Source organism: Bufo bufo, chromosome 8 (assembly GCF_905171765.1).
Source record: "Bufo bufo chromosome 8, aBufBuf1.1, whole genome shotgun sequence".
NCBI classification, from domain to species: domain Eukaryota; kingdom Metazoa; phylum Chordata; class Amphibia; order Anura; family Bufonidae; genus Bufo; species Bufo bufo.
In genome coordinates this window covers 116,832,531-117,120,888 of record NC_053396.1, presented here as the reverse complement: position 1 = coordinate 117,120,888, position 288,358 = coordinate 116,832,531, and the positions used below count along the sequence as shown (strand labels likewise).

At 45.1% G+C, this 288,358-nt stretch overlaps 1 protein-coding gene across 8 annotated transcripts; it reads right to left on the bottom strand.

Moving 5' to 3' along the window:
- Positions 1 to 58,294: 58,294 nt before the first annotated feature.
- On the bottom strand, positions 58,295 to 179,764 carry SH2D1A (SH2 domain containing 1A). 8 transcript variants are annotated; one of them, XM_040405742.1, is made up of 4 exons: positions 179,674 to 179,764; positions 127,264 to 127,417; positions 110,632 to 110,695; positions 58,295 to 58,451 (listed from the first exon to the last, which is right to left on the bottom strand). In XM_040405742.1, the coding sequence occupies exons 2-4, from the start codon at positions 127,398 to 127,400 to the stop codon at positions 58,311 to 58,313; spliced, it is 342 nt and encodes a 113-aa protein (XP_040261676.1). In that variant the 5' UTR covers positions 127,401 to 127,417; positions 179,674 to 179,764; the 3' UTR covers positions 58,295 to 58,310. The 8 variants fall into 8 exon arrangements, with proteins under 8 accessions (XP_040261676.1, XP_040261679.1, XP_040261680.1 ...); XM_040405745.1 differs by lacking the exon at positions 179,674 to 179,764 and adding an exon at positions 174,013 to 174,085; XM_040405746.1 differs by lacking the exon at positions 179,674 to 179,764 and adding an exon at positions 133,839 to 133,933.
- Positions 179,765 to 288,358: the final 108,594 nt, after the last annotated feature.

Here is a 288,358-nt window from a genome sequence, read left to right as displayed (position 1 = left end):
ATATCGACACGTCTTCCTCTTTCTGTACACAATTCTATCGATATGTTATGTGCTGTATGTCTATTCCGCACCTATTTGTAACACTATATACAGTGTACGATTTTCCTTAAAACAAATCCAATGCTGTAAGTTTTTTTGCACATGTATTGTAATCATTGTACACGTATTTATTGTGATACCTTGTATGCCTTTCCAGTTACACTGAAGAAGGCTATCAAGCCGAAAACGTTTTTTGACTTTTGACTGGAACCGCACTAAATAAAGCTTTATACTGAAATTCAAAGTGGAGTACAGGAGTCCTTTTACACTATATATCTGGTTTGGGAACCATCTCCTAACACCCACGCTATCCATTGGAGAGCTATCCAACCTTATAACGTGACTGTTTGATTGGTACTATTTTGGGGGTTATATGCCTTTTTAATCGCTTGGTGTTGCAATTTTTGTGATGTAATGTGACAAAAATGGCTTTTTTTTTCAACAGTTTTTATTTTTTATTTTTTACGGTGTTTATCGTACAGGGTGGATCATGTGATATATTTATAGAGCCGGTCATTACAGACGTGGCGATACCTAATATGTGTGGTTTTTTTTTTAAATATAAAATAAGGGTAAAGGTTTTTTTTTTCTTTTTCTACTTTATGAATTTTATTACTTTATGAATTTTATTAAAAACACTTTTTTTTTACTTTTTATTCTTTACTTTATTTCTGATGTTCACTTTTGGAGGTCTGATCCCCTGTGCAATGCATTACAATACATCTGTATTGTAATGCATTGCCTCTTCATGTACTACAGTAAGTAGTACACAAACAGGTTGCCTAGGAGACCTAGCCTGAGGCTTGATCTCCTCGGCACCCGTAGAAGGCAGGTCCTGATTAGAGATGTCCCGAACTACTCGCCGACGAACAGTTCCCGGCGAACATCGCTTGTTCGCGTTCGCCACGGCGGGCGAACATATGCGATGTTCGGTCCGCCCCCTATACGTCATCATTGAGCAAACTTTAACCCTGTACATTTAAAAAAAAAAAAAACTTTTTTGACTAATATAATTGCAGTTAGTTGCCTGCAAGCATGTGTGTCAGGACTGTGCCAAGTACTGCCAGTGCACAGTGCCACTCATATCTGGTGTCACAGTAGATTACATTTAAAATAAAATAAAAAACACTTTTTTGACTGTAATATAATTGCAGTTAGTTGCCTGCAAGCGTGTGTGTTAGGCCTACAGTGTGTACTGTGCCAACTACTGCCAGTGCACAGTGCCACCAGTGCCACTCATAGCGGGTGTCACAGTAGATTACATAAAAAACTAAAATAATTTTTTGACTGTAATATAATTGCAGTTAGTTGCCTGCAAGCATATGTGTTAGGCCTACAGTGTGTACTGTGCCAACTACTGCCAGTGCACAGTGCCACCAGTGCGACTCATATCTGGTGTCACAGTAGATTACATTAAAAAAAAAACTTTTTTGACTGTAATATAATTGCAATTAGTTGCCTGCAAGCGTGTGTGTTAGGCCTACAGTGTGTATTGTGCCAACTACTGCCAGTGCACAGTGCCACCAGTGCCACTCATATCTGGTGTCACAGTAGATAACATTTTAAAAAAAAACACTTTTTTTTACTGTAATATAATTGCAGTTAGTTGCCTGCAAGCGTGTGTGTCAGGACTGTGCCAACTACTGCCAGTGCACAGTGCCACCAGTGCCACTCATATCTGGTGTCACAGTAGATTACATTAAAAAAAAAAACCTTTTTGGACTAATATAATTGCAGTTAGTTGCCTGCAAGCGTGTGTGTCAGGACTGTGCCAACTACTGCCAGTGCACAGTGCCACCAGTGCCACTCATATCTGGTGTCACAGTAGATTACATTTAAAAAATAAAAAAACTTTTTTGACTGTAATATAATTGCAGTTAGTTGCCTACAAGCGTGTGTGTTAGGCCTACAGTGTGTACTGTGCCAACTACTGCCAGTGCACAGTGCCACCAGTGCCACTCATATCTGGTGTCACAGTAGATTACATTTAAAAAAAATATATATATTTTTTGACTGTAATATAATTGCAGTTAGTTGCCTGCAAGCGTGTGTGTCAGGACTGTGCCAACTACTGCCAGTGCACAGTGCCACCAGTGCCACTCATATCTGGTGTCACAGTAGATTACATTTAAAAAAAACAAATACTTTTTTGACTGTAATATAATTGCAGTTAGTTGCCTGCAAGCGTGTGTGTTAGGCCTACAGTGTGTACTGTGCCAACTACTGCCAGTGCACAGTGCTACCAGTGCCACTAATATCTGGTGTCACAGTAGTTTACATTTTAAAAAACAACAACACTTTTTTGACTGTTATATAATTGCAGTTAGTTGCCTGCAAGCGTGTGGGTTAGGCCTACAGTGTGTACTGTGCCAACTACTGCCAGTGCACAGTGCCACCAGTGCCACTCATATCTGGTGTCCCAGTAGATTACATTTTAAAAAAACAAAAACTTTTTTGACTGTAATATAATTGCAGTTATGCCTGCAAGCGTGTGTGTTAGGCCTACAGTGTGTACTGTGCCAACTACTGCCAGTGCACAGTGCCACTCATATCTGGTGTCACAGTAGATTACATTAAAAAAGAAAAAAAAAACTTTTTTGACTGTAATATAATTACAGTTAGTTGCTTGCAAGCGTGTGTCAGGACTGTGCCAACTACTGCCAGTGCACAGTGCCACCAGTGCCACTCATATCTGGTGTCACAGTAAATTACATTTAAAAAAAAAACTTTTTTGACTGTAATATAATTGCAGTTAGTTGCCTGCAAGTATGTGTGTCAGGACTGTGCCAACTACTGCCAGTGCACAGTGCCACCAGTGCCACTCATATCTGGTGTCACAGTAGATTACATTAAAAAAAAACTTTTTGGACTGTAATATAATTGCAGTTAGTTGCCTGCAAGCGTGTGTGTTAGGCCTACAGTGTGTACTGTGCCAACTGCTGCCAGTGCACAGTGCCACCACTCATATCTGGTGTCACAGTAGCTTGCACGCATAGTACAACTAATCTAAAAAAAATTACAGGCAGAGGCAGGCCACCCCGCAGGGGCCGTCGTGGTCATGGTGCTGTGATTCCCTATGGGATCAACACATGAGTACAAGCAGCACACAAACTCAAAGCCGCCATCCTCCTCCTGGTCCAGCATCTTCAGCCACGTCAACCACTGCTGTCCTCCTTGCCCCCTCTCAACCATCCTCCACTCCGCCTCTCGCCTTCAGCAGTTCCAGCTCATCTGCCCACAGTCAGGTGTCTGTCAAGGAAATGTTTGAGCGTAAGAAGCCAATGTCACAGAGTCACCCCCTTGCCCGGCGTCTGACAGCTGGCTTGTTGGAACTCTTAGCCCGCCAGCTTTTACCATACAAGCTGGTGGAGTCTGAGGCCTTTAAAAAATTTGTAGCTATTGGGACACCGCAGTGGAAGGTATCCGGCCGAAATTTCTTTTCACAAAAGGCAATCCCCAACCTGTATTCTATTGTGGAAAAGGAAGTCATGGTATGTCTGGCACACCGTGTTGGGGCCAGGGTCCATCTGACCACTGATGTCTGGTCTGCAAAGCACGGTCAGGGCAGGTATATCACGTACACTGCGCATTAGGTAAACCTGCTGATGGCTGCCAAGCATGGAATACGTGGCTCTGCAGAGGAGTTAGTGACACCGCCACGACTTGCAGGCAGGCCTGCTGCCACCTCCTCTACTCCTCCTACTCCATCATCTTCGCTAACCTCCTCGGCTGAGTCCTCTTCTGCTGCTGCGTCTTGCTCCACATCAACTGCACCCCCCATCTCCCCAGGGGCTATTCCACATCCCGGATACGACAGTGTCACGCCGTCTTTGGGTTGACTTGCCTGAAAGCAGAGAGTCACACCGGACCAGCACTGCTGTCCGCCCTGAACGCACAGGTGGATCAGTGGCTGACTCCGCACCAACTGGAGATCGGCAAAGTGGTGTGTGACAACGGAAGCAATTTGTTGGCGGCATTGAATTTGGGCAAGTTGACACATGTGCCGTGCATGGCACATGTGTGTAATCTGATCGTACAACGCTTTGTGCATAAGTACCCAGGCTTACAGGATGTCCTCAAGCAGGCCAGAAAGGTGTGTGGCCATTTCAGGCGTTCCTACACGGCCATGGAGCACTTTTCAGATATTCAGCGGCGAAACAAAATGCCAGTGAGGCGCTTGATTTGCGACAGCCCGACACGTTAGAATTCAACACTCCTAATGTTCGACCGCCTGCTCCAACAAGAAAAAGCCGTCAACGAGTATTTGTATGACCGGGGTGCTAGGACAGCCTCTGCGGAGCTGGGAATTTTTTTGCCACGTTACTGGACGCTCATGCGCAATGCCTGTAGGCTCATGCGTCCTTTTGAGGAGGTGAAAAACCTACTCAGTCGCACCGAAGGCACCATCAGCGACATCATCCCATTTGTTTTCTTCCTGGAGTGTGCCCTGTGAAGAGTGCTGGATCAGGCTGTAGATGAGCGTGAAGAGGAAGAGTTGTGGTCACCATCACCACCAGAAACCGCCTTATCAGCATCGCTTGCTGGACCTGTGGCAATGCTGGAAGAGGATTCTGAGGAAGAGGAGTCAGAGGAGGAATGTGGCTTTAAGGAGGAGGAAGACCAACCACAGCAGGCATCCCAGGGTGCTCGTTGTCACCTATCTGGTACCCATGGTGTTGTACGTGGCTGGGGGGAAGAACAAACCTTCAGTGAGATCAGTGAGGACGCGGAACGGGACATGAGTAGCTCGGCATCCAACCTTGTGCAAATGGGGTCTTTCATGCTGTCGTGCCTGTTGAGGGACCCTCGTATAAAAAGGCTGAAGGAGAACGACCTGTACTGGCTGGCCACGCTACTAGACCCTCGGTATAAGCAGAAAGTGCCTGAAATGTTACCGAATTACCGGAAGTCGGAAAGGATGCAGCAGTTCCAAAACAAGTTAAAAAGTATGCTTTACACAGCATATAACGGTGATGTCACAGCACAACGGGAATCTAACAGGGGAAGAGGTGAAAGTAATCCTCCTCCTACCACGACCACACCGGCAAGGACAGGACGCTTTACAGACGTGTTGTTGATGGAGGACATGCAGAGCTTTTTAAGTCTTACGCATCGCCACAGCCCTTCGGGGTCCACCCTCAGAGAATGACTCGACCGACAGGTAGCAGACTACCTCGCCTTAACTGCAGATATCGACACTCTGAGGAGCGATGAACCCCTTGACTACTGGGTGTGCAGGCCTGACCTGTGGCCTGAGCTATCCCAATTTGCGATAGAACTTCTGGCCTGCCCCGCTTCAAGTGTCCTGTCAGAAAGGACTTTCAGTGCAGCAGGAGGTATTTTCACTGAGAAGAGAAGTCGCCTAGGTCAAAAAAGTCTAGATTACCTCACCTTTATTAAGATGAATGAGGCATGCATCCCGAAGGGACTGACAGTGGGCGATACATTTGACAAAAAAGGCCTGGTGATGAGATGAGCTGCCTTGGGCTAAAAATGGTCCACACGCTGCTGTATTTTATCTCTGCATGCCGGATGACTTGCGTGACTTCTCTGCCACCAACTAGGGTTCAAGCCAAAATGTTTTAGTGTACTTTCTGCCTGGAAAACATCAATCTTTCCGGCCGCTGCTACAGCAGCGGCTGCAACAATACCTAATTTTTCAAGCATGTGTACATGCCTAATTTTTCTGGCCTCTGGTGCTGCACTGTGGCTGCAAAAACAAAACAAAAAAAAAGGCACATACATGTGTCAATTCCCCTTCATGATTGTTACCTTGTTGTGGTGAAGGGGCTTGCGTATCACAATGAAGCGATCACCTCTATGAGTGTGTTGGCAATGGCAATTTTGGCACAACCCAGATGAGATAAGGTCGTTGCTTCATTGTGAACAGACCAAAAGCGATCGGCTGGATAATTTTGCATAGAAAAAAGATGAATTTTCTTTGTGATCATCTAAGGTGATCATTAAAGCCTACTAGGCCAACAATGGGCCCACACTGCATAATCATTGTTTTCTGGGTCACTTAACTGTCACTGAACTACCTCAGCACGACCATAGGCTTTGAAAAACCACCATCGCCTGCAATCTGCCAAACGTGCGCACAAGCACAGTCATCACTACACCAAGATTGACGCATAGAGAAATAAAATTTATGTCATGAGTGTGTCAACTATTGACAACTCTTTGTGGTTGTCTAAACTCTATTCCATATACGTCCCCTGATAGGGGACGTAACAGGGATTAAACTGATAGGAATAGTACTACTTAACATACCACTCATATCTGGTAGCACAGTAAATTGCACGGCGCACGCGCAGTGCCCCAAATTGGAAGTAAGAGGACCGACCAAGCATCTTTTTCCATCTCCCGGTTCCTAAAATCTATTCCATACACGTCCCCTGATAGGGGACGTAACAGGGATTAAACTGATAGGAATAGTACTACTTAACGTACCACTCATATCTGGTAGCACAGTAAATTGCACGGCGCACACGCAGTGCCCCAAATTGGAAGTAAGAGGACCGACCAAGCATCTTTTTCCATCTCCCGGTTCCCAAAATCTATTCCATTCACCGGCCCCTGATAGGGGTTGTAACAGGGATTAAACTGATAGGAATAGTACTACTTAACATACCACTCATATTGGGATTGCATAGTACATTGCACGGCGCACGCGTAGTGCCCCAAATTGGAAGTAAGAGGACCGACCAAGCATCTTTTTCCATCTCCCAGTTCCTAAAATCTATTCCATACACCACATTGGCCCCTCATAGGGGACAAAACAGAGATTAAACTGGTAAGAACAGATTTTTTTAATAAAAATAAAAAAAGAGGACAGCCTCTGCGGAGCTGGGTATTTTTTGGCCGCGTTACTGAACGCTCATGCACAATGGCTGTAGGCTCATGCGTCCTTTTGCGGAGGTGACAAACCTGGTCAGTCAAACCCAAGGCAACATCATCGACCTCATCCAATATGCGTTTTTCTGGAGCGTGCCCTGCGAAGAGTGCTGGATCAGGCCGTAGATGAGCATGAAGAGGAAGAGTTGTGGTCACCATCACCACCAAGTAGCACTCTGGAACGACAACCAGGATTCACAACTCCAGTGGGTCAGTATAGATGTCCAGGCAGGAAGCTCTATAACTGGCAACTAGAGAAGTGTGAGGGGAGAATATAAGGAGGTTGGGAGTGGCAGACAAGAAACAGCTGAGGAGGAGAAGCTACGGATCCCTGAGTGAGACAAAAAGGATAGCAAGGCAAACACAGAAAACAATCACTAAGAAACAACGTGATCTTTAGATATAGAGCGCGCAGCCACCCGCTGCGACTTCCTGACCCCGGGTATAACGGAGTCAGACGTGGCTCTTGATACCCTCGTGACACCCACTGGATTCAATTTATTAATCCAGCATTACCTACAGATGTAGCAGCGCTAGCGATCACTGTTTTCGCATAGCGTCACTAACGAATTGTGACTTCTCCTCTTTCAAACAGGGGGATAATAGTTAGCAAATAAAAAAAAGTTTAACCCCCCAAAATATAGAAAATAATATATTGCTATTGCACATGCTTCAATAGCAATATATGCTTGCAAATGTGCCAAAAAATCACCTTACATCACAAAAAGTGTAATACCAAGCAATCAAAAAGTCATATGTGCCCCATGATGGTACTAATCAAACCATCATCTCATCCCGCAAAAAATTAGAACATATCTAAGACAATCGCCCCCCCAAAAAAAAGATGGCTCTCAGAAAATGGAAACACAAAAACATGATTTTTTTTTCAAAATGCTTTTATTATGCAAAATAAAATTTAAAAAATGCAAATTTTAGGAATCACTGTGTCTGTAACAACCTGCTCTATAAAAATAGTATGTGATCCAAGCCGTCTAGTGAATGTAGCAAAAAAAAAAAAAAGTGCCAAAAAAGCCAATTTTTATCACCTTACATCACAAAAAGTGTAATAAAAAGCGATCAAAAATTAATATGTGCCCCAAAATGATACCAATCAAACCATCATATCTTCAAGCAAAAAATGAGAACATATCTAAGACAATCGCCCCCAAAAAAAAAATATGCCTTTCAGAAAATGGAAACAAAAAAACATGATTTTTTTCAAAAACATTTTTATTGTGTAAATCCAAAATAAAATAAGAAAAATAGACTTATTAGGTATCGCCGCATCGTTACGACCTGCTCTACCTGCTTACGTTATCTACTCTGTCAGATGAACATTGTAAAAAAACAAATAATAAAAACTGTGCCAGAACAGCCATTTTTTGGTTACCTTGCCTTATAAAAAGAGCATATATATATATATATATGTATATATACACACACACACACACACACACACACAATGCGCAACTACCTCTAGCAAAATATTTCTATATTGCAGGAATAACCCTAATAATAACACGCCCTCCGCACCACTCACACCTGCGCCCCGACCAATCAGGACATGGCGCTCCACATGCCGCCTACACCACCCACACCTGCGCGCCGGCAAGCAGCTCGGAGCACCACCATTTCTGTTCGTCAGTCCCAGCCGCCATTTCTGTTCGTCAGTCACAGCACTATCAGTTATATAGAGAGGAGCCTCTGTCACTAGTCTGACCTACCAGTTGCCACCAGCAGTCTCAGCACCATCAGTCAGTGCCAGTCGTACATCCACAGCCACCAGTCACAGTGCCAGCAGTCTCAGCCACAGCCACCAGTCAGTGTCAGCAGTCTCAGCCACAGCCGCCAGTTTCAGCCACCAGTCAGTGCCAGCAGTCTCAGCGACAAGTTGCAGCCAGCAAGCTCCGCCACAGCCACCAGTTAGTGCCAGAAGTCTCAGCCACAGCCAGCAGTCTCAGCCACCAGTCAGTGCCAACAGTCTCAGCCACCAGCCGCAGTCAGCAGTCTCAGCCACAGCCAGCACTCAGTGCCAGCAGTCTCAGCCACAAGCCACAGCCAGCAATCTCAGCCACAGCCACCAGTATCGGCCACCAGCCACAGCCACCAGTCTCAGCCATAGCCGCCAGTCTCAGCCACCAGCCACAGCCAGCAATCTCAGCCACAGCCACCAGTGTAGGCCATCAGTCACAGCCACCAGTCTAAGCCAAACCCGCCAGTCTCAGCCACCAGCCACAGCCACCAGTCTCAGCCAGCAGTCAGTGTGGTCAAGTTCCTTGCCATTTAATATAGACTGTTCCTACCAATGTTTATGCACTACTGTTCTAGCGCCCGTTATTGTAACGGGCTTAATGACTAGTATTCATATATTCATGTACTGCAATTGAGAATGAAATATGTATGTGTATGAACTTCAGATCATTTATCTTTATTTTTTTATTATTTTTTTTTTTTTGGGAGAATGTATATATAATTCTATATTTGTTTTTAACATTTTTTTGTAAATAATTGGTCCTGTATGCAAAACTAAAATTCTTTTCATTCTGCATTTAACTCATTTCCTTCTAATTTCAGAAGTAACCCTGAGGCTTAATGCTGACCCAATGGCTATTTACTACATCACTGCTTGTCTTCACAATGCCTTGCATATTGGATACTCCTGATGGCTGCGTCATTATAATGCCTTTGATCCAGTTCATATGGCTCTGACTCGTTCAGTATTTATTAGCTTCTTGTGGGTTAGAAGAAAAGGTAGCGGCACTCACCGTTAAATAGACTTTGGCAGCTTTATTGAAGATAAAAAAGGTCAACAAAGCGCAAGGTGCGCGAAACGGCTGTAGCCTGACCTTTTGTCCAGTGCCTGTGTCCGACCTTTTTTATCTTCAATAAAGCTGACAAAATGTATTTAACGGTGGGTGCTGCTACCTTTTCATTTAACCCACGAGTTTCTATTTTAAATACGCGGAGCCATTTGTCTTGTGTGTTGAAGGGTCTATTAGACGTTATACACACCCAGCAGTGCCGGCTGTGTTTTTCTTGATGGACCTTGATTTATTAGCTTCATCCACACTTTCATGATGTAAATAAAATTTTCTTTTAAAAAAAAAATCTTCTTTGTTTCCACTTGGATTTTGTTCGTCAATGAGAATAATATGTTGAGTTATCGGCAAAATCAATAAAAGATGGTTGTTTTCATCTGCCTGAAAAAATGGACCACTATTTAAAATGTGTGAAGCTCAATAACCCCTGATGTTTATTTATGAGCCATTGAAATAAAATAGGGTTTGATGGTAAACCCAAAGCCTAAAGACAGTAAACAAAATAAGGAAGAAAAATGAAAAGTTTACTATAGGTTTTCATAAAATATGAAAGAAAGAATTGTAGCGGCTCGCCCTCCTATTCATTTTGGACCTGTTGCTCTTGTCAAAGTGACTCATCCCGTCGCAAAAAGTGTAATTACGGTATGTATGTAAATGACAGGCACTCAACGTTTGGAACCACTCAGAGATTATTAACCAAGGTAAGTATTTAATATTTCTAACACATACACAGTAAAATATTTAATAAAACATTCTAGAACATAATTTAAAATTAAATATAGTATAAAATGTAGTATAGATGGCGATATTAAACTGAGATCTGTGTGTATGTCAGGTCGACCAACACACGAGATGGCCAAAAATATTCTTTTTCATTAGTAGTGTTTGCTGTTTGTTTTTTTACCATGGAAAGTACTGTAACAGAGAAATTGTTAGATGTCTCTTATGGATCTTTCAGCATCTTTTGATACTTTTAAATGTCACTTTAGATTCTTGCAGTATCATGAAGTGGAAACATCATAGCGATATCATAAAGTATCATGAGGTGGAAACATCATGGTAAAATAGCTTAGTGGATCTCTTATTTCAAACCAATGTGATGCCTTTCGATATATATTATTTTAAATATCCGCTGTATGTATTATATCGTTCTCACCTTAAATTATGCCCACTATGTGGTTACCCTGTCTCACACGGTAAAGATACTTAGGTGTACGTTCACTTTGAAAACATATATATCACACTGCCTGAAGAATGTATTTAAAAGAAAATAATAAAGTATTTATTAATAACTGGTTAAAAGGGGAAAAATTCTATGTATCACTTTCGTGACTTTCAGGCACCAGACTGAGCTAGTCTGCACAGATACTTGCAGGATTGCAACTAGTGCACTTTAGCCCACTTTAAATACATGGACCGTGTCCTTATTCCTTATCTTGCATTTAATTAGCATCAATGTGCTAGCAGTATTAGGATCTAGTCCAAACTGTTTTTAGGTGTAGCGGGTCAATAATTATCCCTGACTACATCAGCTCAGTCTGGTGCCTGAAAGCCACGAAAGTGATACATAGAATTTTTCCCTTTTTAACCAGTTCTTAATAAATACCACTATGTGGTTACATCAAATCCTGTGGCGGAGGCAGCTTATTTGTATTATTTACTCGGACATTTGATTACCAAGCATTGATACCCACATAAGAGAGCCCTGCACATATATGTGCCCCTATTATATTATCATATTTATTTATGCTGCATTATTCCAGGCGCTTCAGGAAAAAATAAAACGGCTCTTACATCACCGAGGCCAGGAACCTCGGTGACACGTACCAACCATCAATGATGGCCCTTTATTCCTTCCTACATACTTCCCCCCTTTGTTTACCCGGACAGGGCATCCACGTTTCCTAGTAACCGGCCTGCCCTGTGCTCCACCAGACTAAACTTTCTCCCCAACAAATAATAGCAGAGAGACTTGAGTGCGCACTTGATAGCCAGGCACTCTCTCTCCACTATACTATACCTGGTCTCGGCTGGGGTAAGCTTCAGGCTGAGGAAGACAATGGGATGCTCCTCCCCGTTGACTTCCTGAGACAGTACAGCACTGAGACCTACTTTGGAGTCATTGGTCTGTACTATAAACTCCCTTTTTGAAGCCGGGGGTCACCAAAACTGGAGACCCACACAAGGCCGACTTCAAAGTGGGGAAAGCCTTTTCCACCTGCTCATTCCAGTGGACCGTCACTGACTTGTGTCCCTTCAAAAAGCCTGTCAATGTTTTGGACATTGTGGCAAAGTGGGGGACAAACCTCATATAGTATCCCACCATTCCCAGGAACGACTTTACTTGCGGAGATGTGACAGGTCGGGGCCAATTCCGAATTGCTTAAATTTTGTTCACCTGAGGTTTGATAACTCCGCGCAATTACATACTCTAGGTACTTGGTCTCTTCTAACCCTATTGCGCGCATTATTGGGTTAGCGGTTAAGCCAGCCTCCCTAAGGGAGTCCACTACAGCCTGTACTTTAGGTGACTTTCCCAGTTGGTACTGTGGATTACAATATCATACAGGTACACCGAAGCGCACCGATAATGTGGACAGAGTACAAGGTACATTAGCCTTTGAAACATGGCAGGAGCGCCATGTAGACAAATGGGTAAGACCTTGTACTGATACAGACCTTCCTGTGTGATGAAAATCATTTTCTCCTTTGCAGCCTCCGTCAAGGGTACCTGCCAGTACAAACAGAAAAATACCGGGCTTGGCCTAACCTCTCAATAAGCTCATCCACTCGAGGCATGGGATATGCATCAAACTTGGAAACCTCATTAAGTTTGCGGAAGTCATTACAGAATCGTAAAGTCCCGTCCAGCTTGGGAATTAAGACTTACGGACTGGCCCATTCACTTTTTGACTCCTCGATTACACCCAGCTGTAACATCAGCTGCAATTCTTCTGAGATGGTACCCGGTATGGTTTCAACCGGATTCTTGCCTGAGGCTCAGTGACAATGTCATGTCGGATGATAGAAGTGCATCCAGGGAGGTCCTAAAACACATCCGTGTTCCTGCTGACGAACTCCCTGGCCTCCTGAGTCTGTTTAGAGGAAAGGTTGTGTCATGGTCTTACCTTCTTGCTGTTCTCCTTCGTTTGACATGTGCTGGCGGCCATCTTGGTTTCTGGGTTTCTTGTAGCCTTCCACCCTGCGGCTCCTCCTTCCCACTGGGAGGAGCTGGATGCCTAGCTCATATATATAGGAGGTCTGTGGCGTCAGTTCCTTGCTTGGTCCTCCTGTGTTCACATGCTTCTAAGACTGCTGCTGCTTCTGGTTCCTAATCCTGGCTTCGTCTGACTTCCCTGCTGGTTCCTGATCCTGGCCTCGTCTGACTACCCTGCTGGTTCCTGATCCTGGCTTCGTCTGACTACCCTTCTGGTTTCCTGACCTCTGGCTACGCAAGGACTCTGCTTCGGTTTCACCATCCGTTTGGACTTTTGCTTTATAGCTTGATTTTCAATAAAGCCTTCTTATTTTCACTTATCTCTTGTTGTACGTCTGGTTCATGGTTCCGTGACATTAGGACCAAGCCATGAATTCTGACGGTACAGGGCCATCCTCGCTACCCACGCTGGTTGCCAGACTTGATCAGCAGGATCACCTGTTGGGTCGGTTCGCTGTGGCGTTGCAAACCCTGCTTGAACGCACGGCTCATTTCGCTCCTACTGCCGCTCCGGTTGTTGCGCCAGAGTCTACCCCGACACCTGTTGTTGCGCCTGCGGTGTTTCGGGGTATGACCGGTTCTGCCCCTCTTCCACAGCGCTTTGGGGGGGAGCCAACTCAGTGCCGAGGTTTCCTTAACCAGGTGGGCATTTATTTCGAGTTGCTGCCACATGCCTTTCCTACTGAGAGATCAAAGGTGGGCTTCTTGATCTCGCTGCTCGCAGACAAGGCCTTGGCCTGGGCCAGCCCTTTATGGGAGAACAATGATCCGGTGGTTGCCGAGTTTTCCGGTTTCGTTGCTTCTCTTCGGAAGGTATTCGATGTGCCGGCTCGTGCTGCCTCTGCTGCGAAGCTCCTTATGTCCATCAGACAGGGTTCACGATCCGTAGCCGAATACGCCATTGAGTTTCGTACCCTGGCAGCAGAGGTGGGCTGGAATAATGAGGCTCTGGTCGCTGCTTTCTCTCATGGTCTCTCGGATGCCTTGAAGGATGAGGTTGCAGCTAAGGACCTACCAGTGGAGCTCGAGGCTCTTATTTCTTTCCTGATTTTGATTGACACCAGACTCAGGGAGAGACCTTCCTTTAAGGAGAGCCTGCGGAGGTCTTCTAACAGATTGGCGTCTACGTTTGCTATCCCACCCGTGCCTCCCTCTCCTCCCACGCCTCCTGGGGATGACTTGTTTGGGGGTGAACCCATGCAGCTGGGGTTTGCTCGCCTGTCCGAGGGGGAGAGGGCACTCCGGAGACGCGAGGGCCGATGCATGTACTGTGGTCTCGGTGGGCATTTTCGGTTGGCATGTCCGAACCGTCCGGGAGACGCTCGTACCTGAGATCCTGTCGGGGGCAGATCTTGGGTGGAGTCTCCTCGTCCCCGGTTTCCCGTGTTGACAAACCACTGATCACTGTTGTCCTCTCCTGGGTCGGGGGCTCGGTGACGACCCAGGCGTTGGTGGACTCTGGTGCTGGTGGTTTGTTCATTGATAGTATGTTCGCTGCCGCCAATTCCATTCCTCTGCAAGCTCGAGGTTCCCCACTGGCTCTTGAGGCGATAGACGGCAGACCCCTTCTGCCGCCACACGTGACTCATGAGACCCTTCCAGTGGGGATAGCCATTGGTGCCGTTCACAGAGAGTCGGTCTGCCTCCAGGTTATTTCGTCTCCACACTACTCGGTGGTCTTGGGGTACCCCTGGCTCCAGAAGCATAATCCGACTTTCGATTGGAGATCGGCCGAGATCCTCTCGTGGTCACCGCAGTGTGGGGCTAGTTGCATCCATGGGTCTGCCAGGTTGCTGTGTACTTCCTCGGACTCTCTGTTGCCTCCTGAATACGAGGAGTACCGGGATGTATTCGATAAGGTGCGTGCGGTTGCCCTACCTCCGCACCGCCCATACGATTGTGCCATAGAGTTACAATCTGGTGCCGTTCCTCCTCGTGGCAAGGTCTATCCACTGTCGGTAGCGGAGAATGAGGCCATGGAGGAGTACGTGAGGGAGGCGCTTTCACGCGGACACATTCGCAAATCCTCGTCCCCGGCAGGGGCTGGATTTTTCTTTGTGAAAAAGAAGGGCGGTGAGTTGAGGCCTTGCATCGATTACAGGGGTCTCAATCGCATCACGATCAAGAACGCTTACCCGATACCCTTGATTTCCGAGCTGTTCGATCGCCTTAAAGGGGCCACGGTCTTTACCAAACTCGACCTGAGGGCGGCATATAACCTGGTAAGGATCAAGGCGGGCGATGAGTGGAAGACCGCGTTTAACACCAGGACCGGTCATTATGAATCCTTGGTTATGCCCTTTGGGTTGTGCAATGCGCCTGCAGTCTTTCAGGAATTCATCAACGATGTTTTCCGTGACCTGTTGCAGCAGTGTGTGGTGGTCTATTTGGATGACATCTTGGTATATTCTGAATCCATGGAGGCCCACATTCTGGATGTCAGACGTGTGTTGCAACGGTTACGAGAGAACAAGCTGTTCGGTAAGCTTGAGAAATGCGAATTTCACCGATCCCAGGTAACCTTCTTAGGGTACATCATTTCCGCTGAGGGGTTCTCCATGGATCCTGAGAAGGTTTCGGCTGTCTTACAGTGGCCCCAGCCCAGTGGTCTTCGTTCCCTGCAGCGCTTTTTGGGCTTCGCCAATTATTATCGGAAGTTCATCAGGGACTTTTCCATGCTGGCCAAGCCTCTCACGGATCTAACCAGGAAGGGCAGTAATTCCCAGGTCTGGCCGCTCGAGGCCATCCGAGCTTTTGAGGCCCTAAAGTCCGCCTTTGTGTCGGCTCCGATTCTGTCGCATCCCAACCCTGGGTTGCCCTTTGTCCTCGAGGTGGACGCGTCTGAGACGGGAGTAGGCGCCCTTCTGTCTCAGCGTAGAACGCCAGAGGGTCCTCTGCTTCCTTGTGGGTTTTACTCCCGGAAACTGTCTCCCGCGGAGTGCAACTATCAGATTGGTGACAGGGAGTTATTGGCCATCGTGCAGGCTCTTAAAGAATGGAGGCACTTGCTCGAGGGTTCGGTGGTTCCGGTTCTCATCCTGACGGACCACAAGAATCTGACCTACCTTTCTGAGGCCAAGAGATTGACACCACGTCAGGCCAGATGGGCTCTGTTCTTGTCACGTTTTAATTACGTGGTCTCCTACCTACCCGGTTCCAAGAACATCAGGGCGGATGCCTTATCACGGCAGTACTCCGAGCTGTCCAGGGAGGAGTCGATTCCGACCTCGGTCATACCTCCGAATCAGATCTTGGCCGCCATTCGCACCAGCCTGACCTCTCCTCTGGGTGAGCAGATTTTGGCGGCTCAATCTGGTGCTCCCTCTGGGAGACCCAACGGCAGATGTTTTGTGCCTGAGGAGTTGCGCACTCGGTTGTTGCGAACCTACCATAACTCCAAGACCGTGGGGCATCCTGGAAAGAATCAGCTGTCCTGGGCTGTTTCACGTCTGTTCTGGTGGCCTTCCCTACGTTCCGACATTGCCGCATATGTAGCGGCATGCTCCGTTTGTGCCCAGAGTAAGTCCCCTCGGCACCTTCCGTTGGGGCTTCTGCAACCCATAGCTACCGGGGAGCGCCCATGGTCACACCTGGGGATGGATTTCATTGTGGACCTCCCTGCATCCCGAGGCCATACGGTCATTCTCATGATTGTGGATCGGTTTTCCAAAATGTGCCACTGTGTTCCTCTCAAGAAGTTACCCTCTGCACAAGAGTTGGCCACGATTTTTGCCAGGGAGGTCTTCCGGTTGCACGGTTTGCCCAAGGAGATTGTGTCGGATCGGGGGAGTCAGTTTGTGTCCAGGTTCTGGCGCGCCTTTTGCTCCCAGTTGGGGATTCATCTCTCCTTCTCCTCGGCCTACCACCCTCAGTCCAATGGGGCCGCAGAACGATCCAATCAGGCCTTGGAGCAATTCCTTCGTTGCTATGTCTCCGATCACCAAGACAATTGGGTTGACCTCCTGCCTTGGGCTGAGTTTGCCAGGAACACGGCGGTGAACTCTTCCTCTGGGACGTCTCCCTTCTTGGCCAATTATGGGTTCCAACCTGCCGTGTTACCGGAGGTATTCCCTCCCCAGGATATTCCTGCTGTGGAGGATCACTTGAGGCCTCTGCGCAGCGCCAGAAACTCCAGGCTGATCGCAGACGAGCGCCTGCTCCTTCCTACCAGGTCGGAGACCGTGTATGGTTGTCCACCCGCAACCTCAACCTTCGAGTGCCCACTCCCAAGCTGGCTCCTCGCTTTGTTGGTCCCTTCCGAGTGCTTCGCAGGGTAAACCCGGTAGCCTATGCCCTTGCGCTTCCTCCTGTCATGCGGATCTCCAACGTGTTTCATGTCTCCCTGTTGAAGCCACTGGTGTGTAATCGTTTCACTTCCTCGGTTCCTCGGCCTCGTCCGGTCCAAGTGGGCAATCATGAGGAGTATGAGGTGAGCAATATCCTGGACTCACGCCTGGTCCGCGGTCGGGTGCAGTTTTTGGTCCATTGGCGTGGTTATGGTCCAGAGGAGCGTTCCTGGGTTCCCTCCGCAGATGTCCATGCTCCTGCCTTGCTCCGAGCCTTCCACGCACGCTTCCCTCAGAAACCGTTTTTTGCTCCGCGGAGGAGGGGCCCTTGAGGGGGAGGTACTGTCATGGTCTTACCTTCTTGCTGTTCTCCTTCGTTTGACATGTGCTGGCGGCCATCTTGGTTTCTGGGTTTCTTGTAGCCTTCCACCCTGCGGCTCCTCCTTCCCACCCGGTTGCACGGTTTGCCCAAGGAGATTGTGTCGGATCGGGGGAGTCAGTTTGTGTCCAGGTTCTGGCGCGCCTTTTGCTCCCAGTTGGGGATTCATCTCTCCTTCTCCTCGGCCTACCACCCTCAGTCCAATGGGGCCGCAGAACGATCCAATCAGGCCTTGGAGCAATTCCTTCGTTGCTATGTCTCCGATCACCAAGACAATTGGGTTGACCTCCTGCCTTGGGCTGAGTTTGCCAGGAACACGGCGGTGAACTCTTCCTCTGGGACGTCTCCCTTCTTGGCCAATTATGGGTTCCAACCTGCCGTGTTACCGGAGGTATTCCCTCCCCAGGATATTCCTGCTGTGGAGGATCACTTGAGGCCTCTGCGCAGCGCCAGAAACTCCAGGCTGATCGCAGACGAGCGCCTGCTCCTTCCTACCAGGTCGGAGACCGTGTATGGTTGTCCACCCGCAACCTCAACCTTCGAGTGCCCACTCCCAAGCTGGCTCCTCGCTTTGTTGGTCCCTTCCGAGTGCTTCGCAGGGTAAACCCGGTAGCCTATGCCCTTGCGCTTCCTCCTGTCATGCGGATCTCCAACGTGTTTCATGTCTCCCTGTTGAAGCCACTGGTGTGTAATCGTTTCACTTCCTCGGTTCCTCGGCCTCGTCCGGTCCAAGTGGGCAATCATGAGGAGTATGAGGTGAGCAATATCCTGGACTCACGCCTGGTCCGCGGTCGGGTGCAGTTTTTGGTCCATTGGCGTGGTTATGGTCCAGAGGAGCGTTCCTGGGTTCCCTCCGCAGATGTCCATGCTCCTGCCTTGCTCCGAGCCTTCCACGCACGCTTCCCTCAGAAACCGTTTTTTGCTCCGCGGAGGAGGGGCCCTTGAGGGGGAGGTACTGTCATGGTCTTACCTTCTTGCTGTTCTCCTTCGTTTGACATGTGCTGGCGGCCATCTTGGTTTCTGGGTTTCTTGTAGCCTTCCACCCTGCGGCTCCTCCTTCCCACTGGGAGGAGCTGGATGCCTAGCTCATATATATAGGAGGTCTGTGGCGTCAGTTCCTTGCTTGGTCCTCCTGTGTTCACATGCTTCTAAGACTGCTGCTGCTTCTGGTTCCTAATCCTGGCTTCGTCTGACTTCCCTGCTGGTTCCTGATCCTGGCCTCGTCTGACTACCCTGCTGGTTCCTGATCCTGGCTTCGTCTGACTACCCTTCTGGTTTCCTGACCTCTGGCTACGCAAGGACTCTGCTTTGGTTTCACCATCCGTTTGGACTTTTGCTTTATAGCTTGATTTTCAATAAAGCCTTCTTATTTTCACTTATCTCTTGTTGTACGTCTGGTTCATGGTTCCGTGACAGGTTGTCAGCGATCTTTACTGTGGCAACTGCTTCCCTCGTATCAGGCTGTGGGACTGGAAACTCTACCCCCAGAAAACCCGGCCAGGAGCTGTTGTCCGTACTGGTCTCCCTATCTTTCCACGGTTTTAGTAAGTTTACATGGTACACCTGCTTCGGCTTTCTCCGCCCAGGCTAGAGTACCTTGTAGGTTACCTCCCTAACTTTTTTGAGCACTTTGTAGGGACCCTGCCACCTAGCCAGGAACTTATTGTCCATCATCGGCACCAGAACCAAAACCCGATCTCCCGAACCCGAGCCTGGCGATTATGGACCCTACTCTGGGCTCACTGGGCTGCCTCAATATGTTCCTTAACCAGCGGCAACACTGTCTCCATCCGAGTGACATACTTAATCACACTTTTATGCGGTGTGGGTTGTTGTTCCCACGCCTCTTTGGCTCTGTCCAACAGACCACGCGGATGTCGGCCATACAGAAATTCAAAGGGTGAGAACCCAGTAGAGGCCTGGGGTACCTCTCGCACTGCGAACATGAGATAGGGCAGTAGAAGATCCCAATCCCTCCCATCCTTAGGCACCACCCGCTTTAACATGTTTTTCAAGGTTTGATTAAACCTCTCTACCAGGCAGTCCGTTTGCAGGTGATAGATGGACGTCCACAACTGTTTGATCTGTAGAAGTTTACTGAGTTCCCTCAAGACTTTTGACATAAAAGGGGTCCCTTGGTCGGTCAGAATCTCTTTAGGTAGGCCCACTCGGGAAAACATCTCCACTAACTCTTTGGCTATAAGTTTGGCCGAGGTATGACACGGCGGCTCCACCTCCGGGTACCAAGTGGCATAGTGTACTGGGCCTATGAGATCCATAGCGATCCGCTCGAATGGAACCTCAATAATCGGGAGAGGGACCAGGGGACTACAGAAATGTGGCTGAAGGCTGGTTATCTGGCAGGTTGGGCAAGACTTGCAATACTCTTCCACCTCTCTGAACACACTGGGCCAGTAAAACCGCTGTAGAATCCGATCCTGCGTTTTCTGCTGGCCCAAGTGTCCCCCAAGAACATGTTGGTGGGCTAACTCCAACACGAGCTTGCGATACACCTTGGGCACCACCAACTGTTCAATATGCTCACCCCGTAGTTGATTTACCCAGTACAGCATCTCCTGTTGAACCACAAAATGGGGGAACATAGACATGGCCCCCGGTTGTTGTGGCTCACCCTCAACTACTACCACATTTTTACAGGCCTGAGGTAGAGTCGGATCCTGGTGCTGTGCTGTACCAAAATTGTCTCCAGAGACATTGAGATCTGCCAACTCCGGACCCGGCGGCAAATCCTTTACATTCAGTGTGGTTGGCTCCCCCCCTTCCACCCCTACTGCTGGCCCTTCGGTCTCAGGTTCCTGTTTTCCCTCGTGAGCAAGGCCATTCTATTGGGGTTACTCCTGCCCCATGTGTATCGGTGACTCCCGCCTCAGGCCATAGTGATGGGAAACTGGGGAAGTCTCTCCCAATTATTAGTTCATGATGTAACTCTGTGGCGAAGGCCACCTCATGAGTCCACCTGCCGGCCACCATGGATAGAGACACCAGGGCAGTGGGATAGTCCATTAAGCCTCCATGGATGCACACAACGCAGACTTTTTGGCCAGTATACTCGGCGGGCCGCACCAAGGAAGCTCTTACCAGGAACACCAGGCTCCTTGAGTCCAGCAGCACCACCGCCAGGGTATCTCCCACTTGCACCTGGCATAGGTGACTATTGTCTATTGTCTCGGGGGTATCTGTTGCACACAGCCTCCTGGAATACATCGAGGGCTGGTAGCCATAGTTAGTGTCCACGGGTTCCCCCGATGGGGACAGTCGTCCCTTATGTGACCAGGCTCTTGACACCGCCAACAGACCACCGGAGCTGGGTCGGCAGGGAGTATATCCAGAGCAGGCCTTGCTGGCACCAGCTGCCTGGTCGAGGGTGGAGATTTTCGGGGTTTAACTGGCCCCCTCCCAACAGAACTCCCTGTAGATTTCTGGTAAATTCATAGTGCTCCACCAGTTCGACCATCTCTAGGGCATTACCAGGATACACCTGGCCAATCCAGTGCTGGAGAGGGTACAGCAAAGCCCTCCAGAACACATCAGCCAACAGGCGGTCCAGCATAGCAGTGGGACTCAGTACGTCAGGCTGCAGCAATTTTTGCAACCGATGTAGCAGATCATAATACTGCGGTCTGGCGGGTTCAGCCGGGTTAAATTCTCACTGATGCACCCACTGGGCCCGGACCAATACATTCACCCCCAGTCTGGCCAGGATCTCACCCTTTACGGTCGGGTAGTCGGCCGCTTGATCATCTGGTAAATTGAAAAACACCTGCTGGGGTCCGGATGCCAGAAACGGAGCGACGACCTCAGCCCATTGGTCTCGGGTTAATTTCTTCCTCACGGCCACCTTTTCAAACACCGCCAGATAGGTCTCGACGTCATCCGTGGGGTTCATCTTGGGGATCGCCTCACGGACAGCTTTCTGGCCATCGTGGACGTTCTTGGACGCTCCTGCTGCTTGTAACGCCATCACATGCTGTAATAGCAGCTGGTTGGTTTCCTGCTGCTGCTTGTTAGCCTCCCGCTGCTGCAAGTTAGCCTCCATGAGGGCTTTCACTACCGCCTCCATTTTGTCAGGGGACACGGGTTGCAACCTTGCCGGCTTGATAAGGGACATACACCAGTGCCCGGGAAAAAAACAAAAAAACTTTTCGGCCTTGAGGCCAGCCTCACTGCGCTTGCCCTCATCCTTCACCAAATGTGGGGATTTGCTCTGGTAGACAGGTTAGCGGACGCAGTATAGAGGCAAGGAACTTCAGTGTTTTATTCACACTCAGCAAAACATAACAGTATTGGTGGTTGTTCACACACAGCAAAAACTAAATAATGTTCACCTGGAATGCTAGGTGTCGGTTCACACCTGGCTGAATGCTCAGCCACAGAACAGTTCACTGACAGGCTTCCAGGCAGCCTTCACCCCTGTGTGCAGTCTTCAGCCTAGAGGACTCCACAGCTTCACTGTCAGATGGAGGAAAATCCACACCACCTGATAGTGCTGACTGCTTTTTATAAGCCTGCCAAGACCCAGCCTGGAACGTGGGGAGTAGCCACCCACACAGCACTTTGGCTACTCCCAGTAAAAGCCATCCTGGATCAGCTTTACAGCCATACTAAACAGCTGAAGTGTCAGACTGCAATTTGCATTAATGACACTTCAGGGGAAAAAAACGGCTCTTACCTCACCAAGGCCAGGAACCTCGGTGACACGTACCGACCATCAATGATGGCCCCTTGTTCCTTCCTACAATATATATACACTGAATTTCCAGCTACCACCACATCGCTCTGAGTACCTCCGCGCAGGGAGGATGCGAGCGGGGAGATAGCGGGCAGGGATAAAAGATCTGCGCTGATCCGTGATAGTAAATATTATTATACTTTATACTTTTACAGTATATTATCTGCTGTAAATACTTAAAGCTTACTATATTTATTCTATTGCATTTCATTATTATGTTATGGAATTGTATGTGGATTATGTAAAGCATGAAATAAATATGCGCCTGTATAAAAAAAAATATTAAAAAAATATTAAAATAAAAGTCAATTAAGCAAAGTTTAGGCTATAATATGGTGTAGTATAATTAATTTATAAAGTATATTTATATTTCATAATTATAGTATAGTCCTCAGTCGGGGGCTCGGATACAGCCTGACTGAGCAGTTGGACCCTGTCACGTTCACGTTCAAAATTGACTTATTTAAAGCAACCAGAGAGCTTCATCTCCACAAAATGTTTAAGTACACGCCACAATCAGTTGTTCCCCGAACTCAGGGGGAGATACCATTGTGCCCTAATCCTGTCAGCTTCAATATATCTACAAAGTTTGATGAGGAAGAATTGGCTTGTTTGGAATTCCTCACTGGGAAAACACTCACTGGGGATTGTCCAAATGGTGATCTGGGAGAGTCATTTAAAGGTGGGGTTAAGTCCACTTTTTGCCCCCCTATGCCCGCCGGCAGCAGCATTGATATCTTTCAACATCAGGTTATGAGAGATGTTCGGGCCGTTATATATTCTAAAGCCCAGGTTAATATTAGTTACGAGGAGCAGAAAGCCTTGCATTGGCTCAGCTCTAAGAATGATATAGTGGTGAAGCCGGCGGACAAGGGGGGCAATGTGGTACTAATGTCAAGGTAATATTACATGAGTGAAGCCCTCAGGCAACTGGGGGATATACACACTTATGAAAGTGAACGGGGGAACCCAGTACCCATTATCCAACAACAACTCAGATGCCTCATTGTGAAATACGTAGAGGTTTATTTTCTTCCAAACTATATGGTGGATAAATTAATACCCTCATTTCCAGCCAGACGGTCGTGGTATTTTATTCCGAAGATCCACAAGTCGCTGAGCCAACCCCCGGGACGCCCCACCGTTGCGGGGATTGGCTCGGTGATAGACCCCTTATCAAAATATGTTGACTGGCTCTTGAGACCGGCTTTGGTAAGTGCTCCCACATATCTTAGGGACACCAATGATTTCCTGTTGGCTTTGAAAGAAATACATTGGCAGGAGGGTTACCAGTTGGTATCCCTCGATGTGAAGAGCCTCTACACCCGCATAACCCATGTTGCGGGTGTGGAGGCGGTCCTTGACATTGTGACCAATTTGGGAAAGAGCCAAATATTTTGTGAATTCATTGGTGAGGCACTGGGATTCATTTTAACCAATAACGTGTTCAGGTTTGGAAATGATTGGTATAGGCAGAAGTTGGGTACGGCTATGGGGACCCCCGTCTCCTGCACCTTTGCAAATATGTATCTCGATAGATTAGAGGACAGATTTATTTTTTCCACCTTGAATCCTTTTCTATCCCATTTGAAGGCATTTTTACGTTTTGTGGATGACATATTTATAGTATGGGAAGGCACAGAGGTGCAATGCAATGAATTTGTGGAATACATTAATGCTAATGATATAGGGATAATATTCACCTTGAATACCAGATTCGCGTTCTCCTTTAAATATAGCCCTATGGTGGAACAGATACGCTCTGCGATATTCAAGAATTAGGATGTTTCACTTTGGGTGAACTTACAGAACATAAGCCACTGATATCTTTCAGAAGAAGCCATACAAATTAAAGATAAACTTGTAAGGAGTAGGTTTACCCCTAATTAAAGAAATAACTGGCTGACCAATAGTACAGTCGTGGCCAAAAGTTTTGAGAATGACACAAATATTAGTTTTCACAAAGTTTGCTGCTAAACTGCTTTTAGATCTTTGTTTCAGTTGTTTCTGTGATGTAGTGAAATATAATTACACACACTTCATATGTTTCAAAGGCTTTTATCGACAATTACATGACATTTATGCAAAGAGTCAGTATTTGCAGTGTTGGCCCTTCTTTTTCAGGACCTCTGCAATTCGACTGGGCATGCTCTCAATCAACTTCTGGGCCAATTCCTGACTGATAGCAACCCATTCTTTCATAATCACTTCTTGGAGTTTGTCAGAATTAGTGGGTTTTTGTTTGTCCACCCGCCTCTTGAGGATTGACCACAAGTTCTCAATGGGATTAAGATCTGGGGAGTTTCCAGGCCATGGACCCAAAATGTCAATGTTTTGGTCCCCGAGCCACTTAGTTATCACTTTTGCCTTATGGCACGGTGCTCCATCGTGCTGGAAAATGCATTGTTCTTTAACAAACTGTTGTTGGATTGTTGGAAGAAGTTGCTGTTGGAGGGTGTTTTGGTACCATTCTTTATTCATGGCTGTGTTTTTGGGCAAAATTATGAGTGAGCCCACTCCCTTGGATAAGAAACAACCCCACACATGAATGGTCTCAGGATGCTTTACTGTTGGCATGACACAGGACTGATGGTAGCGCTCACCTTTTCTTCTCCGGACAAGCCTTTTTCCAGATGCCCCAAACAATCGGAAAGAGGCTTCATCGGAGAATATGACTTTGCCCCAGTCCTCAGCAGTCAATTCACCATACTTTCTGCAGAAGATCAATCTGTCCCTGATGGGTTTTTTTGGAGCCAAGTGGCTTCTTTGCTGCCCTTCTTGACACCAGGCCATCTTCCAAAAGTCTTTGCCTCACTGTGCGTGCAGATGCGCTCACACCTGCCTGCTGCCATTCCTGAGCAAGCTCTGCACTGGTGGCACTCCGATCCCGCAGCTGAATCCTCTTTAGGAGATGATCCTGGCGCTTGCTGGACTTTCTTGGATGCCCTGAAGCCTTCTTAACAAGAATTGAACCTCTTTCCTTGAAGTTCTTGATGATCCTATAAATTGTTGATTGAGGTGCAATCTTAGTAGCCACAATATCCTTGCCTGTGAAGCCATTTTTATGCAACGCAATGATGGCTGCACGCATTTCTTTGCAGGTCACCATGGTTAACAATGGAAGAACAATGATTTCAAGCATCACCCTCCTTTTAACATGTCAAGTCTGCCATTTTAACCCAATCAGCCTGACATAATGATCTCCAGCCTTGTGCTTGTCAACATTCTCACCTGAGTTAACAAGACGATTACTGAAATGATCTCAGCAGGTCATTTAATGACAGCAATGAAATGCAGTGGAAATGTTTTTGGGGGATTAAGTTAATTTTCATGGCAAAGAAGGACTATGCAATTCATCTGATCACTCTTCATAACATTCTGGAGTATATGCAAATTGCTATTATAAAAACTTAAGCAGCAACTTTTCCAATTTCCAATATTTATGTAATTCTCAAAACTTTTGGCCACGACTGTATACCGAAAGGTAATTTCAAATGTGGCAGCTGTTTACTATGTAAGTACAATTCCCAAAAAAAAGATTATTGAGTTTGCGGGTATCCAGTATAGAATTGGGAGTTTTATCAACTGTAGGAGCACATATGTAGTATATTTATTGCTTTGTAGCTGTGGCAGGTTCTATATTGGTAAAACAATCAGATGCCTGTACGAACGAGTGAGAGAGCATCTGAATTCTGTCAGGACAGGTAAGGGATGCCCGAGATTCATCGACCATATAAGAAATGTCCATGGAAGTAATATAGATTGTATATCCTTCGCAGGTTTGGAGACAGTAGTTGCTCCTCTGCAGGGGGGGATAGACATCGCCTCCTCCTGCAAAGAGAAGCGAGGTGGATTCTACGGACCCAAGCATTAGGAGAGCTCAGCTTAAAAGATAGAAATGATCTTAGTGTCTTCCTCTAATGATGTTCTAACTATGCATATATGTGCTATTTATTGTTGCCTCTAATATCGAATTTTGTTTATGTCTTTATCTGTTACTTTGTAATGACCTTTTATGTAGGCACACTTTGTTGTCTGCTTCTATGGCAACGTGTGGTGCCTGTGTTTAAAAGGCGGCGCAAATACACGCGCTGACGCACAGCCCGACGGCCGTCGCTGTTTGATGCGTGTAAGATTGTCTGTCTGCCCCGTGCCAGGTATGAAGCTCATTGAATAAAGCATCAAGTCAAAACTAAACACTGGTTAGTGAGTGCCGCTGATTATTCTCTTCTTTGATATTGTGCATACGCACTTTCACTTGTCTTCAGCTGTGCACCGTCGAGAGTGTGTTTGGTCGGGAGACCAGTGGGGTTGCCATCCGCTTCGATTGCTGCTTGTTGGATGTCTGCATCTGTGCCGCCTGGCTACCTATATTGCAGACTACATATTAAACATGTTTAGTGTATTACTTTTTTAATTTCTAATCAATTGTAAATTTGCGGCTATAAGAAGAAATTAGATTCTTTTTTTTTTACATATTTTTGACCCAGACCCACTTGGTTCATGAAGATCCAGTGGGTCTGATGCCTCTATAATACACTGCAGAACACTATATAATGTACTGCAATATAGTGATGGACGAACATCTGGACGTTTCGTGAACCGCGCGTTCGCGGCGGGCCCCATTCACTTTAATGGCAGGTGAACCTGAAATACCTTCAGGTCATATTTGCAGCCACCAAATACTTACTAGAAGTGCAAAAATAGTCCCACAACATGGAGAGTGACATACCAGAGGGGGATCAATTGTAAAAATTATCACGAAAAAATATGTATTTTAATCAGGGGCCATTTTTATGCGTCTTAAAGGGAAACTCTCAAAAATGTCCCATGCTGGAACCTAGAATTTTTTTATTTTAGGCCACGGGAGCACAGGCCCCAGAGAAGAACAAGTGATTATGTGGCTGGAGGTATATTAGACAGTCAGTGGATAACAATTTTACTGTAGGTCAGTACAGGCCCCAAAAATTAGGCATTCACCTGACAGAAAAGAACAAGTGATTATGTGGCTGGAGGTACATTAGGCGGTCACCGAATAACAATTTTACTGTAGGCCTGTGGAGTACAGTACCCAAAAATTTGGCATTCACCTGACAGAAAAGAACAAATGATTATGTGGCTGGAGGTATATTAAACGGTCAGTGGATAAAAATTCCACTGTAGGCCAGTACAGGCCCCAAAAATTTGGCATTCAACTGACAGAAAAGAACAAGTGATTATGTGGCTGGAGATACATTAGGAGGTCACTGAATAACAATTTTACTGTAGGCCAGTGGAGTATAGGACCCAAAAATTAGGCATTCACCTGAAAGAAAAGAACAAGTGATTATGTGGCTGGAGGTACATTAGGCGGTCACTAGATAACAATTTTACTGTAGGCCAGTACAGGCCCTAAAAATTGGGCATTGAGCTGACAGAAAAGAACTTGTGATTATGTGGCAGGCGGTCACTGGCTAAAAATTTTACTGTAGGCCAGTACAGGCCCCAAAAATTAGGCATTCACCTGACAGAAAAGAACTAGTCATTATGTGTCTGGAGCTACATTAAGCGGTCACTGGATAAAAAGTTTAATGTAGGCCACTGAAGTAGAGGCCCCAAAAATGAGGCATTCAGCTGACAGAAAAGGCCTATTATGCCGATGTATATACATAAGGATCATTCTTTGTTCTGGGTGATGGCGGATATGTGTGGGCTGGCATGAGGAAATTCAATTAAACGTGGTTGTCACAGGTGTTAAATTCTGTGAGATCCATGCCTCATTCATTTTTAGAAATGTGAGGTAGTCCACACTGTCATGAGCTAGGCGAGTGCACTTATCGGTCACAATCCCCCCTGCTGCTCTGAACATCCTTTCAACAGAATACTCGACGAGTGGCAAGCCAAGAGTTCCATGGCACATTGTGCCAGCTCTGGCCACAGGTCAAGCATGCACACCCAGTAGTCCAGGGGTTCCTCGCTTCTCAGAGCGTCCACATCGGCCGTTAACCCAATGTAGTCAGACACCTGTCGCTCTAGGCGTTCCCCGAGGCTAGATCCGGAGGGTGGCTCTGGATGGGTTGGCTGCAAGAATGATCTCATATCCGAAGTGACCAACACATCTTCAAACCGCCCTCTTCTTGCAGGCGCAGTAAGATTGGTACCCGCACCTGTTTCGCTGTGGGTGGAAATTCCTCTGCTATCGCCCGCAGAATGCAGCATCTCTTGCAGCAAAGCCTGGAAATGCTGCATTCGGCCAGCCCTCTGTGAATGCTGGTAACATGTCCGCCATTTTGTGTTTGTACCGGTGGTTTAAGTACGTTGCCACCCAGTACTGGTCCTTGCCCTGTATGCTTTTTATATGAGGGTCCATCTTCAAACACTGGAGAATAAAGACCCCCATTTGAACTAAATTGGAAGCGGTGGAGCTCCGTGGTGGTAGCACCAAATCCATACAGGTGCCATGGGTTACATGCTTGACGGCCGTCAGAAGGTTCACCCAGTGGTCAGCTAAAGTTATGTACCTTCCCTACCCGTGTTTGCTAGACCACGTGTCTGTGGTCAGATGTATCTTGGCACCAACACTGTGTGCCAGAGATATATTCACTTGCTGCTGAATGTGGCCATAAAACTCTGGAATGCCCTTCTGGGAGAAATATTTCCTTCGGGGGATTTTCCATTGCGGTGTGCCAATGGCCACAAATTTTCTAAAGGGCTCCGAATCCACAAGTTTATATGGCAGTAGTTGGCGGGCTAGCAGTTCCGACAAGCCATCGGTCAGCCGTTGGCAAGAGGGTTATCCGGCTTCATCAACTTTTTAAGCTCAAACATTTGGGCCACGGAAGCCTGTCTTCTGCCAGATAAACGTGACGACGGCACGGTGGAAGGTGGAGTGGAGGACAAATGGGAGGAGAGAGGAGAAGGAGAAGAGGCAGGACGTGGAGCGCCAGGAGTGTGGCTTTGTGGGTTCTGACGGCGTTGCTCTTACTGGGCTCGGTGATGGGAGGCCAGGTTCCTGCTTAAGGTGGTGGTCCCTAGGTGAGTGTTGGGCTTACCGCCACTGATGCGAGCACAGGCTGTAGATGGCAATACTATTGTCAGCAGCTGACACATTAAAAAAAGCCCACACTGCGGAGCCATGTGCCAGCGTCCTGGGAGCGCAAGATGTGACCGTGCATGGTGGATGGCTCGCTCCAGATACATTTGCAGTCTGCTTTTTGCCTCCGATGCACTGCGAGTTCTGCCTGCTTCTCCTCCTTCTCCTTCATATATGCTGCTCCGTCTCTCCATCTGAACTCCCCTCCTCCTCCTCTCTTGTGGGCACTCACGTGACTTCCATCGACACGTCATCATCGTCCATTTCACCACCACTGTGTCACAACCAGACAGTTGAGAAGCTCTGACAGGAGCTTTCCAGATCCTCCTCCTTGAGTTTCTTTGTTTTGGTTAAGTTCCTCATCTCGTTAGTCTATCTCAGCTGTCATGCAGTTGGACTGATTGCTGCCCTTTAAGTTCCTCCCCAGAATGCAGTAGTGTGCGGCTTATACAACTTCCTGGAGTGTGTGTGCATGCTGTTCCTAGTTCTCAGTCCACAGTCCCCAGTCGTCTGCAAGATAAGTTCTGTTTATGTATTTATGATTTTCTGTTTTCTGGATCCAGGTGACCCTGACTCCCTCCGTGTCTGTGTAGGGAGCCGGTGGTCGTGTCCCCTCACTATTGTAGGGTCATCAGGTGTAAGATAGTCGAGGTACGTGGATATGCGCCCATCCACCTTTGGGGTGGTCGCATAGGCTGAGCAATAAGGGAGAGCGGCAGGTCTATTGCAGGGGTCTCCCTTTTGTTCCTTAGTTGTGGATCCAGTGAGTCATTGTTCATATTGTATTGTCTTGTTTCCTGTACACCATCCGTGACATTATAAGCCGCCCAAAACCGTCTCAAGCATGGATCCGGTTTCACTTTTGGCTGAGCGCTTCCAGGGTCTTTCATTGGAGGTAGCTGATCTCCGTAAGACTTTTTCTCAGTTTCAAGTGACCGGTTCAGCTTGCGTTCATGGAGTTTGTTCTGAGCCTAAGATCTCGCTCCCGGATACGTTCTCCGGGGGTAGTGAGTATTTTGTGCGTTTTAGAGAGGCTTGCAAACTCCATTTTCGCCTTCTTCCCCATTCCTCTGGTGATGAAGAACGGAGGGTGGGAATCATTATATCGCTGCTCAGGGGTAACGCTCAATCCTGGGCCTTTTCGCTGCCGGAGGGGGCACGGCCCCTCCGTTCAGTGGATGAATTCTTTTTAGCCCTGGGTCAGATATATGATGATCCGGATCATATTGCTCTGGCTGAGTCTAGACTACGTCTGTTATGCCAGGGTAAACAATCCGCAGAGATATACTGCTCAGAATTTCGGAGATGGGCAGCTGATACTGGTTGGAATGATGCTGCACTCCGAAGTCAATTTTGCCATGGTCTTTCAGAGAGATTGAAAGATGCATTTGCCTTTCATGAGAGACCTACCTCCTTGGATTCTGCTATGTCTCAGGCCGTTCGTATTGACAGGCGTCTTAGAGAGAGAGGAGAGATCTCTCCTTCCTGTCATACTCAGTCCCGGGACAGTGCAGCGGTCTCTTTCTGTGCGCAGGGGTCTCAGTCGCTGTCAGTCCCTTCTGAGCAGGAGCCCATGCAGCTGGGGTTGATTGCCTCTGACAATAGAAGATTCAGCCCGCATGGGAGGGTTTGTTTTTGTTGTGGAGGTATAAATCATTTGGCAAATGTTTGTCCCTCTAGGAGATTCAGGCAGTTTTCTGGGAGTAATAAAGAAACAAAAAGGAAAAAATCTTTTAAAAATGTTCCGTCTGTTACTATTGGCAGGGTTGAGGCGGAAATTGAAGGTTTTCCGTTTGCTTGTAGTTCCCGTTTTGTCCTGCCTGCTAGGGTGGCGCTAGAGAGCAAAAGCATTTTTTGTGAGATTTTTGTGGATAGTGGAGCAGCTGTCAATCTCATTGATAATCAATTTGCAATAACTCATGGTTTCCAGGTATGCTCTTTGGGAAAGGATATTCCTGTTTTTGCTATTGATTCCGCTCCACTTTCTCAGAAATCATTAAAGGGCATAGTTCACAATATGCGTTTAATTGTGAGTGATGCTCATGTTGAGGATGTGTCATGTTTCGTCCTTAGCGGTTTGCCTACTCCTCTAGTGTTGGGGCTACCCTGGCTCACTAAACATAACCCCACCATTGATTGGCAAGCGAGGCAAATAAATGGTTGGAGTGACTTTTGCAGAGAGAATTGCCTCATGACATCTGTTTCTGAGGTTTCTACTAAGTCTGTACCACCTTTCCTCTCTGAATTTTCGGATGTCTTCTCTGAGAGTGGAGTTCAGGATTTGCCCCCGCACAGGGAGTACGATTGCCCTATTAATCTCATCCCAGGCGCCAAGCTGCCTAAATCTCGTTTATACAATCTTTGCCAACCTGAGAGGGTCGCTATGCGTGCTTATATCTCTGAGAGTCTGAGAAAAGGACACATACGACCCTCGAAGTCACCTGTTGCCGCTGGTTTTTTCTTTGTTAAGAAAAAAGATGGTTCTTTAAAACCTTGTCTGGATTTCAGGGAGCTGAACAGTATCACTATTCGTGACCCTTATCCGCTTCCTCTGATCCCGGACCTGTTTAACCAGGTTGTTGGGGCTAAAGTCTTTACCAAATTAGACCTAAGAGGGGCATACAACCTGGTCAGGGTCAGAGAAGGAGACGAATGGAAGACGGTTTTCAATACCCCTGAGGGCCATTTTGAGAATTTGGTTATGCCTTTTGGTTTGATGAATGCCCCAGCCATTTTTCAGCATTTCGTGAACAGCATTTTTTATCATTTAATGGGAAAATTTGTATTAGTGTATTTGGATGACATTTTGATTTTTTCTCCTGATTTCAAGACTCATAAGGAACATTTACGTCAGGTCTTGCTCATTCTGCGGGAGAATAAATTATACGCGAAACTGGAAAAATGTGTGTTTGCGGTTCCAGAAATTCAATTTCTGGGGTTTCTTCTCTCCGCTTCTGGTTTTCGCATGGACCCCGAGAAGGTCCGCGCTGTGCTTGAGTGGGAGCTTCCTGAGAATCAGAAGGCGCTGATGCATTTTTTGGGCTTTGCCAATTATTACAGGAAATTTATTTTGAATTAGTCCTCTGTTGTTAAACCACTCACTGATATGACCAGAAAGGGGGTAGATTTTTCTTCCTGGTCGGTAGAGGCGCGTAAGGCCTTTTCTAATATCAAGGAGAGTTTTGCTTCCGCTCCCATCCTGGTACAACCTGATATTTCGTTACCCTTCATAGTTGAGGTTGATGCTTCTGAGGTAGGGGTGGGTGCGGTCTTGTCTCAGGGTTCCTCTCCTGCCAAATGGCAACCGTGTGCCTTTTTCTCAAAGAAACTCTCCTCCGCAGAGAGAAATTATGATGTGGGAGATAGGGAATTGTTGGCCATCAAGTTGGCTTTTGAAGAATGGCGCCATTGGCTAGAGGGAGACAGACACCCAATTACTGTGTTTACTGACCATAAAAATCTGGCTTACTTGGAGTCAGCCAAGCGTCTGAACCCGAGACAGGCCAGATGGTCTTTGTTCTTTTCAGGGTTTAATTTTGTTGTCAAGTTCCGCCCTGGGGTTAAGAATGTGAAGGCAGATGCCCTGTCACGTTTTTTTCCGGGAGGTGGGAATTTTGAAGACCCGGGTCCCATTTTGGCTGAAGGTGTGGTGGTCTCTGCTCTTTTTCATGAATTGGAGGCAGAGGTGCAGGCAGCCCAGTCAGAGGCTCCTGATCTTTGTCCTCCTGGGAGGTTGATTGTGCCTCTCGCTTTGAGACACAAGATTTTTAAGGAACACCACGATACGGTCCTTGCTGGGCACCCGGGGGCAAGAGCCACACTGGATCTCATCGCTTGGAGATTCTGGTGGCCTGCGCTTCGTAAGTCGGTTGAGGGTTTTGTGGCAGCTTGCGAGACTTGCGCTCGTGCCAAAGTCCCTCATTCACGGCCATCAGGTCCTCTCCTTCCCTTACCCATTCCTTCCCGTCCTTGGACACATCTGTCCATGGACTTCATAACGGACTTGCCTCGTTCCTCGGGGAAGACTGTGATTCTGGTGGTGGTGGACCGTTTTAGCAAAATGGTGCATTTCATCCCTTTTCCTGGTTTGCCCAATGCTAAGACGCTGGCGCAGGCATTTATTGACCACATTGTCAAATTGCATGGTATTCCTTCAGACATAGTCTCTGATAGGGGCACGCAGTTTGTTTCCAGATTCTGGAAGGCTTTCTGTTCTCGCTTGGGGGTTCGGTTGTCATTCTCTTCTGCTTTCCACCCGCAGTCGAATGGCCAGACAGAGCGCGTCAATCAGAATCTGGAGACATATCTGCGCTGTTTTGTGGCGGAGAATCAGGAGGATTGGTGTTCTTTTTTGTCCCTTGCTGAATTTGCTTTAAATAACCGTCGTCAGGAGTCCTCTGATAAGTCACCATTTTTGGTGCATATGGGTTTCATCCGCAGTTTGGGACTTTCTCGGGAGAGGGGTCTTCTGGTTTACCTGATGAGGACAGATTCTCCTCGTCTTTGTCATCTATTTGGCAAAAGATTCAGGATAATCTAAAGAGCATGAGTGAGAGATATAAGCGTGTGGCAGATAAGAGACGTGTGCCTGGTCCGGACCTGAATGTTGGTGATCTGGTGTGGTTGTCTACCAAGAATATCAAATTGAAGGTTCCCTCCTGGAAGTTGGGTCCTAGGTTTATTGGGCCTTACAAGATCCTGTCTGTCATCAATCCTGTTGCCTACCGTCTTGATCTTCCTCAGACTTGGAAGATCCATAATGTTTTTCATAAGTCCTTATTGAAACCTTATGTTCAACCTATTGTACCCTCGCCTTTGCCTCCTCCTCCGATTATGGTTGATGGAAATCTTGAATTTCAGGTCTGTAGGATTGTGGATTCTCGTCTTGTCCGCGGTTCCCTCCAGTACCTCGTTCATTGGGAGGGTTATGGTCCTGAGGAGAGGATGTGGGTCCCAGTGACGGACATTAAGGCCACTCGTCTCATCAGGGCTTTCCATAGGTCCCATCCTGAGAAGGTGGGCCCTGAGTGTCCGGAGTCCACTCGTAGAGGGAGGGGTACTGTCACAACCAGACAGTTGAGAAGCTCTGACAGGAGCTTTCCAGATCCTCCTCCTTGAGTTTCTTTGTTTTGGTTAAGTTCCTCATCTCGTTAGTCTATCTCAGCTGTCATGCAGTTGGACTGATTGCTGCCCTTTAAGTTCCTCCCCAGAATGCAGTAGTGTGCGGCTTATACAACTTCCTGGAGTGTGTGTGCATGCTGTTCCTAGTTCTCAGTCCACAGTCCCCAGTCGTCTGCAAGATAAGTTCTGTTTATGTATTTATGATTTTCTGTTTTCTGGATCCAGGTGACCCTGACTCCCTCCGTGTCTGTGTAGGGAGCCGGTGGTCGTGTCCCCTCACTATTGTAGGGTCATCAGGTGTAAGATAGTCGAGGTACGTGGATATGCGCCCATCCACCTTTGGGGTGGTCGCATAGGCTGAGCAATAAGGGAGAGCGGCAGGTCTATTGCAGGGGTCTCCCTTTTGTTCCTTAGTTGTGGATCCAGTGAGTCATTGTTCATATTGTATTGTCTTGTTTCCTGTACACCATCCATGACATTATAAGCCGCCCAAAACCGTCTCAAGCATGGATCCGGTTTCACTTTTGGCTGAGCGCTTCCAGGGTCTTTCATTGGAGGTAGCTGATCTCCGTAAGACTTTTTCTCAGTTTCAAGTGACCGGTTCAGCTTGCGTTCATGGAGTTTGTTCTGAGCCTAAGATCTCGCTCCCGGATACGTTCTCCGGGGGTAGTGAGTATTTTGTGCGTTTTAGAGAGGCTTGCAAACTCCATTTTCGCCTTCTTCCCCATTCCTCTGGTGATGAAGAACGGAGGGTGGGGATCATTATATCGCTGCTCAGGGGTAACGCTCAATCCTGGGCCTTTTCGCTGCCGGAGGGGGCACGGCCCCTCCGTTCAGTGGATGAATTCTTTTTAGCCCTGGGTCAGATATATGATGATCCGGATCATATTGCTCTGGCTGAGTCTAGACTACGTCTGTTATGCCAGGGTAAACAATCCGCAGAGATATACTGCTCAGAATTTCGGAGATGGGCAGCTGATACTGGTTGGAATGATGCTGCACTCCGAAGTCAATTTTGCCATGGTCTTTCAGAGAGATTGAAAGATGCATTTGCCTTTCATGAGAGACCTACCTCCTTGGATTCTGCTATGTCTCAGGCCGTTCGTATTGACAGGCGTCTTAGAGAGAGAGGAGAGATCTCTCCTTCCTGTCATACTCAGTCCCGGGACAGTGCAGCGGTCTCTTTCTGTGCGCAGGGGTCTGAGTCGCTGTCAGTCCCTTCTGAGCAGGAGCCCATGCAGCTGGGGTTGATTGCCTCTGACAATAGAAGATTCAGCCCGCATGGGAGGGTTTGTTTTTGTTGTGGAGGTATAAATCATTTGGCAAATGTTTGTCCCTCTAGGAGATTCAGGCAGTTTTCTGGGAGTAATAAAGAAACAAAAAGGAAAAAATCTTTTAAAAATGTTCCGTCTGTTACTATTGGCAGGGTTGAGGCGGAAATTGAAGGTTTTCCGTTTGCTTGTAGTTCCCGTTTTGTCCTGCCTGCTAGGGTGGCGCTAGAGAGCAAAAGCATTTTTTGTGAGATTTTTGTGGATAGTGGAGCAGCTGTCAATCTCCTTGATAATCAATTTGCAATAACTCATGGTTTCCAGGTATGCTCTTTGGGAAAGGATATTCCTGTTTTTGCTATTGATTCCGCTCCACTTTCTCAGAAATCATTAAAGGGCATAGTTCACAATATCCGTTTAATTGTGAGTGATGCTCATGTTGAGGATGTGTCATGTTTCGTCCTTAGCGGTTTGCCTACTCCTCTAGTGTTGGGGCTACCCTGGCTCACTAAACATAACCCCACCATTGATTGGCAAGCGAGGCAAATAAATGGTTGGAGTGACTTTTGCAGAGAGAATTGCCTCATGACATCTGTTTCTGAGGTTTCTACTAAGACTGTACCACCTTTCCTCTCTGAATTTTCGGATGTCTTCTCTGAGAGTGGAGTTCAGGATTTGCCCCCGCACAGGGAGTACGATTGCCCTATTAATCTCATCCCAGGCGCCAAGCTGCCTAAATCTCGTTTATACAATCTTTCCCAACCTGAGAGGGTCGCTATGCGTGCTTATATCTCTGAGAGTCTGAGAAAAGGACACATACGACCCTCGAAGTCACCTGTTGCCGCTGGTTTTTTCTTTGTTAAGAAAAAAGATGGTTCTTTAAAACCTTGTCTGGATTTCAGGGAGCTGAACAGTATCACTATTCGTGACCCTTATCCGCTTCCTCTGATCCCGGACCTGTTTAACCAGGTTGTTGGGGCTAAAGTCTTTACCAAATTAGACCTAAGAGGGGCATACAACCTGGTCAGGGTCAGAGAAGGAGACGAATGGAAGACGGTTTTCAATACCCCTGAGGGCCATTTTGAGAATTTGGTTATGCCTTTTGGTTTGATGAATGCCCCAGCCATTTTTCAGCATTTCGTGAACAGCATTTTTTATCATTTAATGGGAAAATTTGTATTAGTGTATTTGGATGACATTTTGATTTTTTCTCCTGATTTCAAGACTCATAAGGAACATTTACGTCAGGTCTTGCTCATTCTGCGGGAGAATAAATTATACGCGAAACTGGAAAAATGTGTGTTTGCGGTTCCAGAAATTCAATTTCTGGGGTTTCTTCTCTCCGCTTCTGGTTTTCGCATGGACCCCGAGAAGGTCCGCGCTGTGCTTGAGTGGGAGCTTCCTGAGAATCAGAAGGCGCTGATGCATTTTTTGGGCTTTGCCAATTATTACAGGAAATTTATTTTGAATTAGTCCTCTGTTGTTAAACCACTCACTGATATGACCAGAAAGGGGGTAGATTTTTCTTCCTGGTCGGTAGAGGCGCGTAAGGCCTTTTCTAATATCAAGGAGAGTTTTGCTTCCGCTCCCATCCTGGTACAACCTGATATTTCGTTACCCTTCATAGTTGAGGTTGCTGCTTCTGAGGTAGGGGTGGGTGCGGTCTTGTCTCAGGGTTCCTCTCCTGCCAAATGGCAACCGTGTGCCTTTTTCTCAAAGAAACTCTCCTCCGCAGAGAGAAATTATGATGTGGGAGATAGGGAATTGTTGGCCATCAAGTTGGCTTTTGAAGAATGGCGCCATTGGCTAGAGGGAGACAGACACCCAATTACTGTGTTTACTGACCATAAAAATCTGGCTTACTTGGAGTCAGCCAAGCGTCTGAACCCGAGACAGGCCAGATGGTCTTTGTTCTTTTCAGGGTTTAATTTTGTTGTCAAGTTCCGCCCTGGGGTTAAGAATGTGAAGGCAGATGCCCTGTCACGTTTTTTTCCGGGAGGTGGGAATTTTGAAGACCCAGGTCCCATTTTGGCTGAAGGTGTGGTGGTCTCTGCTCTTTTTCATGAATTGGAGGCAGAGGTGCAGGCAGCCCAGTCAGAGGCTCCTGATCTTTGTCCTCCTGGGAGGTTGATTGTGCCTCTCGCTTTGAGACACAAGATTTTTAAGGAACACCACGATACGGTCCTTGCTGGGCACCCGGGGGCAAGAGCCACACTGGATCTCATCGCTTGGAGATTCTGGTGGCCTGCGCTTCGTAAGTCGGTTGAGGGTTTTGTGGCAGCTTGCGAGACTTGCGCTCGTGCCAAAGTCCCTCATTCACGGCCATCAGGTCCTCTCCTTCCCTTACCCATTCCTTCCCGTCCTTGGACACATCTGTCCATGGACTTCATAACGGACTTGCCTCGTTCCTCGGGGAAGACTGTGATTCTGGTGGTGGTGGACCGTTTTAGCAAAATGGTGCATTTCATCCCTTTTCCTGGTTTGCCCAATGCTAAGACGCTGGCGCAGGCATTTATTGACCACATTGTCAAATTGCATGGTATTCCTTCAGACATAGTCTCTGATAGGGGCACGCAGTTTGTTTCCAGATTCTGGAAGGCTTTCTGTTCTCGCTTGGGGGTTCGGTTGTCATTCTCTTCTGCTTTCCACCCGCAGTCGAATGGCCAGACAGAGCGCGTCAATCAGAATCTGGAGACATATCTGCGCTGTTTTGTGGCGGAGAATCAGGAGGATTGGTGTTCTTTTTTGTCCCTTGCTGAATTTGCTTTAAATAACCGTCGTCAGGAGTCCTCTGATAAGTCACCATTTTTGGTGCATATGGGTTTCATCCGCAGTTTGGGACTTTCTCGGGAGAGGGGTCTTCTGGTTTACCTGATGAGGACAGATTCTCCTCGTCTTTGTCATCTATTTGGCAAAAGATTCAGGATAATCTAAAGAGCATGAGTGAGAGATATAAGCGTGTGGCAGATAAGAGACGTGTGCCTGGTCCGGACCTGAATGTTGGTGATCTGGTGTGGTTGTCTACCAAGAATATCAAATTGAAGGTTCCCTCCTGGAAGTTGGGTCCTAGGTTTATTGGGCCTTACAAGATCCTGTCTGTCATCAATCCTGTTGCCTACCGTCTTGATCTTCCTCAGACTTGGAAGATCCATAATGTTTTTCATAAGTCCTTATTGAAACCTTATGTTCAACCTATTGTACCCTCGCCTTTGCCTCCTCCTCCGATTATGGTTGATGGAAATCTTGAATTTCAGGTCTGTAGGATTGTGGATTCTCGTCTTGTCCGCGGTTCCCTCCAGTACCTCGTTCATTGGGAGGGTTATGGTCCTGAGGAGAGGATGTGGGTCCCAGTGACGGACATTAAGGCCACTCGTCTCATCAGGGCTTTCCATAGGTCCCATCCTGAGAAGGTGGGCCCTGAGTGTCCGGAGTCCACTCGTAGAGGGAGGGGTACTGTCACAACCAGACAGTTGAGAAGCTCTGACAGGAGCTTTCCAGATCCTCCTCCTTGAGTTTCTTTGTTTTGGTTAAGTTCCTCATCTCGTTAGTCTATCTCAGCTGTCATGCAGTTGGACTGATTGCTGCCCTTTAAGTTCCTCCCCAGAATGCAGTAGTGTGCGGCTTATACAACTTCCTGGAGTGTGTGTGCATGCTGTTCCTAGTTCTCAGTCCACAGTCCCCAGTCGTCTGCAAGATAAGTTCTGTTTATGTATTTATGATTTTCTGTTTTCTGGATCCAGGTGACCCTGACTCCCTCCGTGTCTGTGTAGGGAGCCGGTGGTCGTGTCCCCTCACTATTGTAGGGTCATCAGGTGTAAGATAGTCGAGGTACGTGGATATGCGCCCATCCACCTTTGGGGTGGTCGCATAGGCTAAGCAATAAGGGAGAGCGGCAGGTCTCTTGCAGGGGTCTCCCTTTTGTTCCTTAGTTGTGGATCCAGTGAGTCATTGTTCATATTGTATTGTCTTGTTTCCTGTACACCATCCGTGACACACTGACATTAGAGTTCTCGGAGTAGGCAGCAACAGCGATCACCACCCTCCCTGGGCTGATCTGGGTACTGTCGTCAAACCGCTGGGTGATGGCCGTTGCTACCTCCTCTTCCTCATCCGATGCCAAGAATGGCTGTGCATCGGTAAGGTCTAGGAGTGGATGGGAAAATAATTCCTCTGACTCGAGTGGAGGGGCTGTGGTGGTGGTGTCTTTGGGTGTGCACACAACAGTGAGTGAGGAGGGTGCAGATACAGAGGATGAGGAGGGTGCAGAAGCGGAAGGCTGAGTGAGCCACTCAACCAATTATGGTGCGCCCTTTGAAGTTATCGCACAAGCCTTCTCCAACTTCCCACTTAGGCTGCCTCTTCCTCTGCCTGTCATTTTCAAAATGACCCTGTGCCAAAGTCCTTAGAGAAGAGCAGTATTTGTGGAAGCAGGTATATTGCAGGCCTCAATCAATATTTGGTGGAAGCCATTATATCAAACCCCTTAATCAGTATTTTGTGGAAACAGGTGTATCGCAGGCCTCAATCAATATTTGATGTAAGCAGGTATATCAATCCCCTTAATCAGTATTTTGTGGAAGCAGGTGTATCGCAGGCCTCAATCAATATTTGGTGGAAGCAGGTATATCAATCCCCTTAATTAATATTTTGTGGAATCAGGTGTATCGCGGGCCTCAATCAGTATTTTTTGGAAACAGGTATATAGAACCCCTTAATCAATATTTGGTGGAAGCAGGTATATCGCACCCCTCAATCAGTAGTTTGTGAAAGCAGGTATATCAAACCCCTTAATCAGTATTTTGTGGAAGCAGGTATATCAATCTCCTTAATCAATATTTTGTGGAAGCAGGTGTATCGCAGGCCTCAATCAATATTTGGCGGAAGCAGGTATATTAATCCCCTAAATCTGTATTTTGTGGAAGCAGGTATATCAATCCTCTTAATTAGTAATTTTTAGAGGCAGCAGGTATTTCGCACCCCTCAATGAGTATTTTGTGGAAACAGGTATATAGAACCCCTTAATCAATATTTGGTGGAAGCAGGCATATTGCACCCCTCAATCAGTATTTTGTGGAAGCCAGTATATCAAACCTCTTAATCAGTATTTTGTGTAAACAGGTGTATCGCAGGCCTCAATCAATATTTGGTGTAAGCAGGTATATCAAGCCCCTTAATCTGTATTTTGTGGAAGCTGGTGTATCGCGGGCCTCAGTCAATATTTGGTGGAAGCAGGTATATCAATCCCCTTAATCAATATTTTGTGGAAGCAGGTATATAAATCCCCTTAATAAATATTTGGTGGCAGCAGGTATATCAGACCCCTTAATCAGTATTTTGTGGAAGCAGGTATATCAATCCCCTTAATCTGTATTTTGCGGAAGCAGGTATATCAATCTCCTTAATCAGTATTTTGTGAAAGCAGGTATATAGAACTCCTTAATCAATATTTGGTGGCAGCAGGTATATCACACCCCTCAATCTGTATTTTGAGGAAGCAGGTATATCAAACCCCTTATTCAGTATTTTGTGGAAGCAGGTATATCGCACCACTCAATCAGTATTTTGTGGAAGTAGGAATATCAAACCCCTTAATCAGTATTTTGTGGAAGCAGGTATATAAATCCTCTTAATTAGAGTTGAGCGAACCCGAACTGTAAAGTTTGGGTTCGTACCGAACTTTAGGTTTTTCGGCACCCGAACCCGAACATTTACGTAAAAGTTCGGGTTCCGGTTCGGTGATTTTTATGGCGCTTTTTGAAAGGCTGCAAAGCAGCCAATCAAAAAGCGTCATACTACTTGCCCCAAAAGGCCATCACAGCCATGCCTACTATTGGCATGGCTGTGATTGGCCAACTGCAGCATGTGACCCAGCCTCTATTTAAGCTGGAGTCACGTAGCGCCGCCCGTCAATCTGCTCGGATTAGTGTAGGGATAGGCTGCAGCTGCTGTGAGGTAGAGATCAGGGAGAAATCTTATGAAGAACTGCTTCTTTACTCAGCGATCTACAGCAAATGTGTTTTGTGGATGCAGTGCATAATTGTTTTAAGCCTGCCCTGAGCCAACTATAACTGAAAACGAACTTTTTTTCCTTCAGTTAGTCAATATCAATACATAATCGGCAGCCATTTTATGCAACGATAGTGCACCAGCACAGAATATCTGCAAGTCCATAAATACTGCTTTGAGACACTGGGGTTAAAAAACCCCCTTTTTTTCATATAGTGCACATCTAGGATTATCGCTGCATAAGTGACTGTGAAATTTAGGCCACAAATACGGCTTTCTCATACTGGGGCATACTGGGGTGAAAAAAAAAAACATCTACTTCATATAGTGCACATCTAGGATTATAGGTGCATAAGTAAGTGTCACATTTAGGCCAGAAATACAGCTTTTTGCTTACTGGGGTTAAAAAACCCTCTGATATACTGCACATCTGGGATTAGACGTACATAAGTGACTCTGAAATTTAGGCCAGAAATACAGCTTTTTGCTTACTGGGGTTAAAAAACCCTCTGATATACTGCACATCTGGGATTAGACGTGCATAAGTGACTGTGAAATTTAGGCCACAAATATGGCTTTTTGCTTACTGGGGCATACTGGGGTGAAAAAAAAAACATTTGTTTCATATAGTGCACATCTAGCATTATAGGTGCATAAGTGAGTGTCACATTTAGGCCAGAAATACAGCTTTTTGCTTACTGGGGTTAAAAAACCCTCTGATATACTGCACATCTGGGATTAGACGTGCATAAGTGACTGTGAAATTTAGGCCACAAATACCACTGTCATACAGAGTTTAAAAAAAAAAATTTGAGTGCAATACACTACATCAGGGTTTTTATTGGCGGTTAATTATTTTTAGCAGATTTAACCACTTTTTACTTTGCTTGGTGAACGCTATGAGGCAAACATCTAATAAGGGACGCGGTCATGGTGGTGGTGTTGGTGGAGCCTCTGGTGCAGGGAGAGGACGTGGCCGTTCTGCCACAGCTACACGTCCTATTGAACCTACTACCTCAGGTCCCAGTAGCCGCCAGAATCTACAGCGATATTTGGTTGGGCCTAATGCCGTTCTAAGGGTGGTAAGGCCTGAGCAAGTACAGGCGCTAGTCGATTGGGTGGCCGACAGTGGATCCAGCAAGTTCACATTATCTCCCACCCAGTCTTCTGCAGCAAGTGCACAGGTGGCGCCTGAAACTCATGCCCATCAGTCTGTCACATCACCCCCGTGCATATCGGGGAACCTGTCTGAGCCTCAAGTCATGCAGCAGTCTCTTATGCTGTTTGAAGACTCTGCTGGCAGGGTTTCCCAAGGGCATCCACCTAGCCCTTCCCCAGACATAGAATGCACTGACGCACAACCACTTATGTTTCCTGATGAGGACATGGGAATACCACCTCAGCACGTCTCTGATGATAACGAAACACAGGTGCCAACTGCTGCGTCTTTCTGCAGTGTGCAGACCGAAAAGGAGGTCAGGGAGGAAGACTGGGTGGAAGACGATGCAGGGGACGATAAGGTCCTAGACCCCACATGGAATGAAGGTCGTGCCACTGACTTTCAGAGTTTGGAGGAAGAGGCAGTGGTGAGACAAAGCCAACAGCGTAGCAAAAGAGGGAGCAGGGTGCAAAAACAGAGCAGCCGTCGCCAAAACAGTTCGCCTGCTACTAGCCACCGTCACCAGGGACCGAGCACACCAAAGGCAGCTTCAAGGAGTTCCCTGGCATGGCACTTCTTCACACAATGTGCTGACGACAAGACCCAAGTGGTTTGCATGCTGTGCCATCAGAGCCTGAAGCGAGGCATTAACGTTCTGAACCTTAGCACAACCTGCATGACCAGTCATTCTCATGCGAGACACGGGCTGCATTGGAGTAAGCACCTTCAAAACCAAGAAAGGGCTCAGGCCCCTCCTGCTCCCTCTTCTGCTGCTGCCTCGGCCTCTTCCTCCGCCTCTGGAGGAACGTTGGCACCTGCCGCCCAGCAAACAGAGGATGTGCCACCAACAACACCACCTCCGTCACCAAGCATCTCCACCATGTCACACGGAAGCGTTCAGCTCTCCATCTCACAAACCTTTGAGAGAAAGCGTAAATTCCCACCTAGCCACTCTCGATCCTGGCCCTGAATTCCAGCATTTCTAAACTGCTGGCCTTTGAAATGCTGTCATTCAGGCTGGTGGAGACGGACAGCTTCAAACAGTTCATGTCGCTTGCTGTCCCACAGTACATTGTCCCCAGCCGCCACTACTTCTCCAGGAGAGCCGTGCCCTCCCTGCACAACCAAGTATCGGATAAGATCAAGTGTGCACTGCGCAACGCCATCTGTGGCAAGGTCCACCTAACCACAGATACGTGGACCAGTAAGCACAGCAAGGGACGCTATATCTCCCTAACTGCACACTGGGTAAATGTAGTGGCGGCTGGGCCCCAGGCGGAGAGCTGTTTGGCCCACGTCCTTCCGCCGCCAAGGATCGCAGGGCATCATTCTTTGCCTCCTGTTGCCTCCTCTTCCTACTCGGCTTCCTCCTCCTCTTCTACCACCTCCTCATCCGGTCAGCGACAGACCTTCACCACCAACTTCAGCACAGCCAGGGGTAAACGTCAGCAGGCCGTTCTGAAACTGATGTGTTTGGGGGACAGGCCCCACACCGCGCAGGAGTTGTGGCGGGGTATAGAACAACAGACCAACAAGTGGTTGCTGCCAGTGAGCCTCAAGCCTGGCCTGGTGGTGTGCGATAATGGGCAAAATCTTGTTGCAGCTCTGGGACTAGCCGGTTTGACACACATCTCTTGCCTGGCGCATGTGCTGAAGTTGGTGGTGCAGAAATTCATTCACAACTACCCCGACATGTCAGAGCTTCTGCGTAAAGTGCGGGCCGTCTGTGCGCGCTTCCGGCATTCTCATCCTGCCGCCGCTCGGCTGTCTGCTCTACAGCGTAACTTCGGCCATCCCGCTCACCGCCTCATATGCGACGTGCCCACCAGGTGGAACTCCACCTTGCACATGCTGGAGAGATTGTGCGAGCAGCAGCAGGCCATAGTGGAGTTTCAGCTGCAGCATGCACGGGTGAGTCGCACTGCGGAACAGCACCACTTCACCACCAATGACTGGGCCTCCATGCGAGATCTGTGTGCCCTGTTGCGCTGTTTCGAGTATTCCACCAACATGGCCAGTGGCGATGACGCCATTATCAGCGTTACAATACCACTTCTATGTCTCCTTGAGAAAACACTTAGGGCGATGATGGAAGAGGATATGGCCCAGGACGAGGAGGAGGAAGAGGGGTCATCTCTAACACTTTCAGGCCAGTCTTTTTGAATTGGCTCAGAGGGAGGTTTTTTGCAACAGTATTGGCCAGGTACAAATTTGGCCAGCCAGGGCCCACTACTGGAGGACGAGGAGAAGGAGGATGAGGTGGAGGAGGAGGATGGGGATGAAGCATGTTCACAGCGGGGTGGCACCCAATGCAGCTCGGGACTATCACTGGTGCATGGCTGGGGGGATACGGAGGACGCAGACGATACGCCTCCCACAGAGGACAGCTTGTCCTTACCTCTGGGCAGCCTGGCACACATGAGCGACTACATGCCATGACAGCAGAGTTGCCCACATTTTAATGTGTGCTGACTACTGGGTGGCCACCCTGCTGGATCCCCTTTACAAAGACAATGTGCCATCCTTAATTCCCTCACTGGAGCGTGATCGGAAGATGCGCGACTACAGGCGCATGCTGGTAGAAACGCTCCTGAGAGCATTCCCGACTGACGTCGGGGGACAAGTGGAAGAACAAGGCAAAGGCAGGGGAGGAGGAAGAGGTCGCCAATGCAGCTGTGTCAGCGCCAGCACCTCAGAAAGCAGGGTTAGCATGGCCGACATGTGGAAAAGCTTTGTCACCTCGCCGCAACAACTGCTGCATAATACAAATGCACTATATACTTTCTATGCTTGAAAGTATATTATAGGCCTATCACACCCCTCAATCAGTTTTTTGGGGGGTAACAGGTATATCACACCATTTGCAATTAGTTATTCCAATAGCGTTTGTCCCTCTATATAGCTGCAGTATCACAGCAGAACTGCACACAACTGCTGCACAATACAAATGCACTATAATATAATTTCTATGTTAGAAAGTATATTATAACTATATCACACCCCTCAGTATATCACACCTATCTATAGCACACCTATACCAGTCCTTAAAAGGACTTTTGTGGCCCTATTAGCTAGCGTTTGGTGTCCCTAACAGTCTTTCCCTGCTCCACAAAGCAACCTCTCCCTACACTGGCAAAACACAGAGTGTAAAATGGCTGACAGATCGGGTTCTGTTATAGGGTGGGGGTGTGTCCATGTGCTGAAACGTCTCAATTGGCTGTCCTGTCCCACCAGATGGATGTGTCATGGGTCAAAGTTCGGAACAATGCAAAAGAATATGGCACATGCGAACATCGCCATATGTTCGCCTGTTCGGCGAATTGCGAACTAGCAAAGTTTGCCGCAAAATGACCGCCGGACTAACCGCAAGGCCATCTCTACTGCAGTATATTGTGACTTTACACTTAGCCTGATCAGGCTCCTGCCTTTAGCAGGACCCTGATCAGGCTTAGCTATACCATGATTAATTATAAAATAGATGGACGGCTCTATATATAAAACATATATCCTTTATTCTAAGAACAATATATTATACATTAATGCTAATATACTTATATACTTTATAAAAACAAAACAAATATAAAAATATACGCGTATCATGCAATTTTGTTTATTCACCATCTCTCTATTTAGTACCAGTGCGGAGCTCACGCACTTTTTAAAACATGTTGCGATATTATAGAGCAGAATAAGTCCTCCTGTTGTTATAGTCCTCCTCTTTATATGTTTTTTGCCACTTTATATTTTAATGTGTTCCGTACCTTCTATGTGCTCGAGTTGAATATGGTATATTATTAATCAGTTTACCAGTGTTTTAGTGAGATTGTCCGCTGTTACTGGAAGAAAGACAACTATAGTAAAGTCAGCCACGTATGTTTATACAGTAACTGCCACTAGTAACAGCAGAAAATTGCACAAAAAAACTGGTAAGCAGATTAATAATATTCTATATTCAACTTCAATATTCATATTCAATATTTTTATATTATTATATTTGTTTTGTTAAGTATATTTACATTAATGTATAATATATTGTTCTTAGAATAAAGGATATATGTTTTATACAGTCCTGATCAAAAGTTTAAGACCACTTGAAAAATGGCAAAAAATCATATTTTACATTGTTGGATCTTAACAAGGTTCCAAGTAGAGCTTCAACATGCAACAAGAAGAAATGAGAGTGAGACAAAACATTTTTTGAGCATTCAATTAATTGAAAATAACGATTTAACTGAAACAGGCTGTTTTTCAGCTGATCCAAATTTTAGGACCACATGCCTTTAAAAGGCCAAATCTGTGCAAAGATGTGGATTCATTGTCATTTTCTGTCAGGTAGTCACACGTTGTGATGGCAAAGGCAAAAAAACTCTCTCTTTTTTAATGTGGTCGGGTTGTTGAACTGCATAAGCAGGGTCTCTCACAGCGCGCCATCGCTGCTGAGGTGGGAGGCAGTAAGACAGTCATTTGGAATTTCTTAAATGATCCTGAGGGTTATGGAACAAAAAAGTCAAGTGGAAGACCCCAAAAAATTTCACCAGCACTAAGCCGGAGGATCCAATTGGATGTCCGTCAAGACACTGGACGATCCTTGACCCAAATTAAGGCCCTTACTGGTGTTGACTGCAGCCCCATAACCATCAGATGGCATCTGAGACTGAAGGGCTTCAAAAACAAAAAACGTCTTCAAAGACCTCGTCTTCTTGAATGCCACAGAACTGCTCGTTTGGACTTTGCAAGAGAGCACCAAACAAGGGACATTCAAAGGTGGAAGAAAGTTTTATTCTCTGATGAGAAAAAATTTAACCTTGATGGTCCTGATGGTTTCCAACGTTACTGGCATGACAAGCAGATCCCACCTGAGATGTTTTCTATGCGCCACAGTGGAGGGGGGCGCCATAATGGTCTGGGGTGCTTTTTCCTTCAGTGGAACAATGGAGCTTCAGGAAGTGCAGGGGCGTCAAACGGCCGCTGGCTATGTCCAGATGTTGCAGAGAGCATTCCTCATGTCTGAGGGCCCTCGTCTGTGTGGTAACGACTGGGTTTTTCAACAGGACAAAGCTAAAGTACACAATGCCCGCAGGACAAGGGACTTCTTCCAGGAGAATAACATCACTCTTTTGGCCAATCCTGCGTGTTCCCCTGATCTAAATCCAATTGAGAACCTTTGGGGATGGATGGCAAGGGAAGTTTACAAATATGGACAACAGCTCCAGACAGTAGATGGCCTTCGTGCGGCGTCTTCACCACTTGGAGAAATGTTCATGGAAACGCTTGCATCAAGCATGCCAAAACAAATTTTTGAAGTGATCAACAATAACGGCGGAGCTACTCATTACTGAGTTCATGTTTGGAAGTTGGATTTCTGTTTTGGGGGGGGTTTAGTTTTTTTTTTAGAGGTGTGGTCCTAAACTTTTGTTCAGCTGAAAAACAGCCTGTTTCAGTTTATTCATTGTTTTCATTAAATTGAATGCTCAAAAAATGTTTTGTCTCACTCCCATTTCTTCTTGTTGCATGTTGAAGCTCTACTTGGAACCTTGTTAAGATCCAGCCATGCTAAATATGATTTTTTGCCATTTTTAAAGTGGTCTTAAACTTTTGATCAGGACTGTACAGTCGTGGCCAAAAGTTTTGAGAATGACACAAACATTAGTTTTCACAAAGTTTGCTGCTAAACTGCTTTTAGATCTTTGTTTCAGTTGTTTCTGTGATGTAGTGAAATATAATTACACGCACTTCATACGTTTCAAAGGCTTTTATCGACAATTAAATGACATTTATGCAAAGAGTCAGTATTTGCAGTGTTGGCCCTTCTTTTTCAGGACCTCTGCAATTCGACTGGGCATGCTCTCAATCAACTTCTGGGCCAATTCCTGACTGATAGCAACCCATTCTTTCATAATCACTTCTTGGAGTTTGTCAGAATTAGTGGGTTTTTGTTTGTCCACCCGCCTCTTGAGGATTGACCACAAGTTCTCAATGGGATTAAGATCTGGGGAGTTTCCAGGCCATGGACCTAAAATGTCAACGTTTTGGTCCCCAATCCACTTAGTTATCACTTTGGCCTTATGGCACAGTGCTCCATCGTGCTGGAAAATGCATTGTTCTTCACCAAACTGTTGTTGGATTGTTGGAAGAAGTTGCTGTTGGAGGGTGTTTTGGCGCCATCTTTATTCATGGCTGTGTTTTTGGGCAAAATTAATTGTGAGTGACCCCACTCCCTTGGATGAGAAGCAACCCCACACATGAATGGTCTCAGGATGCTTTACTGTTGGCATGACACAGGACTGATGGTAGCGCTCACCTTTTCTTCTCCGGACAAGCCTTTTTCCAGATGCCCCAAACAATCGTAAAGAGGCTTTATCGGAGAATATGACTTTGCCCCAGTCCTCAGCAGTCCATTCACCAAACTTTCTGCAGAAGATCAATCTGTCCCTGATGTTTTTTTTGGAGAGAAGTGGCTTCTTTGCTGCCCTTCTTGACACCAGGCCATCTTCCAAAAGTCTTCGCCTCACTGTGCATGCAGAGGCGCTCACACCTGCCTGCTGCCATTCCTGAGCAAGCTCTGCACTGGTGGCACTCCGATCCCGCAGCTGAATCCTCTTTAGGAGACGATCCTGGCGCTTGCTGGACTTTCTTGGATGCCCTGAAGGCTTCTTAAAAAGAATTGAACCTCTTTCCTTGAAGTTCTTGATGATCCTATAAATTGTTGATTGAGGTGCAATCTTAGTAGCCACAATATCCTTGCCTGTGAAGCCATTTTTATGCAACGCAATGATGGCTGCACGCGTTTCTTTGCAGGTCACCATGGTTAACAATGGAAGAACAATGATTTCAAGCATCACCCTCCTTTTAACATGTCAAGTCTGCCATTTTAACCCAATCAGCCTGACATAATGATCTCCAGCCTTGTGCTCGTCAACATTCTCACCTGAGTTAACAAGACGATTACTGAAATGATCTCAGCAGGTCCTTTAATGACAGCAATGAAATGCAGTGGAAAGGTTTTTTTGGGATTAAGTTAATTTTCATGGCAAAGAAGGACTATGCAATTCATCTGATCACTCTTCATAACATTCTGGAGTATATGCAAATTGCTATTATAAAAACTTAAGCAGCAACTTTTCCAATTTTTCAATATTTATGTAATTCTCAAAACTTTTGGCCACGACTGTATATAGAGCCGGCCATCTAATTTAATATTAATTATAGCAGCTGAGTGGTGAAGCAGGCTGGGCCATATCCCGGTGAGCTTTCTCATTAGAAGTATATTCATTATCTATACAGTACCATGACAAGCCGGATGCCTGTGAAGGCGTCCGGTTGCCATGGTAACCATCGTCATTCTGCCACAGCAGCACAGTGGCCCGATGGGGAAGGCTGTATGCTGACACTCTGCTAACCACTCAGGCCACCCTGAGACTAGGGGAAGGGGGGAGGTAGGGGATTGTGTGCCCACTTGGCCATCCTGAAATGGGGCACATCAGGAGCTGTGGGGGGTTAAGTAATAAAATAACAATTTATATATATATCTACACATTTAACAAGGTTCTGATCCCCACAGTCACGGACTGTGGGGATCAGAACCTTTCAGCCAGCATTGTTTTTAGAATAAAGGATATATGTTTTATATATAGAGCCGGCCATCTAATTTAATATTAATTATAGCAGCTGAGTGGTGAAGAAGGCCGCACAGCCATCCTGAAATGGGACACATCAGAAGTTGCAGGATGGGGGGGTGAAGTATTATACCTACATATACACTATATAGCAGAGTAGGAATGGGGAAGATGTGGAGGGATGTGTGGAGAAAGGTTGCAGAAGAGGATCGGGCATAGTGTAATGTACAGTACAAGCAGGGACAAATACTATCGTATGAAAGTGTAGTTCCATGCGCCATTTGCTGTTTACAAACCCAAATTGCACCCTGAATTTTCTCCCTACTGTTTGTACGCACTTCCTTCTCTAATGAAACACGATATCGCTCTGGGCTCACGCGATTCCAATGTGATCGCTAGTGCTGATACATCTGTATGTACAAATTGACCTATGAAGGCAGGGGCATAACGGATAGGTTTGAAAAGATTTGGGGGCACTGGTTGAGCGCCTGCTTGGTATCAGGATAGTCCATAGCAATGACTTAAGTGTCTGTTGGTCGCTGCCCGTGTGAGTGTTGTGTGTGAATGTTGGACAGTCGCAGATGAAGACAATTTGTATGCAGGAATGTTAGGGTTATCAGTAGGGTTGAGCGAACCTAAACTGCAAAGTTCGGGTTCGTACCAAACTTTGTGATTACAGGGACCCGGACCCAAACCCGGACTTTTTCACTGAAGTTCGTGTTCGGTGTTTAGGTCATTTTATCATTTTCCGTTATAACATGGTTATAACGGAAAATAATGGCATTCTTAAGACAGAATGCAAAATAGAATGGCCATTGAGGGATAAAAAAATAAAAAAACTCACCTCATCCACTTGATCGCGCAGCCTTGAAGTTCTATCTTTATTTAGCAGGACCTGCGGTGACGTCACCGCACTCACCACGTGGTTAGCGCGGTGATGTCATCGCAGGTCTTTTTGCAGGTCCTGAAGAAAGAAGACCTGCGCGATCAAGGCTGCACGATCAAGTGGATGAGGTGAGTTTTTTATTATTTTTAACGCCTCAATGGCTATTTTATTTAGCATTCTGTCTTAAGAATTCTATTATTTTCCGTTATAACCATGTTATTATGGAAAATAATAAAGTGAAGTTCGGGTCCCCATTGACTTTAATGGGGTCCGGGTTCGGGGTCAAGTTCAAGTCCCGAACCCGAACTTTGACCTGAAGTTTGGCCGAACCCGGCCTTCCACAGGTTAGCTCATCCCTAGTTATGGAATGAAATTGGAAAGGTATTGATCCAAAATTATGTCACTGCTGTGTAACCCTTTCTCTGACTGTCATTTGTAAGTCACAGAATGTAATTATGGTTATGTTTTTTCTTTTGTTTGTTGCAATTTTATTATTTTTAACCTTGAAAAAGAAAAATAGTCTATTAAAAAATAGGGCCCAAAATAGCTGGCATAGAGTTGAGTTTCTGGTGGGGCAGGGCAGAGATGTGCCTAACTTATTAAGAGACATCTGCCTCTTAATAAATTAGGTGCATCTTACTCCAGTGCAGGGAGATCATGACTGGTGTATGGGAATGTAAATCTTGATAAATTTCTCCTATTATATATGAAAAACTAAGAATAATCCACTGTACCTAGTCAACTGAGGGGTGAATGCCTTGATGAGAAGGAAGGTGGCTAGGCAGGAAAGGATGTGGCTTAAGATACAAACAAATTTTGGTGAAAAGTCAACTAAAAGGTGATATAACGTTAGTCAAAAGTGTCTAACTGTACACCAAATTTATCATCCAGCTTCAGCGACTGTGATAAATTTGGTGCATATTTATACTACCTACATTTTCATTGTTTACATTTTAGACAGGATTATTAAATCTAACCCATTGCAAGATAATTTGGTCTATAGGGGTGACTAATGACCAGCTATACAACATGGTATAGGAAGACACATTTAGCTACACCCATTTAGCATGGAAGTCCAATCATCCAAAAGAATTTGGTCCATTTGTGGCGCATAATGTTGTTATACACCAATTTATGTACCAAGTGTTCGAAAATGAATTATTCAATGATTCTTATCTTGATTGTTTCAGTTTTCCAGCTTAGCTAGGGGTGTGGCTGAGTATAAAGGAGTGATTTAATATTCTAACACACTCTAAGATTGCACCAAATTTTGGCACAACATTTTGGTGCAAAGTATGGCATTCGGTAGGTGGTATAAAGTTAGATAAAAGTGTGTAGCCTTGCACCAGATTTATCATCCAGCATAAACCACTGATAAATGTGGCACATCTATAAACTGCCTGCCTGAATTTATTTTGTCCACATTTTAAAAAGGATTAGTAAATCATCCTCATTGAGTTTCCATGCCCAAAAAACCTTACACAAACCTGTGGACTGACCACTGGAATAGTGAAGATGGGCTTGCTTGCATCATAAATTACATTTTGCGACCTTGCAGTCTGCATCTGACAAATTCTTCTAAGCCACAATTCTTCTGTACACAAAACAAGGTCCATAATAAAGTGATTTGGGGGTAGCAGAACTTTACAGAACAATTGCGGTGGCCGAGTTTGAGGTAGCCCAAATGCTATGTTGGGTCCCCCGGACACTGTTGAGGTGTCACTACGTGTTGCTGCTCTTTGGAATGGATGGTAAGGCCTGGTGCACCCCGATGGAATATAAGACCAGAGAGTAAGTGTCTGCAGTTAACCACTGTGCTTATTTTCTGGAGGAACTCAAATGCAAAACAATACAAGCAAGGCACTGAGCTGACTTCTCCAGCCAGGGTTTCATGCTGAGGAAAGGCTTGAGTTAGTTGTCCCTCTCTCGCTCAGAAGGCTGTTACTATGGCCAGAGTCTGTGGCTCTGTTGCTCAGCACGCTAGTAACCTGAGGTCTGTGGCTTAGCATCCCCATCTCAATGTCTTCTTCTGGTCACTCATGCAGTCTGGCAGAGTCTCTGCTACTAAACACTGGTCCCTAGCTGCAGACCACTAGGCGCCATGGATCCTCTCCTTATATACAGTTTCCAGCTGAACTGCACTGCAATCTGCGACTTTTCCCAGATCACTCCAGGTCTAAAAAAAAATGTGTTTCACTGTTAACTGTTAAGTGTAGGAAGGCGCAAGGGTCCATCATTGATGGACACTGTTTTACTTAGTGTGGCTGTAAAGCCAATCCGGGCCGGTTCTTATTGGGAGCAGCCAAAGAGCAGAGTGGGTGACTGTTCCCCACTTCCAGGCCAGGTTTTGGGCTGGGTTTAAAAACCAAGCCAGCAGCTCAGCTGGGTGTGGTATGATCCTCCAAGTGATAGTGGAGCTGTGGAAACTCTGTGTTTTTGGGAGGTGAGGAGATCCGCCATGCTGCAAGGCTGAGAGCCACATGAGAGCCGCCTGCTGGGAGTCAGGCGCCTTAAAGCCTGCTGTGGATGGAGTTTCTGATGCTGGCGGCTGCCTGAAATTGTGGGTGGGGGTGCATGGACCTCAGACCACCACCAATTTAATATTTTAAATGTATCCTGAAGATAGGTCATATATATTGAAGTACTGGAAAACCACATACCTGGTGTCATAGTAACATAGTATATAAGGTCAAAAAAAGACATTTGTCCATCCAGTTCGGCCTGTTATCCTGCAAGTTGATCCAGAGGAAGGCAAATAAAAAACTGTGAGGTAGAAGCCAATTTACCCCACTTAAGGGGGGGAAAAAATTCCTTCCCGACTCCAATAAGGCAATCAGAATAACTCCCTGGATCAACGACCCCTCTCTAGTAGCTATAGCCTGTAATATTATTACGCTCCAGAAATACATCTAGGCCCCTCTTGAACTCTTTTATTGTACTCACCATCACCACCTCCTCAGGCAGAGAGTTCCATAGTCTCACTGCTCTTACCGTAAAGAATCCTTTTCTGTGTTTGTGTACAAACCTTCTTTCCTCCAGACGCAGAGGATGTCCCCTCGTCACAGTCACAGTCCTGGGGATAAATAGCTGATGGGATAGATCTCTGTACTGCCCCCTGATATATTTATAAATAGTAATTAGATCTCCCCTCAGTCGTCTTTTTTCTAAAGTGAATAACCCTAATTTTGATAATCTTTCAGGGTACTGTAGTTGCCCCATTCCCGTTATTACTTTAGTTGCCCTCCTCTGAACCCTCTCCAGCTCTGCTATGTCTGCCTTGTTCACAGGAGCCCAGAACTGTACACAGTACTCCATGTGTGGTCTGACTAGTGATTTGTAAAGTTGTAGGACTATGTTCTCATCACGGGCATCTATGCCCCTTTTGATGCAACCCATTATCTTACTGGCCTTGGCAGCAGCTGCCTGACACAGTTTTTTACAGCTTAGTTTGCTGTTTGTAAAAATTCCTAGGTCCTTTTCCATGTCAGTGTTACCCAGTGTTTTACCATTTAGTATGTACGGGTGACTTGCATTATTCCTACCCATGTGCATAACTTTACATTTGTCAGTGTTAAACCTCATCTGCCACTTCTCTGCCCAAGCCTCTAATCTATCCAGATCGCTCTGTAGTAGTATACTGTCCTCTTCAGTGTTAATTACTTTACACAGTTTAGTTTTATCTGCGAAAATTGATATTTTACTGTGCAAGCCTTCTACAAGATCATTAATAAATATATTGAAGAGAATAGTGCCCAATACTGACCCCTAATTTTCAATGTTGCTTCCATGGTTTGATTATCAGTTCCCTCTTTAAGTATGTGAAATTGCATCCATATTCTCAGACTACCCTAGGCACAATGGATTTCAGCACTCTAAGACACCCCAATCTGTTCTCCTTGGACACAATCATCAGTGGATGACACTATATGTCTATAAAGTGACATATATTAAAGGCTTTCTTCTGAGATATACCTCCAATGAAAGGCCCCAATGCTATTTTCACAGACCATAACTTCCTGTGGCTGAGAAGTTACATAGGACCTAACAATTTCTACAAGTGTTGGCAGCTGCCGACAACATTGGTTTGAACTGTACATTAAAAATCAAATATCAAATATGGCACAAAATATCAAGGGGGATTATCTTTTGGTGGTTTAACAGTCTGTTATAACTATGAAAACATAAATCATGGAGCTCTTTAAGATTGCATCATTAAATTAATCAGATAATGTTAACTGTCAAAACTCATAAAACAGTGGTTGAAGTCAGAGAACCGGCTGAGCTGTGTAGTTTCCAGAGGTTTTTTTTGTACAAATCAGAGCTATATTTTTCTGCTTCCCTTCACACAGACAGAGAGCTAATCCAGACAAGCACTTACCATACTGGGATCTAGAGGAAGTGGCCAGCAAGTCCTTAATTTGGAAATGGCCCAAAGATGTGACATCAAAATCCAGGATAGACTATCTAGCCAGCAGGACCTCAATCCGCCTGCAACCTCGCAAAAAATAATCCAAATAGTGAAAGTGTCCAGCTTCACGGTAAAGATGGACTCTCTCTCTATTTGAATGTACTAATGATCCATGTACTCTTGAGATATGGTAAATTTTTGCAGCAGCTTTTTTTCTGGTTAATAGAAGGTTCTCAGTTAAATATATACAGTCACCTTTCATTATATTGCTGCCCTGTGCTCAAATAAATACAAATTTTAAGTTTCACCCCCCATCAATCTGAACACAACACATCTTAATAAAAAAAAACAAAAAGAGAAGATTAGAAATGTTTGCAAATTTATTAAAAGGAAAACTAAAATTTCGCATAGACAAAGTACCCTTTTCTATGGTACTTAAAATTTAGCCCTGGGAGCTTCACATTTCTATAGATCATCTATGAGATGTTTCTACATCATTATTATTGGTAAATTCAGTTGATTAGACATGATTTTGAAAGACACACTGCTGTCTATATTTGTCTCACAGCTGACAATTCATACCAGAGCAAAAATCAACTAAGGAGGAAAAACTGCCTGTAGAGCCCAGAGACAGGATTGCGCGGAGGCACAGATCTGGAGAAGGGTAGAAAAACTTCCCAAGGCTTACAGTGGCCCCCATAATTATTAAATGAAAGAAGTTTGGAACAACCAGAACCGTTCCTAGTGCTTCCCACCCCAACAAAGATCCAGTGTGCAGAGGTAAACTATCACTGCAGCATCCCACCAATCTTGGCTTTATGACAGTTATCAGAAAGAAGCCTCTCCTCAGTGAAAGACAAATGAAAGTTTAAAAAAAAAAAAAAGTACCTAAAGAACTCTCAGACTGTGAGAAATGAGATTTTCTGGTCTGATGAAATGTAAAGAGATTTTTTGGGATTATCATTAGTGATGAGCGAAGTGAACTTCAGTTATTACATTCGAAGTCGCTTCGCTCAAAACTTCGGAAAAATACTGTACAGAGATCCATCTCTGTACGGTATTAAAATGTATGGGCTCCTATGAGCCGAAGTTAGCTATTCACGAAGTCGCGTGAGACTTCGCTGAATAACTTCAGTAGTTGATTTTTAAAGTGGAAAACAACTTTAAAACTTGAAACCGAACTCGACTTCGGTTCTGACTGGTAACTCTGAACCAAAGCCAAGTTCAGTTTCAAGTTGTACGGTAGTTTTCACTTTGAAATTCAACTACTGAAATTATTCTGCAAACATTCACGTGACTTCGCGAATAACTAACTTTGGTTCATATGAGCCCATACATTTTAATACTGTATGGAGACGGATCTCTGTACAGTATTATTCCAAAGTTTTGAGTGAAGCGACTTCAGATGTAGCATCTGAAGTCGCTAATTATCCTATTGATTATCTATCCTCAGGCAGGGGTCCAATTCCTGGGACCCTCACCAATCAGCTGTTTGAGGAGACCATGGTGTTGCAGTAAGAGCTCATACCAAGCACAGTGCAGTCCATTTGGTAGCTGCTGTGCTTGCTATCACTCAGTCCATGCACTTGACCAATGAATGTAATATCGAATGGTCTAGGAAGAGGCCTAATTACTCACTAAGCGCCATGGTGTTTTCATGCAGCTGCTCATGACAGTCCTGGGAGTCGGACCCCTACAGATCTCATATTGATGACCTATCCTGAAGATCACTTTTATTAATGAGTATAGTGGACATCATTTGCTTACATTATCTTTAATGAGCAGTTCTATGAAGTATCAGCATGCAAAAGTGTTTTTCCAATCTAATAAAAGCTACCAAGACAGTACGGGGGTCATTTATCAGACTGGTATAAAGTAGAACTGGCTTAGTTGTCCATAGCAACCAATCTGATTCCACCTTTCATTTTTGACAGCTCCTTTGGAAAATGAAAGGTGGAATCTGATTGGTTGCTATGGGCATCTAAACCAGTTCTACTTTACACCAGTTTGATAAATGACCCAATATGTGTGTGAATGCTCACCATTCTTTCCCAATTCTGTATAGCAACTTTGCTTCGATGCAAAAAGGGCTTGCTGTAGATAGTATTCCAGTATTGAGGACTGTGGTTTCCATGATTCTTCTCGTTTTCACAGACATTGCAGTTATTTACAGCTCACGCATGTCCCTCTATTGGAAGGTGTAAGGTAGGGCAGTTCTTGCTCACTGTATTAACACACAGCACAGTTCTGCTAACAAACAATGATCTGCTATTCTATTCCTCACTAGAGCTGCTGCTCAGCATGTTAAACACAATTTCTCAGGAGATAGAGAAGGGCAGAACCAGGGAGCAGTGGAGACAAGAAGCATGTTCAGTGTACAGGATATTTCACCAGCAGGAGATAAACACCAGGAGCTTGATCCTGTAACTGTATGTGACTGCATGTGCATCTTTAAAATCTACGTAATAATATTTTCTCAGACAAATGTTCCCATAAAGAAGACAAAGCTGTGGATGTCCCTTGTTAACCTGCAGTGAGGAAAGAACAAATGGTCAGACATAGGAGTTATATTACATCGGATATGTTTGCTCAATAATATATAATGATAGAAGCATTGAGGGTCATTTATTATACTGAAATACACCTATATTAGGCATATTTCAGGTGCAGATAGCGGTGCAACGGTAAGTTATGTCGCCATCTGCGACTTTTTCCCGCTCATGCCAGGTATAAAATTGTGGGTGTGGCATGGATGGGGAAGGCCTGTCTCAGTTACCATTTTCTATGCCTGTTTTAGGCATAGAAAAAGGTCTAAATGCAAGACAGCTCGGAAGCTATCTTACATTTAGAAGCGAAGGTGGATCCGCCGAAGTTATAAAGAAGCCGGCGCCTCTTCATAACTCTGGCGGATCCACTGTCACAGATAATAAAACTGTCTAAAATGCTAGTCTTAATAAATGATCGCCATTGTATTCCCATAGACCAGTTTCCCTGTATTGTTATCGTGAGCCTACTTCTAGTGAAAAGAAGCCAATTATATATTATATGTTGTATTATGGAATCACTGCTAATGCAATTCTGTTATATTACATTGGATCTTCACCTTAGGGACTGGTCATTAAATGCAGCCTATTTGTTTTTATTAATAGTCTTGAGACACAACCGAAAAAAATGTCCAACACTGCATACGTAAATGCCAACAACTGATACAACAATAATCATCTGTAGATTAGGTTTCCATATTGTATATCTGTTGCAGTGTTTTTGCTACACTATAATTCCACAGGAAAGTTTATTATAATGCAAGTGAAAGGGGTTGTACTGCCGATTTCCACTGGCTGAAATCCTTGGCTAAATAAGCATCAAAAGACTTTTTGAAAAGTATATTTTACCCTATTTGTGAACCCAGCGATATGCTGATTTCTTATGCATACACTATCTCACTGGATTGGAGACTGGGAATTTTGTATTACATATGGAGAATAGACTGTAGAGGAAATAATTCTAGTATGGACAGGCATAGACTGATATTTTTGGAGTATACTATGTGCAAAAATGAGAATAATCAAATCTCATAAAAAACGCATTTTAAACCAGTCGATACAAACACCTATATTGACTATTCCAGTACCCATTATCCGGTATGTATGAGGAACGTTTCCTACTGCCAATACAGGAGAATCAGCAAAATCTTAATCAGATATGTTATACAAATGTTTCAGAGAGAAAAAATACCCTAAAGCAATCTTAAATTCAGCTTTCCAAAGGGCCAGATCATTGTCGCACTCATGCTACCTTAAGGCTGTATTACACAGCCCGATGTGGCAGGCGATTGTCGGGAGGGAAGGGAAGTGTTCCCCCCCAGCATCGATTACTATGCCATCGCTCGTCCCCATGCTATATAGTGGTTTGCCAGTGGCAGATCGTTATTACACCACGATCTACCACCTGCAAACGATAATTTTTTAACATGTCAAAAGATTTGGATTTCCCGATTTCTTGATCACCGGGCAATCAGTGTCAGTATTACACCGCCAGATTATCGCTAATGAGCATTCATGCAGGGTCGTAGCTATAGGGGGTGCAGATCCCAGGAGCCTGAGGGGACCCAAAGACCCATGTGTCGCATAAGAAGACACCGGTATTATAGAAAGTGTATGCAGGTCAAGTTACACCTCTGGCTGGAAAGAAGAGGTTAGGTCAAGAATTTGGCATGGGGGGGATTCTGTTTCAAATTTTGCCTCAGGCAGCATGAGGGCTATGTGCTTCCCTGCCCCTGGCCACAAAGCTCTGAGGGAAAAGGGGCCCAAGCTGAACTCTTGCACCAGGGCCAATGAGCCTTTAGCTATGCCCCTGCATTCATGCAAATGTTCATTAGCTATTATATCTGCTGAAAAATCGGGCAGTGTATTTCAGGCTTTATTCCTGAAACCAAACCAAATGCTACTGAGGTTGAAAATCCTTATAGGTTTAATTTATTTTACCACCTACAACACAGGTCATAAATTATTTTATCTGTACAATCTTGAAGAAATACTGTTACATTTTACAAAATGACCCAGTTTTATCACAGCTTATTCCATCCAAACCCAATATTACTTTCAGGAGAGATGAAACTCTAGAAAACCTGCTAGCCCCTAGTGCTTTGAAAGACCGTGAGGTAGTACAGTGCTGATATATCCACCGTTCCTGGAGTGTAGAAATGCAGAGGCTCTCATTGCCTATGTTGCCCTATCATTTCACATGGGGCAACCTCTTTTTGCTCCTCCTCTACCAAGGAATTTTTTACACATGTACAGACGTGGCCAAAAGTTTTGAGAATGACACAAATATTAGTTTTCACAAAGTTTTCTGCTAAACTGCTTTTAGATCTTTGTTACAGTTGTTTCTGTGATGTAGTGAAATATAATTACACGCACTTCATACGTTTCAAAGTGTTTTATCGACAATTACATGACATTTATGCAAAGAGTCAGTATTTGCAGTGTTGGCCCTTCTTTTTCAGGACCTCTGCAATTCGACTGGGCATGCTCTCAATCAACCTCTGGGCCAATTCCTGACTGATAGCAACCCATTATTTCATAATCACTTCTTGGAGTTTGTCAGAATTAGTGGGTTTTTGTTTGTCCACCCGCCTCTTGAGGATTGACCACAAGTTCTCAATGGGATTAAGATCTGGGGAGTTTCCGGGCCATGGAAAATGCATTGTTCTTCACCAAACTGTTGTTGGATTGTTGGAAGAAGTTGCTGTTGGAGGGTGTTTTGGTACCATTCTTTATTCATGGCTGTGTTTTTGGGCAAAATTGTGAGTGAGCCCACTCCCTTGGATGAGAAGCAACCCCACACATGAATGGTCTCAGGATGCTTTACTGTTGGCATGACACAGGACTGATGGTAGCACTCACCTTTTCTTCTCCGGACAAGCCTTTTTCCAGATGCCCCAAACAATCGGAAAGAGGCTTCATCGGAGAATATGACTTTGCCCCAGTCCTCAGCAGTCCATTCACCATACTTTCTGCAGAAGATCAATCTGTCCCTGATGTTTTTTTTGGAGAGAAGTGGCTTCTTTGCTGCCCTTCTTGACACCAGGCCATCTTCCAAAAGTCTTCGCCTCACTGTGCGTGCAGATGCGCTCACACCTGCCTGCTGCCATTCCTGAGCAAGCTCTGCACTGGTGGCACTCCGATCCTGCAGCTGAATCCTCTTTAGGAGACGATCCTGGCGCTTGCTGGACTTTCTTGGACACCCTGAAGCTGTCACGGAACCATGAACCAGACGTACAACAAGAGATAAGAGAAAATAAGAAGGCTTTATTGAAAATAAAGCTGTAAAGCAAAAGTCCAAACGGATGGTGAAACCGAGCAGAGTCTTTGCGAAGCCAGAGGTCAGGAACCAGAAGGGTAGTCAGACGAAGCCAGGATCAGGAACCAGAAGCAGCAGCAGTCTTAGAAGCATGTGAACACAAGAGGACCAAGCAAGGAACTGAAGCCACAGACCTCCTATATATATGAGCTAGGCATCCAGCTCCTCCCAGTGGGAAGGAGGAGCCGCAGGGTGGAAGGCTACAAGAAACCCAGAAACCAAGATGGCCGCCAGCACATGTCAAACGAAGGAGAACAGCAAGAAGGTAAGACCATGACAGTACCTCCCCCTCAAGGGCCCCTCCTCCGCGGAGCACAAAACGGTTTCTGAGGGAAGCGTGCGTGGAAGGCTCGGAGCAAGGCAGGAGCATGGACATCTGCGGAGGGAACCCAGGAACGCTCCTCTGGACCATAACCACGCCAATGGACCAAAAACTGCAACCGACCGCGGACCAGGCGTGAGTCCAGGATATTGCTCACCTCATATTCCTCACGATTGCCCACTTGGACCGGACGAGGCCGAGGAACCGAGGAAGTGAAACGATTACACACCAGTGGCTTCAACAGGGAGACATGAAACACGTTGGAGATCCGCATGCCAGGAGGAAGCGCAAGGGCATAGGCTACCGGGTTTACCCTGCGAAGCACTCGGAAGGGACCAACAAAGCGAGGCGCCAGCTTGGGAGTGGGCACTCGAAGGTTGAGGTTGCGGGTGGACAACCATACACGGTCTCCGACCTGGTAGGAAGGAGCAGGCGCTCGTCTGCGATCAGCCTGGAGTCTCTGGCGCTGCGCAGAGACCTCAAGGGACTTCTGGATCTGTACCCAAGAAGCACGTAGGACGAAAAGGTGATCCTCCACAGCCGGAATATCCTGGGGAGAGAATACCTCCGGTAACACGGCAGGTTGGAACCCATAATTGGCCATGAAGGGAGACGTCCCAGAGGAAGAGTTCACCGCCGTGTTCCTGGCAAACTCAGCCCAAGGCAGGAGGTCAACCCAATTGTCTTGGTGGTCGGAGACATAGCAACGAAGGAATTGCTCCAAGGCCTGATTGGATCGTTCTGCGGCCCCATTGGACTGAGGGTGGTAGGCCGAGGAGAAGGAGAGATGAATCCCCAACTGGGAGCAAAAGGCGCGCCAGAACCTGGACACAAACTGACTCCCCCGATCCGACACAATCTCCTTGGGCAAACCGTGCAACCGGAAGACCTCCCTGGCAAAAATCGTGGCCAACTCTTGTGCAGAGGGTAACTTCTTGAGAGGAACACAGTGGCACATTTTGGAAAACCGATCCACAATCATGAGAATGACCGTATGGCCTCGGGATGCAGGGAGGTCCACAATGAAATCCATCCCCAGGTGTGACCATGGGCGCTCCCCGGTGGCTATGGGTTGCAGAAGGCCCAACGGAAGGTGCCGAGGGGACTTACTCTGGGCACAAACGGAGCATGCCGCTACATATGCGGCGATGTCGGAACGTAGGGAAGGCCACCAGAACAGACGTGAAACAGCCCAGGACAGCTGATTCTTTCCAGGATGCCCCGCGGTCTTGGAGTTATGGTAGGTTCGCAACAACCGAGTGCGCAACTCCTCAGGCACAAAACATCTGCCGTTGGGTCTCCCAGAGGGAGCACCAGATTGAGCCGCCAAAATCTGCTCACCCAGGGGAGAGGTCAGGCTGGTGCGAATGGCAGCCAGGATCTGATTCGGAGGTATGACCGAAGTCGGAATCGACTCCTCCCTGGACAGCTCGGAGTACTGCCGTGATAAGGCATCCGCCCTGATTTTCTTGGAACCGGGTAGGTAGGAGACCACGTAATTAAAACGTGACAAGAACAGAGCCCATCTGGCCTGACGTGGTGTCAATCTCTTGGCCTCAGAAAGGTAGGTCAGATTCTTGTGGTCCGTCAGGATGAGAACCGGAACCACCGAACCCTCGAGCAAGTGCCTCCATTCTTTAAGGGCCTGCACGATGGCCAATAACTCCCTGTCACCAATCTGATAGTTGCACTCCGCGGAAGACAGTTTCCGGGAGTAAAACCCACAAGGAAGCAGAGGACCCTCTGGTGTTCTACGCTGAGACAGAAGGGCGCCTACTCCCGTCTCAGACGCGTCCACCTCGAGGACAAAGGGCAACCCAGGGTTGGGATGCGACAGAATCGGAGCCGACACAAAGGCGGACTTTAGGGCCTCAAAAGCTCGGATGGCCTCGAGCGGCCAGACCTGGGAATTACTGCCCTTCCTGGTCAGATCCGTGAGAGGCTTGGCCAGCATGGAAAAGTCCCTGATGAACTTCCGATAATAATTGGCGAAGCCCAAAAAGCGCTGCAGGGAACGAAGACCACTGGGCTGGGGCCACTGTAAGACAGCCGAAACCTTCTCAGGATCCATGGAGAACCCCTCAGCGGAAATGATGTAACCTAAGAAGGTTACCTGGGATCAGTGAAATTCGCATTTCTCAAGCTTACCGAACAGCTTGTTCTCTCGTAACCGTTGCAACACTCGTCTGACATCCAGAATGTGGGCCTCCATGGATTCAGAATATACCAAGATGTCATCCAAATAGACCACCACACACTGCTGCAACAGGTCACGGAAAACATCGTTGATGAATTCCTGAAAGACTGCGGGCGCATTGCACAACCCAAAGGGCATAACCAAGGATTCATAATGACCGGTCCTGGTGTTAAACGCGGTCTTCCACTCATCGCCCGCCTTGATCCTTACCAGGTTATATGCCGCCCTCAGGTCGAGTTTGGTAAAGACCGTGGCCCCTTTAAGGCGATCGAACAGCTCGGAAATCAAGGGTATCGGGTAAGCGTTCTTGATCGTGATGCGATTGAGACCCCTGTAATCGATGCAAGGCCTCAACTCACCGCCCTTCTTTTTCACAAAGAAAAATCCAGCCCCTGCCGGGGACGAAGATTTGCGAATGTGTCCGCGTGAAAGCGCCTCCCTCACGTACTCCTCCATGGCCTCATTCTCCGCTACCGACAGTGGATAGACTTTGCCACGAGGAGGAACGGCACCAGATTGTAACTCTATGGCACAATCGTATGGGCGGTGCGGAGGTAGGGCAACCGCGCGCACCTTATCGAATACATCCCGGTACTCCTCGTATTCAGGAGGCAACAGAGAGTCCGAGGAAGTACACAGCAACTTGACAGGCCCATGGATGCAACTAGCCCCACACTGCGGTGACCACGAGAGGATCTCGACCGATCTCCAATCGAAAGTCGGATTATGCTTCTGGAGCCAGGGGTACCCCAAGACCACCGAGTAGTGTGGAGACGAAATAACCTGGAGGCAGACCGACTCTCTGTGAACGGCACCAATGGCTATCCCCACTGGAAGGGTCTCATGAGTCACGTGTGGCGGCAGAAGGGGTCTGCCGTCTATCGCCTCAAGAGCCAGTGGGGAACCTCGAGCCTGCAGAGGAATGGAATTGGCGGCAGCGAACACACTATCAATGAACAAACCACCAGCACCAGAGTCCACCAACGCCTGGGTCGTCACCGAGCCCCCGACCCAGGAGAGGACAACAGTGATCAGTGGTTTGTCAACACGGGAAACCGGGGACGAGGAGACTCCACCCAAGATCTGCCCCCGACAGGATCTCAGGTACGAGCGTTTTCCCGGACGGTTCGGACATGCCAACCGAAAATGCCCACCGAGACCACAGTACATGCATCGGCCCTCGCGTCTCCGGAGTGCCCTCTCCCCCTCGGACAGGCGAGCAAACCCCAGCTGCATGGGTTCACCCCCAGACAAGTCATCCCCAGGAGGCGTGGGAGGAGAGGGAGGCACGGGTGGGACAGCAAACGTAGGCACCAATCTGTTAGAAGACCTCCGCAGGTTCTCCTTAAAGGAAGGTCTCTCCCTGAGTCTGGTGTCAATCAAAATCAGGAAATAAATAAGAGACTCGAGCTCAACTGGTAGGTCCTTAGCTGCAACCTCATCCTTCAAGGCATCCGAGAGACCATGAGAGAAAGCAGCGACCAGAGCCTCATTATTCCAGCCCACCTCTGCTGCCAGGGTACGAAACTCAATGGCGTATTCAGCTACGGATCGTGAACCCTGTCTGATGGACATAAGGAGCTTCGCAGCAGAGGCAGCACGAGCCGGCACATCGAATACCTTCCGAAGAGAAGCAACAAAACCGGAAAACTCGGCAACCACCGGATTGTTGTTCTCCCATAAAGGGCTGGCCCAGGCCAAGGCCTTGTCCGAGAGCAGCGAGATCAAGAAGCCCACCTTTGATCTCTCAGTAGGAAAGGCATGTGGCAGCAACTCGAAATAAATGCCCACCTGGTTAAGGAAACCTCGGCACTGAGTTGGCTCTCCCCCAAAGCGCTGTGGAAGAGGGGCAGAACCGGTCATACCCCGAAACACCGCAGGCGCAACAACAGGTGTCGGGGTAGACTCTGGCGCAACAACCGGAGCGGCAGTAGGAGCGAGCCCAGGAGCGACAACCGACCCATCGGCAACGGGAGCGAAATGAGCCGTGCGTTCAAGCAGGGTTTGCAACGCCACAGCGAACCGACCCAACAGGTGATCCTGCTGATCAAGTCTGGCAACCAGCGTGGGTAGCGAGGATGGCCCTGTACCGTCAGAATTCATGGCTTGGTCCTAATGTCACGGAACCATGAACCAGACGTACAACAAGAGATAAGAGAAAATAAGAAGGCTTTATTGAAAATAAAGCTGTAAATCAAAAGTCCAAACGGATGGTGAAACCGAGCAGAGTCTTTGCGAAGCCAGAGGTCAGGAACCAGAAGGGTAGTCAGACGAAGCCAGGATCAGGAACCAGAAGCAGCAGCAGTCTTAGAAGCATGTGAACACAAGAGGACCAAGCAAGGAACTGAAGCCACAGACCTCCTATATATATGAGCTAGGCATCCAGCTCCTCCCAGTGGGAAGGAGGAGCCGCAGGGTGGAAGGCTACAAGAAACCCAGAAACCAAGATGGCCGCCAGCACATGTCAAACGAAGGAGAACAGCAAGAAGGTAAGACCATGACAGAAGCCTTCTTAACAAGAATTGAACCTCTTGCCTTGAAGTTCTTGATGATCCTATAAATTGTTGATTGAGGGGCAATCTTAGTAGCCACAATATCCTTGCCTGTAAAGCCATTTTTATGCAACGCAATGATGGCTGCACGCGTTTCTTTGCAGGTCACCATGGTTAACAATGGAAAAACAATGATTTCAAGCATCACCCTCCTTTTAACATGTCAAGTCTGCCATTTTAACCCAATCAGCCTGACATAATGATCTCCAGCCTTGTGCTCGTCAACATTCTCACCTGAGTTAACAAGACGATTACTGAAATGATCTCAGCAGGTCCTTTAATGACAGCAATGAAATGCAGTGGAAAGTTTTTTTTGGGATTAAGTTAATTTTCATGGCAAAGAAGGACTATGCAATTCATCTGATAACTCTTCATAACATTCTGGAGTATATGCAAATTGCTATTATAAAAACTTAAGCAGCAACTTTTCCAATTTCCAATATTTATGTAATTCTCAAAACTTTTGGCCACGACTGTACATCTAGCTATATAATTTATTTATTGCAATGCCCTTGTGGGCTTTAATATGTTGATCACACAACACAAACTTTGCAAGCATGGCTAAACACCCAAAGATCCAACATTTACCGCGGCAAAATGGATCATAGTGTTTCACATAATTTTTCTTTGATTAATGATAATAATCCTTATTTCCTTCAAGCTTTTGTGTTAGAACAGGTCCCCTGACGGTTAAAAAAATTGATCCTTTTAAACAACAGAGAGGCTTTTTGGATTAAATGAAATGTTTTTTTTTTTAGCAATTTTAATATCTTTAAAGGGAACCTGTCACCGGGATTTTGTGTATAGAGCTGAGGACATGGGTTGTTAGATCGCCGCTAGCACATCTGCAATACCCAGTCCCCATAGCTCTGTGTGCTTTTATTCTGTAAAATAAACGATTTGATACATATGCAAATTAACATAAGAGTCATATTTTCCTTCTGTGACCAGAGAAGAGTCATATTTTCAAGCTCTGACTCATCTCAGGTTAATTTGCATATGTAGCAAATCGTTTTTTTTTACACAATAAAAGCACACAGAGCTATGGGGACTGGATATTGCGGATGTGCTGGCAGCCATCTAGCAACCCATGTCCTCAGCTCTATACTCAAAATCCCGGTGACAGGTTCCCTTAAATCTCGGTGTCTTCACTATTTTACTTTTTAGTGCTAAAAGGTCTTTTATTAATAAGTATTTAACATTAGTACTAATTATGTGGGAAAATTTTCATGAACGGTTCTGTTTTGTCCATTTCCCACAATAATACTCTATACTTACTGTATATTCCTGTGTATAAGACTACTTTTTAACACATGAAAATCTTCTCAAAAGTCGGGGGTCATCTTATACGCCGGGTATGGCGGGCGCTGCAGTGCCGGGACGCCCGAATTATCAACAGAGAGAGCCCGGGCTATTGCCTTGTATCCCCAGCAGCTGAGAGCTGCGATGTAACCCACGGCATATGCCCCCCCGCGCTGTACCTTGTATACCGCCCCCTGCTCTGTACCTTGTATGCCTCCCCCTGCTCTGTACCTTGTATGCTCCTTGTACCACCATCCTCCCGGCCGCTCGCATCTCGCTCCTACGCATGTGCGAGATTTCATGCGGCGAGCGTGGATACACGGGATCCTCACGGTCGCTCGCTCCTGCGCATGTGCGAGATCTCCGTGCGGCGTATCTAAGTGCGGCGCAGATGTGCATATGTGAATGTGAATATGAAGAATAACATAACAAAAACATGTTCAGGGTATAGGTGGCACATGTTTAGGGTCTGGGAGGCAGGGAGGGCGGACAAGGAAGGTGGTGGGATGCAGGGATGGTGGTGATACCATGGGATGGCGGTGGTACCTAGGGATGGTGGTGGGATGCAGGGATGGCAGTGGTACCCAGGGATAGGGGTGGGATTCAGGGATGGCAGAGGTACCCAGGGATGGTGGTGGGATGCAGTAATGTACTGCTGTGTGTTGAAAAAGGAGTAGTCTTATACGGCGAGTATATCCCAAACTCTATATTTTCAGTGTAAAAGTTGGGGGTCGTCTTATACGCCCAGTCGTCTTATACGCCGGCATATACGGTAAGTTTTTTCTCCTTCCAGATATTTATTCCAGTACAAGTTAACACAACTTCTGACCTATCTCTCCTTGTGTTCCGCTTAGTTTTGGCTCCATGACTGCTTGTGTATGCATTTCTATATCTTGATGTTTCTTCTAGTATTTGTCCAGATTTATTGTAATTTGTACATTTATATATCCAATTGCTGTACATTTTCTGTTTCTTCATATTTGTATTTTTTTTGCTGCTACTGATTTAAATTTTTTCCATTTTTTGTTCATTTGATTATAACACCAGTTTTAGGCTGGGTTCACACCTGAGCGTTTTACAGCACGTAGTACTACGCGCGTTTCCAAAATACAAAAACGCCACAAAATGCCCGATAAAAACGCCTGTAAAAAGAGCTTATCGAATACGCTCAGGTGTGAACCCAGCCTTAACTCTGTGACCTTTCCACTTGTATTCCCGACTATTTGATGACACTTCCTGTTCCTGTCTGTATAAATAACTGCTGTGTTCCCTTAGTATGTTGAGAAACAATCTGGGGTCGGCACTGTAGCCTCTTTATAGGGTTCTTATGGATTAAATGCGCTCTCATGTGGATCCCTGGTGGTGCTCTGCATTACAGACAATATTCACCTATGATGTGAGGAGAAAAAAAAAATTGCAGCACTCACCGGATTCTTTTGCAGTCTCTTTATTTCTCTTTAACTCCTTAAGAACCCAGGACGAGAATGCTCATCCTAAAGGGCCGGTACTTTGCGCCCCAGGACAAGCATTCTCGTCCTGCGGTCCTTCTCTTCCCCCACTTGCGGTACCGCGATCAGCGACAGAGATCCAGCTGTTACTGACAGTCGGAACCCTGCTGCATCCACCAGCATCGGTGATAACGCTGATGCCGGTATATTAACCCCTCATATGCCGCGGTCGGTGCTGACCGCGGAAAATGGGAGGTTTGCGCTCCCTCACCTTAGCCATCGGGTCTCCGTGCTGCTGTGGCGGGGACCCGATGGTTGCCATGGCAGCCCCAAGCCATTCCAAGGCCTTGGGGCCTGGCATGAACAAAGACCTATGAGGTCCAGCCCCCAGGCTAGGTCTCATAGCAAACTATCAGCAATACACTGATAGTCAATGCAGTAAAATACAGATGTGTTGTGCTGCATTGAAACAGGGATCAGACCCTGTAATGTTGAAAAATAAAGTGAAAAAAGAAGTTAAAAAAATAGTTTAAAAAAATTAAAAGTTTCACGTAAAAAAAAAAAAGCGTCCTTTTCCCAAAATAAAGTAATTTTTTTTTTTTGGAAAATACGGAAAAAAATTGACATATTAGGTATCACCGCGTATCAACCAGCTCCATAAAAATATCACATTACCTAACCCCTCAGATGAACATCAAAAAAATAAAATAAAAACTGCTAAAAAAACTTTTTTTTTGCCACCTTACATTACTAAAAGTGCAACACCAAGCAATCAAAAAGGCATATGCCCCCGAAAATAGTACCAATCTAACCTTCACCTCATCCCGCAAAAAATGAGCCCCTACCTAAGACAATCACCCAAAAAAAAAAAAACTATGGCTCTCAGACTATACAGACACTAAAACATGTTTTTTTTGTTTCAAAATGCTTTTATTGTGTGAAATGTAAAAAATAAAAAAGTAGACATATTAGATATCGCCGCATCCTTAACAACCTGCTCTATAAAAATACCACATGACCTAAAAAATGTAAACTGTGTCAAAAGCCATTTTTTTGTCACCTTACATCACAAAAAGTGTAATAGCAAGCAATCAAAAAGTCATATGCACCCCAAAATAGTGCCATCTCATCCCGCAAAAAATGATAACCTACCTAAGACAATCACCCAAAAAATAAAAAAAATTATGGCTCTCAGAATATGGAGACACTAAAATATGATTTTTATTTTTATTATATTATTGTGTAAAACTTAAATAAACAAAAAAATGTATACATATTTGGTATTTCCACGTCCATAACAACCTGCTCTATAAAAATATCACATGACCTAACCCCTTAAGTTAACACCATAAAAAAATAAAAACGGTGTAAAAAAATAATTTTTTTGTCACCATACATCACATAAAGTGTAATACCAAGCGATTAAAAAGTCATACGCATCCTAAAATAGTGCCAATCAAACCGTCATCAAAAAATGAGACCCTACCTAAGACAATCGCCCAAAATATAAAAAAATCTATGGCTCTCAGACTATGGAGACATTATAACATGATTTTTTTGTTTCAAAAATGCTGTTATTGTGTAAAACTTAAATAAATAAAAAAGTATACATATTAGGTATACCCGCGTCCGTAAGAACCTGCACTATAAAAAAATCACATGAACTAACCCGTCAGGTGAACATCGTAAGAAAAATAAAAAATAAAAACAGTGTAAAAAAATGTCATTTTTTGTCACCTTACATCACAAAAAGTGTAATAGCAAGCGATCAAAAAGGCGTATGTCTCCCCAAATAGTACCAATCAAACCGACACCTCATCCTGCAAAAAATGAGCCCATGCCTAAGACAAAAAATAAAAAAACTTTCACTCTCAGACAATGGAGACACTAAAATATGATTATTTTTTTGCTTCAAAACTGCTATTATTGTGCTAAAGTTATTAGTTATTTCCGCGTCCGTAACAACCTGCTCTATAAAAAATATCACATTACCTATCCACTCAGGTAAACACCGAAAAAGAAATAAAATAAAAAGTGTGTAAAAACATACATTTTTTGTCACCTTACTTCACAAAAAGTATAATACAAATTGATCAAAGTCATACCAAGTCATATGCACCCTAAAATAGTACCAATCAAACCGTCATCTCATACCAAAATAAATGAGCCCCTACATAAGACAGTCACCCAAAATAAAAATTAAAAACTATGGCTTTCAAAACAAGGAGACACTAAAAAATCATTTTATTAAAAAATTCTTTATTAAAACTGAAACAAACAACCAAAAAGTCATATTTGGTATTGTCGTGTCCGTAACAACCTGCTCTATAAAAATACCACATGATCTAACCTGTCAGATGAACACAGTAAATAACAAAAAATAAAAACGGTGTCAAAACAGCTATTTTTTGTTACCTTGCCTTACAAAAAGTGTAATATAGAGCAACCAAAAATCATATGTACCCTAAAATAGTACTAACAAAACTGCCACCCTATCCCGTAGTTTCTAAAATGGGGTCTTTTTTTGGAGTTTCTACTCTAGGGGTGCATCAGTAGAGCTTCAAATGGGACACGGCAGCTTAAAATGATCCCAGTGAAATCTGACTTCCAAAAACCATATGGCGTTCATATCCTTCTGCGCCCTGCCGTGTGTTCGTACAGCAGTTTATGGCCACATATGGGGTGTTCCAGTAAACTACAGAATCAGGGAAATAAATATTGAGTTTTGTTTGGCTGTTAACCCTTGCTTTGTTAGCGGTAAAAAATTGATTAAAATGGAAAATCTGCCAAAACAGTGAAATTCTGAAATTTCATCTCCATTCTCTATTAATTCTTGTGGAATACCTAAAGGGTTAACAAAGTTTGTAAAATCAGTTTTGAATACCTTGAGGGGGTGTAGTTTCTAAAATGGGGTCATTTCTGGGTGGTTTCTATTATGTAAGCCTCACAAAGTGACTTCAGACCTGAACTGGTCCTCAAAAAGTGGGTTTTGGAAATTTTCAGAAAAATTTCAAGATTTGCTTCTAAACTTCTATGCCTTCTAACATCCCCAAAAAATAAAATACCATTCACAAAATGATCCAAACATGAAGATGACATATGGGGAATGTAAAGTAGTAACTATTTTTGGAGGTATTACTATCTATTATAAAAGTAGAGAAATTGAAATTTGGAAATTTACAAATTTTTTATTTTATTTTGTAAATTTGTAATTTTTTTTATAAATAAACATGAAATATTTTGACAAAATTTTACCACTGTCATGAAGTACAATATGTGAAGAGAAAACAGTCTCAGAATGGCCTGGATAAGTAAAAGCGTTTTAAAGTTATTACCACGTAAAGTGACACTGGTCAGATTTGCAAAAAATGGCCTGGTCCTTAAGGTGAAAAATGGCAAGGTCCTTAAGGGGTTAAAACATAGTCGCTGGTGCGGGCACTCACTCTGTCACAGGCGACGGCTGTTTCGCACTCAACCGCGCTTTGTCTGGCCTCCCACGTGATGACGTCGGCGTGCACTCCTTATGCTACGCCTGGCGTCATCACTAGGGCAATGATATACAAACATTCATTTAAAAACCAAATCATCATTATACAACTCGTTAGATGAAAACTACTAAATCATTCTTATCATTAAGACTAGAGATGAGCGAATTTTTCAAAAATTCGATTTGCCGGTTCGACGAAATTTGATTTGATACGAATACATTTGCGGCGAATTACATAAAAAAACTGCTATTTCCTGGCTGCTGAGAGCCTTTACAGTGGTGTAGAACACTGTGCAAGGCACAGAAACACGCATAGGGAGTATGCTGTGATAGTGAAATAATACTGTGAGTCCATATGACATGCAGATGACAGGCGTCGCTCTTAGAATCACTGCACACTTCACTTATTTGGGCAGTCTCGGGATCAAAACTGACCTAATAACTCAAGTATGAACTCAGCCTTACAGGTCAATGTTAACGTCAAGGAGAAGCGCACTCCTTTTACCCCATCGGCAGCTGATTCCACACAGATGTCTACAGAACCTGTTCTTTTAAACGCTTATACAAGTAGAGCCCCTAGACAGAGTGGAGAGGGTGTTAGCAGTAAGTTTATGTTGACGTCACTGATTATTTTGCGCTTCCTCTGAGCAGCCCTTTACACAGAAGACTTTTCAACAGATAAAGGCAACGATGAACGGCGAATATATTTTTATTTTGCCACTAATACACAGCAAACTAGGCTTTAGAGTATATCACTGCACCGCACAAAGGCAATTAGGCCCTAATTTTTTTCTACTTTTACACAAAAGGCTTTTCAACAGATAAGTTCAACGCTGGATGGCAAGTATTAAGCAAATATATTGCTGCCTTTGTGGGAGGGGAGGCTGATTACTAGGCTATTCATACGTACCTGTGGGCCCAGGCTGGCTGATTACTAGGCTGATTATACGCACCTGTGAGCCCAGGCTGGCTGATTACTAGGCTATTTATAGGCACCTGTGGGCCCAGGCTGACGCTGATTCAGCTGATTTCACTACCTCTGGGTCAGCTCTAGGATACAGCAGCATGGAGTGGAGGCTCCTTACGGCTGGGCGATGGCAGAATGTCTCAGGAGGGCGCTGGTATTCATGGTAGGATCGGAGTTGTTTGCACGGGACCCACGCTGCGGTCCGTGACATGTAGCGCTCTGGGATGAAGCAGAGTTTGGGCGCTAATGGTCGAACGATGGTTGTTAGTATTGTTTGTCCAGCTATTCAGAGGTCTGGTGGGGCCTTTGCATACAGTTATTGGGGTAGCATGTGCTTAGAGTAGGCATGGTTGTATGTTTTCTGATACCTGGTTTACATGCGGGGCGCGTGTCGGCAGTTGGCTCAAGCTATGCACGCTGTGTTTAAGTGATCGTAAATGTGGATCAATGGTCGATTTAAAAAAAAATGCAGCAGCATCGTGCGGAGGCTCGTTCACGCCTGGGCAGCGGCAGAAAGTGCCAGGCGAGTGCTGGTGTTCACGGTAGAATCAGACTTGTTTGCACAAGACCCACATTGCGGTCTGCGCATACGCTGGGACGAAGCAGAGTTGGGCGCTAATGGTCAAATGACTTTTGTTAGTATATTTTGTCCGGCTGTTCAGGGGCTTGTTGGGGGCTATTGCATATTGTTATTGGGGTAAGCATGTGCCTAGAATAGGTATGGTCGCATGTTTTCTGATACCTGTTACATACGGGACGCGTGTCTCCAAGCTATGCACGCTGTATTTTATTAATTTAGTTTTTGGAAGGGTCATGTATCAATGGTCGTAAAAAAAACAAAAAAAAACTGCAGCATTGTGTGGCAGCTCGTTCACGTCTGGGTAAACAGCAAAAGGTGCCAGGCGAATGCTGGCGCTCACGGTAGGATCGAACTTGCTGCACAGGACTCACACTGCGGTCCGCGATTTGCAGTGTTCTGGGAAGAAGGTGGTTGGGCGCTAATAGTCGTATGATGGTGGTTAGGATTGTTGCCCGGCTGTTTCTATAAACATTATTTTATGGGCAAGCATGTGTCTGCGGTTCTGTGCTATGTTTATAGGTACACTATATGTCAATTAATTGGCGTTGCATCAGGGTTTATGTTTCAACCACATTTATGTTTTTCTTAGGCCAATACGAGGTGGTGTTGTGGTGACCATCAATATAAAAAAATAAAAAATAAAATAATAAACACTCCTGCAGCATCATGTGGAGGTTCATTCGCGCCTGGGCAATGGCAGAAGGTGCCAGGCGAGTGCTGGCATTCACGGTAGGATCGGACTTGGTTACACGGTCCGTGACTTGTAGCGCTCTGGGGCGAAGGGGGTTGGGCGCTAATGGTCGAATGATTGTGGTTAGGATTGTTACCTTCAAAGCTACGTCCGTGTGTCTGCATTTACATTTTGTCCTATACGCCATTCACTACTAGAGCTGCGTTCATGCGTCTGCTGTTGCATTACATTAATACTCTGCTGACTTTCAGATTGCATTCATACGGCTGCTTTATACCATGCTCCTCATACTCAGAGCTGTGCACATATCATGTTTTTAGGCACCACTCACATCCAGAGCTGCATTCACCCACTTGTTCTTACATCATGTGTTATACTCTGCTTCCACTTAAAGCTGCATTTCTTTTCATTGCTACGTTATGGTTACTCAGTATTCTTACTAAGTCAATCAGCACACCGCTCTGATACTGCTCTTCCTATAAACATAGCTGCTTTCTTTTCAGGCTCACGTTTCTTTCCTCGGTGGTTTGTTACATTCCATAGGCCTACCTTTTCTGTTCACTTCGAAAAGAAGAAAAGAAAAAAAAATGTTTTTTGTGGTGTTCTTTAGTCCTGGTTTGCATTCACTCAGACTGGTCTCCTTTACTTCTGGTAAGCATTCACTCAGATTGGGCTCCTGCCCCAGTTAACCAAATAGCTCCCTAGCGGTCAGTGGGCCAATAGGAGTAAGTTCCTACTATGTTTTTACAGTTGCTCATTCGTTTTTCATGACAAGGGTCTTCTCTTAGCGAACTGCAATGCCTCTGGCTCTTGTTTTTCTCCCATCTGTTTCAATTTCACGGTTCGCGGATGGTTTAATGTTTCATTTATGCACGTGGTTCAGATCACTAATGTCTATGCATTTTCCATTAGGCCTGGCTGACGTTTTAATTACTTATCGTCACTGTAAGGTCATCCAGTTCAGTCTCTTGGCTTCGGGGGCCTCATGGCTTCGGGGGCCTGATGACCGTTCTTCGTGTTGTTCGTTAGGGGTACAATATGGTTGTAGGCTGGTTAGCGTCCTATGTTCATTGTCGGAGAGGGTCATGGTTATGCGAGTCCCCAAGTCATACTGGTGCTGCATAAGTGGTTTATATTTTAAATTTTTTTTAAAAAATTCGCCATGAGTCTCTCTCGCATGGCCCCACCACAAGTAGGTTCCATGTCTTTTTCTGCCTTCAGACCCGCTCGCATGGCTATCATCTCAAGCCTGCCTTTGCAGACATCACCTTCTCCCAGGCATGCTTACTTCATCTACAAACTCGGGCTGAGGGTGTTGGTGTCCGGCCTAAGTCCTGGATATTGGTCTGTCTTCCAGAAGAAGGTACCAGTAATAAGGCGCAATTTACAAAGTCTGTCACGTCTACAGACACGACAAATCCTATCACGACTACAGGCGCAGCATACATAGTTTATCACGACCTTAAGCTTATTTCCTGTCACAATTGCAGGTATGGTGTGTACGTTCTGTCCTTAGTACAGGCAACATTAGCTCGTTAATCGAAATAGCCATGTATTCCTGTTTATGGTTCCCTAGACCTGGTGGGTTTACACATTTCGCTTAATCTACTACTAGAGTAAGACGGCATACGCCATGTTCTAACTTTTGGGTCCTTTTATATTAAAAAAAAAGTGTGGCCTGGGGAATAAGTAGAGGTGAAGTATTTTGCCACCAGGAACAGTTGGTGTCCGATCAGGGCCCTTGGCGAATGGTTGGAGTTCATTTAGGCCCTTCCAACAGATTCACCATTGTTTGTTTCAGTCTGCAGCTCTCAGGATTCAGACCTTCTCGTAATATGTTCATATGTTGTTAGTCAACATAGGAGTAAATCGTTTCTGGTTACCGGCCACTCTTTCAATCGCATCAGCATTAGCCACCTCCAAGAACGATGTGCCGATGCACATGACAAAGAGGTAAGGTAGATGGAAGTCACTGTGATATATACGGTATATTCCGCACCTTCATCGTGAAAGGTCTTTTGCGTTCAAAAGTGGGTGTCGTAACGGTATGTATATTTTTACTCTAAACTAAGGTCTGCTCTTTTTGGCCCCTTTAGGCTGCCCTACCACAGCAGTCATGGCATAACTCCACTGCTTGTTGTAGATAGGGTTAGATAGGTTAGGTTCACCTTTCTGATAGCCGATCCGACCACAAGTATTAAGCAAATATATTGCTGCATTTGTGGGAGGGGAGGCTGATTACAAGGCTATTAATATGTACCTGTGCGCCCAGGCTGGCTGATTACTAGGCTATTTATAGGCACCTGTGGGCCCAGGCTGACGCTGATTTAGCGGATTTCACCCACCCACCCACACCATCTTACAGTCACTTCACATTAGGGTGGCCCCCTTTAGGCTGCCCTACCATAGCAGTGATGGCATAACTCCACTGCTTGTTGTAGAAAGGTTTTATTTCGACAGTAATACACGGCAAACTGGGCTTTAGAATATTTCACTGTACCGCAGAACATCAATTAGGCCCTAATTTTTTCTACTTTTACCCAAAAGGTTTTTCAACAGATAAGTGCAACGCTCAACAGCGAATATATTTTTATTTCGCCACTGAGTGGCAAAGATATTTTTCTTTTTTCCACTAATACAGGCAAAAAAGGGCTTTAAAACAGATAACTGCACCACTGAGCGGCAAATATATTTTACTTTTGTCACTAATACACAACAAAAAGGGCTGTAATTTTTGAATTTCACCACACAACGGCTAATAAGCCAAAAATTCTGTAGAACATATAACTTCCCCGCACTAGAGCAAATAAAACATTTGCACCCTAATAAGAACAGTTTGATGGAATTACAGAGCGGTATAATGGAAAATTTGGATCCCCAGTCAGTACTGCAAGGTGTAATAGGAATGTTCCTATTACCCAGGCTGTCACCTCCCCGACTGAACCCTGTTCAACAGAAAAGCTGTGAAATGATTCCTCCCAATCCTTTCCCTACATCATGAATAATCTTTCGATGGACTTGTTTTTAGCACAATGGCATTTTTTCTATCACTGTCCGTAGCGCCTGCAGACTGCTCTCCCTGCACGAAGTACACTGGTAAATGGCAGAATCTAGAATGCATGCATGGCATTATGGGTGATCTCGCCTTCGCAGAGTTCCTTTCTCCATGTCCTCACACGTGTAGCAGCCATTTTAGGAAAAAATGCGATTCGTTACTACGAAGCGCAAGGAAATTCGCATTCGGTGCGAATTGAATTTTCCCTGAAATTCGAAACAAATTCCACTTTGTCAGCTTCGTCTCGCTCATCTCTAATTAACCCAAAGGTCTCATTGCATTTGTTTGTATTATCCAGGAGGATTCTTTTTGGAGTAATACACAATGTCTATCTCCTCCATTTCTCAATACTCCTACTACTTTTATACCTACACATGTAAGTATGTCACCGTCCTTCCCCCCCCATGTGCTTCTCTAACATTCTATTAACCTGGGTGACCCTACCCCTGTCTAAATGCATTTTTTATGTTCTCTGTATCTCACATACAGGCACCTTATGGTTTTCCCTATGAAAAATCTCCCACATGTGCAAAATATAACATAAACCACATACTGTGCCTTGTATGAAATGAACGGCCTCACTATATGTTTAACTCCACTTATGATCAAATATTTCGATCTAATCATAAATCTACAAGCTGAACATTGTCCACATCTATAATTCCCTTGTGGAATACCCTTTTCTAAACCAATTATCTTTTTTTATTCTCAAACCTACTCCTCATTATCTTGTCTTTAATGGTCTTACTTATAAAACTGATATGTATGTGTAAGAGATGTCAAAAATAGGCACCCCATAAGAATAAACTAATATCTATATAATTTCTAGCTTCAACAATCCACAAGTATGACTGTATTATATTAAATTCATGACCTTGCTATTAACCACCAGTAGATGGCAGCAGAGCGAAAGCTTGAATAGCAGAGCTACAAACAGCAAAGGGGAACTGAATAACGCAGATCTTGGTTTATGGGAGGACAGGATTTACTGCTACATTATCTGTATCCCCATACTGAAGGTCATTTGATTGTTTATTCCAGGTAAGGGAACACAAATTCAGAGCCATAAATAGGCTAAAATGATGTAAAACATCCTAAATCCCTCAGTTTAGGAGATCAGTCTATACGCTGATATCTGTATCTCCATTACGGTAGTGCTTCTAACTAAGGCTTATGTCAATGCCTGCTGATTAGGTCTTTACTACCCCTGTCAAAGAGCCGATTCACACTGCGTCTGCAGATCGCGGTGCTACAGCTCAAACTAAAACAAGATACGGGTACCGCGCTAATTCTAAAGCAATGTATGAAAGTGTTTGTTACTTGGAACCATAAAGACAAAAAGCCGAGTTCATAGTCTATACAAAGTGGATATCACAAGTCCATATTACGCTTGTATATAGACAGATGTCACAAGTCTATATTCGACACGTGAATTTTCAGCAACCCTTTGCTTTGCTATGCATATACAAAGACCGCTGCCTCGCGTCTATATTCCATATGCGATGGACCTGTTATCCGCCTCCAACATGTAGTCAGATCTCGCTTTGAGGCCCCAACCGCTTGCTCCAAACCGGTCTGGATTACCTTTATAAAGGACAAAAGAGATGGTGCAATACCCTCAAGACTTAGAGGTAAGAAAGTTTTATTCTACTTACAAGATGCACAGTTTTCACATGCGTATAAAAATGCCCGACCCAGGTTTCGCACTTAGCTTCGTCAGGGGCTGCGGTGCAAACGCCGCTAAAGGTCAACAGGTATATAACAACCCTTAACCCCGGAACAAGTACGGACTTCCGTTTGTTCGGCAATGTATTTAAACATTATAATTATGTACCATAAATATAAATACTAAAAATTAGCTCTAATAGCTTGCATACAACATATTAAAGAATTACAATAAAATACAATCAATATAAAAATAGTATTAAATATGTATAGTATTATCAAAACTTGCTTACAAATAAAAACATAAATATGTTCTAAAAGATCAGACCATGCAGACCGATTTAATATCCCATTCAATGTTATGTCCATGTGGCTGCAATGTATTCACTTCGTAAATCCATTGAGCCTCCCTTTTATTAATCTGTGTGGCGGGATTACCTCCTCGCCAGTGGCGTTTCACTAATTCCACACCACAAAATTTGAGGCCAACGGGATCTTTTTGATGGAACTTTTTATAATGTGCAGAGACACTATGGGTCTCGAGTCCCTTTCTAATATTTTTAATATGTTCAGCAACTCGTACTTTTAGTTTCCTCAGTGTTCTCCCAATATACTGGAGGCCACACGGGCACTCCAGCATATAAATAACTCCCATCGACTCACAAGAGATATTTCCACTGACTTTTCTTGAGATAGATTTGAAGGTAGACACAATATCCTTTTTTTTGCTCATTTTTTTATCCTCTCTTGAGCGGTTTCTGCAACATGGACAGAAGCCGCACCAAGTAAAGCCATTGCGCAATTTGGGTGTATTTGAAGACTCTTTCACATAACTATGCACGATGCGGTTTCTGACAGTAGGGGCTCTTCTAAATAAAAAAGGTGTTTTTTTGGGAATGAGCTCTCCTATGACTAGATCATTCAACAGAACATTCCAATTTTTTGGGATTATTCTTTTAATTTGGGGGCAGTTAATGGAATAGGTGGTTGAAAAGGCAAATTTTATATTTTTCTTTATTTTGTGTTCTATATTCTTCAGACATCTTCTCTTTAATACCAAAATTTTCTAACTTAATTTCCTCCTTCTGGTTTTGTAAAACTTCCTTTTTATATCCCTTTTCTACAAATCTGTTCACTATAATGTCACTTTGTTTCTCATAATCCTCAATGTTGGTGCAGTTTCTTTTTATACGTTTCAATTGTCCCTTCGGCACATTGCAGATCCACGGTTCATGATGACAGCTACTTCTTTCAATATATCCGTTACGGTCAGTAGGTTTGAAATAAGTGACAGTTTTTAATCTTTCTCTCATCTACCCTGATCTCAAGATCTAAAAAGTGTATGATATTTCTGCTCACATCATGGGTAAAATGAATATTCCACTTGTTTGAATTAATTTGGGATATAAATCCCATTAACCCTATCTCCGTCCCATACCAGATACCAATGCAGTCGTCTATGTACCTTCTCCAAAGTTGGAGACTACCGCCCTCCAACTCTTCCTTAATAATCGGATCAATATGCAAATGTTCCCAATAGGACATAAATAAATTGGCGAAGCTGGGTGCGAATTTCGCACCCATCGCCACTCCAGACACCTGTAAAAAATAGCTCTCATCATACCAAAAATAGTTATGCCCCAGACAATAGTGTATACAGTCCAGGATAAAAATTCTTTGTTCTTCACACATTTGATCATCTCTATTCAAATAAAATCTTATCGCCTCCATACCTATATCATTTGGTATGATGGTATATAATGAGGTAACATCTAGAGTCATCAGGAAGGCATTTTCAGGAATATTATTAACTTTTTTCAAAACCTCTAGAATATGTCCTGTATCCCGTAGATAAGACGGTGTGGTAGTCACATATTTTTGTAAAAAGATATCTATGTATTCTGATACACGACTAGTTATCGAATCAATCCCTGAGACTATGGGTCTCCCAGGGGGGCGTTCTGCATTTTTATGTATCTTAGGTAAATAATATATAGTCGGAGTCTTTGGATACACATTATTTAAATATTGATACTCTTTATCATTCAACACTTTTTGCGTCAGTCCCCTATCTAGCAATGTTTTGAGTGTTTTTTTATATTCATTAATGGGATCCTTTTAAAAAAATTTGTATGTAGTCATATCACTGAGGATTCTCTGCATTTCGGTGTTATAATCGTCTTGATTCAGAACAACTACACCCCCACCCTTATCTGCCGGTTTGATAATTATTTTTTCATTTTTTTCCAAGATTTTTAAAGCTTCCTTTTCTTTTTTCGTTGAATTATTCCTTTTTAAACCCCCTATATCCAAATGGTCTAATCCTTTTAATACCCCGCGTTTGAAAGCTTCCATACACTCATTTTCTTTGTTATCTGGGAAAAAGGTAGATTTGTTTCTCAGATGCGTGTATATTCTGGTGTCTTGCACGTTAGGAGTTTTAATCTGTTTTTTTTTTCATATATTTGCAAATATTTAATTTCCTTATAAACCTATGGACATCCAGGTAAGTGTCAAATTTATTCCCTCTATATATAGGTGCGAATTTGAGGACCTTATTATTAAGCACTGATAGTTCATCAGTAGTTAGAATATGTGTGCTTAGGTTATATATACCTATGGGATCCCTCTGCCTTTCTTTGCTTCTGGACTTATTGTGTCTTTTTCCTCCCCTTCTTCCCCTACCTCTCTTTTTTTCTTTCTTGGTGTCCCTTCCATCATTTGCGGTGATTGCGGTATTTTCCCTTTTATCATTTTGTGGGGAAAATTTTCCTCATGGACATTATTTCCTCTCCCTTCTTTAACATATATTGCATCTTCATTTTCATTAACCTTTCTTATTATAGGACTATGATTGTCAATCTGCCTATTCTCTCTAGGGAGACTTCTCCCCCCTTGTCTATGGTCTGTTCCTCTAGTGTGATTATAATCATTACGCTCTTGTGCATATACCTCTCCACCTCTGTTATTATAATAAGGACGGTATTGTTGTCTGGGCCTTCCTGAATTGGAGTAATCCCGGGGGCCATGTTGGTATTGGTTATAATGCCCCCGATAATTGTGAGCATTATATTGGTAATTCCCATCGTGTCTATAGTATCCTTGGTTTTTACGATAACCATTCCACCTAGGTCTATAGTCACGAAACTGTTCCTGACCCCAACCAGGGTTGGAGTTTACCTGATGATTATATGTAGCGGTTCTCCCTAAATCAGGTGCGGTGCGCTCATTGCTTTTAGGTTCACTCACATACACCGCCGTTTCTTCCTTTTTCTGTTTCCATTTGTACACTGTATTTTTATACTCTTCCAGCACCTTTAGGTACTTTTTTTGTTTTTTCTTTTTTACTTCCTGTTCAGCTTTCATAACCTCTTTTTGGCATTTTTGTGATAATTCGGAATATTCAGATAATTCCTTAAATGGTGCTAATTTGATTTTTATGTCCTCTATTTTATTACATAATGAGGTGAGTTTCTTTTTCCTTCTCTCTATAATAAATCTCATAGCACCAAAACCACATGCATTAACAAAACCTTCCCATTCACATACTTCTGTTTCAATATCTGAATTCAATGGGAGTTGCCATCTAAGGCCCTCCGGGATTTTTTCTTCCACGAGAAATCTCTCCAGTGAAATAACATCCCAGATGGTCCTGATTTCCTTAACCATCAGTATTTCTAGGTTATTAAAAACTTCATCGATATCGTTGCTGCAATGTTGCTGAGGTTTCTCATTAAATACTTTGTGTACATTTAAATGCATATTATCCCTAAATGTGAAAATATCCATAATCCACACCAACTGATGGTCCACCTTTAATCATTCAGATTTCTTGGTTGGTATAAGTAATCTTCCTATATTATTGGCGCTTAAACGTGATGACCCTGTCGGGTCATCAACACTCTAAAGCTGCTTGCGGGTATTTTGCCCTATTCTTTCTCAACCGTCTCCATTTTTAGTCTTTAATACTTATATAATTTCAATGTATCAGAAGGAGAATGGAGAGAGCAATATTACTTTTTCTTTATTATGATTACCATAATTATGGCGTAAGAAGTAAAAAGTAAAAAGCGCCAATAATATAGGAAGATTACTTATACCAACCAAGAAATCTGAAAGGTTAAAGGTGGACCATATATAGGATTAACAGCACATCTAGGTTTATATATACAAAAAGACCGGTTATCCGGACTCAGCTCCCAGCGTGGATAGAATTAATTCTCTCTGAAATGAACTTTGACCTCAGATCTGTTGCATTGCAGATTAACCTGATAACAGCTATACATTTCAATAAATGCTAAAACTTTAGCGCATATCATTCGCAGAATTTTTACCTTAGATCTGTAGTATTGCAGGTTAACCTGATAACAGCTATATATCTCAATAAATGTAAAAGTCTGAGTGCATACCATTCACAGAGCAGAGTAGGACAAACCTTCTAAAAAGAATCAGAGTCCCCACGCATGCGCAATCGAGATCCGAACTGGCCGAATGTGAAAAACCTAAGTGTAGGGGCATGCGCAGTGGATGATTTATTCATCTACCTTCTAAGTGTTGACGCATGCTCTGTATGAAAAATCAGAGACCTGTGGAGAACGCAGGCGGATGGGAACCTACCCGGATTGGTTTATACAAGTGATGTCATCAACAATGGACGGAGCGGTGACTGGCCCTACGGGACGAGTACAACGCGAGTTGATAATCTCATAGGGTAAGGGATAGATATGACCCACCCTACTAGTATAAATTACATCTAACACCAAACACTCGTGTTGTCAGTGGCTCCATTCCCCTGAAGACGCCGCCTAGTGCGGTGAAACATGTCGGGGGAGCTACGTCTCATAACCTTTTAAAGATTATGTCAGGGATAGTTTGAGCTGTAGCACCGCGATCTGCAGACGCAGTGTGAATCGGCTCTTTGACAGGGGTAGTAAAGACCTAATCAGCAGGCATTGACATAAGCCTTAGTTAGAAGCACTACCGTAATGGAGATACAGATATCAGCGTATAGACTGATCTCCTAAACTGAGGGATTGAAAGCCCAAAAGGTCTAGACTGTCTGGTGTTGGATAACACCAGCAGACAAAGATTCTAGGATCTAGTGCCAAATGGCAAACCATATGAATCATATATAACACTCATAAAAGGATACAGTTGTATCCCCCACTCTGACAGTGTATAGTGACGGAGTGTTATATATTCCTACCACCTGTCAATTATCCCTCCATATGTACTTTTAATAATACTCTCAACAGAGTCTTTTTGTTTTGTCTTATGTGTATGTTAACAGGAAATAAAAGTTACGTTTTAATATAGACCCTAAACAGGAATTATTTGTGACAATCAGGTGACAATCAGAAAAGACTTCAAGATCACAGGCCAGATTGGAGAAAGAGCAGAAGGATAAGCTGTCCTACACCAACTTAATGCACCAAATCGACCTGGGACTACAGAAAGGATATCCTGAGACTGAGATTATTGAAGCAGTGGTCAAAGCTATTAGCCCTGGTCTAAGCCTTAGAGGTATGCTGGAGATGAAAAATGGACTGACTCTAGTGCAACTTAGACGAATCTTGAAAAGTCACTACAAGGAAGAAAATGCCTCAGAACTGTACCAGCAACTCCTTAATATTTCCCAGAAAAGCAACAAGACTCCACAGAATTTCCTGTTCAGAGCTATTGAATTGAAAGATTGGCTGCTATTCGTCTCCCAAGGTGAAGGCTCGGAAGAACATTTTGGGACTGAGCTGATCCAGAAGAAATTTCTAAGCTCAGTAGGCACTGGACTAAGAAATGACCACATCAAATTCCAATTAAAGCAGTATTTAGATGACCCTTCCATTCCAAATGAGGTGCTCATAGAGAAAACAAATGAAGCCTCTAATATGGAGATTGAAAGGGAACAGAAGCAAAAGAAAGCTCAACATAGACATTCTTTGCCTTTGGTTGAACTGCTAACACCTTACAGTGTCCTCAGGAACCAAGAGTCCTGACAACAACTGCCAACACCACACCTTGGTCTCCACCATAGGCAAGTAGCCCAATGATTCAACAGCTATCGAAGAGCAACTCTGACCTGGAAAAGCTGATTCTGCAGGTGCAAAAAGAGATGATAGAGATGAAGACACTCCTCCAAGATTAAAGGACCCAACGAGACCGTGAATTCCGAGGGCCTCAGGCAACAGTGGGTACGAGTAATGGATGTTGTCAATCCTGTAAAAAGACTGGTCAGACAAGTACCTGCGATCATTGCTTCAACTGTGGACGATCTGGACATAGAGCAAGATATTGCCAAACACCCAGACCAAACCATTTAAATGGGAGAGGATTGCTGTCAAGGGACGGACAGTAACCTGCACTAGAACCAACCTTGTGTCCCAAAGTGCAGCCCCGGTAGGTAGCAAGCTTCAATACAACGGCTGGTAGGGGAAATCCAGACTCCGTTCAAAGAGTGCCCAACTGCTATAACCAAAGATGCCTTCAGATGGCTGAGCAAGTACCAACTCAAGTGGATGGCGTGACCATGAGACAGAACCACAAGCTACTGAGTCTCGTTGGGAAAAGGTGCCTTGTGAACTGTAAAATAGACAATACTCCTGTCCAAGCCCTATGGGACACTGGCTCCCAGGTGAGCATCATCAATGAGAACTGGAGACAGCGGGTTCTGCCACATACAGTGCTCCGATCTTTGGAAGAATTGCTGGGGCCAGAAGTCCTCTGTGGGAAGGCTGCCAATGAGACTGAAATTCCTTTCTCCGGCTGGATTGAGGTAGTTTTTCAACTAACAGCGGGATGCAATAAAACCAAGCAGCTAGTAGTGCCATTTGTGGTATCATCAGATGAGAAAGTTGTAGAGATGCCAATCATTGGATCTAATGTCCTAGAAGAACTCTACAAGGAGACAGCTGCCAAAGGAAGGAGAACCATTCCAGGGTTCATGGACCTACTAGGAGCCGCCTTGGAGTTGCCGTCCCCCAAAGCAGAAGTCCTGGTGAGTCAACTACAAGCCAGCCTGAGAGAAACTGGTGGTACCATACTAAAGACTGGTACAAAGAACCAAAGGATTCTGGCAAACACTGTGACGTGTGTCAGATGTAGGGCTCATGCCAAACCAGCCTTGCAAGAGCAGACGGTCTTGTTTATACCTGACGAGATTCAGGATGTGCCAGAAGGAATGTATATCGGGGAAACATTAGTGTCACTTAATAAGGGACAGTTTTCCAAACTATCCATCCCGGTTTGGAACACCACCCAGCGAGACATTATCCTGCCAAGTCAGACCAGGATTGGGTGCCTCGAACCCATCAAGACAACATACCCAGCTCAGGTGAAACCAAAAGAATCAGTGCGTGTTGCCACTCACCCGGTGACTCAGTCTACAGTCATTCAGATCAGGGCCAGAAGGTCGAATTGACAATTTAAACACAAGTCAGTCACTGGTAAGTTATGCTTATCAAGAACACTGGGATCCACCAGTACCTATAGGACATCTTTCTGAGGAAGATCAACAGATAGTCAAGGCAATGCTAAGGCAAGAATGCCACGCCTTTGCTAAAGATGATTCTGACATTGGATGCATCCCTTCCCTACAATTACAACTATGCCTTAAAGACAATACACCAGTTAGAAGAACTTACATGTCAGTGCCAAGGCCACTACACCAGAAGGTGAAAGAATATCTGCAGGATCTTCTGAGCCGTGGATGGATCGCAGAGTCAAAATCATCATACTCTTCACCCATTGTGTGCGTGAGAAAGAAGGATGGTAGTTTAAGACTGTGTTGCGATTACAGGGAATTGAACCAGAAGTCCATCCCTGACCGCCATCCAATCCCTAGGATCCAAGACATGCTGGACAGCCTAGGAGGAAGTTCATGGTTTTCTGTGCTAGATCAAGGAAAAGCCTACCATCAAGGATTTGTGGAAGAATCCAGTCGACCACTGACTGCCTTCATCACACCTTGGGGTCTGTATGAGTGGATCAGAATACCCTTTGGCCTTAGTTCTGCGCCAGCTGAATTCCAACGCAGCATGGAAGCTTGTCTAATGGGACTGAGAGATGAGGTCTGTCTGCCGTACCTAGATGACAACCTGGTTCACAGCAGATCATTCAAAGAACATGTGGAACATGTCCGGTTGGTACTGCAACGGTATCAGAAACATGGAGTAAAGTTAACAGCGAGGAAATGTGAACTTTTCAGAAACAAAGTCAGATTCTTAGGTAAAATCGTGTCCAAAGATGGCCATTCCATGGATCCAGCAGACATTGCACCTGTGCTGGCCTTGAGGAACAACCAGCCAAAGACTGTTGTAGAACTCAGGAAGTTATTAGGATTCATTTCCTACTATCGTCCTTACATCCAAAACTTTTCCAGGATTGCAAAGCCCCTGTATGACTTACTATCAGCGGATAAAACACCCACCATAACGTCAGTGCCAGCTCAACAATCTAAGAGGAAGAAGCCATCACCAAAACTAAAAGGTCAACTACCTTCTCATCAGTCTATAGTCTGGACTGACCACCACCAGGCAGTGCTGAACCAGCTCATTGACATCTTAATTCATGCTCCAGTTATGGGTTACCCTGACTACAGCAAACCCTTTGTTCTGCACTGTGATGCCTCTCAAGAAGGACTAGGAGTTGTATTGTACCAAGAGCGGGAGGACAAATTGAAAGTAATTGCTTATAAGTCTAGGACTCTAACACCTGCTGAGAAAAACTATCACATGCATTCAGGAAAGCTAGAATTCCTTGCGATGAAATGGGCCATATGTGAAATTTCCAAGGATACCTATACTACTGTCCATCCTTTGTAGTGTATACTGACAACAATGCACTAACCTATGTCCTAACTACTGCCAAACTTAATGCAACAGGCCATCGATGGGTTGCAGAACTCGCTGACTTCAATTTCACTATCAAGTATCGTCCAGGAAAGAGAAATGCAGATGTACTCTCTCGTATGCCACTAAGTCCTGAACAATACATGCAGCAGTGTTCACAAGACGTCGACCCCAAAGTCATCAATTGCATAACACAAGCACTTCAAGTGCAACAGAAAGAAGAAACGCCTTGGCTGTGTCCAATAACCATAGCGGGTACAACGTCAACAATAGATGGTACCCAGAAGAAGGTAGCTCAAATACCTAAAGAGACCATAAGGACAGCACAAAAGGAAGACCCAGTGATCGGTCCAGTGTGGAAGTACAAAAACCAAAACAGGTTCCCATCAAAACAAGAACGACAGGGTAAGCAGCTTGATATCTTTATACTAATGAAACAGTGGACCAAATTGTACCTCGAGGAGGATGGAATCTTGAGACGGAAAACACCCTCAGGTTCTCAACTAGTGTTACCCAAGCTGTATCATTCACTGGTGTTGAGAGAATTACATGAAGAAATGGGTCACTTAGGAGTGGAAAGAACTGTAAACTTGATCAGAGAGGTTCTTTTGGCCACATATGCAGAGAGACGCTGAGCAATACATTAACCATCAGTGCACCTGCCTGAAAGATAGATGCCCTAATAAGCCTACAAGAGCCCCATTGAACAATATTGTCACCACTTATCCCTTTGAGATGGTCTCCATCGATTTCCTCCATCTGGAAACATGCAAAGGAGGTTATGAGTACTTACTAGTAGTAATAGACCACTTCACCAGGTTTGCTCAGGCCTATGCAACCAAAAACAAGTCAGCAAAGACTGTTGCCGATAAGATATTCAATGATTTTGTCTTGAAATTCGGATTTCCTACCAGAATTCACCATGACATGGGAAAATGGGGACAAAACGTAAACCTTCAGAACGCAACCAAATGGAACGGAAAGCATTTTGGTGCATTCTGTTCTGTTCACTTACGTTTTGTCCCCATTGACAATGAATGGGGACAAAACTGAAGCGTTTAATTCTGGTATTGAGACCCTATGAAAATCTTAACGCTAGTGTGAAAGTAGCCTAAGAATAATATCAAGTAAGGACATAGACTTCATTGAGAAATCTAAGGAATTGAAGAGAAGACTATTGGAGAGGGTCACCCCGAGAAAATAATAGTTAGTTTGTGAGAGCAATGAAAAGAGGAGGACAAGGAAGTAGAGGCAGGAGTGATAATAGACAGGAAAAAGAGAAAAAGGAGAGAGCAGGGTTTACTTTTAAATATACACCTATGGCCTTAATCATAAAGAAAGCCGTCCTTAATAATTGGCATATGATGAAGATCTAAAAGGAAAAAAAATCCCCCCCCCCCTTATCAGTTTTAGAGGAAGTAAAAAAAGATAGTGAGGAATAAGTTTGAGAATAAAAAAGATAATTGGTTAGAAAAGGGTATTCCAGAAGGGAATTATAGATGTGGACAATGTTCAGCTTGTAGATTTATGATTAGATCGAAATATTTAAACATAGGAGGATTGAAACATATAGTGAGGCCGTTCATTTCATGCAAGGCACAGTATGTGGTTTATGTTATATTTTGCCCATGTGGGAGATTTTTCATAGGGAAACCATAAGGTGCCTGTATGTGAGATTCAGAGAACATAAAAAATCGATTGCGACAGGGGTAGGGTCACCCAGGTTAATAGAATATGTTAGAGAAGCACATGGGGGGGGGTGACATACTTACATGTGTAGGTATAAAAGTAGTAGGAGTATTGAGAAATGGAGGAGATAGACATTGTGTATTACTCCAAAAAGAATCCTCCTGGATAATACAAATGGGATCTTTGGGTCTTAATGATGAGAACGATTTAGCAGTTTTCATCTAACGAGTTGTATAATGATGCTTTGGATTTTAAATGAATGCTTGCATATCATTGCCCTAGGGATGATGCCAGGCGTAGCGTAAGAAGTGCACCCCGACGCCATCACGCGGGAGTGCCCGCACCAGAAATAAAGAGACTGAGAAGAATCCGGTGAGTGCCGCAATTTTTATCTTCTCCTTACATCACGACTGGTGTGTTCACTTCCATCTTTACATCTGAAGAATCCAGTAGATCACTGGCAAAACGCCTCATACAGCATTCTCTTTTTTTGTTTTAACAAACGTTTTATTCTACTGGATTGACAACACCCCATAATCAGTTTTTACTCTTCTTCTCATCATTTCATTGTGATTACCACAGCCCGATTCCACACAGAGGAAGCAGCAGCCATGATCCTATACTGCAAGTGGGATGTCGATATTGAACAGAGATCTCCACATATCTTTTCTTTTTTGATCTGGTGAGCACATAGAACTTCCTAGGTAGCATCACTATTTGAGGATGGTTTACACTATGGAACGCTGGTCTGCTCTTTTCTAATTTTTGGAGTATAGGTAGAGTAACCTAAGCATTAGAGGTATTTTAACCATTAACATTGGTCAGCTCTCCGCGTTATGTGGGGGCCAAACTGTATAGGAGGCACCAAATCAGCCATATCTCCCTTAGAGTTGTATAGAGCACCAGCCTGCATGCTTGCTCACTATTCCGCAAAACTTTCCATTAGAGATGTCCTTGCGGTTCGCCCGGCGGTCGTTTCGCAGCGAACTTTGCGTGTTCAGGATTCGCTGAACATATGGAGATATTTGCGCCCGCCATATTCTTTTACATTGTGAAGAACTTTGACCCATGACACATCCATCAGGTGGTACAGGACAACCAATTGAGACGTTTCAGCACATGGACACACCCCCTACCTTATAAATAAACCTGATCTGACCGCCATTTTACATTCCGTGTTTTGCCAGTGTAGGGAGAAGTTGTTGTGTGGCGCAGGGACAGGCTGTTAGGGACACCAAACGCTATCTACTAGGGCCACAAAAGTCTTTTTAAGGACTGGTATAGGTGTGATACACAGAGGGGTGCGATATACAGTGATGGCCAGTTCGCATTGTTTGCCCACGAACATATGCGGGCTGCCATCTTTTTTCAAAAGTCTGGCGAGGCACAGGTAAGCCCTTACCTGTGCCACGAGCCGGTCACCGGGAGCAGGCAGTTCTGAGAACAGCCCGATGAAGGCCCCCGGTGGCTGTTCTCGGAACTGCCTGCTCCCGCTGAACGCACTTGTTTTCAGACCAGCTCGCGCACAGGCACAGGTAAGGGCTTACCTGTGCCTCGCCGGACTTGTGAAAAAAGATGGCAGCCCGCATATGTTCGTGGGTGAACAATGCCAACTGGCCATCACTAGCGATATACTTATAATACACTTTTATAATGAGTCAAAAACATATAGATCTATATAGTGATCACCTGGAAGTCAGGGGGCTAGGGGCTTACTAGGGCCATTTTTATATAGGGCAAGGTTCCTATCAGTGCGGGTGGTCTGTGGTTAGGCTATCAGGGCCAGAATAGCACCCCCCCCCCCCCCCCCCCCCCGTAGGGCAATATCGGGGACAGTTCTTTGCCCACCCTGTCCTTCAATACCACATCATCATTTAACCAAGGGATAGATGGTTTTTGCTTTCCCTCCGGAATTCTTGGATGTGCACTGGAACCCCCCGGATTGTGGTAGGACATATGGTTTCTGATTTGGTGCCGCCGAGCACCTGATTTAGTGCCGCCGAGCACTTGTTGTTGCCTACCACGTCTATGCTTTTTGCTTAACTTTAATAATTTAATTTATTTTCATTTTGAGGGATTTCTTTTCCATTCACGCGTCCATTCATTTTCAATGGGGCCAGAATGTGCTGTCCACAACCGCATTTGCGGATCCACACTTCCGTATCCGTGCTTCCGTTTCCGCAAAAAAAATAGAACGTCCTATTCTTGTCCGCAAATTGCAGACAAGATTAGGCATTTGCTATTATAGTGCGGGCGATGGGCGGTCCGCAAATTGCGGAATGCACATTGGCGGTGTCCATGTTTTGCGGATCCGCAAAACACGGACGTGTGAATGGACCTCATAGTAACATTATTAAAGGTTATGTTTTATCTTTATGTATATTCTAATGGATTGCCTTCCTTGTACAATGTTATAATATACTTTCTATGTTAGAAAGTATTTTATAGTGCATTTGTATTGTGCAGCAGTTGTGTGCGGTTCTGCTGCGATACTGCAGGTATATAGAGGGACAAGCATTATTGGAACAAATAATTTCTACTGGTGTGATATACCAGTTGCCCCCCCAAAAAACTGATTGAAGCGGGGTGTTATATACCAATATACTTTCTTTATAGTGCATTTGGGTACTGTATAGTGCATTTGCGCATGTGTGTACGCAAAAATTATATTGCCGATATTTCGCATTGAAAGAGATCGCTAATTCGAATACTACATCTGGTATGTCACTGTACATGTTGTGGGACTATTTATCCACTTCTAATAATTATTTCTTGGCTGCAAATATGAGCTGAAGGTTTTTCAGGTTCGCCTGCTATTAAAATGAATGGGACCCGACGCGAACTTGCGGTTCGCGAACATTTGATCGCATTCGCGAACCGTCCCGGCAGATGTTCATCGATCACTACTCCCCATCACTAGTGATGTGCTGGTGGGGAGGGACTGTGATTATCAATTTGTGGGGGATATCAGTGGTCAGGCCTTTATCAATCTAACATATAGCTCCTGCCTCATGTCCTATTAATTGCTGAAGTAAACCTTTAAAGAGAATACATGTGAGACCATAAAGGAATCCTGGACCTTTACAAGAGATTCAAATGTTATTATGCACATCCTAGTCCCTCAAAGTTGATTTTGGATAATTTAGTTGGTAATTCATGTGATTAATCATGACTTTAACCCTAGCATCATGCTATCACCAGGGAAGGCTTTAGGCTGGGTTCACACTTGAGCACATTTTATATGCGCGTTTAACGCACGTTTTTGTCGCGCGTTTTTATGCGCGTTTTTTGCAATAGTAAACGCGCGTTTGTGTGATTGACTGCAGTGTCCTATGGCCACAAACGCGCGTCAAAACGCCACAAAGAAGCTCAAGAACTTGTTTGAGCGTAGGGTGTTTTTCAGCGCGTTCAAACGCGCTGTAAAACGCTCAAGTGAGAACCAGGGCCATAGGGAAGCATTGGTTTTCATGTGTTGAGCGTTTTACAGCGCGTTCAAACGCGCTGTAAAACGCTCAAGTGTGAACCCAGCCTTAAACTTGGCCTAGTAAAGGGCCTGGGATTGGGGAGGGTAAAGGTCAGGTGATCTTTGTTTTAAGTTTTAAAAACAGGAGCATCTTGGTAATCAGCATATTCCTGTGAAGAGATGTGGCCAAAAGCTCCACGTCAATGCTAAAGCTAGTCATTGTGACCATGCTCATGGCCAGCTAGATGTAAATAGCATGAGGACCAAAGATGGACAGGGGCAGCATGGAGGAACCGAAGCAGCATGTAGCAGGTAAGTATGAATCTTCTGTTTCAGGGGGCATGCAGCGGGTACTTGCAAAAAATAACTACTACTGGAAAACCTTTTTAACGACCAAAGCAACATTTGCAGTTTTGCTATGGTTTTATTTAACATGTTATATCTTTGTGGTAATCTTATGCATCCCCATGGGTTTGGTTTTGTTTTTGTTTTTTTACCAGGAGAAACGTGGCTTTCATTTAGTGACATATTGTTTTCGCATAGCGTTGCTAACTAATCGCGACTTCTCATCTTTCACTATGAATGCAAAAACAACTGTAACTGCAATACACAACAAGGCCAGTAGATGGCAGTGTGAACCTAAAGTACGTAATAACACTACACTACGCCAGATCCTCCTAAACTATAAACCTCCCCTCCTCCGCAACCTTGCTCTACACATGGGTATTCTTATCTGTTTATTTTAAAAAAAGGCAAAAAACTGTGGAAAAATGCACTTTTCCCCAATTTCACGTGCAACATTTTTAAACTTGAGTTTTTACTTCTGTATGCCCCCAGATTTGTTTCTGTTTTTGCTCTGATTAAATTAAAAATATGCTGATGTATGTTCATTTTTTCAGACTTGTATATATTGTATTTAAAATTTAAAAAGGGAAATATGAATATAAAAACAAAATATGGGCTGATATTTCTTTATTGACCAAAGTATAAAAGAAGAATAAACCTCCCTAAGGCCTCATGCACACGACCGTTGTGTGCATCCGCGGCCGTTGTTCCGTTTTCAGTGGGGGTTTTTTGCGGACCCATTGACTTTCAATGGGTCCGTGAAAAAATCGGAAAATGCACCGTTTTGCAGCCGCATCCGTGATCCGTGTTTCCTGTCCGTCCAAAAAATAAGACCTGTCCTATTTTTTTGACTGACAACGGTTCACGGACCCATTCAAGTCAATGGGTCCGTGAAAAAACACGGATGCACACAAGATTGCCATCCGCGTCCGTCATCCTTGTCCGTAGGCTACTTTCACACAGACTGATCCGCTGATCCGTCTGCATAAAAGCTTTTTAGATCTGATTTTTCACTTCGTGAAAACTCAGATCCGACAGTATATTCTAACAAAGAGGCGTTCCCATGGTGATGGGGACGCTTCAGGTTAGAATATACGAAAAGAACTATGTACATGACTGCCCCTTGCTGCCTGGCCTCCCCCCCCTCCCCTGTATTTAACTCATTGGTGGCCAGTGAAGCCCCCCCCCTCCCTCCCCTGTATTTAACTCATTGGTGGCCAGTGCGGCATTATAGAAGCATTATACTTACCTGCGATGTCTGTGACCGGCCGGGCGCTCCTCCTACTGGTAAGTGAAAGGTCTGTGCGGCGCATTGCTTATAGCACAGACCTTTCACTTACCAGTAGAGGAGCGCCCGGACAGTCACAGACATCGCAGGTAAGTATAATGCTTCTAATAATGCTAAGTAACCATGGCAGCCATGGACTGCAGTAGCGTCCTGGTTGCCATGGTTACCGATCGGAGTCCCAGCGATTAAACTGGGACTCCGATCGGAACTCTCCACTGCCACAAATGATGGGGGGGGTCGGTCATTTTAATTAGCGGGGGGGCCGGCCGCATTGGCCACCAATGTGTTAAATACAAGGGAGGGGGGGCCGGCCGCACTGGCCACCAATGTGTTAAATACAAGGGAGGGGGGGCCGGCCGCACTGGCCACCAATGAGTTAAATACAGGGGGGGAAGGAGGGGGGGTCTGCCCCCTGCTGCCTGGCAGCACCTGCCAGGCAGCAGGGGGCAGTCATGTACACAGTTCTTTTAGTATATTCTAACCTGAAGCGTCCCCATCACCATGGGAACGCCTCTGTGTTAGAATATACTGTCGGATCTGAGTTTCACGATCTAACTCAAATCCGATGGTATATTCTAACATAGAGGCGTTCCCATGGTGATGGGGACGCTTCAAGTTAAAATATACCATCGGATTGGAGAAAACTCCGATCCTATGGTATATTAACTCCTGACTTTACATTGAAAGTCAATGGGGGACGGATCCGTTTGCAATTGCACCATATTGTGTCAACGTCAAACGGATCCGTCCCCATTGACTTGCATTGTAAGTCAGGACGGATCCGTTTGGCTCCGCACGGCCAGGCGGACACCAAAACTACTTTTCTTCATGTCCGTGGATCCTCCAAAAATCAAGGCAGACCCACGGAAGAAGAAACGGTCACGGATCACGGAACAACGGAAATCCGTTTTGCGGACCGCAAAAAAAAAACGGTTGTGTGCATGAGGCCGAAAGCAAACTATTTGCATTACTACACACCCAAATGTACGCGCTAATGGGTTTGAAAAGTAGAAAACTGTATCAGATATAATGCCACCTTCTTGTACCAGGCTCTAGTTTTACTTTTCATTAAATAAGGTTGAAGAGCCCAACCAGAGTGGTCAACACCCCCCACAAACTTGTATTCTTTGATACAGTGTCTTTTGTCTGTCCGTCTCTCTCTTACGGTGACCATGGTGTTGGTATGTACAGTGCTTAGCATAAGATCCCATTCACACAACTGTATTTTCAGTCCGCATCCGATCAGCATTTTTTGTGGATCGGATGCGGACCTATTCATTTCAATAGGGCCGCAAAAGATGTAGACAGAACACTGTGTGATGTCCGTGTCCGTATTTCTATTCTGCGGCACCTGCAAAAAAATAGAACATGTCCTATTCTTGTTAATTTTGCGGACAAGAATAGGCATTTCTATCGAGGGCCGGACAGTCAGATCCTCAAAACGCTGGTATCTGTGTTTTGTGGATCTGCAATTTGCGGTCCACAAAAACCGATACGGTCGTGTGAATGGAGCCTTAACACCATTTTGTGGTCATTGCACTTAAGTGAAATGATTGAATCATTTGCTAAAGCCAAAGATTTCACCAATTATACCCACTATCTAGCTATGTCCATCTACAGGCCCAAATACGCTGCCCGATGTACGGGCAGTTGAAGCCCCAGTGGGTGATAACACATTCATCAGAGCTTGTTTGCACTGGTCTGATCACACAGGCCGATGCAAACTGAATGTGGGAGGCACATTTGCTACCGCACTTGTGCCTCCCCCATTCTGTTATATTGATTACTGGCAGCACATCTCACATGTGCTGCCAATAATCGTGCATATTTCCTCCTACTGATTGGCCATTTGATTATACAGGCCAATTATCATTAAGGAGCATTCGTATGATCCTTTGTCCCCGATAATTGGCCCAAAAATCATGCAATTTAATAGTATTTATTTTAGTTCAAAGAGAAGCTGTCAGCAGTTCTGGTCATGTTAAACTGCAGCCAGCAGTAGGTAGGGCCTGCTGAGAGCAATACAAACATACCTTTTGTGGAGCTTTTATTATCAGGAGTAGTATGAATATGAAGTTTTATTTTGCCAGGTTTTGCTCCTGCAAAAGCGCAGGGTGTGGATTCACTGTGAATTTCTCTTTGCATTGGGCTTCTATACAAGCACTCCCCTCTGCTCTGAGGGACAACTATAGCATCCAACCAGGCAGAGAGCAGAGAACACTTCACAGTGAAGCTGACAGACCACCTTTTAGATATTAAAATATGATTTGTAATCCCATGAAAGCAATTTAATCTTTACTAGAATTGTTAACTGATTAGGACACTCTCAAATACAGAAAGTATCACAGTATAGCATATCCCAGCATTTCATACATCACAACCTTTTGCATTCTTGGACATATTCCTCTCAACTGGGTACTGCAGGTGGGTTACAATTCCCTGATCTGGTTTTGTGTAAGCAGAGATCATATTCTTGATCTTTCTAAACATCCTTTTTGGGACCCCGGGTGCTGCCTGGACATAAACAAAATAAAATTAATGAAATAATAATAGTTAGAAAATGTGTGATCATGTAAGTGCAAAAAATATACTTTTTATATAAAGAAGCACAACATGTGCCTTAAAGGGGTATTCCGGGTTACCATAAATATAACTTATGTTTTAGACTAATTCATCATCAATAACTACCTAATATAATGTAAATTTCACATATTTACCATTCCGTTGTTATTAAAGAAGTTTTCTTACTCTGCTACCCACTTGTGTTAGTGTGTAGAGATGGCCTTGCAATTCGCCAGGCGGTCGATTTGCAGGGAACTTTGATCGTTCGCGATTCGCCAAACATGCAAATATATGGCGATGTTCGCATGCGCCATATTCTTTTGCACGAACTTTAACCCATGACACATCCATCAGGTGGGACAGGACAGCCAATTGAGACGTTTGAGCACATGGACACACCCCCAGCCTGTAACAGAACCCGATCTGGCAACCATTTTACATTCTGTGTTTTGCCAGTGTAGGGAGAGGTTGCTTTGTGGAGCAGGAGCGGACTGTTAGGGACACAAAAAGTTAGCTAATAGGGCCACAAAAGTCCTTTTAAGGACTGGTATAGGTGTGCTATCGATAGGTGTGATATACTGAGTGGTGTGATATAATTATAATATACTTTCTAACATAGAAAGTATATTATAGTGCATTTGTATTGTGCAGCAGTTGTGTGCGGTTCTGCTACGATACCGCAGCTATATAGAGAGACAAAAGCTATTGGAATAACTAATTGTGACTGGTGTGATATACCTGTTGCCCCCCAAAAAACTGATTGAGGGGTGCAATAAACCTGCTTCCACAAAATACTAATTAATGGGTTCTATATACCTGCTTCAACAAAATACTGATTGAGTGGTGCGATATACCTGCTTCCTCAAAAAACTATTTAAGGTGATTTATATACCTGACGTTCCACAGGGATGGTCTGGGTCGGGCAGCTGCACCAGGCCAGTGCCTAAGTGGGAAGTTGGAGAAGGCACGTGCGATAACTTCAAAGGGTGCACCAGAGTTGGTTGAGTGGCTCAAAAAGCCTTCCGCTTCTGCATCTTCCTCATCCTCTGCATGTGCACCCCCAAAGTCACCACCCCCATAGTCACTCCACTCGAGTCAGAGGAATTATTTTCAGAGGAAGAGGAGGTAGCAACGGCCGCCACCCAGCGGTCTGACAATACCCAGATCAGCCCAAGGAGGGTGGTCTTCGCTGTTGCTGCCTACTCCGTGATCTCTAATGTCAGTGGTGGTGAAGAGGACGATGATATGTCGATAGACATCACGTGGGACCCCACAAGAGAGGAGGGGAGTTCATAGGAAGAGACGGAGCAGCAGATAGGGAGGAGAAGGAGGAGAAGCAGGCAGAACTCGCAGTGCAAAAAAGGCAAAAAGCAGACTGCAAATGTTTCTGGAGCGAGCCATCCACCATGCACGGTCACATCTTGCGTTCCCAGGACACCGACACATGGCTCTGCAGTGTGGGCTTTTTTTTTAACTTGTCAGCTGCTGACAATAGTTTTGCCATCTGCAGCCTGTGCTGTCAACTCATAAGTGACGGTAAGCCCAACACTCACCTAGGGATGACCGCCTTAAGAAGTCACCTGGCCTCCCATCACCAAGCCCAGTGGGAGCAACACCGTCAGAACCCACAAAGCCACACTCCCGGCGCTCCATGTTCTGCCTCTTCTCCTTCTCCTCTCTCCTTCAATTTATCTGGCAGAAGGCAGGCTTTCATGGCCCAAATGTTCGAGCGTAAAAAATTTATGACGTCGGATAACCCTCTTGCCCAACGGCTGACCGCTGGCTTGTCAGAACTGCTAGCCCGCCAACTATTGCCATATAAACTGGTGGACTCTGAGGCCTTTAGAAAATTTGTGGCCATTGGCACACTGCAATGGAAAGTCCCCAGAAGGAAATATTTCTCCCAGAAGGGCATCCCAGAGCTATATAACCACGTTCAGCGGCAAGTGAATATATCTCTGGTATACAATGTCGGTGCCAAGATACATCTGACCACAGAACCATGGTCTAGCAAACACGAGCAGGGAAGGTACATAACTTTTACTGACCACTGGGTGAACCTTCTGACGGCCATCAAGCATGTAACCCGTGGCACCCGTTTGGATTTGGTGTTACCGCTACGGATTGCATGCAGGCCTGCCTCTTCTCCTCCTCCTCCTCCTACTCCATCCTCCGTCTCCTCTTCGGCTGACTCATCCTTTTCCACTGCTACCGCCACTTCTGCTGCACCCCCCGTGATCCCAGAACCTATTCGACGTGCCAGGTGAGACGTTGCCATGCTGTGCTGCGGCTGTTGTGCCTGGAAGCCAAGAGCCACACTGGTTCTGCACTGCTTTCAGCTCTGCGGTCACAGGCCGATCAGTGGCTAACCCCGGTCAATTTGACAGTTGGTAAAGTGGTGTGCGACAACTGTGCAATCTGCTGAGCGCGCTGAAACTGGGCAAAATGATACTTGTGCCATGCATGGCATACGTCCTGAACTTAGTCGTGCAGATATTCGTTGCCAAATACCCCGGGGTCCAGGACATCTTGCGGCAGGCCAGGAAAATCTCTGGCCATTTTAGAAGATCTTACACGGCCATGGCTCGCCTTGCTGACATTCAGCGGCGACAACACCTGCCCATCAGACTTCTGATTTGTGACAGCCCGATGTGCTGGAACTCCACCTTATATATGCTTGATAGGCTGCTCCAGCAGCAACGTGCTATTAACGACTACCTGTACGATCTATGCAGCAGGACAGGTTCTGGAGAGCTTTGTTTCTTTTCACCACGCCAGTGGCTGCTCATGTGTGAAGCATGCAGACTTCTGCAGCCATTTGATGAGATCACCAAACTGGTTAGTCGCAGACAGGGCGCCATCAGTGACATCGTACCTTACACCTTCTTTCTGGAGTGTGCATTGCGTTGTGTCATTGATCAAGCCGTTGAGGAGCAGGAGCAGGAGCTGGAAGATGAGGAAGTCGCAATGCTGAATGAATTCCCAGGGGGGCTACTCCATCTGAGACAGCAGGAGTGTGAAGAGAAGTCTGAGGAGGATGGTGGCTGGGGGGAGGAGGAGGAGGAGCAGGAGCAAGAAGAGCAGGCTTTTAGGGGGACTTTAAACTTTTCGGGGATCCCTGGTGCTGTCCGTGGCTGGGGGGAGGAGACCGAGGATGACATTCTCCTGGGCGATGAGCAGGAGCCAGGGTGCTCCACCATTTCCAATTAACTGCAAATGGGGGCCTTCATGCTCCAGTGTTTGAAGAGAGAGCCCCGTATACAGAGGCGTATCTAGTGAAAATGGCGCCTATGGCAAGCACTGAAACTGCGCCCCTGTCAAAATATTTTAAACCCATCTTTCAGATAACCTTAACAAAAAAAAAACCACGATAGCTCTTTTGTAGAACCCCCATAAAAACTTACAGTTACTTGACTTGGCCCTTGGGGATCTCGGACGCCACTTCAACACTTTGGCCGGGGGCTCGGCGGAGCTGATGTTGTGCTTTAACCTAATGAGAAAGATTTCATAATAAGGATTTGGAGAAAGGGCAGAGGGATAGCAGAGCAGGGAGAGGCTGGTGCTGCTACTAGGGGGTCATACCATGGGGGAGTAATAAAGCCCACCATAATGCCCCCCCAGTAGTAATAATTCTCCTTATAATATGCAAAACATTTGTAATGCCCCCAGTTGAGCTAATGTTCCCATAATGTGCCAATATAAAATACCCCTTCTCAGTGCCCCCGTAGATGACCCCCATAGTGCCCCCCCCTTCCCCATAGTACCCACCATAATGTGTCCCAGTATAAAATGCCCCTATACAGAGCCCCCATATAAAATATCTTCTTTTTTAGCCTCAGTAGATGCCCCTATAGTGCCCCCCAATAATCTGCAGTAAGATGTGCCCCCATAGATGCCCCCAATCATGTGCCAGTAATAAGAGCCCCCCCACCATCATGTGCCAGTAGCCAGAGCCCCCCCATATCATGTCAGTAGCCAGAGCCCCCCCATATCATGTGTCAGTAGCCAGAGCCCCCCATATCATGTGCCAGTAGCCAGAGTGCCCCCAATCATGTGCCAGAAATAAGAGCCCCCCCACCATCATGTGCCAGTAGCCAGAGCCCCCCATATCATATGCCAGTAGCCAGAGCCCCCCCATATCATGTGCCAGTAGCCCCCCTTATGTGCCAGTAGCCCCCCTATGTGCCAGTAGCCCTCCTTATCATGTGCCAGTAGCCCTCCTTATCATGTGCCAGTAGCCCCCCTTATCATGTGCCAGTAGCCCCCCATATCATGTGCCAGTAGCCAGAGCCCCCCCCATATCATGTGCCAGTAGCCAGAGCCCCCCCCCCACCATCATGTGCCAGTAGCCAGAGCCCCCCCATATCATGTGTCAGTAGCCAGAGCCCCCCCATATCATGTGTCAGTAGCCAGAGTGCCCCCATATCATGTGCCAGTAGCCAGAGTGCCCCCATATCATGTGCCAGTAGCCCCCCATATCATGTGCCAGTAGCCCCCCTTATCATGTGCCAGCCCAGTAGTCCCCCCTTATCATGTGCCAGCCCAGTAGTCCCCCCTTATCATGTGCCAGCCCAGTAGTCCCCCCTTATCATGTGCCAGCCCAGTAGTCCCCCCTTATCATGTGCCAGCCCAGTAGCCCCCCTTATCATGTGCCAGCCCAGCCCAGTAGTCCCCCCTTATGTGCCAGCCCAGTAGCCCCCCTTATGTGCCAGCCCAGTAGCCCCCCTTATCATGTGCCAGCCCAGTATTGTACCTATATAAAAAAATTTAAAAAAAAAATACACTTATACTTACCTCCAGCAATGCGATGCGATGCAGGCCACCTCTTCCGTCTGTGTGTCCCTCGCTATACGGCTCAGGCGACGCGATGACGTCATCGCGCCATCACCGGCCTCTGATAGGCTGCCAGCACTAAGCCGGCAGCCTATCAGAGGAACAGGAGGGGACACACCTCTCCCTCCTCTGCCGCAGCACAGACAGGCATCTGTATTGCCGTCCTGAGGACGGCAATACAGATGACTATGGAGATGAGCGCTTCCGCAATGGAGGCGCTCATCTCCTGCTCTGCCCTGCCGCCGGCCGCGGCCGCCCCCACTTGTCACCAGGGCCGCAGCGCTGGGGTGCGGGGCCCGGGCACCCACTGCACCCCGTGTAGGATCGGCCCTGGTCGCCCCCCCCCGCTTGGCGCCTATGGCACTAGCCATGGCTGCCATACCTTGGATACGCCACTGCCCGTATAAAAAGCATAAAGGGCAAGGACCAGTACTGGGTGGCAACCTACTTAGACCCCCCAACAGACACAAAATGGCTGACATGTTACCAGCATCACAGAGGGCTGGCAGAATGCAGCATTTCCAGGCCTTGCTGCGCTTCCACCCACAGCGAACCAGGTGCGGGTACCAATCCTACCGCGCCTGCAAGAAGAGGGCGGCTTGAAGATGCGTTGGTCACTTGGGATATGAGATCATTCTTTCAGCCAACCCATCCAGAGCCACCCTCCGGATACAGCCTCAGGGAACGCCTAGAGCGACAGGTGTCCGACTACATCGGGTAACGGCCGATGTGGACACTCTGAGAAGCAAGGAACCCCTGGACTAATGGGTGTGCAGGCTTGACCTGTAGCCAGAGCTAGCACAATATGCCATGGAACTCTTGGCTTGCCCCTCGTCGAGTGTCCTGTCCAAAAGGACGTAGAGCGCAGCAGGGGGGATTGTGACCGATAAGCGCACTTGCCTAGCTCACAACAGTGTGGACTACCTCACATTTCTAAAAATGAATGAGGCATGGATCTTTGAGGAATTCAACACCTGTGACGACCACATGTAAATTAATTTCCTCATGCCAGGCCACACAATCCGCCCCCTTCCAGGACGAAGAATGGTCCTTGTCTTATGTATATACAGCGGAATAAAAGGCCTTTTCTGTCAGGTGAATGCCTAATTTTTGGGGTCTATAGTCCAGTGGCCTACAGTAAACTTTTTATCCATTGACCACCTAATGTACCTCCAGACACAATTCACTAGTTCTTTTCTGTAAAGTGAAAGCCTAATTTTTGGGGCCTGTACTGGCCTACAGTAAAATTGTTATCCAATGACCGTCTAATATACCTCCGCTCCACCCACATAATCACTTGTTCTTTTCTGTCAGGTGAATGCCTAATTTTTGGGGTCTGTACTCCCATGTAGAGTTGAGCGAACCCGAACTGTAAAGTTTGGGTTCGTACCGAACTTTAGGTTTTTCGGCACCTGGACCCGAACCTGAACATTTAAGTAAAAGTTCGGGTTCGACGCTTTCTTGGCGTTTTTTGAAAGGCTGCACAGCAGCCAATCAACAAGCGTCATACTACTTGCCCCAAAAGGCCATCACAGCCATGCCTACTATTGGCATGGCTGTGATTGGCCAACTGCAGCATGTGACCCAGCCTCTATTTAAGCTGGAGTCACGTAGTGCCGCCTGTCACTCTGCTCGGATTAGTGTAGGGAGAGGCTGCAGCTGCTGTGAGGGAGAGATCAGGGAGAAATCTTATCAAGAACTCTTTTTTGTACTCGGCGATCTACAGCAAATGTGTTTTGTGGGTGCAGTGCACAATTTTTTTTTAAGCCTGCCCTGAGCCAACTACTGCTGAAAACTAACTTTTTTTCTTCAGTCAGTCAATATCAATACATAATCGGCAGCCATTTAATGCAACGATAGCCTGCAAGTCCAGAAATACAGCTTTTTGCTTACTGGGGTTAAAAAAATACATCTGTTAAATATAGTGCACATCTGGGATTACACGTGCATAATTGATTGTCACATTTAGGACAGAAATACCACTGTCATATAGAGTTTAAAAAAAGAAATTTAGTGCAATACCCTACATCAGGGTTTTTATTGGCGGTTAATTATTTTTAACAGACTTAACCACTTTTTACTTTGCTTTATAAACGCTAACTATGAGGCAAACATCTAATAAGGGACGCGGTCATGGTCGTGGTGGTGTTGGTGGAGCCTCTGGTGCAGGGAGAGGACGTGGCCGTTCTGCCACAGCTACATGTCCTATTGAACCTACTACCTCATGTCCCAGTAGCCGCCAGAATCTACAGCGATATTTGGTCGGGCCTAATGCCGTTCTAAGGATAGTGAGGCCTGAGCAAGTACAGGGGCTAGTCAATTGGGTGGCCGACAGTGGATCCAGCAGGTTCACATTATCTCCCACCCAGTATTCTGCAGAAAGCACACAGGTGGCGCCTGAAACCAGGGACCGAGCACACCAAAGGCAGCTTCAAGGAGTTCCCTGGCATGGCACTTCTTCACACAATGTGCTGACGACAAGACCCGAGTGGTTTGCACGCTGTGCCATCAGAGCCTGAAGCGAGGCATTAACGTTCTGAACCTTAGCACAACCTGCATGACCAGGCATCTACATACGAGACACGGGCTGCAGTGGAGTAAGCACCTTCAAAACCAAGAAAGGGCTCAGGCCCCTCTTGCTCCCTCTTCTGCTGCTGCCTCGGCTTCTTCCTCCGCCTCTGGAGGAACCTTGGCACCTGCCACCCAGCAAACAGAGGATGTGCCACCAACAACACCACCTCCATCACCAAGCCTCTCCACCATGTCACACGGAAGCGCTCAGCTCTCCATCTCACAAACCTTTGAGAGAAAGCGTAAATTCCCACCTAGCCACCCTCGATCCCTGGCCCTGAATGCCAGCATTTCTAAACTACTGGACTTGGAAATGCTGTCATTCAGGCTGGTGGAGACGGACAGCTTCAAACAGCTTATGTCGCTTGCTGTCCCACAGTACGTCGTTCCCAGCCGCCACTACTTCTCCAGGAGAGCCGTGCCCTCCCTGCACAACCAAGTATCAGATAAAATCAAGTGTGCACTGCGCAACGCCATCTGTGGCGAGGTCCACCTAACCACAGATACGTGGACCAGTAAGCACGGCCAGGGACGCTATATCTTCCTAACTGCACACTGGGTAAATGTAGTGGCGGTTGGGCCCCTCGCGGAGAGCTGTTTGGCGCACGTCCTTCCGCCGCCAAGGATCGCAGGGCATCATTCTTTGCCTCCTGTTGCCTCCTCTTCTACCACCTCCTCATCCGGTCAGCGACAGACCTTCACCACCAACTTCAGCACAGCCCGGGTTAAACGTCAGCAGGCCGTTCTGAAACTGATGTGTTTGGGGGACAGGCCCCACACTGCGCAGGAGTTGTGGCGGGGTATAGAGCAACAGACCGACGAGTGGTTGCTGCCAGTGGGCCTCAAGCCCGACCTGGTGGTGTGCTATAATGGGCAAAATCTCGTTGCAGCTCTGGGACTAGCCGGTTTGACTCACATCCCTTGCCTGGCGCATGTGCTGAATTTGGTGGTGCAGAAATTCATTCACAACTACCCCGACATGTCAGAGCTGCTGCATAAAGTGCGGGCCGTCTGTTCGCGCTTCCGGCGTTCTCATCCTGCCGCCGCTCGGCTGTCTGCTCTACAGCGTAACTTCGGCCTTCCCGCTCACCACCTCATATGCGACTCGCCCACCAGGTGGAACTCCACCTTGCACATGGAGAGACTGTGCGAGCAGCAGCAGGCCATAGTGGAGTTTCAGCTGCAGCACGCATGGGTGAGTCGCACTGCGGAACAGCACCACTTCACCACCAATGACTGGGCCTCCATGCAAGACCTGTGTGCCCTGTTGCGCTGTTTCGAGTACTCCACCAACATGGCCAGTGGCGATGACGCCGTTATCAGCGTTACAATACCACTTCTATGTCTCCTTGAGAAAACACTTAGGGCGATGATGGAGGAGGAGGAGGAATGTTCACAGCGGGGTGGCATCCAACGCAGCTTGGGCCCATCACTGGTGCGTGGCTGGGGGGGGGGGATACGGAGGACGCAGACGATACGCCTCCCACAGAGGACAGCTTGTCCTTACGTCTGGGCAGCCTGGCACACATGAGCGACTACATGCTGCATTGCCTGCGCAACGACAGCAGAGTTGCCCACATTTTAACGTGTGCTGACTACTGGGTGGCCACCCTGCTGGATCCCCGTTACAAAGACAATGTGCCGTCCTTAATTCCCTCACTGGAGCGTGATCGGAAGATGCGCCACTAAAGGCGCACTCTGGTAGACGCGCTCCTGAGAGCATTCCGGACTGATGCCGGGGGACAAGTGGAAGCACAAGGCGAAGGCAGAGGAGCAGGAAGAGGTCGCCAACGCAGCTGTGTCAGCGCCAGCACCTCAGAAGGCAGGGTTAGCATGGCCGACATGTGGAAAAGCTATGTCACCTCGCCGCAACAACCGGCCCCAACTGCTGATATGGACCGTGTTAGCTGGAGGCAACATTTGAACAACATGGTGGAACAGTACCTGTGCACACGACTACACGTACTGACTGATGGTTCTGCCCCATTCAACTTCTGGGTCTCCAAATTGTCCACATGGCCAGAGCTTGCCCTGTATGCCTTGGAGGTGCTGGCCTGCCCTGCAGCCAGTGTACTCTCTAAACGTGTATTTAGCACGGCAGGAAGCGTCATTACAGACAGACGCAGCCGCCTGTCCACAGCCAACGTGGACAAGCTCACGTTCATTAAAATGAACCAGGCTTGGATCCTACAAGACTTGTCTGTACCTTGTGCAGAATAGACATTTATACCACCATCAAACATACATTCTTGTACTCCAAGTCAAGTGCAATGATTCTTTGTTTTCTTTTTTTTTTTTTATTTGTCCCAATATTTTGGGGGCTACCTACCCCAATAAAAAAGAAAAAAAAACATTGTTGGCTACATCCTCCTCCTCGATTGCTGCCTCCACATACAACACCACATTCACTGCCTCCTCAACCTCCGACTCCATATCCACCTCCTTCTCTGAGTTGCAGGTTAATAATTTGTAATTTTTAGTTATTTTATTTCATTTTAAGTTATTTCCCTATCCACATTTGTTTGCAGAGCAGTTGCCATGCTCTTAAGCACATTTTACTGCCTTTTACATCCCTCTAGCCTTTTCAAGGACTATTTTAGAGCCATTTTAATGCAAAAAAAGTGCCAATTTTAGTGCCCTAAATTGAAAAAAATTCTTATTTTCAATTGTAGGGTGACATTTTACCATTTTTGGCGTATACAAACCCCTGCTGTGCCTGGGTGACAGGGGCCTAAATCTCTCAAAATCCTCTGTTGTATTGCTGGGTGACATGAACCCCCTTTTACCGTGAATGAACCCCTGCTGTGCCTGGGTGACAGGGGCCTAAATTTCTCAAAATCCTCTGTTCTATTGCTGTGTGACATGAACCCCCTTTTGCCGTGAATGATCCCCTGCTGTGCCTTGGTTACAGGGGCCTAAATCTCTCAAAATCCTCTGTTCTATTGCTGGGTGACATGAACCCCCTTTTGCCGTGAATGAACCCCTGCTCTGCATTGCTGACAGGGGCCTAAATCTCTCAAAATCCTCGGTTGTATTGCTGGGTGACATGAACCCCCTTTTGCCGTGAATGAACCCCTGCATTTCTGACAGGGAACTAAATTTAGTGAAAACATCTGTTACTGATCGGAAGATGCGCGACTACAAGCGCACACTGCTGATGGCATTCACACCTGACAGCGGGGGCACAGTGGAAGCACAAGGCGAAGGCAGAGAAGGAGGAAGAGGTCGCCAACGCAGCTGGGGCACCGCCAGCACCTGAGAAGACAGGGTTAGCATGGCCAAAATGTGGAAAAGCTTTGTCAGCCTTGGAGGTGCTGACCTGCCCTGCAGCCAGTGTATAGTGTGAACGTGTGTTTAGCACAGCAGAGAGCATTATCACAGGCCGCAGCCAATGTGGACAAGCTTACGTTTATTAAAATGAACCAGGCATGGATCCCATAGGACTTGTCCGTACCTTGTGCAGAATAGGCATTTATACCAGCCTCAACCATCCATTCTTGTACTCAAGTGCACTTATTCTTTGTTTTATTTTGTTATATGTCCCAATATTTTGGGGGATACCCCAATTTAAAAATAAAAAATAACACAAATCAGTGTTGGCTACCAATTCCTCCTTCACCGCCGCTTCCACCTACACCGCCACGTCATCCTACACCGCCACATCCACCCACCCATCCACCGCCTCCTCAACCTCCTACTCCTAGATCCAGATTGTTATTTTTAATTTTTCTGTATTTTATGTTATTTGAAGTCATTTCCCTATCCACATTTGTTTGCAGAACAGTTGCCATGCTCTTAAGCACATTTTGATGCCTTTTGCAGCCCTCTAGCCCTTTCCAGGACAATTTTAGAGCCATTTTAGTGCCCAAAAGTTCGGGTGCCCATTGACTTCAATGGGGTTCGGGTTCGGGTTCGGGGTCAAGTTCGGGTCCCGAACCCGAACCTTTTTTTTTTTCAAGCTCGGCCGAACCTGCCGAACCCAAACATCCAGGTGTCCGCTCAACTCTACTCCCGTGGCCTAAAATTAAATTTTTCTAGGCTCCAGCAGGGTACATTTTTGAGAGATTCCCTTTAAGACACATAAAATGGTCCCTGATTAAAATACATATTTTTGGGGGGAATTTTTGCCATTGACCCCCCTCTGGTATGTCACTGTCCATGTTGTGGGCCTATTTGTGCACTTCTAGTAAGTATTTGGTGGCTGCAAATATGACCTGAAGGTTTTTCAGGTTAGCCTGCCTTTAAAGTAATTGGGGCCTGCCGCGAAAGCGCAGTTCGCGAACATTTGATCGGGAACGCGTGTTCGCAAAACGTCCTGGCCGATGTTTGTCCGTCACTATTAGTGTGCTGCTGATTACTGAGTAGAGGGGGCATGACTGCACTGTATATCAGACAGCCAATAATTAAACATCAACACTCACAGCAGTAAAGCTAGGCATTGTGGGAATTGTAGTTTTGTGAGGGCAGATCAGGTGCCATTATACTCAGTGTGTTGCAGGCTCACATAGGAGCTAGACAAATGGATCGCAAGGCAAATTGAAACTCTGGTTATTTGTATAGGTATGGGTTCTGGATGGGTCACAACTTGCAGCTTTAATGCAGTTCTTCAAAGATTAAGCTACTTTACCGGAACACCCCTTTAAAGATACATGAAGAGACCAATTAATACAGTATATAATAAATAGAGCAATATTTTTATGAAAGATAAAAATGGATTAACAATAGAAAATATCATTGTGTTGGAAAAATACACATGAATAAAAAGGACCCTAAAAAAACAGTATAAACTATATAACTTTTTGGTTGTGGGCTATGTGCAGGAGCTCCCATCCAACATGATTGATAGCAGCCGATGTGCACACTATTACACATGGACTTCTAGCAAAGGAGGTCCTAAGTGGGGAATTCCCCTCTGACATCCATATGCCCCAATTTGTGTCACAAGCACACAGTGCCATCATACTTATTCTGTGATAGGAAGCTTACCTCTGCACACCAGGAGCCAGTAGTTGTTTTGGATACTCTGTACGTGTAAATTACGTCTTTATGCCTGTAAACATTTGTAAATTATATGTATTAATACATTTCATGGGGACAATTATACATTATAATACTAATCTAAACTTTACCATGTCAATAGGTTGTGGTTTATCATTCATGCTTATTCTTCTCAAAGGTCCCTATTGTATATACTGGCTGGACTGGGATAACTATTCATGAACACAGAAAATACATTTGTAAAAGGAATATGTCATAAGAAAATGACTAGGGTTGAGCGAACACCTGAAAGTTCGGGTTCGGCCAAACTTCGCGCAAAGTTTGGGTTCGGGAACTTGAAGTCAATGGGGACCGTATCTTTGGGGCACTAAAATGGCTCTAAAAAAAGTAATAGAAAGGGCTGCAAAAGGAAGCAAAATAGGGGTAAGAGCAGGACAATTGCCCTGCAAACAAATGTGGATAGGGAAATTAATTAAAATAACATAGAATTAAAATAAAAAGTAAAAAATAATGATCTTGAACTAGGAGGCAGAGGTCAAATTGGAGTAGGAGTTGAGGAGGCGGTGGATGCGGCGCACAAAACATTGGGAAATATAAAAAAAAAGAAAACAAAGAGAGTGCGCTGGAGTATAAGAATGGCTGTGTGCGGCCGGTATACTTGTCTATTCTGCACAAGGTACAGACAAGTCCTGTGGGATCCATGCCTGGTTCATTTTAATGAACGCGAGCTTGTCCACATTGGCTGTGGTCAGGCGGCTGCGCTTGTCTGTGATCACCCCCCCCCCCCGGCCGTGCTGAACACACGTTCGGACAATACACTGGCCGCAGGGCAGGCCAGCACCTCCAAGGTGAAAAGGGCAAGCTCAGGCCATGTGCCCAATTTGGAGACCCATCAGTCAGTACATGTAGGCATGTGCACACGTACTGTTCCACCATGTTGATGAAATTCCGCCTCCTGCTAAGACGTTCCATATCAGCTGGTGGTGCTGGTTGTTGTGGCGTGCTGACAAAGCTTTTCCACATTTCGGCCATGCTAACCCTCCCTTCTGAGGTGCTGGTGGTGCACCAGCTGCAGGGCTGGGACAAGGCCATTTGGTGCCCAGGGCGAAGATGGCAAACTGCGCCCCCCCCCCCCCCCCCCCCCGTTTTTAAGAAAGAATCAATGTTGTTTCAAAACAAGAATATACTTAAAGCAATAGAACAAAGGACTGTGGGACTTTGAAAGTCACAGACACTGTGATGTGTAAAGAAGCAATAATTTATTACATAGAAAATGTCAAGTGACAAAAGCTAGCCTACAAATATTAACAAACATACACCATCCATAGTGGATGGATACACCATCCATTTGGTGGCATAGTGAGGCTGTGAGGCTGCAAGCATGGCTCAAAATAACACAAACACTTTTTTTTTATTTGCCATTTTTTATTAACAAAGTGCTGGTCACCTCAGTCAGCCTCCTCCACCAGCATACTGGTGGCAATTGATCAGGCAAACTGGCAGCACGCTGGCGGCAATTGATGGGCACAGTGGGGCAAACTGGCAACAATTGATGGGCACAGTGGCTGTGTTTGATGGGCACAGTGGTTGTGTTTGAGGGGCAGAGTGGCTGCGTTTAATGGGTACAGTGGCTGCGTTTAATGGGTACAGTGGCTGCGTTTGATGGGTACAGTGGCTGCGTTTGATGAGCAGAGTGGCTGCGTTTGATCGGCACAGTGGCTGCGTTTGATGGGCAAAGTGGCGAAAATTGACGAGTGGCACAGTGGCTGCGTGTGTTGGCACAGTGGCTGTGTGTGATGGCACAGTGGCTGCATGTGATGGCACAGGGGCTGCATGTGATGGCACAGGGGCTGCATGTGATGGCACAGTGGCGACAATTGATGGCACAGTGGCTGAGTGTGTTGGCACAGTGGCTGCATGTGATGGCACAGTGGCTGCATTAGGTGGCACAGTGGCTGCATGATGGGCATAGTGGCGACAATTTATGGCACAGTGGCTACGGTTGGTGGGCACAGAGTGGCTGCATGTGATGGCACAGTGAAGCTGCAATTAATGTTTTTTTTTTTTTTACAGAAAAGGCAAGCTTAAAATAACACAAAATCATTTCTTTAAACTGCTTTTTTTTATTAAAAAAATTATGATCATCTCAGTCCAATCCCCCCCCCCCCCCCCCCCCGGGGGGGGGGGGATTGGACTGAGATGACCATAATTTTTTTAATAAAAAAATTAGTTTGTTATTTGTATTACATTATTTTCTTACTTTTTACAGTCTGTGTGTGAGTAGCAGCTAGTGAAGGCAGGCTCCTCGTGGCTTGTTCTTCACGCGCCGTCCCGCCGACACAGCTCCCTGTAGGCTGCGCGAGTCCTCCCTCTCTCACCTCACACCTCGCCTCCGGCGTGAGCCGCGTGACGTCACACGGCGCACGCCGGTGGTATCAACCAAATGAATCCTCCATGGGGGGGGGGGGGGGGGGGGGGCGAGGAAACGCAGAGGAGGAAAGGGAGCCCGAGCCAGGAGCGCAGTCGGCACAAAATTCATAGGGGGAGAGAAGGAGCAGCGCTGACATGGCTGGTGTGGATGGTGTAGGCGGGTGCAGGAGCGCACTCAGCACAGCAAGCACAGCAAGTGGCGCTTGGCTAATGTGGTACAGTGAAGCTGTACACTGCTGGCACTTCACCTGCGCCCCCCTCCTGTCCGCAAATGGTAGCGCCCAGGGCACCCGCTCCTTCGGCCCCTGCCTTGTACCGGCCCTGACCAGCTGCATTGGCGACTTCTTCCTTCTGCTCCTCTGCCTTCGCCTTGTGCTTCCACTGAGCCCCCGCTGTCAGGTGTGAATTCCATCAGCAGCGTGTCTACCAGCGTGCGCTTGTACTCGCGCATCTTACGATCACGCTCCAGTGACGGAATTAAGGACAGCACGTTGTCCTTGTGTAACATCCCAGAGTTATGTTACTAAACTCTTTTTTTCCCCGCTACTATTTGTTGGTAACATGTGCCTTGTCATCTAATCTGATTTTACATAATACTCCTCACAAATGTGCATTTTCTAAGCCTGTTACATGTATTTGCTGTAATTTCCATGGACACAAGCAGGTGGCAGCAATGTTACCAGGGACTTAGAGACAGTATAGCATATCTAGACTGGAATAGTACATTCCAGTTTAGCTCCCCCTCTATGAGCAGAAGTGGGCTGGCCCATGTCCTGCCTCATGGGGAGGAGAAGGAAGTTAATGTGTGTGTGCCAGCCACCCCGGCTAGGGGAAGGCTGTGCTGGTAGGAGCTCCCAGTTCTAGGGATCCCAACCCAGGATCGAGTCTCGGCTGAGACCAAAGATCACCCTTTCCAGTCTGAGCCCTTCAGCCTCAACAAGCAGCCACCTCCAGAACTCCAGGACAAACCATTCACTGTGAGCAGAACTGTGAGTAACTATCCAGAGACCAGGAGAAGCCAAATTCCTCCTCAGCTAGTCAGTCCCCAACACAGCAGAAGATAGACAGAGCAGACGACAGATTCCTGCCATTTTCTCCAGGCACATGATAGGAGCAGAAGAGATATTGATCCCTGCCATACATTGCAAATACCTGCTGGGACCCAAAGACTATTGCTGTATCTCATATGGATTAATGCTGCCTTCAGTAAAGACAAGTTGAATTATATTTCAAGTCTGGATCTCATTTACTGCTACCAAAATCCCTCAATTACTCCTACTAGCAACACACTCATTTATTGCAAGTGATCCAGGAGTCCAGCCATACCAAGGTAGGAGACACCGTTGACACTATACCTACTACTACACAGACATTACCGCACTCTGGCATTCCTCACCTGGTAAGTGAGTTACAACACCTTAAAGGGCCCTGAGACTGTACCCTGCGCACGCTGAAATTGGCGTCACAAACAAAAAACATAGACTATTATACCCATATCCGGACCCATTGCATATCTTGGCGTCCGTGTGACCGTACCACGGTCCTGCTCATTGCACTTGTAACGGGGATCCAGCAGCGTGGCCACCGAGTAATCAGCACAAGTTAGAATGTGGCCAACTCGGCGGTCGTTGCGGAGACACTGCAGCATGTAATTGCTCATGTGTGCCAGGCTGCCCAGAGGAAACAAAAAGCTGTCCTCTGTGGGAGGTGCATCGTCTGTGTCCTCTGTATCCCCCCAGCCACGCACCAGTGATGGCCATGAGCTGGTTTGGGTGCCACCCTGCTGTGAACACGGTTCCTCCTCATCCTCCACCTCCATCCTCCACCTCGTCATCCTCCAGAACTGTGCCCTGGCTGGACAGTAGTGTACCTGATGTGCGTCAAACCGGCTAGGCCCAGAGCTGCTACGAGATTTCGCCCATTATCGCACACCGCGGGGCTTGAGGCTCACTGGCACAAACCACTCATCGGTCTGTTGTTCCATGCCCGTCCACAGCTCCTGCGCGGTGTGGGGTTTGTCCCCCAAACAGATACGTTTTAAAACTGCCTGCTGTCGTTTACACCTGGCTATGCTGAAGTTGGTGGTGAAGGTGTTATGCTGACCGGATGAGGAGGCGGTAGAGGATGAGGAAGCGGAGTAGGAGGAGGAGGCAACAGGAGGCAAAGAGAAACGCCCTGCAATCCTCGGTGGTAGGCCATGCGCCAAACTGCTATCCGCCTCAGGCCCAGCCGCCACTGCATTTACCCAGTGTGCTGTTAGGGAGATATAACGGCCCTGACTGTGCTTACTGGTCCACGTATCCGTAGTTTGGTGGACCTTGCCACAGATGGCGTTGCGCAGTGCACACCTGATTTTGTCCCCCACTTGGTTGTGCAGTGAAGGGAAGGATCTCCTGGAAAAGTAGTGGCGGCTGGGAACGACGTACTGTGGGACAGCCACCGCCATAAGGCTTTTAAAACTCTCAGTCTCCACCAGACGGAATGACAGCATTTCAAAGGCCACAAATTTTAAAATGCTGGCATTCAGGGCCAGGGATCGCGGGTGGGTAGGGGGGTACTTCCTCTTTCGCTCCAGTGTTTGGGAGATAGACAGCTGAACGCTTCCATGGGACATTGTGGAGATGCTTGGGGACCCAGGTGGTGGCGTTGCTGACACATCCTCTGTCTGCGGTGCCACCGTCACTCCAGAGGGGGATAAAGAGGCCAAGACTGCAGCAGAAGAGGAAGCAGGAGGAGCCAGAGACCTTTCTTGGTTTTTGAGGTGTCTACTCCACTGCAGCTCGTGCTTTGCACTTGGATGCCTGGTCATGCAGGTTGTGCTCAGGTTTAGAACATTTATGCCTTGCTTCAGGCTCTGATTGCACAGCGTGCAAACCACTCGTGTCTTGTCGTCAGCACATTGTCTGAAGAACTGCCACGCCAGGGAACTCCTTGGAGCTGGCTTTGGTGTGTTCGGTCCCTTGCTGCGGTTGGCAGTAGCAAGGGTACTGTTTAGGGGACGGCCGCTCCGCTTTTGCACCCTGCTCCCTCTTTTGCTGTGCTGGTGGCTCTGTGCGACCACCGCCTCTTCCTCCGAACTACACAGGTCACTCGCATGACCTTGATTCCTGCCCTCCTTGTCGGTCTGCACACTTTCGAAAGCCACAGCAGTTGGCACCAGTGTTTCGTCATCATCCGAGATATGCTGCGGTGGTCCTCCCATGTACTCATCCTGAAACATAAGTGGTTGGACATCTGTGCACTCAATCTCTTCTACTTCTGGGGCAGGGCTATGTGGATGGGCCTGGGAAACCCTGCTAGCAGAGTCATCAAAAAGCAGAAGTGCTGCTGCATGACTTGGGGCTCAGACTGCTTGGCTGATTTACAAGGGGGTGAGGTGAAGGACTGATAACCATGGGTTGCAGGTGCCAACTCTGATCTTTCAGCAGGAGACTGGGTGGGAGACAATGTGGAGGAACTGGAGGCACTGTCAGCCACCCAATCTACTATCGTCTGTACTTGTTCTGGCTTCACCATTCGTAGAGCCGCATTCGCCTACTCTCACCCGAGGAAGGTGTTTCACTTGTGCGTGTAGCTGGCACAGATCGGCCATGTCCTCTCCCTGCAACAGGAGCTCCACCAACAACAGCAGCGCCACAACCGGGGCCACATCCCATATTTGACACTCTCCTCATCCTTTGCGTTCACCAACCAAACTAACAGATAGTTTATGTCAGGCGACAATGTAACTGCCAATAGTCAACAATTAAGTTCACTGACAGTAAGGCAGTGCCGGTGTCATAAAGAGGAAAAGTTTCTTGAGGTCACACCAGTGTGACAGGCAAATTTTATACAATTCCTTCACGGTCACAATTTTTTTTTATTTGTCAACCAACAATGTAACAGCAGTATTGACTGGTTGTATTGGACAGTCACAAATGCAGCAAAGGCCGCAAATGTAGTATCTTGCACAAAATAGGTGTTTTTTAAAACCAGAATATACAGCAGTATTTAACACATGTATTGGACTGTCAGAAATGCAGCAAAGGCCGCAAATGTAGTATCTTTCACAAAATGGGTGTTTTTTTTAAAACCAGACTATAACAGCAGTTAAATAACGCTTGTATTGGACTGTCACAAATGCAGCAAAGGCCGCAAAGGTACTTTATGAAAAAAAATATATATATAATTTGTCCCCACAGAATCTAACAGATGGATTTACTTGGATTGTACTTTACAGAATTTTTTTTGAATGTCACCCCCTGGGTCCCTGAAGTCACAGACTGATTCACTATATTATTTTCCCTTCCCCTGGCACATATGCAGTGCAGGTGCACTTAAAAAATGGGTATATGTTGCCCACAGAACTAAAAGAACAGGATAAAATTATTGTCCCTGGCACATATGCAGTGAACTTGCACAAAATGGCCGCCGACGCCCACCTAACTAACAAACGGATAAAGCGTATTTTTCGGTGTCACTTGGCTCCGGGCAGGGTACAAAAATGTTGCATTGCACCCACACAAAAAAATCAATGTAGATCGCAGAGTTAACAAGTTCTGATAACAAATAGATTATTTCCTATTCTCTCCCTCACAGCAGCAGCATCCTATCCCTACACTAGTAAGAGCAGAGTGACGTGCGGCGCTACGTGACTCCAGCTTATATAGAGGCTGGGTCACATGCTGCACTGGCCAATCACAGCCATGCCATTAGTAGGCATGGCTGTGATAGCTTCTAAGGGCACACGAGTTAAACGCTTGTTGATTGGCTGCCCTGCAGCCTTTTAAAAAGAGCCATTAAATCGCCGAACACCGAACTCTAACCCAAACTTTTACTGAAAAGTTCTGGTTCGGGTCTCGGGTCCAAAAATCCTAAAGTTCGGGTTCGCTCAACCCTAGCCATAAACGATTTCTTGATGATCCAAGCAGACAGTAGTACTTCCCTGTGTAACTTTGATGTCAGCCATTGTCAACTCATGCGTGACACCTGCCATTTGCTCAGGCCTTTTGAGGAGGCCACATTATTTGTCAGTCGCCAGGACTACGGGATGAACAACGTCATTCCACTGCATCATGTCCTGGAACAGATGCTGGTAAATCTAGGTGGTAAGGGTACTGGAGACATGGTGCAGCAGCTTGAGTCTAGAGTCGTTGATGAGCATCTTTGCTCACTCGCCTAGTGAAGAAACTACTCACCTGGAGCAGGACCTGAACCAGCAGGTGGTGGAATACTTGGACAGCACCCTGCCACCCCACATTGAAGATCCGCTGGACAACTGGGCAGACAAGCTGGATTTGAGGCCGCATCTGGCAGAGTTTGCCCTGGAAAAGCTGTCCTGCCCGGCCAGTAGTGTGGCATCAAAGCGGGTGTTTAGTGCGGCGGAGGCCACAGTTACCCTAAGAAGAACTCCCCTTTCCACCCAAAATGTGGAGAGACTGACCTTTGTCAAGATGAATTAGGTGTGGATCAGCCAGGATTTCCACCCACCAATGCCTAAAGCAATAGACCAGATCCTCCATGGTGCCACACCAACAATTTGACAAAAGAGACCAGTTTCTTCTGGCTACATGCCTCAGCTACTATTCTGATTCTGCCACCCACCTGATGCCACACATCTGATGCCAACTGCTCCTTCTTTCACCCACCTTCTTCAGCTGGTACTGGTATTGCCACCCACCTCCACCACTCAGGTCTCCTGATGCTGCCATCTCCACACTGTCATTGTGCCACCCTGTGGCCTCCTCCTGATGCTGCTGCCACCTCCAACTCTGTCATTATGCCACTCTTTGGCCTTCTGATGCTGCTGCCACCTCCACACTGTCATTGTGCCACTCTGTGGCATCCTCCTGATGCTGCTGCCACCTCCAGACTCTATAATTTTGCCACTCTTTGGCCTTCTGATGCTGCTGCCACCTCCACACTGTCATTGGGCCACTCTGTGGTCTCCTGATGATGCTGCTGCCGCAACCTCCACACTGTCATTATGCCACTTTGTGGCCTCTTGATGCTGCTGCCACCCCACTGCTGCTGCCGCCACCTCCACTCTGTGGCTTCCACATGATGCTGGTGCCACCTCCAGACTCTTTCATTGTGCCACTCTGTGGCCTCCTCATGATGCTGCTGCTGCCACCACCTCCACACTCTGTCATTGTGCCACTCTTTGACCTCCTGATGCTGCTGCCACCTCCACACTGTCATTGGGCCACTCTGTGGTCTCCTTATGCTACTTCCACCTCACCACTATGTCATAGGGCCACTCTGTGAACTTCTCATGCTGTTCCCACCCTCCCCACTTCATAACTGGGCCACTATTTTGACTTTCGGCCTGGCTGACATCATCATTTATTTTACCCTTCTTCTGATCTGTCAGAAGGAAGGAAAAATGAGACGCACAACGGATCCTGTTTATGTAACCGCTATAAGGCCTGCATGACATGGTCCCTATTTTGCATCAGAATTTGCTTATGATTTGCTAGCCAAAAGAAGGAGTGGGTACAAAACACAGAAGACATGCAAATATTCCATTCACTTGTCATCTCTGTTTTGGATCCATTCCTGTTTTTTTGGGCTTTAGCAATACTGATGGATTACTGACCAAATTTCTCTGGAATGCCCTACCCCAAGAAATCAGGCTTCATCACAACATGCACAGTTTTAAGCGTCTGCTAAAAACACATCTTTTCAGGGTGGCCTATTACCTCCCTTGATCTAACCTCCCCATAGCCCATTTATCATTCCCTGATTACTGACCAAATGCTGACCGAGTGAAGGCGAATGCTCCACAGACAGGATCCTTTTTTTGGGGGTTATTTTTCTTACGGATCTGAGGAAGGGCAAAATAATCAGTGACGTCAATACAAACTTACTGCTGACACCCTCTCCACTCTGCCGGGGGGGGCTCTACTTGTACAAGCGCTTAATAGAACAGGTTCTGTAGAAATCTATGTGGAATCAGTGAATTGGTGTAAAAGGAGTGCGCTATTTCACGCTATAGTAGGATCTTGGGCCTCTGCACGGTTCTTTATACCTGCCGCTAACATTGACCTGTAAGGCTGAGTTCACACTTCAGTTATTTGGTCAGTTTTGGCCCCGTAACTGCCCAAATAAGTGAAGTGTGCAATGATTCTAAGAGCGACGCTTGTCATCTACATGTCATACTGACTCACAGTATTGTTTCACTACCACAGCAGACTCCCTATCGGTGTTACTGCAAGGCACAGTGTTCTACACCACTATAAATGCTCTCTGCAGCAAGAAAATAGCCTTTTTTAACGCGATTCGCCGCAAATAAATTCGGATCAAACCAAATTTTTTCAGAAAATTCGGTGAACCAGCCGAATCAAATTTTTGAGAAATTCGCTCATCTCTAATTATTATTATTATAAGAAGAAATACTAGAATATTCTTTTGAACTACTTGTGTTCTGTCCATCTACTAACCTACCTAAACCTGATATCTGCCTCTTGGTGTGCAACACCATCATCACTCCTAGGCAGCACGCCCGCTGTCTCGGGGTGACTTTTGACACTGATCTTTCTTTCACCCCCTATATTCAATCTCTCTCCCGCTCATGCCGCCTGCACCACAAAAACATCTCTAGTATCCGCCCCTTTCTCACTATGGAAACAACAAAAACTCTAATTGTTGCCCTGATCCACTCCCGCCTTGATTACTGCAACTCACTATTAATTGGCCTCCCCCTCACCAGACTCTCCCCTCTCCAATCTATTCTTAATGCAGCAGCCAGGGTCACCTATCTGTCCAACCGCTACTCTGATGCCTCCGCCCTGTGTCAGTCATTGCACTGGCTACCCATACACTATAGAGTCCAATTCAAACTTCAAGCTCGTCCTCGCCCACAAATCCCTCCACAGTGCTGCACCACCCTACATCTCTTCCCTCATCTCTGTCTACCACCCTACCCATGCTCTCCGTTCAGCCAATGACTTACGACTGACTTCCACAAAAATCCGAACCTCTCTTTCTCCTGGCTCCAAGATTTCTCCCGAGCTGCACCGGTTCTCTGGAATGCCCTACCCCAAGAAATCAGGCTTAATCACAACTTGCACAGTTTTAAGCGTGGCCTATCACCTCCCTTTATCTAACCTCCCCATAGCCCATTTATCATTCCCTGAAGCTGAGCCTTCACTGCACCCAGTAGCACTTCGTATATTGGCTGTTGACCGGCTCATGTGGCTTTATATCTGCTCCCCTATTCTCCCAAGATGGCTGGACTATCGTACAAAACAAGCACTTCTACCTTTTGTGTCACCCCTATCCCCTCATAGATTGTAAGCTCTTGCGAGCAGGGCCCTCATTTCTCTTGTTGTAATAATCGACTTGTCTGTTACTATGTTATTTATGACTGTTTGTACATGAACCCCTGAATTGTAAGGCGCTGCGGAATACGTTTGCGCTATGTAAATAAAGATTATTATTATTATATTATTTGAATGTTTTTAAACAACCACATCTTTATAATGCAGATCTCTATTAGCCTTTTTGATGTATCACACAGTATATTTGAAAGAATATCACATTAGTTTTTTTGAGTTGTCCTCATTTTGGCAGTGAAGGAGATGGCACTTATAACCCATAACCCGGTAGGGTGCTTTGTTAAGTCGTCTCTGCTAACAGAATTGATCTTATCTCCACCGTCCTCTATGTTGTCAAAGTCACTTCATGATACCACTTCAAAGAGCTGCACATCCACGTTAAGAGACATATTGTTCTCCTAGAGTATTTCTAAGTTTGTACTTAAAGAGGACCTTTCATCTGGCAAAAAATTGTGAACTAAGTATCATGAGCGCCCAGGGATCTCACTGTACTTACTATTATCCCTGGGCGCCGCTCCGTTCTCCTGCTATGTCCTCCGGTATGTTCGGTCACTAAACTCTGAATCTGAAATCCATAACACATAGAGAATGCCTGTGTGAAAGTGCCGTTACTGCTCACCTTCCTGTACGATTACTATTTTCTGTATAATTGGAGGTGCACTTTATAAAATGAAAGCCATTTGCAATGGTTACTGCTATGTGGGAAAATAGAGACCATTTGCGATTGTTGTTCTGTTAATTTGGTTTTAAGGACAAAATATAAGGGACAATTTACGTTTTAAAATGTGAACCCTAAAAATGAATTCCATATTTAACATCTTGCCTATATATACAGAGGGTTGATGTTACATTGCGTTCACAGGTTTTTATCTCTCGTTTTACACACCCTAAAATCCTACTTGCTTTTGCAGCTGCTGCTTGGGATTGATTACTGCTGCTTACAATTTCTTGTAATTAGAATACTCAAGTCTTTCTTCTGCTCTGTTGTCCTTAGGTTTGAATTCATTTAATATATATGCAGCAATATAATTGCTTTAACATAGGCGCATTACTTTACACTTATCAACTCTAAAATGATCTGCCATGTTCTTGAGGTCACTTGGGGCATAAAGGTGACATAAAAAAGAAAAGATACAGTTACTAAGTACCTATTTCTTCTATTTTATTATTGGTTAATCAATACCACTTATCAAAATCATTCTGCAGCAAAGCAAAAAAAAAAGGATGTTTTTAAATTCAACAGCTAAAAAATTCAAGAGATATAAAAGTGAAAAGCAGCAAAACCAAATACAATTTCAGAAAGTGTCTATTCAACCACGTAACACTTGTTAGATCTAGGTCATGCAAGGGCGGCCCATTGAGCCTACATCTGTTTTACCATCTAGTTCACATTCTTAATTTAACACCTTGTTTTTGCTTCACACAGTAAGACAGTACCCTTGTTATTTGTGTGTGATCTTTGATCTCATTTTCCTTGCTAGCTGTCTTCAAAGAAGGAAGAGGAAGCAGACACATGCTATACCTATACCTTTTATTGCAGTGAAAAGAACATGGTTTTAGAACTGGACCTACACATTCAATAGCTGTTGGCCAACAGCTATCTCTCTGGATTCTTCCATACCCACATGCATTCAGTTTGGCTGAGTGTGCATGTGTTGTCTATGGGGAGAGACGAAAGCTGCTGCCAGATGCTAATGGTGGCAGTTTATCTCCTGGGAGAACAAAAGGATTTCACGAAAATGTTCAGATGATGTTGGGAGGTGAGTCTGGATCTCACCATACATATAAGACCAGTTATGTCAAGCTTGTAGCCCTCCAGTTGTTGCAAATACAATGCAATACACTGAGTACGGGGGCCTTAACATGTTGGCAGTACATATAGGTTGTATTACTAGGTGATTGGACTTGTGTACCCTTGTGAACTTTGGTAGCTGATGGTAAGTGGTATAAATGTAAAACTTTGGCTTCAGTTAAGCTTTTAATTGGAAATATGGGAAGGGCAATACACTACACTATTGGAATATCTTCCAAAAATCCCAAATCCTCATAATTCACCAAAGCAACTTATATGCCAATTTTTATATTATGCATACATATTTCTTCAATCTTCTTTAATTACTTGAGCACTAGTGATGGATGAACATCGCCTGGGACGGTTCGCAAATGCGATCAAATGTTCGCGAACCGCAAGTTTGCGGCAGCCCCCATTCACTTTAAAGGGAACCTGTCACCTGGATTTTGTGTATAGAGCTGAGGACATGGGTTGCTAGATGGCCACTAGCACATCCGCAATATCCAGTCCCCATAGCTCTGTGTGCTTTTATTGTGTAAAAAAAACCGATTTGATACATATGCAAATTAACATAAAAGAGTCATATCTTACTTGTGTGACCAGAAAAGAGTCATATTTTTCAAGCTCTGACTCATCTCAGGTTAATTTGCATATGTATCAAATCGTGTTTTTTACACAATAGAAGCACACAGAGCTATGGGGACTGGGTATTGCGGATGTGCTAGCGGCCATCTAGCAACCCATGTCCTCAGCTCTATACCCAAAATCCAGGTGACAGGTTCCCTTTAATGGCAGGCGAACCTGAAAAACCTTCAGCTCATATTTGCAGCCACCAAATACTTAGTAGAAGTGTACAAATAGTCCCACAACATGGACAGTGATTTGCCAGAGGGGGATCTATGACAAAAATTCCAACAAAAAATATGTATCTTGATCAGGGGACATTTTTATACGTCTAAAAAAAAAATTATTTTAGGCCACAGGAGTACGGGTCTTAAAAATTAGGCACTTACCTGACATAAAATAAATTGTGATTATGTGGCTCGAGGTACATTATGCGGTCACTGAATAACAATTTTACTGTAGCCCACTTTTTTTTTCACTTTTTTGGGGGGGCAACTGGTATTTCACACCAGTAGAAATTATTTGTTCCAATGTCATTTGTCACTCTGTGTAGCTGCGGTAACGCAGCAAACCCCAAACAATTGCTGCACTACCCAAATGCACTATATAGAAAGTATATAATTGGTATATAACACCCCTGTTTCAATCACTTTTTGGGGGGGGCAACTGGTATTTCACACCAGTAGAAATTATTTGTTCCAATAGCCGTTGTCACTCTGTGAGCTTAGGTAACGCAGAAAAACCGCAAACAATTGCTGCACTACCCAAATACACAATATAGAAAGTATATTATGTGTATATCACACCCCTGCTTCAATCAGTTTTTTTGGGGGGCAACTGGTATATCACACCAGTAGAAATTATTTGTTCCAATAACGCTTGTCCCTCTATATACCGGCAGTATCGCAGCAGAACCGCACACAACTGCTGCACAATGCAAATGCACTATAATATACTTTCTAAGTATATTACACCCCTCAGTAGTTCACACCTATCGATAGCACACCTATACCAGTCCTTAAAAGGACTTTTGTGGCCCTATTAGATAGCGTTTTGTGTCCCTAACAGTCTGCCCCTGCTCCACACAGCAACCTCTCCCTACACTGGGAAAAGACTGAATGTAAAATGGCGGCCAGATCGGGTTTGTTTATAGGGTAGGGGGTGTGTCCATGTGCTGAAACGTCTCAATTGGCTGTCCTGTAGCACCTGATGGATGTGTCATGGGTCAAAGTTCTTCACAGTGTAAAAGAATATAGTGCCATATGTTTGCCTGTTCGGCGAACCGCGAACGAGTGAAGTTAGCCGCAAAATGACTGCCGGGCGAACCGCAAGGCAATCTCTATTGAGCACAATGTCTGTATTCTGTTATGACATTTACTAGGACATTTAATACTGTTTTTAATGTTTGTGTAGTTGTTTGTCGGGAAACTAAATTTTTACAACTGACGTTATACACTCACCTAAAGAATTATTAGGAACACCTGTTCTATTTCTCATTAATGTGATTATCTAGTCAACCAATCACATGGCAGTTGCTTCAATGCATTTAGGGGGGTGGTCCTGGTCAAGACAATCTCCTGAACTCCAAACTGAATGTCAGAATAAGAAAGAAAGGTGATTTAAGCAATTTTGAGCGTGGCATGGTTGTTGGTCCCAGACGGTCCAGTCTGAGAATTTCACAATCTGCTCAGTTACTGGGATTTTCACGCACAACCATTTCTAGGGTTTACAAAGAATGGTGTGAAAAGGGAAAAACATCCAGTATGGGGCAGTCCTGTGGGCAAAAATGCCTTGTGGATGCTAGAGGTCAGAGGAGAATGGGCCGACTGATTCAAGCTGATAGAAGAGCAACGTTGACTGAAATAACCACTCGTTACAACCGAGGTATGCAGCAAAGCATTTGTGAAGTCACAACACGCACAACCTTGAGGCGGATGGGCTACAACAGCAGAAGACCCCACCGGGTACCACTCATCTCCACTACAAATAGGAAAAAGAGGCTACAATTTGCACGAGCTCCCCAAAATTGGAATGTTGAAGACTGGAAAAATGTTGCCTGGTCTGATGAGTCTCGATTTCTGTTGAGACATTCAAATGGTAGAGTCCGAATTTGGCGTAAACAGAATGAGAACATGTATCCATCCTCTGATGGCTACTTCCAGCAGGATAATGCACCATGTCACAAAGCTCGAATCATTTCAAATTGGTTTCTTGAACATGACAATGAGTTCACTGTACTAAAATGGCCCCCACAGTCACCAGATCTCAACCCAATAGAGCATCTTTGGGATGTGGTGGAACGGGAGCTTCGTGCCCTGGATGGGCATCCCTCAAATCTCCATCAACTGCAAGATGCTATCCTATCAATATGGGCCAACATTTCTAAAGAATGCTATCAGCACCTTGTTGAATCAATGCCACGTAGAATTAAGGCAGTTCTGAAGGCAAAAGGGGATCCAACACCGTATTAGTATGGTGTTCCTAATAATTCTTTAGGTGAGTGTATGTTGGTAAATTATGTCAAGTGATCGGTTAAAGGTGGATTTAGACTACCCGATTTTCTAGCACATTATCGGGAACGGCCGTTCCTGTGAATACTCTATCCAGACAATCTGCCCATCTAAATGTTCCGCCGATCACCCAATTGGTGAGGGGAACGCTCAATCATCCGGTGATCTTGTCATTTGTGCAGGCACGCCAGTCATTGTTCCTAGGCAGCAGATTGTGCTGTCTAAACAGTGATCTGTTGGCCAGAAACAATGATCCTTAGGCCTCATGCACACGACCATTCCGTTTTTTGAGGTCCGCAAACCGCAGATCCGCAAAAAACGGAAGCCGCCGTTTGTGCCTACCGCAATTTGCAGAACAGAACAGGCGGCCCATTGTTGAAATGCCTATTCTTGTCCGCAAAACTGGGCCACGGAACGGAGCAATTTTTTGCGGCCCCATTGAAGTGAATAGATCCGCATCCGTGCCGCCAAAACTGCGGCTCGGATGCGGACCCAAACAACGGCCATGTGCATAAGGCCTTATACTATGAAGGAGATAGGTGCATGTAAATGCAGTGGTCTCCTTCACTGAACGAGCAACCGATTCTCAGGAAGGAACGCTTCCTTTCCTGTAACATTGTGCGGCGTAAAGACTTGATTGAATAAAGGTAGTACAACAATAACTAGTTCAATCTTACTAGGCAAACTATAGTATAAACTATAGTCTATTCTTGAAGACAGACCATATATTGACTTGGTTAAGAATCACATTGAAATTAATCAGAGTATTACTCAAGTATATCTCAAGGTTACAGATTATTTCAGCATTACATGGTTAAAGATGAAGAGAAGACTGGCTATGCCTTCATCGCTAGCAATCACTGGACAAAAAGGTCTACAATAGATGAAAACAAGAGCATTGCACACAAAGCTGTTGCATACAACATGAGTGATCAAAAGTACTTACAAGACACAAAGACAATACATGCCAGGTTTCGTCTCACTGTCACGTAGTAAATAACTTCCATCTTTTCCAGCTTCGCATAAAAGTTTCTCTCCATCTTCACGGCTAAGTTTCCCATGGTAAACTGAAATATTCTCCATTTTCTACAAATTGTAACCTGAAAATAAAAGGGAGTTGGTCTTCCTGAATAATGCTAAAGGGAGGTAACTGAAGAGAACTGTGTAAACACAGACGTATAACCCACAAACCAATGTAACACTGCTGCAGGAATTCATCTAGGGTGTCAAGTGTGACAAATCTTTAGCATCATCTCCTCTGAGTTATGAGTGATCTCACTGGCGCACCGTATAAGAAGATGGTATGACGGAAGTTTCCATATGGGGTAAACTGAAACGTCGCTGACACAAAAGGTGTGAACTGAGTGTGTGCATAGTCCAATGGGATGACCAGTCACTGATTAGAGGAAGAAGTAACTTTTATTATATTTTTTGTAAGAGTCTATATTGAAAATGTTCATACATGTGTCACTCAAACCAAATTTGCTTTTGCAACAATCTTATTTAGTAATGCTGACCTGTCTTCCATAATTTGGAGAAATATAATATTATCAAATACCCAACACTGTTAATGAAGAACTCTCGCAAAAAAAAAATATTCTATGACCTGTTAGAAAGGTACATGATGTAATCTGTGATGGATGTAATCTTCTTACCAGTGTCTGTATTTGTGAGTTATCCCCTCCCTTCTGCTTCTCAGCCGTGTCATGTGACCAGCAATCAGACTTTCCAAAAAACACAGCATCTTATGTGTGGACAGGAAGTCTGTTTCTCTATGTATTCCTATGGGAGCCTCAATGTCAGTCTCATATGAATGAATAGAGAAGAAACTGACTTCCTGTCCTGTGTCAGTTGGAGATCGGAGAGTTGGTCACATGACACAGCTAAAAATTAGAATAGAGAGGATAGCTCACAAATACAGTCACTGATGAGAAGATGACCTCACCACAGATTACATCATGTACCTTTTTAACAGGTCAGAGTATAAAAAAAATTTGTGAGAGTGTTCCTTTAAATTAGCCATAGCTGAGAAAACACAGGAAGTCTATCATCAGCTCACCTGCTAATGGGTGGATATGACTCTGGCTCTTCCAGCCATCCAAAGGTACACAATAGGAAGAAAATCCAGCATTCCAGTAGGATAAAATGTAGCCTTTATTCCATCATTGTTAAAATATAGTCACATTGTGTCCGTAAGCAGAAATGCAGTGAGCCCGACCAACAGGGGAATTATACGTGAGGTCACGGTGTGAGCATTAGGTGGGCCGAGGTACATACAGTTCTGGTTACTCACGGTTACGTCGTCCCTGGGCAGGCCTGCACGAGTGATGAGGAGAACGGCACAGGAATTCTCTGGGGCACACTCTGGTGTAAGGGACACAGGCCAGATGGTGGTTCGAGGTGCCCTTGATGGTCTGTATTAATGTGCCTATGGCAAGGTCCCTTGTAGTCGTGACGCCAGTACTTTTTATGGTGGTACAACCATTTACTGTAGTGTTAATTGAGGAACTGAAGACTGAGACAAGGATGGTGCAATCCATCTGATAACTTTTACTGAACGTTGCTCCTGATAACAGTTACATCCAAGTATAAAACAGTCTTTAGTACATCCAGATATGAAATACAGTCTCTTGTACATCCAGATATGAAATACGGTCTAATGCATATGGGGGTAGGATATTGTAAGTCCTCAGGTAAAACAGGCTCTTTGTCTTTTATATATATGAAAGCTACTGCTTCAGACTAGGCTTTTGAAGTATAAAAAGTCTTAGGCTGGTATCAACTCTCGCCTTATTCTAACCTGAATTAAAAGGTGGTTTTCAGAATCCTTAAACTTCTATTTCCAGTGCTTTTCCGACAGTTGGCCTAACTGCCCCCAGGATTTAAACTGGAGGTGTGGATGCCGGAAGCTGTGTCCTACATCTAATTGCAAAGGTGCCTGGGAAGCTTTTGAGTATGGCCGTCTGCTTTCCTTTGACTTGAATAACATACACTAATCCCTTTGAATACTTGCTGTTTGCAGCTTGTCACTGGTCACCCCGGAGGAGTGAGCTATAGAAGTAGATTTCTCACCTCTAGGCTGAATCTTGTAGGCTTTAACCCTGGACTGTGGAGCCAACAGGGAGAGAGCAGAGAGGCCTCCCTCCAGCAAGCAGCTACATCATGGCTGCACACTGACTAGACTTAAGGGAAGACCCCCCTTCCCCCTAACTAGGCCTGAGCTAAGCTATATATACACTGTAACACTACCCCATCTAGTGGAGAAACTAGTGTAGTGCACCCTAACTAGGCCTGTGTAAAGGATCTTACACATAAAATCACATAGTGACATGGGAGAATTTAACATGAGATGAAGTACAGCATACAGGCATAATATATGACAATAAAACGCAATCAAACTAGTTGAAAGAACACACCGATCCAACGTGTTTCTGACTCCTCTTTGTCCTTAATCATTGGTCAGTTAAAAAAGCCATGTTAAATCATCCAGGTCACAATGTACCAGCTCACCATTTCATATGCTCGCCATTTTCTTATTAGCCACTCTGCTCCAACATCATGCTGCTCTGCTGCTGGGTATGTGCCAGCTATAGCTGTCTTGAACTCATGCCAAGGTTTACATGCCGTAAGCCTAAGGGCTCATTCAGACGGCCGTATGCTGTCCGCAAAAATACTGAATGCTATCCGTTTTTTTGCGGATCCGCAAAAAAAATGAAACATGTCCTATACTTGTCCGTGAAAATCAGGACATGGCCCCATTGAAGTCTATGGGTCCGCAAAAATACTGAATGCTATCCGTTTTTTTGCAGATCCGTTTTTTTGCGGATCCGCAAAAAAACGGATAGCATTCAGTATTTTTGCGGACAGCATACGGCCGTCTGAATGAGCCCTTATAAGGGTTCTTCCCATATCAAAACACTCTAGGCCTGTGATGGCTAACCTCCAGCACTCCAGCTATGGTAAAGCTACGACTCCCAAAATGGAGCCTGCTGGGAGTTTCACCACAGCTGGATTGCCAGAGGTTAGCCATCACTGCTCTAGGCCATTGGATTCTTACTTATCCCCTTTAGTATTGTCCATGGTATTCTTAGAGTGACAGTAACAGGACTTAAAGCGAACCTTTCACCTCATTTTCACTTTATAAACTAGCAACAGTACCTTATAGATTATCTTGAGTGTGTTGTTATCCATGTTACTGCCGCTTTCCTGCGCTTTTTATTCATAAAAAAATCGTCTTATAAAGTTCTCATTTCTGCTCCAACAGTCACGCAACAAGTCAAGGGGGTAGCCCTTCCCTCTCCTCTGGCCGTACCGCCCCTGCCCTAACGCCGCCTCTATGCTTTGTAATTGACAGCCGGCTCAGTCGCCGGGACCGCGCTTGTGAATCCTGCGCATGCGCCGTCCTCCTCATTCGCCGCGCGATCCCGTCTTTCTGGCGGACACAAGCGCGACCATGTAACAGAATCGCGCATGCGCCGTACGCGATGCCTGCCTGTCTGCTCTCCCTCCCGTGCGCGCGCTCCACTATCTTCATAAAATACCTTCGGATTATTAGAACAATGCTCCGCTCACGATGATCACTGGCTTGCATTCTGCGGCAAGTATACAGTGATCACGTGGGGCACTTGGAGCCTGAAGATAGTGGAGCGCGCACACGGGAGGGAGAGCAGACAGGCAGGCATCGCGTACGGTGCATGCGCGATTCTGTTACATGGTCGCGCTTGCGTCCGCCAGAAAGACAGGATCGCGCGGCGAATGAGGAGGACGGCGCATGCGCAGGATTCACAAGCGCGGTCCCGGCGACTGAGCCGGCTGTCAATTACAAAGCATAGAGGCTGCGTTAGGGCAGGGGCGGTACGGCCAGAGGAGAGGGAGGGGCTACCCCCTTGACTTGTTGCGTGACTGTTGGAGCAGAAATGAGAACTTTATAAGACGATTTTTTTATGAATAAAAAGCGCAGGAAAGCGGCACTAACATGGATAACAACACACTCAAGATAATCTATAAGGTACTGTTGCTAGTTTATAAAGTGAAAATGAGGTGAAAGGTTCGCTTTAAACTCCTAGAGAGTGGTAACGGTACAGAATTTTCTTCATCTGTAGATAGTTTGTTTGTGCATTGATCTACACTGAGTTAATTGCACCCGGTCCCCCTGGATCCATGGTACATCATTCTTCACGTTCTGCTTCTCGACTGTACTACATTATTTAGAACCTGGCACTTTATTTATTTTTTGTCAGATGTAAACATTTTTCTAGTAATCAATGCAGAAATCCAGGCAATTCCAAAGGGTTCACTTATTTTTTTTCTGGCAAATATATCCTCTCTTCAGAACTTATCCAAATATCTACCCCACTAGTCTTCTAAATAATTACATTTAGTCACGGTGCGGTTCACCGTGACGTGTGTTGCCGTGCAGGCTGGCTACACGCCTTTTGTGTACTGGCTGCGGGTGATTCCGTGCAGGCTGGTTGCTTTTGGCTGCGTGCTGGCTTCGGTATCTAGTGTGAACCTGCCCATGTATGTGTGTACCCCTTTGACTGTATCTGTAGTTCTGTATCCGTGTATCCTGGTTGCCAAGGGCAACGCCCAGTTCTGTATCGGTGTATGCTGGTGGCCAGGGGCAATGTCCGGTTCTGTTCCTGTGAGTCTTGGCTGTCTGACCTCCGGTTCTGTTGAGGTAACTTCCCCTGTCTGCTGTGCCTGGGTGTGTCTTTCTAGGTGCCTCCTTACCCAGCTATATAGACCTGTAGCTGTGGTTCTAGGCGTCAGTTCTGTTTTGTCTGTCAGTTTGTTCTGTTCAGTCTGTCAGTCTTTGTCAGTCTGTCCTTTGTCCTGTCTGTGCCTGGCTAGGTGTAGCACCTTGCTTCTGTTCCTGGGGGTTTTCCATTTACCCTTTGGTGTGGTGTCGCCTGGTTTTGCATTGAGTGTCTGTTCTCTAGTGTCTGTGCTCCGGTTCCTGTCATGTTATGTACTTTGCCATGTTCTGCTCTGTACTTGCCTATCTTATGTATTATGTTTATGTTCCCTGTTTTCGCCTAGTAGAGCGTATCTGCATCCGAGCGCCTAGCAGTGCATAACTGCGTCCGTTATCTGTTCCTGCCCTCTATGTTTGTTTCATGTCTCCTCCGGAAGCGGGTTCCTGGCTTCCCCAGAGGGGGAATCGCTAACCTGTGTGTACCTCTGGTTCTGTTTGTCTGTCCTGCTGGAGGTTTCACCAGCCTGTACCTGGCAGGTAGGGGCCATGCATTCCGAGATCGTCCTAGAGGTGCGACCAGTGAGCCCTTGGCCCAGTCATCCCTACCATCTGGGGCTCTGTGAAGTATGGGGATCACTGGCTCCTCCCTCCCAGTGTTGCTGTGGTCCTCCAGTACTCTTGGTCCAGTGGTATCGTTGCCACTTCTGTTTACCTGCTTTTCTGTCATGTCTGTTCTATTTGCCTGTGACCTGCTCGTCCTGGAGGTCTGCCTTGGACCTCCGGCACGTGACACATTTTATATACAGTTGTGTTCAAAATAATAGCAGTCAGACATCACTAACCTAATCAATCACTGTTTTTGGTATAAATGATATTTCTACATGGCAAATGATTTACTAGCAGGTGTAGTAGCGTAATAGAAATTCAACAGACCCAACAGTCATGACATGCATGCTGCTGATTCTGTGTAACTGAATCACTAGTTGAAAGGGGCATGTTTAAAATAATAGCAGTGTGGAGTTCAATGAGTGAGGTCATTCATTCTTTAAAAAACAGGTGGCAATTATTGCCCTTATTTAAAGGACATGGGCTGCTAGATCGCCGCTAGCACATCCGCAATATCCAGTCCCCATAGCTCTCTCTTTTGTGTCAAAAAAAAGATTTTATAAATATGTAAATTACAAAAGATCAAAAAAAGGGGGGCAGTAACGTAATAAAACGTAACTTTTAATTATACCAGGTAAGAAATCCCATAACCCGGGAGAAAGGAACCCCTTACAAACCTAGACAGACGAACAAGTGCAGGACCTAAAAATTGTGCTCCGCGACAGTCAAGCAGCGACACATTAGCTTAGGTTCCAACATAAGAGACTCAAAAACTAGTGCTGGGTCTGACAAGATGCAATACTCCAGACATGTGTTCTGCAGTGGTAAAGCAGGGTCACACACTAGGTTAGGTCCCTATGTCCGAATCCCGTAAACTAATACTGGGTTTAGCAGGACGCTTTTTCAAAACAAGGAATGGTCTTACTAGTTTCGGTACAGAAACCTCACTATTCACAAAGCGCAAAGTCAGTAGAGAAAGCGGTCACTTCAGGCTTGTGAGCTTTAGGTTTTTTTTGGGCTTACAAGAAATCAAAGAAAAACACTTTACACCACATGCAAATACAAAAAAAAATCACCCTTATTTGCTAAATGGTCATTAGAACATTAGGCACAGAATCAATCTCAAAGAAGAAACTATGTACAGGTTTTTTTTTTTTATTAGATAATTTAGACAAGCACTTTGCTTTGTTCTGCTGCCAGTAGTTCATAAAGCTTACCTAGTGAAACTGCATGAGCCTTCATCTTCTATGCAGGGATCAGTACAAGTGACTAAATATCACTGCTGTTTATAGAACCAGAGCAGCATGGATTGGCATTGACCCTGTCAGATATTTATATTTAGGTATTGTTGTGGAAATTTTACTAGGATGTGTATTTAATATATTGTGTATTGTCATCATGTCTCTCAGTATCAGGGTAAACCATTGGAGTGGATATCTTCCCGTGTATGTCCTGTATAAAAGGAACGTGCGTTTGTTGTCTGTAGTGCGCCTGATCAGCCGCTGGAGATAATGACGTTGTCCTGTAAATAAACATGCATGAGGATCATAGTAATTTTATCTGGCATTGATCACTGAGCAAGGCTAGATACAGTTCGCTCCAGTGGTTATTGTATACATGTGTTTGTGAGCTGGCTATGTTCTTGTCTTCCTATGTCATCACTTCCTGTATGTCATCACTTCCTGTATCCTTGTCTTGGGCCAGCCCCTTTTACACCTTTTGTTAGTAAATAAAATTGAACAGACTGAGCAGGGCGGGAGGAGTGCTCAGCAAGAATTCAATCAAGATGGTAACACATGGGGCTGAGGGAAGGGCTCTTACATTTCCTTACACAAAGATATTGGAGAACAGATTACAACTATTAATATTTCTACAACAGTATGGCGAGCTAGGAAGGATTCAACTGATTTTTTCTCTGCACAGCAGGTAAAAGGGAGGGGAGAGTAAACTGTATTTTTGTCTGCTGTGTCAGAGAAAATTTCTGCTTGTTAAAAGAAAATTTTTCGCTCTATTTGTGTAAGGATAAGGTAAGAGTTTTTCCGTTGTGTAGTTTTTGGTGGATCTGAGTTGATTATACAGAGATTGTATGATGAGATTGTGTGCTGAGCAGTACAGGGTATTGTGTTTTTTTTGTAACTTCTTAACTTTTATGTTTCTATCGCTGGATTTTGTAGACACTATCTTGATTTTCCTTTATGTGATGACCATGTGCTTGTCAGCCATCTTTATGACCATGTGCTATGTCGGCCATCTTTAAGACGTGTGGTTTGTCGGCCATCTTTAAGTTGCTATGGAAAGAGATTTGATTGTTTATGCCTGAAATGTTAGTTTTGTCCAGAATAGTTATCTTGTCTTTTTGTAACCTTTCTATGTACAGTTTGATTTTGTTTTGATAAGTTTTGTGCTGGATATCAGTTGAGTGTTCGGTTATGGTATAGCGCAGTGACCAGTATGATACAGAAATCATTGTGTGAGCATTAGTGGCAGTTTAGCGGTGAAATTGTCCTATAGTTGATGATTCTGCCTAATGTTTGTATATCTGTGGCTGTTACACTGAATTGTAGACTTGTTTGGCATAATTAATACGGGTATTACAGTGAAGAAAGGAGGTGCTTGGTACCAGTGTTTTGTTTTCTTGTGCAATGGAAAGTATTTTTAAAGAAGTAGCAAAATTGAAGGAGACGGCGGCCATTCTTCAGGTTATGCAGGGATCTACTGATCCATGGCTGCAGGCTCAGAATTGTGTAGCAAACCTGATCGGTACCAAAAAATGGCGCAAAAGGAAAGGCAAGTATGCTCTGATTTTTGCTGCTGGGTGGATAGCGGATAAATATCAGGAGTCTTGTAGGCTGAAGCTAAGTTTGGAAGGAGAAGTGGAAGATTTAAAAGTGGAAATTGTTAAATTGAGAACTCTTGTCCAGCAGGCAGCTGAAGCTAGCGCTAATTATGAATGTACTGTGAGGTGTAATACTGAGCTGCGCAAGGAAAATGAATGTTTATCTGAAAGCCTGACGCATGCACAGGGTGCTGTAAGGGAATTGCCAGAGTTATTGAAACAACCGTTGGAGAGTAATGTGTCTGGGATTAGAGGAAATGTATGGGCTGTAAGCATGGGGAAGTCTGAGGACTGTGGTTCAGATAGTGGAACCGACTCAGGAATGGAGATGGACAATGTGTCTGACCCTGGAGTTGGAAGTAGTAACACAAGGCCAGAAGATTCCTCTGATGAGTCTGTGGTAAGTGGACTCAATACAGATAGTAGTGTGGGGTCTAATCATGCTAGGATGGTTAATGTTTTGCGCCAAGTCAAATCACCATGTGCCCAGACAAGGTATTGTGCAGGGAGGCGTTGTTTTGCATGCAGGGAATACGGGCACATTGCACGATATTGTAACGTTGCTACTGGCAACAGACACAGGTATGTTAAGTACCCCAGAACCACACCTAGAAGTAAAGTGGTTTATTCAGCAAGGTGGGGTAATGGTCCCAGACATGGCTCTTTGCAAAGGCAAAGAACCCAGGGACAGCCAAGGTCTTTGATCAATGAAGCGGATTTTAAATCACAATATGAACGGTTAAAATGTGAAGCTCAGAGAGGAAAGAGATCGGTTCTTGGAATTCAGTAGAATTTCAAATTTTTGTGTGCCAAAGAAGGGTACATTAACCCAGGGGCGTACCTAGAGCATTTGGCACCCGGGGCGAACCCTTTGTTTGGCACCCCCCCCCCCCCAAGAAAGTTAAGAAAACATGCACAAACTTTTTTCAATGTTTTCAATAATATTTATAAATAAAAATAAAACCCCTTAATAAAATAAACCTCTGCACACCCCCTTAACGAAATAAACCCATTAACCCCCCCTTAATAAAACCCATTAACCACCCCTTAATAGACCCCTTAACCCTTCCTTAATAAAATAAAAACCTGCACCCCCTTAAACCCCGGTATAATAAACATTGGTGGCGCAGTGCGCCCCCCCTCCCTAGTATAATAAACATATAAACATTGGTGGTGCAGTGCGCCCCCCCCAACACCCCAGTATAATAAACATTGGTGGGCAGTGCGCCCCCCCTCCCTAGCATAATAAACATATAAACATTGGTGGTACAGTGCGCCCCCCCCCCCCAACACCCCAGTATAATAAACATTGGTGGCACAGTGTGCCCCCCCAACATAATAAACATTGGTGGGCAGTGCCAATGAGGGTTAAAAAAATAAATAAAAATTAACTCACCACCTCCAATTGATCGCGTAGCAGCCGGTCTCATGTACTTTTTCTTCAGGACGCAGGACCTGTGGTGATGTCACTGAGCTCATCACATGATACATCACATGATCCATCACCATGGTAATGGACCATGTGATAGAGGCTGGAGCTCAGTGACGTCACCACAGGTCCTGAAGAAATTACAAGGAGACCGGCAGCAGCTACGCGATCAATTGGAGGAGGTGAGTTAATTTTTTATTTTTTAACCCTCATTGGCACTGCCCACTGCCCACCAATGTTTATTATACTGGGGGGGGGCGCCGCAATGAATGTTTATTATACTGGGGGGGGGCGCCGCAATCAATGTTTATTATACTGGGGGGGGGCGCCGCAATCAATGTTTATTATACTGGGGGGGGGGCGCCGCAATCAATGTTTATTATACTGGGGGGGGGGGCACTCTGAAGATAACTGAGCTGTTAATACAAATACAGGAGGCGGGTGCCGGAATCAAATAGCGGCACCCGACCTCTATGACAGGGAGCGGCACCTAAGTGGTTAACTGCCGCTGATCGCAGCTCCCTGTCATAGAGGTCGGGTGTCGGCTATTTGATTCCGGCACCCGCCTCCTGCATTTGTATTAACAGCTCAGTTATCTTCATTGGTGGCGCAGTGGCCACAGCCCCTCCCCCGGCCTTGTCCCGCTTCTTATTCGCCGCGGCGGCAGCAGCACAGGGGGAGGGAGAGACCATCTGGAGCCCTGCCCCTATCACAGCGCCACGCCTGGCCCACTCGCCACATTTTTATTTTTATTTTATTTTTTTATCCTCAGTCGCGGCTGGCACCCCCCTTGTGAGTGGCACCCGGGGCGGGCCGCCCCCCCCCTTGGTACGCCACTGCATTAACCCCTTAGGGACCGGGCTCATTTTCACCTTAAGGACCAGGCCATTTTTTGGAAATCTGACCAGTGTCACTTTAAGTGCTAATAACTTTAAAACGCTTTGACTTATCCAGGCCATTCTGAGACAGTTTTTTCGTCACATATTGTACTTCATGACACTGGTAAAATGAAGTAAAAAATTATTTATTTTTTTTGCCCAAAAAAATACCTAATTTACCAAAAATTTGGAAAAATTTGCAAATTTCAAAGTTTCAGTTTCTCTACTTCTGTAATACATAGCAATACCCCAAAAAATTTTGCTGACTTTACATTCCCCATATGTCTACTTCATGTTTGAATTATTTTGGGAATGATATTTAATTTTTTGTGGATGTTATAAGACTTAGAAGTTTAGAAGCAAATCCTGAAATTTTTCAGAAATTTACAAAAACTAAATTTTTAGGGACCAGTTCAGGTCTGAAGTCACTTTGCGAGACTTACATAATAGAAACCACCCAAAAATGACCCCATCTAAGAAACTACACCCCTCAAGGTATTCAAAACTGATTTTGCATACATTGTTAACCCTTTAGGTGTTGCACAAGAGTTATTGGCAAATGGGGAGGAAATTTGAGAATTTAATTTTTTTGTCTAATTTTTCATTTTAACCCATTTTTTCCACTAACAAAGCAAGGGTTAACAGCCAAACAAGACTGTATCTTTATTGCCCTGACTCTGTCGTTTACAGAAACACCCAATATGTGGCCGTAAACTACTGTACGGCCACACAGCGGGGCGTAGAGTGAAAGGTGCGCCGTTTGGTTTTTGGAAGGCTGATTTTTATGGACTGGTTTATTTACACCATGTCCCATTTGAAGCCCCCTGATGCACCCCTAGAGTAGAAACTCCATAAAAGTGACCCCATCTAAGAAACTACACCCCTCAAGGTATTCAAAACTGATTTTACAAACTTTGTTAACCCTTTAGGTGTTGCACAAGATTTAATGGAAAATAGAGACACAATTTCAAAATTTCACATTTTTGGCAGATTTTCCATTTTAATATTTTTTTTCCAGTTACAAAGCAAGGGTTAACAGCCAAACAAAACTCATTATTTATGGCCCTGATTCTGTAGTTTACAGAAACACCCCATATGTGGTCGTAAACCGCTGTACGGGCACACGGCAGGGCGCAGAAGGAAAGGAATGCCATATGGTTTTTGGAAGGCAGGTTTTGCTGGACTGTTTTTTTTTACACCCTGTCCCATTTGAAGCCCCCCTGATGCACCCCTAGAGTAGAAACTCCAAAAAAGTGACCCCATTTTAGAAACTAAGGGATAGGGTGGCAGTATTGTTGGTACTAATTTAGGGTACATATGATTTTTGGTTACTCTATATTACACTTGTGCGGCAAGGTAACAAGAAATAGCTTTTTTGGAACTTTTTTTTTTTGTTATTTACAACATTCATCTGACAGGTTAGATCATGTGGTATTTTTATAGAGCAGGTTGTCACGGACGCGGTGATACCTAATATGTATACAATTTTTTTTATTTATGTAAGTTTTATACAATAACTTCATTTTTAAAACCAAAAAAATGTTTTAGTGTCTCCATAGTCTAAGAGCCATAGTTTTTTCAGTTTTTGGGCGATTATCTTGAGTAGGGTCTCATGTTTTGCGGGATGAGATGACGGTTTGATTGGCACTATTTTGTGGTGCATATGACTTTTTGATCGCTTGCTATTACACTTTTTGTGACGTAAGATGGCAAAAAATGGCTTTTTCTACACCGTTTTTATTTTTTTATTTTTACGGTGGTCACCTGAGGGGTTAGATCATGTGATATTTTTATAGAGACGGTCGATACGGACGCGGCTATACCTAATATGTATACTTTATTTTTATTTATGTAAGTTTTACACAATAATTTCATTTTTGAAACAAAAAAAAATCATGTTTTAGTGTTTCCATAGTCTAAGAGCCATAGTTTTTTCAGTTTTTGGGCGATTATCTTGAGTAGGGTCTCATTTTTTGCGGGATGAGATGACGGTTTGATTGGTACTATTTTGGCATACATGCGACTTTTTTGATCACTTTTATTACCTTTTTTGGGAAGTAAGGTGGGCAAAATTTCAATTTTCTCATAGTTTTTATTTTTTTATTTTTATGGCGTTCACCATGCGGGGAAAGTAACATGACCATTTTATAGATCAGGTCGTTACGGACGCGGCAATACCTAATATGTGTAGTGTATTTTATTTTTTTAATTTTTATTCAGTGATAAATGGTTTTTTTTTTAATCTTAACTTTTTTCACTTTTTTTTTCATTTTTTTGACCCAGACCCACTTGGTTCTTGAAGATCCAGTGGGTCTGATGTCTGTGTAATACAGTACAGAACCCTATATAGGGCTTTGTACTGTATTTTACTTACACTGAACAGATCTATGCTTTTAGCACAGAACTGTTCAGCACCATGGACAGCAGGACGCCTGAGCAGGCGTCCTGTTGCCATGGGAACCTTCCCCGTCTGCCACAACTTCGCAGACGGGGAAGGGTAAGCACAGGGCTGAGGGGGGCTGTCTGGGGGCTCTCTCCTTCTCCATCGGGGGGCTGCAAAGGCACAGCAGCCCCCCGATGGGAGAGGGAGGGAGCTCCCTCTTACTGTTAACTTTTTCCATACAATGGTCCGTACGGACCGCTGTATGGAAAGGGTTAAACGGCTGACATCGCATCACCGATGTCAGCCGTTTATACCAGGGTGCCAGCAATGTGCTGGCACCCTGGTATAACCCACTAGAAGCCAACGAATTTTCAAGGGGAGGCGGGTGGGGGATCGCGATCCCGCCTGCCGCACCGCCCACCTCCCGCAACGCCCCCACCGCCTGCGACATTGATTTTAGGCACTCTAAAGGCACTCTAAAGTCAGGGACCGCGGGGATCAGAAACTGCACAAAGCGCAGCAAACCGCAGGTCTGAATTGACCTACGGTTTGCTGCGATCGCCGACATGGGGGGTCACATGACTCCCCCTGCCGTTGTGACAGGATGCCGGCTGAATGATTTCAGCCGGCATCCTGTTCAGATTAACCCCTGGGGCGCCGGAATGCCTATTTAAAGTTAGGACGTACCGGTACATCCTGTGTCCTTAAGGACTCGGGAAATAGGGCGTACCGGTACGTCCAATATCCTTAAGGGGGATAAGGTCTTTGTCAACCATTTTAACTCTTAAGACCTAATTTAAATAGAATCCCTTCACCTATAAAAAAAAACAACGGTTTTGGGATCTTATAAATAAATTTAAGAGGGGTACTCTCTACAGAAGGGAACACACATAGATCGTGGAATTGGTTATCAATTTATCAATTTATCAATTAATTTAATATCTTCACTGCAAGATAACAATCATGGGCAATCCCTAAAATATTAAAATATAGATACACACAGTAAAATCACATCAATCAATGTAAAATAAATTCCTAAAATCAATATGTGTGAAGGAAAAGAAGTAGGTAAACAGTCCACCATATATATATCTCCTTTTCAGGGATAGTAGGTCCTTAGTTGTAATATAGTATCTTTAAAGAAGAAATTAAAGTGCACTAGTGCCGTTCTTTGATTAAAATGTGCAATTTGAGCAGTCCAATATATCGTTGTCCTGTTTATATTGAAATACTATAGGTCAATTCGACCTCAGTTATCCCTGGGTCCGTAGCTCTGGTGCGCTGTGTATATCAGCCAGCCGGCTGTAAGGTGCGCTAGTTGTATCCAGAGGTAAACATAAGTTTCGCTTACCAGATTCTCAGGTATCCTCCTCGCCCGCCTCCTGATACTCGGTGTCTCTTACCGGCCTCCCGTTCCACGGCGTCCTCCGCTGCCCTGCTTCTCACACTTCACGCAGCGTCCCACGTGGTGACGAAGCTGGCGTCGGCACGGCGTATCACGTAGCGGAGCTCTCCCTGCTGGTCAGCTGGGTGTACTTGCCGGAGGTTTAGATCGGGCTTGGTTTATTTCTTAGACAGGCCTGTCATATTATCAGTCGAATGTCCTTATATGAACATCGGATATTTGCGCTCACTTCCTGGGACCAGGGCCGCTGATAGGCCAGTACAGCTGGCCCAGTTGTACCGGGCCCGGCTGGCAGGGGGGCCCGGGCTGCCGACTCCCGAGCCATTTTAATTTTTTTGCTGTCAGTGGGCTGGCTCCAGTAACAGCAGGCAGTGTGGGGGCGGCGCTCACTCACTGACGTCACACGCCTGCTCCTCCCACTAGGCGGCGCAGGCGCGTGACGTCAGTGAGTGAGCGCTGCCGCCCGCACTTGTTACTGGAGGCTGGAGGGTGGAGGGAGGAGGCAGGAGCTGAATGTAAGGTAGTATTTTAGTAAAGAGATGAGCGCTGTGCCTGTGCTAAAATTAAAGTTACTGTCTGCAGCCTGCACGGCTGCACCGATTTATTAATGTATACTACTGTGAGTGGCGGGGGGGGATCTATATGGATGACATCATGACGGCACTGTTATAGGGAGGGCGGGGGATCCGTGGATGGCACTGTTATGGGGGGGGGGTCTGTCATGTGGATGACACTTATGGGGGGGGGCCGGGGGGTCTGTGGATGACACTTATGGGGGGGATCTGTGGATGGCACCATTATGGAGGGGGATCTGTGGATGACACTGTTATGGGGGGGATCTGTGGATGACACTGTTATGGGGGGGATCTGTGGATGACACTGTTATGGGGGGATCTGTGGATGACTGTTATGGGGGGGATCTGTGGATGGCACTGTTATGGAGGGTATCTGTGAATGGCACTGTTATGGAGGGGTATCTGTGGATGACACATAGCATAAGATGCTATATACGGTATGTGTCATCCACAGATCCCCCTCTATAACAGTGCCATCCACAGATCCCCCCATAACAGTGCCATCCACAGATCCCCTCCATAACAGTGCCATCCACAGATCCTCTCCATAACAGTGCCATCCACAGATCCCCTCCATAACAGTGCCATCCACAGATCCCCTCCATAACAGTGCCATCCACAGATCCCCTCCATAACAGTGCCATCCACAGATCCCCTCCATAACAGTGCCATCCACAGATCCCCTCCATAAAAGTGCCATTCACAGATCCCCTCCATAACAGTGCCATTCACAGATCCCCTCCATAACAGCGCCATTCACAGACGACCCCCCAGCGCCATAAATATCACTTGTAGACAAATCTGCATGTTGTTTCAAGGCGGCGTCTGGGGAGGGGCCAAGGGCGGGGCCAGGGGTGTGGCTGAAGGAGGGATCAGGGGGTGGAGCTGAAGGGGGCCCCGTCATGTATGCTGTACGGGGCCCCATGATTTCTATCAGCGGCCCTGCCTGGGACCATACGCGTTTCGGGGACAACCCCTTCCTCAGTGGATCTCGGTTTTGGGATCTTGTAATGTTAAATCCTGCTTCTCTGGTAAAATGAATCTGAAGCTGTTTGGGGCTGGGCAAATTAACATTTCAATGACTGGGTGGGTAGAAATTCTCCTGTATGGTTTCAGGTGAACCCTCCAAGACATTGATTTGTTAATTCAGTCCTATACAGTTGAATGTGTTCCAGAGGGTTTTTGTATTTGAGTTTTGGGTTTTAAGTTAAAATTAACTTTTTACTGAATCTCAATGTATATAGCAAGACTGTCTGTAACTGAAGTTTACTATGTTTGTTTTTCTCTCCTGTTTACAGGTCTTCTTCTACTAATCCATTTTTATTTTCTAGGTTTTTATTGAAGTTTCTTTCAGTTTTTCCTTATTTACCAACCCATTTTTATTTTTAGTCTATTATAAAAAATTTTCTTTTTCATATTTTGGCTCTTTTCTCTTTTTCTTTCTTTTTCTCTCTCTGTAGATTTGGTTAGGAGTACTGGGGGTCTCATGATATTGTGTGGGAACTACTGTCTGAATTCAAGGGTTGCTGCTGAGTGAGAGGTTTTTGATCGGTCACTGCAAAAAGGGCTACGTGTGCTGTTCGGCTTGACTATATAGAATCATATCGGCAAAGGAAAGTGAGTTGATGAGCTTTTTTTAAGGAGACAAGGTGATAAATATATCACCCAGGCATACCAATAGCTGTGTGAGTAACCCCATTCCCCACAGGAGTACTGTGTGTTTGTTTCCTGTGCACCCCTCGTCCCCACAGAAGGTACTGTGTGTTCTCTGTGCACCCCTTTTTCCACTCCAGGTCAATTGGAAGCCCTATCCTGTGGTCAGGTCACTATTCAGAGCCAAAACCGAGGCTGGTATATCTCATTAGGAGACTCTGAGGGCCGCCGTGTGTCGACGAGAGCCCTTTTCCTCACACTGATTACTCCTTTTCCTGAGGTCTAACTAGGGTGAACGGAGTCCGTGTGTCGGTGCCAGAAACCCTAGGGCAACTCAGAGGCGAACGAAGGGGAGTAACAGCCGTCCAGCGTGTGTCGCAGGGCAGTCCTAGCGTAGGTCGCGGGACAATTCCTTGCGTAGGTTGCGAGAAACTGTAGGATGGACGCATCTACTTTTAGAAAGCTCGAGCATGGGTTTAGGGAAATTTAGGGAACAGAAGGGTACCACTTCTGACTATAGGACAGCCAAGCAGTACATGAAATCCATCTATGGAGGAGTAGTTGTTAAGCCCCTCAAAGATTGGCACCAAGGGACTGTAGGTTCAGAGTGGACCATCCCCAAAGAAGGGACCTTTGAGGTCTGGATTGGGAAAAATTTTGTCCGGAATTACCCCACTAGACTCCAAAGCCATGGTTCCCTCCAGAAAGCAGAACTGTGGCTGCACGAATCCATCGATCTCCAGCAACAGGGCATTCAAAAGTCCCAGACAGTGCAAACTAACACTGTCATGTACTCCCGTCCCGCTAAGACTGCAGAGTCCAAGAGAAGTGCTTTTCTCTTTCTCCTTTTCTTTTTCTCTTTCTCTCTCTCTCCCTCTCTCTCTCATCTCTCCCTCATCTCTCCATCTAACCTTGAGACGATGCACCATGTCTAATCCAGCTTCTCTTTGTCCTGGTTTTAAGGACGATGAGAAGGGGGGAAAGTGGTGCAGAAAACAACGATCTTCAAACTTTCTAACCTCTCAAATGTCAATCAATTTCTAACCTAGTAGGGAATTACGTCGAGAACCAACATGACTGCCTTTTCTTTGACGGTACTTGGGTCAGATTTTTGCAAAGAAGGTTAAAATCAAAGCCGTTCGATGGCCTGAATGTTCCGCTGTAACCCTTTTATTCCATCAGGTATGCCCCCAGGCAGCCCCACGGGTTATCACCCGATGTCCACCACCGGGTTCAGGAGTTTCCCGGACCCAGACTCAATAACCAGTGTTCATTCTAGTCAACTAGGTGATTGGGTCATGCTAAAGAAACATCCGAGGACGGGACTAGAGCCGAGATATCTTGGGCCATTCCAGGTGCTGCTGATGACGCCAACCTCTCTAAAGTTCGAGGGATGAGACAACTGGATCCACACCGGTCACTGCAAGAAGCTGCTCAACTAAGTCAAAGAATGCAGAGTATCACTTTTGTTTATTTGTTACAAGGAGGCATTTGTTGATAGACGATACTTTCCTAGAGGGTAATATTAATATTAGCTCTGGCTCCTGCTCCTCGCTTGTTAATCCTGTATGGGTGTCCGGGCAGCTAGGCGACCCGTAGATGTGGGATCCTCCAGTTGTGAGGAAGGTATACAGTTATGCCTGGCTAGCAGACACCATTGACAAGGGTCAGGCCCATACTGACAGGAGCAGGGCAGAGGCGGAGCTATGACTAGTGAGGGTCAATCCTTTTTAAAGCTTTGGGAGGTCTTGGGGCTCACTGGTTTTCCATTGGATCCGGGCGAAAGGAAATAGGACATGTACTTATGTTTTTTTGTTTACATTCCTTCTATACGCCGGAGTGAGATGTTCCTGATGTCTAATCGACTGAGTTACCGAAGCCCGAACAGACAAGACGCCCTGAAGACCAAACCATGGACCAGATGCAGAGCATCCCAAACCAGCCTGTGACCAACGCGAAACGCCACCTCCTAAGTCACCTCCCAAAGAAAAGAAGCTACGTGTCAAGATTGACTTTCTGTTTTCCATCATCTGTTTTGTTTTATGGATTCAGGACTTTTCGTAGACAAGACAGTTTTTTTTCAAAGAAGATCGAGATTCGACGAGGGACACAGGGGAGCATATGACAAAGAGGAAGGACTGTTGTGGAAATTTTATTAGGATGTGTATTTAATATATTGTGTATTGTCATCATGTCTCTCAGTGTCAGGGTAAACCATTGGAGTGGATATCTTCCCGTGTATGTCCTGTATAAAAGGAACGTGCGTTTGTTGTCTCTAGTGCGCCTGATCACCCTCTGGAGATAATGACGTTGTCCTGTAAATAAACATGCATGAGGATCATAGTAATTTTATCTGGCATTGATCACTGAGCAAGGCTAGATAAAGTTCGCTCCAGTGGTTATTGTATACATGTGTTTGTGAGCTGGCTATGCTCTTGTCTTCCTATGTCATCACTTCCTGTATGTCATCACTTCCTGTATCCTTGTCTTGGGCCAGCCCCTTTTACACCTTTTGTTAGTAAATAAAAGTGAACAGACTGAGCAGGGCGGGAGGAGTGCTCAGCAAGAATTCAATCAAGATGGTAACACCTGGGTCTGTCTCTGACTGCGGCTGAGGGAAGGGCTCTTACATTTCCTTACACAAAGATATTGGAGAGCAGATTACAACTATTAATATTTCTACAACAGTATTAAAAGAAAATTGCTGTGAATCTGACAACAGAGGTATTCAATGGCTATAGTATTTATAATAGAGGAGAAGTAGATGTGAGAAGAGCACACACAGTTTTCATAATTGTTATACAACTTAAAGGAAACCTGTCAAAATAAAAATGCTGTCTGATTGTCACGAAGGGGTATAAAAGAAGAAAGAAGGTTTGAGGGTTAGTCAGATCTGATGAAATAGACTCCACTGGATCTGAAAAACTTGAGGCGCCAGGGGTTTATAGGAGTAGTGTGGAGAAGACAGAATAGTAGATAGGCTGCTCAAGGGTTTGTCAAGCAGACTAGTGTGTCCACTTGTGTAGGATAATTGGGTAGAAGAAATTGGGAGAACCGATGGGTGTGGGTAACCCCTGAAATCCGCCTATTTCTGGAAACCCGTTGCGATCGCCAATAGTAATTGGTCGGTAGGAAGGTATTCTGGTAAGGTATATGTTTGTTATAAAATACCAATAAACAACAATATACTACACTGGGTCTCAGGTGCCTAAGGGACCGTTAGTTAGCTGTAGTATTATACAAGCCAATGTGTAGTCAATGAATAGAGCGAACAAGTGGAAACATACGGGTAAAATACGTATAAAAAGATACATGTATCATAAAAATACGAAAGTATCGTATACTTCTTACTCACTTCACGAGGGGGGTGGTTTACCAGGATAAGCATAATACACCTGTAAACCAAACCCCCCCCAGCCTGGATCGCTTCTAGGGTTTTACAAGATGAAGGCAGCCAAACACACGGGTGTTGTTTATCAAGTTCCTCCGCCTGCCTGAAGCGGAAATGCCCCGCTGTGATGGTGCGCATGGCTGGGAGCCGATGCGTGTCAAGCTGGAACGCATCGCGGTTTCATGCGCATGCCCAGTGGTGCTTGTCTCTGGAGCGGCTCGGCGGCCTGTGCGCTGGTCCGGAAGTTGAATTTCCATGGCGGTGCGTTCCAAGCTGGAACGCAAGTTCTTATTCCGGCTCCTGCAATTTACCTGCTCGTTATGTCTTTGTTTCTTCTGTGTTTATCGGGGTCATAGTATTTTGGAGTCATTAATAGGCCATGTATAAGAGCCTTTTTAATAAAAAAAAGTCATTATAATGTCTGTTTGTTTAGTATAAAACGAGGAATAAAAAGTACATAAAAAAAAGGGATTGGAATGTATGGAATCGATAGATAAAAATATATAATAATAATAAAAATAAAATAAATGACCTGAAGGTAGATATATTATTACTTGTATCGCTGTTCACTTTTTTTTGTTGCTCATATCTTTCATGTTTTTCGGTATCTTTGGATATATGGCCTCTTTCACACGGGCGTTGCGGGAAAATGTGCGGGTGCGGGAACACCCGCGATTTTTCAGCGCGAGTGCAAAACATTGTAATGCGTTTTGCACTCGCGTGAGAAAAATCACGCATGTTTGGTACCCAAACCAGAACTTCTTCACAGAAGTTCGGGCTTGGGTTAGGTGCTGGGTAGATGTTATTATTTTCCCTTATAACATGGTTATAAGGGAAAATAATAGCATTCTGAATACAGAATGCATAGTAGGTGATCAATTGAGGGTTAAAAAAAAAATAAAGAAGTTAACTCACCTTCTCCTCTTGTTCGCGTAGTTCCCGGTCTCTTCTTTACTTCTTTAATGATGAGCTGTGGGCTAAAGGACCTTTGGTGACGTCAGATCACATGCTCCAATCACATGGTCCATCACCGTGGTGATGGACCTCGTGATCTGACGTCACCACAGGTCCTAGCCGGTAGTTCATCATTAAAGAAGTAAAGAAGAGACCGGGAACTACGCGAACAAGAGGAGAAGGTGAGTTAATTTTTTTTTTTTTTTTTTAACCCTCAATTGATCACCTAATATGCATTCTGTATTCAGAATGCTATTATTTTCCCTTATAACCATGTTATAAGGGAAAATAATACAGTGAATAGACTGTCACCTAGCAACCATGCGTGAAAATCGCACCGCATCCGCACTTGCTTGCGGATGCTTGCGATTTTCACGCAACCCCATTCACTTCTATGGGGCCTGCATTGCGTGAAAAACGCAGAATATAGAGCATGCTGAGATTTTCACGCAACGCACAAGTGATGCGTGAAAATCACCGCTCATGTGAACAGCCCCATAGAAATGAATGGGTCGGTATTCAGTGCGGGTGCAATGCGTTCACCTCACGCGTGTGAAAGGGGCCTATGGGTTTTTTGATGTGGAAATGCGGCTATTAGTCGTTGGGTCTGAACATAGTGAAGTGGAGATATGTTGTGATAGGGATAGGTAGAGAGATATGTAGTGGGATATATAATGGATTGGGGTTTGATTTAGAAATGTAGCAATTAGTCTTGGGGTCTGAGCTTATTGTAGAGATTTGATGGGATTGGGGTCTCATGTTTTGTCGGATAACTGTGTTGGGGACTTGAATTCTAACTGTATTGTTGGACATCATGACCCTGTTATTTCATGTGCTAGGTATATAGTTATAGTTGGTTGATAAATGGATTGATACATATATAGATAAATCGATAGATAAATAAATAAATATAGTTTTAGCTCGTATGTACATGCGTATAGAAAGGCTTCCTTAAGATATTGTATCTAAAATATGTAGAATATATATAACATGTATCTAAAATATTTAAATATATGCATATATCTATGTATACATATCTACATGTAACAAACACATAGCTGGGTCATACGAAAGTCTATCTAGAATCTATAGATAGGTAGAGGGGTCTCGGGGGAGAGAAAGGGGGGACATTGGTAGGGGTAATGGCGGGAGTGACATCTTATTGAGATCTGGATTTTGTTGTGACTGCAGTGTAGGTGGTTAACTTCTTAAGGACACAGCCTTATTTCACCTTGAGGACTAGGCCTTTTTTTGCAAAGCTGACCAGTGTCACTTTAAGTGGTGATAACTTTAAAACGCTTTGACTTATCCAGGCCATTCTGAGATTGTTTTTTCGTCACATATTGTACTTCATGACACTGGTAAAATGGAGTAAAAAAAATCATTTTTATTTATAAAAAAATACCAAATTTGCCAAAAATTTGGAAAAATTTGCAAATTTCCAAGTTTCAATTTCTCTACTTCTATAATACATAGTAATACCTACAAAAATAGCTATTACTTTACATTCCCCTTATGTGTACTTCATGTTAGGATCATTTTGGGAATTACATTTTATTTTTGGGGGACGTTACAAGGCTTAGAAGTTTAGAAGTAAATCTTGAAATTTTCAAAAACCAACTTTTTAAGGACCAGTTCAGGTCTGAAGTCACTTTGTGAGGCTTACATAATAGAAACCACCCAAAAATTACCCCATTCTAGAAGCTACACCCCTTAAGGTATTCAAAACTGATTTTACAAACGTCGTTAACCCTTTAGGTGTTCCACAAGAATTAATGGAAAATAGAGATACAATTTCAAAATTTCACTTTTTTGGCAGATTTTTCATTTTAATATTTTTTTTCCAGTTACAAAGTAAGGGTTAACAGCCAAACAAAACTCAATATTTATGGCCATGATTCTGTAGTTTACAGAAACACCCCATATGTGGTCGTAAACTGCTGTACCGGCGCATGGCAGGGCGCAGAAGGAAAGGAATGCCATACGGTTTTTGGAAGGCAGATTTTGCTGGACTGGTTTTTTGACACCATGTCCCATTTGAAGCCCCCCTGATGCACCCCTAGAGTAGAAACTCCAAAAAAGTGACCCTATTTTAGAAACTACGGGATAGGGTGGCAGTTTTGTTGGTACAGTTTTGATATGATTTTTGGTTGCTCTATATTACACTTTTTGTGAGGCAAGGTAACAAGAAATAGCTGTTTTGGCTCGGTTTTTATTTTTTGTTATTTACAACATTCATCTGACAGGTTAGATCATGTGGTATTTTTATAGTGTCTCCACATTCTGAAAGCTATAGTTTTATTTATTTTTTGGGCGACTGTCTTGTGTAGGGGCTCATTCTTTTTGGGATGAGATGACGGTTTGATTGGCACTATTTTACTATTACACTTTTTGTGATCTAAGGTGACAAAAAATGGCTTTTTTTACACCGTTTTGAATTTTTTTTTTTTTACGGTATTCACCTGAGGGGTTAGGTCATGTGATATTTCTATAGAGCAGGTTATTACGGATGCGGCGATACCTAATATATATCCTTTTTTTTATTTATGTAAGTTTTACACAATGATTTCATTTTTGAAACAAAAAAATCATGTTTTAGTGTCTCCATAGTCTGAGAGCCATAGTTTTTTCAGTTTTTGGTAGATTATCTTAGGTAAGGTCTAATTTTTTGCAGGATGAGATGACGGTTTGATTGGCACTATTTTGGGGTACGTATGACTTTTTGATCGCTTGCTATTACACTTTTTGTGATGTAAGGTGACAAAAAATAGCTTTTTTTACACCGTTTTTCTTTTTTTTACAGTATTCACCTGAGGGGTAAGGTCATGTGCGATTTTTTTTTTTTTTTTAGAGCAGGTTAATACAGACGCGGCGATACCTAATATATATACTTTTTTTATTTATGTAAGTTTTACACAATAATATCATTTTTGAAACAAAAAAATATTATGTTTTAGTGTCTCCGTATTCTGAGACACCACAGCAAAAGAGGTAATGTTGATTTATGAGATTGTATAGCTCACTGAAGTTTTGAATATATAGCTGGATCGGAAGTGATCCGTATCTATGAATGTATTGGATGACGCACATGTATGTGAATAATCACTTCACCTGGAGGAGGGTTAATCCCACCCATTGGACACTATATAAGGCACATGTTAGTTAATTCATTGTATTGCTTGACAAAGACCAAGGAAGGTCGAAACGTTGCATCACCCTGTTGTTTACTGAATAAACCATCACTGGATTTTCTACATTGGCGAGTGCTGCGGATTTTTTTTGCATTGATTTGACGTTGGGACCAGTAGCCAAAGATCCTCATCTGCGTGCACCACCATTACCTGTAAGGTATTTTTCTATGGTTTTTCCCTAATTATGGGCTCAGTAGTGCTGCCAAACCTTTGCATATAATCCGTATTCTGAGAGCCATCGTTTTTACAGTTTTGGGGTGATTGTCCTATGTAGGGGCTCATTTTTTGCTGAGGTGATGGTTAACTTGAAACTTTCTTTTTTATTCAAAACACTTTTTTTTACTTTTTTTTTTTAAACTTTATTTCTGTCCCACTCTTTTGGGGGTCTGATCCCCTCTGCAATGCATTACAATACATCTGTATTGTAATGCATTGCCTTTTAGTGTATGACACTGAGTCATACACTAACAGGTTGCCTAGGAGACCCAGCCTGAGGCTGGATCTCCTCGGCTCCCGTAGAAGGCAGTTTCCGATGCCGTGCAGGGCATTGGGCAGCCTCTGCACGGCATCTGGCTGCCTTGTCACGCATTGGGTCCTCGCCACAGCAGCGCGGGGACTTGATGCGATTACTCAACTGCCGGCAGATACAGCAGGGGCACGGCTACTAGGGACTGCCGGACCCCTGCAGTGATCGGGCGCGCATTCTGGCAATGCATCCCCAGCCGGACATGTACAGTGTTCTGCGCTAAGGGGTTAAAAAGGAGGAAACACAGCGTCTCGTGATGTCCATGAGTTCAAAACTTCAGGCAGTCATTGCCAACAAAGGGTTTTCAACCAAGCATTAGAAATTAACATTTAATTTACAATTATTTTATTTGTCCGATTACTTTTGAGCCCCTAAGATAAAGTGATTGAGTTAAAAAAATGCTTTAGTTCCTCACATTTTTATGCAATCAACCAACTGAATTAAAGCTGAAAGTCTGAACTTCAACTGCATCTGAATTGTTTTGTTCAAAATCCATTGTGGTAATGTACAGAACAAAAATATGAAAAATGTTGTCTCTGTCCAAATATATATGGACCTAACTGTACCATACTGTACTATATTCAACAAAAAATCTTTATACTATAGATGTGTATATATGTATGTTTGAGATGTATATGACCCAAAATAAATATATATTGGCACAAAAAAACATTAAAATAGGGGGAATTTTTTATTAACTAGTAATGGCAGATATCTAATAAAATAGCAATACAAAACACAAATAAAAGTTAATTAAAAAATCTGGTGCTACAAAGATTATAATGTGACTCTAAAGAGCACATACATCATGGGGATATCTCAATCATCTCATCCCACATTCTCAAACCAACGCCCCACCCCCCATCCCCATATCCTACACACACTCACATAACCAAACACACAGGACTATACAGCATTACATACCTCTTACATTCAGTGCCTCACAGGTGATGTCTCCTCTGACATAGAAATTCCCTTTCACCATCTTTTACATTCTGCCCATGACAACCTCTTTTAGCAAGTGCCCCAACAGTGTTATCCTGCTGCTGCGCCCACTGTAGTGGCCCAATATTCAAAATTAGCAGCATTTAAAGAATGAATATCTCCAGTCTACAGTCCTGTGTATCAGTATCAGGTTTTAGTTAGTAAAAAAAAATATATGTAGGTGATACAGAGGTGCAAAAGCTGGGCCAAAGGTGTAACCCCCACTCCGACATCCTCAGGATTGCGAAACACCACTCAGACTCCCCGCAGCACCTCACCACTGAGGGGCAGTTGTGTCACAGCCCCAGACCTGGACTTGAAGAGGTCTGGTTCTGAAGTCAACCAAGATGGCAGAACTTATTTCCTCCCAAATACTGAAATACTGAGCTCATATCATGAGACCTGTCAAGTAGCACCTATTCTCTGAGAACCCAGAATTTGAGAGACTTCTATCTGTGTACATTTTTGTCCACTGCACAGGCAAACGTTTAGATCCCATATGTCAGTGTGGTGAGTGCTTTGGGAAGAATACCTTTCTTCTGTGTCTGCTTCTAACAGCCACAATCAGAGCAGGTTAGACAAATTCTGTTTATAAATCTGCCAAATAGGATGAAGTGGAAACAGGAGGTCAGTAGAGAAGAAGAAGCAGAGGAGAAGAGGTTGAAGCAGAGAAGAACCAGTTTCAGGGATGATGACAGCGTAAAGCCGCCACAAAAGACAGTAATACTCTTTGTTACCAGAATTTTTTTTTTTTAAAGCCTAGTCAGGTACTGAAAGATGTTATAGAGGACATACCACCACTCATACCTGTTTTACTAAATAGGGTTATTACCAATGCAATAAGGGTTTTAGAGTTATTGTTTTTTGTTCTTTATTTATTTAAATGGATATTTTGGTTATATTAAGTTATCTCCTATCCTCAGGATAGGGATAATTATTAGATTGGCGGGTGTCCTACCACTGGGACCCCCATTGATCCCAAGAATAGGGCCCTGTTCTCGGGATCAGTGGGGGTCCCGGCAGCAGGACCCCACCAATCTAATAGTTATCCCCTATCCTATGGATAGGGTTAACAATATAACATGAAGACCCCTTTAACTCTATGCTGCTGCGTTTGTCAGGCATGCTCTTTGACCTGTGCATAGGTCATTCATTGTACATGGAATGAGTAAATACGATGAGACCACAACCTATTGTGCATGGTGGATCCTACATTGTCTACACAGAAATGATACCGGTCACTAGAAACCTGCCTTTGATGATGTAACGGGTTCACTTGTCTGTGCCTTAACAAATTCTCCTCCAACCTGGATGTCTCTCTGTATTTCTTCTTCCTTGGTTAGCTCTCTTAGGACGAGCCAGTCTGCATCCCTGCTGTAATGATTCAAATAAGTGCACACAACTTCCTTTGTTCTTTGAATCAGACAGAATGCTCTCTTTTTATTAAAAACCACACATCTTATATACCCCTGGACACAGCAGGACAAACAGATAGAACATTGTAGCCACTCCCAGGTGCCTCTGAGTCTGATGGATAAAGTCAGAAATCTGAAGCTTCCCTATCTCTCAGATATGTGAGGCCGTTGGGGGGTGGGAAATACACAGAAATACAACACATTTCCCTTTAGGTGGACAAGTAACATGGTCCTGGGACAGGGGGACACATAGGAGCACACAGGGCAACCAACAAAGTCTTAAAGTCACGGCGCTCCGTGACATAACTACCCCTTTCTTGGAGTGCCAGTCCGGGGTTGCCTTGACGGTTCCCGTGGCTCTAGCAGGGTACATTTTTGAGAGTTTCCCTTTAAAACGCAGAAAAATGGCCCCTGTATAAAATACATATTTTTTGTGGGAATTTTCGCAAGTGATCCCCATGTGGTATGTCAATGTCCATGTTGTGGGACTATTTGTGCACTTCTAGTAAGTATTTTAGGTTAGCCTGCCATTAAAGGCATGGGGGTCTGCCGCGAACATGCGGTACGCAAACATTTGATCGCGAACGCGCGTTCGCTTTCACAAAACGTCCCGGCCGATGTTCGTCCATCACTATATGTCACCGGCCGAACAACAATAAGATTAACTATATTAATTTCCCTGCCACGTATAACGTGCATGTGTATCTCACACCAAAAAGGGGTATATGTCACCCATCGAACTAACAGACGGATTAACTATTATATTTCTGTGACAGGGGTGCAAAGCTGGTGTATTGCACCCACAAAAAATCATTATAGGTCATTCACAAACCAAATAGCCAGATTCCTAACACTGTCCCTCGCTTCAGCTGCCTGGTTCCTGTCCCTGCACTACTTAGAGCTGATGGGCGGTGCTAAACGTGATCCAGCTTGTATAGAGGCTGGGTCACATGATGCCTCGGCCAATCACAGCCATACCATTACTAGGCATAGCTGTGATGGCTTCTAAGGGCACACAGCTTAAAAGCTTGTTGATTGGCTGCCATGCAGCCTTTCAAAAGCTTTATTAGATGCCTGAACACCGAAATAGTTTGGGTTCAGTTCCGGGTACCCGAACTCGCAAATTTCCGTACAGACCCGAACTTTACAGTTTGGGTTTGCTCAACACTAAAGGAAAGCTGCTCCAGAATCGTTATTGCATGGATAATGCAATGCATTAAGTTACTAAAACTGACATAACACTGAGGGCATGTTCATATACATAATATAAACTATAAATATGTTCCCAAAGGGAACAAAAACACCATGCCCAGCACTATAAATCAAAATAATACTAGTTTATTAACCCCTTCAGTACTGGGCCACTTCTCACCTTAAATCCCAGGTTGATTTTTTCAAATCTGACATGTGTCACTTTATGTGGTAACTTTTGAAAGTTTTTTCTTATCCAAGCCATTCTAATATTGTTTTCCCGTGACACATTGTACTTCATGTTAGTGATTAAATTTCAATATGAGGGGATTAAATGTGTATCAGCGGCTCTGAACCTCCTGTGTCAGCTAATGGTACGGTGCACAACCCTTGACGACCTACCCCTGGTCAAAATGAATAAAGTGATAAATGAGTGAGTGAACAGTAGGGGGCACTCAACTATTCGATGCCGAATGGACAAGGTGGTATCAAATGGTAGATAAAATAGGATTTATTACTGGATAAAATATTGTAGTGGTGTGGCCCACTTTATACAAATGTATAATGGCGAGCCACTATTAAAAGCAGACAAAAAATCTGATAAAACATATATCACACAGTTTGTCAATGATGGATTTATTAAATGACGGCAGTACAGTCCAGACCAGAAATCATATGCAGGTAATCAATACAAATAATAACTTGTGCTGGAAAACTCACAAGGGACAGCCAGACCAGGCCAAAGTTCATATGCACAGAAATAGTCCGTGTAACATAGTACCTAGAGACGAGACATTTCCAGGGTCCGATCCGAGGTCTAACACGAGACAAACTGTTCCGCATAGAAGTTTCCCACAGGCAGTCTCTAGGGATGGATTGAGGAAGTCAGAAGTCATGCACAGGTAGTCTGGAAGAATGAGAACAGCAACATACACCCAGGTTGTCTAAACAACAGTGGGCACTGACCAGCCAGGGAGATCACCTCTTAAACACCTGCTAGCCAATCACAGAGTGCGATGTGTCTATTCCTCATAGGCCATATGATTATTCTAATCCCTGACACTTGTGCAGGGATTAACCCATGCCTGCCCTCTAATCTACTAGAGTTTATGTATAGGTATATTCCCCATCAGAGGCTGGCGTAGCGAATAAGATGCGCGTACGTTCGGCCGCGTAACCCTTTGCGAACCTCCTCTCAAGCGTAAACGTGGATGCTCAAGCGGCCCGGCATGGATACCCGATCGCCCGCAAAGGAGTCGGAACCGAAGATTCCGCAGGCACATGCGTGACCTGTCCCACTACTCCAATGGGGTCCCCCGCAGGCCAAGCCCCATGAGAATTCCTGGGGGCCCCAGTGGACCGCGAAACAGGAGAGTGTCTTACACATAAATAATTGTTTTAGTGTTGCCGTGTTTTTTCATTTTTCAGGCGATTGTCATAGGTAGTCATTGTCATGGTCATTTTTTTGTGGGATGAGATGATGGTTTGATTGGTATCATTTTGGGGTACATACGCCTTTTGATCGCTTGGTATTACGCTTTTTGTGCGTCAGAGTGACCAGAAAATGGCTGTTTTGGCACTGTTTTTATTTTTACGGTGTTCACATGGCGGGGTGGATCATGTGATATTTTTATAGAGCCAGTCGATACAGACGTAATGATACCTAATATGTCTATTTTTTTTTTACTTGGAACATTTATTTTTTTATTATATAAAAAAATTTTTAACTTTTTTTTCAACTTTTGGTGGTCTGATCTGTATTGTAATGCATTGGCTGTAAGTGTATTACACAGTGTAATACACTTACAGCCTGCTTACCTGTGAGACCCAGGGGAATAGGTCTTACAGGCTTAGGCTACTTTCACACTCACGTTTGATGCGGATCCGTCATGGATCTGCACAAACGCATCCGTTCAGATAATACAATCGCATGCATCTGTTCAGAACGGATCTGTTTGTATGATCTTTAACATAGCCAAAACGGACGGATCCGTTTTCTATTGTGCCATATTGTGTCAGTGAAAATGTATCCGTCCCCATTGACTTACATTGTGTGTCAGGACGGATCCGTTTGGTTCAGTTTCGTCAGACGGACACCAAAACGCAAGCAGCATTTTGGTGTCCGCCTCCAAAGCGGAATGGAGGCGGAACTGAGCCGAACTGATGCATTCTGAGCGTCATTAAGGTCAAAACTGATCCGTTTTGGACCGCTTGTGAGATCCCTGAATGGATCTCGCAAACGGAAAACCAAAACGTCAGTGTGAAAGTAGCCTTACATGGAAGGCAGCATTCAGTTTATTGCCATGCTAGCATCCAGATAAAAGGGTTTTCTGAGATTTTTATGCTGCAGCCTTCTCAAACAGTTGATCGGAGGGGGTCCTGGGTGTCGGACCCCCATCATCAGTAATGAAATCATGGAAAATCCATTTAAAATGGGATTGTCTTCCTGAAATATGACATGTAAACAGACATACAGTGCTGCCCATAATTATTCATACCCCTGGCAAATTTGGACTTAAAGTTACTTTTATTCAACCAGCAAGTCATTTTTAGACGGGTGTCTCCCAAAAGATAATAAAACGATGTACAAGAGGCATTATTGTGGGAAAAAAAAGATTTTTCAGCTTTTATTTACATTTGAGCAAAAAATACAAGATGTTCTGCACTGTGGAAAATCTCGGAGGACGTGGTCGGAAGCCAAAAGTGACACCTGTGCTGGCCAGGAGGATAGTTAGAGAGGTGAAAAAGAATCCAAGGATCACCACCAAGGCCATCCTGGTGAATCTGGGCTCTGCTGGTGGCAATATCTCAAGGCAGACAATCCAACAGACACTGCACACTGCTGGGTTCCACTTTTCCAGATAAGGCACACAAAAGCTTGCTTGGCCTTTGCAAAAGCTCATCTGGACAAAGAAGAAGACTTCTGGTCTTCTGTGTTATGGTCAGATGAAACAAATATTGAATTGCTTGGTCACAATGATGTTTCCTTCATTTGGCGTAAAAAAGGAGAAGCCTTCAACCCAAAGAACACCATCCCCACTGTCAAACATGATGGTGGGAACCTAATGCTTTGGGGGTGTTTTTCAGCCAATGGACCAGGGAACCTAATCACAGTAAACGGCACCATGAAAAAAGAGATATACATGAGGATTCTCAACGACAACATCAGGCAGTCTGCAAAGAAACTTGGCCTTGGGCACCAGTGGACATTTCAGCATGACAATGACTCAAAACACACAGCAAAAGTGGTGAAGAAATGGTTAGCAGACAACAACATTAACGTTTTGGAGTGGCCCAGCCAGAGTCCAGACTTGAATCCAATTGAGAATCTGTGGAGGGAGCTAAAGATCAGGGTGATGGCAAGAAGACCCTCCAACCTCAAAGATTTGGAGCTCATTGCTAAGGATGAATGGGCAAAAATACCTGTGGAGACATGCAAAAAGCTGGTCTGCAATTATAGGAAGCGTTTGATTGCTGTAGTAGCCAATAAAGGCTTTTCTATTGATTATTGAGAAGGGTATGAATAATTTTGGACTGGACACTTTTTGCTCAAATGTAAATAAAAGCTGAGAAATGTTTCTTTTCCACAATAATGGCTCTTGTACATCGTCTTATTATCTTTTGGGAGACACCTATGTCATTTCCCGTCAAAACATTACTTGCTGGTTGAATAAAAGTAACTTTAAGTCAAAATTTGCCAGGGGTATGAATAATTATGGTATGAATAATTATGGGCAGCACTGTATCTTATTTTGGGGATAAGAGGAAAACGTAACCTTGTTTGCTGTGGCTGTGTTATCTTGATCCCTCTTTAACAGGTAGCTGGCATGTCAATCAGCTAAATGAATGGGCAGCCCAATTCATTTAGGGGGCTGATCTGTCTGTTGCCTATACACATTTAATCAATATTTGTAGTTCAAGGCCACATTCTATATTACTGGCATGAACTGTCTTCCTTTACCATTTGCACCAAAGTTTTGCATTTATTTTTTGACATTAAACTTTAGTGCACCAGCCATAGTGAAAAGTCATTTTGGGGGTACACACAATTTATATGAGTCACAAATTTGAATGCATCTTCTGGCAGCTTGCGCACCAGAAAATCAAATCTGCGCAAGCTCCCCTTTCCCCAACACGCACTTATGATAATTGTGCTATGCAAATGACCGGTTTGTACCTCTGTAAATGGGTGTACTCCAGGTAAAGTATGCCGTGAAGTAGAAATATTAATAGTTGAAATCCGCTCTCATCAAAGTTTGTGAAAGGAAAGGCAAATATCCCTCAACTGCAGTCAGAGTCAGACACAGGTGTTACCATGTTGAATTCTTGCTGAGCACTCTCCCTCCTCCACAGTCTGCTCACCTTTTATTTAGTCACAGTAAAAATAGAAAAGGGGTTGGCCCATCACCCGACCACTTACTTCATGTTACAAGGATGCAGGAAGTGATGACATACAGAAAGTGATGACATAGGAAGTCAAGACACCATCATTTAGAATAACATACCCAGCTAACAAACACATGTATACAATAACCACTGGAGCGAACTTTATCCAGCCTTGCTCAGTGATCAATGCCAGATAAAGTTACTATGATCCTCATGCATGTTTATTTACAGGACAGCGTCATTATCTCCAGCGGCTGATCAGGCGCACTAGAGACAAAAAACGCACATTCCTCTCATATATTGTTCTCTTAACAAATGCATCCAAGCCAAGCCAATAAATATGCGTCTTGCGCGGGGGACCTAGCTGGCGTCCATACATCAGCCAACAAAACACTGCTCTGCTGAACACATCAGTCTCCCCCGGCCCACAGCCCAGTGCATAGCACATGGACCATTCGCCGACGGAGACCTCTGCACCCAGCAGCTGTGACCGGACATACACAGGAAGATATCCACTCCAATGGTTTACCCTGACACTGAGAGACATGATGACAATACACAATATATTAAATACACATCCTAATAAAATTTCCACAACAGCCGGCATGCTATAAGTGACTGATAATAGGACAACAGTCATAACTACCATGAATGTGAGCTTTGGGAATGTACAGTTACAGAGTAAATACATTCTAAGCTATTCTTCCTCTGAATTTGCAGAACTTGTAAAAAGGCATGCATGCTCTTTGTAAGGGTAATTCCAAGTTACTGGAAAAAGTGCATCTGCATTAATAAAGGAACAGTAGAGTTTCACATTATAGTGACTCAGATCATCTACATAGTTACAGATGTAGCAGGGTTAGCACTCAAGCTCTTAACTCAAATTTCTTAACTCATCACGTTATCTTGAGACAAAAGCCATTGAAAAGCAATTGAAGGTGTTTGCTTAACTCATTTAGTTTAGATTACACATCTCATAAATCATGAGTGTTAACTCTACTACATCCATAGAATAATGCTAATGCTACATTTTAATCCTCAGGGACTGTCCTGATAATGTAATTACTTTGGGGAATTGAGTCAGCACAACCTGTATATAGGTGCAGACCACTATGGCGAAATACATATACAAACGGAGAATACAAATGTGATCGCACTCTATATCCAGCATTCTGCCCTGCCTCCATGCTGGATGAGACATTGGTGTACATTTTGGCCAAAGCGTAATAAGCCACTCACCACGTCAAGGTTGCCTCCATTTGAGTGGTCCCTAACGCTAGTTCCCACCTGTTCATGGGCCATGACAGCCACACAAAATCCAGGGAATGCAGGTCAGCGTGCACCCCAAGTACACTCTGCTTTTAACCCCGTCCGGTGCCATTACAGCTTTCATCGGATCCAGGGATGCAAGTACCAACATGCACGCTGAGCCCACCATATACTTCTCCTGGAGCCAAATGGCCACTGGTAGGTTCTATATAAGCAGACTCAGTTTTATGCGATCACATTTGTATTCTCCGTTTGTATATGTATTTCGCCATAGTGGTCTGCACCTATATACAGGTTGTGCTGATTCAATTCCCAAAAATTTTTTCTTTGTAGTATGTATTGGAGGCGTGGCGATCTCCTTTGAGTCATGCACACCTGACCAGTCAATCTGTCCTGGAGGCTGGTTTTAAAGTCAGTATAAAACTGAGTGTGCTTATATAGAACCTACCAGTGGCCATTTGGCTCCAGGAGAAGTATATGGTGGGCTCAGCGTGCATGTTGGTACTTGCATCCCTGGATCCGATGAAAGCTGTAATGGCACCGGACGGGGTTAAAAGCAGAGTGTGCTTGGCGTGCACGCTGACCTGCATTCCCTGGATTTTGTGTGGCTGTCATGGCCCATGAACAGGTGGGAACTAGCGTTAGGGACCACTCAAATGGAGGCAACCTTGACGTGGTGAGTGGCTTATTACGCTTTGGCCAAAATGTACACCAATGTCTCATCCAGCATGGAGGCAGGGCAGAATGCTGGATATAGAGTGCGATCACATTTGTATTCTCCGAATGTAATTACTTTGGCAGATACAAAATATGCAGCGTCCCACTACAGAGTAGTGATACATTTTAACCCTTTCTTTTGAACTTTTCAGTGTATTTTTCCTTTGATCTGTATATTGCCTGTATTTGCAAAATGTACTAATATTCACAGCCACTACCAGATGGGGAGTGTGTAATCTTTGATATATAGAGAGGAGGAACATTCTAGAGAGAGAGCTGGTGTGTGTGTGTGTGTAGTCTAGTTTGAGACACAAAAGAAAACAGGTGCAAAAGTGTATAGCTGACAGTTTAGCCTGGCCTGGAGCAGGTACCAGATAGGGCAAGGCCAAAAACACCAGAAAACCTAGAAAAGCAGGCCAAATGAAAAGAGAATAGTAGTTAAAGTCCAGTAGAGATAAACTGTCTTAAAATGACATATTGGCTCTATGTCACATGTTCAGGAGTTTGCCTCTGGTGCCTGGATACACATTAAACAGCTTGATCACCTGTGTGAGAAGTTCTCACATCCCACAGTGGAGAATTATGGACGTGTACTATAAGTAAAGCAATCTGTTTCTAAAAAGGTGCAGACACTGCAGAGCATAGTTTGATGTTTAGCCCCCCCCCCCGCCCCGTTGGGTTCATGAAAAGAGCAGTGTTATGTCCCATGCCTAGATGCTTATGTCTAAAGTCAGCTAGAGACATGCAGTGTATAGGAAGATTGCTTTAAAGAGGCAACCATGCCTATTAATTACCGGTGCAGCTGTAAGCCCTGTATTATCTGGTGAAAGTAAATTTTAGGTACCAGGACATGTTTGCATTTGAATTCTTCAGTAAAAACTACTGTACTGCACAACTGCCTCATCATTGCATCTTGCACCTCTACTCTGCAAAGTTTTGGTGTCACGAACCGGGACCCTGCTTTGTACCTCAAAACCAAAGGCACCTCAACAGTAACCAGGCAGGAGGACCCCCAGAACAAGAGTGTGCCCTGAAGGGATGAAAGGTGGCATTGCAAATATATCACAGGGTTAGATTAATTGATTGCATAACCTGCTACATGTTAAAAAGATACTGGGCACTCTCTTAATACAGGAACCTCACAGTTTATTAATAATACAACACATAAACAATTCATATATTACTACTTAAAACGATAAAACGTACAATCCGGATATTAAAAGGTTCCTCAAACTTTTGGTACCAATAATAACATAAAATACATAAAATATAGCCTCTGGGTATTTGAGGGATGCAACAAGTCTTATAGTGTAATGTCCATCCAAATTGGTTTGGATATAGTAGAAATCGTTCTTTGGAATATTTTGCACAAAAATCTCCACGGAACTAAGTAGCAATACAGCTAATGATGCAGTGATTTATTGATGCGGCGTCCCGCTATTACTCACTGTTTCGCTGTGAAATTGTGCTCCGCCGCTGTGTCGGTGCTTTGAATTCGGGGATGTCTTGTGATGGTCACGATCTCTTGTCTGGATCCGGAAAGACGCCGGAAAGACAGACAAGAGATCGTGACCATCACAAGACATCCCCGAATTCAAAGCACCGACACAGCGGCGGAGCACAATTTCACAGCGAAACAGTGAGTAATAGCGGGACGCCGCATCAATAAATCACTGCATCATTAGCTGTATTGCTACTTCGTTCCGTGGAGATTTTTGTGCAAAATATTCCAAAGAACGATTTCTACTATATCCAAACCAATTTGGATGGACATTACACTATAAGACTTGTTGCATCCCTCAAATACCCAGAGGCTATATTTTATGTATTTTATGTTATTATTGGTACCAAAAGTTTGAGGAACCTTTTAATATCCGGATTGTACGTTTTATCGTTTTAAGTAGTAATATATGAATTGTTTATGTGTTGTATTATTAATAAACTGTGAGGTTCCTGTATTAAGAGAGTGCCCAGTATCTTTTTAACATTTTTATATTGCACCAAAGGAAGGGTGATTCCTTTTTACTGAGAGCACCTCTCCAGTTGTTAGCACCAATCCAGTGCGCCACTTCTCTGCATTTTAATAACCTGCTACATACTGGTAAAATGTAGTTTATTGGTTTAAGGTAGCTTTATCAAAATACTTCATATTACCATACATTGTGGAGCATATAGACGCAATTTACATTATGCATCTCGATATACATTTGATTAAATGGTCAATACTTATTAACTCATTAGGGAGGTATTGTACCAATGTTTAACTATACTGTATATCCCAAGAGGTATCTCTTGTAGGCTTCTGTAACACATATCTGTAGTTCTGCTTTTGTATAATATTTTTTTTCTATGTTAAAAGTTACAATTTTTACCATTTTTTGCACTATTGTTAAGCATTTGTTTTTAGTTTTAGTTTAGCACTTTACACATGAATCTGTTTTACAATCTTTCAACTCTGATAGAGATGTCTATGGGAAAATACAAGAAAAAAAACATACTTACAATATGTTGCATTGTACCCTTATCAATTTCTTCAATTCAGTCAGTCATCTCTAAACTTCAGATCTCATCACACTATGTAGCAAAGAAGTGTGGAAGAGGTTTGTAAAATGTCTGTGCTGTCAATGTATTGGGACTGAGCCCTGTGCCTGCACTTAGGAAACACTGAGCCTGGTATTTGTAGAGGCACAGTAGGTGAACTATGGCTGACAGTTATAGGACAGTGACTGAAATGGGAGCTTAGATTGGTACTTAGATGTCTGGGCATTGTGGGCCCCATGTCTCTCTCTTAATAGGGGATAGTGACTTGCTTATGAAGAGAACTGTGACACTCTGAAAAGCTATGTGAAAAATCTGCCACAGTGTGAATGTCTATATGTCATATGGGGCAGTGGTTTATAGATGACCTCTTAGCTGAGAAGTTTCGGGTGGGTTTGCAAGGTTTGCATATTCAATGTATCTCAAAGTGTGGAAAGCATATTTATTATATCAATAGAAAATATGAAGGGCACCCACTGTCAAAGTTTAAAAGAAGAACATAAAGGCCAGGTAAAGGGCTCATATATATGTGGAATTGTGAAAATAAAACCGAACCGGAGAGGAGGAGATCTAATTAAAGCAATGTCTTAATCAGAAACGACAGAATATGGATTTTCAGTCTGAATTCCCTGGTTCCAATAGGGTTGAATAAGTCGAGTTGTTTGTATTTGAAAAAGAAGTAGTGGAATAAACGGCTAGAAGATAGGTTGGTGAATAGTATATATTGGAAATATTGGAAAATTTGAAAATTGTCTCATTCCGAAACGCGTAGGCTGGGGCATTTTGGTCCTGGAAATTATCTGTAACTCACAAAAAGTGATGTCACTGAGCGCTCGTTTCAAGGGAGCATATGAGTACAAGGAGCTGTGCTACCGTCTGGGACACGCTCTAGGAGGGCACATCTCATTGCAAACAAGACTGAATATGCATGGTGGACTGTAATAGAGGAAAAGTCATCAGCCTGTGCGCAACACTACAACACCAAATAAAACCTGTTGGAACCCGCTATTCACGACTATTGGTAGGAAGAACATACTACATGTGATTACTAATCCGTACACTTGTAATATTTACCTATCATGTTTAAGAGGTAATTTGGGTGGTGCTCTGAGTTGGTGTAGGAAGGTTAGGGTGATGCTAATGCGGACAGCTAGCTTGGTAGCACTGATTTAGAATTGGTGAAGTTTTGTGTATTGTATATACAGTAGATATCAGTTACTTTGTTTAGCTCACAGAGCATTTCCAAGACTGGACACAATTGTTTATAGGTGATTTTGAATGCACTTTCTTGCTGTTATGCCTCAAGCATAGAAGTATAATTAAAGTAGTTTAGAGTTTTCCCCCTATAATATGTAAGCAGTGTTAGTTAATAGGCCTATCCACATGACTGATGTTTAAATGTTCAGATTCCATCATGCTCCATCAAATGCCATACTGTATACTGGAGTCAGTTCTCCTGTAGAGGCACAAATATCGGTACTATTTGGTTTTCTATTTGGTTTTCCTTCCCCTCTGCATCTTCTTTGCTGGAACAAATGTTTTTTGAGTAAACTTCTTTTTTTCTCTCATTGTTACCCCATTTTCTCTTTCATGTTTCCACATATATCTTTTCTTGATTTTGGCTGTGAAGATCATATTTCTCTACTTCCCTTTTTGTTTTCTTTATGTGACACAGTTTCACTTTTTCTGGTTTTATGTCCTCTTTATTCTTATTGTTTTCACCCATACTTGTCATGAGTAAGGGTCACATTTTAAGATCTGAAATGCGTACACGCTAACACTGGGTGTCTGTACTGTGTCATTGGATATTGTATCGCTTTAGAGAATAAAGGCTATCACATTTTTATGGGAAGCTGGACGTCTCTCCTTGTATTGGATTGTACTTGTTATGTTTTTCCACTGCTATTACAGCAGTTTCCATGGCTTTCAAATCTACTGGAGACTGTGTTTAAAATGTAAATGCTTGTTAATATATTTACACAGTTGGAGAATTCCTTTAGGACTATTGTCTAAACCAGTCACTGCTCCATAGAGCTACAAAATACAAAAAGAGGTCCTCCTGTCACCACAAAATGTAATGCAAACTGAAGGCAGAATGCTATAGAGCAGGAGACACCGAGCAGATTGTGGAAAAAGATTCAGTAAAAGATATAATTTATACATGTATGTGTTTTTTCACTTCCTGTGAATACCCATCAGTATAGAGAGAAGGTATTATCAGTGACTGACAGCTATCTCTTCTACACACAATGCTATCAATCACTATCAATCACTGATAACACCTCCCCTTCTGTGCTGATAAATGTATAAATTACAGGTTTTACTGAATATATATATATGCATATATATATATATATATATATATATATATATGCATCACGGTGGCTCAGTGGTTAGCACTGGTGCCTTGCAGCGCTGGGGTCCTAGGTTCGAATCTGACCAAGGACAACATCTGCATGGAGTTTGTATGTTCTCCCCGTGTTTGCCTGGGTTTCCTCCGGGTACTCCGGTTTCCTCCCACACTCCAAAGACATACTGATAGGGACTTTAGATTGTGAGCCCCACTGGGAAAAGTTGGATGATAATGTCTGTTAGGCCTCTTTCACACTTGCGTTGTCCGGATCCGGCGTGTACTCCACTTGCGGAATTACACTCCGGATCCGGAAAAACGCAAGTGTACTGAAAGCATTTGAAGACGGAACCGTCTTCAAAATGCTTTCAGTGTTACTATGGCACCCAGGACGCTATTAAAGCTCCCGGGGCGCTCCAGAATGACGTCAGAGCGTGATCCATGCGCTTGCGATCACGTCATCCATGCGCTTGGGGCGCCCTGACGTCACTCTGGAGCGCCCCGGGAGCCGCACGGACGGTAAGTATGCCGCTCCCCGCTACACTTTACCATGGCTGCCAGGACTTTAGCGTCTTGGCAGCCATGGTAACCATTCCGAAACGACGTTTAGCTTAAGGCCGGATCCGGATCAATGCCTTTCAATGGGCATTAATTCCGGATCCGGCCTTGCGGCAAGTCTTCAGGATTTTTGGCCGGAGAAAAAGCGCAGCATGCTGCGGTATTTTCTCCGGCCAAAAAACGTTCCGTTCCGGAACTGAAGACATCCTGATGCATCCTGAACGGATTTTACTCCATTCAGAATGCATGGGGATAATCCTGATCAGGATTCTTCCGGCATAGAGCCCCGACGACGGGACTCTATGCCGGAAGAAAAGAACGCATGTGTGAAAGAGCCCTAAAGCGCTGTGGAATATAGTAGCGCTATATAAGTGCATAAAATAAATAAATAAATATATAGCAAGGATATGGCAAGCCTGGGTCCTTCAGAAGACCCCCGGCTGCCATGCTAACTACACCCGAATAGTGGATTTGCAGGGTGCTGACCAGAATACAGAAGGGTCCTTCCTCCGTCTGTCCAACTGGTCAGATGCTGCAATCATTACTGATGCAGTATCTAAGGCTTTCAACTGTAGGAATCAATATTACAGTATGTCTGATCCTAGCAGAGAAAAACAGTTGGCATCTGCATGCCCAGCTCCTGAGCCCACACCATTGTCACAATGTACAATGCGGTGCGAGTTAATTATCAGCACTCAGTGACGCTGAGCGAGGAGTTAAGGGTTGTTACTGACTCCATTTTGACTGTAACAGGAGTGTTAAAAACCAAACATACAATATATGCTTTTTACAGAAAAGTCACTGACAATCTATGATCTTCATGTTATTTTTTCGCTGGTGGAGGTGAGATGGTTTAAGCATGGTTTGGCCCAACACTGGCAGTGCACAATATGGTTGTAACAGAGTGGATCCAATGTGCCATTGAACAGCTTTAACTTGGAGCTCACAAAAGTGAGTACACCCCTCACATATTTGTAAATATTTTATTATCTCTTTTTATGGGACAACCCTGAAGATCTGACACTCTGATACAATATAAAGTAGTCAGTGTACAGATTGTATAACAGTGTCAATTTGGTGTGCCCTCAAAATAACTCAACACACAGCCATTAATGTCTAAACTACTGACAATAAAAGTGAGTACACTCCTAAGTAAAAATGGCCAAATTGTGGCCACCATTATTTCCAGCACTGCCATAACACTCTTGCGCATGGAGCTCACTAGAGCTTCACAGGTTGCTACTGGAATCCCCTTCCACTCCTCCATTAAATCACAGAGCTGGTGGATGTTAGAGACCTGGCTCTCCTCCACCTTCCGTTTGAGGATGCCCCACAGATGCTCAATAGGGTTTAGGTCTGGAGACATACTTGGCCAGTCCAACACCTTTACCCTCAGTTTCTTTAGCAAGGCAGTGGTCGTCTTGGAGGTTCGTGTGGGGTCGTTATTGTGTTGGAATACTGCCCTGTGGCCCATTTTCCAAAGGGAGCGGATCATGCTGTGTTTCAGTATCTCACAGTACTGTTGGCATTCATGCTTCCCTCAATGAACTGTAGCTCCCCACAGCCGGCAACTCTCATGCAGCCCCAAACCATGACACTCCCACCACCATGCTTGACTGTAGGCAAGACACACTTGTACTCCTCACCTGGTTTCTGCCACACATGCTTGACTAGTGTTGAGCGTGAATATTCGAATAGCGAATATTTATAGCGAATATCGCAACTTCGCTAATTCGCAAATATTTTGAATATAGTGCTATATATTCGCTATATCGAATATTCGTCATTTTTTTACATCTGAAAACATAATTCCTCCCTGCTTCTTTCTTGTGGGTCAATGAGTCATTGGCCCACAAGCAACTTAAGCAGGAAGGAATAATGTTTTCATATGGAAAAAAAATGACGAATATTCTAAAAAACGAATATATAGCAATATAGCGAATATATTCGTTATGTAGAATATTCGTTTTTCTTTTTTTATATTTAATGTGTACTGTTATTCCACTTCGGCATACTCCTCCCCGACAAGCGTCCTCATCACCATGGGAACACCTGTCGGTTAGAAAATACCATCGGATCTGAGTTTTCCCTGAGATTGTGAAAACTCAGATCCGATGGTATATTCTAACCCACAGGCGTCCCCATGGTGATGGGGATGCTTGTCGGGGAGGAGTATGCAAAAGTGGAATAACAGTACACATTAAAAAAAAAAAGACGAATATTCTAAATATATATTCGCTATATTGCTATAACTTAGTTTTTTAGAATATTCCTCATATTCTAAAACAAGAATATATAGCAATATAGCGAATATTTGTTAAATACACATATAGACTGCAATTTAGGTAATATAGTGCTATAAATGTTTTTTTCATAGTCTTATTTTTTTTTTTCTCTTATGAACAGATTTGAAGAAAAAAGGTTATAGCATTATATTAGCTAAATTGCAATCTATATGTGTATGTTACGAATATTCGCTATATTGCTATATATTCGTTTTTCAGAATATTCGTCATATTCTAAAACACGAATATATAGCAATATGGCAAATATTCGCTAAATACAAATATAGAGCAATTTAGCTAATATAGTGCTATAATCTTTTTTTTTATAGTCTTATTTTTTATTAAAAAAAATATTATAGCTAAATTGCTCTGTATTTTCTCGAATATTCGCTATATTGCTATATATTCTTGTTTTAGAATATGACGAATATTCTTAAAACAAATATATATCACTATATTTACTGCTATATATTCTATTTTAATCAACTTCGCATTACGCGATTTTTACAATTTAGATTAATCGCAATCGCGAAAATAATCTCGAATACGAATATTAGCGAATATTCTAGCGAATATTCGCTAAATATGGCGAATTCGAATATGGAACCTGCCGCTCATCACTATCCATATTGTTGAATGGATTAGGCAGTGGCTGAGGGACAGACAACAGAGGGTTGTAGTCAGTGGAGTATATTCAGACCATGGTCTTATTACCAGTGGGGTACCTCAGGGATCTGTTCTGGGACCCACATTGTTTAATATCTTTATCAGCGAAATTGCAGAAGGCCTCGATGGTAAGGTGTGTCTTTTTGCTGATGACGCAAAGATTTGTAACACGGTTGATGTTCCTGGAGAGATACACCAAATGGAAAAGGATTTATGAAAACTAGAGGAATGGTCAAAAATCTGGCAACTAAAATTTAATGTTGATAAGTGCAAGATAATGCACCTGGGGCGTAAAAACCCAAGAGCAGAATATAAAATCAGTGATGCAGTCCTAACCTCAGTATCTGAGGAAAGGGATTTAGGGGTCATTATTTCAGAAGACTTAAAGGTAGGCAGACAATGTCATAGAGCAGCAGGAAATGCTAGCAGAATGCTTGGGTGTATAGGGAGAGGCATTACCAGTAGAAAGAGGGAGGTGCTCATGCCGCTCTACAGAGCACTAGTGAGACCTCATTTGGAGTATTGTGCGCAGTACTGGAGACCATATCTCCAGAAGGATATTGATACTTTGGAGAGAGTTCAGAGAAGAGCTACTAAACTAGTACATGGATTGCAGGATAAAACTTACCAGGAAAGATTAAAGGACCTAAACATGTATAGCTTGGAAGAAAGACGAGACAGAGGGGATATGATAGAAACTTTTAAATACATAAAGGGAATCAACAAGATAAAAGAGGAGAGAATATTTAAAAGAAGAAAAACTGCTACAAAAGGACAAAGTTTTAAATTAGAGGGGCAAAGGTTTAAAAGTAATATAAGGAAGTATTACTTTACTGAGAGAGTAGAGGATGCATGGAATAGCCTTCCTGCAGAAGTGGTAGCTGCAAATACAGTGAAGGAGTTTAAGCATGCATGGGATAGGCATAAGGCCATCCTTCATATAAGATAGGGCCAAGGGCTATTCATAGTATTCAGTATATTGGGCAGACTAGATGGGCAAAATGGTTATTTTCTGCTGACACATTCTATGTTTATATGTATGTTTCTATGGTTGACACCATCTGAACCAAATAAGTTTATCTTGGTCTCATCAGACCACAGGACATGGTTTCAGTAATCCATGTCCTTAGTCTGCTTGACTTCAGCAGACTGTTTGCAGGCTTTCTCATACATCATCTTTAAAAGAGGGTTCCTTTAGGGACAACAGCCATGAAGACCAATTTGATGCAGTATGCAGTGTATGGTCTGAGCACTGACAAGCTGATCCCCCCACCCCTTTAACAAGACAGGTTCCTCTCAGAACAGGAATCTCCATGGTCGATAGTTAAAGTGCTGTATGGTCTTGGCCACCATGCTGCATCTCAGTTTCAGAGTGTTGGCAATCTTCTTCTTAAAGCCTAGGCCATCTTTATGCAGAGCAATAATTCTTTTTTTCAGATCCTCAGAGAGTTCTTTGCCATGAGGTGCCATGTTGAACTTCCAGTAACCAGTATGAGAGTGTGTGAGAGGTATAACACCAAATTTAACACACCTGCTCCCCATTCACACCTGAGACCTTGTAATAGCAATGAGTCACATGACACCAGGGAGGGAAAATGGCTAATAGTGCACAATTTGGCCATTTTCACTTAGAGGTGTACTAAAGTTTGTTGCCAGTGGTTTAGACATTAATGGCTGTTAGGGGCTACCAAATTGTTACCGGACAGAAAAAAATCGCAAAGAATTGCGGACCCACAAGGAGCCTTAACTACCACCAAAGAAATTGCACAAAAATCTTTGCATAGTAAATATAAATAAACTTTATTGACAATGTAAAATACATACATGAAGATAAAAAAAGGCAGCACAAAGGTGGAACACAAGGGAGAGGAATAGGACCCAAGGAGGGGCTGGGAGGTCAGCACACCAGGAGTCAGGGAAAAATATATTATAATAATCAGATGCTGGTCACCAAGACACCTCAAGACAATAAGCCCCAAGCAATGGCAAATGGAGACAAATGTGAGGATAAACAGACTTGGTGATTAAAAGAAAAGGATAAGCATACCCTGAGTGGTGTGTCGATCTCTCACCAACCTCCTGACCCAACGCAGTTTCGCCAGTAATCTGGCTGCTTCTTTTTATCTTCATGTATGTATTTTACATTGTCAATAAAGTTTATTTATATTTACTATGCGAAGAATAATGGCTGTTAGTAGAGTTGTTTTGAGGGCAAACCAAATTTACACTGTTAGACAAGCTGTACACTGACTACTTTACATTGTATAAATGTGTCATATCTTCAGTGTTGTCCCATGAAAAGATATAATAAAATATTTACAAAAATGTGACAGCTGTACTCACATTTGTGAGATACTGTATAAGGATTAATTATACAATTAAATTCATAAAAGACCTGGACTAAGGAGAGTAAAATATATTGAGCTATATGCCCATATATTAAATTATAACTAAGAAATAAGAAACAAAACCCTGTTATAAACAGTTATATACTGTAATGTGTTGGTTTCACTGAATAAAACATCAAGGACTTGGGTACAGCTATCGATCGTGTAATAGAATGAAATAACAGTGCACATTTTCCAGTAGAATTGACATACCTGGAATTACTAGCCATACAGCAATGTGCAGCAAAAATTGTACCATGTTAGCCACAAAAAACTATGTGATGTTGAATTCTTTTTTGTTAATAAAAAGAAAAGTATTATGGGAGTCTTGCCATTGTACACCACCTTCACCATTTTTGAAAAAGGTAGTATATAGGTTGGAGTGGTTAATAATGCTAATTAGATTTCAGAGTTATTATTGTGCCTTTTCAAAAAATGGTGCAGTAAAAAGGTGGACAAGCTCAGTAAGGGGATGACATAGGAAAAGTGGAGTAGTATTTCTAGACAGTTTAAAGATGCAGAAAATCGATCAAACATCATGTACGTTTTGATACATTTGTCTCACCTTCAAAATCGACTTTAAAAAGTTGCATCTTGAGACATTGCCCCCAATTCTCTATACACAGCAGAGAGCACTGTGGTTTCACTATTGTGTGGGATAACTGGATCACCCAAGATACTCTGTGCAGTGATGGATAATTTGCAATTGAATCAGTCAAAGGATCTTTAGCCTTACTCCTGGCTTTTGACATATTTGGATATAAATAGGTCAAAATATCAAAATATATAGTCAGGATGGGGACGGGTGAGAAATTCGGCCGCAGCACAGCAAACATGCCGAGAGGCGGCCGGTCAAAAATTGCAGCATGTTTCTTGCAGTTCCACAGATCTTGGGCTAATGGATATGTTGATAGATGTTGTTGTGGTTATAAAACAATCAATGAAATAGAATATAGGTGAGTAGTATTCAAGAGTGGGTTTCAATTTTAATATTAGGCCATATGCGTTCCGAGGCTCCTGTTCCCTTCCTCAGTAGCCAAAATTGTAACATGGAAGAAGCCACCACCTTCCAATTTATATAGGACTTAAGGTCACATAAAAAAGACAGACTGGATCCCAAAGAATGCATAAATTATAGCTTGTGACTAGGGTTGAGAGAATCGTATCAGTTCATTTATTCACATAAATTACTATATCAAAATAAAAAGTTTAACTACTTTTGGCAGTGTGAGCTGGTGCCAAGTCCTGCTGGAAAATGTAATCAGCATCCCCATAAAGCTTGTTAGCAAAGAGAAGCATGAAGTGCTCTAAAATTTCTTGGTAGACAGCTGTGCTGATTTTGAACTTGATATAACACAGTAGACCAACCCCAGCAGATGACATGGCTCCCCAAACCATCACTGACTGGAAACTTCACACTAGACCTCAAACAACTTGGACTGTGTCCCCTCCACTCTTCCCCCAGACTCTGAAACCTTTATCTCCAAATGAAATGCAAAATTTACAGTCCATAAATATTGGGACATTAACACAATTCTAACATTCTTCCTTTCCATCACTCTGGTACAAGTTGATCTTGGTCTCATCTGTCCATAGGATGTTGTTCCAGAACTGTGAAGGCTTTTTTAGATGTCGTTTGGCAAACTCTAATCTGGCCTTCCTGTTTTTGAGCCTCACCAGTGGTTTCCATCTTGTGGTGAACCCTCTGTATTCACTCTGGTGAAGTCTTCTCTTGATTGTTGACTTTGACACAATTACACCTACCTCCTGGAGAGTGTTTTTGATCTGGCCAACTGTTGTGAAGGGTGTTTTCTTCACCAGGGAAAGATTTCTTCGGTCATCCACCAGGGTTGTTTTCCGTGGTCTTCCGGGTCTTTTGGTGTGCTGAATGTTCCAAACTGTTGTTTTGGCCATGCCTAATGTTTTTTATATCTCTCTGATGGGTTTGTTTTGTTTTTCAGCCTAATGATGGCTTGCTTCACTGATAGTGACAGCTCTTTGAATGTCATCTTGAGAGTTGACAGCAACAGATTCCAAATGCAAATAGCACACTTGAAATGAACTCTGGACCTTTTATCTGCTCATTGTAATTGGAATAATGAAGGAATAACACACACCTGGCCATGGAACAGCTGAGAAGCCAATTGTCCTATTACTTTTGGGCCCTTAACAAGTGAAAGGCACATATGCAAACAGTTGTAATTCCTACACCGTTCACCTGATTTGGATGTTAATACCTTCAAATTAAAGCTAACAGTCTGCAGTCAAAGCACATTTTGTTCGTTTCATTTCAAATCCATTGTGGTGGTGTATAGAGCTAAAAATTTTAGAATTGTGTCGATGTCCCAATATTTATGGACCTGACTGTACTTTCTTACTTTGGACCAATGAGCAACAGTCCAGTTCTTTTTCTCCTTAGTCCAGCTAAGACGCTTCTGACGTTGTGTCTGGGTCATGAGTGACTTGACACAAGGAATGCAACAGTAACAGAAACTTGTGCAGGTGCTTTGTGTTCATTAGCTGATTAGAGTGTGGCACCATGAGTCTATAATATTGAACTTTTTCACAATATTCAAATTTCTGAGATACTGACTTTTGGGTTTTTATTAGCTGTAAGCCATAATTATCAACATTAAAAGAAAAAAACGCTTGAAATAGATCACACTGTGTGTAATGAATCTATATAATATATGAATTTCTCGTTTTGAATTGAATTACTGAAATAAATAAACTTTTCAATAATATTCTAATTTATTGAGATGCTTTAGTACAGGCATGCTCAACCTGCGGCCCTCCAGCTGTTGTAAAACTACAACTCCCACAATGCCCTGCTGTAGGCTGATAGCTGTAGGCTGTTTGGGCATGCTGGGAGTTGTAGCTTTGCAACAGCTGGATGGCCGCAGGTTGAGCATGCCTGCTTTAGTACATATCGTGATACCTCTATTTTATACAAAAAAAAGTAATGCATAAAACAAGTAATGCAAAATACCTATAAATCACTGGTAGCTTTTCGCACCTAAAGTTAGGTAAATGTATAGAATACAGATATCTGACCCAAGATCTGCCCACCCTTCCCAATCAGCTGTTGCATAGTAGTTCCAGCACCAAAGGTCAGCACTGAAACTACAGTTCCAATCATTGCGCACTTCCGTGGGAGCAGCGTTGCAGTAACCAGTTTTGTCCACTACACAAAGGATGGAGCTGTGTAGTTTATAGTGCTGACTTTCGACGCTGGAGCTATAAGTTAACAGCTGATTGGCAGGAGTGGAGGGAGTTCGACCCCTGCCAATGAAACTTTGAAGAATTATCCTGAGGATAGGCCATCACTTGTAAAATCTTGGACAACCCCTTAAAGCTTCCTAAGGTCCATTGTCCAAAAGAAAATTATAGTCTTCAGGTTTTACATAGTAACATAGTAACATAGTACATAAGGCCGAAAAAAGACATTTGTCCATCCAGTTCGGCCTGTTATCCTGCAAGTTGATCCAGAGGAAGGCAAAAAAGGTTTTGATTGATTATATTGGCTTAGACCTATAAGAAAAGGGTTAATTCCAATAATTTATTTGGCATTTAATTCAAGAAAATAAAGTATGCTCGAGTTCATGGTAGATCGGAGAATAATCTAAAAATAGAGGCAGTAGACAGATTTCTTGACAGGAAAAAACATTGAAGGTCTATAGTGGGTTTTCTATCACTATGGTTGTGAAGGGGATGTAATGTACACTGCTCAAAAAAATAGGGAACACAAAAATAACACATCCTAGATCTGAATTAATTAAATATTCTTCTGAAATACTTTGTTCTTTACATAGTTGAATGTGCTGACAACAAAATCACACAAAAATAAAAAAAATGGAAATCAAATTTTTCAACCCATTGAGGTCTGGATTTGGAGTCACCCTCAAAATTAAAGTGGAAAAACACACTACAGGCTGATCCAACTTTGATGTAATGTCCTTAAAACAAGTCAAAATGAGGCTCAGTAGTGTGTGTGGCCTCCACGTGCCTGTATAGAAACATAGAATGTGTCGGCAGATAAGAACCATTTGGCCCATCTAGTCTGCCCAATATATCTGAATCCTATTAATAGTCCCTGGCCCTATCTTATATGAAGGATAGCCTTATGCCTATCCCATGCATGCTTAAACTCCTTCACTGTATTTGCAGCTACCACTTCTGCAGGAAGGCTATTCCATGCATCCACTACTCTCTCAGTAAAGTAATACTTCCTTATATTACTTTTAAACCTTTGCCCCTCTAATTTAAAACTGTGTCCTCTTGTGGTAGTTTTTCTTCTTTTAAATATGCTCTCCTCCTTTACAGAGTTGATTCCCTTTATGTATTTAAAAGTTTCTATCATATCCCCTCTGTCTCTTCTTTCTTCCAAGCTATACATGTTTAGGTCCTTTAACCTTTCCTGGTAAGTTTTATCCTGCAATCCATGTAATAGTTTAGTAGCTCTTCTCTGAACTCTCTCTAGAGTATCTATATCCTTCTAGAGATATGGCCTCCAGTACTGCGCACAATACTCCAAGTGAGGTCTCACCAGTGTTCTGTACAGCGGCATAAGCATTTCACTCTTTCTACTGCTTATACCTCTCCCTATACATCCAAGCATTCTGCTGGCATTTCGTGCTGCTCTATTACATTGTCTTCCCACCTTTAAGTCTTCTGAAATAATTACTCCTAAATCCCTTTCCTCAGATACTGAGGTCAGGACTGTGTCAAATATTCTATATTCTGCCCTTGGGTTTTTACGCCCCAGGTGCATTATCTTGCACTTATCCACATTAAATGTATGACCTCCCTACAACGCCTGTGCATGCTCCTGATGAGGTGGCGGACGGTCTCCTGAGGGATCTCCTCCCAGACCTGGACTAAAGCATCTGCCAACTCCTGGACAGTCTGTGGTGCAACGTGACGTTGGTGGATAGAGTGAGACATGATGTCCCAGATGTGCTCAATTGGATTCAGGTCTGGGGAACGGGCGGGCCAGTCCATAGCATCAATGCCTTCGTCTTGCAGGAACTGCTGACACACTCCAGCCACATGAGGTCTAGCATTGTCTTGCATTAGGAGGAACCCAGGGCCAACCGCACCAGCATATGGTCTCACAAGGGGTCTGAGGATCTCATCCTAATGGCAGTCAGGCTACCTCTGGCGAGCACATGGAGGGCTGTGCAGCCCTCCAAAGAAATGCCACCCCACACCATTACTGACCAAATGCCAAACCGGTCATGCTGGAGGATGTTGCAGGCAGCAGAACGTTCTCCATGGCGTCTCAAGCCTTTGTCACGTCTGTCACATGTGCTCAGTGTGAACCTGCTTTCATCTGTGAAGAGCACAGGGCACCAGTGGCGAATTTGCCAATATTGGTGTTCTCTGGCAAATGCCAAACGTCCTGCACGGTGTTGGGCTGTAAGCACAACCCCCACCTGTGGACGTCGGGCCCTCATATCACCCTCATGGAGTCTGTTTCTGACCGTTTGAGCAGACACATGCATATTTGTGGCCTGCTGGAGGTCATTTTGCAGACCTCTGGCAGTGCTCCTCCTGTTCCTCCTTGCACAAAGGCGGAGGTAGCGGTCCTGCTGCTGGGTTGTTGCCCTCCTACGGCCTCCTCCACGTCTCCTGATGTACTGGCCTGTCTCCTGGTAGCGCCTCCATGCTCTGGACACTATGCTGACAGACACAGCAAACCTTCTTGCCACAGCTCGCATTGATGTGCCATCCTGGATAAGCTGCACTACCTGAGCCACTTGTGTGGGTTGTAGACTCCGTCTCATGCTACCACTAGAGTGAAAGCACCGCCAGCATTCAAAAGTGACCAAAACATCAGCCAGGAAGCATAGGAACTGAGAAATGGTCTGTGGTCACCACCTGCAGAACCACTCCTTTATTGGGGGTGTCTTGCTAATTGCCTATAATTTCCACCTGTTGTCTATCCCATTTGCACAACAGCATGTGAAATTGATTGTCACTGAGTGTTGCTTCCTAAGTGGACAGTTTGATTTCACAGAAGTGTGATTGACTTGGAGTTACATTGTGTTGTTTAAGTGTTCCCTTTATTTTTTTGAGCAATGTATATTATTTTGTTTCTATTTTTTATGTTATGATGATAAAAGACATGTAAAAGGGATCGTCCTATGACCAACTAATATAGTATGAATGAATCAGTAAAAGGGGTTGTGCAGTTTTCTCATATTGATGACCTATCCTCAGGATATCGACATTAATCTGACCCCCGACACCCTTACCAATCAGCTGCTTGAAAAGAATGCAGCTCTCAACTCCTTTAAAAGGGGAAAACTGATGTAAATGAACGGTTGTCCAAAATGGACATAAATCCCGATGACTGACCTTTGGGTTATATTGTATGGTGGCATGGTGACTTGGTCATTAGCCATGTTGCTTTCAGCATCCTGAATTCGAATCTGACCAGGGTGAGCATCTGCATGGAGTTATACCTATATTTATGTAAGTTACCTTTAAGTACTTCACTTTACTCCCACGCTCCAAAAAATAAACTGACAGGGTAATAGGTTTCCTACGAAATTGTGTGTGTTTTACAGCAGATAAGCAAATTAGATTGTGAGCCATTTGGTATAAGAATTGATATGCATGATGGCAAGCTCTGCACAGTGCTATAGAAGCAATATGAATAAATGAATTGCTTTATCAGGTTCCCTCACAATAAACTGATCTCACTGCTTGGATCCCCTCCTCCCATGATCAGCTCTATGCAGAGGAAATAATCTGCACTGATTAAATGAAGCATACCACAGTATTTACTGAACTCAAAAGCAAACATTTTAAAGGAAATGTGTTTCCTTTAATGTCTGCATTCGCATCAATATGATCAGGTATAGATGTCATATGCAATCACGAAACTATATGCAATTATTTAAATGGATCATTTATATTTTCAGGAAAGAAGGTGTTAGCCACATTAGATTTTAAGTTGATCAAAATTTTCTATGTATATAAGCAATCTTATCACAGACACAAAAAATTATAATATTTGTCGTATTTGCATTGATTAACCTTCCCAGCTTTTAGCAATACATGTGTCATTTGGGTCTTACCTTCTCCAAGGAACAAGCTTACTTCTGATTATCTGCTATGCAGAGGAGATCTTGTATCATTTAGTCTTTACGAACTGTTTTGGCAAGAAATATCACACAGAAAACTAAAGAGGAAACAGTGAATGTTAATCAGGAAAAGTAGAGACATATACACAATGAAGTTAATTATTCTCAAAGGAAGTGAGTCGAAAACAGCAGTCAAAGTAATCCACATAATATGGTATAACACTAGATTTTACCGAAAGGTAAACAGATAATCTTATGATCAGGAATTTGTTCAGCATGTACAATGAAAATCTTTTGCTTGCAGTCAGACTATATTCACATGACAGGTGAACATAGCTGTGTGATGCCCATACCACGGGCATGTTAATAAACGTTGGAGTCTATGGAAGTATTCACATGACTGTTTTTTATGCTCCTAGGTGGCGCTGGAGTGGCAGCTTGTTACAGCAGCTCCTGCTCACCTTGAGGTCTTATTACTGTACTTAAGAGGGATTACACTATGGATAACCATTTAAGGACTTGGATATGGATCTTTGCAGCACTTTTTATTGTTTTTTCACTGGAAACGATTGTGTCTGGAGATCCTGTTTGGAGCCAAGGATCTATTGTTTACACTAGGGAGCAGCCGCAGCAGCTTACTTAGGCTACTTTCACACCTGCGTTAGGTGCGGATCCGTCTGGTATCTGCACAGACGGATCCGCACCTATAATGCAAACGCTTAGATCCGTTCAGAGCGGATCCGTTTGCATTACCATGAACAAAAAAAAAAAATTTTTTTTTTTTTTTTTTTGTTCATGATAATGCAAACAGATCCGTTTTGACTTTACATTGAAAGTCAATGGGGGACGGATCCGTTTGAAAATTGAGCCATACTGTGTCATCTTCAAACGGATCCGTCCCCATTGACTTCCATTATAAGTCTGGACGGATCCGTTTGCCTCCGCACGGCCAGGCGGACACCCGAACGCTGCAAGCAGCGTTCAGGTGTCCGCTCACTGAGCGGAGCGGAGGCTGAACGCTGGCAGGCGGATGCATTCTCAGCGGATCCGCCTCCATTGAGAATGCATCAGGGCTGGACGGCTGCGTTCAGGACCGCTCGTGAGCCCCTTCAAACGGAGCTCACGAGCGGACACCTGAACGCAGGTGTGAAAGTAGCCTAGACATACAGCAGGGCTGCATGCTACTAGACCAGACATCACTGATGAACTAAGGAAGAGAAGGAGATGAGGGTGCAGAACTGGGGCTTTTGGAGGGCCAGGAGGAGATGTTATAGACCTGTTCTCCCCTCCATCATTATGGGTGCAACGTGCCCCCCCCCCCAGGGTTGACCGAGTCCCAGTGTATTAGGAATGCTGAGTGGTGATATAGTCTTAATAGTTTTGTGTGTCATGGTGCTCCTACCTGGATACTGTTGCTCCCCAGGTTAGGCTCCATAGCATGCAAGGGAGCTGAGGTTGGAGGAATAAGTTGAGTCCAGATGTGGTAAAGTTCAATAGTTTTACTTGAATAAACTTGCATCCAAACAATACTTGATCTTTCTCTTGGCTCCCGCAGGTTAAGGGTAAACTGGCAGATGTACTTGATCACTTTGCTTTATCTCTCTCTTTTGTGCTAATCTCTGGCTTCCATCTGGTTACTGGACTTTCTTGCAGTTCTGGTACCATTGAGTGGGGTGCCTTTGGTCGTCGACCCCCTGATAATACTCAGCCTATGAACTGCCTGGAGCCGGGGTGGTCTTCAAGCTGCTTTGCCTGTAAACCTCCAGCTGCAGGAGGGGGCACTTCCCTCACTGCGCAATGTTATCTCCTCACCTTCCAACTCTCAACTCCACTATAGCTTCCTGCAACCCCTTGGTAGGAAGCAGGACTAGCCTACATCTGTCCAAAAGGAGGGAGAATGGAATAATAAGTTTGATTCTAACTAAAGATCTCTACCAGAAACACTGCGATCTGCTGGACAACCAGGCACAGTGCATGTGATAACAAGACATAAGCTACAAAGCAATACTATCAAGGCACAATATCAAAGGACCTGTAATCAAACACGGAGATGACATTCTTTGTTAGCCATTAGAGACAGTAGCTAGGTGAAGAAATGGTAGTGCCTGCTCTGGGGTACTACACGGGCAACGTGAGATCTCATTCTAATAAGATAGATTAACTGGTGTTGCTGACAAGAGAAAAGAAAAGGGGCGGCACAGTAACATAGACAGTCCAACTCAGACAGCGGAGCGTGTGTAAAGGGCTGCTCAGGATCTGCACACTAGCGGTGGTGCTCAGCTACTAACAGTGAAGAGGTAATCACAATCGCAATGAAGGAGAAGGAATAAGTAGCGGCACTCACCAGTGTGATGTAACAAAACAGGTACTTTATTCCGGGGGGCAGACAATTCTTATGCACGCATGTGGAGAGCGACGGCCGTTTCGCGCTAGCAAGCGCTTCCTCAGGCTCTGCGTCGGCGCATGTGTTGCGCGTCACCCTTTTAAATAGCGGCACTAACGGTTGTCAAGGAAATCGACAACACAGCTGTGCCTTCATTCAAGGTCAATACAAAGATACATGCAACCAAAAAACAACAAATAACAGGCGGTACAGTTTTGCAATACAAATCAAAGTTACTTTTGCATTACGTGGCTACAAAAAGGAATTTAAATCGTTCCTGTCATTTAAACCGAGCTCACCCAAGGCCTGGGTGCGCAGAATCCACCTGGCTTCCCTCTGCAGGAGGAGACGGCGTCTATCTCGCCCCTGCAGAGGGGTAGACACAGTCTCCAGCCCTGTAAAGGAGATACGATCAGTGCTGCCTCCATGTGCACTTCTGATGTGCTCTATGAATCTCGAGCAACCTTTACCCGTTTTAACAGAGTTAAAGTGTTCTCTTACTCTTTCGAGCATACACCTAAAGGGTTAACAAAGTTTCTAAAGTAACTTTTGAATACCTTGAGGAGTGTAGTTTCTTAGATGGGGTAACTTTTTTGGAGTTTCTAGTCTAGGCTACATCAGGGGGGCTTCTAATGGGACATGGTGTGAATAAACCAGTCCATCAAAATCTGCCTTTCAGAAACCATATGGCGTTCCCTTCGTTCTATGCCCTGCCGTGTGGCTATATAGCCATTTACGACCACATATGGGGTGTTTCTGCAAACTACAGAATCAGGGCAATAAATATTTAGTTTTGTTTGGCTGTTAACCCTTGCTTTATTACCGGAAAAAAAGGATTCAAATGGAAATTTTGATAAAAAATTGGTGTTTTGGCATTGTTTTTATTTTATATTTTTAACGCTGTTCATCCGAGGGGTTTGGTCAAATGTTATTTTTATAGGGCAAATTCTTACAGACGCGGCGATACCTAATATTTCTACATTTTAAAATTTATTTAGATTTTACACTATATTATCATTTTAGGAACAAAAAAATATTATTTTAGTATCTCCATAGCCTTGGAGATACAGGTTTTTTTTAGGTTTTTTTTGGGGCGACTATCTAATGTAGGGGCTCATTTTTTTGCGGGATGAGATGGCGGTTTTATTGGCACTAATTGGGGGTGCATATGACATTTTGATTGCTCGCTATTACACTTTTTGTGAAGTTAGGTGACAAAAAAAGCTTTTTTTTACACTTTTTTTTTTTTTTTTTTTTTTAACGTTGTTCATCCGGGGGGGTTGGGTTAAATGTTATTTTTATAGAGAAGATTTTTATGGATGCGGCGATGCCCAATATGTATGGCTCTCAGACTTTGGAGACACTAAGCAGGCATCTTCAAGCTGCGGCCCTCCAGATGTTGTAAAACTACAATTCCCACCATGCCCTGCTGATAGCTGTAGGTTGTCTGGGCATGCTGGGAGTTATAGTTTTACAACATCTGGAGGGCCGCAGTTTGAGGATGCCTGCACTGAAACTAATATTTTTGGGGAAAAAATTTGTTTCAGTGTCTCCAAAGTCTGAGAGCCATAGTTTTTTATGTTCTCTAGGGCAGTGTTTCCCAACCAGTGTGCCTCCAGCTGTTGCAAAACTACACCTCCCAGCATGTCCGCACAGCCAAATGCAGTCCGGGCATGCTGGGAGTTGTAGTTTTGCAACAGCTGGAGGCACTCTGGTTGGGAAACACTGCTCTAGGGGACTGTTGGGGTTTATAAAAATGTTGTACTCCATGGAAGTGTGATACTCCCTGAAGCAATCGCTAACGCAGAGGCCCGGATGATCGGGGCAAGTGTCACACTGAGTGGTGGTGTCCTTCCGTATCCCCCTCCTGTGACACACTCTGCACTTTTTTTGGGACCGTCCCTTCTTTCCAGTATGGGGGACCACACTTGGAAAATGTTGGCCAGGGACGATCCGGGCACCTCCAATTCCCGAGGTACTCCGGCCTGCTCTTTCCCGGTCTGAAAAAATCAGGTCCTTGAGGACTGCCTCATAGAATTGGAGGAATGTCCCTGTGCTGCCAGCGCTTCGGGATAGTGCAAAAGTGTTGTACCATGCAACCTGTACCAAGTAGACCCCAACTTTTTTGTACCATGCCCGGGTTTTGCGCATGGCATTATATGGCTTGAGGACTTGATCAGAGAGATCAACTCCTTCCATATACCGATTGTAGTCGACGATACAATCGGGCTTGAGGACCGTTGCCGCGGTACCTCGCACAGGGACAGGGGTGATTCTGTTACCGTGGATTGTGGACAGTATAGAGACATCCCTCTTGTTCTTATACCTGACCAGCAACAGATTTCCAGTGGTAAGGGCACGGGTCTCACCCCTGGGGATAGGTACCGGGATGGGGTAGGTAGGGAGGCCGCGTTGATTTTTCCGCACGGTCCCACAAGCGGACGTGGATCTGGCGGCACGGGACCTGAACAAGGGAATGCTAGTATAAAAGTTATCCACGTACAGGTGGTAACCCTTATCTAGCAGTGGGTGCATAAGGTCCCACACGAGTTTCCCGCTAACACCCAGAGTGGGGGGACATTCTGGGGGTTCAATACGGGAATCTCTCCCCTCGTACACACGAAATTTGTAAGTGTACCCTGAGGTACTCACAAATTTTGTACATTTTCACGCCATACCTCACCCGCTTAGAATGTATTGGTAGAAACTGAGTCTCCCCTTGAACGCAACGAGAGACTCATCAACCGCGACCTCCCTTCCAGGTACGTAGGCCTGCGCAAATTTGGCCCCAAAGTGATCGATGACCGGCCATATCTTATACAGACGGTCATAGGCAGGATCACCTCGGGAGGGACATGCTGCATTATCTGAATAATGCAGCCATTTCCGGATGGCCTCAAACCGGGGGCGTGTCATGGCCATACTGTAGAGTGGGAATCTGAATTCCTGGATTGCTAACAAAATCCGGAATCTTGGGCTCAAAATCCACTGGGGGACACCAGCTAATTTCATCGGTAGGGGGGCTCCGGTGGGCTTATTTGCTGGGCCGGGAAACCAGTACGAGCCCCCCGGCTCGTACTGGTGTGGGCCACAGGGTCCCTAGCATATGGGCAGCACTGGCAAGTGGCAGCACTCCTGGGTGGGTCTAGGGTCTCACAGCTAAGTGCTAACTAACTCTCCCTTCTATCCCTGCCTAATGGTGCCTCTCCCTCATTGACCCTAACCTACCTGGAGGGTGATGGTTGCCGACAGGGGGTTCACAGGAGCTGGTGCAGAACGGTGCAGGACGGTGCAGGTGCAGCAGCAGGAAGAGGAGGGGAGAGAGGATCGCCGGGAGTTTGAATCTCCCGCCTCTCTCCCCGCACCAATCAGCACCAAGGACAGCACCGCCGCCCCCAAATGCTCGGACTGTGATTGGTGGTGTGTAATCACAACACCAATCACCGTCCTTTTCCGGTTCATCGGAAGCTCACGGATCGGTTCGTCGCGATGCGCTATGTAGAACACACCATCTCCGGGGCCAAAGGTGTCCCACGTATGTGGATACTGAATCTCCACTAAAGCCACTTTGTAAGGACCGTGAAGATGGACCGCTTTTGCTAACTTAGTGGTGTAATCGGCGATGCTGTTTTCGGGATAAAGTTTGGCGGATGCGTTGCAGAGTAGCGTGATAAAAAACGATCCGTCCTCCATAGTTTACAGACTCAACTGTTTTTCAGGCACCCAAGAGTTAAACTTGTCAGGGTATCCTATCCACTTTACAAAACACAACGTTTTACCCCGAACTTTCTTTTTTTCAGTATTTTTTCAATCCTGTAAACCCGTAGCTTGTCGAGGGTTACTTTTTGGACTTCCTCCGGGTAGAATGAGCCTTCAATGAACTCGTCGGACAGGTCTTTCAACTTATAAAGGGGTCTGAGGCCCCTAGTGTTTACAGCGTAAATTTTAAATATCTCGTCCGTATAGGTTTGTTCATACCCCTTTGTGAAAGCCCCCTTATAGCGCACAATTCTGACGTGATCACCTATATTTAATACCGGTTTAACTTTTTTAATAGTAGCGTAATATCCGTAGATATTTTTCCAAACGGCTAGAGTTCTCTTTTGTCACATCGACGGGTCGACGCCTTATAGTTCTGTGGTATGTGTGGTTATAACTATACACCAGGTCTTGTAACTTGTCGATGTACCTGTACGTGTTTTGTTCTCTAAGATAGCGCCACATTTTAGTTTTCAGCGTTCTATTTAAACGTTCGACCAACGATGCCTTAACAGCATTTGTAGTTAAAAAATGATGTATTTTATAGGTTTCACAAAGACAGGCCGGCGGATACAAACTCGGTAATGTCGGCGGCGTCGGGTATTTCACTAGTTAGTTCACCGAGAAAATCACCCAAGGGTGGAGTCTATTCAGACCCCTTACTCACGAATATGACGGAGTCTGTGTCGTGATAAAGACAACGTTCCTGCAGTCTGTCTAGGAGCTTGTATAATTCAAGTCTGGCATAGGCGCTTGTAAAACAGGCTATAAAAATGTTTGTGTTTTTGTTGTGTGTGTGGCGTTATTTTAAATAGCGCCAATTGACTACAGCCGTATCGTCATCGATGAAATTAACCTCGGAGAGGTCGTAGTACGGCACAAAAGCTAATTTTAAAAGTTTGTCAGGGTCCGTGACTAGTTAGAACGCTGTCCAAACTTACCCCACAAAGAGTTTTGAAAATTGTCTTTTTGCTGGTTTTACCGCTATCTTATCAGATCGCAAGCGACATCTTTTTTTTTTTATTCCTCTATGTAAGCCGTTTTTTCAGAATCCGTTTTACACCAACTGGGATAACCGGAAGCCTCCTGTTTATCTCTGAGGTGTAATTTGATGTACGGGGCGAACAGATCGTCTGTTGTGTTCGGAAAATGCCAGACCTCGTAGATCTCGGCGATCCTGTAACCTTTTTCAAGTTAAGCTAAAACTAGTTCTATGGTGCACCATGTACCGGTCAGGGAACGCTCGTTGTCTGTGTGGCTGCAAATGTCTTTCTGACAGTTTGAGGCGCATGTGTAACATAGCGGAAACATTAGTTTTTTATTTAGCTTTACAGGCAGGATCGGAAAAAATACATCTCTGGGCGGCTACACTTTAACTTTGGCAATGCCAAAGTATTTTTTAATGTAACCAAAATGATCATAAATGATTTTTGGGTGTCCTACAGGGTAAGTCTTAGTTTTATTAACAAAAGGGTACAGACTGGTGAAATTCTAATAATGCACTGTTTCATCGGACTGCACCTTGTGATAAAGTTTAAAGGCGTTAGTGCGACCGCCGTAAAGCGCGTCACGAGGTTCCAAAGGAGTTGGGAATTTCAATTTAATCAGAAAGTCTTTGACCCCCGAATCGTTTGCAATCATTTCCCGCCACTCGTGTTCCCACAGGACGCGGACCGTAAATCCTTGTCTCTGTAGTCGGCTTTTCCTGACTAGGAAAGATTGGTACAGCTTCCTGTAGGACGATTTAGTAAGCTCGTTGCTGTCATGCCCGTTATAGCACACAGGACACCCGTGATAAAAACAGCCCTGAAATTCAAAAGCGGTGTGTTTACTGTTAACAAATGCATACCCGTCCAAAAAATATTTACCGACCTATTTTTCACCGCCCTTTAACGCGTGTTATATGGAAATGCCATCAGCATGTTCAATGTACATGAGCCACTGTATAGCGGGTGTTGAAAATCATTTCTGGGTCTTGTGGTACTTATCTGCAGGGACAATCGCTATGGTATTTTTGGGTAGAAATTTAAACCGGTACATAGCCATGCACACAGATGCCAATTGTCACCGCCAGTTCTGTGAGAAGGTTTGGCAGACATCCTTCTCTACCTCTCGCATGATGTTCTTTGTTTTGGTTTCACTTTGTCATCTCCTTTCCTTCTCCCAGGTGTCTTCTATTTAGACTAATCGTCTCCCTTTATATTCCCTCCCATACTGCCTCACTTTGCGGTTTATACTACTTCCTGGATGAAGTGTTCACTGCTGGAGGCTGCTGATGCTGTTTACTCAGATAAGTCTTTTCATGTATTGTGTTTCCTTGCAGGCTTGATTCTAGGTGACCCTGACTCCGTCCGTATTAAGTGCAGGGAGCCGGTGGTCGTGTCCCCTCACTATTATAGGGTTTTCAGGTGTCACACAGTCTAAGGTACGTGGGCATGCAATCGTCTACCATTGAGACCCTTGCATGGGCATAGCAGTCAGGGAGAGCTCTTAGGATTTTATAGGGCTCACCTATATGCTCCTTAGTTTGGGATCAAGCCAGTCAGACGTTTATTCATAAGTTCCAGCTATCTGCAACATCATCCGTGACATTATAAACCGCCGTAACTGTCTTAAGCATGGATCCGGTTTCAGCCTTGATTGACCGCATGCAAGGTCTTTCGCTGGAGGTAGCAGATCTCAGTAAAACTGTGTCTCAGTTTCAGGTTTGTTTGTTTGTTGCTGTCTTCCCCTGTTGTTCTCCTAGACGTGAGTGATGGTGACTAGTGCTCCCATCGGCCTTTCCCCAGTCTAGTCTTGTTAGGGTGAGTGAGGGTTTAGGCATCCTGCTCGCCGAACGGGTTCACACCCCGTCTAGGATGTCAGGGCAGACGGGTGCCAGCTTAGGGTTATCAGGGGTGGCCATTCTATTTCCCATCCGTAGATAAGGGTCCCCCTTCCCCTCCGTCTGGTGCGACACGACTGCTGCTGGGATAACGGTCGTGACAGTATATCTGGCCTTTTAAAAAAAAAAGAAAAGTGACATTTCTTTTTTTTTTTGCTTGCTGTTTTGCTTTGTATTTTTCTGTTCCACTATGGATCCGGTTACGGTTTTGGCGAAACAATTACAGGGGTTATCCCTTGAAGTGGCAGGATTAAAAGCAACAGTGCTGCAGCAGCAGCAGCAATCCTTGGGTTCCACCGTTGCTACGGGAAACCAAGGTACTCCTGAGCCAAAAGTGGCTTTACCTGATAGGTTCTCAGGAGGGAGAGACCAATTTGTAACCTTCAGAGAAGCTTGCAAATTGTTCTTCAGGTTACGCCCTAGATCCTCCGGCGGTGAGGAACAACGGGTGGGCATTGTAATTTCTCTCCTGCAAGGAGATCCGCAGGCTTGGGCTTTCTCCCTACCATCAGACTCTCCGGCCTTACGATCAGTGGAGGAGTTTTTTGAAGCCCTGGGTCTCGTATATGATGACCCGGACAGGGTCTCACTGGCTGAGTCTAAGCTACGTAGACTTCGGCAAGAGAACCGGTCTGCTGAACTATATTGTTCCGAATTCCGTAGGTGGGCTACTGATACATTATGGAACGACTCGGCCCTTAGGAGTCAGTTCTGCCAGGGGTTGTCTGAAAAATTAAAAGACGCGCTGGCGGTATACGAGGTCCCTTGGTCTCTTGAGGCTGCTATGTCTCTGTCCATAAGAATCGACAGACGACTCAGGGAGAGACTATTAAATTTTACGGAGGCCCCTATAGGGCAGGGATCGGTTTGTTATGATCCAGTCGAACCAATGCAAATAGGTGGCGCCACTAGACGGGTGAATCCTCCTAAGTTCCGCCGTAGGTCAGAGGTTTGTTTTCGTTGTGGGGGGAGGGGTCATTTTGTAAAGGTTTGTCCCTCAGAACCCAAGAGACCACAAACAAAGGAGCCGCCGGAAAACTAGAGTCCCCAGATTGTGCGGAGGATAACAGTCTGGGCGTATTCGTTTCCTCCATACGCATGTCTCAGTTTTTGTTGTCCGCTACCGTTGAGGCGAGCAATAAGACTGAGATCTGTTCCGTCTTTTTGGACAGTGGGGCAGGGGTCAACTTGGTGAATTCACGGTTTGCTCAGGCTCTGGGTTTTACTCCGGAACCGGTACGCAGAACTATTCCTGTTTTTGCCATCGACTCCTCCCCTCTTACTCAGAGAGAGTTAACTCAGATCATCCATAATATCCATCTGCAGGTAGGGGACCTCCATAAAGAGCATATCTCTTGTTATGTCCTGGACGGTCTTCCGGCTCCTATGGTATTGGGGCTTCCCTGGCTGGTGACTCACAATCCAGTGGTGGATTGGCAGGCCGGGGAGATTGTGGAGTGGAGTGAACATTGTAAGGACAACTGCTTGAGTAGTAGGTGCTCTACACTCTCTGTAACATCTTTACCTGCCTTTCTGTCAGATTTTATGGATGTGTTCTCTGAGAAGGGTTGTCAGGGGTTACCATCTCATCGTCCATATGATTGCCCGATTAATCTATTACCTGGGGCAAAACTACCTAAAACCCGGTTATACAATCTTTCCGGCCCGGAGAGGAAGGCTATGCAAGATTATATTTCGGAGAGTTTGGCTAAGTGTCACTACCAGAGCTTTGGGACGTTCTCACAGCTCTGTTTCTCCACCCCTGTGATGATGTCACTACTAGAGCTGGGAGGAGTTCTCACTGCTCTGTTTACTTTTGGTTTCCTTCCTCCCAGCTGTTCCTCATGCGTTTGATTTCCCTCTCTTTATATCACCCCTCCTCCTATTGTAGGGCGTGGATTATAGTTCTCATTTCAGTTGTAGCTCTTGCTTTAGTATCTTCACTTGTAGCTATCAGTTCACTGGACCTGTGTTCTGCTGCAGCAAGCACTCCGGATATTGCCAGCTGTCCTTGGATCCGTCTTCTCTGCGGCTGCAACACCTTCAGCTAAGTGTACAGACATTGTTGTGTACCTGATTATTTTCTGACTGGATCTGAGGTGGCCACGGTTCCCTCCATATACTGAGTAGGGCACCGGTGGCCGTGCCCCTTCCACTATTGTAGGGGTTACAGTGGTCATCAGTCTTAGGTACGTGGGCATGCCTCGTTCCGCCATTTGGATCCGGGCATGTGCTTTAGCAGTATAGGGAGAGCTGTGAGGGTCTGACAGGGGTCACCCTTTATCCTCCCTAGTTTGGGTCCGGTCAGTAGCTCTTTTACTGTGTATACTATTGTTGCTCACATACAGCCGTGACATTATAATCCACCAAAACCGTCCTTTTTTGACATGGATCCGCTTTCTGGCCTGGTTGACCGCATGCAGGGTCTTTCTTTGGAAGTAGCGGATCTCCGTCAATCTATGACTCAGCTTCAAGCATTGGGCTCTGCTCCGGCTCATGGAGTCTGTTGCGAGCCAAAGGTCTCACTTCCGGAAACGTTCTCCGGGGGCAGTGAGAATTTTGTTCGCTTCAGAGAGGCATGCAAACTCCATTTTTGCTTGTGTCCCCACTCCTCTGGTAAGGAGGAGCAGAGGGTGAGGATTGTCATCTCCCTGCTCAGGGGTAATGCTCAGACTTGGGCTTTTTCGCTGCCATCAGGGGATCCCTCCCTTCGATCCGTGGAAAGATTTTTTGTGGCCCTGGGGAAGATTTATGATGACCCGGATCGTGTTGCTCTGGCCGAATCTAACTTACGTGTTTTATGCCAGAACAAACTGTCTGCGGAGCTTTATTGTTCTGAATTTCGGAGATGGGCAGCTGATTCGGGTTGGAATGATGCTGCACTCCGGAGTCAGTTCTGTCATGGTCTCTCAACGTCCTTAGAGTCTGCCATGTCATTGGCGGTACGCCTTGACAGGCGTCTAAGAGAAAGAAACGAGACCTCTCTGTCCAGCCATTGTCAGTCTAGGGGCAGTGGTGCGGACTCATTCAGTGTGCAGGGGCCTCATCCTGTCTCGCTCCCCTCTGAGGAGGAGCCCATGCAGCTAGGTCGACTTGCCCCTGATAAAAGAGGATTTAGTCCTCAGAGTATGGTGTGTTTTTGTTGTGGGGGCATAGGTCATTTGGCAAATGTTTGTCCGTCTAGGAGATTCTTGAACTGTACTAAGAGCGATAATAAGAGAAAAACCTCAAAAGGTAAATCATCAAATTCTGCTTCATCTGCTACTTTGTGCAAAGTTGATGTAGGAATTGATGCTTTTCCTCTGACCTGCAGTTCCCGTTTTCTCCTGTCTGCCAGGGTGGCGCTAGAGAGCAAAGTCATTTCTTGTGAGATTTTTGTCGATAGTGGAGCGGCCGTCAATCTTATTGACACTCAATTTGTAGCCATGCATGGTTTTCAGGTTTGCACATTAGAAAAGGATATACCTGTTTTTGCTATTGACTCTGCTCCACTCTCACAGAGATCTCTGAAGGGCATTGTTCACAATATCCAGCTAGCTGTAGGTGACACTCATGTGGAGGATATATCTTGTTTTGTCCTTAACGGATTGCCTTCTCCTCTAGTTTTGGGGTTACCCTGGCTCACTAGACATAACCCCACTATTGATTGGCAAGGAAGGCAAATAAATGAGTGGAGTGACTTTTGTAGAGAGAATTGTCTCACAGCGACTTTTGCAGAGGTGTCTACTAAAACTGTGCCATCATTTCTCTCTGATTTCTCGGACGTGTTTTCCGAGAGCGGTGTTCAGGAGCTACCTCCTCACCGGGAGTTTGACTGTCCCATTAACCTCATTCCCGGCGCCAAGCTGCCAAAAGCACGCCTCTACAATCTCTCACAACCGGAAAGAATCGCAATGCGAACTTATATCTCCGAGAGTCTCGAGAAGGGGCATATTCATCCCTCAAAGTCACCTGTGGCCGCGGGGTTTTTTTTTGTTAAAAAAAAAGATGGCTCTCTGAGACCTTGCCTAGATTTTATGGAGCTGAACCGTATCACGATTCGCGATCCCTATCCCCTTCCTCTGATCCCGGACCTCTTCAACCAAATTGTTGGGGCCAAGGTGTTTTCCAAATTGGATTTGAGAGGCGCGTACAACCTGGTCAGGGTCAGAGAGGGGGATGAATGGAAAACGGCCTTTAATACCCCTAACGGGCATTTTGAGAATCTCGTTATGCCTTTCGGCCTGATGAATGCTCCGGCCGTCTTTCAGCATTTTGTTAATAGTATTTTCTACCATTTAATAGGGAAATTTGTATTGGTGTATCTTGATGATATTTTGATTTTTTCCCCTGATGTTCAGACCCATCAGGATCATCTTTTTCAGGTTCTGCAGATTCTGCGGGAAAATAAATTGTACGCCAAGCTGGAGAAATGTCTTTTTATGGTATCGGAGATTCAATTTCTGGGTTTTCTCCTCTCTGCTTCTGGTTTTCGCATGGATCCAGAGAAGGTCCGTGCTGTACTTGAGTGGGAGCTTCCTGAGAATCAGAAGGCATTGATGCGCTTTCTGGGTTTTGCGAACTATTACAGAAAGTTCATTTTGAATTATTCCTCTGTTGTCAAACCCCTTACTGACATGACAAAAAAGGGGGCAGATTTTTCCTCTTGGTCGGAGGAGGCGCTTGCAGCCTTTTCTAAGATTAAAGAGAGTTTTGCGTCTGCTCCCGTCTTGGTGCATCCCGATGTTTCCTTACCTTTTATTGTTGAGGTGGATGCTTCCGAGGTGGGTGTGGGTGCGGTTTTGTCCCAGGGCCCTTCTCCTGCCAAATGGCGACCCTGTGCCTTTTTCTCTAAAAAAACTCTCCCCGGCAGAGAGAAACTATGATGTGGGAGATAGGGAGTTGTTGGCCATCAAGTTGGCTTTCGAGGAATGGCGCCATTGGTTGGAGGGGGCCAGGCACCCTATCACCGTTTTTACCGACCATAAGAATCTGGCATACTTGGAGTCGGCCAGGCGTATGAATCCGAGACAGGCCAGATGGTCTCTGTTCTTCTCCAGATTCAATTTTGTTGTTACATTCCGACCTGGGATAAAAAATGTGAAGGCTGATGCTCTCTCTCGCTGTTTTCCGGGAGGAGGAAACTCCGAGGACCCGGGTCCCATTTTGGCGGAGGGGGTAGTTGTTTCTGCTCTATATTCCGATTTGGAGGCCGAGGTCCAGGCTGCCCAGACTGAGGCACCTGCCCGTTGTCCTTCTGGGAAGTTGTTCGTGCCTCCTGAGCTACGTCACAAACTCTTTAAGGAGCATCATGATACGGTTCTTGCTGGTCACCCCGGGAGTAGGGCCATGGTAGATCTCATGGCCCTACTCCGTAAGTCGGTGGAGGGTTTTGTGGCTGCTTGTGAGACGTGCGCTCGTGCTAAGGTCCCTCGTTCACGGCCTTCAGGTTCCCTTCTCCCGTTACCCATACCTTCCCGTCCTTGGACACACCTGTCCATGGACTTTATCACGGATCTTCCTCGTTCCTCGGGGAAGTCGGTGATCCTGGTAGTGGTGGACCGTTTTAGCAAGATGGCTCATTTCGTACCTTTCCCTGGTTTACCCAATGCTAAAACGTTGGCGCAAGCTTTTGTCGACCATATTGTTAAATTGCACAGCATTCCCTCTGATATTGTTTCCGATAGAGGCACGCAGTTTGTGTCCAGGTTCTGGAAGGTTTTCTGTTCTCGCCTGGGGGTTCGGCTGTCCTTCTCTTCTGCTTTTCACCCGCAGTCGAATGGTCAGACTGAGCGCCTCAATCAGAATCTGGAGACATATTTGCGCTGTTTTGTGGCAAAGAAACAGGAGGATTGGTGTTCATTTCTCCCTCTTGCTGAGTTTGCTCTGAACAACCGTCGTCAGGAATCTTCTGATAAGTCACCATTCTTTGGTGCATATGGGTTCCATCCGCAGTTTGGGACATTCTCGGGAGGGGCTCTTTCTGGTTTACCTGAGGAGGAGAGATTTTCCTCGTCTTTGTCTACCATTTGGCAAAAGATTCAGAGTAATCTTAAAAAGATGAGTGAGAGGTATAGGCGTGTGGCTGATAAGAGACGTGTGCCTGGTCCGGACCTGAATGTGGGTGATCTGGTGTGGTTGTCTACAAGAAATATTAAACTGAAGGTTCCCTCCTGGAAATTGGGTCCCAAGTTTATTGGGCCTTATAAAATCTTGTCAGTCATCAATCCTGTTGCCTTCCGTCTTGATCTTCCACGGGTTTGGAAGATACATAATGTATTTCACAGATCTCTCTTAAAACCATATGTCCAGCCCACGGTACCCTCCTCTTTGCCTCCTCCTCCGATTTTGGTTGATGGCAATCTGGAGTTTGAGGTTTCCAGAATTGTGGACTCTCGCATTGTCCGCGGTTCTCTTCAGTACCTCATTCATTGGAAGGGTTATGGTCCTGAGGAGAGGATGTGGGTTCCGGTGTCGGACATTAAAGCCACTCGCCTCATCAGGGCATTTCATAGGGCTCATCCTGAGAAGGTGGGTCCTGGGTGTCCGGAGTCCACCCGTAGAGGGGGAGGTACTGTCACTACCAGAGCTTTGGGGCGTTCTCACAGCTCTGTTTCTCCACCCCTGTGATGATGTCACTACTAGAGCTGGGAGGAGTTCTCACTGCTCTGTTTACTTTTGGTTTCCTTCCTCCCAGCTGTTCCTCATGCGTTTGATTTCCCTCTCTTTATATCACCCCTCCTCCTATTGTAGGGCGTGGATTATAGTTCTCATTTCAGTTGTAGCTCTTGCTTTAGTATCTTCACTTGTAGCTATCAGTTCACTGGACCTGTGTTCTGCTGAAGCAAGCACTCCGGATATTGCCAGCTGTCCTTGGATCCGTCTTCTCTGCGGCTGCAACACCTTCAGCTAAGTGTACAGACATTGTTGTGTACCTGATTATTTTCTGACTGGATCTGAGGTGGCCACGGTTCCCTCCATATACTGAGTAGGGCACCGGTGGCCGTGCCCCTTCCACTATTGTAGGGGTTACAGTGGTCATCAGTCTTAGGTACGTGGGCATGCCTCGTTCCGCCATTTGGATCCAGGCATGTGCTTTAGCAGTATAGGGAGAGCTGTGAGGGTCTGACAGAGGTCACCCTTTATCCTCCCTAGTTTGGGTCCGGTCAGTAGCTCTTTTACTGTGTATACTATTGTTGCTCACATACAGCCGTGACACTAAGGGACACATCAGACCCTCTTCTTCACCCGTGGCTGCAGGGTTCTTTTTCGTTAAAAAGAAAAATGGGGGCCTGCGTCCTTGCCTGGATTTCCGGGAATTAAACCGGATAACTATCCGAGATCCCTATCCTCTTCCTCTCATTCCCGACCTCTTTAATCAGGTTGCTGGTGCTAAATGGTTCTCCAAAATGGATCTCAGAGGAGCCTATAACCTGGTTCGCATCAAAGAGGGGGATGAGTGGAAAACGGCTTTTAATACTCCGGAAGGGCATTATGAAAATCTGGTCATGCCATTTGGTCTTACTAATGCACCTGCGGTGTTCCAACATTTTGTCAACGATATATTTAGTCACCTTATCGGGAGATTTGTTGTGATATATCTTGATGACATCCTGGTCTATTCCCCGGATCTGGATACACATAAGATCCATGTGAGACAAGTGCTGCAGATATTAAGGGCCAACAAATTGTTTGCTAAATTAGAGAAATGTGTGTTCGCCGTAAAAGAACTACCATTTCTGGGGTATGTGTTTTCAGATTCAGGTTTCCGCATGGATCCAGAGAAAGTCCGGTCGATTATGGACTGGGATCTGCCTGAGAACCTGAAGGCATTGCAACGCTTCCTGGGGTTTGCCAATTTTTATAGAAAGCTTATAAAGAACTATTCCTTGGTGGTCAAACCACTGACGGACATGACCCGAAAGGGATCCGATTTTTCCAAATGGTCACATGCAGCCAAAACTGCCTTTACATCTCTGAAGGAGAGATTCACCTCGGCCCCTATTCTCGTACAGCCAGATGTCTCGCTTCCTTTTATTGTGGAGGTTGACGCATCAGAGGTGGGGGTGGGAGCGGTACTATCTCAGGGCCCGTCCCCTGGTGAATGGCGTCCGTGTGCTTTCTTTTCGAAGAAATTGTCTACTGCAGAAAGGAACTATGATATTGGCAACAGGGAACTTTTGGCTATTAAGTTGGCCTTTGAGGAGTGGCGTCATTTTTTGGAGGGGGCGGTTCATCCCGTCACGGTGATTACTGATCACAAAAACGTATTATATCTGGAGTCTGCTAAACGTCTCACCCCTAGACAGGCTCGGTGGTCGTTATTTTTTTACTAGGTTTAATTTTGTAATAACCTATCGCCCGGGGGCAAAAAATACTAAGGCGGATGCATTGTCCCGAAGTTTTCCTGGAGGGGGTGATGTTGATGTACCAGAGCCCATTTTTCAAAAGGGGGTGGTGGTCTCTGCATTACACTCAGGTTTGGAGGGGAGGGTGTTGGAAGCTCAGGGGGACGCCCCAGCCTCCTGCCCCTCGGGTAAACTGTTTGTGCCAGAAAATTTTCGCCTGGAGATACTAAAAGAACACCATAACTCCACACTGGCAGGACACCCAGGTAGTAGGGCAACCTCTGAATTAGTGTCTCGTCGGTTCTGGTGGCCTAAGTGGCGCCAGGAGGTGTTGAATTTTGTGTCTGCATGTGCTACCTTTGCTCGTTCTAAGGTAGATCATACTCGTCCGGCAGGGCGTCTTTTACCTCTGGCCATCCCCAACAGGCCTTGGACGCACCTATCAATGGATTTCATTACGGATCTACCAGTATCAGCGGGGAAGACTGTTATTCTTGTAGTTGTTGACAGATTCAGTAAAATGGTGCACTTTATTGCTCTTGCCGCATTGCCTAATGCTAACACACTGGCTCAGGTTTTTATTGACCACATCGTGAAGCTTCACGGGGTCCCTTCCGATATTGTTTCGGATCGTGGTACCCAATTTGTTTCTAAATTTTGGAAAGCTTTTTGTTCTCGTTTAGGGGTTCATCTGTCGTTTTCTTCATCTTTCCATCCACAGTCCAACGGTCAGACTGAACGTACCAATCAAAACCTAGAGACATATTTGAGATGCTTTGTTTCCGAAAATCAGGAGGAATGGTCATCTTATTTACCGTTAGCCAAGTTTGCCATTAATAATTGTCGTCAAGAATCCACCGATAAGTCACAATTTTTTGGTGCATATGGTTTCCATCCTCAGTTTTGTACGTTTAGTGAGGGGGGGCCATCTGGGATTCCCGAGGAGGAACGATTTGTGTCTTCACTTTCTTCAGTGTGGCAGAGTGTACAAGAAAGTTTGAGGAGAATTGGTGGTAGATACAAACGTGTGGCTGATAGGAAGCGCTCTGAAGGTCCGGACCTTGGGGTGAATGACTTGGTGTGGTTGTCTACCAGAAATATCAAGTTGAAGGTTCCCTCGTGGAAATTAGGTCCGAGATTTATTGGTCCTTATAGGGTAATTAAGATCATTAACCCGGTGGCTTTTCGTCTGGAGCTACCTCAGACTCTAAGGATCCATAATGTCTTCCACAGATCTCTGCTTAAGAGATATGTAAAACCTCCTGAACCATTTCCACTACCGCCTCCACCGGTGGTTGTTAATGGCAGTCTTGAGTTTCAGGTAGAAAAGATTGTTGATTCACGATATGTTCGCCGCTCTCTTCAGTACCTGGTGCACTGGAGAGGTTATGGTTCCGAAGAGAGAATGTGGGTTCCAGCATCAGAGATAAAAGCGGACAGACTCATTCGGGCTTTTCATAGCTCCCATCCGGAGAGGCCTGGTCATGAGGGTCCGGGGGCCCCTCGTAGAAAGGGGGGTACTGTCACGACTGTGACTGATCCAGACAGGTCTGGGAGGAGAAGGTTGCAGCGACTTGCTACTCGCGATAGCTTGTGAGTTTGCTCCGTGGTTCAGGGTATGTCATCCAGGTTTTGCCTTGTGAACCTTTTTGTCCTGACTGGGAGTTTGTAGGCATCCTTCTCAGGTGAGTCCTGTCTGCCACTCCCAGCTACTATATTAGTTTCAGTTTCACTTGCAGTCATTGCCAGATATAGTCCTTACTTCCAGTGCTATTCTGACCTTTGAAGGAGATCGTTTGACGGTGTTGCTGTGGAGCTCTTGCCCGGCGTGGACTGTCGTGTTTGGGATCGCCTTCTCTGCTCGTGACTGGATAAGGCTATCTCTGCTGTAGATAGTTTGTTTGTTTGTTGCTGTCTTCCCCTGTTGTTCTCCTAGACGTGAGTGATGGTGACTAGTGCTCCCATCGGCCTTTCCCCAGTCTAGTCTTGTTAGGGTGAGTGAGGGTTTAGGCATCCTGCTCGCCGCACGGGTTCACACCCCGTCTAGGGTATCAGGGCAGACAGGTGCCAGCCTAGGGTTAGTCAGGGGTGGCCATTCTATTTCCCATCCGTAGATAAGGGTCCCCCTTTCCCTCCGTCTGGTGCGACACGACTGCTGCTGGGATAGCGGTCGTGACAGGTAGTGAGAATTTTGTTCGCTTTAGAGAGGCTTGCAAACACCATTTTCGCCTACTTCCCCATTCCTCTGGTGATGAGGAGCAGAGTGTGGGGATCATCATCTCGCTACTCAGGGATAACGCTCAGTCTTGGGCCTTTTCGCCGCCGGTGAGGGCGCGGCCCCTCCGATCGGTGGATGAATTTTTTGTAGCCCTGGGGCAGATGATATATGATGACCCGGATCGTATTGCTCTGGCTGAATATAAACTGCGTCTTTTATGCCAGGGTAAACAGTCCGCAGAGATACAGTACAGACCAAAAGTTTGGACACACCTTCTCATTCAAAGAGTTTTCTTTATTTTCATGACTATGAAAATTGTAGATTCACACTGAAGGCATCAAAACTATGAATTAACACATGTGGAATTATATACATAACAAACAAGTGTGAAACAACTGAAAATATGTCATATTCTAGGTTCTTCAAAGTAGCCACCTTTTGCTTTGATTACTGCTTTGCACACTCTTGGCATTCTCTTGATGAGCTTCAAGAGGTAGTCCCCTGAAATGGTTTTCACTTCACAGGTGTGCCCTTTCAGGTTTAATAAGTGCTATTTCTTGCCTTATAAATGGGGTTGGGACCATCAGTTGCGTTGAGGAGAAGTCAGGTGGATACACAGCTGATAGTCCTACTGAATAGACTGTTAGAATTTGTATTATGGCAAGAAAAAAGCAGCTAAGAAAAGAAAAACTAGTGGCCATCATTACTTTAAGAAATGAAGATCAGTCAGTCAGCTGAAAAATTGGGAAAACTTTGAAAGTAAGGGCTATTTGACCATGAAGGAGAGTGATGGGGTGCTGCGCCAGATGACCTGGCCTCCACAGTCACCGGACCTGAACCCAATCGAGATGGTTTGGGGTGAGCTGGACCGCAGAGTGAAGGCAAATGGGCCAACAAGTGCTAAGCATCTCTGGGAACTCCTTCAAGACTGTTAGAAGACCATTTCAGGGGACTACCTCTTGAAGCTCATCAAGAGAATGCCAAGAGTGTGCAAAGCAGTAATCAAAGAAAAAGGTGGCTACTTTGAAGAACCTAGAATATTACATATTTTCAGTTGTTTCACACTTGCTTGTTATGTATATAATTCCACATGTGTTAATTCATAGTTTTGATGCCTTCATAGTCATAAAGATACATAAAACTATTTGAATGAGAAGGTGTGTCCAAACTTTTGGTCTGTACTGTATATTGTTCTGAATTTCGGAGATGGGCAGCTGATACTGGTTGGAATGATGCTGCACTCCGAAGTCAATTTTGCCATGGTCTTTCGGAAAGATTGAAAGATGCATTTGCATTTCATGAGAGACCAGCCTCGTTAGAATCTGCCATGTCTCTAGCTGTTCGTATTGACAGGCGTCTTAGAGAGAGAGAGGAGACTACTCCTTCCTGTCATATTCAGCCCAAGGACAGTGGGGCTGTCTCATTCAGTGCGCAGGGGTCTCAGTCTCTCTCAATCCCCTCTGAGGAGGAGGCCATGCAGCTGGGTTTGCTTGCCTCTGATAGTAGAGGATTCAGCTCTCAGAGGAGGGTTTGTTTCTTTTGTGGGGGTATAAATCATTTGGCTAATGTTTGCCCCTCTAGGAGATTCATGGAGTTTTCTGAGGGTAATAAAAAAAATACACCAGGGCAAAGTACCGCTGGTCTCTGCCCACTCAGCAACCCACCAAGGCAGTCTACCAGTCCATCACACAGCTGTGGTGAGGCACATGGACAGGTTTATCCCTTGCTCAGGTGTAGTAACCATTTATTGTGGGTGGGCTGTACCGCTGTTTCTGTTTTGTGGGTGGGCTGCTGGACTAACAAGGGCACTGACCGGCAGAAGGTCAGATACCCTGCTAGTCTGTTTGGAAAAGGGGAGAAAAATGTAACGGATCTCATGGCACCCCGACCGGGTACCTCCGTCGATGGATGCTCCTAGCGCTTCCAGAGGACTCCAAGCACTCCACTTGACACCGTAAGCACTGCAGACCCCACGAACCGCCGAAGCTTGGTTGAGGTCTCGCCGTTTCCTACCCACCCTGGACCTACGACAAGGCTCCAGGCTCCAGTGGGTGAACCTCTCCTAAATCCAGAGAGCAGGAACAGCTCTTACAAGAGCTAATAGTATAGCCAGGGGAGTATACCAAATCGTTAGCGTATAGCAATCCCCAGTGTCGATCAGTTACCCAAACACCAGCCTCAACATGATGAAGGGTAAAACAGGAACTCTTTATTGAACACACAAGCATTGACTTATACACATTTTCCAACAAGGTTACCACCCGCAGGGTTTTGTAAACACAACCAATAAACAAGTACAATACACTCAGACACTCCCACACAAAATCCTCCCCTCTGCCTGTGATACAATTACCTTACACAATGGGTTGATGTAATTGCATCACAGGCAGGAGAATACACAGTGTCTTCTGTCCTGGAGACAACCGAGGAGTAAGTCAATTATGTCTCAGGACAAAGGGAAATTGCCAATACACACGAGGAGACAATAGGACAGACATCACTACTCCAATATACAACGCCCCACCCTTTTCAGTACACATAGACATTAAACATATCCCAAAATGGCATGAATTAGACCAGGGGTTCAAAAGTTCGTAAAAGTCCTTTGTGAACAAAGGAAGCCTGGCTGAGGAGAGGGCCCATAATCCTGGGGCAAGAGGCTGGTAGCCAGGCTTCTCCACCACCCAGTGGTGAGGTTGGTTTCGTCACAGTTAGATTATGTTTTATAAGAATTTATATGTTTATTATAGGCCTTTTTTATGTCTGAATCTTAATTTTATATCAAAAGCTTATCAAAATTTTATAAATGGGCTTATCAAAAAGATTTTTATTAAAATAGGATTTTATAAAAAAAGGATTTTTATAAAAATGAAGTTTATGAAACTAGGCGTGTTATCAAAATAGGATTTTATCAAAATGAAATTTATCAACCTGTATAATTTGATATAAATTCATATCAAAATTGGTGGCTTTTATATCAAAAGCCGTGTGCTTTTGTCTTCATTTGTAAACTGCTGGACATTAGATGTCACCATCTGTAGTAAGATGTTATAACCTTTGCAGTATAAAGCCATGCTTTAAACAGATATGCTTTTGTTTTAATTTGTAAACTGCCGGACATTAGATGTCAAAATATGTAGTAAGATGTCATAATTTCATTTGTAAACTGCCGGACATTAGATGTCACCATCTGTAGTAAGATGTCAGGAATCTCTCAAAACCTCAACATCCTGCTTACAGTAGGCTTTTGTCTTCATTTGTAAACTGCCGGGCATTAGCAGTAATCTGAGAAAAATGTCTGGGAGGATGTCACCATCTGTATTAAGATGTCAGGAATCTGAGAAGTGATAAACCATTAATGGTCGAATACAAATGTAGTAAGAATCAATATAAATTTAATATCAAGCAATATAAATTTTAATATCAAGCACTATAAATTTAATATCAAGCAATATAAAAGGGGCGGGGGTATCTGTATAAAAGGGGGCGTGGTACCTGTGACTTTGCAGTTTGACGAAACATATACCCCCTTACTACTGAAGTCATTAAAGGGTTTCTGTCACCACAATTATCCCTATTAAACAGGCTGACATTATACATGTGCAAATGTCAGCTGAATCTAACTGCTATTCTTTTTCTTAGGTATGCCCCTGTTTTTGTGCAATTTAATATATTATTATTTGCAAATTAGCCTTTAGGAGCAGGGGGGGCTCCTACTCAGCATTCACCACCTCCTGTCGGCCCTGTGAGCTGGGGAAATTTTGCGCCTGCGCCGTCCTGTTCAGTATTTAAAGCAGGGGCGGTGAGGGAAGGACGCTTGCCGGCTGCCGGCTTCCTCACTGCACCTGCGCCGAATACTGAACGGGAAGGCTCAGGCGCAAGATTTCCCCAGCACACAGGGTTGGCAGGGGGAGGTGAACGCTGCCTGGCTCTGTCAATTAAGGATGACAGTACAGGATATGAGGTGGGAGAATGTAGCCTCTAGGAGCAGGAGCAATGCCCCGCCCCTTGCTTCTAGAGGCTAATTTGCATATAATAAAATGTTAAAGGGGTTGACCGGGTTCACAGCTGAACCTGGACATACCCATAATTTAACCCAGGCATTTCATGCTCCGATGCTCTCCCTTGCCCTGCGCTGGATTGCGCAGGGCAAGGACTCTTTTATTTACAATAACACATTGCCAGGCAGAGGCTTCCGCCCAGCAGTGTGTTCGGTGACATCACCGGCTCTGATGAGCGGACTTTAGCACTGCCCTAGCCGTTTTACAGGCTAGGGCAGTGCTAAAGCCTGCATATCAGTGGCGGTGACGTCACCGGGCTCACAGCTGGGCTGAAGCCTCCACCTGGCAGCCCTGTGGAGAGCCCGGTTTGTCACCGGAACTCCAGAAAATGCCTTTGCCCTGCACGATTGCTCATGTGGGGGGGGGGGTGCCTGGGTGAAATCGGGGATATGTCCGGGTTCAGCTCTGAACCCGGACAACCCGTTTAGATTGCACAAAGACGGAGCATACCTAAGAAAAAGAATAGCACAGTTAGATTCAGCTGACATTTGCACATATATAATATCAGCCTGTTTAATAGGGATAATTGTTGAGACAGAAACCCTTTAAAATGTCTTCAAAAAATGCAAAGTATTACTGCTGTGATATGTTAATTAAAAGTAAAGTATCCTCTCCTTTTAAAGCAGGGTGTGATACCAATTCCAATCATGCCATTGCCTTTGCATCATCTGCCTCAGAAAATACAGTAGCATAATGAAGATAATGAGTTTGTAAAGGTCAAAATCGTGAAAAGGTAACCAGCAGCCACCAGGAGCGGTAATATGGCAGAAGCAACTTGACCACAGCCGCATGCTATACATTCCAGACACATATTATATCTCATATGCAGTATATCTACATATATTAGGCCTCATGCACACGACCGTAGTTCTGGTCCGCATCCGAGCCGCAGTTTTTGCGGCTTGGGTGCGGACCCATTCACTTTAATGGGGCCGCAAAAGATGCGGACAGCGGACAGCATCCGTTGCTCCGTTCCATGGCCCCACAAAAAATATATAACATGTCCGTTTTGCAGACAAGAATAGGCATTTCTACAATGGGCCGCCCGTTCCGTTCCGCAAATTGCGGAAGGCACGCGGGCGGCCTCCCTTTTTTTGCGGATCCGCAATATGCGGACCGCAAAAAACAGAACGGTCATGTGCATGTAGCCTAAAGCTGAGTGTATATATGTATGTATGTCCGCTAAAGGAATCAGCACTGTCGCATTTACAATCACGAAATTTAGCACACAGGTACATCCGGTGTCCGGGAAGGTTTTAGACCAGCTCTCTATCATGTACCGTTCCTGAGATATTCCCAAAAAATGCTAATATGGCACCATCACATGACCTACATTAACCAATAGAAGCATGGAGGTCTTTCACTCATATCCCAACTGCCATACACACGGTCAAATGACCCTTTTGAGCCAATAGAAGCTCGCAGGCGGGCCCTGTGGAGATTACTGTTAAGGGGGTGGGGTACTGTGAAGGTCACTATTAAAGGGGCAGCTGCTGTGGAGGTCACTGTTAAGGGGACGGGTTATTGTGGAAATCACTGTTCAGGAGATGAGGTACTGTGGAGGTTACTAATAAAGGGGTGACCGCTGTGGAGGTCACTGTTAAATGGGAGGGCACTGTGGAGGTCACTTAAGGGAGGAGGGGACTATGGAGGGCACTATTAAAGGGGCAGCAGGATAATGTGAGGTCACTGTTAAGGGAGCGGGCTACTGTGGCAGTCACTGTCAAAGGGGTAGTCGCATGGAGGCCTTTGTTAAGGGGGCTGGGAATTGTGGAGGTCACAGTTAAGGGGACTGTAACCTATGGTCAGTGTTAAGGGGCGAGTGCTGTAGAGGCCACTGTTAAGAAGACGGGCCCCTGTGGAGGTCACTGTCAAGAGGGTGGGATGCTGTGGAACTCACTGTTAAAGGGGCAGGCTGCTATAAAAGGTCAGTGTTAAGGGGTGAGGGGCTTTGGAGGTCACTGTTAAAGGGGTGGTGTACTGTAGATGTCACTGTTATGCAAATATCTTTTAACGACACACACAAACATTAAATGAAATATACTCGTGTAAATCTGGGTCATTCTGCTTGTCTAATATAGAAAGCTAAGTGTATGTATGTATGTCCGCTAAAGGAATCCACACTGTCACGAGAGGCTGGGGCGCTCGCTCTCCTCAGCGCCGCCAGCGTCCCGTTTCTGCTCTCCTTGGTGATAGGGGGCGGAACGGACCGGCCGCGCATGACTCCTCTGCGCGGCCGGCGTCCTCTGCTTCCCCAGCAATATGGGAAGGTCTGAGCACCGAGCTGGGTCATGTGGCGCTGGCCACGTCACATGACCCCAGCTAGCCAGTATTTAACAGGCAGCCTGCTGGCCACAGGTTGCCTGTTAATTTAGGTTTCTGGCGATTGTTTGATTCCTGTATGCTTACCTGATCCTGTTCCCTGACTATCCTCTGCCTGCTCCTCCTGTACTGCGCATCCCTCCTGGTATTCTTACCTCAGCTTCCACTTGACTACTCTTTGCGGACTCCAGTTGTACTTCACTACTCTCCTGGTATTTTACCCTGACATCCCCTGACCATTCTTTGCTTAGCCCTCTGTACTACGCTGCTCTCTTGGTATTGACCCGGTCCGTCCGCTATCCGTTATTTGTCTTGTCTGTCCTCCTAGCACGTATCCTAAGTTAGGGACTGCTGTCCAGATGTCCCCTGTCATCAGGACTCATGAGGCAAGTAGGCAGAGCCAGGGGTGAGGGTTGAGCACAGTGGTCACTATCCTCCCCCCTGTGTGTGTGTGTGTACGTGACCATTACAGATTAACAGGCCCAATAACCACTGTATTATGAATCCTCTGGTGACCCTGACTGACCATGTCTCTAACCTGACGCAGATGGTGCAGGAGCTAGGGGAGAAACTCAGTTCTTTTGAGCTAGGACAAGGTTCTTCCATTCCTCAGGCCTCCAGTCCGCATTTAGAGCCCCAGATTAAGCTCCCAGAACCCTTTTCTGGATACCGGAAAAAGTTTCTCTCCTTTAAGGAGAATTGCAAACTTTATTTCAGTTTGCGCCCCGTGTCCTCTGGCCCCGAGAGTCAACGCGTGGGCATTGTCATTTCCCAACTACAGGGTGATCTCCAGGACTGGGTATTCTCTTTACCTGCTGGCGCCAGTTGTTTAACATCAGTGGAGTTTTTTTTTTAGGCCCTGGGTACCCTCTATGATGAACCAGACAGGGCTCTGGTAGCTCGAGATGGCTCTAAAGGCACTGGTTCAAGGCAATCTACCTGCGGAGGAGTATTGCACCCAATTCAGAAGGTGGTGTGTCCCCTCAGGATGGAACGAACAACCCCTTAAGAGTCAGTTTAGGTCCAGTCTGTCTGATAACTTAAAGGATCTTCTAGTCAGTTATCAACTTCCAGAGACCTTAGAGGAGATGATGACCCTTGTTGTCCGACTTGACCGACGGGTTAGAGAGATGACAGGAACGACAGTTCTCTTCTCAGATGGTGGTCCGGCCTGAGCCCTATCCCAGAGACAGCGCTGAGGTCTTTACCGAAGAACCCATGCAGGTTGGCATGACCCGAGGGAATCTTCACCGCAGACGTGGAGTGTGCTTCTACTGTGGAGATCCTGACCATTGGATCAGCCAGTGTCCTAAGAAGGTCCTCTCTGTCAAGTCTCCTAAGGCAAGGCAACCTAAACACCAGGTACCCCCTGAATTTACTAAATGTAAGCTTTTGGTACCCATAACGATTTCTCTGGGGGGTTAATAAATGGCCGGGTAAGTCCTTTATTGATTCTGGCTCAGCAGCCAGCTTTATTGACTGAGTACACTGTTAAACTGGGTATTCCAATGTTTGATTTACCTACACCTATCCATGTTATAGCTATTGATGCTACTCCCCTGATTGGTGGTATGGTGAGGTCATGTACCTCAGAGGTTTCTCTAACCGTGGGTGTGTGCCACTCAGAGATGTTCCCTTTTTGTCCTGGAGAATTTACCGGTTGAGGTGGTACTAGGGTTGCCTTGGCTCCGATTACACAACCCCACTATATATTGGTCCAAGGGGGAGTTGGTTAGATGGGGACCTAAGTGTGACTCGTGCTTGTCCGTGGTACAGGCTGGGGTCTCAGTAAAGTCTGATACATTAGCCACAGTCATTAGGGAATATTCTGATGTATTCTCATCACCAACTCCAGAGGTTCTACCACCCCATAGACCTTATGATTGCGCCATAGAGTTAGTTGAGGGTGCCAAGTTTCCTAAGGGGCCAATTTATAATCTTTCTAAGCTCGAACGCAAGGCCATGGAAGATTATATTAAGGAGAGCCGTGGTAAAGGGCACATTAGACCTTCTGTCTCTCCTATGGAAGCCGGGTTTTTCTTCGTTAAGAAGAAGGATGGTGGTCTTAGGCCTTGTATCAATTACCGGAGATTAAATAAAAATCACTGTCCAGAATAAATACTCCCTCCCATTGATTCCGGATTTATTTAACCAGGTTCTGGGGGCAACCTGGTTTTCCAAGATTGACCTGAAAGGGGCATACAATCTAATCCGAATCAAGGAGGGAGACGAATGGAAGACGGCGTTCAATACTCCCGCAGGACACTTTGAATATCAGGTTAAGCCTTTTGGACTCAGCAATGCCCCAGCTGTGTTCCAAAATTTTATGAACGATATTCTTAGGGAATTCTTAGGTAAATTTGTTATTGTTTATCTTGACGACATTCTGATATTCTCTCTTTATTTCAAATCTCATCTGTCTCATGTTAAACAAGTATTAGAGGTGTTGAGGGAGAATCAGTTATCCGCTAAACAAGAAAAATGTGTCTTTGGTGTACAGGAGATACTGTTTCTATTGCATGTCCTGACTCCTCACGCCTTCAAGATGGATCCTGGTAAGGTACTGGCAATTAAGGAATGGGTAAGGCCTTCATCTTTAAAGGCCTTACAACGGTTCTTAGGTTTCGGAAATTACTATCGTAAATTTATTATGAATTTTTCTGTAATTGCTAAACCGTTGACCGACCACACTAAGAAAGGGGCGGATTTGGAGAATTGGTCTACTGAGGCCATTTCTTCATTTAAAACATTAAAAAAGTCATTCAGTAGTGCTCCCATTCTGATCCAGCCTGATCAGGAGAGACCTTTTATTGTGGAGGTGGATGCGTCCGAGGACGGCGCAGGAGCAGTCCTTTCACAAGGTCCTGCTAGCCTCACTAACCTGAGACTGTGTGCCTTCTTTTCCAGGAAATTTTCTCCCACTGAGAGAAACTACGACATAGGGAATAGGGAGTTGCTGGCCATTAAGTGGGCATTTGAAGAATGGAGGCATTTTCTGGAGGGTCAATGCATTGTGTAACTGTTGTCACTGACCATAAAAACCTAATGTTTCTCGAGTCTGCTAAGAGGTTGAATCCCCGTCAAGCCAGATGGGCTCTGGTTTTTACTCGTTTTGATTTCTCCATTACAGGCGGGAAGTAAAAACGTGAAGGCAGACGCATTATCTCGGAGCTTCCATGCTTTTCAACCTACTGAGGCACCGCCTGAATCTATCCTACCAGCAAATATCTTCATGGCAGCTCTAACCCAGGATATCTCAGCTCTCATTAAGGCTGAACAACATCTGGCACTGGTATCCACCCCAACAGATAAGTTGTTTGTTCCCATACAATTTTGTCTCCAGCTGTTGGGTGAGTGTCATGATTCTGCCTTTTGTGGACATCCGGGTTTTGAGGGCACTAAGGATATGATTTCTAGATCTTATTGGTGGCCCACTCTAACTAGGGATGTCAAGTCCTACGTGTCAGCCTGTGAGGTTTGTGCCCGGTCCAAGACACCTAGGACTCACCCTGCTGGTAACCTATGACCCCTACCCATTCCCAGTAGACCCTGGTCTCATATCTCGATGGACTTTATAACTGACCTACTGCCGGCGAAGGGCAAGACTGTGGTTTGGGTAGTGGTCGAGGAAGTGGTTTGGGTAGAGATTTAGCAAGATGGTCTATTTCATTCCCCTGTCTAAACTCCCGAATGCCAAAACCCTGGCGTCTATTTTTGTGAAAGAAATTGTTCGATTACATGGTATCCTGGAAAATATTGTGTCTGACAGGGGTGTGCAGTTTGTGACCAAATTCTGGAGGGCCTTCTGTCAAAGATGTAAAATTTCATTGTCTTTTTCCTCCGCCTACCACCCTGAGAGTAATGGGTAGACTGAACGCCTTAATCAGTCTGTGGAACAATTCTTGAGGTTGTATGTTGCTGATGACCAGCAATTATGGGTTAAATACCTTCTATTGGCTGAATTTGCTTTGAATAACCATGTTAACTCTTCTGCTGGGGTTTCACCTTTCTTTTGTAACCATGGTTTCCATCCCCGTTTTCATTCTGGGTCATCCGTCTCCTCCTCTAACCCTGAGGCGGATAGGCTCTCCTCTGAACTGTGCACAGTTTGGGCCCGGGTTCAAATGAACCTAGAAAAGGCTCAAAGTTCTCAGAAACTCAAGGCTGATAGGAGACGTTCAAAGGGGGTGAATTTTCAGGTTGGGGATAAGGTATGGTTGTCCTCCAAGAACCTCTCTCTCCAGGTAGATTCTAGAAAATTTGCTCCTCGTTTTATTGGTCCATATAAGATCACGGAGGTGATTAATCCGGTATCGTTTAGGTTGGAGCTGCCCGAGTCATTCCACATTCATAATTTGTTCCATAAATCTCTACTTAAAAAATATTTTGAACCGGTAGTACCATCGAAAGCCTCGCCTCCGCTGGTTTTTGTTAATGATGCTGTTGAGTATGTGGTGTCTAAAATAGTGGATGTCAGGAAAGTGCATAATTCCTTGCAGTACCTGATTCACTGGAAGGGGTATGGACCTGAAGAGAGATCTTGGATACCTGCTAGGGAGGTTCATGCTCCTAGACTTGTTCGAAAATTTCATTTCGAACATCCTGAAAGGCCGTCGCCTGAAGTCTTGGGTCCGGTGGCCCCACATAAAAGGAGGGGTACTGTCACGAGACGCCGGGGCGCTCGCTCTCGTCAGCGCCGCCGGCGTCCCATTTCTGCGCAGGAGCGAGGACGTGCACTGCGTCCTTGTCTCCTTGGTGATAGGGGGCGGGACGGACCGGCCCCGCACAGCTCCTCTGCGTGGCCGTCGTTCTCTGTTTCCCCAGCAACATGGGGAGGTCTGAGCACCAAGCTGGGCACTCGGTGCTCAGCTGTTCTTCCTAGTGCGGGTCATGTGGCGCTGGCCACGTCACATGACCCCAGCTAGCCAGTATTTAACAGGCAGCCTGCTGGGCACAGGTTGCCTGTTAATTTAGGTCCCTGGCGATTGTTTGATTCCTGTATGCTTACCTGATCCTGTTCCCTGACGATCCTCTGCCTGCTCCTCCTGTACTGCGCATCCCTCCTGGTATTCTGACCTCGGCTTCCACTTGACTACTCTTTGCGGACTCCTGTTGTACTTCACTACTCTCCTGGTATTTGACCCCGGCTTCTCCTGACCATTCTTTGCTTATCCCTCTGTACTACGCTGCTCTCTTGGTATTGACCCGGTCCGTCCACTATCCGTTATTTGTCTTGTCTGTCCTCCTAGATTAAGATCTGGGGAGTTTCCAGGCCATGGACCCAAAATGTCAACTTTTTGGTCCCCGAGCCACTTAGTTATCACTTTTGCCTTATGGCACGGTGCTCAATCGTGCTGGAAAATGCATTGTTCTTCACCAAACTGTTGTTGGATTGTTGGAAGAAGTTGCTGTTGGAGGGTGTTTTGGTACCATTCTTTATTCATGGCTGTGTTTTTGGGCAAAATTGTGAGTGAGCCCACTCCCTTGGATAAGAAGCAACCCCACACATGAATGGTCTCAGGATGCTTTACTGTTGGCATGACACAGGACTGATGGTAGCGCTCACCTTTTCTTCTCCGGACAAGCCTTTTTCCAGATGCCCAAAACAATCGGAAAGAGGCTTCATCGGAGAATATGACTTTGCCCATGTCCTCAGCAGTCCATTCACCATACTTTCTGCAGAAGATCAATCTGTCCCTAATGTTTTTTTTGGAGAGAAGTGGCTTCTTTGCTGCCCTTCTTGACACCAGGCCATCTTCCAAAAGTCTTCGCCTCACTGTGCGTGCAGATGCGCTCACACCTGCCTGCTGCCATTCCTGAGCAAGCTCTGCACTGGTGGCACTCCGATCCCGCAGCTGAATCCTCTTTAGGAGACGATCCTGGCGCTTTCTGGACTTTCTTGGACGCCCTGAAGCCTTCTTAACAAGAATTGAACCTCTTTCCTTGAAGTTCTTGAGGATCCTATAAATTGTTGATTGAGGTGCAATCTTAGTAGCCACAATATTCTTGCCTGTGAAGCCATTTTTATGCAATGCAATGATGGCTGCACGCGTTTCTTTTCAGGTCACCATGGTTAACAATGGAAGAACAATGATTTCAAGCATCACCCTCCTTTTAACATGTCAAGTCTGCCATTTTAACCCAATCAGCCTGACATAATGATCTCCAGCCTTGTGCTCGTCAACATTCTCACCTGAGTTAACAAGAAGATTACTGAAATGATCTCAGCAGGTCCTTTAATGACAGCAATGAAATGCAGTGGAAAGTTTTTTTGGGGATTAAGTTAATTTTCATGGCAAAGAAGGACTATGCAATTCATCTGATCACTCTTCATAACATTCTGGAATATATGCTATTATAAAAACCTAAGCAGCAACTTTTCCAATTTCCAATATTTATCTAATTCTCAAAACTTTTGGCCACGACTGTACATTAGCCAATATATTGCTATTATAAAAACCTAAGCAGCAACTTTTCCAATTTCCAATATTTATCTAATTCTCAAAACTTTTGGCCACGACTGTACATTAGCCAATAGAAGCCTGTAGGTCTTTCACTCTGTAATGACCGGCGTCACGCACAGGGAGGGAAAAGGGAAAGCCCTGCCCAAGGGAGAGGGAAAGGTGGTGACCCCTGACTCACCTTGCGGCTGGCACCCGACTGCCCTGACGTCCCTAGACGGGCTCCTCACCCGTGCGGCGATCACGTGCTTAAACCCTGGCTTTCCCTAAAATGAGCCCTAGATAGTGAACGGGCCGGTGGGATCTCTAGTCCGCACCACTGACACTAAGAGGGAAACACCAGGGAGAGGACAGACAATACAGACAAACACATACACCCAGGTGGGCGACCACAGCAGACCACAAAGGTCCAACAGGGTAGCGTTCTGGACCAACAACCAGAGAACGCAGCAACACAGCTCCAGAGGGTCAGAATAGATGTCCAGGCAGGAAGCTCTATATCTGGCAACCAGATAAGTGTGAGAGGGGAATATAAGGAGGTTGGGAGTGCTGGACAAGGAACAGCTGAGGAGAAGGAGCTACGGATCCCTGAGTGAGCCAAAAGGGTTTGCAAAGCAAACCCAGAAAGCTACCATAAGGAAACAGCCCTATCTTACATAGAGCGCGCAGCCAACCGCTGCGACTTCCTGACCCCGGGTATAACGGAGTCAGGCGTGGTTCTTGACACCCTCGTGACAATACCCCCCTCTCTACGAGGGGCCTCCGGACACTCAGGACCAGGTCTCTCAGGATGAGAGGCATGAAAAACCCGAACTAGCCTGTCGGCGTTTACCTCAGACGCAGGAACCCACATTCTTTCCTCGGGACCGTAACCTCTCCAATGCACCAGATATTGAAGAGAGCGGCGGACCCGACGAGAATTAACAATTTTGGATATCTGAAATTCTAGATTACCATCTACAACAACAGGAGGGGGTGGCAGCGGTGACGGTTCTAGAGGTGGAACATATTTCTTGAGTAACGACTTATGAAAGACATTATGGATTTTAAAAGTCTGAGGTAACTCCAGGCGAAAAGCCACGGGGTTGACGATGGCTACAATTTTGTAAGGACCAATAAACCTAGGACCCAGTTTCCAAGAGGGAACCTTCAATTTAATATTCCTAGTAGACAACCACACATAGTCATTCACTCCTAGGTCCGGACCAGGCGACCGTCTCTTATCAGCCATGCATTTGTATTTACCTCCCATATTTTTCAAGTTAGCTTGCACCTTCTGCCATAACGATGAAATAGAGCGCGCAGCCAACCGCTGCGACTTCCTGACCCCGGGTATAACGGAGTCAGGCGTGGTTCTTGACACCCTCGTGACACACTCATATCCCAACTGCCATCCACACGGTCACATGACCTTTATCAGCCAATAGAAGCTTGCAGGCCCTTGGTCTCCACATACACACAGTTTTACACCAGGTTTCCATAACAACCCAGTTATTTTTCTTCACTGCTGTAGGTCAGCTTTAAAAGGGGCAGGGCGCTGTGGATGACACTGTTAAGGGAGCGAAGTGCTGTGGAGGTCACATTTAGTGGGCAAGCTGCTGAGGAGGTCACATTTAAGAGGATGGTTCGCTATGGAGGTCAGTGTTAAGGGGAAGATTGCTGTAGAGGCCACTGTTAGGCCTCTTTCACACGGGCGTGGCGGGAAAAGGTGCGGGTGCGTTGCAGGGAACATGCACGATTTTTCCGCGCGAGTGCAAAACATTGTAATGCGTTTTGCATGCGCGTGAGAAAAATCGGCATGTTTGGTACCCAAACCCGAACTTCTTCACAGAAGTTCGGGCTTGGGATCGGTGTTCTGTAGATTGTATTATTTTCCCTTACAGAATACAGAATGCATAGTACAATAGCGCTGGAGGGGTTAAAATAAATATAAAAATAATTGAACTCACCTTAATCCACTTGCTCGCGCAGCCCGGTATCTCTTCTGTCTTCTTCTGTGCTGTGTGCAGGAAAAGGACCTGTGGTGACGTCACTCCGGTCATCACATGGTCCGTCACATGATCTTTTACCATGGTGATGGATCATGTGATGACCAGAGTGACGTCACCACAGGTCCTTTTCCTGCACACAGCAAAGAAGAAGACAGAAGAGATGCCGGGCTGCGCGAGCAAGTGGATTAAGGTGAGTTAAATTATTTTTATATTTTTTTTAACCCCTCCAGCCCTATTGTACTATGCATTTTGTATTCAGAATGCTATTATTTTCCCTTATAACCATGTTATAAGGGAAAATAATAATGATCGGGTCCCCACCCCGATCGTCACCTAGCAACCGTGCGTGAAAATCACACCGCATCCGCACTTGCTTGCGGATGCTTGCAATTTTTTACGTAACCCTATGCATTTCTATGGGGCCTGCGTTCCGTGAAAAACGCACAAAGAGGAGCATGCTGCGATTTTCACGCAACGCACAAGTGATGCATGAAAATCACAGCTCGTGTGCACAGCCCCATAGAAATGAATGGGTCAGGATTCAGTGCGGGTGCAATGCGTTCAACCCACGCGGAATACTCGCCCGTGTGAAAGGGGCCTTAAGGGGGCGGGTGTTGTGGAAATCACTGTTAAGGTGATGGGGCGAGATGCTGTGGAGGTCACTGTTAAAGCGCGGGCACAGTGGAAGTTATTGTTAAGGACGCAAAGGAATTCGCATAGTAGCATTTACAATCACGAAATTTGGAAGACAGGTACATCAGCTCTCTAGCACGTACTGTTCCTGAGATAGTCCCAAAAAATGCATTAGCCAATAGAAGCCTGCAGGTCTTTCTCCTCATATCCCAACTGCCATACACACGGCCACATGACCCTTATAAGCCAATAGAATATCACAGGCCCTTAGTCTCCACAGAAACAAAGTTTTACACCAGGTTTCCACCAGCCATTTTTCTTCATTGCTGTAGGTCAGTTTTTAAGAGGCAGGGCGCTGTGGATGACACTGTTAGGGGAGTGGAGTGCTGTGGAGGCCACAGTTAAGGGGGCAGGTAGGGTGGCCATTCAGGCCACCCTCAAAAGACGGACTTAAAAACCCCGCCCCCAGGTTCCGTCAAGCCATGCCCCTGATGCGGTTAGGCCACACCCCCTCCCACTCCGCAGCCGATGGGGATTGAAAAAATTATGGTAAAAATCAACTTCTGTCAGCTGCAGGGGTGGGTGGCAGGGTGACTTTCTCCCTGCACTTTAATATTACTCATAGCGTAAGCAATTTGTCCTATAGTGTCCATACATAAAGCCGTCCAAAAGGATAACTATTAGTTACACAGACAATTCTGTGCTCAACCCCAACGCGTTTCCCCACGGTGTGGGATCATCAGGGGGTAAATGGATTATATTAGATAGCTAAATTGATAAATGTCGAACGGAGGGAGGCCCACTAAAAATTGGGACAACCGCTATACACCCGTTCGGCAGACAATGGTGTCAAAAGACGGTCAGTAGTACAGTTAAAAGATTGGACAAGATGACCTTATTGGGAGAGAGGGAGGGAGGGACAAACACCAACAGTCATGATGTTTAAAGCACGTAATTTTGGTGTGGTAGAGCCAGCATCGATGTTGAGGGATTATACAGCTCGATTCCACACCAACATGGCCTCAAAGCCATAGAGTATTTTTTATGTGCTAGGGGTATACAATATGATTCACATAACAGCTTTATCATCAGGCTACTCGAATATACCCTAACCCATAACTTCTTTCTATTCAACTCAAGATTCTACCACCAGCTCAGGGGGACGGCGATGGGGAGCCCATGTGCCCCCACGTACGCCAATCTCTTCCTGGGCTGGTGGGAAGATACACACGTCTTTCCAGACCATGACGTCTGGTGGTCCAGAAATATTCAATTCTGGACCCGCTATATCGACGACGTGTTTGTTGTCTGGAAGGGAGATTCGTCGGAACTTAAGCGCTTTGTTGCTGATCTCAACAGTAATGAAATTGGACTCCATTTTACCTATGAACATAATCCGTCCAGCAATACATTTCTGGACGTAAAGGTAACAATAGTAGGGGACCATCTATCTACTAATCTATTCAGGAAGACAACAGCCACTAACTCTCTCCTTCACTGGAGCAGCTACCACCCTACCTCCCTTAAACAGGGTATTCCGAGAGGACAATACCTCCGGGCACGGAGGAACTGCTCCAGTGATGAAGCCTTTTTTAGGGAGGCGAGGGCCCTCCAGGACAGATTTGCTGCCAGAGGATACCCACAACCAGTGCTTAACAATGCCTTTAAACATGCACGGTCCAGAGTACGCAGTGATTTACTTACCCCAAAAATGAAAATAGACAGCCCCCAGCCGATGAGAATTATCTCTAATTTTGACACTGCTAATCAAGATGTCAAGAAAATTTTAAGTAAATACTGGCCCATCTTGAAGATGGACCCTGACCTCTCTGAAGTTGTGACCGAACGTCCATCCGTCTCTTATAGACTGGGTAGAAGTCTCAGGGATCGCCTGGTGGCTAGTCATTTCATACCACCTGTGAAAGAGGGTACCTGGCTGGACCGACGGCCGATAGGTGTCTATAGATGCGGCGCTTGTAAGGCATGTGAATTTTTGAATACAGCTAAAATAATCACTGGATCAACAATGGGTCAGACCTTCCAGGTACGTGATTTCATTAATTGCAGATCTAAGGGCCTAGTATATCTATGTCAGTGCACCTGTCCTCTGGACTATGTCGGTAAGACAGTCAGAGAAGTCAGAAGGAGAATTCTCGAACATGTTAATGATGTTAAGAATAAGGAGGTGACCCCGATTGCGACACATGTGAATGAGGTCCACGATGGTGATCCCAGGTCCCTCCGCTTTACTGTTCTTGACGTGGTACACCCATCTCCCTGTGGGGGTGATTAGGATAGGAGGATTCTACAAAAAGAAAGTGAATGGATCCATAGACTCCGGTCCCAATCCCCCCATGGGCTGAATGAAAGACTTACATTTTCATGTTTCTTGTGACCTGTTTTGCTTTTTGGCCTTACGGCCTATCCCTGATATACTCTTTTCTTCCCATCCCCCTTACCCCCATCCCCTTCCCCTTTATTCCCTTGCTACTTATGGACTCGGTTGACCTTTTGGTCCCTGTAGACTGTGCCTGGTGCGCGAAGCACCTACTTGTTACTATCATGGACAGTGAATAAGCATACTTTCACTTACTTAGTTATAATTTACTTATCAATTATTCTATCAATGACTGCGATCTTATATTTGTCTTATGTCATACCCTTGGTTTAGCCACCCCCCATAGCTATCGTTCATACCTCTTATCTATATAATCATTGCCCCCTGTAGAGACTCCTTATCCCTTATCTATTAATAGGGGGTTTATCAGGGCTATGTATAATATATATCTATAATTTTATTTTAAATGTCCCTCCTCTAATAGTCCGGCCGACCTGCGCTCCACTCTGGAACACATGTCCACCGGTGATGACGTCCTAATTGGACGCCACACACACGATTTATTAGCCGAGCGCTGAGATGCGCTCCACTCTGGAACGCAGGGTCCCTGACGTCATATCCGGGCGTCTCAGCCGGAAGTCGCATGTGCGGCGCTGAGATGTGCTCCACTCTGGAACGCAGGGCCCCTGACGTCATATCCGGGCGTCTCAGCCAGAAATCGCATGTGCGGCGTGCGTTCCACAGTGGAATGCACGCTTTCTACACAATCGCCATTAGCTGGTATGAGACGCTTGTCTGTATACCTTAGCCCTTACACAGGGGCCATCTATTATCACTGATTAGGAGGGGCTGACTATAAGAGGGGGCTGTCCACCAAGGTGTATTGTTGGACCCTGGGAGAAGTGGTCATCACCTATCATGGGAGGAAAAGCTGTTCATAGGCACCAACAGTAAGTAACCCTAGCTACCACTTGATTCAGGACGTATTGTAAGGTATGCCTATTCCCTCTATTTAGGCTATACTATGAGGGTCCAATTGAGCATATCTCTCACTACATTATGTTTCAGCTTATCGTTGCCAGCTATATCTATCTATACTGGACTGTGTGAACATCATTGGTCTATGTGAATATCATCTTGAAGGCTAATCTTGGCCTTGTCTGAGAGACCTGAGCGTTGCTGTATATATTATATATATATATATACAGTACAGACCAAAAGTTTGGACACACCTTCTCATTCAAAGAGTTTTCTTTATTTTCATGACTATGAAGGCATCAAAACTATGAATTAACACATGTGGAATTATATACATAACAAACAAGTGTGAAACAACTGAAAATATGTCATATTCTAGGTTCTTCAAAGTAGCCACCTTTTGCTTTGATTACTGCTTTGCACACTCTTGGCATTCTCTTGATGAGCTTCAAGAGGTAGTCCCCTGAAATGGTCTTCCAACAGTCTTGAAGGAGTTCCCAGAGATGCTTAGCACTTGTTGGCCCTTTTGCCTTCACTCTGCGGTCCAGCTCACCCCAAACCATCTCGATTGGGTTCAGGTCCGATGACTGTGGAGGCCAGGTCATCTGGCGCAGCACCCCATCACTCTCATTCATGGTCAAATAGCCCTTACTTTCAAAGTTTTCCCAATTTTTCGGCTGACTGACTGACCTTCATTTCTTAAAGTAATGATGGCCACTCGTTTTTCTTTACTTAGCTGCTTTTTTCTTGCCATAATACAAATTCTAACAGTCTATTCAGTAGGACTATCAGCTGTGTATCCACCTGACTTCCCCTCAACGCAACTGATGGTCCCAACCCCATTTATAAAGGCAAGAAATCCCACTTATTAAACCTGACAGGGCACACCTGTGAAGTGAAAACCATTTCAGGGGACTACCTCTTGAAGCTCATCAAGAGAATGCCAAGAGTGTGCAAAACAGTAATCAAAGCAAAAGGTGGCTACTTTGAAGAACCTAGAATATGACATATTTTCTGTTGTTTCACACTTGTTTGTTATGTATATAATTCCACATGTGTTAATTCATAGTTTTGATGCCTTCATAGTCATGAAAATAAAGAAAACTCTTTGAATGAGAAGGTGTGTCCAAACTTTTGGTCTGTACTGTATATATATATAGTGAATTTCCTCTGGACACAGTGAGTGACCCTCTTGAATGAGGCCCTTGTTGGTGATGGTCCCTCACGTAATTTATTATGGTGTTTGGTTATATAGATATAGATGTATATATATATATATATATATATATATACATACACACACACACACACACATCTATACATTTTCCTCTCTCTTTTTTTTACAGGTATCCACTCTGGCTCTACCACACCAAAATTACGTGCTTTAAACATCATGACTGTTGGTGTTTGTCCCTTCCTCCCTCTCTCCCAGTAAGGTCATCTGGTCCAATCTTTTAACTGTACTACTGACCGTCTTTTGACACCATTGTCTGCCGAACGGGTGTATCGCGGTTGTCCCAATTTTTATTGGGGCTCCCTCCGTTCGACATTTATCAATTTAGCTAATATAATCCATTTACCCCCTGATGATCCCACACCGTGGGGGAAACGCGTTGGGGTTGAGCACAGAATTGTCTGTGTAATTAATAGTTATCCTTTTAGGTGTCGTGTATTGTTGTATGTAGTCGGTTGCACCGTGTACCTCTTGGTATTATATACCATTAGGGCTGTATACACTGTGCATATTGTTTCATCCTTTCTGTCCGTACCTATTTCAGTCCACCACTAGATTACTTTATCATCAGCCCGTACAGATTAGGGCCAACTAGGAGCTGCCAGTCAGGTTCGAGGACGGGGGGTCTCCACCTTTAGGAGTCGCCCCTGGGCAGAGGGCCTAGTTTTAGGTATTGTAATTAGGGTCATCTACTCCCCACTTCATAATAGTATCATGGTGGACGGCTTTATGTATGGACACTATAGGACAAATTGCTTACGCTATGAGTAATATTAAAGTTTATTCTTTTTTTAGGGTTATGCTGTAGCTGGACCTAGTATTTTCACCTCTTACCCATTATATTAATTTATATCCATTAAGGCTGGATTTTGACTTTCTCCCTGCAGCTCAGTGCTGCTGTCAGAGTGAGCTGTTCAAAAGGACATTCCTGTGTCCGTCTAGGCCCTGAGCCGGACGGAGGACAGGGAGTCTGAAAGCTGGACTGTCCTGCCTAAAACTGGACCTCTGGCCACCCTAGGGGCAGGCTGCTTTGAAGGTCATAGTTAAGGGGATGGTCCGTGAGGAGGTTAGTGTTAAGGGGCAGATTGCTGTAGAGGCCACCGTTAAAGGGGCGGGGTGTTGTGTAAATAATTGTTAAGGAGATGGGATACTGTGGAGGTCACTAATAAAGAGGGAGGCCGCTGTGGAGGTCACTGTTAAAGGGGCGGGCGCTGTAAAGGTCTCAGTTAAAGGAGCAGGGAAAGGTGGAGTTCGCAGTTAAGGGGACGGTCCGCTATGGAGGTCAGTGTTAGGGGGCGGGGTCCTGTAGAGGTCACATTTTAAGGGAACAGAGCTCTGTGGAGGTCACTGTTACGGTGCCGGTTATTGTGGAAATCACTGTTAACGAGACGGGGTACTGTGGAGGTCACAAATACAGGGTCGGCCGCTGTGGAGGTCACAGTTAAGGGGGTGGGAGACTGTGGAGGTCACTATTAAAGGGACAGCTGCTGTGGAGGTCACTGCTAAGGGGGCGGGTTATTGTTGAAATCACTGTTTAGGAGATGGGGTACTGTGGAGGTCACTAATAAATGGGCGGTTGCCTTGGAGATCACCGGGGAGGGTGCTGTGGATGTTACTGTTAAGGGGGAAGGCCTCTGTGGAGGTCACTGTTAAAGGGGCGGGCACTATGGAGGTCACTGTTAAGGGAGGAAGGGACTGTGGAGGCCACTAATAAAAGGAGCAGTGGGGTACAGTGGAGGTCACTGTTAAGGGAGTGGGGTACTGTGGCAGTTACTGTTAAATGGGCAGTGGCTGTGGAGGTCACCTTGCATGATTCTGTGACTAGTACTACACTGTATGACTTTTATAACTGGGGAGATTATAATGAGATAATGGCAGACAATAGAGAGGAAGCGTAAACATAGGCAAATTAGTGACAGAGAAAGGAAGTTAGAACAATGTAAGCAAAAACTTCAGAGGGGAGTTTTAACTGACAAAGTAAAAGCTGGAGATGTACTGTGATAAGATGAAACAGCAAAAATCTAAATGGGTCAGCAGTGATAGCTAGTTAATTGGAATTTGCTGCTCGGTAAATGAAATTTGCAGAACTGAAAACTTTCGGTATGATGTGGAAAATTCAGGCTATGTAGCTTTTTTTTTATATTATTGTCCATATTATTGTTTTGAAGGTTACTGTTAAAAGCCTAGCAGACACTTCCAGTAATATGCATATCATGAAGGGTGGGGTTCAGTATGCACCTGGTCTTATGAAATGGATTTTTTACTTTTATTTATCCATGCTCTGTTGTTTTTTTAAGTGTTTTATGGTGCATACTATGCCACATCCTACAGTCAAAGGGCAGCATTGGCACATGACGCAGTAGTACTACAAGCTAGTCATAGCACCGGAGGGTACTAGCAAAGAATGCAGACAGTAATAACATTCATTTCTTTTTTTTCCAAATTTTTGGTGGTCTTAGAAACTGTACAATATACTGAGCTCTAAATTCTATTCTTCCCACACTTCTATAGAGTAAGGTTGGCCATATACTGTTCCATACTGGAACATCAGACTTGTCTTTCTTGGTTGACATGTGAAGGTTGTCATTTTGGATAAAAAAGAAATACCAAAGATTAACATGACAATCACTATTGGATGACTACCATAAAGTGTGGCTTGATCTGGGCGACCATGACTTTTCAACTAGAACTAGAGCATCCAACAATAACCAAAAAACCAACATGGCTGGTCAACATCTGGCATGCTCGTTCCTCTCACAAAAAGGAACTAGTGTTCAAAAATAAAAAAAATTCACAAAATATTTAAATGCGGGCAGGGCTGGCCTTAGGTGTTCAGGCGCCCTGTGCGAGCTAATCATGTTGTTGTGTCCGAAACCCCCCCCCCGGTTCCCATTGTAACAAACAGTTTTTTTTAATTACAGATAATTTAAGTGCAAGTGCAAACAAGTACAATCATACCCAGTGTCACCCATAGCCAGTCTCCTGCCCCCTTAATCATACCCTGTCACCTTTGCCCAGTCCCTTGCCCCCCTTAATCATACCCAGTGTCAACCAGAACCAGTCCCCTGCCCCTTAATCATACCCAGTGTCACCCTTATCCAGTCCCCTGCCCCCTCAATTAGACCCTGCCCCCCTTAATCATACCCAGTGTCACCCATAGCCAGTCCCCTGCCCCCCTTAATCATACCCTGTCTCTTTTACCCAGTCTCCTGCCCCCCTTAATCATACCCAGTGTCAACCAAAGCCAGTCCCCTGCCCCTTAATCATACCTAGTGTCACCCTTATCCAGTCCCCTGCCCCCTTAATCATACCCAGTGTCTGTCACCCTTATCCAGTCCCCTGCCCCCCTTAATTAGACCCTGCCCCCATTTAATAAAAGATATTTGGTAAAAAAAATAAAAAATAAAAAAATCAATAAGAACAGGTACTCACTATTTGAAGTCTTCTGCTCCCTTCCTGTCTGCAGAGCACCGGCCGCCGCCCTCACACATTGAGCGGATCCTTCCGCAGCTCTCTGTGAAGGCGCAGCACTTGGACGCTGCACCTGCGCCCCTAAGCTCCTCCTCCACGCTCCAGAACCTGACCTGGCAGCTGCAGTGGCTCAGCTCGCCAGGCTCGTCTCACACAATCTCGGGCCGGCCTGCTGTAAGAGACCGACTGCGAGCTGTGTCGGCCGCCGAGCACCCCTGTTGCCATGGCGCCCTGTGCGGCCGCACAGCTCGCACACCTCAAAGGCCGGCCCTGAATGCAGGTGTGCGTAGCTGTGGCTGAATATACTACACTGTGTGCAGAATTATTAGGCAAATGAGTATTTTGACCACATCATCCTCTTTATGCATGTTGTCTTACTCCAAGCTGTATAGGCTCGAAAGCCTACTACCAATTAAGCATATTAGGTGATGTGCATCTCTGTAATGAGAAGGGGTGTGGTCTAATGACATCAACACCCTATATTAGGTGTGCATAATTATTAGGCAACTTCCTTTCATTTGGCAAAATGGGTCAAAAGAAGGACAGGCTCAGAAAAGTCAAAAATAGTGAGATATCTTGCAGAGGGATGCAGCACTCTTAAAATTGCAAAGCTTCTGAAGCGTGATCATCGAACAATCAAGCGTTTCATTCAAAATAGTCAACAGGGTCGCAAGAAGCGTGTGGAAAAACCAAGGCGCAAAATAACTGCCCATGAACTGAGAAAAGTCAAGCGTGCAGCTGCCAAGATGCCACTTGCCACCAGTTTGGCCATATTTCAGAGCTGCAACATCACTGGAGTGCCCAAAAGCACAAGGTGTGCAATACTCAGAGACATGGCCAAGGTAAGAAAGGCTGAAAGACGACCACCACTGAACAAGACACACAAGCTGAAACGTCAAGACTGGGCCAAGAAATATCTCAAGACTGATTTTTCTAAGGTTTTATGGACTGATGAAATGAGAGTGAGTCTTGATGGGCCAGATGGATGGGCCCGTGGCTGGATTGGTAAAGGGCAGAGAGCTCCAGTCCGACTCAGACGTCATCAAGGTGGAGGTGGAGTACTGGTTTGGGCTGGTATCATCAAAGATGAGCTTGTGGGGCCTTTTCGGGTTGAGGATGGAGTCAAGCTCAACTCCCAGTCCTACTGCCAGTTTCTGGAAGACACCTTCTTCAAGCAGTGGTACAGGAAGAAGTCTGCATCCTTCAAGAAAAACATGATTTTCATGCAGGACAATGCTCCATCACACGCGTCCAAGTACTCCACAGCGTGGCTGGCAAGAAAGGGTATAAAAGAAGAAAATCTAATGACATGGCCTCCTTGTTCACCTGATCTGAACCCCATTGAGAACCTGTGGTCCATCATCAAATGTGAGATTTACAAGGAGGGAAAACAGTACACCTCTCTGAACAGTGTCTGGGAGGCTGTGGTTGCTGCTGCACGCAATGTTGATGATCAAAACACTGACAGAATCCATGGATGGCAGGCTTTTGAGTGTCCTTGCAAAGAAAGGTGGCTATATTGGTCACTGATTTGTTTTTGTTTTGTTTTTGAATGTCAGAAATGTATATTTGTGAATGTTGAGATGTTATATTGGTTTCACTGGTAAAAATAAATAATTGAAATGGGTATATATTTGTTTTTTGTTAAGTTGCCTAATAATTATGCACAGTAATAGTCACCTGCACACACAGATATCCCCCTAAAATAGCTAAAACTAAAAACAAACTAAAAACTACTTCCAAAAATATTCAGCTTTGATATTAATGAGTTTTTTGGGTTCATTGAGAACATGGTTGTTGTTCAATAATAAAGTTAATCCTCAAAAATACAACTTGCCTAATAATTCTGCACTCCCTGTAAAGTAAAACTAAACACAATGCAACAGCACTGTGCATGCATTAAATATATGGATTACACGTTGTACTAATGCTATATTTACTATATAACTGAACATGAGGTAGTTAGTATTAGTAAATATATTTTGATCAAAATCATTTGTGCCGATCAACCATGGCAAGATGACCTCTTTTAGATGGGACACTAGGCTATAATGACTCCCCTCCTTGTGCCAACAGCTTTAAATGAATTCAGGAAAAGTAGGATCCAGCAGACCTGGAGCAGTGGATGCAGCAGAGCTGGAGTAGTAGAACTGAACTAATGTAGCAGAGCTGGAGTAGTAGAACTGAACTGATGTAGCAGGGCTGGAGTAGTGAAGCTGAAGTGTAGTGAGGAACAGGCAGACAGGACACCAGAGTAGAGTTTAAGAAACCTGTCAGCATGGCGTCATTAGTGTGTCCCAGGTTGCCATGGCAACTGAATGTGCTGGAGGGGAGGCAGGACCATCGGTAACATTATCATTTCCAACTGTGTTAGAGGCTTGACAAAGGTTTTTACAGACCTGTCCTGCTATAAGTGCAATCAGCCTGGATGGAAGGCAAGACGACAGGAGTGGTAGTAGAGGTTTGATGGTGGTAGTGGCCATCACGGTGGCTAAGCTCTTCCCCATCGCTCCCTGGGCTGGTGCACAGTGAAGGGAGGGGCGCAACCCTCACTTCCCTTCAGGGCACACCCTGGTTTTAGATTCCTCTGCCTTTTGGTGGTTCTGAGTGCCCTTGATGTTTGTGGGTTTTGCTTGGGGTGCAAGGAAGGGTACAAGGTGCAAGGAAAGGCAATACTGAGGCAATGCACATGTTGGTGCATGGAATGATGAGACTGGATTTGGAACAAATGACAGACTATTACTGGAATAAAGCTCAAGTGCTAGCAATAGTCACAAGTCTGATAATACATGGACTGGCAGATCATGCGTTATTGCAATTTCTACAGTTTTAGAGACTGCAAAGGTGGTGGACAGGCCCAGTTGTAAGGGAATGTGTCATCAGAAAATGAACTATTGTTTAAATCATGTTTTTATGGCTTACATATTTTTTAAGAATTTTCTTAATACTGTAAAGAATATCTCAGGCAAGATGGCCACCCCCATAATCATGTTCAAGAAATAGAATAAATAAATCTGCAATCAGAAAAAAAACTGATTACAAAAAAGGAGACATGATAATATTTTTGGTGACACATTTCCTTTAAAGAGGACCTTTCACCAGAAGAAAGTATGTAAACTGACCATACAGACGTGTAGAGCGGCTATGAGCTGAGCGTTGCGATTGGCCAGCGCTACAGCATAGGAGAAGGAGACCGCGGCAGGCTCAACTGGGTGGAGCCTAACTACGAACATACCGGAGGCTATAACCGGAGAACGGAGCGGCGCCCCAGGGATAACAGTATGTGCAGTGGGATCCCTGGGCGCCGCTCTACACGTCTGTATGGTCAGTTTACATACTTTCTTCTGGTGAAAGGTCCTCTTAAAGTTACTCCTCCCAAATCTTTACTTTCTCTCTGATTCAGCCACAGGAGTGAAATCCATATCTCTTTCGCTTTCTAAATCTTTCAGTCTCTTTACCAGGGGCGTTGCTAGGGTCTCAAAAGATCCGGGGCCCAAGCCCCAATGAATATGGCCTAGTTCTCTAAGTCTCACTCCCCCACAAACCGCATTTTGCTGTATTTGCTATACAGCAGCAAATACCTTTCACATCCAGTGCCTCCCAGGTGACATCTCCGATGTAGATCTTCTCTGTCATCATCTTCTCCATTTGGTCCAGACAACTTCTCTCAGCCGCCTTGTCTCTGCAGAGTGTGACACACAGACATCTTAGCTTCCTCACATTTCTATCATCATCCCCCAACCTGGAGTCCCCACAGTGTTATCCTGCTGCTCACTGTGCTCCGCAATACCCCAAATACTGTCCTGAAGAAAAATGAGTGCCCCCATAGTAATAGTGCTCCTCATAGTCCCACCAATAGAAATTCCCTTCTAGAATGCCCTTATTAGTAATACTGCCCCCTACAGTGCCCCAACAGTGATAATGCTCCCCAATAATGCTCCCATTAGTAATACTGTCCCCTACAGTGCCCCCAACCGTGATAACACCCCAAGAGTGCCCCCCCATTAGTAGAAGAGCCCCCCAGTATTGATAATACCCTCACAGAACCCCCATAAGAAATAAGGCCCCTATTGTTCCTCCAGTGGTAATAAAGCTCTCTACAGACCCCTCAGTAGTAATAAGGCCCCCATAGTGCTCTTAGTAGAAATAAGGCAGATCTATAAGTCCTTCTTATAGAGCCCCCAGTAGTAATAACGCCTATAATGTCCCCTGGATTTATTATACCCCTACAATGCCTCCAGTATTTATACTGCCCCCTACTGTTATGCTCACCCTGAAGTATTTATACTGCCCCCAGTATTTATAATGCCCCCTGTAGTTATATTCCTCCCTCCACCATGCAGTCCCATGTAAATAACATCACACCATCTCTTCTGCCCCCTCCAAAATACAGTCCTATGTAAATAACATCACTCCCCACCATCCAGCCCCTCCAATATATAGTCCTATGTAAATAACACTATTTCCCTCCCTCCGCCATAGAGTCCCATATAAATAACATCACACCATCTATCCAGCCCCCTCCAATATACAGTCCCATGTAAATAACATCACTCCCTCCCACAGCCATCATCAACATACAGCCCCATGTAAATAACTAGAGATGAGCAAATCAAAGTTGACGAAGTGGAATTCGATCCAAATTTCAGGAACAATTCAATTCCCACGAATTTTTTCCTAAAATGGCTGCTGCACGTGTTAGGACATGGAGCAAGAAACTCTGGGAACGAGGGATCACCCACAATACCATGCATGCAGCCAATCAGCAGCCAGCCACGTGATGTCACAGCCCTATAAATAGCCTCAGTCATTTTAGATTCAGCCATTTTCCAGTGTACTTAGTGCAAGGAGAGAAGTCAGCAGGCGCTAGGGACAGTGCTAGGAAAGACTTTAAAACTTTTATTTTGCTGTAAAGAAGTTCAGGGAAAGGATTAGGAGGAATCATTCCACAGTATTGAAGCAGAACAGGGTTCAGTAGGGGAGGTTACAGCCTGGGTAATAGGAACAATCCTATTACACCTTGCTGCACTGACTGGGGATCCAAATTGCCAGTATACAGCTCTGAAACTCCAGCAAACCGTTCTGGTTATTAGGGTGGAAGTGCTGTTTGATACAGCCATTAACAGGGTTCATTACAAGGAAATATTTCTGTGTCTTATTTGCCCTTGTGTGGTGCAGTTATATGTTCTAAAGCAGTTTTTGGCTTGTATTAGTGGGAAAAAAGGGCTTATTAGCTGTTCTGTGGTGAAGTGAGAAAATTACAGCCCTTTTTGGTGTGTATTAGTGGCAAAAAAATATATATTTACCGTTTCAGCGGAGCAGTTATATGTTCTAAAGCACGTTTTGGTGTGTATTAGTGGCAAAAATATATATATTATTTGCCGTTCAGCAGTGCAGTTATATTTTCTAAAGCCTTTTGTGGCATGTATTAGTGGAAAAAAATAAGGGCCTATTTGCCGTTTAGCGGTGCAGTTATATGTTCTAAAGCCCTTTTTGGCGTTGTGGGGATTCGCTCTGGTAGTTAGGATAAGCAGGCGCAGTACAGAGGCAAAATGCAAGTTCGTAATTCAAACTTCATTGTTTATTCATACATGATTCTAAAAACAAAACATCACTTTTGCAGCGTTGGTGTTACTAAACACCCAATGGCAAGTTAATATAACAAAAGTCACCTTGGTGGCAGTTCTGCCTAAGAAAGTTCAAATACAGACTTTAGATGGCCTGTTCCTCTGACACACGGGTCTCCGCTCTCCAGCCCAGCACAGGCCTCAGATCCCTGTTAGATGGAGGTAATCCTGACCTGGCAGTGCTGGCTGGTTATATGCCTGGCAAAACCCGGCCTGGAATGTGGGGAGCAGTCACCCACCCAGCACTTTGACTACTCCCAGTAAGAGCAGTCCTGGATCAGCTATTACAGCCATGCTAAGTACCAAGGTGTCAAACAGCAACTGGTGCTAACACATAAAAACAGGCTCTTACTCCACCAAGGCCAGGAACCTTGGTGACACGTACCTATCATCCACGATGATTCCTTGTACCTTCTTACATACCTCTCAGCTTTGTTCAGCCCTGAGGGGGTGAACACATGCCATACAGTATACTCGGGACAGGGCATCCGCGTTTCCCTGCAACCGGCGTGCCCTGTGTTCTACGGAGAACTTAAAGTTTTTGTAAGGACAGGAACCACCTGGTGACTCGGGCATTTCTCTCTATGGCCTGGCTCATCCACTTGAGAGGAGAGTTATGAGTCACCAGGCAGAATGTTCTCACCAACAAATAATAGCGGAGAGACTCGAGTGCCTACTTGATAGCCAGGCACTCTGTCTCCACTATACTATACCTGGTCTCGGCTGGGGTGAGCTTACGGCTGAGGAAGACAACGGGATGCACGTCCCCATTGACTTTCTGAGACAGTACAGCACCGAGGCCTACTTTAGAGGCATTGGTCTGTACTATAAACTCCCTTTTTAAGTTGGGCGTCACCAATAGTTATGGACGAACATCGGCCGGGACGATTCACAAACACGCGTTCGTGATCAGATGTTCGCGAACCGCACATTCGCAGCGGGCCCCATTCACTTTAATGGCAGGCGAACCTGAAAGACCTTCAGGTCATATTTGAAGCCAGCAAACACTTACTAGAAGTACACAAATAGTCCCACAACATGAACAGTGATATACCAAATATGTATTTTAATCAGGGGCCATTTTTATGCGTCTTAAATGGAAACTCTCAAAAATATGCCCTGCAGGAGCCTAGAAAATTTGTATTTCCTATCCGTTTGATGTATACAAATGTGCAGCACTCCACGTTTTTGTATGCTGCAGAGTCCATAAAAAAATGCATAAGTTAACGTAATATTTTTTTTTCCTACTATGAAACTGTATGGTGAACTGGCGCCACTGTACGGCATCAGTCCGAGGCATCTGTTAACACATTGCAAAGAAAAAGGGCGTCAGTCAGCACATCCCAATGCGCAGGGGCAGGGCCGGCCTTTGGGGTGTGCGGGCTGTGCGGCCGCACAGGGCGCCATAGCAACAGGGGGGCTGGGCGGCCGACAGCTCGCAATGTAATATGCGGCAGGCGAGGCTGCACTTGTGTTCTCCCTCGGGGCGCCCCCTCCATCTCCATCTCCCCCTCCCCTGTCTGACCTGATTCGTTCCTCCTCCCCTGTGTCTGACCTGCCTGCTGCCCCCGCCGCTGCCAATAAGAAAAGAGACAGGAGGAGGAGGAGGGGAGGGGCTGTGGCCACTGCGCCACCAATGAAGATAACTGACCTGAAATACAAATACAGGAGGCGGGTGCCGGAATCAAATAGCCGGCACCCGACCTCTGACAGGGAGCTGCGATCAGCTGCAGTTGAGTTAACCCTTCAGGTGCGGTACGTGAGGGGTTAACTGCTGCTGATCGCAGCTCCCTGTCACAGAGGTCGGGTGCCGGCTATTTGATTACGGCACCCACCTCCTGTATTTGTATAAGAAACGTTGGTGGCACAGTGCGCCCCCCCCCCCCCCCCCAACACCCCAGTATAAGAAACATTGGTGGCTCAGTGGGAAGTGCCAATGAGGGTTAAAAAAAAAATTAAAAAAATTAACTCACCTCCTCCAGTTGTTCGCGTAGCTGCCGGTCTCCTGTTCTTTTTTCAGGACCTGTGGTGACGTCACTGAGCTCATCACATGGTCCATTACCATGGTGATGGATCATGTGATGTATCATGTGATGAGCACAGTGATGTCACCACAGGTCCTTTGACAGGTCATGAAGAAAGAACAGGAGACGATCAATTGGAGGAGGTGAGTTAATAATTTTTTTATTTTTTAACCCTCATTGGCACTGACCACTGCGCCACCAATGTTTATTATATTGAGGGGGGGGCGCACTGCGCCACCAATGTTTATTATATTGAGGGGGGCGCACTGTGCCACCAATGTTTATTATACTGGGGTACTGGGGTGTTGGGGGGGCGCACTGCACCACCAATGTTTATTATATTGGGGGGGCCCACTGCGCCACCAATGTTTATTATACTGGGGTGTTGGGGGGGGCGCACTGCGCCACCAATGTTTATTATACTGGGGTGTTGGGAGGGGCGCACTGCGCCACCAATGTTTATTATATTGGGGGGGGCGCACTGCGCCACCAATGTTTATTATATTGGGGGGGCGCACTGCGCCACCAATGTTTATTATACTGGGGTGTTGGGGGGGGCGCACTGCGCCACCAATGTTTATCATACTGGGGTGTTGGGGGGGGCGCACTGCGCCACCAATGTTTATTATATTGGGGGGGCGCACTGCGCCAATGTTTATTATATTGGGGGGGGCGCACTGCGCACAACGACGGGTTAGGGAAATTTCACAGCAGAGTGCGCATGCGCTGGGAGCCTCGCCGGCGGTTAGGGTAGGGAAAAATTATGGGCCAGTGCACAGGTGCAGTGATCGGATGGATGTTCTCAGCTGGACACCGGCCGACACTGCGCATGCGCTGGGAGCCTCACCAGCGGTTAGGGTAGGGAAAAAGCACTGGCCCGTACGTAATTTTTCCCTTCCCGCTGGTGAGGCTCCCGGTGCATGCGCAGTGTCGGCCGGTGTCCAGCTGAGAACATCCATCCGATCACTGCGCCTGCGCACTGGCCCATAGTTTTTCCCTACCCTAACCGCCGGCGAGGCTCCTGGCGCATGCGCACTCTGCTGTGAAACTTCCCTAACCTGTCGCTGTGCGCCTGCGCGGCGCTGCACACCTCCTCACGTCATGTCCGGTGCGACCGGAAGTGACGAAGGTAGGGAAATCTCACGAAGTAGGGAAGTATAACATTACACCGGCCTTTGGGGTGTGCGGGCTGGTAACTACTTGGTTGGATAGTCAGCCAGCCTATGCCATGATGCCAGCAACAAGCAGTGTTTTTTTTTTTTTTTTGGGGGGGGGGCGCCACAAGGTTAGCTCGCACAGGGCGCCTGAACACCTAAGGCCGGCCCTGCGCAGGGGCACGTTGCTATGGCTGAGAACAACACTGTAAAACAAAACATGCAATGCAACAGCTCTCTGCAAACCAAATAAAGTACAAAAATGCATAATAATTGCTAGTGCTATACTTATAAATTAGAGATGCTTGGCAAATCATTTTGTACAACATTATTTGAGCCCGTCTGCCGCACATCAAGGCGATCTCTGTAAGACGAGTTCCTAACACTAAATTCTACCTGTTATGTGCCATGATGGCTACCATACAATTCAGGGAGTGTAGGTTCCACATGCATGCTGGGCCTGCTTTAATTTCTGTCATCCTTGGTGCCAAAATGACCTCCATTATATCCAAGGAATGCAGGTACCAACATGCATGCCGGGCCCACTCCACACCAATCCTGGTGCCGAATAGCCACCAAAGAATGCAATGAGAGTCCACAACTATATCTCTCCTGGTGCCAAATGGCTTCCAGTGAATGAGGGAGAGCAGGCCAAGCTTGCATGTGGAACCTTCACTCCCTTGACGTGCTGCAGACGGGCTCAAATCATTTTGTACAAAATGATTTGCCAAGCATCTTTAATTTATAAGTATTGCACTAGCAATTATTATGCATTTTTGTACTTTATTTGGTTTGCAGAGAGCTGTTGCATTCCATGTTTTGTTTTACAGATCTGTTAACACATACGTTTTTGGTATGCATAAATGGATGGCAAAAATAGGATGTGAACCCAGCCCTAGTGTCAGAATAAGCACCAGTACACAGCAGAGCAGCGTGGCAGAGAGGGGAGGCCGCCATGTACTGACAGAGTGCTACCTGGTCCTGGTGGTCAGGGATGAGGACTGTGTTTCCCAAGCATCATTTTATACTAGGAAATACAGGGCACAGTATAATACACTATAATCTATATAATATAAAGATATTATCCCTACCGCCAAATAATAATACAATTAGGTGGTCATTTATTATATAGAAATATGTCTATGTTAGGCGTATTTCTGACACAGATTGTGGCGCAAAGGTCCCTTAGCACCGCAATCTGCATATTTTTACCGCTCATGCCAGGTCTAAAAAAGGATGGTGTGGGCAGGGAAAGGAATACAGTTATGGCCATCCAGTTATTGGATACCACCGCCATACATTGACCGGATAACACCTCTGTACAGTGACCGGATAACACCCCCATACCGTGACCGGATAAAAGGGTATAAGAGGGCACAGTACTAGAAATGACTAGGGGCAGAGCACAGGGTGTGGTAAGAGGGCACAATGCAGGATATAAGGGGGCACAGTACGTGGTGAGGGGCAGAGTACGGGGTGGGGGGCACAGTCACATGACCCTGTGACATTAGAAGGTCCTTATGGTGAATGTGGTTCATACGCCACCATAATGGGAGGCAGAGGAGTGAGACAGGGGTGTGATTATGTGGCTAGAGATAAAAAATGTAACTGTCGGCCAGTACAGGCCCAAAAAATTAGCCAATAGGCATTCACCTGACAGCACAGAACTTTGTATTCTTTGGCTGGAGGTACATTAGGCGGTCACAGGAAAAATATATAACTGTCGGCCAGTACAAGCCCCAAAAATTAGCCAATAGGCATTCACCTGACAGCAAAGAACTTTGTATTCTTTGGCTGGAGGTACATTAGGCGGTCACAGGAAAAATATGTAACTGTCGGCCAGTACATGCCCCAAAAATTAGGCATTCACCTGACATAAAAGGCCTTTTATGCCGATGTATATACATAAAGCTAGGACCATTCTTTGTTCTGTGTGGTGGCGGATATGTGTGGGCTGGCATGAGGAAATTCAATTACACGTGGTCCTCACAGGTGCTGAATTCCTCCAAGATCCATGCCTCATTCATTTGAAAAAATGTGAGGTAGTCCACTCTGTCGTGAGCTAGGCGAGTGCGCTTATCGGTCACGATCCCCCCTGTGTCACAGGTTAAGGGGAAGGGAAAACACCAAATACACACCACAACGAATAGACAACAATCTAGGCCTCAAAAGCTAAGGAAGAGGGATGGTGACCTCCTAGTAATCCCTAGGCCTTTCCCTAACTCCTGCCAGTATGAGCAGATCCTGATGGTGGAAATACTCATACACTGGATACCTAAAGCCCTGCTAAAACTGACGAGCCCTAGGATGGGTAGCAGGGGATGAGTCAGCTGGTTCCTTCCAGAATAAAGGAGCCTGCGTCTCCCTGAGGCCTAGAAACAATACACACCAAATATTAAGAAACAGCTAAGGCAACAAATACTTAGCTTAGAGATGTATGGAGAAGCAGGAGATCCAAGAAAAACCAGCACTAACAACTCCAAGCAAAAACTATCAACCGCATGGTCAGCAGTGTGAGGCAGATCTAAATAGAGCCTCATACCTTATAATGAGTGGCACCTGAGGAGAGGTGAGATTCTGCCAAACAACAACATACATAGAGGAAAACAGAGAGACCTGTCAGATAGCCTCTCCGATCTTCTCACCTCTCTCACAGGAGGGACCGTGACAGTACTCCCCCCCTTCTACGGGTAGCCTCCGGACACCCAGGACCGACTTTATCAGGATGCGCCCTGTGAAAGGCCCTCACAAGGCATAGGTTTATACTTTTTGCCCATTATATTTAAATGGTTTTGAATCTTCCGCCAAATAGATGACAACGAAGAGGAGAATCTTTCCTCTTCATGTATACCACACATCTCAGTACCAGAAAATGTGCCAAACTGCAGATGAAACCCATATGCACCAAAAAACGGCAACTTATCAGTGGATGTGATCCTTATGTGTCTCCATATCAGGGGAATAAATTAAAATATCATCCAGATAAACCACCACAAACCTGCCCACCAGATGATGAAAGATGTCATTGATGAAGTGTTGAAAAACCGCAGGAGCATTGGACAAACCAAAAGGCATGACCAGATTCTCAAAATGACCCTCAGGAGTATTAAAGGCCATTTTCCATTCGTCCCCTTCCTTGACTCTTATCAGATTATATGCCCCCCTCAAATCCAACTTAGAGAACACCTTGGCACCGACAATCTGATTTGAATAATTCTGGGATCAAAGAAAGGGGATAGGGATCACGGATAGTGAAGCGGTTAAGCTCCAAACATGGCCTAAGAGTTCCATCCTTTTTTTTAACAAAACAAGAACCCCGCCGCCATTGGTGATTTGGATGGTCTAATATGATCTCTCGCATGGCTACACTTTCGGGTTCAGAAAGATTATACAACCGAGCTCCGGGAATAAGATTGACAGTTCAATCATACTTCCGATGAGGAAGCAACTCCTGGTCTCCACCCTTAGAGAATACATCAGAAAAATCCGAAAGGTAGTAGTTACAACAGAAAGCAACGTGCTAAGACAGTTGTCAAGGCAGACATCACTCCAATCAAGAATCTGTCTCGCTTGCTAATCAATAGTAGTAAACCTAACCATGGTAAACCTAACACCAGAGGAGCAGGCAAACCCTCCAGCACAAAACATGAAATGGATTCAATATGAGAATCACCCACCTTTAGGCAAATGTCCTGCACCATTTGAGACAGACACTTTTGAGAGAGAGGGGCGGAATCAATCGCAAACACAGAAATATTTTTGTCTAATGCGCTTGTTGTCAAACCATGCATACGGACAAACTGGCTATCCACTAAGTTAACCCCTGCCCCACTGTCAATAAATACTTCCATTTCCACAGTTTTGGAATCTAGCGCCACCTTGGCAGGAAGGAGAAATGGGGTACTACCGGTAAAAGACAAAAGTTCATTCTCAACTTCCCTATCCACACTACCAAGAGTGAGAAGAGGACTAAACACATTAGGACTTTTTTCCCCTTTTCACCTTGATGTTTAACATAAGGACATACGTTAACAAAATGTCCTCCTTGACCACAGAAAAAGCAAAGTCTTTTCATAACTCTAAAGTTTTTATCACCTGGTCCAAGTGTGACCTGACCCAATTGCCTTGGCTCATCAACAGACAGGAGTTCGAGTGTCTCTTTACCCAGAGTGTCAGAAGAGACTGCTTCCCTGTATGATAATACATCCCGAGCGAGAGGAACTTTAGATCTCTCCCTCAGACGACTATCAAGACGCACCGCCAGAGACATGGCTGCCTCAAAAAACTCTGGATTTGCGTGAAATGCCAAGGCGTCCTTCAGGTTCTCAGACAGTCCTTGACAAAGTTGACTACGCAGAGCTGGTCATTCTACTCCGTATCAGTTGCCCAACTCCTAAATTCAGAGCAATAGGACTCAGCTGAACACTCTCCCTGCCGCAAGCAATGCAACTTAGAGCTCTGAAAAATTTATCTACCGACCGGAGGGATTGTGAACCAGTCAGCAAAGAGAAAGCCCAAGACTGAGCGTGACTTTTCAGCAACAAAATAACAATCCCCACTCTCTGACTCTCGTCCCCAGAAGAGCTTGGACGCAGTCTGAAATATAATTTGCACGATTCCCTAAACTGAACAAAGTTGTCACTTCCACCGGAAAACCTATCCAGGAGAGCAAACTTCGGTACAGGGCAAGCCTCGTTTCTGCTGCCAGAACCCACCGCCTGTGGTCTCTGAAACTGTGCTATGGCCGTGCGGAGGTCAGCCACCTCCAAAGACAGCCCCAGCATATGATTGACCAGTGTAGAAACAGTATCCATAGCTGCACTGATAAAACAAAGGATAACGGTAATGGCGGTTGATAATCTCACAGGTTAAGGGGAAGTAAAAACACCAAATACACACCACAACGAATAGATGGCTGCAAGAATGATCTCATACCCAAAGTGACCAACACATCTTCAAACCGCCCTCTTTTTGCAGGCGCTGTAGGATTGGTACCGGCACCTGTTTAGCTGTGGGTAGAAATTCTTCTGCCAGTGCCCGCAACAGCAGAATGCAGCATCTCTCACAGCAAGACCTGGAAATGCTGCATTCTTAACAGCCCTCTGTGATGCTGGTAACATGTCCGCCATTTTGGGTTTGTACTGGGGGTCTAAGTACATTGCCACACACAGTGCAGTTTCTAGGTAAAATTTCTCTCAGGGCGAGTGTCAAAAAAACTCCCCCCCCCCCCCCCCCTCAAAACTGCTCGATGAAATAAGTGTCTCCCCATTGTAAAAAATGTGGAACCACATTGCACGGACGGTCACAGTGACCCACAGACTCAGGCTCTCACTCACAGCAGGCTTCTTTCTCAGCACTGCTCCGGGCGGGCGGTAACAGGCAGGCAGTGCGGGCGGCGGTGCTCACCGCACTTACTGTACGTCACGCGGCGCGTGACGTACAGTGAGTGAGCGCTGCCGCCCGCACTGCCTGCCTGTGGGGGGACGTTATTTTTAATAAGGATCACTATGGACATTATTTAGAATGGAGGCTGCTGTGGGTGTCATTATAACTGTATAATGTCTGATAGGCCTAGTCCTGAGTTATATTACCCTGCCCTGTATAATAATGTACCCTGATACCCCTTAGTTATATTACTCCAGCCGGGTAATATAACTAAGGGGTATCAGGGATGGGTACATTATTATACAGGGCATGGGCAGGGTGATATAACTCAGCTCAGGACTAGGCCTATCAGACATTATACAGTTATAATGAGTAATGACACCCACAGCAGCCTCCATTCTAAATAATGTCCATACTGATCCTTATTAAACTTAATGTCCCCCACAGTGACAGTGGCCCCCATTTTCATGTCTCCCACAGTGCCCCCCCCCATTGTAATTAATGTCCCCCCCCATTGTAATTAATGCCCCCCCATTGCAATTAATGCCCCCCCCATTGTAATTAATGCCCCCCCCCCCATTGTAATTAATGCCCCCCCAGACCATCACTCGCCTCACAGCAGGCATCAGCACTGCTCAGGGGCTCAGGGCGGGCGGTAACAGGCAGGCAGTGCGGCGCTCACTCACTCACTGTATGTCACACGCCTGCGCCGCCTAGTGGGAGGAGCAGGCGCGTGACGTCAGTAAGTGCCGCCCGCACTGTCTGAAGAGTGAGAGGACTCGGCACTCGGCACAGGTCAGGCGAGATGTCAGAGGGAGGCAGGGCCGGTGCGAGGATTTTTGCCGCCCTAGGCAAGATAAAAATTGCCGCCCCCCCCCTTATCAGACATCACATATGTTCCACCCCTTTCTCAGCTTTTAAATTAAAATAACTGCTATGCTTCCCTTACGGTTAATCCAGCTTCTTGTAGCTGTCTTTTTGCGGAATGGAATTGCGGACTCATACATTTCTATGGGGCCGCAATTCCGATCCTGAAAAAAATAGAACATGTCCTATTCTTGTCCACAATAGCAGACAAGAATAGGCATATTCTCTTAGTGCTGGCAATGTGCGGTCCGCAAAATGCGGAACGCACATTGCCGGTGTCCGTGTTTTGTGGATCCGCAGAACACATACGGACGTGTGAATGGACCCTAAATGTGAGGTAAATTAGTTTCCAATGTAGTATTAATAACTAAACAATTACATAATAAACATATTGCATTGTCTACTTACCACCAGGACAATAAGATTATCTGGTCTCTGGCTGCAGTCTGGCTCTGCGGACTCCCTTGTCACTCTCTTCTACCCCCCCCCCTTGTCACTCTCATTAACATTTTCCCCCCCTTGTCACTCATTTCCATCCCCCCCCCTTGTCACTCATTTCCATCCCCCCCCCTTGTCACTCATTTCCATCCCCCCCCTTGTCACTCATTTCCATTCTCCCCCCCTTGTCACTCATTTCCATTCTCCCCCCCCCCTTGTCACTCATTTCCATTCTCCCCCCCCCCTTGTCACTCATTTCCATTCTCCCCCCCTTGTCACTCATTTCCATTCTCCCCCCCCCCCTTGTCACTCATTTCCATTCCCCCCCCCTTGTCACTCATTTCCATCCCCCCCCCCTTGTCACTCATTTCCATCCCCCCCCTTGTCACTCATTTCCATTCCCCCCCCTTGTCACTAATTTCCATTCTCCCCCCGTCACTAATTTCCATTCTCCCCCCCCCGTCACTAATTTCCATTCTCCCCCCCCCCGTCACTAATTTCCATTCTCCCCCCCCGTCACTAATTTCCATTCTCCCCCCCCTGTCACTAATTTCCATTCTCCCCCCCCGTCACTAATTTCCATTCTCCCCCCCCCCCCCCCTTGTCACTCATTTCCATTCTATTGTCACCTCTAGTGTAGCGTGGCCGAGCTCTGTACGTTCCGCGGTACAGGAGCATTTGTTTCCTGTACCCGGCCGGACTGAAAGGAAGTGCACACTAAGTGAGCACTTCCTGTCAGTCCGGCCGGGTACAGGAAACAAATGCTCCTGTACCGCGGACCAAACAGAGCTCGGCCACGCTACATTAACATGAGCACAGAGCAGAGACAGCAGGCAGGAGATTCTTTAGAGGGGCGGCAAGCGCTCAGGAGGCGCAGCATGACGGGCGCCGCCGGCCGGCAATTATATATAACCAATTTTTATTTTTTATTTTTTTACACCACACAGGGCGCCCCTGCCGGCGCCCCCCTTCTGACAGCGCCCCGGGCGGCCGCCCGTCCCGCCCGCCCCTAGAAACGGCCCTGGCCACACAGTACAGGTCCTTGGGGGTGCACACAGCAGAGAGTGAGGAGGGTGCAGAAACGGAAGGCTGAGTGACCCACTCAACAAACTCTGGTGCGCCCTTTGAAGTCATCGCATGCACCTTCCTCAACTTTCAACTACGGCCTGGTGCACCTGCCCGACCCCTACCATCCCTGTGGAACTGTCTGCCTCTTCCTCTGCCTGTCATTTTCTAAATGACCCTAAATTCGTAGAGAAGAGCAGAATTTGTAGAAATAGGTATATCACAGCCGTCAATCAGTATTTGGTGGAAAAAGATATATAGCAATAGCAAACCTCAATCAGTATTTTGTGGAAGAAGGTATATGGCACCTCTCAATCAGTATTTGCCGGAAACAGGTATATAGCACCCCTCAATCAGTATTTTGTGGAAGCAGGTGTATCGCAGCCCTCAATCAGAATTTAGTGGAAGAAGGTATATAGCAATAGCACACCTCAATCAGTATTTAGTGAAAGAAGGTATATAGCACCCCTCAATCAGTATTTGGCAGAAACAGGTACATGGCACCCCTTAATCCATATTTTGCGGAAGCAGGTGTATCGCAGCCCTCAATCAGTATTTGGTGGAAGAAGGTATATAGCAATAGTACCCCTCAATCAGTATTTAGTAGAAGTAGGTATATGGTACCCCTCAATCAGTATTTGGCAGAAACAGGTATATAGCACCCCTTAATCCATATTTTGTGGAAGAATGTGTATCGCAGCCCTCCATTAGTATTTGGTGAAAGAAGGTATATAGCAATTGTACCCCTCAATGTGTATTTAGAGGAAGAAGGTATATGGCATCCCTCAATCAGTATTTGCCTTCTGGGCATCGTGGACACTGGGTTTCTCCTGCTGTCTGCAAAGCCATCACGTGTTGTAGCAGCAACTGGTTGGTCTCTTGCTGCTGCTTGTTAGCCTCCCGTTATTGCAGGTTTGTCTCTCGCTGCTGCAGACTAGCCTCCATGAGGGCCTTTACAACAGCCTCCATTTTGTCGTGGGACATGGGTTGCAATACCGCTGGTTTGATGTATGACTTACAACCATGCCCAAAAATGCAAACCAAAAAATATTTCAGTGCTCACGCGCGCATCCTCCACCAATTGTGGGGATTCGCTCTGGTAGTTAGGATAAGCAGGTGCAGTACAGAGGCAAAATTCAAGTTCATAATTTAAACTTTAGTGTTCATTCACACATGATTCCAAAAACAAAACATCACTTTTGCAGTGTTGGTGTTACTAAACACCCAATGGCAAGTTATTATAACAAAAGTCACCTTGGTGGCAGTTCTGCCTCAGAAAGTTCAAATACAGGCTTTTGACAGAGCTAATCCTCCCCACCTGGCACTGCTGGTTGGGTTTATGCCTGGCAAAACCCGGCCTGGAACGTAGGAAGTAGTTACCCACCCAGCACTTTGACTACTCCCAGTAAGAGTCGTCCCGGATCAGCTATTACAGCCATGCTGCTGACACATAAAGAAGCTCTTACTCCACCGAGGCCAGGAACCTCGGTGACACGTGCCTATCATCCACGATGATTCCTTGTACCTTGTTACAGCGTGTATAAGTAGCAAAAAAATATATTATTTGCCTTCAGCTGTGCAGTTATATGTTCTAAAGCCCTTATTGGCGTGTATTAGTGGCTCAAAAAAAAAAAAGTATTTGCCGTTGTGTGGTGAAGTGAGAAAATTACAGCCTTTTTTGGCGTGTATTAGTGGCAAAAAATAATATATTATTTGCTGTTACAGTGCCTTGCAAAAGTATTCACCCCCTTAGAATTTTTTTATATTTTGTTACATTACAGCCTTAAGTTCAATGTTTTATTAATCTGAATTTTATGTGATGGATCAGAACACAATAGTCTAAGCTGGTGAAGTGAAATGAGAAAAATATATAAATAAAACTATTGTTTAGAAATAGAAAACAGAAAATTGGCATGTGTGTATGTATTCACCCCCTTGGTTAGGAAGCACATAAAAAGCTCTGGTGCAACCAGTTACCTTCAGAAGTCAATTAGTGAAATGATGTCAACCTGTGTGCAATCTAAGTGTCACATCATCTGGCATTACATATACACACCTTGCAAGAGGCATCACTAACCAAACACTGCCATGAAGACCAAGGAACTCTCCAAACAAGTAAGGGACAATTTTGTTGAGCAGTACAAGTCAGGCTTACAGTCATGTGAAAAAATTCTGACACCCTTTGAAAGCATGTGGTTTTTTGTAACATTTTTAATAAATGGTTATTTCATCTCCGTTTCAACAATACAGAGAGATTAAAGTAATCCGACTAAACAAAGAAAACTGAAGAAAAGTCTTTTCAAGATCTTCTGTAAATGTCATTCTACAAAAATGCCTATTCTAACTGAGGAAAAAGATAGGACACCCTTGCCCCTAATAGCGAGTGTTACCTCCTTTGGCTGAAATAACTGCAGTGAGACGGTTCTTGTAGCCATCTACCAGTCTTCGACATCGGTCTGAGGAAATTTTACCCCACTCCTCAATGCAGAACTTTTTCAGCTGTGAGATGTTTGAGGGGTTTCTTGCACGTACAGCCCTTTTCAAGTCACCCCACAGCATCTCAATGGGATTCAAATCTGGACTTTGACTTGGCCATTCCAGGACTCTCCATTTCTTCTTTTTCAGCCAATCTTTGGTTGATTTACTAGTATGTTTTGGGTCATTGTCATGTTGCATGGTCCAGTTCCGCTTCAGCTTTAATTTTCTAACTGATGGTCTCACATGTTCTTCAAGCACCTTCTGATACACAGTAGAATTCATCGTGGATTCTATGATGGTGAGCTGACCAGGTCCTGCTGCAGCAAAGCAGCCCCAAACCATGACACTTCCACCTCCATGCTTCACAGTTGGTATGAGGTTCTTTTCTTGGAATGCTGTGTTTGGTTTACGCCAAACATGTCCTCTGCTGTTGTGTCCAAATAATTCAATTTTGGACTCATCTGTCCAAAGAACATTATTCCAGAAGTCCTGGTCTTTGTCAACTTTATCTCTGGCAAATGTCAGTCTGGCCTCGATGTTTCTCTTGGAAAGCAAAGGTTTCCTCCTTGCACACCTCCCATGCAAGTTAAACTTGTACAGTCTCTTTCTGATTGTAGAGGCATGTACTTCTACATCAACAGTAGCCAGAGCCTGCTGTAGTTCTCGAGATGACACTTTAGGGTTTTTGGAGACCTCTTTTAGCATCTTGCGGTCTGCTCTTGGGGTGAACTTGCTGGGGCGACCAGTCCTGGGCATGTTGGCAGTTGTTTTGAAAGCCCTCCACTTGTAGACTATCTTCCGGACAGTGGAATGGCTGATTTCAAAATCTTTTGAGATCTTTTTAAATCCCTTCCCAGACTCATAGGCTGCTACAATCTTTTTTCTGAAGTCCTCTGACAGCTCTTTTGCTCTCACCATGGTGCTCACTCTCACTTCAACAGTCAGGAGCACACCAAACTAAATGTCTGAGGTTTAAATAGGGCAAGCCTCATTCAACATGCAGAGTAACGATCTACTAATTATGTGCACCTGGTGTGAGATCTGAGCCAATTTAAGAGGGAATACATGTGAGGGTGTCCTATCTTTTTCCTCAGTTAGAATAGGCATTTTTGTAGAATGACATTTACAGAAGATCTTGAAAAGACTTTTCTTCAGTTTTCTTTGTTTAGTTGGATTACTTTAATCTCTCTGTATTGTTGAAACGGAGATGAAATAACCTTTTATTAAAAATGTTACAAAAAAACACATGCTTTCAAAGGGTGTCCGAATTTTTTCACATGACTGTAGGTTATAAAAAAAAAATAAAAAAATAAAAAAAATCTTTGATGATCCCCAGGAGCACCATCAAATCTATATCATAACTAAATGGAAAGAGAGAATATAGCGCCATATTCTCTATCTTCGTCTATTCGACCAAGCCAACCCAATAGCATACAGCGCTTATGCAACCCGATTCACTCGCATATGTAATTGCCTATTTGTCGCATAACATAAACTATCCTACATAAAGAGGGAAATTATAAATCAGTAACGATTCTCATTACTGATTTATAATTTTCCTCTTTATGTACAGCACTATATTAGGTAAATTGCAGTCTATGTGTATATTACGAATATTATAGAATATTACGAATATTCGAAAAAACTAAGTTATTGCAATATAGCGAATATTCATAAAATACACATATAGACTGCAATTTAGCTAATATAGTGCTATAATCTTTTTTTTTATAGTCTAATTTTTTTGTCCCTTCAGAACTCCATTTTTGGAAAAAATTGACACTATAAAAAAAACTACAGCACTACAGTCGTGGCCAAAAGTTTTGAGAATGACACAAATATTAGTTTTCACAAAGTTTGCTGCTAAACTGCTTTTAGATCTTTGTTTCAGTTGTTTCTGTGATGTAGTGAAATATAATTACACGCACTTCATACGTTTCAAAGGCTTTTATCGACAATTCCATGACATTTATGCAAAGAGTCAGTATTTTCAGTGTTGGCCCTTCTTTTTCAGGACCTCTGCAATTCGACTGGGCATGCTCTCAATCAACTTCTGGGCCAATTCCTGACTGATAGCAACCCATTCTTTCATAATCACTTCTTGGAGTTTGTCAGAATTAGTGGGTTTTTGTTTGTCCACCCGCCTCTTGAGGATTGACCACAAGTTCTCAATGGGATTAAGATCTGGGGAGTTTCCAGGCCATGGACCCAAAATGTCAACGTTTTGGTCCCCGAGCCACTTAGTTATCACTTTTGCCTTATGGCACGGTGCTCCATCGTGCTGGAAAATGCATTGTTCTTCACCAAACTGTTGTTGGATTGTTGGAAGAAGTTGCTGTTGGAGGGTGTTTTGGTACCATTCTTTATTCATGGCTGTGATTTTGGGCAAAATTGTGAGTGAGCCCACTCCCTTGGATGAGAAGCAACCCCACACATGAATGGTCTCAGGTGTCACGACCGCTACCCCAGCAGCAGTCGTGTCGCATCAGACGGAGGGTAAGGGGGACCCTTATCTACGGATGGGAATAGTATGGCCACCCCTGACTAACCCTAAGCTGGCACCTGTCTGCCCTGATACCCTAGATGGGGTGTGAACCCGTGCGGCGAGCAGGATGCCTAAACCCTCAGTCATCCTAACAAACCTAGAGTGGGGAAAGGCCGATGGGAGCACTAGTCACCATCACTCATGTCTAGGAGAACAGCAGGGGAAGACAGCAACAAACAAACTATATCAGAGATAGACTTATCCAGTCACGAGCAGAGAAGGCGATCCCAATCACGACAGTCCACGCCGGACAAGAGCTCCACAGCAACACCATCAAACGATCTCCTTCAAAGGTCAGAATAGAACTGGAAGTAAGGACTATATCTGGCAATGACTGCAAGTGAAAGTGAAACTAATATAGTAGCTGGGAGTGGCAGACAGGACTCACCTGAGAAGGATGCCTACAAACTCCCAGTCAGGACAAAAAGGTTCACAAGGCAAAACCCAGATGACATACCCTGAACCACGGAGCAAACTCACAAGCTATCGCGAGTAGCAAGTCGCTGCGACCTTCTCCTCCCAGACCTGTCTGGATCAGTCACAGTTGTGACATCAGGATGCTTTACTGTTGGCATGACACAGGACTGATGGTAGCGCTCACCTTTTCTTCTCCGGACAAGACTTTTTCCAGATGCCCCAAACAATCGGAAAGAGGCTTCATCAGAGAATATGACTTTTCCCATGTCCTCAGCAGTCCATTCACCTTTCTGCAGAAGATCAATCTGTCCCTGATGTTTTTTTTTGAGAGAAGTGGCTTCTTTGCTTGCCTTCTTGACACCAGGCCATCTTCTAAAAGTCTTCGCCTCACTGTGTGTGCAGATGCGCTCACACCTGCCTGCTGCCATTCCTCAGCAAGTTCTGCACTGGTGGCACTCCGATCCCGCAGCTGAATCCTCTTTAGGAGACAATCCTGGCGCTTGCTGGACTTTCTTGGACACCCTGAAGCCTTCTTAACAAGAATTGAACCTCTTTCCTTGAAGTTCTTGATGATCCTATAAATTGTTGATTGAGGTGCAATCTTAGTAGCCACAATATCCTTGCCTGTGAAGCCATTTTTATGCAACGCAATGATGGCTGCACGCGTTTCTTTGCAGGTCACCATGGTTAACAATGGAAGAACAATGATTTCAAGCATCACCCTCCTTTTAACATGTCAAGTCTACCATTTTCACCCAATCAGCCTGACATAATGATCTCCAGCTTGTGCTCGTCAACATTCTCACCTGAGTTAACAAGACGATTACTGAAATTATCTCAGCAGGTCCTTTAATGACAGCAATGAAATGCAGTGGAAAGTTTTTTTTGGGATTAAGTTAATTTTCATGGCAAAGAAGGACTATGCAATTCATCTGATCACTCTTCATAACATTCTGGAGTATATGCAAATTGCTATTATAAAAACTTAAGCAGCAACTTTTCCCATTTCCAATATTTATGTAATTCTCAAAACTTTTGGCCACGACTGTATATTAGCTAAATTGCAGTCTATATGTGTATATTACGAATATATAGCAATATAGTGAATATTCGTAATATACACATATAGACTGCAATTTAGCTAATATAGTGCTGTAGTATTTTTTTTTTAATAGTGTCAATTTTTTCCATAAATGAAGTTCAGAAGAGACAAAAAAAATTGGACTATAAATATTATAGCACTATATTAGCTAAATTATGTGTATTTTACAAATATTCGATATATTCGTAATATTCTAAAAAACAAAGTTATAGCAATACAGCGAATATTCGTCAAATACACATATTAGCCAACCAATATGAAAGTTGCCCTATACAGTTTAAAGAAAATCGCAATACGCGAAAAATTAAAATCGCATATTATTCGAGATAAATAGAATAATGACGAATATTCCATTTAGACGAACATAAGACGAATATTCAATCAAATATTCACGAAATATCGCGAAATCGAATATGGCACCTCCCGTTCATCACTAAAACCCAACCCATCACATCACCCAAAGAACACCATCCCCACAGTGAAACATGGTGGTGGCAGCATCATGCTGTGGGGATGGGACTGGGAAACTGGTCAGAGTTGAGGGAAAGACGGATGGTGCTAACTACAGGGATATTCTTGAGCAAAAGTGTACCACTCTGTGCGTGATTTGAGGCTAGGACTGAGGTTCACCTTCCAGCAGGACAATGACCCCAAACACACTGCTAAAGCAACACTTAAGTGGTGTAGGGATTTGCTCTGGTAGGCAGGGTAAGTGGACGCAATACAGAGGCAAGACCACAGTTGAAAAGCAAAAGTTCTGTATTTATTCACACAAAAAGGCAGAAAAGAAAATATAAACAAAGTCACCTTGGTTTAAATCCTGGTGTTCCATTCACACCATGCTGCAGGTACCGCAAAGGAAGGTCAAGTCCTGGGGCCAGATTTATCATTACTCTGACAGCTCACTCCACTTTCACAAATGGCTAAAGTCAGTTTTAGCCAAGTCAGATTTATGATCGGCCCTTTAAGACTGTAATAAATGTTTTGACGGTAGCAGTTTATCTGTCAGTAAGCAGCTTTACAAAAGTCGCACATCATTACAAAAAATTTGCAAGTTTTTATGAAAAAGTCGCATGTTCTATTAAAAAGTCTCATAAGATAAGCATGGTCCTCACTGGAGTGAAATTGCTCATTTTTTTGCGACTTTTTAAATAGTCCCAATAGTACATCTGTCTAGAGATTCATTTACATAAGAAAACACGCCCACTTTCAGAAAACTGGCGAGCATAGTGCAGAGCAGAAAAAAGTCGCAAATTTGTGCGCAGTTTTAGCGTTTGCGCATTTTTTTGCGACTTTTTCACTCCATTATTCTGACTTGAGCTAATAATAAATCTGGCCCCTGGTGTTCACTTCACACCATGCTGCGGGTACCGCATAAAGAGTCCCAGACCTGGATGTCGTTCCCTTGTCCTCCCAGACAGGTCGCAGGCATGCATCCAGCTACCAGTCTCACACACAGACGCAGCCTCAGATCCCAATACAGAGATTCCACAGCTCCACTATCACCTGGAGGATCATTCCACACCCAGCTGAGCTGCTGGATGGGTTTTTAAACCCCAGCCCAAAACCTGGCCTGGACGTGGGGAACAGCCACCCACCCTGCTCTTTGGCTGCTCCCAATAAGAACCGGCCCGGATCGGCTTTTCAGCCACACTAAGAAAAAACTGTGTCAGCGAGCACAAAATAACCGGTTCCTATCTCACCAAGGCCAGGAACCTTGGAGACACGTACCTTCCGTCAATAACGGACCCTTGCGCCTTCCTACATACCTCCCCCCTTTGTTCAACCCTGAGGGGGTGAACACACACCAGACAGTGTACTCGGGACAGGGCATCCACATTTCCCTGTAACCGGCCTACCCTGTGTTCTACCGTGAACCTAAAGTTTTGCAGCAACAAGAACAACCTGGTGACCCGAGCATTCATCTCTTTGGCCTGGCTCATCCACTTGAGAGGGGAGTAATCGATCACCAGACGGAACTTCCTCCCCAACAGATAATAGCGGAGAGACTCGAGTGCCCACTTGATGGCCAGGCACTCTCTCTCCACTATACTGTACCGGGTCTCGGCTGGAGTGAGCTTACGACTGAGGAAGACAACGGGATGCTCCTCCCCGTTGACTTCCTGAGACAGTACCGCACCGAGGCCTACTTCGGAGGCATCAGTCTGTACGACAAATTCCCTCTTGAAGTCGGGCATCACCAAAACCGGGGGCTGACAGGGCTGACTTCAAAGCAGAGAAAGCCTCTTCCGCCTGGTCATTCCAGCGGACTATCACGGACTTCCGTCTCTTTAAGAGCCCTGTCAACGGAGCCGCTAAAGTGGCAAAATGGGGGACAAACCTCATGTAATAGCCCACCATTCTCAGGAACAACTTTACTTGTCTAGAGGTGGCAGGTCGAGGCCAATTCCGTATCGCCTCTATTTTGCTTACTTGGGGTTTAATGACTCCGCGCCCAATGACATACCCAAGGTATTTAGTCTCCTCTAACCCTATCACACATTTCTTTGGGTTAGCTGTTAGTCCCGACTTTCGAAGGGAGTCCACTACAGCCTGTACTTTGGGCAGGTGACTTTCCTAGTCGGTACTGTGAATGATAATATCGTCCAGGTAAGCCGAGGCGTACCGCCGATGTGGACGAAGTACAATATCCATTAGACGTTGAAAAGTGGCAGGGGAGCCATGCAGGCTAAAAGGTAACACCTTATACTGGTACAGCCCCTCTGATGTAATGAAGGTAGTTTTCTCTTTGGCAGCCTCCGTAAAAGGTACCTGCCAGTACCCTTTGGCGAGGTCCAAAACAGAAAAATTCCTGGCTTGGCCTAATTTCTCAATTAGTTCATCTACCCGAGGCATTGGATATGCATCAAACTTTGATATTTCGTTTAATTTCCGAAAATCGTTACAAAATCGTAACGTCCAATGGCTTGGGAATTAAGACTATAGGACTGGTCCACTCACTTTTAGACTCCTCAATGACGTCCAGCCGCAACATGAGCTGCACTTCCTCCGAGATGGCTTTTCGCCGAGCCTCGGGTACTCGGTATGGCCTTAACCGTATTTTTGCCTGAGGCTCAGTGACAATGTCATGTTGGATTACTGAAGTGCGTCCAGGGAGGTCTGAGAACACATCCGTGTTCCGAATAACAAACTCCCTGGTTTCCTGAGCCTGTTTAGAGGAGAGGCTGTCAGCAATTTTTATTGTGGCAACCGCTTCCCTTGCATCAGACATAGGAGCCGGAATCTCTTGTCCAAGAAAGCCCGGCTGAGGGCTGTCTTCCGTACAGGTTTCCCTATCCTTCCGAGGTTTTAGTAAATTAACATGGTAAACCTGCTCCGGCTTTCGCCTCCCCGGCTGGTGTACCTTGTAATTTACCTCTCCAATTTTTTCACATACCTCATAGGGCCCCTGCCACCTGGCTAGGAACTTACTGTCCACTGTCGCACCAGAACCAAAACCCAATCACCCGGGTTAAAGTTCCGGACCCGAGCCTGCCGATTATAGATCCAACTCTGGGCTCACTGAGCGGCCTCCATATGTTCCCTGACAAGAGGCAAAACGGTCTCTATCCACTGTTGCATCTTGGTAACATATTCCAGGACGCTTTTATGCGGAGTGGGTTGTTGTTCCCACTCCTCTTTGGCTATGTCTAACAAGCACACAAACTGAAATAGGTATAGTGAGTATGCGTCCTTCTACACAATTGAGCAAATAAAAGTGGGGGTAGGATGCTAAAACAAAATAAATATTTTATTAACTTATTTTGTTAGAATATAGGGGTGTCTGCCTAACACTGCAAAAAGCAGCAAAATAAATCTACACAAATTTGTGGGACCCCACCTAAAGTGGTCACATAGATGGCAAAAAAAAAAAAAAACACCACGTGACATAAGATGGATCCCACAAACTGAAACCCACCAACACTAAGGGGGCCGCAGTACCACAGGTACCAGATGTATGACCTGGGTACAATACTCACAAGGTGGATACCTGGTACCAGAAGGAAACCAGGTATACTCCTAACAGTCAATGTCAGAGAACCAACATTCACTGCACTGGCATAATACAGGTGCAGGATTGTGGTAGGGCAACAAAATTAGCTCCAATAGGTATATCTGGAGCAATGATTGCCCTAACCCTATCCTTGGTGGTCAACGCTCTACGCGTTTCCATGCATTAAACATGCATTTCATCAGGAGCGAATATGCACCATAAGTAGTAAAGCCCAAAGCCTCTAAGTTGTATATTTAACCGAGGCTGTGAGCGTCCACTATCAGAAATATAGCCCAGAGTCTCTGACGTAGGTGTTAGACAGAGGCTGTGAACAAATACACCGCAAGTAATACAGCCCAAAGCCTCTAGGTTGTATATTTAACCGAGGCTGTGAGCGTCCACTATCAGTGATATAGCCCAAAGTCCCTGCCGTAGGTGTTCGACAGAGGCTATAAACATTAAGCAGCAGTAGGGTGACCTGCCTGACACCAAGTTCCTCTAGTGTGAGGTACGGTGTTGTCACTTGTGGTCTACTGTCCTGCCTAGGCTGATCACCTCTAATTTGAGGCACAGCGTGCTGGTGTGCAGACGGATCGGTGCTGTAATGGCCGCGAAGCGGCTCCCAGAACGCCGAGATTTACAGGGTGAAACCCCACCCTGCCAGACACGCCCCCCGCCTGCCAGCCAGGAGGCTCGGTACAGGATACACCACTAGCAAAGCAGCGGGAGGGATTACATCAGTCTCAGGGAAAGCGCAATGCGCCGCATGGTAGCCAGGGAAAGTCATAGCGGTTCTATATACACTGTCACCGCAGGTTCAAAACCTAATCGTGTGTGTACAGTGGAGTGAGACCACAATCGAGGATCCTAAGAAGGAGCGTTGACACTCAACTACATATACACAAGAGCTCTAGTAAGTCTACACAGTGCCCCTAGATTGGAATACACGGATGGACATGGATCTAAATACAGGTCAATGTCCATTCATATAAAGGGGACAAATGAGATGGCATCATTAAGGCCAGATGGTTTGATGGTCTTCAAAGAAAAGATCCATCTCGCCTCTTTTTGTAGCAAGATGCGGTCACAGTCACCGCCTCGCGATGACATCTTCACAGAATCAATCACCTGAAATTTAACAGATGATGTATTACCACTATGAGATTCTAGTACATGGCGTGCAATCGGGGTGTCTTTTAGGTTTGTGATATCCAGAATATGTTCCCCAATGTGACGCCTGAGCTCTCTGATAGTTTTGCCAACATATTTAATGCCGCAAACACATGTCATCAGGTAGATAACCCCAACCGACTTGCAGTTGTAAAATGACCTGATAAAGAAAGTTCTCTCTACGGTGCTGCCGGCAAAGCTCTTAGTCTTATCTATAAATCCACAGAATTTACACGATCCACAGGGAAACGTTCCTGTGAGCGAATTCTGCAACCAGGACTGTGGTTTAGGACTTACATATAAGTTGTGTGTCAACATATCTCGTAAGTTGTTACTACGTCGGTAAGTGACTAAGGGTCTAGGTGGAATCATACCGCCAATATCGGGATCAGATTTAAGTATATCCCAGTGTTCAACGAGTACTTGTTGTACAGCCTCATGGGCACTGTCATACGTGCCAATGATCCTGACAGTATTATCACTCGTATCTCTCTTTTTGGGGGAGAACAACAGATCCCTGTTGGTACTCAATGAGTGTTGGTATGCCTGTCTCAGATATCGCTGAGGATAACTGCGACGCTGGAACCTATGCTGAAGATCCCTCGCAGCCACCCTAAAGTCACTTAATTCCGAACAATTCCTCTTCACCCTTAGGTATTGACCTTTTGGGATCCCTCTTTTGAAGGCCAACAGCTGCCAACTCTCCCATTTCAACAAATTATTGGTAGTGGGTTTCCTAAAAACATTAGTACTAATGTGCCCATCAGCATCAAGTGAAATGGTGAGATCTAAGAAGGAAATAGCGGTGGAATCAATCTCCGACGTAAAAAATAGCCCCAGTGTATTAATATTCAGGGCTGCAACAAACTCCTGAAACAAAATTCTGCCACCCCCCCACAGGATCAGCACATCATCAATGTATCTGATCCAGAGGGGGATGACAGAAGTAAAATGCTCCATATCCTCACAAAACACCACCTCTCTTTCCCACCAGCCCAGAAAGAGGTTCGCAAAAGTCGGGGCACAGGGACTGCCCATTGAGCTGATGGAAAATCCGTCCGTCAAACAGAAACACATTGTGCTTGAGAATGAAACTCAGAAGTTCCATGACAAAGGTGTTGTGGTTCCTGCACTGCTCGCCTCTTTGTTGGAGGAACGTGAGGACCGCTCCACAGCCCAAGTCATGAGGAATTGAGCTGTAGAGCGCCTCCACGTCCAGACTGGCCAACAAAGCATCCTTGTCTAACATGCCACAAGGATGTCTGTCATATAGCAATTTGAAGGGCGAGAACCCAGTAGAGGCCTGGGGCACCTCTCGCACTGCGAACATGAGATAGGGCAGAAGAAGGTCCCAATCCTTTCCATCTTTGATCACCACCCTTTTTAACATGGTTTTTAGTGTTTTGTTAAACCTTTCAACCAGTCCATCCGTTTGTGGATGATACACGGACGTCCGTAACTGTTTAATACACAGCAACTTGCAGAGTTCCCTCATGACCTTGGACATAAAAGGGGTCCTCTGGTCAGTCAGGACCTCTTTAGGTAGCCCCACTCGGGAGAACATCTCCATTAGCTCTTTAGCTATAAGTTTCGCCGATGTATGACGCAGTGGCACTGCCTCCGGGTACCGAGTAGCGTAATCAAGGACAGCCAAAATGTGTTGGTGTCCCTTAGCGGTCTTTGGTACAGGACCTACTAGGTCCATAGCGATTCGCTCAAATGGTACCTCAATGATCGGGAGGGGTACCAAGGGACTGTGAAAAAGGTGCTGGGGCTAGTTGCCTGGCAGGTCGGGCAAGACTTACAGAACTCGTCCGCCTCTTTAAACACACTGGGCCAGTAAAACCGTTGTAGTATCCGGTCCTGTGTTTTCTGCATTCCCAGATAACCCCCGAGAACATGCTGGTGGGCTAACTCTAACACGAGTTTGCGATAAGCCTGGGGCATCACCAACTGTTCAACGGATTCACCTCGCAGCTGATTTACCCGATACAACATATCCTGGTGAATCACAAAACAGGGGAACACTGACTCTCCCCTGGTTGTTGTGGTTCACCATCTATTATTAGTAAATTTTCCCAGGCTCGGGATAAGGTTTGATCCCGCTGTTGTGCGGTACCAAAATTATCCCCGGAGACATTGAGGTCTGCCAGCTCAGGCCCTGGTGGCAAGTCCTCCATGTCTCCCACCATTACACCCAACGGGGTTGTCTCCTCCTCTTCCACCGTAGTGGTGGTCACCCCTACCGCTGGCCCTTCGGACTCAGGTTCCCAGGGTTCTGGTCTCCCCCCTGAGCCTGGCCACTCTGCTAGGGTTACACCTGTCTCATGCGTATCAGTCACTCTCGGAACAGGCCACAGTGTTGTGAAACCCGGGAAGTCTCTCCCTACTATAAGTTCATAGTGAAGGTTGGTTGCAACAGCCACCTCGTGGATCTACCTGCCGGAGACCGTAGACAGAGACACCATAGCAGTAGGGTAGTCTTTTAAGTCCCCATGTATACACATGACTCCGACCTTACGGCCGATGTACTCAGCGGAGCGTACCAGGGAAGCCCTTACCAGGGTCACCAGACTTGCTGAGTCCAACAGAGCCTCCGCTGGAGTGTCTCCTACCTCAACCTGGCACAGGTGGTTCAGACACTCCGGAGCACCCACTGCACACAGTTTCCTGGCATATAATGATTGACAGAAGCCATAGTTTGTGTCCATGGGTTCCCCCTGCCGTGGACAGTCCACTCGAACATGGCCAGGCTCCCGACACCGCCAGCAGATTATTGGAACGGCGTCCACAGGGGTTACGTCCCGGGCAGGTTTGGTGGGCACCGGTTGCTGGGTCCGGGGTGGAGAGTTACGGGATTTGACTGCCCCCCTCCCAACAGTACCCCCCAGTAAGTTCCGGGTAGCCTCATAGCGCTCCACCAGGTCGACCATCTCCAGCGCATTACCTGGAGAGACCTGGCCAATCCATTGCTGGAGAGGGAGTGGCAGAGCCCTCCAGAACCTGTCTGCTAACAACCAGTCCAACATAGCAGTGGGGCTCAGCATGTCAGGTTGTAGCCACTTTTGCAACAGGTTGAGCAGGTCATAATAATGGGGTCTAACGGGCTCAGCCGGGTTGAACCCCCACTGATGCACCCGCTGGGCCCAGACCAAAACATTCACTCCCAGTCTTGCCAAAATCTCCCCCTTTACCTTTGGGTAGTCGGCCGCTTGATCGTCCGGCAAGTCAAAATACACCCGCTGGGACTCTGATGTCAGAAAAGGAGCGACGACCTCAGCCCACTGGTCTTGGGGCAGCTTTACCCTGGTGGCCACTTTCTCATCCATCGTCAGGTAGGTCTCAACGTCGTCTGCGGGGGTCATTTTAGGGATCGCTGCACAGACTGCTTTCCGGGCATCGTATACGATTGGGGTTGCTCCTGCTGCCTGCAAAGCCATTATGTGTTGTAGCAGCAACTGGTTGGTCTCCTGCTGCTGCTAATTAGCCTCGCGTTGCTGCAGGTTAGCCTCCACGAGGGCCTTCATAACAGCATCCATTTCGTCACGTGACACAGGTTTGAATTTAGCCGGTTTGATGAATGACATACAACCGTGTGCAAACCAACAATATTTTGGCGTTCACGCCAGCCTCACTGCGCTTGCCCGCTCCAAGCCACCAATTGTAGGGATTTGCTCTGGTAGGCAGGGTAAGCGGACGCAATACAGAGGCACGACCACAGTTGAAAAGCAAAAGTTCAGTGTTTATTCACACAAAAAGGCAGAAAAGAAAATATAAACAAAGTCACCTTGGTTTAAATCCTAGTGTTCCATTCACACCTTGCTGCAGGTACCACAATAGAAAGTCAAGTCCTGGTGTTCACTTCACACCATGCTGCGGGTACCGCATAAAGATTCCCAGACCTGGATGTCGTTCCCTTGTCCTTCCAGACAGGTCGCAGGCATGCATCCAGCTACAAGCCTCAGCCTCAGATCCCAATACAGAGATTCCACAGCTCCACTATCACCTGGAGGATCATTCCACACCCAGCTGAGCTGCTGGATGGGTTTTTAAACCCCAGCCCAAAACCTGGCCTGGACGTGGGGAACAGCCACCCACCCTACTCTTTTGCTGCTCTCAATAAGAACCGGCCCGGATCGGCTTTTCAGCCACACTAAGAAAAAACTGTGTCAGTGAGCACTAGCTGCCGCTGACAAACAAAATAACCGGTTCCTATCTCACCGAGGCCAGGAACCTCGGTGACACGTACCTTCCGTCAATAACGGACCCTTGCGCCTTCCTACAGTGGTTTAAGGGGAAACATGTAAATGTGTAGGAATGGCCTAGTCAAAGCCCAGATCTCAATCCAATAGAAAATCTGTGGTCAGACTTAGGCCGCTTTCACATGGACGTCGCGTGTGAGGGCTGGATAGGATGCGGGTGTGTTGCGGGAAAATGCGTGAATTTTCAGCGCGAGTGCAAAGCGTTTTAATGCGTTTTGCACGCGCGTGAGAAAAATCAGCATGTTTGGTACCCAGACCCGAACCCGGACTTCTTCACAGAAGTTCGGGTTTGGGTTAGGTGTTGTGTAAATTTTATTATTTTCCCCTATAACATGGTTATAAGGGAAAATAATAGCATTCTTAAAGGGCTTCTGTCACCCCCAACCCCCAATTTTCAGTTTTTGACTTATATTTGTTAATGTAAGCAGATTCCATATATGCCCCTCTTACCTCGGGCAGTGCAGTAATTACAGTAAAAAACATACTTTTATTATATGTAAATTTCTTCACTACCAGCAAGTTGGGCGGACTTGCTGGTAGCCGTCGCATCCTCTGTTTGAAAAAACGCCCCCTCCTCCACTTGATTGACAGGGCCAGCAAGCGCTCTCCTCCTCTCGCTGGCCCTGCCTGCAGCCTCAAATCCCGCGCCTGCGCCGTACCGGTCGTCATTCGGCGCAGGCGCTCTGAGAGAAGGACGGCTGCTCCTTCCTCAGTGCGCCTGCACCGATGACGTCAGCCCTACACCCGGAAGAGAAGACCTCTCTTCCGGGTGTAGGGCTGACGTCATCGGCGCAGGTGCACTGAGGAAGGAGCGGCCAAGCGAGCGTCCTTCTCTCAGAGCGCCTGCGCCGAATGACGACCGGTATGGCGCAGGCGCGAGATTTGAGGCTGCAGGCAGGGCCAGCGAGAGGAGGAGAGCGCTCTCTGGCCCTGTCAATCAAGTGGAGGAGGGGGCGCTTTTTCAAACAGAGGATGCGATGGCTACCAGCCCAAGTCCGCCCAACTTGCTGGTAGTGAAGAAATTTACATATAATAAAAGTACGCTTTTTACTGTAATTACTGCACAGCCCGAGGTAAGAGGGGCATATATGGAATCTGCTTACATTAACAAATATAATAAGTCAAAAACTGAAAATTGGGGGTTGGGGGGTGACAGAAGCCCTTTAATACAGAATGCTAAGTAAATTATGGATGGAGGGGTTAAAAAATAAATAAAAATAATTAAACTCACCTCATCCACTTGTTCTCAAAACCCGGCTCGTCTTCATTCTTGTTCTTTGAGGACCTGGGAGGAAAAGGACCTTTGGTGACGTCACTGCGCTCATCACATGGTCCATCAAATGGTCCATCACCATGATGATGGACCATATGATGAGCGCAGTGACGTCACCAAAGGTCCTTTTCCTCCCAGGTCATCAAAGAAGAAGAATGAAGACGAGCCGGGCAGCGTGAACAAGTGGATGAGGTGAGTTTAATAATAATTTTTTTTTTTACCCCTCCATCCCTAATTTACTTAGCATTCTGTATTAAGAATGCTATTATTTTCCCTTATAACCATGTTATAAGGGAAAATAATAAAGATCGGGGAAGGGGCGTGGCCGGATGCCGGGAGGAGAGGTCGCATAGTGCCAGAGCTCCGGCTGTGGAACTCCGTCAGCGGCACATAGCGACTCAACTACAGCACAATTTTAATATACTTACCTGTCCCAGGACAGCTCTTGAGCCGACAGACTTGCCGATGATGACCAGAGGAAGGAAAAAGGATCCGCAGCCGCAGAAGATGACGGCGTTCTTTCACCCAGCTCCTGGGGCTTCACAAGATGGCGCCGGTTCCCGCCACACAAAGGGAGAGTCCTGTCTGTCCTCTGCAGCGGCACCAGTCCAGCGTCCTCCTGGATCTCCCTCTTCAGCAGGATCCGGTTCCCCACCTCCACAGGAACCTAAAAAACAAAAAAGGGTGAGTGAACAGCAGCCATACAGTCCTCCCCTTGATACTTACCCTGCTTCACCAGATATAGGCCCAGATATAGGCCCTGGTTTAACAGTTGCCACAATGCAGGACATGCTGGCAGATCTAAAAAGATCTATCCATGGCGATTTCAAAGAGACAATCTCTGTTATTCATACAGAAATTGCTGGTTTGTGTGCGGATGCACACAGTAGGGTATTTGTTTGGCGCACAAAAGACGACCTCAGTCAGCTGATTTTTGATGAAATAGCTGTTTTTATTGTTCAGTAGACAACGCGTTTCGGAGTTTATAACTCCTTTATCAAGTCTAAAACAAGGGTATAAAAAAGAGAGTGCCCGAGGCAAAAAGTATCCCCACCTGGTTAGATGGGTGTGGACATGAATTATACAGTAGAATATTTAGAGAGTAATGCGAGTGCATTAAGCATTAAAAGGTGTATAAATATATACATGAAAAAATAATACTAATAATAATAATAATATTAATAAGAACTGTACTTTGCAGAGAGAGATAAAATGCAAATGTCAATTTCAACAGCAGTTGGTGAAAAGCAAAGAAAGTCGATTTTTCAATGGTCCGCGTATAGGGCCACTTTTGGACCCAGTAGTGTCTACTATTTTTGCTAGCATAAAAATTGTGTGCTTAAATGTGTCTCAGGAGAACTGTGGTTGTGGGATGAGTGAAGGTATACGGCATGTAGGGAGAAAAAAAAATAAATATAAATATAAATAAATATATATAATAATAAATAATAATAAATAATAATGATAAAATAAAAAGTAAATAAATAAAAAATTAAAAATTAAAAACACACTGGTGTCTCTAGTGTGGTATTGGGGTGGTGGTGTTTATGTATTGACTGTATTTGTTGGAATGTAGTTGTGGGGAAGTGTGTAGGATGGAGGGAGGTTTACCTTATGGGGCGTCAGCAAAAAGACTGGCCAGATGGCTGTGGGAAAAAAACATAACAATTGAATTAATAATTGAAAAAACGGAGACTGTACAATGGGGCATGATAATGTCTGTGTGTATGGTGATGAAAGTGAGGCGGAGCAGGATGAACTGCCTGTGGTGGGTGCACTGCAATGTAATAGGTTATATTACAACTTGGCCGTGGGGGTATTCTGAAGGAGTGGGGGGCAGGTGGCCGGTGATGAGACAGGTGGGTGCAGTGTATTGTAATATTATGGTATTGTTGTAGCGCTGCTGTGGGGGGGGGGGGGGATGGATGACCTATGTTATAATGGGGGTGATCATCGATAGGGTTAGATGTGGCCCCACATGGTGGTTGGTGGGGGCGGGTGACCTGGCTGTTGGGGGTGCAGTGGGGGATGTGGACATCAAGGCGCTGTTGTAGTGTGCCTCTTACCTGGAGCGTCTGGTTTAGCTGGAAGCGCCGCTCTCCATATGCCTGAGCGCGCGCTATTTGAAGTACGGGTGGCGGGAGCGGGGTTGTGACGTCAGGCGGGGGCGTGGTAGTGACGTCAGGCGGGAATGGAAAATAACGCTGGTGGCGCCGGTCAGCTGGGGGCGGGGTTGTGACGTCCGTGAATGCCGCTCGGCATGCGCTGGGCAGTAGGGGAATATGTAGAGGTGATTGGTGTGCAGCACAGGAGGGGAAGGGGAATTGAGAGGCTGGCACTGTGTACTGTTATGTGGTGGCTGAGATGGGACATGGTGTGATAGGGGGGGGCTGTTGTGTTGTGGCTGGTTTGGTCCATGTAAATAGGGTGGGGAGTGACCAACGGTGGCTAGTGGTGGCTAGTTAGGGGCATGTTTGTAGGGTGGGGGATGAACCAGGGGTGGCTGGTTTAAGGCATGTGTGTATAGTGGGCGATGATTCGGTGGTGAGGGTGGTGGGGTGGGAGTAGGACATGATGTGGTGTGATGTTGTGATTGGTAGGTGGGTAATGTGTGGTGTGGCTGGACTGGACCACGCAGGGGGATGAGGTCAACCTGAGTTGGCGCGGTGGTTGGCAGGTGGGCAGAGGGGATGTGGTGATGGAAAAAAAAAAGGGGGGGGGTGTATGGGATGGAGCTGGATGAAATGTGGCAAATGTAGAGTAGGGTGGCGAGGTGGGATGGAGAGAAGAGGGAGCGTAAGGAGGGACAGTGGGTGCTGGGGGCGGGGGGGGGGAGTAGGGGAGAGCGCAGTGGTGTGCGTGTGTGAAACGATGGGGAGGGGTGCGTGGCGGAGTGGGTGGTGAGATTTGGGGGGCAGCAATCTGGGTTTTAGAAGCAGTTGGTTTCTAGCGATTCGTTTAGGCCGTATGGTTCTATGGTTTGTAGTTTGAATATCCAGTACATTTCTTTTCTCCTCAATTTCTGGTAGCGGTTTGCATGGGTGGCTGGGATTTCTTCAATGGGTAATAGGGAGAGATGTCCTGCATCTTTGTTGTGTGCCTGCAAGAAATGTCGGGATACTCCATGTTTGAGGAAGCCGTTCGTGATGTTCCAACGGTGCTTGTTCATCCTCTCTCTCAGAGTGAGAGTGTGAGTGTGAGAGAGAGGATGAACAAGCACCGTTGGAACATCACGAACGGCTTCCTCAAACATGGAGTATCCCGACATTTCTTGCAGGCACACAACAAAGATGCAGGACATCTCTCCCTATTACCCATTGAAGAAATCCCAGCCACCCATGCAAACCGCTACCAGAAATTGAGGAGAAAAGAAATGTACTGGATATTCAAACTACAAACCATAGAACCATACGGCCTAAACGAATCGCTAGAAACCAACTGCTTCTAAAACCCAGATTGCTGCCCCCCAAATCTCACCACCCACTCCGCCACGCACCCCTCCCCATCGTTTCACACACGCACACCACTGCGCTCTCCCCTACTCCCCCCCCCCCGCCCCCAGCACCCACTGTCCCTCCTTACGCTCCCTCTTCTCTCCATCCCACCTCGCCACCCTACTCTACTTTTGCCACATTTCATCCAGCTCCATCCCATACACCCCCCCCCCTTTTTTTTTTTTTCCATCACCACATCCCCTCTGCCCACCTGCCAACCACCGCGCCAACTCAGGTTGACCTCATCCCCCTGCGTGGTCCAGTCCAGCCACACCACACATTACCCACCTACCAATCACAACATCACACCACATCATGTCCTACTCCCACCCCACCACCGAATCATCGCCCACTATACACACATGCCTTAAACCAGCCACCCCTGGTTCATCCCCCACCCTACAAACATGCCCCTAACTAGCCACCACTAGCCACCGTTGGTCACTCCCCACCCTATTTACATGGACCAAACCAGCCACAACACAACAGCCCCCCCCTATCACACCATGTCCCATCTCAGCCACCACATAACAGTACACAGTGCCAGCCTCTCAATTCCCCTTCCCCTCCTGTGCTGCACACCAATCACCTCTACATATTCCCCTACTGCCCAGCGCATGCCGAGCGGCATTCACGGACGTCACAACCCCGCCCCCAGCTGACCGGCGCCACCAGCGTTATTTTCCATTCCCGCCTGACGTCACTACCACGCCCCCGCCTGACGTCACAACCCCGCTCCCGCCACCCGTACTTCAAATAGCGCGCGCTCAGGCATATGGAGAGCGGCGCTTCCAGCTAAACCAGACGCTCCAGGTAAGAGGCACACTACAACAGCGCCTTGATGTCCACATCCCCCACTGCACCCCCAACAGCCAGGTCACCCGCCCCCACCAACCACCATGTGGGGCCACATCTAACCCTATAGATGATCACCCCCATTATAACATAGGTCATCCATCCCCCCCCCCCCCCACAGCAGCGCTACAACAATACCATAATATTACAATACACTGCACCCACCTGTCTCATCACCGGCCACCTGCCCCCCACTCCTTCAGAATACCCCCACGGCCAAGTTGTAATATAACCTATTACATTGCAGTGCACCCACCACAGGCAGTTCATCCTGCTCCGCCTCACTTTCATCACCATACACACAGACATTATCATGCCCCATTGTACAGTCTCCGTTTTTTCAATTATTAATTCAATTGTTATGTTTTTTTCCCACAGCCATCTGGCCAGTCTTTTTGCTGACTCCCCATAAGGTAAACCTCCCTCCATCCTACACACTTCCCCACAACTACATTCCAACAAATACAGTCAATACATAAACACCACCACCCCAATACCACACTAGAGACACCAGTGTGTTTTTAATTTTTAATTTTTTATTTATTTACTTTTTATTTTATCATTATTATTTATTATTATATATATTTATTTATATTTTTTTTTTTTTTTTTTTCTCCCTACATGCCGTATACCTTCACTCATCCCACAACCACAGTTCTCCTGAGACACATTTAAGCACACAATTTTTATGCTAGCAAAAATAGTAGACACTACTGGGTCCAAAAGTGGCCCTATACGCGGACCATTGAAAAATCGACTTTCTTTGCTTTTCACCAACTGCTGTTGAAATTGACATTTGCATTTTATCTCTCTCTGCAAAGTACAGTTCTTATTAATATTATTATTATTATTAGTATTATTTTTTCATGTATATATTTATACACCTTTTAATGCTTAATGCACTCGCATTACTCTCTAAATATTCTACTGTATAATTCATGTCCACACCCATCTAACCAGGTGGGGATACTTTTTGCCTCGGGCACTCTCTTTTTTATACCCTTGTTTTAGACTTGATAAAGGAGTTATAAACTCCGAAACGCGTTGTCTACTGAACAATAAAAACAGCTATTTCATCAAAAATCCGCTGACTGAGGTCGTCTTTTGTGCGCCAAACAAATACCCTACTGTGTGCATCCGCACACAAACCAGCAATTTCTTCCTTCACAGTCCCTAGGAGTCCTTGGCAACTCCACCTAAGGGACCGAACGGGTACTGGCAGCACCGACCATCCAAAACCCCCCCGCCCCTCTTTTCTCCACGTGTACCTGCCTTAAAGGACGTTGTGCTCCAACCGGCACAACACCAAAAGGTGAGCACACTTCAACCGCTTCGTCAAACCACATAACTGCTACCCACCACCCTATGAGCGCCTCTCCCTTCTCCTTTTTCTCCCGCCGAATTGCTGTTATTCATACAGACATAGTCGCCATAGGAGAAAGAACCGCACATTTAGAAGAAAAAATGGAGGAGTTTGTCACAGCGCATAACTCATTAGTAGATAATCATAATGCGGTTGAAGATGACATAGCAACCATCAAACTTAAAATTGCTGATCTGGAGGACCGCTCCAGAAGAAATAACGTTAGATTTAGAAGCATTCCTGAAAGCGTTCTGGACTCTCAGCTGCATGATTTTATTGCGGACCTTATAGTGTCATATTTACCAGATACCCCAGGGTCTGAGTTAATTATAGACCGGGTTCACCGGGTTCCTAAACCCAAAGCTCTACCAGCCTCTATCCCTAGGGATGTATTAGCCAGAATCCACTTTTTTCATCTAAAAGATTCCCTGATGAGGGAAGCTCAGAAAAAGAGGTCGGATATTCCTGAAAGATTCTCTAATGTACTCCTATTCACCGACCTTTCACCAGCAACGCTGAGCAGAAGACGTGAATTTCAAAATTACACCAAAGCATTAAGGGATAACAATATCCCTTACAAATGGGGTTTCCCTGTTAAGCTGATTGTGAGATAACAAAACTCATCAACTGTCCTAGTTTCTCCTCAGGAAGCGTCAAAAGCTTTTGCCAACTGGAACATCACCTTGCCACCGGAGGGCGCTAAAGATAAAGACAAAGATAAAGCTATGAACTCTCCTCCTAACAGGAATTCCTCTGACAGAAGTCACCTTAACCTAACCCCAGAATGGACCAAAGTGGGAAGAAACCCTCCGTGATATCTCCTCTGGACAATATCTATATTACCTTAAGTATACTTCCATGTTATACTAATGTTACGGGGTTCCACACCCTGTTGCTCTACCTCTCAGAACACATATACCATCTCAGTGTTCACATTCCCTAATCCACTGTTCTCCTAACGCCTCCCATACTAAGTGAGATACATCACATCTTGTGGTCACTGTTAGACCATTGTTATGTTATTGTTATTTACTATTTATTTTATTTTCTATGTTTTAATCTGTGGTTTTACAAGGTTACACAAAAAAGGTTTACAGCTACCTCCTCAAACAACTGAAACCAAAGGTACAACTCTACGACCCCCACAACTGACATACGGTAACACTTGGGTACTTTATTATGTTATTCACACACTACTAGTTAACCAAATCAGATCAGTAACTCTAGCATGCTGCCTTGTAGATCAAGATGGCCAGTAAAGGTATAAAAGTATTCTCTGCAAATGTTAGGGGCCTTAATAGCCCCTTTAAACGTTCAGCTTGTTGGAATGAGGTGAGGAAACAGAGAGCTGACATCATCTGTATTCAAGAGTCCCACCTTAATGAGGAGGACTCCTACAGATTTTCTCATCCCTCCTTTCCGCATACTTTTTTTTCACCAGCTTCAAAAAAAAGAAAAGGTGTGATCATAGGCTTTAAGAATTCTATTGCTTTCCAATGCCATAAAACAATAATAGATGAAGAGGGTAGATATGTTATCATTATATGTGACATAAACAATTCTAGATACACAATAGTTAATCTTTATGCCCCAAATGCTGATCAGATAAATTTTATCAAACGCACCGTTAAACTAGCTCAGGATTCTAAACAAGGATCTATATTGATATGTGGCGACTTCAACATGTGCCCCGACTCCTCAATTGATAGACTCCCTTCTCCTCTCCCCTCTCCAAAAAACTCGCAACTCAGAGACTTCCTATTTCAGGAAGGACTTCTAGATATCTGGAGGGTCCATCACGCTAATGAAAAAGATTTTACTTTTTTTTCTCATCCACACAACACTTACTCTAGAATTGACCTCTTTGTATCAGATAAATGGCTTCTTCAAAAAGTACTAGAGGTAACAATTTCTAATATAACATGGTCTGACCATGCGTTTATCTCTCTTACACTAGACGACATGTATAGCAATAGAATATATTCCCCGTGGAGGCTGAACAATTCTTTACTCCAAAATGCCTCTATACGCACAGATGTAGAAAACTCTCTAAAAGAATACTTTAAAACAAATGATAATAATCTGGTATCAGATATTACACTATGGAGTGCGCACAAAGCATTTATAAGAGGTGTACTACTAAAACATGCAGCTATTCAAAAGAAAAAAAGAAGGGAAATCCTAGATAAATTATTAGCTAATATCAAAACCTTGGAGGACTCCTCTAAGATTTCTCTAGATCCAAAAACCCTTAACAAATTAAAAACAGCCAGACATCATCTATATCTACATCTTCATGAAAAACATGAATTTTACCTTTGTAAAGTCAAATCAGATCATTATTCTCAAGGTAACAAAGCATCAAAAATTTTAGCTAATAGAGTTAAGAAAAGAGAAGCCAAATCAAGAATTCCCTTCTTATATGACAACCAGAACCAAAAACTATATAATCCCAAACACATTGCAGAGGAATTCGCTAAATACTATGAAAATTTATATAATTTGGAGAAAACAACTGACATTGTTCAACCAACTTCTGAATATATTAATGACTTTCTCAATGGCATTTCCCTACCATCTATAACCCCGTCCCAAAATCAATCTCTCAACTCTAAAATCACACACCTGGAAATATCCGAAGCAATTCATTCCCTTAAAAATAATAAGTCTCCTGGCCCAGATGGACTTACAAACGAATATTATAAAAACTTCTCCAACATTTTAAATCCCTTTTTGACTAGATCTTTCAATTTGATAGCAGAGCAAAACTCAATCCCCAGGGATATGTTAAATGCACTGATAATTACACTACCAAAACCTGGTAAATCTGCAGATAAACCGGCCAATTTCAGACCTATATCGCTATTAAATTCTGATATAAAGATATTTGCAAAAATTTTAGCAAAGAGATTATCTACCATTCTTCCTTCCTTAATAGCCAATGATCAAATTGGTTTTGTTCCCAACAGACAATCATCAGATGGTACTAGGAGATTCACATCTCCTAGATGTGGCATATGCCACCAGAACGCCTTCTTTGCTCCTTTCCTTGGATGCGGAGAAGGCGTTCGATAGGATACATTGGAAATATATTCAGGCTACTTTGAAAAAATACGGATTTGGAGATTTCTTCCTATCCGCAGTAATGTCCTTATATTCTAATCCTAGCGCCTCTATATACTCTTCTAGTTTTTTATCTGCTCCATTCAATATCAAAAATGGAACTAGACAAGGCTGTCCCATGTCACCCCTAATATTTGCCCTGGCAATGGAACCCTTTGCGGAACATATCAGATCTTCCCCCCTTATTAAAGGGATAACAGTAGGAAATACAGACCATCGCATAGGACTCTTTGCTGATGATGTTTTAATTTTAACGTCAAACCCAACTACTGCATTAAATGCTATTAATAATATTATTTCTAATTTTGGTAAGGCTTCCTTTTATAAAGTGAATATTAATAAGTCCCAAATTCTTGACCTGGGTTTACCCAGATCCACCAGGCGGTCAATTTCTAACTTGTATAAATACCCATGGGCTGATGAATCATTGACATATCTGGGCATACAACTCGCCTTCCCTACTAACAAACTATTTAAAGTCAATTTTTGGCCACTATATAATAAAATCAACGACTCCTTAAACAACCTAAGAATGGACTCGCTCTCATGGTTAGGAAGAATAGCTGCAATCAAAATGGTGATTCTACCCAAAATCATTTACATGTTCCGTAACATTCCAATTGCTATTCCCAACGGATACATAACAAAGCTACAAGCTTTAATCAACAGACACATATGGGGGAAATACAAACCCAGAGTGAAAGGACCTATACTTAACAAATCACTTAAAACAGGTGGCCTTAATGTCCCTTCTATTAAACATTATTATGCCTCTGCTATACTTGACCAAATGAGATACCTGATCAAGAATGATACTTCAAAAAAATGGGTTTTACTGGAAAAAAATATAATGGGCTCCCATGATATAAATTTACACCTCTCTGCTACAGCGGTCTTTGGCATTAAAAATATCTCTTCACTCTCAACCCTGAAAGCAATACACAACATCTGGTATACCATTGCTAGATTAGAAAAATTAGTTACCACTTCAGTTTTTTCCCTGCCTTTAGAAATTTGTGAATTAGCCATACCAGACCTAAGGATTGATAATTGGATTACTTTGGGTATCACTAATATAGGGCAACTAAAGAAAAATGATGTTTTTGTTGATTTCGCTTATCTACATAAAGAGTTTAATATACCCAATACAGATTTCTATAAGTATCTGAGAATAAGACATCTACTTCAATCCCCTAGAAACTTTCACTATACTTCTCTCAATCACTCTCTATCGGACTGGATTCAAATGACACACAGATTAGATAAAGGTATTACTAAAGGTTATCATTTACTAAAGGAATCAAATACAAACCCCTTACAGCATATTATAGACAAGTGGAATGATGAACTGGGTTCAGCTCTCACAGATTCAGAGTGGAACGAAGTTTTTACCTCTGTTTCTAAACTCTCCAAATGCTCTGATCATTTAGAAGGAGCAAGAAAATTATTGTATAGATGGTATAGAACCCCTGTTTATATAAATAGAATCTTTCCTGAGGTCTCCCCAGCTTGCTGGAGATGTGGTCACGATTCTGGAACATATCTTCACATGTGGTGGGAGTGCCGAACAGTAAAAAGTCTGTGGATCTCAATTTTTGAGTGCTTATCTTCTCTAGCAGGTTATCCTATTGACCCCTCTCCTAAGATGGCTTTACTTTCTGTAGGTCTTATAGACCTTCCATGCCACTTTAGAGTAATTGCCAGCCACTTAATATTTGTTACACGTTTGAAAGTTGCTGCCTGCTGGAAAGCTGGTACACTCCCTAATATCAAGAGAATTTTTAGAACGCTTGATAACAACTGCTTATTTGAGGGTCTTTGGGCATCAGCTAGGAACTCGAAGTCTGTCTTCCTAAAGAATTGGGAAGTGTGGCTAAGTGATAAGAAATGCAACATTCCTCCTAATGCAGCTATTAGATTATGATCTTCTTGCTCTAGTCTATTACTTGAATACTAGTATGCATCCCAGTATCTATGTACCTTATTGACCTTTTCTGTTATTGGTACCAGTTTATCTGTCGTGTGCAATGTAACTACCTTCCCCTATTAGAAGATTTCACAAGTGCCTTATTATCTGCTGTGATACAATCTTGTACATGTGAATGTTTACATATAATTGTAACCTATTTTTTATGGAAATTCTAATAAAAATTATTGTTAAAAAAAAAAAAAAAGATCGGGTCCCCATCCCGATCGTTACCTAGCAACCATGCGGCGTAAAAATCGCATCGCATCCGCACTTGCTTGTGGATGCTTGCGATTTTCACGCAGCCCCATTCACTTCTATGGGGCCTGTGTTGCGTGAAAAACGCACAATATAGAGCATGCTGCGATTTTCACGCAACGCACAAGTGATGCGTGAAAATCACCGCTCATGTGCACAGCTCCACAGAAATGAATGGGTCCGGATTCAGTGCGGGTGCAATGCGTTCAACTCACGCATTGCACCCGGGCGGAAAACTTGCCCTATGTGAAAGAGGCCTTAAAGGGGTTATCCGAGTTATTTTTTTGTTCTTTCTATGTTCCTAACTGGGCAATTGTAACAGCTTTCCAATTCACTCACTTTATCTCCAGTGGCTGGTTTCTCAGATTTCACTGAGGGTCACATGACCTGTGATGTCAGCTTCTCTCCCTGCTCTGATAAAGGTCGTTTACAAGCCTGTAAACGAAACGTCATTGTGCTGGCCACGCCCCCTTCACTGCCGGCTGTGTGCTCTATCCTAGGAATCTTAACCCCTTCAGCTGCACAGACTCAGGGCTGAAGTGTTTACTGTGTAGCTGCAGCAGTGAGGAGACAAATGCTTGGCACAGGAGCGGAAAGAGAAGTTCTGCAAAGCATTACAGGTAGGGGGAAGATCCTTTGTGTATTTGCAGTGTCATTATACAGCTGGGACTTGTAGTTCTACACTTACAAGTTGCTGTTGATTCTCCCAGCACTCAGGGCAGCTTTTGTATCCACTCCCTTAGCATTGTCATTATACAGCTGGGACTTGTAGTCCTACACATACAACAAGCTGCAGAGTCTCCCAGCAGGCAGACATGTCACTCAGGGCAGCTCTTGTATCCACTCCCTTAGCAGTGTCATTATACAGCTGGGACTTGTAGTCCTACACATACAACATGCTGCAGAGTCTCCCAGCAGGCAGACATGTCACTCAGGGCAGCTCTTGTATCCACTCCCTTAGCAGTGTCATTATACAGCTGGGACTTGTAGTCCTACACATACAACATGCTGCAGAGTCTCCCAGCAGGCAGACATGTCACTCAGGGCAGCTCTTGTATTCACTCCCTTAGCAGAGCAGGGGGAGGGGCAGAGATTGTTTTTATTGCATGTAAACAAAGGGCCAGAAAAGAACCAGGGAAATGAGGAAATATATATATATTTTTTGCATAAAACTTGCTTAGCTCAGTTATATATCAGATATTCAGTGCTATATTATTTTTTCTCATAACTCTGATAACCCCTTTAAAGATTACTGTTCACAAGCACAATTCATCCAACTTGAAGAAGCTGGAGCAGTTTTGCAAGGATAAATGGGCAAAAATCCCAGTGGTAAGATGTGGCAAGCTCATAGAGACTTATCCAAAGTGACTTGAAGCTGTGATTGCCGCAAAAGGTGGCTCTACAAAGTATTGATTTTAGGGGGGTGAATAGCTATGCACATTGACTTTTTCTGTTATTTTGTCCTATGTGTTGTTTGCTTCACAATTAAAAAAAAAAACATCTTCAAAGTTGTGGGCATGTTCTGTAAATTAAATTATGCAAATCCTCAAACAATCCATGTTAATTCCAGGTTGTGAGGTACCAAAATACAAAAAAAGTCCAGGGGGATGAATACTTTTGCAAGGCACTGTATATGTTATGTGTGGTGAAGTGAGAAAACTACAGACTTATTTGGGGTGTTTTAATTTCCTTTTTATTTATTTATTTGATCTAACAATATGTCAGACAGAGAAGTGCCAGGCCCAGCACAGGGGAGTGGCAGAGGCCTAAATTTTTCTGGCGCAGACACAGGTCGCAGCAGAGTAAGGGGACGTGGCAGCAGGAGTTACAGCGTGAGGCCTGAGCTCCCGATGTCATCTAGCGGTCGTGTCTTGACCAGCAACAAGCAATTCTTGAATGATTGAGTCAGTCATCCACTTCGTCCCAAGTGACGTCAGACACCCCCAGTCAAGAGTCGGTGGGTTCCTCGGACACAACCTTTAGTCTGCATGGCCCGGTAGCAGGCCCTGTGCCCTCACCTGTTCTCAACCTGCCTCTGTCCTTTTCTGTTCCCTCAGCCAGACAAATATTATATGCTGTGGGCTCAGCTCCACTATACAGCGAGGACAAGCTACTAGAGGACAGTCAGCTGCTACTGCCCAGATAAGATCAAGGGGAGACATCCGCCGCTTCCTCTGGTAGGCGGGCAAGTAGTGATGAGGACAGTGGCGTGGGAGCTGGTGTTGCGAGCGGTCAGGAGGACATCAGTGACATGCAAACAGTAGTCGATGATGATGATGTAGCGGATCGCACTTGGGAGCCGGGTGAATTTGGGGCTTCATCATCATTTGAAGAGGTTGGCAGCTTGCCCGTGAGGGAGCGGAGGAGCCAGCAAGTCGCTAGCGTGGCTGGGAGTCAGCAAGGTGGCAGCAGTGGGAGGTCAGGAGCCAAACGTGCCCGGGGTAGACCACCCATTTCCCAGGAGCCTACTTGCCCGGAAAGTATTGGTGCAGGGGTTCACAAAAGCAGCGGCGGTAGCAATCAGTCAGTGCAGAGTGTTGGGGGTAAAATCACCTACTCGGCGGTGTGGCAGTGTTTTGTTAAGCCGACGGAGGAGGAGAACATGGCCATTTGTAGAATCTGTGGGTAGAAGGTGAAGCGTGGCCAAAGTGCCAATGTTGGCACCACGGCCCTGCGTCAACATATGCAGCGTCACCATAAAGTGGCCTAGGAGAACCGTGGCTCCAATGTGGTGGTCCAGCCTGCCACACCAACTGCTGCATCACCCAGTGGCACGCACCCGATTTCAGGCAGTCAAGGCTCCACTACCTCAGCCAAAGGGAGCTGTCTGTCCTTCCCATCATCTGCTGGTCCTGATGCTCCTTCTCCTCGTCATTCATTCCATCAGCAATCGATCACCGAAGCGATTGCCAAAAGATAACAGTATGCTTGCACTCATCCAACGGCGCAGAAGCTGAATGTGCTCCTGGCAAAGTTGCTGGTGCTGCAGTCCCTCCCTTTCCAAGTGGTGGGCTCTGCACCTTTCAGAGAACTGATGGCTTGTGCTGAGCCAAGGTGGAGAGTCCCAAGCCGTCATTTCTTTGCCAAAAAGGCAGTACCAGCCCTGCACATGTATGTAGAACAGAAGGCGGGCCCGTCCTTGAGCCTGTCGCTGTCTGCCAAAGTGCATGGCATCGCCGACATGTTGAGCTGTAACTACGGTCAGGGACAATACATGTCCTTTCAGGTCCACTGGGTGAATGTGGTTCCTACACAGCCACACCAGCAACTTGGCCAGGTGACACTGCTTCTGCCTCCACGTTCTCACACCATTTGTCCTGCGACAATGTCCACCTCTGCCTCCTCAATGTCCGCCTGCCTATCTGCGCCATCATCTATCCTCTCGCAGGTCTGAATAGCGGGGCCCTCTGCGCTCATGTTCCTCTGCCATGGCTACTGTGGCAAGGTGGGGGGTAGGAGCAGTTCCAGCTCCATCAGCAGCAACTTGAGTCTAGAGTCGCTGATGAGTAGCTTTCTTCACCCGCCTAGTGAAGAAACTACTCAGCAGCAGCAGCTAGACTTGGAGCAGGAACTGAACCAGCAGGTAGTGGCATACTTGGACAGCACCCTGTCACCCCACATTGAAGATCCGCTGGACTACTGGGCAGCCAAACTGGATTTGTGGCTGCAACTGGCAGAGTTTGCCCTGGAAAAGCTGTCCTGCCCGGCCAGGAGTGTGGTATCAGAGCGGGTGTTTACTGCGGCGGGGGCCATAGTTACCACCAGAAGAACTCGCCTGTCCACCCAAATTGTGGAGAGACTGACCTTTGTCAAGATGAATCAGGCATGGATCAGCCAGGATTTCCACCCACCAATGCCTTATGCATCAGACTAGAAACCGGTTTGTTCTGGCTACCTGCCTCAGCTACTATTCTGATGCTGCCTCCCAGCTGGTGCCACACATCTGATGCCAAGTGTTCCTTCTTTCACCCACCATCTTCACCTGGTACTGGTATTGCCACCCACCTCCCCACTCTGTCAACAGGTCACACTGTGGTCGCCTGATGTTGCTGCCACCTCACCACTCAGGTCTCCTGATGCTGCTGCCACCTCCACACTGTCATTGTGCCACCCTGTGGCCTCCTGATGCTGCTGCTGCCACCTCCACACTGTCATTGTGCCACCCTGTGGCCTCCTCCTGATGCTGCTGATGCCGTCACCTCCACACTATGTCATTGTACCACTCTGTGGCCTCCTGATACTATTGCTGCCACCTCCACACTGTTATTGTGCCACTCTGTGGCCTCCTCCTGATGCTGTTGCCACCTCCAGACTCTTCTCATGCTGTTCCCACCCTCCCCACTTTATGACTGGGCCACTATTTTGCCTTTCAGCCTGGCTGACATCAGTATTTATTTGACCCTGCTTCTGATCTGTCAGAAGGAAGGAAAAATGAGATGCACAACGGATCCTGTCCAAAAACAAAGGGTCGATTCCAGCTTCTGACGTATAAAATAATTAGTTCTTTATTTGGCATTCAAGATTTAAGATCCAACATATATCACATGGAGAGACACAAAGTAATTGTGACGCGTTTCGGGCTATAGTATTGAGCCCTTCATCAAGACAATACATAGTGCACTAAAAACAGGTACTTATATACAACACAAATAGGTTCCTCCTCTTTCTTTAATTGAATGGAGGTCACATCCCAAGCCCAGGTGTTCCTGGATTAGGTGGAAAATCCAGCCAAGAACACATGGGCGGGGAGGTAGCAGTTCAATATCATGCATTTGAAATCACACACTGATGAACTACATATACTGCAAAGTTAGATCATATTTTCTGTTTAAACCTTTCGGTATGCAGGTTTCCAAAATAAACATCCAATATGTTTCTCTGCTCAAAAGCTTTTGTTTGCGATCACCTCCTCTAATTGGTGCAGAAACAACCTCCACACCCTGTACAGAAAACGCAGAGATGTCGCCCTTGTGAACAGTGGCAAAATGCATTGTTGCCGCTGAAACATTTTGAGACATAAAATGAGGAACATCACTTAAATGCTTCCTTATGCGTACTTTTAAATCATTTGTGGTGCAGCCCACGTATTGTAGACTGCATATTTTACATGTTATAACATATACTACATGGTCTGTATTGCAGTTTATATATTGCTTCAGCACATGTTTTTTATTATTAGCCATAGATATGACCTCTTTTGAAATAAACATATGTTGACAGCAAATACATTTTTTGCTACCACATTTGTAGTTCCCATTGGTTTTTATTTTTATTTCTGTGTTTATTCCCTTTCCTTATATTTTCGTTCTCATTCTTATTTTCATTATTATCATTTCTTTTGGAAAAAATGAGAGTCTCTCTGTCTTTTAATCTAGCAAAATGTATACCTCTATTTATACTGGTTTGAGTGTATCCTCTCATTCTAAGTCTAGCTGCAATATTTTGGACTTCTCTTTCAAATAGTTCCTTAGTGGAGCAGTTTCTCTTTGCCCTTATCATTTCTCCCTTAGGGATGTTTTTGAGAACGTGTGGTGGATGACAGGAGGAGGCAGAGAGAATAGTATTACCAGCTGTGGGCTTCCTGTGGGTATATGTGACCACCTTATTGTTGCCCTTATCCACTTCCAGACAAAGATCCAAAAAAACAATTTTTTCCGGATTGCTGGAAAAAGTTAGTTTTATTGATGTAGTAGTTATTTAACCACTTCAGCCCCCCTACCTTAAACACCCTTAATGACCAGGCCACTTTTTACACTTCTGACCTACACTACTTTCACCGTTTATTGCTCGGTCATGCAACTTACCACCCAAATGAATTTTACCTCCTTTTCTTCTCACTAATAGAGCTTTCATTTGGTGGTATTTCATTGCTGCTGACATTTTTACTTTTTTTGTTATTAATCGAAATTTAACGATTTGTTTGCAAAAAAATGACATTTTTCACTTTCAGTTGTAAAATTTTGCAAAAAAAACGACATCCATATATAAATTTTTCTCTAAATTTATTGTTCTACATGTCTTTGATAAAAAAAAAATGTTTGGGTAAAAAAAAAAAAAATGGTTTGGGGAAGGCTACTTTCACACTAGCGTTCGGAGCGGGTCCGTCTGATGTTTCATCAGACGGATCCGCTCCTATAATGCAGACGTTTGCATCCGTTCAGAACGGATCCGTCTGCATTATAACTTAGAAAAATTTCTAAGTGTGAAAGTAGCCTGAGTGGATCCGTTCAGACTTTACATTGAAAGTCAATGGGGGACGGATCCGCTTGAAGATTGAGCCATATGGTGTCATCTTCAAGCGGATCCGTCCCCATTGACTTCCATTATAAGTCTGGACGGATCCGCTCGCCTCCGCACGGCCAGGCGGACACCCGAACGCTGCAAGCAGCGTTCAGGTGTCCGCTCACTGAGCGGAGCGGAGGCTGAATGCTGGCAGACGGATGCATTCTCAGTGGATCCGCCTCCACTGAGAATGCATTAGGGCCGGACAGCTGCGTTCAGGGCCGCTTGTGAGCCCCTTCAAACAGAGCTCACGAGCGGACACCTGAACGCAGGTGTGAAAGTAGCCTAAAAGTTATAGCGTTTACAAACTATGGTACAAAAATGTGAATTTCCGCTTTTTGAAGCAGCTCTGACTTTCTGAGCACCTGTCATGTTTCCTGAGGTTCTACAATGCCCAGACAGTAGAAAACCCCCACAAATGACCCCATTTCAGAAAGTAGACACCCTAAGGTATTCGCTGATGGGCATAGTGAGTTCATAGGACTTTTTATTTTTTGTCACAAGTTAGCGGAAAATGATGATTTTTTTTTTTTTTCTTACAAAGTTTCATATTCCACTTCTTTGTGACAAAAAATAAAAACTTCCATGAACTCACTATGCCCATCAGGAAATACCTTGGGGTGTCTTCTTTCCAAAATGGGGTCACTTGTGGGGTAGTTATACTGCCCTGGCATTTTAGGGGCCCAAATGCGTGCAAAGTAGTTTGAAATCAAAATCTGTAAAAAATGGCCGGTGAAATCCGAAAGGTGCTCTTTGGAATGTGGGCCCCTTTGCCCACCTAGGCTGCAAAAAAGTGTCACACATGTGGTATTGCCGTACTCAGGAGAAGTTGGGCAATGTTTTTTGGGGTGTCATTTTACATATACCCATGCTGGGTGAGAGAAATATCTTGGTCAAATGCCAAGATTTCACCGGCCATTTTTTACAGATTTTGATTTCAAACTACTTCTCACGCATTCGGGCCCCTAAATGCCAGGGCAGTATAACTACCCCACAAGTGACCCCATTTTAGAAAGAAGACACCCCCAGGTATTTCGTGATGGGCAAAAGGGCCAACAAGTGCTAAGCATCTCTGTGAACTCCTTCAAGACTGTTGGAAGACCATTTCAGGGGACTACCTCTAGAAGCTCATCAAGAGAATGCCAAGAGTGTGCAAAGCAGTAATCAAAGCAAAAGGTGGCTACTTTGAAGAACCTAGAATATGACATATTTTCAGTTGTTTCACACTTGTTTGTTATGTATATAATTCCACATGTGTTAATTCATAGTTTTGATGCCTTCATAGTCATGAAAATAAAGAAAACTCTTTGAATGAGAAGGTGTGTCCAAACTTTTGGTCTGTACTGTACCTCTTACATCCAGTGACGTCTCTTTGATGTAGATGTTCTCTTTCCTCATCTTCTCCTTTAAGACCTTCCAACCAGACCACCATTTTTTTGCTATTTCTCGTCTCTGCAGTTTGACCAAAAAATCTTAGTTTACTACTTTTCCATCATCCTCCCGTCTTCTGGACAAATCATCCTACCACCCCCAAAACTGTTCCGCTGTGCATCCCAATATTATACTGCAGAAACAGATAAACTCCCTGATAATACTAGTGCCATGCAGATATTGCCCTTCAATAATTATAGCCACACAGTGTCCTAAAATAACTGCGCCCAGCAAATACTGTCCCTGACACTAATAGTGTAAACATAACATCCCCCAAAAATAACTGTGATAAGCTGATACTGTGCCAAGGTGCCCGCAGTGCACTCCAAAGTCCGACCAATAGTAATAATTCTCTGCTAGAGCACACATGGTAGTAATGGTGCTCCTACAGTGCCCCCAACATTTCCCCACTGTGCCCCAGAAGTAATAATGCTCCCATAGTGCCCATACTAGTAACCATGTTCCCCATAGACCCCCAGTAGTAATAAAGCCCACTATAATGCCCCCAAATAGTAATAATTCTCCTTATAATGTGACACTACAAAAAATGCCTTTTTATAATGTGTGTCAGTGTAAAAAATACCCCCTTTTAATGTCCCCATAATGTGCCAGTATAAAATACCACTATATAGTGCCCTGGCGAGCACTCAGGAATTTTGTCTAGGGGCGGTCTGAAACGCAAAAAATGTAGGACATGTATGCGCTGTGCCAATTCTTTTGCCCCTCCTGCATATAATAGGCCACTCCCAACAAACACTGTACAGCTGAAATTCTATTGTTGAGGCCTGTCTCTTAGTGCCTGGCCCCTTCTTAGTACCACCAGATGCCCCAATAGTGCTCCACTCCCCCATAGTGCCCCCAAATAATGCCCCATAGTGCCGCTCTCCCCTATAGTGCCTCCCATAATGTGCCAGTAAAAAATGCCCCCTTAGTGCCACCAGATGCCATAGTGCCCCTATAATGTGCCAATAAAAAAGGACCCTTTAAAGCCCCCACTTCCCCATAGTGCCCCCAAATAATGCCCCTATAGTGCCCCCATAGTGCTCCTCTCCCCCCCATGGTGCCCCCCCATAATGTGGCAGTAAAAAATGCTCCCATAGTGCCCCCCCCAAAAAAAAATGGGCAAGAAATAAATGCCCCCAGAGTGCCACCCCCAAAAAAAAAATGGGGCTGTAAGAAATGCTAGATGCCCCCATAGTGCCAGCTCCCCCCCCCCCCCAAAAAAAACAAAAACAAAACACTAATACTTACCTTCATCAGCAGTGATGCGAGGCAGGCCTCCTGCGGCCTATCATAAGAACAGGGAAGGGAGACGCCTCTCCCACCCCTGCCCCTCCGCAGCACAGTCATCTGTATCGCTGTCCTGAGGACAGCGATACAAATTAATATGGAGATGAGCGCTTCCACAATGAAAGCATTCATCTCCTACTGCCATCCCACAGCCGCCGGCAACTAGAACCAGGGCCGCGCCGACTGTGGTGATCGGAGGGATAAGAAATAAATAAATAAATTATTAACTGGTTGTTCTAGGGGGGGTCCATACCCACTGGACCACCCCTGTCAGTGCGCCACTAATAGTGCCCCCAGTAAATGCCCCATAGTGCTCCTCTCCCCCCTTCCTCCTATTGCCCCCCATATTGTACAAGTATAAAATTCCCCTATATAGTGCTCCCAGTATATGCCCCCATAGTGCTCCTCTCCCCCCTTCCTCCTAGTGCCCCTCATAATGTACCAGTATAAAATACCCCTATATAGTGCCCCAGTAAATGCCCCCATAGTGCTCCTCTCCCCCCTCCCTACTAGTGCACCCCATAATGTTCCAGTATAAAATGCCCATATAGAGCGCCCCAGTAGATGCCCTCAGTGCCCCCCATAATTTTCAAGTATAAAATACCCCTTCTTAGTGCTCCCCAGTATATGACCCCATAGTACTCCTCTCCCCCCTTCCCCATAGTACCCACCATAATGTGTACCAGTATAAAATGCCCCTATACAGAGCCCCCGATATAAAATACCCCTTCTTTGTGGCCTCAGTAGATGCCCCCATAGTGCCCCCCAATAATGTGCCAGTAAGAAATGCCCCCATAAATGCCCCCATAGTGTAACCTAATAATGTGCCAGTAAAAAGTGACCCCATAGATGCCCCCCAATCATGTTCCAGTAAGAAGTGCCCCCCATAGATGCCCCCCAATTATGTGCCACTAAGAAGTGCCCCCACAGTGCCCCCCCAATCATGTGCCAGTAACAAGTGCCCCCCAATCAAGTGCCCCCACACTGCCCCCATAGCGCTCCTCTCCTGTATTGTTCAATATAAAAAAAATCAACACATATACTTACCTCCATCAGGCTGGCAGCGATGTGATGCAGTCCTCTTCCGGCCTGTGTCCCTGCTCTCTACGGCTCAGGCGGCACGACGACATCATCGTGCCGCCTGCATCGGCCTCTGACAGGCCCATCCACTCTGTTTCTGGTTAACCCTCGTCGACCATAACCTTGCTCCATAAAAATAAACAATATCAAATACATAAAAATACAATACATAACACTATAAAAGGAAAACTACCGTATTTTTCGCTTTATAAGACGCACTTTTTTCCCCCCAAAAGTGGGGGGGAAATGGCCGTGCGTCTTATAAAGCGAATACTTCGCTGGCCGCTATCCTGCACAGCGCGGCCAGCGAAGTATCAGTGACAGTGTGGAGGGAGGAGGCGGGGCCCGGTGCAGTGACTCTACTCTAATACACCGGGCCCCGCAACTGTTAAACATTCAATCTGATAGTATATGCTCTGTTCGGGCGGCTCTTACTATAGTACCGTAAGTATAGCGCAGACCGGCATCTGCCTCGGTCATGCGCCGCTTGCCGCACCTCCTTCCTCATGTGCCGTCTGCTCCAGCTCCCTATGTCATGCGCCGTCTGCTCCAGCTCCCTCTGCCATGCGCCGCCTGCCCCAGCTCCCTCTGTCATGCGCCGCCTGCCTGTTCATTCATAAAGTGAGATAAGCAGGCAGGCGGCGCATGAGGAGGGAGCTGGGGCAGACGGCGCATGACAGAAGGAGCTGCGCAGGTGGCGCATGACCGATGGAGATGCCGGTCTGCGATATACTTACGGTACTAAAGTAATAGCCGCCCGTACAGAGCATATACTATCAGATTGAATGTTTAACAGTTGCGGGGCCCGGTGTATTAGAGTAGAGTCACTACACCGGGCCCCGCCTCCTCTCTCCACACTGATGCATCTGATGGGGGATCTGTAGATGACACTTATGGGGATCTGTGGATGACATAAGTGTCATCCACAGAGCCCCATAAGTGTCATGCACAGATCCCCCCTCAGTGTAATGCACAGATCCCCCCTCTGTCATTCACAGATCCCCCCATCAGTGTCATCCACAGATCCCCCCATCAGTGTCATCCACAGATCCCCCCATCAGTGTCATCCACAGATCCCCCCATCAGTGTCATCCACAGATCCCCCCATCAGTGTCATCCACAGATCCCCCCATCAGTGTCATCCACAGATCCCCCCATCAGTGTCATCCACAGATCCCCCCATCAGTGTCATCCACAGATCCCCCCATAACAGTGCGTCATCCACAGATCCCGCCCATAACAGTGTCATCCACAGATCCCCCCATAACAGTGTCATCCACAGATCCCCCCATAACAGTGCGTCATCCACAGATCCCCCAACAGTGCGTCATCCACAGATCCCCCCATAACAGTGCGTCATCCACAGATCCCCATAACAGTGCGTCATCCACAGATCCCCCCATAACAGTGCGTCATCCACAGATCCCCCCATAACAGTGCGTCATCCACAGACCCCTCAAAACAGTGTCATCCACAGACCACCATTAGTTCAAAAGCACACCTTTTGGTTCAAAATATTTTTTTCTTATTTTCCTCCTCAAAAACCTAGGTGCGTCTTATCATCAGGTGCGTCTTATAAAGTGAAAAATACGGTATATACAGAATTGTAGTACCCCCAGGTCTGAAGTACTACACATGTTAACAACACACAGCATAACAATGTAAACCAACACAACGGTTTACTCCACTGGCATATTCACCATTCAAGTGCAAAACATAATGGGTCAGTTTAAGCCAGCTTAAGTGCACTACTTTGTAAGAGGTGCTATGTGGTAGAACCCCTTTACATACTACTACTCAGGGAAAGATATACCCTGATGCTATCAGTACTTGGTGATGGAGGGGACCCTGCTGTACATAGTAAAGGGGCATAGAGGGCACTCTGCTGCTGTTACTACTACTGAAGGAGAGTAGCATGCTACCACTAATACTGTGGGAAGAAGAGGGGGCTACTACTGCTAATAAAAGGGGGAAGTTACTATGCTGCTACAGGGGGAGAGGATAACCCTGTGACAGTGCCTGCTCCAGGTATTTGTGGGCCCCCTTATGCCTCTACTTTTATGCACCCATTATTTAATACATCAGTAATGGCATCAGTGATTTTTTGTCACTGCTGCATTTTGTGATTTTTTTTTTTTATTACATAAATATATGTTTGTCATTTTTACCAAAAAAGGCCAAAAACCCACTATGTAGAGAAAGCTATATACCACAAAGTTTGTACAAGTTCAGATATTTTTTTTTACATCAACAAGCTAACTAAAAGAGTTCAAGAGGGGCTTGGATGTATTTCAGGCTATAGCTACTAGAGATGGGTCGTTGATCCAGGGAGTTATTCTGATTGCCTGATTGGATTCGGGAAGGAATTTTTTTCTCCCTTAGGCCCCTTTCACACGAGCGAGTATTCCGCGCGGATGCGATGGGGGAGGTGAACGCATTGCACCCGCACTGAATACCGACCCATTCATTTCTATGGGGCTGTTCACATGAGCGGTGATTTTCACGCATCACTTGTGTGTTGCGTGAAAATCACAGCATGCTCCTCTTTGTGCGTTTTTCACGTAACGCAGGCCCCATAGAAATGAATGGGTTTGCGTGAAAATCGCAAGCATCTGCAAGCAAGTGCGGATGCGGTGCGATTTTCACGCACGGTTGCTAGGAGACGATCGGGATGGAGACCCGATCATTATTATTTTTCCTTATAACATGGTTATAAGGGAAAATAATAGCATTCTGAATACAGAATGCATAGTAAAACATCGCTGGAGGGGTTAAAAAAAAATAAAAAAAAATTTAACTCACCTTAGTCCACTTGATCGCGTAGCCCGGCATCTCCTTCTGTCTCCTTTGTTGAATAGGACCTGTGGTGAGCATTAATTACAGGAACAGGACCTTTGATGACGTCACTCCGGTCATCACATGCTTACGTCACATGATCTTTTACCATGGTGATGGATCATGTGATGACCGGAGTGACGTCATCAAAGGTCCTGTTCCTGTATTTAATGCTCACCACAGGTCCTGTTCAACAAAGGAGACAGAAGGAGATGCCGGGCCACGATCAAGTGGACTAAGGTGAGTAAAATAATTGTTTTTTTTTTTTTAACCCCTCCAGCGCTGTTTTACTATGCATTCTGTATTCAGAATGCTATTATTTTCCCTTATAACCATGTTATAAGGGAAAATAATACAATCTACAGAACACCGATCCCAAGCCCGAACTTCTGTGAAGAAGTTCGGGTTTGGGTACCAAACATGCGCGATTTTTCTCACGCGAGTGCAAAACGCATTACAATGTTTTGCACTCGCGCGGAAAAATCGCGGGTGTTCCCGCATCGCACCCGCACATTTTCCCGCAACGCCTGTGTGAAAGAGGCCTTAGGCTGGTTTCACACGGGCGTTGCGGATTTGGGCCGGATGCGTTCACAGTGCGTTCAGTGAAACTCGCACTATTTTGCAAGCAAGTTCAGTCATTTTTGTCTGCGGTTGCGTTTAGTTGTTCAGTTTTTTCTGCGCGGGTGCAATGCGTTTTGATGCGTTTTTCACGCGCGTTATAAAAAACTGAATGTTTACAAACAACATCTCTTAGCAACCATCAGTGAAAAACGCATCGCACCCGCACTTGCTTGCGGATGCAATGCGTTTTTCACGCAGCCCCATTCACTTCTATGGGGCCAGGGCTGCGTGAAAAACGCAGAATATAGAACATGCTGTGATTTTCACGCAACGCAGAACTGATGCGTGAAAAACAACGCTCATGTACACAGACCCATTGAAATGAATGGGTCAGGATTCAGTGTGGGTGCTATGCGTTCACGTCACGCATTGCACCCGCGCGGAAAACTCGCTCGTGTGAAAGGGACCTTAAGTGGGGAAAATTGGCTTCTACCTCTCAGGTTTTTTTTTTTGCCTTCCTCTGGATCAACTTGCAGGATAACAGGCCGAACTGGATGAACAGATGTCTTTTTTTCGGCCTTATATACTATGTTACTATGTAAGCTGCAGTTTTCAAAGGTGCCATTTTACTGTACACATCAGTAAAAGTTTAATTTATATTAACTTTTATTATGGGTTAAGGCTACTTTCACACTAGCGGCTGCCATGCTGCCGGAGGTCCGCTCCAGCCCCATTGACTGTAATAGGGGCGGGCCAGAGTTCCGGCGACAGCACGGCAAACATGCCGAGAGGCGGCCGGAATAAAACTACAACATGCTAAATAAAAATAAATCAAGTTTCCCCCCATCAATCTGCACTTAATACCCCATAATGAGAAAGTGAAAACAGAATTTAAAAAAATGTTTGCAAAAAAAAAAAAAATGAAAAATAAATTTTGTCTAGACATAAGTATTTAGACCCTTTACTATAACTAGGGATGAGCGAATTGAATTCGAATGAAACATCTGAAGTCGATTCGCATAAAACTTCGTTCTAATACTGTACGGAGCTCCTGCTATTAGAATGTATTGGCTCCGATACTCCGATTTTGAACTTTTTTTTACTTTTTATATTTGTCCCACTGTGGGACTTCACATAGAATGTATTGGCTCCGATGAGCCGAAGTTATTGCTTCGCGAGACTTCGAGCAATAACTTCATAAATTAATTTGTACTGTAAAAAAACATTTCCCGAACTCGGGTTCCACTTGGAAGCAGTACCTTGGAACCGAACCGAGTTCGGGAAATGTTTTTTTTACAGTACAAATGAATTTATGAAGTTATTGTGCAAAGTCTCGCGAGACTTCGCGAAGCAATAACTTCGGCTCATCGGAGCCAATACATTCTATGTGAAGTCCCACAGTGGGACAAATATAAAAAAGAAAAAAAAGTGTTTTTTATAATAAAAAAAATTATGTTTCAAGTTAAAAAAAAGCATCCTTTCCCAAAATAAAGTAAAAAAAAAAAAAGTAAAAAAATAGGGAAAATGAAAAAAAGTATACATATTAGGTATCGCCGCGTCCATATCGACTGGCTCTATAAAAATATCACATGACCTAACCCCCCAGGTGAACACCGTCAAAAAAATAAAATGCAACACCAAGCGATCAAAAAGGTGTATGCCCCCCAAAATAGTACCAATCTGTCACCTCATCCCGCAAAAAATGAGCCCCTACCTAAGACAATCGCCTAAAAAATAAAAAAAAACTATGGCTCTCAGAATATGGAGACACTAAAATATGATTTTTTGTTTCAAAAATGATATCATTGTGTAAAACTTAAATAAATAAGAAAAAGCATACATATTGCCACGTCTGAAACAACCTGATCTACAAAAATATCACACGACCTAACACCTCAGGTGAACACCGTAAAAAAAATATGAAAACGTTGTAAAAATAACTATTTTTTGTCACCTTACATCACAAAAAGTGTAATACCAAGCGATCAAAAAGTCATACGCACCCCAATATCATACCAATCAAACAATCATCTCATCCCACAAAAAATGAGACCCTACCTAGGACAATCGCCCAAAAAATGTAAATATGAATCAGAATCAGAATATAGAGACACTAAGGCCTCTTTCACACGGGTGTTGCGGGAAAATATGCGGGTGCGTTGCGGGAACACGTGCGATTTTTCCGCGCGAGTGCAAAACATTGTAATGCGTTTTGCACTCACGTGAGAAAAATCGCGCATGTTTGATACCCAAACCCGAACGTCTTCACAGACGTTCGGGCTTGGGATCGGTGTTCTGTAGATTGCTATTATTTTCCCTTATAACCATGTTATAAGGGAAAATAATACATTCTGAATATAGAATGCATAGTAAAATAGCGCTGGAGGGGTTAAAAAAATAATAATAATAATTTTACTTAGTCCACTTGATCGCGCTGCCAGCTTCTCGTCTGTCTCCTTCTTTGCTGAACAGGACCTGTGGTGAGCATTCATTGCAGGAACAGGACCTGTGGTGACGTCACTCCGGTCATCACTTGGTCCATCACATGATCTTTTACCATGGTGATGGATCATGTGATGACCGGAGTGACGTCACCACAGGTCCTGTTTCTGCAATGAATGCTTACCACAGGTCCTGTTCAGCAAAGAAGGAGACAGACGAGAAGCCGGCAGCGCGATCAAGTGGACTAAGGTGAGTTAAATTATTATTTTATTTTTTTAACCCCTCCAGCGCTATTTTACTATGCATTCTGTATTCAGAATGCTATTATTTTCCCTTATAACCATGTTATAAGGGGAAATAATAATGATCGTGTCCCCATCCCGATCGTCTCCTAGCAACCGTGCGTGAAAAACGCACCGCATCCGCACTTACTTGCGGATGCTTGCGATTTTCACGCAACCCTATTCACTTCTATGGGGCCTGCGTTGCGTGAAAAACGCAGAATATAGAGCATGCTGCGATTTTCACGCAACGCACAAGTGATGCGTGAAAATCACCGCTCATGTGAACAGCCCCATAAAAATGAATGGGTCGGGATTCAGTGCGGGTGCAATGCGTTCAACTCACGCATCGCATCCACGCGGAATACTCGCCCGTGTGAAAGGGGCCTAAGGCTTATTGCACACGAACGTGTGCGCTCCATGGCCGTATTGCCACGTCCGTAACGACCTGCTCTATAAAAATATTACATGACCTAACCCCTCAGCTGAACACCGTCAAAAATATAAAATAAAAAGTGTGTAAAAAAAAAACTATTTTTTGTCACCTTACTGTAATGACCGGCGTCACGCAAAGGGAGGGAAATGGGAAGGCCCTGTCCAAAGGAGAGGGAAAGGTGGTGACCCCTGACTCACCTTGCAGGTGGCACCTGACTGCCCTGACGTCCCTAGACGGGTTCCTCACCCGTACGCCAATCACGTGCCTAAACCCTGGCTTTCCCTAAGATGAGCCCTGTGTAGTGAACGGGGCGGTGGGATCACTAGTTCGCACCACTGACACTAAAAGGAAAACACCAAGGAGAGGACAGACAATACAGACAAACATATAATCCCAGGTGGGCGACAACAGCAGACCACCAAGGCCCAACAGGGATCCGGAGGGTAACGTTCTGGAACAACAACCAGGGAACATAGCTACACAGCTCCAGTGGGTCAGTATAGAAGTCCAGGCAGGAAGCTCTATATCTGGCAACCAGAGAAGTGAGAGGGGAATATAAGGAGGTTGGGAGTGCTGGACAAGAAACAGCTGAGGAGAAGGAGCTACGGATCCCTGAGTGAGCCAAAAAGGGTTGAAAGGCAAACCCAGAAAGCTACCATAAAGAAACAGCACTATGTTTCTACATAGAGCGCGCAGCCACCCCCTGCGAATTCCTGACCGCGGGTATAACGGAGTCAGGCGTGGCTCTTGACACTTACATCACAAAAAGTGTAATACCAAGCAATCAAAAATTCATATGTACCCTAAAATAGTACCAATTAAACCGTCATCTCATACCAAAAAAAATTAGCCCCTACACAGTCGCCAAAAAATAAAAATTAACTATGGCTTTCAGAATATTGAGACAATTAAAAATCATTTTTTTTTAATGCTTTATTATGTAAAACTGAAACAAACAAACAAAAAATTACCACATGATCTAACCTGTCAGATGAACATTGTAAATAACAAAAAATAAAAACGGTGCTAAAACAGCAATTTTTTTGTTACCTTGCCTCAAAAAAAAGTATAATCTAGAGCAACCAAAAATCATATGTACCCTAAAATAGTACCAACAAAACTGCCACCTTATCCCGTAGTTTCCAAAATGGGGTCTTTTTTTGGAGTTTCTACTCTAAGGGTGCATCAGGGGGTCTTCAAATGTGACATCTACGCCTTCTAACTTCCCCAAAAAATTAAATGTAATTTTCTAAATGATCCAAACATGAAGTAGACATATGGGGAATGTAAAGTAATAACTATTTTTGGAGGTATTACTATCTATTATAAAAGTAGAGAAATTGAAATGTTCAAATTTGCTATTTTTTCCACATTTTTGGTAAATTTTGTATTTTTAAAAGAAATTCTATATTTTGACTAAATTTTGCCACTGTCATGAAGTGCAATATGTGATGAGAAAACTATCTCAGAATGGCCTGGATAAGTAAAAGCGTTTTAAAGTTATTACCACATAAAGTGACACTGGTCAGATTTGCTAAATTAGGGTCCTGAAGGTGAAAAATGGCTGTGTCCTGAAGGGGTTAAGATGTTTTTGCATCTTGATTGGAGTCCTTTGTTTGCAGTGATGTCTTCAACGAGAAACCTTGGACTGCTAAGGACAAGAACTGTATTATCTTTAACAACAAATCCAGATTCTGTTTGGGATCCCATGACAGTTGAATTCAAGTATGGAGGCCTTGTTGTGAGAGCTTCAATACTGCCTTTTTTGTGGAATGACACACTGCCCTAACGTCTAGTGTGAAGATCTGGGGAGCCATCACATATGATAGTTGGTCACTAGTGTTGAGCGAATCGAAGTCCATGAAGTGGACTTCGGTCCGAATTTCAGGGAAAATTTGATTCGTGCTTTGTGGTAGCAAATCGATTTTCCTTGAATGTCGGTAAAAAGCAAAAAAAAAAAAATCATACTGCATCTGAGGGGGTACAATGATGGGGAGCGGTGCAATTGCCAATCCCTGTCATTGCACCCACTACTTAGAAAGACATGCTTACAAAGTGATGTGAGAGACACTAACAAGTCAGCGCAGCGATATGTGCAGGGCATCCTGCAGCCACATGTGTTGTCTTTCATGGCAGGGCTTACAACTGACATTTTTCAGCTGCATAATGCTCACCCACACACAGGAAAGTCTCCGCCAGATTGCAACACTTCCTTGGCCTGCCTGGTTGCCAGATTAATTAAGCATTTATGGGACCAGTTGGGACACCTGCTTCGACAACCTATGTGCAGGATCCACTGGCCCAGTTGCAACATCTGTGGGAAAAGTGCTGCAGGGTGACCAACCATATCTCATCTGGTATCCAGGGTAGAGGTGGCCCAACAGGATACCTCCTGCAGGATGACCAACCATATCTCATCTGGTATCCAGGGTAGAGGTGGCCCAACAGGATACCTCCTGCAGGATGACCAACCATATCTCATCTGGTATCCAGGGTAGAGGTGGCCCAACAGGACACTAGAGCCTCCTTTCAATTGTATCGTTTTCCCCAATAAACATCCTTTTGCTCACTTACATATGTCATCATTATATTCACACCTATAAAGTTTCATTTGATTCAAACAACTCCTTCTTGCTACGTTCTTGCTTTTTCCAGTGAGTGTACCTTCAGTTTCTGTACCTCTTTTTCTGGGTATAGCAAAAGCTCTGTTCATTTTTGTTTGTCTTGAATTGTAGTCCATTGGCTATATTAGAGTGCCTCCTGGGATATGTAGTGTCTGTATTGCGTGTTTGTTGTGGGTTCAGCTTTCTGTTTGCTGTTCCGGATTTCTTCTGTCTTGTTGAACTTATCAGTTCAGGATCATTTTCTGTAAGGTTTCATTCCTCTTATCTACATTCTTTGTTCTCCACCTGTACATCATTGGCATGTGCTTTCCATTCTCTTTCCGTTCTGACAGAATCCATTTTTCACATCCTCATCCACTTTTCTGTCATCTATCTGTGGGCTTATTATTCTGTATTTGTTGCCCGTGGTTTGTGCAGTCTTTTTAGTGACCATCTGGTTGTTAAGTAATTCTACACTACTGAAGTCCTTGGGGTATGAGTACCAAGAGCTAGAGATAGGACTTTGGAAAGGTGACTTCTATAGGTGAAGTCAAGTTCTGCAGTCTTGTAAACAATGGCTGTTATTACAGTACTGCATTTCCTAACTCAAACAGACTTATAGCTACATCTGGAGGAGGCATTTTTTCCATAAAGACCACCACAAAAACTGGAAATAAAAGCCAGGAAAAAAACCCTATGTATTAAAAAAAAAGCCTTAGGGAACTGTATAAAGGGAGTCTGTCACCTATAATAAGTATTATAAACTGTAGAACTATATTAGTAGTTCAGCAGACACTGACCTGGGATCACTATTTAATATTTTGATTGCCCTCCCAACGCTCTTCTGTAATACACTGTCAAGACTGTTGCGCTGTTTTAGCAATCCCAGGTCAGTGTTAGGGTACTTTCACACTAGCGTTTTTCTTTTCCGGCGCTGAGTTCCGTCCTAGGGGCTCAAATCCAGAAAAGAACTGATCAGGCATATCCCCATGCATTCTGAATGGAGAGTAATCCGTTCAGGATGCATCAGGATGTCTTCAGTTCAGTCTTTTTGACTTTTCAGGACGAAGTTAATACCGCAGTATGTTGTATTTTTTACCTCCAGCCAAAAATCCGGAACACTTTGACTGAACGCCGGATCCGGCCTTTTTCCCATTGACTTGCATTAACGCCGGATCCGGCGATGTGTGTTCCGTCAAACCGGATCCGGCTTTTGCATGTTAAACCCGAAAAATGTGAAATGGCGGATCCGTTTTTTCCAATGCATTTTTTCATTGTGATCAAAATCCTGGTCAGGATTCAAATGTAATCCGTTTTCACACGTTTTTCCGGATCTGGCGGGCAGTTCCGGTGTCGGAATTGAACGCCGGATTCAAACAACGCTAGTGTGAAAGTAGCCTTAGGCTACTGGCCTGGCGGTGCGGAGCCAAACGGATCCGTCCTGACTTACAATGTAAGTCAATGGGGACAGATCCGTTTACATTGACACAATATTGGTGCAATTGTAAACGGATCCAT

Excerpts from the sequence above, each read along its gene's own strand:
- SH2D1A (XM_040405742.1), bottom strand. The coding sequence starts at position 127,400 with ATGGAGAATATTTCAGTTTACCATGGGAAACTTAGCCGTGAAGATGGA. Across the intron at positions 110,696-127,263 it reads ATGTATTGTCTTTGTGTCTT|GCATAAAGACGTAATTTACA; the intron begins GTAAGTACTTTT and ends AAATGTTTACAG. Across the intron at positions 58,452-110,631 it reads CTGGCTCCTGGTGTGCAGAG|GTTAACAAGGGACATCCACA; the intron begins GTAAGCTTCCTA and ends TCCTCACTGCAG.